The 288,358-nt window shown below is 41.3% G+C and overlaps 1 protein-coding gene across 1 annotated transcript; it reads right to left on the bottom strand.

The window, feature by feature from the left end:
- Positions 1 to 78,056: 78,056 nt before the first annotated feature.
- Positions 78,057 to 284,790, bottom strand: GLI3 (GLI family zinc finger 3). Its single transcript, XM_058032310.1, has 15 exons — positions 284,722 to 284,790; positions 269,902 to 270,064; positions 217,389 to 217,631; positions 172,367 to 172,472; positions 149,584 to 149,789; positions 144,565 to 144,711; positions 136,430 to 136,631; positions 121,191 to 121,407; positions 119,632 to 119,748; positions 118,212 to 118,352; positions 93,503 to 93,652; positions 92,749 to 92,913; positions 89,701 to 89,991; positions 86,153 to 86,480; positions 78,057 to 84,966 (listed from the first exon to the last, which is right to left on the bottom strand). The coding sequence occupies exons 2-15, from the start codon at positions 270,023 to 270,025 to the stop codon at positions 82,676 to 82,678; spliced, it is 4,728 nt and encodes a 1,575-aa protein (XP_057888293.1). The 5' UTR covers positions 270,026 to 270,064; positions 284,722 to 284,790; the 3' UTR covers positions 78,057 to 82,675.
- Between the last annotated feature and the right edge of the window lie 3,568 nt (positions 284,791 to 288,358).

Below are 288,358 nucleotides of genomic sequence, written 5' to 3'. Positions count from 1 at the left end.
GGTTGAGGCACCACAGCTGATCCTAAAAGAACCAAGTCAACAGCAGGAAAGATTTTGCATGCCCAGCGTGGATTTGGGCAATTGCTGTACCAGCAATGTATATGGAGTACCTCATAGTTGAAATATTTTGCTCTAACAGTATTTTTTTTCTCCTTGCCTCAATAACAATTTTTTTCCTGCAGCTGTTTGCACTGCAGAATGCAGTGTTAATGCAACTTATTCTGAAACAATCAGTAAAAAATCTGAATAATGGAAATTATTGGGCTTCTGGAGGGAAAAATAGTTTTAAGCTAATTTCACATGTTTAATGCATTTGCTTTTTTACGTTTTATTTCCATATCAAACGTCCCATTTTTCCATTTTACTCTGCAACAGAATATGGGGCAAATTTGTTCTGTGATCTGAATACTCTCAGTTCATGAGTTCCTGAACTTTAGTTGCTAGGAGTATCAAAGTCTAAGCCAAGCTGAAAGGCAGCCTGTTTCTGCAGTGGTCAGAGAAAAACCCTTGATCTCAAACTGAAAATGTTTGAAATCCAAGAACCAAACCCTGGCCCAAGCTTCACAGCTTTAGTCCATCTCTCATAGTGACACTAACATTCTGCTTTTACCCAGAGGGCGATACCAAGAAACCGCTTGTAATGTCATTAATCCCAAGATATGTTTGTAATTGTAAAAAAAGCTCAGTGTTGCTGGAGGTAAATAGAAGATATCCCAAGGAATATTCTGGGAGACTTTGTGTTTTTGCTAGACTGGTCTCTAAGGCTCAGCTTCTCACCTCAGCTCCAGACAGATGCTGCACATCTGGTTCCTAGCAGAGAAGGGACACGCTGCTGAGTGGAGAAAGTGGTTAACTTGGACTGAGTCTGCACTGCCATGTCTGTTCTGTGTGCTTGCTGTTGAACTCGACAGCTATCATGGAAAGACCACTGATTTTCTTCCCATGTTCTTTGACTGTAGTCACATGTGGCCAAGCTAAACCCCTGCAGTGCAACTGTTTTTTCCTATTTACACATGTTACTAAGAAACATCAGCTAAGGATATGTTATTACAAGTTTGTGAATGACCCCATTCTTGGCACAGGGCCAAGGCAAACATTTTAGTTCATTTAAAAAAGCAGAATGTGATAGAGTCAGTAGTTATGATTGACAAGCAGAGGTGGAGTACTACTATGAAACAGAGAAACGGGAAATTCCAATAATCCAAATTAATAAGCACAGTCATTAATTCCATCAGTGGGATTGTAAAACAGAAATTTGTTCATTCTTTGTTAAGAGAAGTTTGGCCAGGAAAGGACACAGGAGACAAACTGTAAGAAAATGACTGATTCATTGATCAAGGCACCTTGACATGATAAAGATGTTAACGTTGAGATTTTTTTATTTGTTAGATTCATTAAGCTTCAAGTCTATAATTAAAAAAAAATTTAAAAAGTAAAACTAAAACCCAGAAATATAATTTACATAAAAATGAAACAAACAAAGAGGGGTCAAAAATGATGGGATGGTCTTATGAAATAGACAAAGAAGAATCTAAAAGCCAATTGTCTCTAAGCGCAACACAGAATGCTTTCTCTTTGTCACAGCAGTACTGTTGTAACCAATTTCATACTCCTCTTCTCCTGTTTACATACACCAGAAGGAGCATGTTGCTTTGACAGTCTTCTTAGAACATATGAACTGCTAGTAACATTCTAGCGACAAAATTACCCTGTTTCTGTGGTTATTTTGTGAAGACAATCAGTAATTCAGAAAATACTGTTTTCTCTCTTTGTACTGTTATTTATTGTGGACTCTAAATGCTGGCATGGGACACACTGACTGCACTGGAGTAGAACTTGGAGGGGATGTTACTGGTGCACCCGCTTGCACTATTCTGCTTGAGTTTGTCAGTGTTTCAATTGCAAACTGCTCCTTGCACAGATTTATAACTGGGTCATAAAAGTTCCCTCCCAGCTAAAATTTGCACTTCTTTTAAGTTTTATGACACAAGCACAAAATAGAAGTTGGATTTTTTTAATGGGGCCTATTTCATCTTAAGACATAAACACTTACACAGTTAAATGCCATTCTTGTTTGGGAGAGTTACACATCCGACTCCATTTGCAGGCATCAGCACTGGGTTCTAGAGGCAAATCATCACCTGGTTGTCCCTAACCTCAGTGAATCCCACAGAAAAAAAAGCTAATTAACACCAGCCAATCTGGCTCGTAGTCAGTGTTCTTCACTTGTTGGCTGTGACCAGATTGTTTTTGTCAGCCCTTTAATCAGTATAATTTTAGTATGCTTTCTGAACTATTGGTGGAGGAGAAGGAGACTCCACTTCAAATAAATGTACCTTATGAAGTTGTAGTCAGAACAAAACAGATATCAGAACAGATATTAGAGAATAAAATGCACCTTTTCCCTTCTATCAGAATTAATACCCTGAATCCAAGCTAATTGAAGCTAATGATGTCCATTGGGCTTATTGTCTCTTGTCAAAAACTATAGAAAGCAGCAGCTGGACAAGTGTCCACTATACCCACAGCCCCCTTTCACAGGAGGATCTCCACTGTTGTGCCAGGTACCAGCTTTATTACAAACTCTGAAAAAATGACCAATTATTTGTTTAGGAGTTCTATTTCATGTCAGATATAAAAATTGAGGAACTGTTTTCCTGTCTGTTACTATTTGTGCACAAGAACTGTATTTCAGTTTCTGAGCAGTATTCACCAACTTTGCATGGAGCTGGCTGCAAGAGAAGCATAAGGGCTGTTGTACCAAAGGCTCACTTCCTTCCTGAAGCTTTAAAAGACCTATCAGAGTTTTATGTATCTTTCTCAAGAGTATTGACTGTTCTTTCACAGTTCTTCCTGGATTCTTGGAAGATCTTCCCATTCATGCAAAAGATAGATCTTCAGGTAGTTGTGATGAAAGCTGTGGGCTAGACAAATAAAGGACAGTGCAGTTGAAATGGTGCCAAATCCTTCCTAAGTGCAGGCTTTTTGCAAAAACACCACAAAAATACTTAGACTGTCATTTCACATTAAACTTTTTCTAATACTGTTGCTATTTTACCAATGTGATTTTCAGGGATTTCGTTCTCTTTTGTAGACATAGCCATACTGTATTTCCTTGTCCAATAACTAGGACCATGTGAAATACTCTCTGTCAAATCCCAAACCACCAAGCACTGTCTTGGTTTCAGCTTTCATTATGAACTCAAAATTCAGACCAGGATGGTCTATTGAGAAAATGGTTTGCTAAGGTTCACAAACCTTGCAAACAGACTTTAGGCCTATTTTGATTAACTTCACTTCTAACAGTTGGAGGCATGTTTGAGAACCAGGCTGAAGATGGCTCCTCGTGATGCATTTCCCAGGTCTTTGGCAAAGCCAACCAGACAAACCAAGTCCCCACATAGCCACTGCTTCTGAATAAAATTTGTAGTGCAGTCTGGCACTCTTTATCTCTCAGGTGGCTAACCTGTGTTGGAACACAGCACTGAAAGGGCCATTTCACATTATTATGAAAACTGCTTCATTCTCAGGGCAGGCTTGGAACTAGCTAATCAGAGTTGCATGTATATAGTGTTCAGGATTCTTGGTCTTTGTCCAAAGGTATGCAGAACTCAAGGTTTTAAGTTACTCAGTTAGTTATACATTCAGAACAGAATTACAATTTTAACTCCTAAATAAGGTAATTAGAAAAGAAAGCCCCCCTTCACCCTCAGTTTTAACTCCCTGACAACTCCCACCACTACAACATTCAGTGTACAGGGGTGTATAATCATGACTGAGACATTTAGCTTTTGGGTTTTTGTCTTTCCTGGTGTTATATTCCTGAAAAACTGTTTTATCATCAGATGAAAGCATTGGAATTGAAATATTGCCGTGTGGCTTACATTAGTGATAGTAATAGTCTGCTCCAAAATTACCCACCCAACATGCCTTTGAATTTTTTTGATTGAATTGACTTGCCAAGGTCTCAGACATGGCTAATCTTTGATCTCTGGCAGATTGTCTTCATTAGGACATTGCAGGGCTCTGCAGAAGCAGCATTCTGCTGGAGTAGTGTCCTTTCACAGTATGCAGAGCCTACGGAGAGTGGGTTTGTTACCTCACACTTAAACCAGTATTGGTTTTTTATGGTTTGTGTTTTTTGTTTCTTCTCTATGCATGATAGCTTCAAAGCTGGGGATCGTCATACCAACTCATACTAAAAGAGATGCCAAAATAGGCAGATTGTACATAAAGGGAAACCCTGTGTCTGGGAGAGGCACTAAATCAAGTATAGGTTGTGTTGCTGTTGAAGCTAATTCTGGATAGCAGCTATGAATGAGACTGACTAATGCTGCAATCTATCACATCTCACCCTAGCTAGTGTGACAGCACTTGCTAGGCACCCCATGTAAAAATAAAACATTTCTTAAAAAGTGTTAGAAACTGGTATGAGATGACCTATTTGATTTGAAATGTGGAGTTATCAAATAAAACAGCCGTCTGTCAGGTCAGGTGTATCAGGTGTATCCCTGGAGCACCAGTCTCTTCAAAGAGTGATGTGAGTTTGTAAATTGTCCATTTAAGTATTTTTCTACCTTTCTCTTGCAATATCTTAGTTTCTCTCTATATTTAGATGTACAACTTTCCATGCTTGATGTTCTGTTTATTTCACTGTATTCACATAAGAGAAGTAAAAAAAAAAAAAAAACCCTGTGCGGCTTAGAGGCTGAGCTATTTCCATCTCAATGAACAGGGGGAAAAGAAGGGGGAGATACATTTTAAAAGGAAGTAGAGAATTTCACACACATTTATCTGACACTAAGCTTCACAACATTATCTGGAGATTGGGACATACACCAAGCATAAAAGAAAAAGGTCTAAAATTGATTAAAATTAATGTTTTGATCTTGGACATGTAAATTGATCTGTCATAATCGCTGCCACAAGGTCTTCTTGAGATTAAGAAAAAAATATCAAACTGTGTGGGGAAAGGAAAAATGCTTCAGGTGCAAGAATGATGAGGAGACTACAAGAACCAACAGGAGAAAGAACGGCAGTGATAGTGGATGAGAAAATGGATGAAACTAGTGCTGCCTGGAAAATGAAAACAGAATTAGAATATACCAGGACAGGAGAAGGAAGAGAGGGAGGGAGCAGAGTGCTAAAGAGGAGTCTAGATCGTGAAGCAGAGAAAACCAGAGCTAGCTGTCTGGCTAAAGGTTTGAGGGCAAACAGTTAATAACAAGGTAAGTACAAAGACTGTGTACATCCCATGTGCTGGAACACGGGAAAGGGAGACACGACAACAAAGAAGGGTGGGTGGTATGAGGCAGTTGCCATAGAGCAGCAAAAATGAATAGGTGAATTTGAATTGTAAACCTACAATTTAAAATGGAAGTTGAGGGTTTCTAGACAGTAAGACTAGGACTGGGAGAAGAAAAGGGACTATGCACAATCACCTAGAGAGCTCAGACTTGTTAGGCAAGGAAAGAGATGTGCTGAGAGCAGCGAGTGGAAAGGTTTCATGAGAAAGATGAAATTTGGATCCTGAGGCAGAGATTTGGATCCCTGAGGGAAGAGATTAATGAAAGCAAAGCTGTGTCAGAGAAGGTGAGACAGGAGGGGTAATGCTGACATGGCATAGACAAATAGCTGAGGAACATGGAACAGTACATGTGATATTTAGGTTCGCTCCCAGTTTCTCTGCGGTCAGCAAAAGTCTGTTTAAATGCTAGCAGAGTGTGTGTCATCCCACTTCAGTGTTGCCAATAAAGAGGTCAACAACCTATTGCTATAAACTACTCCATTAAATTAAATTGCCTAGACCTGTGTGGAAAATTCATACAGTTGACAATGCAGTGCTTACAAGTGGTTTCATGATGGAATTTCTGTTTTTTCACTTTGCTTTCAAAAAACATAAAAATAAGCAAAGAAAAATTGATAGCACTATTAAAGTTTAATTTAAGCATCTGGAATTTTTTTAATTTCCAAAGCACTCTGAACTTTGCAATCATGATTTTGTTTCCCTGCCCATTCCCATAAATTTGCTCTCTGATACCATCTTTAATTGCAGGCATGCTGGGGATGTTTTACTTGTCATGTTGGGTATTTTTCTCCACAGGCCATTTACACACTGACCAGTTTGGGTGTGAATCAGGAATGAGTACTGGGGCAAGATAATGTCTTTAGTACTCTTTCTTCATTTCTTCACAAAAACCTGTGAGATGTACAGTGATGTAAGGTGGCTGTAGGAAGGAAAAGAACAAGTCATACGGCTGCACTAATTGAATACTGGCTCACAAAGTTGGATTCTCTCCCTTTCCCGTTACCATTCAATCCCTGTGCTTTGCCAGGCATCACACTTTTCCACAGGTGGTCACTAATTGTGTTTTCCTCATTTCTGGGGTCCTGACAGGAGACTCTAGGGTCTGGTTTGCAAAAGTGCTGAGCATTCACAGCTGCAACTGAAGTTAGTGGTACTTGTATTTTTAACACATAAAGGATTATGTAACATTATATACTCGGAAATATCCATATGACAAATTTTAAGTGAACTGGATAGTGAAGTCAACTGGCATGAAAAATACAGGGATTTAAATGTGGGGGAAGTTTGGAATTTCTCAAGTCAAAAGTAAAAAACTTTCTGTAATTTGGATCCCAACAAAGTGGGTGGAAAAGTCTTACCTAGAGGGCCCCAGCTCCAACTGAATGAATAACCATTTCTAAAGGAATATTAAGACTAAGCAGGGAGCTTACAAGGGATGGAAAAAATAATCGACCAGCAAAGAAAGCCATGTTTTCGATGTCAGAAAGTATTCAGAGAAAGTGAGAACTGCCAGGAATCAGAGTGAGTTGAACCTTGAAAAGAAAATTAAAGCAAGCAGCAAGAAGTTCTTTGGCTATAGAAATAAAAAAGAACAAGAGATGAAGTTGGAATGCTCTATAAACTAAGGATATGGCAGGGATTTGATTCTCACAGTATAACAAAAAAAAAGTGACTTAATACCTCCATTTTCAAATATGAGTGATGGTGTGCAGGTTGACAGGCAGGGAGGAGGACCTGGAGAAACCAAAATGACAAGAAGCAAAATTCCAAATCCTCACTACAATCAAGTGAGGAAAGTGGATGATCTCTCTTTCTGAATGCTGGAACATGAAATTACAGGTCATATGCAAAGTAATTTAATAACCTATAAAAAGACAAGGTAACCAACAGGAGTAAATTATACACTACTATAAAAATACATTTAATATTTCTTGTAAAAAAAATTAGTGCTACTGAAAAAAGGAAATGTGATTTGGAGAATTTACATGCCTTCTTGGCTAACCTCTTCAATATGCAGCATTTTAGCCTATGTTTTAAAGACATGGATGATTAGAAATCTTGGGGGAAAGAACGAAATTGCATCCAGGGTGTATCATGCCAGGATAACTTTATATCTGTGTTTGATATTTTGTGTATTTCAGTGAAATTTTCTCTTACATTATGTATGGATTAAGAAGAAACAGACAAGGTTTAAGAAGGTGGTAAAGATGTATACAGGAATGACTCGTACTCTTAGGTGAAGGACTGCTGGCAAGAGAACACACATAAATATTTGCAAAGATGATTTTGGTCCTTAGTTATTTGAATGTTTTCATTAGTGGTGCTGGCTCAGAATTAATTGTATGCTAAGAAAATCTGCTCTTAACCTGATGGAAAGCACTGTCAAAAAAAGGAGGGATCCAAATATTTTATGGAAAGAATTGTATGACAGTCAGGACTGCACTGTTTGTGGGATCATGCCCATAAAGAGGTAAAGCCAGAAATTTCTGCTCTAGGCTGAGAACTCATCAATTTCCCTATGCACAAGGAAGAAAAAGGCTTGGGGATTTGTTTTACATGGTGACAAAAAATGTTCATGTCATTTGAAGGAGCCCAGGAGGAAGCAAATTAAACCCTTAAACTATGTCAGAGATAACTTCAGTAAAGATGGGGGAGAATTAAAGCTATTTTGCAAGTCACGGGTGAGAATCAAGAAGGGGTACACCGTGAACAGTTCTGGCCCTGCATGGTAAAGAACAATGAATTTAAACTAGAAGTTTTGTCTGTCTTATGGGAGAAAATAAAAACAGCTTTGCCTGCTTTTTCTGGTAGAAAACAAAGACTGAGTCAGGAAATTGTTAATTTCTATAAATATATGTGAAGAGGTGGAGCTGGTTTGAAGGTCTGGGGACAGTGAGAAATGAGAGCAGACAATGCTGGATTTCAAAGGCAAAAGAATTCACTGATAAAAAGTACATGTGTAGGTATTAGCCTAGGAACTGGGATGAGCTTTTTGAGCATCAGAAGGCCACTGAAAAGCTTCTGTCAGAACAGAGATGAGCATAAAGACTGTACCACAGCTGTAGCTAGCATCCCTCCAGTGCGTACTGGCTTTCCTGCTGCTTTCTCTCCCTCTGAGAATCCAGCAGCAGCCTGGATTCCTCCCTCTGAGCTCCATGCAGGTTGCTACATGTTCCCTTTTAAATACGTTTGTTGTTGCCATGTTCTTTGTGCCAGTACTTGCTGATTTTCTGAGGCCAGACATTACAAGCACTAAGTCACAGAAGAGACAAGGAATCTTGTCTTGCCAGCCCGTTACAGCATCATAAGTCTCACAGATGTTCAAATATATTGGTTTTGAAATGAAACTCCCACTATGTGGTTGAATTATTGCTTCTAGTGAACAACCTGCTTCCATCCTATCTGACCTCCCTTTATTGTTTGGTGGTGTTTTCATGGTTGTTTGCATGTACTGGCATATCTTACTTCCAGTGATGGCTAAAGCTCTGCATTTCCAAATACCGGGCTTGGTTCCATTTGTTGTAACACATGAACTTTCTGCTTTTATGCCTCAGCAATGTTCTTGTTTCTCTACCGCTTGCATTTTGCCCACAAAAAATGGGCTGGTTGAGCTTGAAGGTATCCCTAACTCAGTATTTCATTTCTGAGGATGGTCAAGGCCAGATGTCTGAAGAAGGCTGTGGGAAGAGGGGAATGTCGTGAGACTTCCTCAAAATACTCTTTAGGCTCCAGGAATTTGTGGCTTGGGTAATTCCTGAGCCAGAGATGTGGCCTTTGTTTTTAATAGCTCAGATGGATTTTTCTTCTGTGAATTTGTTCACAAATTTTTAAATGAAAGTTAACTTGTGGTATCCCCCAACATCCTGTGGCAAGGGGTTAACTGGCTTTACTGTGAGTTAAGCAAGTTAAAAGCTACCTTTTTAATTGTTTGGAAAAGGCTTCCTGCTTTTCATTTGATGCCCTCTGGCTTGTATACCAGAAGGAGTGTGTAGTTTTTTCCTGTTTACCATGCTTATGCCACTTGTGATTTTACAGACATCTGTCATAATGTCTCCTAGACTGAAGGGTCTTACTGTATATACTCATTCCTTAGATGGAAGCCAGTCCACAGCTTCTGTCAGCCTTGGTATCCTGCTCTGTATGTTTACCAGATTTACTAATTGTTTAGGCATAGTGGACAGTAGTTCCCCCTCTGGCAATTTGTACTTGGATTTCATATCCAGCTAGAAATGAAAGGTGAATTCATAGCATCCTTCAATTCCACAGAGCTCATTCAGATGGTGTTTTGGTTTTGAGCCTTTAATGTGGCTCTGTCCAGTACTCAGATCAATGCTCTTGGCTGGCAGCTTTGCAAACTTCTTCAGGGTACGTAACATTGTCCCTGTTCCTCCTATAGTAGTTTCTGCCACTCCCATTTCATTGTCAGTATGCACACACAAGAGAGACCTTCAGCCTGCCCATAACCTTTGGTCCTGTCAGTTTCTTATCCCCATGTCACCACTGAGTCAGACTGAATGCCCTAACTTCAATTGCCTGTCAGAGAAGGATAGAAGGCTTTTGGGAAGGAAGAAAAATTTCAGGAAAAACGGAGAGAAAATTTTAAATTTCCTCTTGCCGTGAAATTGTCCTGTAGCCATGCAGGTGAGATACCCTCATTTCAAAGGTGCTGCCTTTTCTGCCCTACAGCCTAAGGCACTTCAGGATATTCCTGCTCTTTTTATAGGTCCATTTGGGACCTGATATCTTTGTATAGTGATTGTCTAAGGCAGAGCTTAGAGGAAGCAAGAGCCATAAAATCAAAGGGCATGCATGCAATCAGTGGATTTCCTCTTTCATCTCCTGGTCTAGACATGGCTTTTTTCTCTCTCAGGTCTGACCAGTATCTCTCAGAGATCAGAAGGTGTCTGTCTTCCTCTTGTCTGCATTCAGGTACATTAAACTCTTGGTACTTCCTTGGGAATTTGCTGTGACTGTTATCGTGTAATTCACTGAATATCCAGTTTTTGTTACCTTTGGCTACTGCAACAAAATTGTGGTGAACAACAGGCTTGATGTTCCTCAGTCTCTCTAGTTAGAAACAGGTTTAGTTCTTGTCAGAAAACTTGGGTAGCTACATTTGTGACAATAAAATTGAGACTAAAGATAAATGTCAAATGCAATGGCAAATAGCCAAGTGACAGGGCAATATGCTCAGCAGCTCAAGCCAACACTGACAACAAGGACACTGAGCCCTTTAGCCCAAAGCAATTTTGCTAGTAACCCCCTGCCTTACTGGCATAGTGAAAATCTTCTCAGGATTAAACCGTGTAGCACCCTTACATCTCCCTTTCAAGGTTTTTTCTTGATTCTAGAGCACTGATTCATTTTGCACTGTAAATGGTTGATGTCAAATGGGTTTTGGCTGTTGAAACTGTAGAACCAACTACTGTTGGTGACTTTATCATGGTTTATCAAAATCATGCAGATTTTGAGCTGCACAGGGAAAGTAACTTCTGGCTTCAGCAGGTTTTGTGTCTTCCTGAAATGTGGCTTTCTATGCTGGAGAATATTGAACAAGGTAATTATTCTTATTCTTGTTTCAAACTGAGAAAAAATATCTGATTTAGTTGCATGATTTGTGCTGACCTGCTCTTAGTTGGCCTGTTGGTGACACCAGGCTTTGCATTCAAAAATGCTCTTGTTTATATGGCTTTCTTCTTGGTAATTTGCACTGAATAATATATGGGAACTGGTAAGTTAATTGTCTTATATTACTTACTTAACAGTGTTATATTTCCAACAAACTGGAAGTAAGCCTAATAAGTTTTGTAATCTAATACATTCATAGAAACCTTTTTTGGTGATAGGTTAAATAAATGTAAAATACACTTTAACTTATCATTTGCTTGCTACCAGTCCAAAACTTTGCTGAGACCAAAATTGGCATCTGTGCGAACCGTTTGCTACATTATTCCCATGGCCTACTCATGCCTAACTGCCCCAAACCACAAATCATTTGCTCATTCTTGTTCAAGCCATCATTCTAGCCCTCTGGGCTTTGCAGAATCCAGCAATAAATCTAGCTCTGATGACCCAGATCTTCTGAACCCTAACCTTAAAATTAGAGTTAATAGTCCAGAGACCCCTAAAAGCAAGAGAATTAATCACAAGCCATTTGTCTCTGTTAGTCTAGCTGCTAGTCCTATAGGTCATGCAGTATCCAATAATAAAACTACCTCTCTAGTCCTTGCTGCCCCAAAAGTAATCTGAACCCCAACTCTTAATGTAGCCAAAACCCCAATATCTTGTCCTGAATTAACAAGGTTTCTTTAATCTGTGGAAGAAATTACGAGATATTATTGGTTAGACTCGATGTAGATGACATCAGAAAGTAAAAAATAATGACTTACAGTTACCTGCTGTAAATTTCCCTGCTAGCCCATGGGTAGCAAGTCTGAATGAGTAAGGATAATTTCTGATCTTATTAAGGTTAGAAGTGCAACTGAAACTAGCTGGCAGGAATGCTTAGTCACAGCTTAGTGGCTGTGATAAATTGTCAGGTTGCAGTTAGTAGTAGATCTGGGTGTAGAAAATGGGGAACTTATGAATTAGCTTTACAGCCAAATAATTTCCTTTCAATGAAGTCTGGAGCAAGAATCATTCAGGACTGGAAACAGAGAAAATATTTAGAGGCAGCTGGGGCTGATGCTGCCTTATTCTTTAGATCTGCAAGTATTGGCCTGAAAATTTTAATCTGAAATGTCTAATGTTGACATTGTCCTTATTCTAGTACCCACATAGAAACAATCTTTTTCAGCCTTGCAGTGTACAGAAGAACAGTTTGTCTTCAAAACCCTAGGCCTAATCTGCACTATTTCCAAGTGATTGAGAATACTGAAATACATACGTCTCACTAAGGTTCCACCATCTTTTATCTGGAGGACTTGCAAAATAATAATAAAAATATTCTCTCATAGTGTCTTCTGCTTGGAAACTTTCCTTATTCCCAATGCTACTTTTGTCTCGATGTTAGTATAGAGGCCAAGTAAAGACTATTCTGGTACTTTCTCTGATATTTGATCTTTGAGCATGGCAAATCTTCCATCCTGCAATACGGCCTAGTAGATAATAGCAATCTAAAATACTCCATCCGTGCTGCTCTTAATACTTAATCTAACTCAGCAGTTTCCCTATGCTGGCAAGGGGAACAGACACCTCATTTGGGTTTGAATATAAGTTCTTCTGAATGCTAGAATTCAGTTTAGGTTTACAAGTAACTGCAGAAAGTGAGAAGATTTGTGGCTAGGCTTTACAGGAAAATTCTACTTGCCCAGAATTAACAGAGTGCTTTGCTACCTGTCAGGTTCAATACCAAACAAATGAAAAAAGTAAGTTCCATAATATTCATTTTTTTCCTCCTCATAAAACATGAAGATAAATACCAGTCTCCATAGAGGGGAGGTTAGACCCTCGAGTGCTGGAAGGCTTGCAGGCAGAGTTCTGGCACTGAGGAGGCAGTGAAAGCTTTTCAGCTTTGTTCCAGTTCTCGTTATCACTCTTTGTATCCCTTCCAGTTTGAAAAATAGCAACCAAGGAAGGAACTGCCATCAAAGCACACTTTGGCTTAGCTGAGACCTTGCACCTTGGAAGCTGGGAACTGAGACAATCAGGGAAAGGTACATGCAGTGTTGACTTCTTTGGAGGAAAAGCCTATGGGTTTGGGATGTTTTGAGCCTTTCTTTCCTGAGGGGGATCACAGAGCTCCAGGGAGTCCTTGCAAAAATGAATTTGTGTATCAGTGACACTCTGATCAAGATAATCAGCTGACTTCAGCTAGTAGCAGAGGAATGGGCACTTCTTGGTCTGCCACAGTGCTGGCCTTGGGTGAGCATGGACGACACTGCAGGTGCAGCCTGTTCTCAGCCACAGGAAGCCTGCTTTTAATTGAATCACACATACTATGCTGGGAACAGCTCCACAGAAAAATAGACATTTTATATATTGGGATTCCTTAAAAAATATTTTGCCATCCTCTGTATCCTCTTTGGTACTGACTCCCATTTTGTCCATTATTGTTTAACTTGTTCATCAATGAATTGGATGAGGGAGCAGATGCCTCCTCAGCAGATTCAATGGTGACCCAAAACTGGGACAAGTGGCTGATACGACAGAGAGCTGTTCTGACACTGATCAAGACCTGGACAGGCTGGAGAGATGGCAGGGAAACCTAATGAAGTTCAGCAAAGGACAGTGCAGGGTCCTGCACCTGGGGAAGAATAATCTCCTGCCCTACTACAGGAGCCAAACCACTGGAAAGCAGCTCTGTGGAGAAGGACCTGTGGGTCCTGGTGGACAACAAGCTGTCCATGAGCCTGCAGTGAGCCCCTGTGGCCAAGGCAGCCAATGCTCTCCTGGGGTGCATTAGGAAGAGCATTGCCAGCAGGTCGGTGGAGGTGATCCTGACCCTCTGCTCAGCCCAGCTGAGGCCACATCTGGAGTGCTGTGTCCAGTGCTGGGCTCCTCAGCAAAAGAATGACATGGAGTGAATGCAGCAGAGGGGTAAGAATATTAGGGACTGGAGCATCTGTCTTACAAGGAAAGGCTGAGGGAGCTGTGCCTGTTTAGTCTCAAGATGACTGAGAGGGAACCTTGTCAATGTCTATCAGTACCTGAAGTGGGGGTGTCAAGAGGATGGATTCAGGGTCCTCTTGGTAGTGCCAAGCAATAGGACAAGAGGCAATGGGTAGAAGCTTATGCCCAGGAAATTCCACCTGAACATGAGGGAGAACTTTATTTACTGTGCAGTGACCATGCATGGGAACAGATTGCCCAGAGAGGTTGTGGAGTCCTCCTCACTGGAGGTATTCAAGAACCATCTGGACACAACTCGTTGCAATGTGCTCTAGGACGATGACCCTACTTGAGCAGGAAGTTTAGACTAGATGACCCACTGTGGTTCCTTCCAACGTTACCCTGTGATTCTGTGATTCTGTGGTGAGTGTGATCCTTACCATGGCCTTCAGACCTCTCCTTTAGGGTGGGGTTTAGGCAGTGAAAACTGTGATGCTAGATTTGTTCATGAATCTTACAGCCACTAAGACAGTAAGATGTTGCATCAAGTTAGCAGGAAGAAAGAAGTTATGACAATTTTTTTATGCCTCATCAGATGGGACTAGATTAAAACAAACAATCTGCAACTCATGTGAACCATAAAATTAATCATAAACTATTTGACCTGGAGGCTGCTTACCTCATGTTGGTCCTGTTGGCTACTTGCCAGAATAAAGTCCCTGAAATTCTAGACTTCTTCCCCACCTTACTTCTGCTCCAAAAGACAGGTTCTTGAAGTGCTGGAATTACTCATTACATATTTTTTCATTACATATTTTTTTCCTTCTAGTTGTGTCCTTTAGCTTACTTGTTATGATTTTCAGGGCAGGAGCATAAAACTATTTAGATGCTTTTTTTCCTCAGCTTCAACCTTGAAAAGGTTTGCCTCCTTGCTGAAAGAAAATTTACACAATTTCTGTCAAATGAACACATGACTCTGGCAAAACTTGCAAGTTTCTAGAGTAATATTTTCCCTTCTTTTCTGAAAGAAATTCTATCAATATACCTAACCATATGTCCTGAAACAGAAATCACAAACTATATAGAGAAAAAATTAGTTCATTGTGAACTAATTCTTCCTGCTAACTACATCACTCCATCTTTATCACAGCAAGACTTGCAAAACTGAGAAATTAACGTCAATTTATATTTCTTCTTTTCTTGTCCAACAAATCCTAAGCACCTGAAAGAGATGCTTCTAACTCAAAAGAAGTTACTTGAAAATCCAAGGGTTTATATTAAGAACTAGTTCTATTGGTTTTCTTTTCTTTAAGAGTGTTCCTAACTAGACTATTCACGCTGAGCTCAGTCAGAGGCTAGGCAGAAAAAAGTCACGCATCCTTTCTCCACAGTAACAACTGCTTTCCTTATCTTTCTTTACCAGCACCTGCAAGACTGAGGCTTGTGTTTCATTCTGGTTTTCCTTGTACTAAATTGCAACCCTTGAGCTTACCCAAACCCTAGCCTGAAGGCAGTAATCCAAGACACTTTACAATGCAAGTGTATTGTATTTTACGGGGCAAACTCACATTTTACGCTGTGTCCTTCATCTGTTCTTTTGAAAATCCAAGATTCAAGAAGGAAAGCAGATCCTTGCCTCCTAATCCCAACTCTTTCCAGAAACACACTGGCTAGGCTGCTACTCTGTGTCATGTTGTCCCTAGGCATCCCCACAAGTGCTTGGGCAAAGCAGCAGGAGAGCAGCCAGGAGAAGGAAATAAAGTGTACTAAAGCAACCCATAGGCACATGTCTGGCTAAGTAGAAATTCCTGCCAGGGCTGATTTTATAGGGAGAAACATGTGAGTGGCTGCTGCAGCTGTTCCTTGAGCATACAGTAGGGAGTAAAGATATTCTTCCTTCCTAGTCCTAGTTCCATCTGTTGTCATGGGAGATCATTTTTTCAGGCAGTAACAAACTAATTCCTTGTCCAGATTACACCATTTTATTGTTGTTATGTCCTTTGCTATAAGATGCCCAAACACACCTCTATTTCCCCTGTCCCGTGGTAGCAGGAAGTGTGGCAACGCATTGGGAGCTCCCTGGAGGTCTGGCTTCGAGACTTAGGTCTGCAAAGTTCACAAGAGTAGATGTTGTCATGGCCAAGGGCTTTCTTTGTCTCTGTACCTTGGGTCTCAGGGTGGCATGAGGGGTGCCTAGAGGCTGCAACAATGACACATTATGCTCTTATTCTAAAGCAGACTCAACCTAACTCTTCCTTTCTTTTTTGAAAGCTGAAGATCTCTTACCCAATTTGATACTGAGTATTGGCTTATGAGTAAAAATGTAAAAGAACTGAGCCATACAAGGCCCAGTCATAAGTTAGGCATTTTTGTTCTGGGAAAGAGAAAGTATAGGGACGGTATGATAAGGATTTATAAAATCTTTGGCAGAATGGAAAGGGTCTATAATGATCATTTGTTCACTGTTTCATTCAACACAAACCTAGAGTAATCGAGTGAAATCAGAAAGAGGCATGTTTCAGAATGCCAAGGGAGTTGGTTCTTTTCACACTGGATAACTAAGGCACGTAATCCTTTGCTGGATGACCTGTGGATACTGTTTACATGTGCTCAAGATGAGGTGAGACCATGAAAATGAAATTAATGGCTGAATGTTATTAGACTTACTCTGTGTTATTCTGTAGGCATCTCCCTATGACCATTCACAGAGCCATGAGGAATATTGGTTTGATCTTCTAAGGACAATTCATGTTCCTAAGTCCAAGCTCTACGCATCTTTGTCAACTGTGATCACTGATCTGAAACAGCCAAAGATCCAGCCATAGTTGCAAGCTGCTTTCTTTCACTCGTCGTATCAAATCAATTTCCTTACCAAGCTGAGCTCACAGTCAAGGAACAAATCAAATTGGCCAGTCCCAGATCCTAATCCCGAGTTTAATATGTCCCTTGAACCTGGGATACTAACTAGAATTCACTTTTCAATGGAAGACATGAAATAAAGGATTGAGCACAGCTTCTCAGACACTTCCATTTTGAAGTTTAAGCTGATACTGTAGTTGTGGCCAAAACTAAAGGGCCTCAGAAATAATCTTCATCTTTCACCCTTCCTTGTTCTGTTCCTGCAAGTCTTGATGGATGTAGCAATAGTGAGAGTCTTTTGCATCTCTACTTTTCACATCTCCAACACTCTCCTGAAGCTGTACTGTAGCTTTTCAACCCATTATCTCCCAAGCTTTGCACAAGCTCTGTGAGTCTTGCAGGATCTGGCGGTGAAAATGAGCCCTCTTACAAATCCTAATGCTGTCACCAACCTTAATGCTAGTTTTCCTGATCTTTCCTTAAATCCCACCACTTCCAGTGCCCTTACACTCTCTTCATCTGCTGAAAACTGTTCTTCCTTCTCAGCTGTCTGCATGCTGGGAAAGATTTGCTACACCCTACACTTGTATTCAGTGGCTGAGAATGTTAATTTTGCCTTTCATATTCTTCCCACTGTATGTATGCTGAGCCATGATTTTCAGTCTGGCTATGTCCTGAGTCATTGGCTTCTTTATCTTGGATCTATCTGCTTGTTCTGCACACTAGTGGCTGTCACTGCTCTGATTTTTCCCTTGGACAGCTCCTGTGCTATTGACATGTGCATGCATTTCCCCAGGGTTGAAGATGATTCTCTTGATATTTTCTCCTGCAAACTGAAATCACATGTCTCACCAGTGAGGCTGTTTCTGATTAAAGAATCTTTTTTATCTCCAGAGTTACATGTGGATACCAGAACTCTCCATTGTGTAACTCACATACACTCTTCTTATTTCCAGGTAAAATACTTTCCCAGCCTTTATCCCAAACCCAACATCTATCCACAGTACCCTTCTGCTTAAATCATGACAATTATTATTCCTCTATTTCCAAGCCAAAGCATGGGATATGAGAAAGAGAAAAATCTTTGCCTTATTAATCCTTACAGTTGTTTCAGTATGCTGGATCCATTTTTCCTTTGTACTGCTTTAACGATTATGCAACTCTATTTGTCTAGAAGTCCAACTTTCCTGTGGAGTGAGTCATATTGCGTCTCTTCAGAAGTGCCGCCTTGTTCTCTTCTAAAACATGCACCTTTCTCCAGTGTGAGCATCACCCCTCCCATCACTTCTATCCTAGCTAATAAAACGGCAAGATTTCATTATTCTTGTATTAGAGAAGCTCTTTATTAGGAGAAGCATGTTCACAGATGCTGCAAGTCAACTCCAGCTATGACTACATAATACAAACAGACTGGTGCCTCCTCCAGACTTTCTTCTCTAGCTCACACTCCGTTGCTGCATCACTAAAGGAAGATTCAAGCAATTTACACAATTATTGGTATGATTTGCACCCTTTTCAGATTATGTTAAGACCTCAGATCGGAGAATTTTGCTTCCAAATTCCCTGACTGCTCTTTAGTTTCCATGGCTATTTTCCCATGGCTAATCCAGCTCAGCAGAAGCCATTTTCAGCTATTTTTTTCAGTGACAAGATAGCATTTAACTGAGTTCTCTGATTCAGCCCATGACAGTGGGGAAGTGCAAGGAGAAAAGGAAACAAAAAAGAGTGGTGGAGGGTGTACTTCTAGAATCTAGTTCTGACTAGCATTTCATTTCTGCTGACATGAGATCATTGATTCAAACACCACTACACCAAATTTGTAAAAATTCAAGTAAAATTCAAGTAAAATTCAGACTGTCAGACTCCAACTCTCTGATAAATGCCTCTTTTAGTTCCTTAGAAAGCAGCAATACTATAGAGAGGTACTTGGCCTGGTGTTTCAGGGGACTATGCTCAATTCACTGGTCTCTGAGCTGCATTTTTTTACAGAGAGAAGTTTGTTTCCTGCAGTCTGTGCAGAGTTCATGTAATGTGCCCTCCAATCACTCCTTCCTTCAATCAGCTCCAGTAATGTGGCATTACTAAGAAGAGGTGGACATATTTTGTTTCATTTCAAACCCACTCACACACTCTTGAAATGAGGAACAGAACTCCAAAAGGATTAGATTTGTTTTCCCTTTAAAGGAGGCAAAATGCCAATTTGGGCTGCTGTGAAGAGAAGGAAGTCCTGAATTAACAATGTATGAATTCCTAGCAGTGGCCAAACACTCTTCTCTCTGGCTGAGTTATGAAGAGGGATAAAATGCCATATTATCAGTGGATCCCACTTCTTACAATTGCACCCTACAACTTCTGCAAAGCTCTCCCATTCTTCTCATTCTCTCAGAACCAATTCTTCTGTGGACATAAAGCATAGTCTTCGTGTTTCTTCATTTCTGAAGGGAAGAAGTAATGGCAGCTTGTCCTCTCCATAACAAGAAAGTTGCTACATTCATCTGCTTTGAGAGGTTTGTTTTCAGGAGTCACTAACTGCTAGTAATTTCATTTTTGGGTAGTGGAGCACAGCAAGGCCAGTGAAAATATGGGAAGTGGAGTAAAAGTATTATGCCCAAGTCCTGGCTGCTGTGCTGCTGCCACTGTGGCCAGTGCTGCCCAGGAATATAAACTGCATGCAGTGTAAGGGAGGATGTTTACAGCTGAAAGAAGTACAGATGCCAAAATACTCAGCTGCAGCTCTGAGCAAATGCCATGCCAATAGTATGAGACGTTCTTGTTAGGCTCTTTGAGAAAGCAGTCTCCTTCAAAAATAGGGACTTGGTTGCTTCAGAGCAAAGCCAATCTGCATTTGTTTATGGTGATACATATACCTTGAGTTTTGCTGTTTTCTAACACCTTGCCTTTGTGCCTTTGCTGTGGCTGAATTTAAGACTAGGTGGCAAAGTCACCCATGTAGCGCAGCCAGCCTGGGTTTCTTTCATTTGTTTCTCTCTGAGCAGACAAATAAAAAGGCATCCACTTGCAGAACTAGGCTGCTTTTTTTTCCACAGCAAATGAAGACAAGAGATTTTGGAAGGATAAAGGCCTGTGTATCTCCCCATGTGACGATTTACATGACTTATTTTTTGCAGCTGTCCAAATTACCTCTTAAAAATGTGCATTTTTGTAATAGCTCTACTGACCATTTCCCCCCTCAGTTAAGGTCTTGCCACTGTGCAATGAAGCTGCAGTAAGAGCAGTGAGGTTTGCAGTGTGGCCTCAAAGGAGGAGAGGTGAAGCTGGGTAACAGTGGATGAGGGCAAAGCAGCTGGCATGGTGGAGCTGTCTGCTCAGACAGCTGGATATCTCCATACAGCAGCAACTCCTGCTCCCAGCTGCTGCTGCTGCTGCCAGCACAACTTCTGCACTTCTGCTCTTGTTTTTTCCTTTTTCTGTGCGGGGCTCAGAAAGCCAAGCAAGGGCTCAGAGATTGTTTTTCTGATGTGCTTATAGGTGGCATCATAATTTTATGCAGGTTTGTGGTACATCATTGCAAACCTCTTGAGTGGCGAAGACATGATTCAGGACAGATCCTTTCAGAAGACATGACATACAGATTTTTGTTTCATTTCCTTGTCATTTCTTTTTTTTTTTCTAGAAGAATAAAAAGACTCCTAGGTAATAAGCCACTTGCAGAAGGTGAGAGAGACCTTGAGAAAGAATCACCAGCTATCATAATGGATGCAAAAAAACTGAGAGGCTTGGGATTTTCTGGTTATTCTCCACTTTCAGTTGAGGGAAGAGCTCTTCTACCAATCTGCTCGGGTGTTCAAGATGCAGTGTACCAGCCTCAGTGTCCTGCAAGGTGCCCAGGATTTCGAGGCTGGGGGTGAACACCAGTATTTTACTCTCCTTGTTGGACCTACGTGACCATTACTGTTATTCCAACAGAAGCAGTGGAGTAGGAACATTAAAAGGAAAGTTATGAGTTTTCCAACCCTCTCCACATTTTTTTCCCTAAGCCTAGGATTTTATAAAACTCTAACTCCAAAACACATTAAAAGCCTGAGCTGCTTACAAAACCTCTGGCTCCACAGGGTTTGCTTATCCTTAGTAATTATCACTTAATATTTGGCCCAGCACAGCTATCTTTCAGTCTTACAAGGATAAATGTATTTGTTTCACTGCTATCTGAGCTCTTTTTCACCATCAGACTGAAACCTATAGTTTATTATTCCTGGACAGAGGCCTACACACACTATATGTTACTTCTGTAGTTCCCTCAGTCAGTGGGAAATGTTTTAGTATTATTATCATTAAATATTTTGCCAGACACTGTGGTCTTCCAGCTTTCACATAGATAGGGAGGGAGTGGATGTGTGGCTAAAGTGCAGGCTTAAGAGATGGGAGGCAGGAGTGTTTTTTCCTTATCTGTGCCAAAATGCTTAGAGAGAAAATTCCTCTGGTAACTAGAAAGGCTAAAATGCCCTTAACCAGATACTATCTCCTTGTACTTAGGCTTCTGGAACCATCAAATTAAATGAAGCATTTTGTGACCACAGGTGCATTTAGCAGTAAGGTTCAGGCTTAAATAATCTATCATATACTTCTTTGTATCATCTTTTTTGGTACATGTAGTACAGTAGAAACGTAGTTCATATTTTTAAAAGAGAAATTAAAAGATCCTCAGTGCAAAGCTGATTATTTTAGTGGGCTTATTACCTTCTCAACATCCATTTTTTGTTGTTTCTACATGTTTAATCTAAAGGTTTAAACTGGACCCGTAAATAATGGAGTTTAAATGCATAAGAGCCAATACAAATTTAATAATGCTCCAAAAATATAAAGTAATGAATAAATTTTAAGGTCACATCTTTCAATGTCCTGCGGTTCTGTATCAGACTGGAAATGATAAGTGTTAGCTGTTTTAATACCTATGAAGCCTTTAATTGATGCAACTTTCACTATTTTTATTATATTAATATTACATGGCACAGGGTGTTAATCTGAAAGGGCAGTGTCAGAGCTGGGTGAGACACAATGTCATGGAAAACTCTATTTGCAGTAGGAAATACACTGATTTCAGACTTCTGAATCCTCCTGTGCCAACTGCTCTCCTGATTTGTCATTCCTCAGCAAAGACCCAAAAGTTTGTAATTTTGTTCAGGAGACTTCCCTTAGATGCTGCCTGAAAACTGTGTGAGCCAGTCATCCCACCTGTGCTGCTGTGTCCGTAGTTTCACCAGGTATTCCCCACTGCTCAAAAGAGAGGGTTTAAAGGCAAGCACCAGTGATGTTGTATAGGAAAAAAAGCAAGAGGAAACAGCAAAGAGCTGACAGATTCCATAGAGAATCAGGGATCCCCAGTTCCCATACCAGTGGTCCTACTGCAAAAGGAGGAGGGTTGAACCCATGAATCTCTCTCAGAGATTCACATCCCAAACTTTCTGTTGGACAGACTTGCAGTCCCCTGACCTCAGCCAGAGTTGCTCAGCTTGGAAAATCTGGCCCCTTTAGGTACAACTGGAGCATATTGATTTCAGGGCTGAACTTGAGGAAATTCCAGTCTACTCTATTAGCCGTCCACCTGTGCTCTGGGAGATGTAACTGAACCAGGAGAAAAATAGGGCTCGTAGTTTGGCAGAAAGACTTGATGCAGGTGGATGTAGAAGAGCCATATTGCCAAATGCAATAGGATGCTGATCCTTTTCACCTGCCCCAGGAGCTGCCTGCTTTTCCCCCAGCAGCAGAGGCCATAAGGACCAGAAACTCCCGCGGTGGTGAGCGAGTTAATAGTTCTCGTAATGGCCTACATGCGCTACATGCATCAAATGAAACAAGTATGAAAATGGTTCATTACCTTCCTGTGCTCCAAGGTCAGGTTTTTCAAAGGAATTCACGTACAGAAAGTTGCAGGTGGACAGCTAGTAATGTTTACAAAAGCACTCATGTGCCAGATTCCCATGGATTTCGGTGTAGGTTGGACCCCTGAAGATAGAGTGTGTTTAGGTATCCGAGTCCTTTGAGAGGTGAAGCATTTTGCATTTATTGCAGTGTCCTGCAGGGTGCATAAGGATTTTTACTACAGAGCAGCTTGTGTGCTGTCAGTGCAACATACTGGCTTACTCTGCAGTGACTTGCTCATCTTCCCATACCCAGTGGTGTAAAATCTGTTGTGCACCTTCCACCTCTCTACCTTCCAGGGAACCATTCTTATTTGTGTTCGAAGCCTTCTCTTGAGTTCACTTTTCCTGTCAAGAAGTGAAAAGTACGGTGGGGGGGAAGGTGGGAGGTGGAGAGAAAGGCAGGCAACAGTGTCCAGCACACAGCACATTACCAGCTACCCTGCCAACTAATGTGCCAGGATTCCCTCGCTCACATATGTTATGTTGTTTTGATGTAACTAAACGACAGTTGCACTCAGCTGCTTCTTTCTATGGAAAAAACATCTTCAAAAGAGCAGATGAGCATGACCCCATTTCTCATTTTGTTTCCCATTACTTTAATTGTATGTATATTGAATATATCATCTATCCTGGAAAATTGCTTTTGTCTCTGTAACATCTGCAGGACACTATTATGGCAAACACTAGTGCATCTGCTGACGCAGGTTTTGCTCTCCCCGTTTTTTATTCCATTTCATATCCACAAATTTCAAAGCTGTGCTACTAGAGCTATATCATTAAACCCACAGATTTCACTGGGAAGAACAGGTGCTCAGTGACACAGCAGATCCGGCCATTTTGGTTTAGGTGTCTAAATATGCCTTCACTAGCTTAGACATTTGGACTCAATGTTTGTGCTCTGGGAGCATTAATCTTGCATCTCAAGTGTACACTAAATTGCAGTTTGCTTCCTCTGTCTCAGTCTGTTAAAAATTTGGTTCCATGTTTTTATTAATACCATTCAGCAGAGGGTTTTTTCTTTGTTTCACCACACTGTCAACCCACTGCTTGCTCATTGGTAATCCCAGAATGATCTATAAGTAATGTCCCATGTATGCATATAATTTTTATTGTTAGGAGATGAATGTAACCCTTATGCTGAGGCCAATACTTATAATTTCTTTGCATGCCAGGTTTGTGTGATTAACACTGAGGCTAATTTATGATGTGAGTGGCTCTGCTTAATCCCGTGACTGTCTGTGTGCAGTGCATGCATATCATCCCCGAATGCCTTGATACACATGTTAACAATGGGAAGAGTACTTGGTGGAAGAATGTAACTTTCAAACTCAGCTGCTGCAGTTGGCACAAGCAGTTCCTCCCTTCATCCACAATTTGTCTTACTTGATCTTGTGACTGCCTGTGGAAATGCCCCAAATTGTTTTTCTTGCATATTTCACCTGCAGGACTTTAAATTAGAGACAGGAAAAGCATTTCAACAGTATTGAAATAAATGTTTTTCTAATTGTATGCTTTACTTTTATTTTTTTTTACTGCATTTTTCAAAGCATTAGTTTAAAGACAAAAATACCCAAGTTGGGAAGAAGAAGGAAATAGGAAACTGCAAAGTTCCACATTGTGAGTTCTTTTTAACCCTTTTTTTAGGGAGTAAAGAGAATTTGCTTCCCTTCAAATGAGCTGTCAGTTTATTCTCCAAAGCAAGTGGAAGTCTTTCGGAGAGCCACAGAGACACTCGGATATCTGCCAGGGACAAGGACATTCTTGGCAAGGTTCAGCACCTGGTCTTACTTTGTGCCTTTTCCCCTTCTACTCAGTAATGTCACCACACCCTAAGGGCTGAATGCCATTTGTGAAGTCAGAGCCAAGAGGCATGTTCAGGACTGGGCCTGCAAATCATTTTGGCCCTCTCCTCACAGTACCAGCAGCTCCTTCTCAGATCCCATGTGTAAGAGACCTACCAGCCTAGCAAAAAGACCTTGCAAGACAATACTTTAGAAACATCTTAAATTTGTGGATATGGGTGTGGGGGTGGGTGGGTGTGTAGGTAACTTTTTGTGATCATTTTTTTAATACCTATCTATATATATGGATACATAAAGCACCTTATATATACTTACAAAATTAAGCATGATTTACTCTGGTTTGCTTAAATCCCAGAAAACCCTGGGCAGAACAGAACCCAGGTTAGAGACGGTGAGAACATTTCCAGAAGCACTGAGGCTGTCTTGCAGCTCCCATTCCACTGTATCCAGTTCCAAAGGCACCATCTCTAACAGAGCGTGCATAAATACAGTGTTTGGCATGACCCCTATATTTTACCTTTTATCAGATTAATTGAGAGCCTTGAAAAGAAATTAGTACTTTGTAGTAGGTTTGGTAACTGATAATAATCAGGGAATTTATTAAAGAATAAATCTGATTTTGACAAGGAATTAGCCAGAATCATAAGTAAAGTTTGTAGCTGTTTGTTTTGTTTTTTTTTAATGAATAGGTAATTTACTTCAAATGTATAAATGTTCACATTAATGTATTCAGAAGACTTTGAGTGTTTTTCCAAGAGATGTACAAGTTCCTAAATTCCTGTAACTTTCAGTGGGAATTAGGCTTGCTGGATTTTCATCACAAAAACCCCAAAGAAAACCCAACAAAGATTCATGCTTCTAAGTCACTTCTGGTGCTTTGCAAACATTACATTCCGATCGGATCTGTCCTTGTTTTAAGCCCAAAAGCTGATATTTTCACCTGAAAGCAGGTGTTGTATTCTCTTGCTGGTCTATTCCTTGCTTCCTCTTCTGTTTTTGAATCACAACAGAATAGCTTTGCTGTGGCAAATAAACTTTTAAAACAAACTAACACAAAACTCCTATAAATTCACCACAAACAATAGATAAGAAAGCAGGAATTTTCATTAGAGCAAATGTAATCATGCATTTAGTGTTTGCATGTATTTAAGCCATTTACACATTTATGCCTCATTCCTGTATGCAAACTAGGAGAATGATAAAATATGCTGAAAGCTGTGGAAATAGAATTGAAAGAATCCTTGCAGATCTTTTAGGAAAAAACCCTACCACTTTTCCTAATGTTTCCATCCCTGGATCTAGAAAGTCTGCCAGGTCAATCCTCTGTTGAAGTCAGTGGGAGTTTGCCACTAACTTCAATGGAAATAAGTTTTGGTTCTTTTACTGTAAATCCCCTTTTAAGAGAATACAACTGATCAGTAATGACTCATTCAGAAGCAGATCTGGTGAGCTGTTTGAAAAAGCCCTTGTCTGTATTTAGCACTGCCTGAAATTTATTATTTAAAAATTCATATTGTGATTACCTCAGGAAATACAATTGAAAAGTTTCCTTTTTTCCTTAAACCCAGCCTCTTCCTCTCTTTACCCAGCTCCTTCTCCTAAAAAAAAAAAAAGTGGAATATACAATATTGCCAGTAATTATGTGTTATGTGATTTTTATTGCTTTGCAATTTATTACAAATGTTTTTGTGGGTGGTACAAAGTATTTGAACAGGTTTTAAAACTAGTTAGAAATTTATTAAATATTTGTGATTGTTATTACAGGTTATGTTTCATGATCTAGAGTTGATTTATATGTACAAAAACCAAAAGGCAATGCAATGTAACTCCTTCAGCATTCTTCATCCATAATGCTGTACAATGCACAGTGAGCCTTGCCAAGCTGAAGAGGCTCTACATATGCTGAGGACCAAAAAGTGACCATTACTGAAGCAGAAACATGTTTATTCTGCATATCCTGTTGGTTCCACTAACTTAGGAAAGATTTCTCGATAGTATTTACAAGAAGATTTTTGCAAATTTTAAGAAACAAACTTTAGATGTTGGATTAAGAGCATTTTGCTAAACTAAGTGTTGAAGATCACTTGAAATGCATATGTAGAAATACTTTCCAAAGGAGGAGTAAAATAATTGCTGTTATGATGTATGTATGATTAAAAATCTGTATGATTGAATCAAGGAAAGGCACAAGGCGCATCATCCATAACAGCTGGACCATAAGGTTACCCAGATTATTTCATGATGCACACATTTTAAACTGTGCAGTAATGAGTAACAGTCCAGAAAAAGACACATGGATGTGTTTGCCCAGCAGTCGTCCTGCTATTTAGCTAACTTTCTCAAAAGTGCTGGTAGACCTTCCATATCCTATCCCATTTCAACTACAGATCATAGCATCAACCACACCATGCAAGGATTCCCCATACTTCTTCTCTCCTCATTTGTTTTATTTTCCCTGTTGGTTGCCCATCAGAAACGATTCCCATCCTGACTGGTTTGAGAACAGATAATAATGAACAGCAACTAACCACAGAAAATCTTAACTCTGAACAGGATGTTTTCTAATAAATAAGAAACATGCTTCTGCCTTGAAAAAAAAAAAGAAGAGGAAATTCAAATGCAATGGCTGTTTGTATACATAAAGGTTTTCCCATTTTCCTCCTAGTTGCTAGAAAATTATTGATTGCTGATAAATTTAAAATTGGATATTTGTTCCACCTTACTTTATGATGGAAAATCTTGAGGGAAAAGAGTATGAGTGGTGCAAGGACTGAGGTGGTTTCATCTTTTCTCCACAAGCCTGACATGTCAGAGTTTATAGACAAGTGTCTTGCTGGCCCAGAAATTGGTCAGTAATTTGTCTTCAACTGTCAGAGGTAGTTGTGGTTGGGAAATGAGTCACATCTCCCTCTGCTTCTGTTGTTGAAACAGAGAGATTGCCAAACTAATGACCTGCAAGACTGTCCAGGTTTTTCAAATTGTAAGATCACAAAGGAAAAATAAGTATGGCTTGTGCTTCGTTTGGGCCATCCCTATGTACTTGCATTGCAGCCAGCAGCAATAGGTTTCTGCTTCATTTCAGTGTTCAAAATCCATGGGATTTTTTTCCTTACATCTTTGAAGGCAATGCAATAAATTGGTATTCTTGAGTATAGAAAGAAGAGGTCCAAGTGCCCTCTGGTCTGACAGCAGTGGAGAAAATTCCTAACAAGTCATATATACAAATCCATGGTGGGCTGCTGAGGAACAGTCTATGTTTTCATCCAAGTTCATTCTGGCCTTGAAAGCAAATCAAGCAATGATCCACGTGGACGCTTTCTCTTTAGCTCTTTCCCCCACCGTCCTGTGACTGTCAGCATACTCCCAAACCTTGCCTAAATTAAAACATGACACTGCACACACAGCTCTTCCCTAAATAGCTGATGAGAGAAATGTTGTATAGCTTAAGCCACCTTTGGAAAGTGTAAAAGTGTTATGGTGATGTAAAAATAAGTGTCATGCTGAATGACAGTAGAGGCTTTTATTTATTCATTGGCTGTTGGAGATTTTGATTGAAAATTTCTGTAAGCTCTTTGGCACAAGTTTGAAGTCTCTGTTGAATCCATTAAAACACTAGGTTGTAGCAGCAAAGAGGCACATCATTCCTTCTTTAGGCACTCTACTGTCATTTACATCAATGGAAATTAGATAATTCACACATCTGGGCTTTTGTCTAACTTTTCCAACTATGTCCTTGGGGTGCTGAACTTGAGACACTGAAAAGGGCCTATTTTTAATGCTAAGAGAGTCACTTTCAGCATTCTAGGTACTGTTACAGTGAGTAAAACTTGGCATTCCAAAGTGGAAGCACCTAAAGTCCCTAATTACTTTTAATCTATTTTATACCTTTATTTGCTTTCATTAAAAGGCAGACAGAACAATATACAGCTTCTCTAGGTATATTTGTATCTTCCATCTTTAATTTCACATTAACACCAAGGTCATGGGTTCAATCCCCATACTTGGCACTCACTTTAAGAGTTGGACTCAATGAACCTTGTCAATTCCAACTCAGAATATTCTGTGAAATCTGTCAATTTAACACACATTTAAAGTAGGGGGTTTTTCTTAACTTTGAGGAAGGTTTTTTCTTGACTTTGAGGAAGGTTTTTCTCAACTATTCCTTGATCCATCTCAAATGTCCCTTTTCATATTTAGTATTCTCACTTTTCAAATCTGTTACTGAAAATACGCAGATGCATGTGTGCCAGTACACATATATGTACATCCATAATTACTGTTTATGTGATTACACATAAAGGTTGTGCATTTTTCTTGATATAGTAAATTACTGTTTATGTGATTACACATAAAGGTTGTGCATTTTTCTTGATATAGTAAAAAACTCATTAAAATATAGTTCTGCAGTATTCATAATGTCCATCATTCTCATTTATGTAATTTGTGCATTTCAGATGTGTGTTTCAATTGAGCACATCTTAAAAGGTAGGCAGTTGCTTTTCTCTAAAGAATTTATTTTTCTCTAGGTAGGTGAGACACTTGTTTTTAATTTGTCATCACAGAACATTCTTTCAAGTCTCTTGATAATTTCATTGTTTTTTGCCTACAACACTTCCAGGCAGTTAACTGGTTTCAGAAATAAATACAAAAATTCAGATGATGTCAAAATCAGCATGAAGATCCGCACACTGATCTTACAAAATAATAAGCACCCTGAGTGCAATCCAGAAAATACGTTTATCTGTAGGCACTCCCTTGTAGTATTTGTAGCCCGTGACTGAACTTTAAATATAGACAAATCAAAGTGAGACCTTCCTTTCAGTTTTGTATTGCTGGGGCTCTGCCCTGCCAATCTTTAATCCCTGGGTTAAATGTGTGTGAGCACATTGTTGTGCAGCTTGGAAGAGGGATCCTTACATTCAGTGACCCCCTACTCTATGACGCTGCTCCTCCTGGCAGTGCCTCACAGCCATCCTTCTCCTACAGCACTGTGCATTTGGGCCAGGCTGAATGACTTTGTTTTGTGTCTTGCTGGACGCACATCTAGACATCATGGTAGCAGCTTGCTGGGCTGCCTCTGCCCCAGAAGTGTACTTGGTGGCCTTTCTTGGCAGCAGCTGTAAGAAACCATCATGATGGGAAACTGGGGCTGAGTATGCTGATCATATTCTAGGCACTGGCCTTTGCAAGGGACTTTTTCTTTTTTAAAACAGAAGAGTGGAGACAAAAAGGCCAAGGGCTCCCGGTAGGGACACTGCAGCCAACAGCAGCTGAACACGGGTAAGCCTTGTGTGAGAGTGTATGGAAAACAAGGATGGCTCATCCCAGCCCTTGCGCTCACAAGAAAGGGCAGCTAAGCCAACACTTTGCCCTTTTTCAGAAGTCTATGATTTTTAAATCCTTTTGAGAGTACCATGTCTGTGGTTCAGACATTCCTGTACTTTAACTTTGATCCCTGCTTTCACATCATGTTGTCCTGGTGGGGAGGTTAAACTGGAAGTGTGGAAATGCTCCCCTGAAGCCCCAGATCAGTTTCCGAGAAGTGTGCATGAGCCTGGGGCAGCATGGGGTGGGGCTGGCTGTCCTGCAGGGTTTCACCTCCCTGGAGAGGAGTTGTACGAGCTCTGAGGCCCCAGGGAATGCAAGAGGAGGGCATTTGCCTCAGAAATGTCTGGGTTTGAAGCAGGTGGGACCCCATGGATTGAGCCCACTCACAGCAGACTGGTGACCTTACACAATGGGACTGAGCCAGGTTGTGACAGATGGTGTCCCTGGATCTGAGACTGGGTCCTGGCTCTTACTATTTAGTTAATTAATTGGGAGGAACATAAAAATTAACTTGGTAAATTGTGTATACAGTATAAACCCCCTGATTTTGTAGACAGCAAATCCTGTACTGGAGTAAAATGACAAGTATAATCAAAGTTGCTGGTACATTTTGATGTTTTCCTCTTGGCTCTTGTCAGTTGATTCCCAGAAGTAAATTTGGAAGGGCGTTACTAAAGACCTATGATTTGGTGGGGTTTATTGGATAGGCAGGACTGATGGGATAGAGCCATTCCTGGTGCTCACACATACCTCAGTAACACTTATCTTTAGCAAGTCATCAATGAAAAACCAATTTGGTGGAGTGTATTTTTCCACAGCTAACAAAATCGCCTAAGTGTTGTATCTTACAGCAGGTAAATGTTGAAGTCTGATTTCTGACACTATTGCCTGAAATGTTTTACCTGATTAAGAAGAAAATAAAAAGAAACAGAAATGTCCACCCTCTGTTGACGTTGGCTGATATCCCTGTAGAAAAAATTAGTAGAAAATAAGTAGAAAAAATTAGTAGATTTGGTACCTTGCTGTGCTTTGGCTCCCACACAGAGAAGGGTTGTGCCTATCAGAGGCAAACCATCATCTTGTGTGTCCAGAATGGCACAGGAAATCAGAGACTGCAGGGCAAGGGTGAGCATTGGCATGAAGCCTTTTTTTGCAGGCACACCCTCCATGCCAGCAGCTCGAAGGGAGTGAATTGTCCCAGTTAAACCCTCAGAGGAATATTCTTCCCTTTGGTGAGATTCCAGATAACACACACACACTTTAAAGCATTTTTCTATCGCAGCAATGTCAGTCTCAAGGCAAGAGACTCATCCTCTTTTGTCAGTTCTTTTGAGATGTGGGTGATACCTCTGTGCCAAGATAGTCATTTACTTCCACGGTGGCTTTTTCCAGCAGGTTTCCAGGAATGAGAAGACCAGCTGGAGAAACTGAGTGCTGTGCTTCATTGGTGGGGGGAAATTCTCTGTACTGCAATATTAGTACTCACTGCCTGTTGTGGTCACCAAGCACTGTCATCAAGGAGCTTTCAAGGGGCTGGTAAGGAAGTGGGACGCACTGAAGCTCTCACGCTTGAGCTACTCAAGTCCAGAAGGGTAATGCAGGGAGTATGTTTATCATGTAAACAGTGGACCGTCTGTAAAAAGGGAAGTTTTATGCAGTGATGGAGTTGTGGGAAATGAGGAACCACAAAATAATGTGGGAGAAACCCTACCAAGGTTAAAGTTATTTAGTGATTAGATTTGATTTCACTGTTTGGTCAGATTGGAAGGGGGAAAAGACATAGCATGGTGTGATAAATCTTTTACTGGCACCGATCTGAGATTATTCATAAGTGAGACTAACCAACATCAGTACCAACAGCTTATGCTGTATCATTCTGCCAGCTGGATGTGCCAGCTGAACAGCTGTTTCAGGAAAATTTGCTTAAACCTTACTAGAAATTCTCTCTTCTCTGTTTACCTGTGGAGGTCCAGTAGTGTTTTCTGGTGTTTATTCTTTAAGGGGATTTTGGAGAAATAAACAAGGCACTAAAAATACCACTGTAGTTTTATTGTGACTAGAAGCAACCCAACTTCCCAGTCTAATTTCTTGGGGCCTTCCAAGTATAGTTACAGGGTTGTGTAGAAAATTAGGAATCTCCCCTCTCTATTCAGGCCATGCCTTGCACGCAAGGTCATGTAGAAAATTACTTCTGTCCAATATCAGGATTTAATCTGGTTGTTTTTGGCTAAGGTGATATATTTTGGGAATGTATCTCCAGTTTGAGGAAAGACCGAGAATGGTGGGATGGTAGATGCTTTAATTTTTAGAAGCAGAGAAGAGACACGATGTTAAACGCTGGGTACTTTTTTGTTGATGCAATTCATGACAAAATGCCAATCTCTGGTTATACAGAAATCTGAGTAGTAACTTGTAGCCCAGGACAGTGAAATTTGAGGTGAAGCAGAGGAGTTTTTACTAAGATTGGGACAATGGTATAAACTTATTTTGCCTCAGTTTCAACTGTTTATTAAACTCTTGTCTGCCTGAATAGAAAGAAGGAAGAAAAAAGAAAATGTCTAAATTCTAAAGCTGTTTTGGCCTGAAGAATTCAGAGCATACTTAGTCACATGTAATTGCCATGTATCCATTGCTTCTAGCATGCAGCTGGCTTGCATTGGACCAGCTCAACACATGGAAAAAAGTTGTTTGTTGCATCTATCCTTTGGACTTGGCTCTGTTGCTTTTGTTTGTTGCAATGTAAGGTAATTTATGCAATATTGCTGTAAAAGTGAGCTTGAAAGAAATAAGAAATCTTGGGGTTACTTCAGGAATGTTTTTCCTGTACTGTGGTCATGTTTCACTTGTACTTCATGAGCAAATTGTTATTTCCTTGAAGTTACTATATCATTATGATCTGAATGTATGAAATTATTTATTAACGAAGTAAAAGCATGTGAGAAAGAGACAATATTCCCCTCCAGATTGCATCATCTGAGAAAAAAATAGCCATTTGGGAAATTATTGTCTCCTACACACAAGAAATAACAAAGGGGAATTTTAAAAATTGAGTGACTGCACAGATTGAAAGCAAAACTTCTGAAACTATTCAGAGCTCTAACAGATGAGACATGCCTACTATGCTGACAACTACCAAACTCTACAAGAAAATATTTTAACTTCCCAGGTGATACAGATGTGTGTCACTATTTCAGAGCATCAGAGTTCACAGTGTTCCATGGCTAGAAGTACAGCTTTGACCTTCTGTGTATAAGCCAAGAGAATAATTTCTTGATGTAAATGCAGCTTAGGAGAAGGTCAGGTCTGAGTTCAAAGAAGTCTAAGGTTTCAGTTCAGATTTGTTTACTCTGAAATCTTGCCAGACCTCTATTGTCCGTTATGTCCTCTGTGTCTTTTAACATAGCAGTTCAGTGATGGTGGTTAATACACAGGAGCCCACAAAGAGCTTCTTGGTCATGTTTTACCACCTAATTGAAAATAAAATTGAGAGTCTTCTTTTCTTTTCATGATACTGGTGGAGAAGTGGTATCCCTGGGACTCATAAAAATATTCCTATCTGTATCGCATTTTACAACAATAAAAATTCTGACGGATGAAATCCATCCCTGCGTTCCAGCTTCTCCCCACTAATGACGCCTATTGTGTAATGCTGTCATAGTTACTGGGTCTGATTAACGTAAAAGGTCTGATAATCCTTGTATCTAGACAAGAAAGAGCAAGATACTTCCTGAGATTTCTGAAAAGAAGTTCAGAAGACCTCCATAAAAAGTTTGGATTGGAAAATATACAACCATTTCTTCATAAGGCAGGTCTCCTTTAGGCCACTTGCTTAATGACTGACAAGTCAGCAATGTGGAAGCTGCAACACTAACGTCACACTTCTACTGATATTTCTACCATCAGGTATCAATATTTCACCTGATATCAAACTTGAAGCAGACTCAGTTTCCACTGAAAATTCACAGTGCCTGAATCCGGTCACCAGGCCCCAGTCACCTTTGGCATTTTTCACATGATTCCCTCATTATGGAGCACTTGTGGGTTTTGATTCAATTATCCCCCTAAGACCCCATGCACAGAAGTGCATCGTGGTGCTGTATATTTGGAGTGCTATTCTCAGCATGAGTTGTTTGTCAGTCAGGGCCTTTCACTCTAGTTCAAATGTTCCTGAAATCCAGAAGGACTCTGATTTCATAGGTCTAGTAGAGGTTTCTCACAAAAGCAGAGGTATTTTCAAGATACCCAGAACCACAAATTCAGCCTCCATTGAATTTCAGTTTCCCTTACAGGTCATTATTGTTTTCACCACTTCATAGCAATACTGGCCAAAATCAATCTTTTACAATTCCACTTCCTACTCATACTAAAAGAAAAAGGTTGGGGCTTTTAATTAGAGCTATTTATATATTCAAAATGAGGAAGACATTCTGAAAAAGGAATTGTTTCTGCAGCCAATTCGGGGACCTTCTGTCTACAAAATCTGCTCTAGACACTTTCCCACCACAACTTTCTTTCCATTATTAGGAACTTACACCACTTCGTATTTAGCTTGGTATTTTGCCAAAAAACGTTCTTTAGGTCTCTATAGTACAAAATCTGACAGAAAGCATAACACAAGAAAAAAAAAAAGGTATTTTTAAGTCCCTACTTTTTTCCATTTTCCCATCAGAAAAAAATTTTAAAAATATTAGTAATATAAATCCATCTCTGTTCCAGTTTTTGCTCAGGTTATTTATACTCTTTTAATGTGATCCATGTAGAGAAGTCAAACGTTATTAAATCCATTCAGATAGTTCTTCAATCTATTCAGGAGCTGAGTGTACCTGGCACAGGCACTGAATATTTCCTTTTGGTTTCTGAGCTAGAAATAATACTTGAAGTAAATTATTTTCTGCTGTGATAATGATGATACTACCAGACGTCCTGAGTGGAAAAGGCCAGGGAAGTTCTGATCCTGACTCTCATTCTGATATTGTGTCTTACTTTTTTTTCCCTAAGAAAACTCATCTCAGATTCTGTCTGTGGTTTTCAGTAAGAACAGTCCATTTTCCCTCTTCCTGCACAATTTTTCAGCCAGATTGACTGAACTATGAAAAGGTCAAATGACTTACTTGAAGGGTAAACCATGAGTCAGTAGCACAGCTAGAACTGAATCAAATCCTTTCCTGTCTTCCAGTCCAACCACTAGACAACACAGAATTGCTTTTATTGACCAGAGAGCTTTAATGAAGTCAACATTAGCTGTGGTATGTGCTAGCATGAGTCTCTGAACAGTTTTAGTGTACATTCATACAAGTCTGTGAAAATCAGCCACCTTCTACCAGCAATCATAGGGTATGTGGCAGGCAGCAGACCTTGGGTCCCTCTTTGTGCATGCCTGGTGTCCTGTCTGTGCACTTCTCAGCCTGCACACCCCAGCCACGCTGCTGTGCTCCTGTCTGCCCTGGGAGCTGTGTGAATGGTCCTGGCCAGCAGCTGAACCACAGCCTTCACTCCCATCCTCAGCTCAGCTGCCCTTTCTCGACAGTCAAGAGGGGAAAGGGCCTGTTATCCTGCACTGCAGTCATATGAGATCATGGTTTGGAAAATGTTCAGAAACACTGGAAAAGATAAACTCAACAATCTTTTTTGACCTTAGAGTCTACCGATGTTTGTTTTAGCTGACCTATATACATCTGCACGTATTTTGGCAGATAGATGCCTGGAAACTTTGTAGAGAGGCTGATGGAAAATACTGTAAAAAAAAAAAAAAAAAAAAGAAAGAAAATATGGCTGAAGCTTGAGCAGTCATCTAATCATCTAATCTCTCCTCATCTAAAGCAAAGATGGGTTTTGTCTACATTACTTCTAGCAACTGACTCAAACTGCTACCCTCTACCTCTCCAGGCAATCTGTGCTGTCCCTTCACAACTCAAATTATTAGCTTTAACATTCAGGGAATATTTATTGCCCTCCCTTATTGAAATGAGTGTGTCGCTTAGGTGTGACATTTACATATGATGTAAAGCGATAAAAAAAATATAGAACCCAATATAGAATGGCATGCATTGCAAAGTCAACAGTACAGAAGTGTCCTCAGTGAGGACTTCTTTTCTCTTATTCTACATTTTGCAGTACAGAGAACTTCCCCCCATCTCCTCTTTTTACTGAATAGTGCCTGGTACTGCCTTTCTCCTAGTAAGACTCCATTTGCAAAGATTTTCCAAATGTTGTTCTACACAGTTGCCTGAGCATGTGAAGAAAAGGTAATAGGAAAATAGAAATGGTTTTAAATTGATTCTGAAGATTTGACTTTTCAGTTTTTCAAAGCCAGGAAACTAATACTGAATCATCTGACTGTGCTGTGCTGCCATGTTTTAGCTCATACAGCACACAAGATAACCACTGTTCAGAGACCCTGCAGTAACTCAGCAAAATGGGATGACTGGAGGATGACGTTTCTTCTGTAAATCATCAGGTCTGTAGTGTATATGTGCAATAGACAGGACTTGGGAAGTAGGGAAAAATGGGACTGTTGTGGAATGCCAGAAGGACTTCTAGCAGTTTTTTTTTATGGATGATTGGTTGGCAGGTCAAAAAAAAGCTCTGTAGTATAAGGTCATGATATAAATTAAAATGGAAAGAGGTACTATTAGATCCTCTTTTCCATTCCCTGTCACTGTGGAATTGCTCCCTACAGTGCTCTTGAGTGTTTTGTCCAGTCTCCTCTGAAATAACTTAAGCAACAGGGTTTTCATAGCTTCTCCTTGGAATCCTACCCCACACTGTAGTAGATCTCAATAATAGGAAATGTTACTCTAAAGCATAAATCTTCCTGCTCTCCATTTCATCTCATTAATTCCACTTATACTCCCTTCTCTGGTCCTAATCAATCCCTTTGCCTCTTAAGTGTTTATATCCTCCTAAGACTTATGGGGAATTATCATAGCCCAATTAGATATCATTCAGCCAAGATATGTGCAAGGCCCATTCCGTTCATTTTCCTTCAACCCACATCTAAGCCCTGGCTCATTTTTTCCCCCGCTCTGAAGTCCCTTCAGTTTGTCATCAAGCTGCCCTCAATTTAAGTGGAAGAGAGCTCTGGTCCCTCCACTGCAGCCAGAGATGTGGCGATCAGGTTTCCAGAACACCAGCGATCCCCTGCTCACCGCAAAGTCAGATGGAGTGGCCACAGAGACCACTCAGGAAGAAGAAAATAAAGGAGACTGGCAGGGAAAGAGCAGTTTGCAGGGAAAGAGCAAAGTGAAATGGCAACCAAACAGCACAAGCGGTGGTCCTGCAGGGAAAGCGGCCTCAGGAAAGCTTTGCAGGAGTCCTGGGCGCTGCACCATTGCAGCGAGGCATGGCACCAATAGCTTGCACCCTGGCTGGCAGCCCTGAGCGGTGCTGGTGGGGTAGAAATGCCCCCACATCACTCCGTGCCCCCCCAGGCCAGCTATGACAGGCAGGGCTGGTGTCACCACTGCCAGCATCGCAGACCAGCCCGCAGCGCCCCGTGCCATGACCTCATGAGCAGCAGGACCCAGGTGAGCGCGCGTTTCACAGATGGACAAAGCCCACTCTGTGCGCAGGTTTTTTCCTTGTGACCATAAAATTAAGGGGTGGGAGGGAAACCTGGGCTGTATCATAGTCTCCTGGTGGTCCACTCCCTACACCCAGCCTGCAGACCATCCAAAACCTTGTCATTTTATCCCAGAAGGCAAGCAGGCCTGGGGTAGATCCAGAACGGATTACAACATAATCCAATTCACAGGGAGGGGTATTTTTGAAAGAGGATTATTTTTTTTTTTCCCTCTGGCTGGCTGCCAAAAATAAATAAATGTTGTAAGTATAATGTAATGTTTTTAGAGAGCACGGTGATGGAAAGAGAAAGCTCGTTTCCATATCCACATTAAAGGGAGGGAGAGGGTAATTTGATTTTTTGCACTATGCAAAGCAATCTGAGGGTATGTAAGGTATAAATGCCGGTATTTCAAAGTGGAATTTCAAACACAGTCATAGTCTGAAGAAAGCAGCGCTTCATTTCTAATCAGAACAATGTACTATGGCTGTTTGGTCTGCATTTCAGCATCAAAAAGCCTCTGCCTGAACCTTTTGTGACCTTCAGAGAGTTTTGCATAATTAGCTTGATTAAAGACACAGAACAGTTTTAGCACCAGAGACCAAAAACCACAAATTACTGAGGATCACATGCTTTGCAAAATAATACCATTCATGTGATTATTTGTTTTGCTCTCATCATTTTTGAAATATTACTCCATTGCTTTGACTTGAATTTCTAGTTGTAACAGATAGCCAGTTCCCAAATAAAATGTAAGTCTTTCCAAAATGTTTCCATTGCATGAAAAACTCTTATTGGATTTCTACAATGCCATAGAGCTGTTTGATATTTGTATTAGGGATATGACTGAAAAACACCAGCAGTACAAAGACTTTCAGCTATCTAGGGTGTCATTTCACAGGACCTTTTACCATTTCAATTTTAATGTCAAATTTTAAAGTGTGACCAAGCCAAAAAAAGATCAGATCAAGAACATATGATGGATAATATATCAATGAACTTTTTCATCCAGAGAGCATCATCTTACAGAGAGCACTTTGGGGATTGCTCTGATCAAAGAATGCAGAAGACAGCTGTGGGGCTTGCAACAGAGGGGAGCACTGCCATAGTGCTCCTCAGACCGTACGTACACAGCACATGGCCAAAGAATCGCCAGGACAGACATACCTGGCAGCAGGAGCCACCGACCCGCCCACTGAAACCGACACTGCCCAGCTCTTCTCCTCTCCACTCACACAAGAGTTAGTCATTTCCCACTGCCTGAGGGTGGTGGAAAGAAAAGTTCTCAGAATGTCCCAAGCATCCCAGATGGAGAGCTCTGTTACGGGATCCTCATCTTCTGCTAAACACCATTTTTCCTCACTGCTTTGGTGCAGAGTGGCTGTGGATCCCTGCCCCTCCGCTCACCTTTTCTAACAGGTTTCCTGACACACTCCCTGTCCCTTTAACTATGGATAAAAGGACTTGGGCATATGAAGTTGGGCTCATACCATCTGTGTTCTCGTGCCTATGCAGCTATGTAAGGCCAAGTTTAAATGTCCTGCTTTGCAGTAGCTACAAGGCTAAAGAAAATGGTCAGCTACATTGCAGGGCTTGCAAGCTATTTCGAGTAACCCTGCCCTCGTCCACACTGTACCTACAGCCTTCATGGTCTGCTGGAAAGGCTGCACAGATTTATGCAACCCTCTGCTGTTAGCACACCCTCATTGCTGCAAAAGATCTCAGCTTGAGACCTTCATGCGTTAAAAGAAATTAAGGAAGTTGCAAAATCTGTTGGTACAATAATAACAGTGGGTGTTCTTACAGAAACCAGTATAAGCTGGTTGAGTGGCACATCTGGGATGGTTTTTAGAAGAAACTTGATTAATACCACAGATGACTGCTATTTAAAGCCATTCATTTTGATGCATAGTTTGGGGGAGGTTCAGTTTACCCCTAAGGAAAAAGCAGGAGTTAATATAGACAGTGAGTGTTCGTGCTCCTCTGGATGGTATTGATCACTGGCAATTTAGATTTGATATTTTAAAAGTGGGGAACTTGATTACAATACATAGGAGGACCTTTCAGTGAGGCAAAAAGTGCAGGAAAAACAGCAGCAAATCCCTCTGCTCATTAGATCAGACATTTAAACTGAAGGTCGGGTATGACAATCTTATTGGGAAAATAAATAAATTTGCATGTTGGTCAGTAAAAAATTCCTGTTCCAAACACTCTCCTTTCAGGGATGTAAGCTTATGATCAGGGTTGAAGACTTTCAGATTGGAGGACTTGGAAGAAACTTGTGTTCTGTAAAGGAATGGGACAACAGAGTACTTATCCAAAGGAAGTGAAGTATGAAAAAATAGGTTGGATTCTGGCACAGGTAAAATTCCAAGTAATTAGATATAGCTGTTGTTTTCCAGGGTTAAATGTCCCCACACTGACTCTTTGTAATAGATGAGAGGAAGAAGCTGGAAACCTTTTACTTCAAAGGGTTAAGCTTCACATGCATCCTTGAGAAAGTGAGAAGTGAGTTAGCCAAAGTGAAGGACCATATTTGCAGTGCACAGCTTGTAAAGGACCAAGGCCACATAACTCTACTGAGGAAACTCAGCTCTAGTCTTTTCCAGTGAGTCTGGTCTGTGCGTCAGAAGTAGATGGAGATGGGTGGTGAATCCTCTGTTATCACACTGTAACTCTTCAGAAGCCTTATGACAGTATCCATGTCTTTGTGGGATGCAGAGAAATGCTTCTCTTGTAAGACAGCCTAAGATGGATGCAGCTTTTGGGATGAACAGATTTTAGGCAGCATTCAGTTCAGCATACGGAGTAGTTGCAGCTCCATATGGAAGGTGACGATATTATAGCAATAGATGCGACGGATCGGATTGTCATCTGGCTTGCACCAGTTCTAGGCAGATGCAACTCCTTCAGCTTTAATGGACTTACTACAGCTTCACACCAAATGAAGTGAAATGAGTTTTGGGTACAATACATCTACATTAAGCAATGAAAGACTGGTGATTTGTGTGATATCTTTTTTAATTTCTTTCTTTTTTTTTTAACTAAAGTGCTAGCATGTTGTGTGGGGAGGCATTTTTTATTCTTATTAACAGTTGGCATTCTGTTTGTTGTAAGCTGTGTGTGGGTTTCTGTGCAAGACAAAGGCATGGCACTGCTCTGGCTGGGAAGCTTTGTGCCAGCTCTTCACTGAGCAACTTCACAGCAGTTTTGGACATATTTTTCTACATTGGGAGTGGAGGGAAGAAAACAGAGCATGTGTGCACAGCAAAGGCGAACTTTCCAAACCTGGTTAATCTCACCGTACCCATGCTGCGCAAGCCTCGGCTGCTCTAAATTAAATGGGGCTGGAGGAAGCAAAAGCACAAGGACTGAAAGAGAGAAAACAAAGGAGAGAAGCAGTGAAGAACATGAGGAGGTAACAAGATAGGGAGAGAGCATTGAGCAGAAGGCAGGCTGTGATAGTAGTGCTGTTCTTGGAAAAGAAGCACACAGAGGGAAATATTTTTTGGAGATAAAAAAGAACTAGAGATTTGGAGCTATGCTGCCCTTTCTCTCTGCCAGAACTTACTTCCTGACAATTCATTTTGCATCACTACTCATCAGCCTTTCCTGAAAATAGGTGGCTGGAGACAAGGGTCAAATGGTCTTCTAAAAGAAGAGCTTCCAGCTTGGTTTAGCATGTATATGCAAATAGCTGCATTAATTGCAATCCTGCATTTGGAAGGACAGGAGGAAAATGAGGGAAGGTTAACAGGGTAGGGAAGATGGGAAGCAACAGAGGTCAGGGCTGAAGAAAACAGCAAGAAATTAATTCCACGGCCCTCTTCCTCCTCTTCTAGCCTCCTGCTTGGCTGTGGCTGGAGAACATCTGATGTGTCGGCAGCACTCAGGGCCCAGGAATTTGTATGGCCTTGACATTCACAGGAATAGGCTTATAGGCTTCTACAGTTGTTAGAGATGCTTTTGTCTTGTCAACATGGAAAACAGCCTGGTTAAGACCAGGCCAGGCCTGGGAGGCAGTTGCAGATTAGGGAAATTGTCTTTGGAGTTGTTTGTATGGGCCAATGTAAATTTGAACGGGACAGTATGCTATTGCTTTACTTTTTTTGGCCACAGCTAAATAAAGAAAATATGTTGTAAATATAAGAGGTATCTACTTTCCACTTTGCAGGCTTAAAAAGACTGATGATCTGGATTATAATCAAAGTTTGGGATTTCATTTTCCTATAGGCTGCTTTGATGAAACATGAAGAAAAATTGGCTTTTAAAATGTTCTCTGTGCAGGAAGACATTGCCGATTGTTCCAGCTGATCTGTTGCCTTTGCAATTGCTATCTGGCTGTCAAGTAGAAGTCAACAGAAAAATGTGCTGCAGCAGCATGGTGGAGGGCCTGGAAAGGGATCCCACAGGCTGACAGCATGGGATACCCACCAACCTCCTCTACAACTGTCCGTGCCACGATACCGAACAAGGATAACCCCACTGAGCTACGCTTGTGTAAGACCAGGGCTTCAGCTGCACACACGGGGAGTTAGAGGAGAGTCATGATGTAAGCACAGACAGCTGAGCAAGATGCACCATGAAAGCAGCTCCTTTATCACTCTGTCTCTTCTTTTCACACACAGTTATTTTGTGCAAGCTCGCTGAGTGAGAATCGGGCCAGCCAGCAGAAATGGCCCTGCATCGTTTCTGTCATATTTATCTGTTGGACCACATAACCTGTTAGGAAAAGCAGACAAAGAGAAACTCATTTGCAGTGCTTGAAAAGGGGAAAATAACTGTTGATGTTCCCATGAATCTTGGGGAAGTGATGAGGTGGAACTGCAGCACAAGACACACCACGTGTGTGCATTAGCCATCCTTGCACTCATTTGAGTTGCCACAACTGCTGTGCAATGCCAAGGGCCAGGGTATGCACTTCTGCAAAGTTGCAGAAGGGAAAATAGAGCATTTGTTCTGCTTTTAACTCAGCTGATGTCATAATCAACTCATGTGAAAAGAAAAGCTTTTCTCTTTTGGTGTTTGAATGTTTTAATCTGTTCCATATTTCTGTCACCGATAACCTGCCTTTGAATGTTGGCACAATCTGCATTATTCTTAATCCAGAGCTATCTTTATTAATGTAATTTTTTCTAATATGTCAAATGCTGCTAGGAAGCTACTCCTCAGTAAGGACTAGTTGTGTGGAGGATTTCAGCTCTTGGAGCTCAGCTGGTTTTAATTACCCACACAGATAAGTGCAGCCATTTATTTTCTTTGAACTGGAAAAGGTTGCTTTTCTATTTTTAACCCCTGAAGACAGCTGAGTAATTCAACTGAAAGTCCTCAGTCCAGAAATAACCTTTTTTTTCTTTTTGCCCTATGAGGATCAAATTGTTTCTCATGAGCCAAGGTTTAACCCGTAGCTGTTCAGTTCAGTTTGATTATATTCAGGCCAAGTTTTCATAGATTGATAATAACCACAGTCTCTGATACTCATCCAGCGTGGCATTGAGCAACATGTCTTGCAATTTCCTTTTGAGAGAGAGTCCCTTTGCAGCACTACTCACACAGAGAGGTACTGCTTAGTAGGGTTCCTCACTGAGTAAGATTCTACTTGACATATACAAGGGGGGCAAGGTCTGATCCAAAACAAACATGTATGATCAATTTTCCAAAAGTGCTCTGCATGTTGCCCTTAGTGCCACAATGGGGAGAAACTGTGTGCTAAGCACTTACAAAAATCTGGCCCTTGTTTGAATGTGAATGGGGGCTTGAGCTCTTTAGAAAATCTGGCAGCAATTGTGGGTGCTGAGTACTTAGGAAGCAGTGGTGGTCCTGAACCAGGGCTGCCATTACTGATTTACACCCTTGTCAGCCATTGATTTTCAACAGAGTTACACCCTTCTGGAATTGGAGCAACACAGTTAGACTGCCATAATTTATAAATTAGTGCACATATCAATATTTATTTTATTTTATTTTATTTTATTTTATTTTATTTTATTTTATTTTATTTTATTTTATTTTATTTCATTTCATTTTATTTTACTTTACTTTACTTTAATTTACTTTTTGTTTTTTTAGGAAAATTCTTTTGAAATATTACCCTGTTGCCTGAATCCATACTGCTCCTGACTGTCTGCCAGCTCCCAGATTAAATGTAAGTCATTACGGAATGTTTTCCTCACATGGGAAAGACTAGAGTGACCCAGTGTTAGTTTTGCCCTCCGACATTAATTCTAATTACCTCAAAATGCAAACATGTTTGAATTTCCAGCAGATGACATTATTTTTTCTTTGACATCAGACATCAAAGAAAGAAAAATAAACATGGGACAGTGACAGCATTAGGCCTCTAGTCATTTTTCAGAAGGTTTTTCATGTCCTGTTCCAGACTGGTTCTTCTTTAAGTCTTGTCTCGGATATTAGGGAGGGGAAAGGTTTACAGACTCCAAGACTGATGGAGCCTTTTCCCTTCCAGTTCTCTGAGGCAGATGGGGGGAAGGAAAGAAACAGTCTGGTTTACATCAGGGTTGGAGCCTTAGGTTTCAGAGGCACATACACACCCCCAATAGTTTGGTTATTTCTTAAATTTGTTAGCTTTTCTTCTGAATATTCATAGATGATACTGCTGCATTTAGAAATTGCAATAATTCAAAGAGAAATTTGTAAATGTGTATGAGAACCTCAGAATTTTGCAGTTGTTTAGTACTTTTGGGAGATCGTTATTCACACAGGTGTCATGGCAGCTGAAAGCTGAAGTTGCCAGATATTCCCTCTACAGAGCACTGACCTTTCAGACCTTTCAAGTCCACAGTGTTTATAAATGGACCAATCAAGGGAGCTGCCTGTACATGTCAGGGTTTGGGACGTGCTAGCTTGCACGTGGCTTTTACGAAGTTGTGGCAATGGCAGCTCCCAGTCAACTTTCCTGGACTTGGACACAGGGCTGTGGTCCTCTCCCCTGCACCCCTGCCTTCACCCAGAGCCCACCTCTCCCCAGTTTTTCCCAGGCTCCTGGGCTGGCCCTGGGGCAGAGCATCTCTGCATCTGAAAAACAGAAATAAATGGAATAATACCACTGCTCAATCTGGCAGACACCACGGAGAGATGTAAAGGCTGCTCCATTATTAGAGACCCTGACTGTGGTTTGGTGAGGCAGGCTATAGAAAAATCTGTGCAAGAAATCAAATTATGAGAAAATTAAAGAAGTCTCCTTCCAGGGCCTGGCAGAACAAGGTTATTGCAGGTCATGGTGTAGATGTGCAGGCAGACGTGTGCAGGGAAGCTTGAACAACATATCTGTGCTACTTGCTCCTCGCTTTTTGAGTACTAAACCTGGCTCCTGATTTTTAAAAAGGGTCAGCTTGTGATGGACCCAGCCTGCAGGAGCTGCTGCTGTGGCTTTGCAGTGCAACAGTTCAGGATGTTTCTTTCTTTCCCTGATGGAAAAATAGCTCCTTCCACTGCATGGGGCAAGTAATAGTTTTTTACACTACACACTCTCCCCACTCCATGCTTCCAGCCCCAGGTCCATTTAAAACATGTAGAAACAAATTCATTTTCAGTCAATAAATAACAATAAATAAATAAATAAGCCATGTGTTCTGCAGTTGTTGCCTGCAGTGTGAGCTTTAGTGTTTTGAAGTGTTTCTCATTGGGGCCCACAAATGTTTGTAATAAAACTGACTGGCAAAATCTTGGGCCGGAGCCTCTGGGCTGCTCAGCCGGCTTCACACCCATCCTCCTGATCCATTTTCCCTTGATGCAAGCCCAGGGCAGGCAGTAGCTCCCCAGGGGCCTTGCAAGAGCTGTGGGCTGGAGTGACTGGGCTGAAAGGCATCAGCCAGCTCACCTCAGGCTCCCTAGAGAATGCTAATGCTCATGCTGAGGCACCTGAAGATGGTGGCAAGATACACTAAAGTTAATAATTTTTGCTTTTCTCGCTTCCTATTGAAGTTTAACAGCATAGCTTAGAGTCTGATGTTGTCAAACTGTTTTTTTCCCATTCTCTGCAACACCTGGAAACTACACCATGACACTACTCCTCCCAGGAAGCATTGTAAAACGGAACATGCTAAAGTATTTGGTTGAGCTTACCTTTCTAAAATTGCCAACTGACTCTGAGAGGTCGAGCAGGAGACATCCTGCAGGGCTCATTTGAAAACAAGAGTACTGAAAATCTGCCCTCCGAAAGTCAGTGTTTCCATTTGAGTGCTCAAGAATGAATGTACTTAGAATCAAGCTTTGTACGGAAATTTGAACCAGCCCGAATACTAATATTGGCAACAGCTCTGCATGTTGGTAGAGCATACCACTTCTCATCAGGCAGAGTGTATCGTTTAGGGGTATGTTTTCAAAATTAGATAACCCAAATGTTCTTACAAATGGCTTTGATTATTTTCTGTCTGTACAAGGCCGAGTTTTTGTAAGGGAATGGACAACAGCCTGAGGAGAAATGGTGGTGGGGTATGTGAGTATCCTTTTTCGCACACATCAGTGCATATTTGGTATATGAGGTGGTGCTTACACAGTTTTCCTTTCACTGTTCAGGCAGCCAGTTTTTAAAAATGTGGCCTGTGGTGTTTCTGTTTCTTTGATGTTTTTAAATGGGATCTAGTTATTTTAATATGTCTATTACATCTAATTCTCTGCTAAGGCCACCTCAAGGCTCTAGAGGAAATCAAACTTTATGTTGTCCTAGCTGTGTCACCCATTTCTAAGTTAAAATAAAAGGGAACTTTATCCTCTGCTAAAATGACATTCATTCTTCTTGTTTATGATGTGAGAAATCCTCTTGGTTCAGAAATGTGCAGTCCTTCCTTTCCACTTAACAGAGAGTCCATTAGCTGCTAGAAAAATTGGGCCAATGAAGAGTGGGTGACTTGTTCTCGTCTCTTCTGGATGCTGTGTGATGGAGGACAGTCATAGTTACGTGCACACATTCATAATCAGCCGGATGCAGCCTGCCAAGATCATAAAATGAGACCAATTATACTGGAGCAGGTTTACATCTTCAGCAAAATCTGAACAAGATAGGCACTTCTAGGACTCCATCAAGAGAACAAGCCTTACCCAAATCAGTTTGTGCTCAAGCTGTTGCTATAAACCAGCTAAATGTTTAACAGGGTGTAGGACACCTGGTACAACACAGGCTTTTTAATGAGTGATTCTGGATACTGGATACCCCCAGCCCTTTGCTGGGATCATTGCATGTGGAGAGGCTGCTCAACCATTCCTCTGGTCAAGTACTAACTAAATTGTATCACTAGCAACAATGCAAGTGTACAAAGCTGTGAAAAATTATGTACATGTGTGATAAGTAGCAATGTGTCCATTAATATTGTGTGACTTGTTGGGAGAGAGATTTTTCTAGTGCAACTTCAGAAGTGCTTAGGACAACAAGATATTCTCTGTGGGAGCCGTCTACTTTCCACGTGGAAAATGCATGATGGGGTTTTGGGTAGGATTGGATATATTTTGCTGCTTTGAATTACTGTCTGGATGAGTCAAGCTATTTTTTGTCCTGTTGGATCTCTGTGGTGTTGGTGAATAGTTATTTCTGCATGGACGGTGCATTAAAGCTGCTGTTAGCAGTCAGGTTCTCTTCGGTGGCAGATGTTAATATTTTATATAAAAATAAGCATTTAAAAATAATTCCTCTGTTATCGATACCTGCTTGGCAGTTTCACCCTTTGGGAAGCATATGTCTGGACAGGAGTCAGGGCTTGTTTTGGAAGAGATGGCCTGTTGCCATACCCCCTTGCTGTTTCTTTTAAATCTGGCTGTAGTGCATCTTTAAGCTTTGTGGAGGGTTTTTTTTTCCTCTCTGTTTCGTGCCTAGCAGTGGTGCCTTATACATTCACAAAGAATGAGTCCAGAGATAAAGATAAGAAATTTAGGAAACTGTAAACATCCTTATCTCTACTGCTGGTGCGGGTAGAATGAGTACCTCTGAGAAAAATATGGTTTTGTATGAGGTAACAGCTGCTGTTGCTGTAGGTATTGAGTGAGGCTGTGCTGCAGTCATTAATCTTGTGTTGCTCATTTCACAAATGAGAAATAAGAGCAAGACCATCACTGTGTGGGGGTTAGAATAGAGACTGCACTGTTCAGGAGGGAAGACTCAAACCCACTAATGATAGTAGCTGGGCATTTTTGCAGAGGCAGCTTGGACTTCTGAGTTAACACTGCTTACCTAGGAGTGTTTCTTGAAGTGAGACTACTGTCTGGGTGCTTTCAGTAGTTGCTGTGTGGGCAGGAGGCAACCTTTACATGCAGGTTCACAATAACTGGAGGCAGGTTGTACTAAAAGTGCACCAGTCCTTGCTGAGCCTACCAACAGCCAGAACCTCTTCACAACTGTGTGAGTGCCAGTAGGGACCTCCCATCACAAACTGCTTCATTATGCATTATCACCATGCAGCTAGTGCACTAAGGAATGATTGCAATGCAAAAACCATATGGATTTAGATATTTAAAACCGGCATGTTTTATTCTTGCTTGAAATTTTAAGAATTACTTTAAAGGAAAACATATCTTCGAAACCCAAAAATATAGGAGAAACATGAACAATATACTGTGCTGTCCTGAACTACCGACATTTGGATAGTAGTTCTCTAAAGATTAAGCTGGCAATATGTCTGCAGGGACATCTACTGAAGTTCTTCATAGCATGTTCAAGATTAACTCTTCTAGAAATGTCACAAAAATATTTTTTTTTAAAAGGCACAAAAAGCAGTCAGGATATTCTAGTGATTTACCATGTGCTTTCTGGGAGGAAAGTGAGTGCCTTGGAGGGCACTCTGGGATGTGCGGTGGTGATGTACCATGAAGACTGGGCAGCTTTTTCACTCTGAAGTCCTCAGGGGAGACTAGTTAAGGAACGTTCTAGATCCTGGACTGTGTCACGTGCTATGTGACATTCATAGGGCTCCAGCTGTCCTATGTGACCTCTTGACAGTCCCACTTCAGAAGGAGCCTTTTGCACATGCCTTTCTCAGCACACCTGTGAACTCCTCAGAGTGCTGTGGGAAACACAGACCAGCCCCTCTGTGGTGGTGTGAACGCACCAGTGGAACAAGAGAAGAGCTGTAGATGTCATTTATCTGGACTTCTGTAATGCCTTTGACATTGTCCCCCGGAGCATCCTTCTCTCCAAACTGGAGAGAAACACATTTGATGGATGGATGATATGGTGCATAAGGAAGATGGTTGGACAGTCACATCCACAGAGCAGTAGAATCTTCTGGATGGAGATCAGTGACAAGCAGTGTCCCTCAGGGGAATACTGGGAGCCAGTGGTGTTTATTAACTTCATCAATTGCAAAGGGATGGACTGCACCCTTAGCAAGTTTGCAGATGACACCAAGCTGAGTTGTACCATTGCTTGAGAGATAGGATGCAATGCAGGGGAACCTGGATAGGCTTGGGAAGTGAGTCAAAAATGGGAGCTTATCCTCCAACTTCCTACTTCATGACTAAGGAAAAAAGCAGTGTGGCTAGCAGTTATGGCAGTTGCTTAACTTATTTTACACCTTTAAATTGGTATAGGAGTGTAAATACCATTACCTTTAAATTACCTGAGTTACCTTTAAATTGGTAATTTGGAGTGTAGGGAAGGTGAGGCAAAAGTTTATGAAGTTGGATAAAATAAGTCTTCTACAGCTAATGCTGTTAGTGTTGTGTAATTCCTTTCGATTTCTTATGCCTCTGAAAGTCGGAGTCTACTTCCATATTGTGGCACCAAAACAGCCTAGTTTTCAAGTGTGATGAGGACTAAATAGCCCAGCTGACACTGGAAACTGAGGCCTCTCCATCAGACTGTTTGTGCAAGATATCAAAAAGCTTCCCTCAGTACCTGTGAAGTTCTTGTTTGTCATCCCAGAGCTTCCCACAGCCTTTCCACACCACACATTTACTGCATGTAAACCTCAATATGGAGTGTGTGTGAGGACTAATGCTTCTAGTACAGTCCAACTCTCACAGTTTGAACCAGTGCTCATTTTTCAGCATATCTGTTAGTAAAAGACCAAAAGAGAGACATATTGTTCTCTCAATATTACTGGGTTCAGTCTTGAACCATGGAAAGAAACCTTTCTGTATATAAGCATAGGGACTGGGGCTGAGCCTGAGGAGATTGGATGGAAGAAAAAGAAGTATTTTTGAGATAATAAAATGGTACCAGTTGGAAGCAGGATGCACCAACTACCTGGTTGTTGGGGATGGGGTAGCATTTTACAGAGGAGGTATGTCACAGTAAGAAGTTCAAGGAATCCACTCTGATTCAACAGCTGGTTCAATCAAACCAGATTAAACTGCCTTCAATACCATCCTGGACCAGATTTTTCAGAAGAATTCAGCAGCTTGGTAGCTAAGCCCTTTTGCAAAACATCTTTCACTTACTGTCACAATAGAAGCTGCTGGATGCTGACCACTTCAGAGAATCGGGACCAAATGTGAGATGCCAAGCACTTGAAACTCTGGCACTGGACTCTGCAGAGAATTCGATCCATTATGTGCTGCTCCACTTCAAAGTGCTCAGCAGCTTGTGACAACCGTACAGCATCACAGCAAATGTCACTTTTTGTGCAAACATTTAACCAACATAAAGCGGCTTTTTAGCATGGTAGTAAATTTCACCCGAATCTCTATTTGCTTTGATTTTTTTTTTTATTTTCACTGAATGGAAAAGAATCACTGAGCTTGGGCCTTTCTGATGGAAATATTTACAAAATTTTTAGGGTAGCTTGGGGTGCAAGAATGACATAGGAGTGTTTCCTCACCAATCTTGTTTATCATTTTCTGATACAACAAAAAAACATCATTAGCACAAGTTTTAAAATTCTTCTGAGATTTTCTGTTGTTTTCTGCATAGTTCCATTTTTTAATTTTGAAAGAACAAAACGGACACACACCTTCTTGCAGGAAAAGAGGAAGACAGTTTAGCACAGACTAAGAGCTGAGGCTCAACCCTGCAATCTGGGTTCATACCCATCTCCAGCTTTCAGCATAATCTTTCTTTGCATATTCTTTTTTTTTTTAATCAAACCCAGGAATTATACAGCTGTTGAGATAAGAATAATTAAGAACAATGCATTTCCTTTTAAAGCTTTTCAAAGGATAACCTCTAATAAGATGAATTGGGCGTCTCATGCAGGCCACACACAAATGATTGCTCATATTTAGTAAAACATTTTTTGGGGTAAAGATAAGCTAATTTTGCTCAAGAGCAGAGGGTGGTCTTTAAGCCTTGCATTTGTCAAAGAAACAAGCAGTTTTTTATCTATTTCCTATAATCTTCTACAGCTCAAGAGGAGTAATGTAGGGGGAGGGAAACTCAGGCAATGTATTTATGTTGGAGCACAAGCCTGAGCATTTGAACAGACCATAAAGTTAAAGAGACAATGGGTTATATAGTGGAAACCTTACTTGCAATCCAAATTTCTATGTGCTGATGCTGTTGCTCCTGTAGGTACTCAGCCTTGCAAATAAGTGCTGGGTGAGCTCTGATGTGCCACAAAGCTCATTTGGAAGTGTAAGGCAACTGGAAATCAGTTTCTCATAGCTTTCACATCTGTTGGTTTTTTAAATGCCCTTTTTCTTTCCATGGAAAAGTTTCACTACTTATCTACATGGAAGGTCAGCAACATCATCACAGTAGAAACGAGCTTTCAGGATGCAGGGGGCCCCTGTGGTCCTCTGTTCCCTCCAAAAATCTGCCACGATCTATGCCTTCTGCATGCTTAGCATTGGATAAATGGTTCTGCTCTGGCAGTATCCAGAAAGACACAATCAGGTCAGGCCTGAGGACCCACGCCTTGTGCGTGGCCTCTAGAGCTCACAGAGAGACTTACTTGCAGTTTGTTCTCACAGGCACACTAGTGTGAATCCAGAAAAACACAATGAGAGTGATCCTTGGAAGCCTTTGTTCGGGGTGTTGGAGAGCAGACCAAGCTAGTGCTGGTCTGTGCACTCATGACACTGGCCTCATTTGAATAGTTCATTGGGGAAAACCTAGCTGTGTAGAAAAGGCAAGACATAGTGCAAAACATGCCATTGACAGGTTCTCCTCCTCCCCTTAAGACATTTCACCTGAAAAAAGAGAAATACCAGCTGGAGTTATAAATTATTCCAGCTCCTAGTTGCCAAATGTTTCCACTCTCCCCTTTGTATCTGTTACAGATGCATCATCCACATATGAATGTTTCCTGGAATTTGGTTCCAGAGATTTGAGCCTCTGAAGTTTTGGGGCCAGACTCACTCAGATGGAACTCCCAGGGAGCAGAAATTGCCTGTTTAAATCAAGAGGCTTATCAGAGAATGTTAAATGATTTTTTACAGCTGAAAGTCAAAAGATCTTACCAGTCTTCTCCTTGCTATTTGCTGCATAGCTTTCAAATAAAAAAAATTTAAAAAACAAACAAACAAAAAACATAAAAAACCCCAAAACAAATCCCACAAACAAAACAAACAAACAAAAAACCCAACCAAACCCAAGTAAACAAAAACTACAACAAAAAACCCCAAACTCTTTCCAGTCCCCCTTGTCCTCCAGACAGCCAAGTCTATTCCTGTCACCACCCTTCTAATTACTAGAAAGACCCCTCCTGGCTGGAGAGATCAATGCAGGATTGTTTTACACCAACACTGATGTTTTGCCTGCTTAAGCAGAATCTAAGAGTAACAGAGTGATCCATCAGCCAGTGAAAGAGCGTTCAATCAAGCAGTGCTCTGCATTTCTCCAGCATTTTTCACCCGAAGCAATTAAGCATTCATTGATTACAAGCATTAATTAGGTCTAATCACATGCCTGCAAATGAGGCATTATGAAAACATGAAAATGAGTGCTGTTTTAAAATGGATTTTGGTGGTGAAGAAGGGCATAGCCATCTTATGGGATTCCCAGAAGCCCTTCATATCTGTAAAGATCATCTGATACTGATACTGGTACTGATCATCTCCCAAAACTCAGGCCCTGCTGGTCCCTGCCAGGCAGGGCTGTCAAATATCAACACCTCTGATTTTCCTTCTAGCTGAACTTCACCCACTACTCCATTGCTCCATAATGAAACAGAGCACAACAGGGGAGAACAGGCAAGTGAGGCCTGGCAGCACTGAGATCAGTGGCACACCACCCCAGCCAAGGACAACACACTGAATGGAGAACTGAATGGGGGACAAGAGTAACTCAAAGCACTTGCATGCTTGCCAGACTCCCTAGGACTACTTGGTGTGATTATGCTGTCATTTTTAATCCAACGGTTGTTTTCCTCTTTTTTTTTTTTTTTATTTTGGGCAATTCAATTTACACATATGCTCACATGTATCTAGTGCTTTTAGCTAAAGGTGAAGTTACCCAGTTTGTGCCTGAGGCTGCACAGCAACTTACAGAAGCCGTGTTGGCAGCTCTATACCTGTCCGCTCTTTCTCTATCTACTCAGTCAATACTTGGTGCATTCATAGCACAGCTATAAGATCATATCTAAACACTTATAAGTGCCTTTCTCTCCCAAGCCTGGTCCTGCTTTTCATAAACTCAACCTCCTTGTTTTACACACGCCTCCATTCCACTCTAATTTCCATTGTTTAATCTCACCCAGCTCTTTCCATCCCTCCCCTCAGCAGGACACAAAAAAAAAAATCGGCAATGCCTTCATTTTGCAATGTTGCAAAGTTGGGTGGGTTCATAGGAAAATATCAAAACAACAAAGAGGAAACCCAATCTTTTCTCCCAGCTCCCACAGCTTGATTCCAAGCCCAAGAAAAGAAAAGACTTGCAAGGCTGCATTCACAAGGGCTAGCATCAGCACCAGGCTGCATGGCTGCAAGGCTGACAAATTGCTCCTTGGGAACAGCATAAATCGTGGGTGAAGCCTGGATCCTCCTCACAGTGTGCACACACTCAGCTTTCCATGCATCCCTACACCTACTCTTTTTCTAGAAGTTGATCAAATGCAAGGACATAGGGAGACCTAATGCAGTTACCTAAGTAAAAGCAGTCAGCAAGTAAACCCCACAGCATCACACACAACACAGACCCCTTTCCCATCTCCCTGTAGCCTGCTCCACCCTTCCTCTATGCATGGGGCACAGAGTAGATGCTCTGACTTCCATTTGCTCATAGGCTGCTCTTGGCATTGAACGTGGTTTGCCCCCAGCAAAATGCCTGACTTCATGGTGCAGCAGCAATCCTTGCACACACACAGCAGGGATGCTCCCAGCCCTCATCTCCTGTCCCTGCACATTCAGAAGGGCCTATGTAAAGAACATTGCTTTGGCTTTGACTTTTCTCCTGACAGCAAGAATGGAGGAAGGTCAGGGGTTTAGCATCACTGTAAACCAGAACATATGGCCCACTACTGGTGGAAAGGCAATCGCTCATTGGGGGTGATAATGATTACGATGGGATAAATTGCAATTAGAATACCGGAAACAGAGTCTTTCAGCAGAGAGTCTTTCAGCTGCATTAGCTCCAGCATTAAAGTGGTTGCAGTATATGACAGTAATTTAAGAGGGAAGAGAAATCTGGGCACCAAATGGTACAGCAAAGGACCCTCACAAAGCCTGCGAGCTGGGATGATGTGCAAATGGCGGAAGGCAGATGTTGATCTCCTTGTGTTACTGCAAGGAGGTCCAAACCAGAACAGGTCTAGATAAACTCCTGACCTCTTACTTGTGGAGGTGGTCCCCATGGACTCAAGGGTAAGGCAAAGGACAAAGCCAATCACAGAAGTCTTTGCTAGTGCTGTTGTTATTGCACAATGGATGAAGTGTTTGGGAAATGCCTGCTGTTTCTTGGCATGGCAAGTAGGGTGGCAGCATCTGAGTCTCAGCTTTCTTCTGTCTTCTGTCTGTTTAATGACTCCACAGGTCTCAGTGGAGTTGCCTCCATGTAAAACTGGCACATCAACAAGCAAAGTCAGGCCTCAACATCTGTAAAACTCGATAGGTTCACAAGGATTTAATTCCCACTTAAGTATGTACAAATCACATGAGATGACACTGCCTAATTCCCTGCATTTCTGCATAGCACGGTACTGTCACTATTCACTGGGAAAGAATTTCATATTTGCATTTTTTCAAGTGCGGTAATACTGACATTGCTCATCTTCTCCTAACACTCATTAGCAATAATTTTTGTCTCTGTCTCTGGAGAAAAAGGCACTGATTTTCCATATTGCATCATACTGCCTATGAGGGTCCTTCTCCTGACTGGATCACCTCTGCAGTGGAGTGGAATGTTCGCACATCTAAGCATGCATGCTTAATATCAGAAACAGAAGCCAGCACAGGTTTTTATCTATGCCACTTTTAAAACTGCAGAGCAGGCTGAAGTTCTGTCTGCAGATATCTGGTAAGTGCCAACAACTAATACAGGCACTGGAGAGCAGATCAACATCATGCATTGCTTGTGTCAGTTGCTGATTCCAACACCAGCTCCAAATCTGGGAGTACTACAGAGCCATTGGGGACCAGTTCTTCTTATCTCAGGTGCAGTGCTAATACCCTGACTCTTCTTTCAAGAGTCACATCCATCTTTTCCCTCATTTGTCTGCAACATGCACCACTAAGGGTGGTAGGTCTTGCTCTGATGGTGCAAGTAGGGCTTTCTCCTTGAAGGGACATAATAAGCTTTTTGTGTTTCATTTAGAGTATTGTACGTCCAGGCAGCCTCAGGAAAGGAGGTTATGTCCAGGAGAAGTCAGACTTTGCTCAGTTCTTAGAGGAGAGTCTAGTTCAAATGCAAGAATACAGACCCAGTTTGAAAGCCCCAGTCACCTAAATGCCCTTCTGAGTGCCAGCAGAGGGCATGTCCCAGTCCCTGAAGCCTGAGGTCCTGCCAGATGCCCCAGAAGTGCTTCATGCCTGTGCTTGATCTGTGCATGTGGTACCATCAGGTCATTTCAGAGCGGGTACAGCTGTGATTTAAGGACCTGACCCTGCTCTATTGGTTTCTGTCAGTGCCTAAGAAAGAGTCTTAAAGGCCACCATGTGAGAGTTATGAGTGAAGGGGTGACATTCCTACCTCTTCTGAAAGGGCTGCCTCACTAGACATGAAGCTGCTCAGGTGTTACCCATCCTCCTACGTTCCAGCTTGCCCCATCCTCTAACCAGGCTTCTCACACCCAGGACAGGCAGTGTTAGGATTTGACCTGAAGGAGAATTTTCTTCTCAGCACAGAGACCCTGCACAGTGACCTGTCACAGCAGGCAGTGGCAGGCTTCGGAGCCCTGGTGAGGGGACACAGTGCCACGTGGAGGTGCATCATCAGCAGGTCTGCTGTGTGGTGCTGTCAGCCCAGCTGTGTGAAGGCTACATTGCAGCTAATGTGCCACATTCTGTCCAAACATATTTTGTGGAAGAAATCACACCTCCAGGCCTGTGTTCACCACAGCATGCTGGGGCCGTGTTTCATTTCACCCGGGAGTAAAGGGCTGTGCTGATGTGGAGCAGGGTCATTCCCAACTGTCAGGAGCAATAGAGGAGGGAAAGTTGGCTGTGGTTTTTGCTCTGGGTCCAGCTCCCAGAGGCTGTGCAGATCCTGTACCATTAAACAAAGCTAAGCTCATGAGCTATACTTGTGTAGCTATTGTCTTTGCTGCTGTTTTTGTTGTTAATACCTTGGCTGCTGTAGTATGTCTGGTGTTTTTAGCATTGGAGCCAAGAAAACAGCATTAACTGAACAACCTCAACACAGCAGAAGTTGCCAGGTTGAGAAACCCTCTGATGCTGGGAAACAAAGCGAGTGTCTCTCCCCACTTCAAATCTGTTACCTGTGTTCGCTTAAGGCCATGGGAACCCACACAGCCCCGTGGCTGGGTGGGGAGAGTGGTAAGAACAAAAGTTAAGGGTGGGTACTTGGGCCTAATTATATTGTTTTGTAAACTACACCTGTCAAAGGTGAGAGTGAAAGCACTGGACAAACAGGATACTTGAAAACATAGCAGCTACAATGGGAGAAAACCAGTTGGTTATGTTGGGAATTTTTTTTAATGGCTCTGAATTATTCACAATATCAGTGGTTTCCTGTGACATCAAGCTTCTGAACGTTGCTTGATTGCCATAAACTGTGGTGTATCCAATTTTCCATTCCTGACTACACCCAAGCCACAGTTTGTCTGAGAAGCTGCGTCTGCAGAAGGCATGTGCTGGCTGGCAGCTGAATAACTGATAGATGGGGGTAACACAGAGGAACCTGGTGCTCAGCACTGGCATAGATGAATCCATGTGATTATTTTTCATTGTATTTCCAGAGAAATCATGGTAAAACAACTAATGAGTCAAAGGGAGGAAATGAGAGCAGAGGCTAACTAAGTGTGTGAAAGACAGAGCTCTGTGGACTGCTCTGCCTGTGCCAAGAACTGGGGAGTTTCTGTCAGCTTGGTTGGGAAAGTCGAGCAGCCAGTGTAAACTGCTGCCTGGCCTGTGTGTCTGTAAGCACCACTGCCCTCTTTTGGGTGGAGTTAGATCTGTGCGGCTGTTTCATCCGCCAGCACACGCTGCTGCATCGCCCGGGTGCAAGGAAGAGGGGCCACTCCTGCGGCAGCGCTGCCAGCGATGCTCCCGTGAGGAGAGCTGAGCAGCGAGATGCTGATGCACAAAGGCTCTGCCCGGCAAGGATGCTGTCCGAGAGCAGCGTGGCCATGGCATTGCAGGTGTAGCCCATCAGCCCGTAGCCATGCTCTGTTCCAGCTCCTCTGACAGGCTCCTGTTCCTTGGGTGAATCGTGACATCCAAGCTGCAGTTCCTTCAGGCGCTTTTTCCCACCTCTGGCACTGTTCTGCTCCATCATCTGCTGTGCAACAGGAACAGAACAGTGGCTGAGCAGATTTGTCTCCAGCCTTGCTGCAGGCAGGTAATTATGTCAGGTGTTGCATGCCAGTGCCAAGTTCTGCTGAAAACACTGTGTCTGACACCTTCACTGTGGAGGCATCAAAACCTGCTCTGTCGGGGCAAGGTGCACCTTGAACAGAGCTCCCCACTCCTCTGTCCGAGTGTTTTCCTGGAGAATCTCTCTATGAGCTGAGGCACAGATACAGGATATGGGTCAACCTAATGGTTCATTTTTGATGACCCATGTCCAGCAATGGTCAGCTCTTATGGCAATGCTGCTTGTCTCAAACAAGAGAACACATCCCTCTCAGAGCCCACTCATGCCCCCAGCCATATCTGATTGCACTTAATTCAGCTTCCTCAGCTAGGACCATGCTCAGTCACAATCTGACAAAGTCCTTACAGTGACCTAGACATAAAATTTGAGTTGATGAGTGACACTTTTTTATAAGACCAACTGTTTCATTATGAAACTTTTGAGGTTGGAAAAAAAAATCCCAAACAAATAAGAACATGTCCCTGTTAAAAGACTGTCGGGGCATTTTTATGTATCCTCCTTGTAGCAATTGTGGCTGCGTGTAAAAGGCAAGCATGCCTTCTGATCGTGAGAGAGTGGCTAAAAAATATGAGTCACACAGTCGAACCTTGTGACTTGGTAGAAATAAGGAGGTCTCCTTAAAGGCAATTTGTGGAAGAATTGGAGAGAAACGCAATTTTTCAAGGTCAGCCAAAGGCTAATGAGCACTCTTTCACAGTGCGATTGTATTGCCTGAATTTCTGTATTTCAAAGCCAGTCTAACTACTTTATTGCTGAAGCACTGTAACTGAAGAGGCTGTAATAATATTGACAACTAATCCTGCCAGAATCTGAGATGGTATTCAGCATAATATGAAACATTTTCTCTTCGCCTGGACAAGTACAGAACAAAGAGTTAAACAAATATGTAGTTCCCCAGAGTACCACTTATCTTTCTTCCCGAAGGGCATGTGTACAGATGCTTTGTAAGTTGGGTTGTCAACAGTTGGGGCTTGTGGCCAGATTCACATGTTCTCCACCTTTTGCTTGTGAGCTGCAGGAGAGTCATCTCCAGAGGGACAGTTTTTCATAACATAATTAGATTGGCGCCATTCGTGCAGCTACAGTTTCAGGTTGGCTCAGCTTTACTTCTGCTCCAGCTCTCCAGTTCAGGGGATTACAGTAGCACTGAAATTGGTTCTGAACTGAACATTTGGCAACTACCTCGGGTCAAGGAGGCAATTTGTGCTACTGCTGTTGCTAAATTAGAAATAAATAAATAATCAATGTGCGGCCCTTAATGAGAAACTAAGAAGGAGAGACAGAATATTTTTGCAGCTCTCCACTGTGAATGTACTTAGGAATATGTAGCATTTTTTTCCCATGAATGAGCAACTCTCGTCTAGAGTTAGTTCGCTTCACTTTAGTTGAAGAAGAGCAAGTGCATTCTCTTAGCACAGTTTTGCACGATGCTTAATGTAGTGTTGCTTTAATCGGCTGAGGATCTGGATGGACTAACCCAACATCAGCCAAAGTGTTCCCACTGGAGTTTCAGTGGTTTAATTGCATCGGTTTAGAAATGGATAGAAGTGAAATCACTGAGACTTTTAGCGTGGAGACAAAGCCCTTAGCCCTGACTAGCCTCATACTACTAAACTGCACCTCAAGAAGAAGAGATTTGCAAGCAGTGAGTGTAGACTGGAGGAAAAGTAAGAGCGCAGGCCACCCTTCCAAGCATCACACGTAAAATGGGCACATCATGCCTGTCATGTGCAGTGTTCATTAGGGACCATCTCCGAGTGTGTCTGGGCTCACTTCCATGCACTGTGAGCCACAGTGCACTCCCACACTGCCCCCACAAGCTCCTCAGTGTGGCTCATGCTGCATGTGGCTCCACTGAGGTGTTAAGGTTTTAATTGGGCAGCCAGTAGCTGGGAAGCTGCGCAGTTGTGACTTCTTTGCCAGATTCAGTGATGGATGACAGCCCATCCCCTCCCATGAGGTTTTGAAGATGTCAGCTGATAAATGGCACTTTAGCAGGTGACAGAGGTAATAAATCAAAAGGCATCTGGCAAACCTGCTGTAAAGGAAGAAATAGATGTTTGCAGGGATGAAGAAAAATGACCACTGCTCATAGAGAGCAAATAAGAGAGGAAAACAAAGTGTCTTCATGTCCCTCCGAAAAGCAAAGCAAAACACAGACAAATCGACGGTCCAGATTTTTCTCACTGAATCAGAGAAGTTTTGGAGTTGGAAGGGACTTCTGGAGATCATCTAGTCCAACCTCCCTGCCAAGTGGGGTTATATCAGTTGGATATAAAAAAACGCAATTAAGACCTGGTTCTGTCTAACTCAAGATTTTTGTTGCTAAAGTTCTTCCTGCCTCAGTGCTTGCAGAGTGAGTTTTCCTGTTTACTGAAGGTACTGATTATTTTATAACTTTTCACTTTCTCTGTGATATGAGGCATTTGTGAACTGGAAGTAACCTGTGAAAGCCAGTTAGTTGCTATTCTGCAATCCTGAACAAATACTTTATAGAGTCAGGTGTTGGGGGGGCGGGAAGGCTGTGTCCTATGTGGGTCAAGTGTTTTACTCAGGGTCTAAATTTAATAGGCAATTTGCTGGATCTTCAGAAACAGCCACATGCATCATTAGTGCCAGTGCCTGAATTCTGATCTTTAAGAAGAGCCTGTTGCACTGATTTTTCTATAGAGGACTTTCCTCAAAAGTAGAAAGAAGTTTGGTGCTACCCAATTGCTTACCTGGTATACACCTGGTCTCCCTAAGACCCTTTGATAATCAGGGGGTAGGAAGCAGGGCAGGGGGGAGGTGTTTTCCTCCAGAATGCATTTCAAAGCAGATGCTGAATTTAGGCACACTGAATTATCCTCTGAAGAAGTTTTTCTCCATTGGCAGGGGAGAGGCTAGAGAGACCGGCTGGCTGACTTGGCTGACTGCAGCTGGTGGTGTGAAATCTCTCCTTGCTGAAGCCAATGAAAACATCAAGAAACAGAGCCTTCCACAACCTCTTTAAGTAATTCATTCGCCCTTATTCTTAACAATTGGTGCCAGCTCTCTCATTTGATCAGGTTTGAGTTCTCCTGCTTGAACTGTTGTGACGGCTTTCTCTGCTTGATGGAGAAAGATTTAGCAGGACTGTTTCTGTCCTTCATGCAGAAATTGAGCTGCCTCTGAATCTTCTTTGTGATTACATAAATAAACCCCCTCCCAAAGAGTCTCACTTAGATGCAGTTTTGCCATTTATTGTGTGGCTCTTGGCAGGTTTCTAACGCTCCTTTGGCAGTTGTGACTTGCAGCCCCAGCCAGCACTCCAGAGCCAGAGAGCAAGCCTGCAGTGCCCTGCTTGTCCCCTGCCCCCTCCTTCTGCTCCATTCCACCTCCCACTCCAAGCCCAGGGGAGAGGCATATTGACCTTTCCACTTACCTACAGCCCAAGCAGGTATTAGATGATGTTTCTGAAGCAGAGCATTCTGCAGGATGCCTCTTGAGACCCCTGTGGCACAGCTCTCAGGAAGAAGATGCTGCTGAATTTTAATAGTTGTTTATTTCTTTTTGGACTGGTAGATAATTTGCCTTTGCATATAAATTAATTTCCTTGCCACTCATTTCCAGTACTGAAGTAATAGCTAAATATTTCAAGGTTTTTTTGCATCATCTTTACCAGTTTTGCTAGGATTATTTTTGTTCTTAACATATTTTTAAACTTTTTGTTCTACCGAAATATAGAAAGTCCGAATATTGAAGCACCATTTCCATCAAGGCCTACAGCTTCCCTTAGAGTATTTCTGCATTTCACAATGTCATCAATATTCTTTACTTTCTCCCCCTTTTTTGTTATCAGTATAGTTAGTAGTTTCCAGTTGCTGATGAATTTGAATGAGTTTTTAGCTTAAGCTTGACTGCGGAGGGAGGCAGATTAATTATTTCTCTTTCAGTTTTATTATGCCTGAACAATTTTCATTCATATTTTTTTCTATTTAGATTTTTCATCCTAACTATTTTTGAATGCAGTTTACAGGAGCTTTGGGAAATCTTTTTGATACAACAGTTGGGTATATTAATCACTACTGGGAAATTTCTCTTTGCCCACAGAGGCTGTAATCACATCACAGTAAATGGTCCTGACACAACCAGAGGCTTCCATCCTAAATGAGGTCCATAGCAAAGTCATCTTCTGTGGGTAATTGCTGTGAAAGTATTATCTGCTAGTTTTAGAAACTCTAGACTCTTTCTCAGTGGTATCGATGTAACCTCAAAAAATATTTCAAACTCAAATCACCTGTAACAACCAATTTTTTTTTTCTTTCCTGCATAAAAAACCCCAACTGCTGAAGGAGTAAATAAACTTTTCATTTTCCTTGGCCAAGTGATCCTGAGAGCATCCATTATTTCTTCTTGGGTTTTCTCAATGTGGTCATCCAAGTTCAAGATTTTTTGGTCTGAATCCCTCGAGGGTGGTGGCACCCAGAACATCTTTGTCTTATTGCTTCTTCCATTCCTGATGAGATTACAACATCCTAGTGTTGGAGGTTTTTCAGACAACCTAATGACATTTTTTATCTCATTTCCCCTGACCAGCTGTACCAACTTTCAGAATTTATATGTAGGCATTTGAAAGATATTGTTCATTCTTTGAGTTAATTATCAGATCAGCTTGGTTCATTTTTGTTATGCCCAATTTGAGATTTATACAACTAAATTATTACAGCCGAGAATAAGAGTTTGTCTTGCATTTATCTTTTAACAAATATTTTTAGTCAAATACAACTGTTACTTAATTGCATAAGCTTTTAAGTGAAAAAAACCAAGTACATGCTTTGTTTAAGAAAAGCATAATCAAGTATTTTACTGATTTTTAGACCTACATGGCCATTTCTCTCATTATTCGTACTGTAAAGTCACAACAGAAATTACTGTTGTTCTTTTCTTTTACAAGCAAGCAGTTTCCTGCAGTTGTTTCCATGTGCTTGATGTGAATAGGAAAACCCAACCTAAAAACTGTCTAGAAATGGGAACAAGTAATTGTATGTTTCTTGTGGAGGCTGTGTCTGTGAAAGTTTCACCAGCCATCTCTCCAAATTGTATGTTTCCAGTCAGGGATTGAATTTTTTTGTAAGTAATGTGTTTTGTTTCCATTGTTGTTGTTGTTTTTAATCAGGCTCCCATTAGAAGCATGAGAATGTTTTTGTTTTCCGTTCTTTTTTAAAATCAAACCAGATATCAAAATTTGGAAGTCCTTTGCCAAGATAGGGCTTCCCCTTTCATGCAATTCTCTGGTTACTTCATCACGAGTGCCCAAGATGGAACCATGGGAAGAAGACAGAAGTACAAAGGCTACAAAATTAACGGTGCTTCTCATTGTTCTTGTGGTGCTTTAACCACTGGAAAGTAAAGCCTATGGGTAGTGGGTTTATAGTGATTTCCCTTAAACCTGGCTTTGGCTGCCTTTAGCACAGTACCTGGCGAGGGCTGGAGCACCTGGGCTCTTGGATGAATCATCCGCCCTGGCTTCGGAAGCGAAGCAAAGCTTCCCAGTGAAACAGCAGCAATATCCGGGCTGGCCATCGCTTCCCATTCTGCTCAGCCTCAGCTGATATATTTCATATGTTTTTGTAGCTGAAGCTGGGCCAGGACTTCTCTAGCTTTGACAGGAGGGCTAAATGAGAGCAGGGAATTTTATGTGCCTCTTCCCACCGCATTCCAGTGACCGTGCAGGAAGTCATTGATCAGTGGGATTTAGGCAAGGCGCACACCAAAGGTGTGTGTGTGTGTGGCCCGGTGGCCTCTGCAGCGTGCTCTGTGACGACACCAGCCTCTGATTCAGTGAATGGAGGGATGAGAGCCTAGCTGGTGAGCCACACACACCACGGCTGCACTGCATCTCCGTGGCTGAGCGAATGCAGTGTGGGCTGTCTGAAGGCTGCTCTGTAAGGCTGCACCCTTCCTACTAACACTGTGCTAATAGGAGAGTGAATTTCCTGGGAAATTGCTTAACATTCTTTCACAAACAGAGGGCAAGTTCCCTGACCTGGTGGCTCACCCTACAGGAACAGAGTCTGACCTCTCGTAGATCGCTTAGTATTGTTCAATTGTCCTGATCTGTGTGGCTCCTCTGTGCCACAGCCCAGGAGAAGAGCTGAAAGGCCATGTCATCCCTTCAGGTGTCTGATGTTCAGGCTACACAGCACTGGGATGGTGAAGGAGCTGGTGTGCCTGCACACTGACCCAGAGCTGTTAGCAGCAATGGTTTTGCAGAAATGCAGATGGTATTTCTGACCCAAATTAAGTCATTAAACTCATTCCTAGGGTAAGTTTACTGACCTTACTGGAGTTGCATGGAAAGAATACTTATCCTGTTGTCAGATATGCTGCGGACATAGAGAGCGCTAAAAAAACCCCAAAAATCCAATAAATGTATGTAATTTCTCTGTAATTTCTTAGAGCATTAGAATTGCTATGGAGAGGTCTTCCATATTAGGAACTGTTCTGCTGTAAGGGAAACCTCATTGCAGCAGTTTGTGTGCATCAGCATGGAGGGTGACAATTTGATTTTTCATCTTTCCTGTGCCTCAGTGTCTTTATTTGGCCACATTACGTGGCTTGGGGTAGGATTCAGCTGTGGTGGGGTGAACAGGAAAGTGGTTGATGTCAGTTCAGTGGCTCTGTCATTGCATGACTCAGAGCATAAATTATTGAAGTAAATCTACTTTCCTTCTCTCTCTCTTTCTTATCTGTGATTTTCCATATACAAAGGAAATGAAGAGGGGAGTCAGTGAGAGGTTATCATTCAATGATGAGACAGGCTGTGGAGAAAAAGATGCTACTCCTTCAGCAATCCCAAATGTGCTCCCAAATCTCAGAAGAGCTGGATATTTCAGCTGAAGGAGTCAGTCATGAAATAATCTTCTCCCTGGACACCAAAATAGTTGTCACTATTGCACAGCATCAACAGCCAGCTGAGCCGAATGGGGGCAGCCTGTGCAGAGCTAGTGTTTCAGTCTGTCCACCTGCAGCCCAGTAAATAATGGCAAGGATAGTTTACAGTTACAGAGGGATCAGAATTGCTGGCTGAATGGTCACAATCCAAGAAAATGTGTTTTAATTTAGCTAAATGAAAAGTAATACATCTGGGAAAAAAAGAGTTCAAGCTGTACCTACAGGACAGGAGACTCTGCCTTGGAAAACAGGATTATGGGGTCATTGTGGTAACTGCCTCCACAATAGCTGCTGGTTCCATGGGGCTAAGAGAGCTCAGCTGACTCTGGGAACCTAAAAGCAAATAACAGGACTTGGGGATGGCGGAAGCATCGTCAGGAGCATCCCTGGGCTGCAGCACCAGGTGGTGGTCTCACCGTGTCCACACCTCAGTGAGAAAGAGGAAACACTGTGGAGGACCACTGATATGGTGGAGGGAATTCCTGCATGGTCACTGGAATGCTGTGGGGAGAGGCTGGGAGTATAAAAGCCTTTACAAGGCTTAAAATGTGTCATCCAGTCAACTTTTCTATGTCGAGGTTTGTTATGTCTTTGTAATGCTGGATCACAGCAGTGCAGTGAGAGGCCCCCAAAGGGACTCTAACTCAGTTTTGTCATGAAACCCTCCTGCCTGATGGTGGGTACTTCTGGACAAGCAGGAGATGGTAAAATCACCTCAGGGGGTTGCCTTTATAGATGGTAAAATCACCTGAAAAGGAGGTTGTCTTTGCAGACATGTCTGAGTCCACCACAGGACAGAAACTCAGAAACTCTCCAGCATGACTGTGTAAAATTTGACTGGAATTACCATCTATCAGTTTTTATTCCAATTCCTTTCTCTCAGGGTGGTGAAAAAAAAATCTACATTTCCCTCAATTAGGTAATTGATGCAGCTCTGCACTGAGACAGTGATGGTGCCCAACCTTCAGGTTTAAGGGTTTGGACCACAGGCAGTGGATTGCTGGGTATCTCTGAAAGCAGTGGACATAGATGGGGCAAATGCTTTGGAGCTGTGAGAGGATGCTGTACATCTCTGTCCCCTTGGCACCTGCCTATGGCCCTGCCTGTGGCTGCCACTTCTGTGAGGATTTCCTGAGACTCAGAATAACCTTCTGAAATCACTTGGTAACATTGCATGAACCAGTTCCCCCTGTGGTCTTTTCTAGTCTTCATATGTGGCTCCAAGCAGCTTTGCTTTCAGAGAACTGTGGTGGTGTCTTGGTGTGTCTGAAGCCTTCAGGCTGAGTGCTGGTGCTGCTGAGTGCCCTGAGCAGCGCAGGAACTCTCGCCAGTTGCTCATCAGAGGCTCAATTTGAACTGTGAGAGCTGGGAGTCAAAACATGATTTTGTAGAAAGCATCAGGTCATATCAAACAACAGGTCCAAGGACACAGTTTCCTCTGCAAATAAAGGTTGTGAGATCTTAAAATACATGGAGAGAGATCAAGGCCACCTAGGGACAGGAGTCCTATATTTTTATCATAATCTTCATTATCATCATCACCATTATTATTATTATTATTATTATTATTATTATTATTGACATTATCTTTGATCTACCTGTTCTCTTATTTGCTGCTTCTGGAAGGCGAGGCAGCAGTTGGCTTTCCCAGCCTTCCTTAATAACTTTCTTTCCATCAAGGAGTGCAGAAAGCACATGCTAAGGCAGAATTTAAGTCTTTGCACGTGGCTTCATCCCACCACAGCCACAGACTGGCCTCACCTACAGTTTGCACTGCAACTTGTATTTTAACTTCTCCAGCTTGACCTGGGGTTTTGGATCTGCACTTCAGTAAGAGGACGAGCAGCTGAAATGAAGGGATCTGACTCTTGCTCCAGATCTTCCCAAACCATGGGAGTGTGCCTCTTGCACAGCTCCAATCTGAGCCCATCTCTAAATATAACCATAATGCAATAAAATGCACAAAAAAACACCCCCCAAAACCCCAAGAAATATGTCCAACAGTGGTTATTACCACAGTTACATCACAGCAGAAACAGGTGCAAGGAAATAAGCCTCCCAAAAGTTTCTGTTCAGGAGGGAGATGACTGAAGAAAGCAGAAGGAAAAGAGGAAGGCAGAGGTAGGGGTAGGAGCCAGGGGACAAAGCAGAAGTTGTTTCTCTTGGGATGTGGCCAACTTAGTAGCTGTCCAAGCCCAAGAGATGTCCTGGATGCTCCTCCTTTAACTGTCTTTGCTGTTTCCATTTTAAGGCTGCCTGCCAGCAGAGTGCATGCCCAGTGCTGCATTGCCCTCTGAATGCCCTGTTGCCTGGAACCTCCACAGAACTGTGCTCAGCCCTGATCCGAGAAGACACGCTTTCTTCTGAGCAGATTTTGCATGAATTTCAAGGAATCCTTCAAGGACTCATCAGCTCAAATAATTCTCTCTGCCCCAAAACTATGGGGAAGGAAGGGAAGCGATTATGGGAAAGCTCACATTCCTGCAGCAGCTGCAGTCACTTTGGGTGGGATTCATCTGACTAAACACAGAGGCCTCCATCTGAGCTAGTCACATTAGGCTCCCTTTATGGAGGAGAATATGGGGAAGCATAGGCACAGCTATGAGTCACCCCTCCTTGTTTCAATGCCTAGAACAGGTCAGGCAAATCATGCCCACTTCTCTTCTTTGTTTTAAAAGGAGCTGCAATGAAGGGGCCAAGTGTAGGTCTGTAAAGTTAGACAAAACTCATCCTTTATCTGGTGTCCAAACCAAATTATGTGATCTGGGACCAAAGGACCAAGCTGTGATGAGGGCATTGCCAGCAAATGCTGAGTAACCACAGCAGAGTGGGGTAAATTGTCTCACCCGCAGCTTATTTCACTGCGGGAGAGGATGCAAGGAGTGCAGTGCTGGAGAGGAAATGGACTAAGAAAAATGCCTATAAAAGTCACCGTGGGATGTCACCCTAGTGCCAAGACTATGTTTATTTTGAACCAGATCAGGTACCTCTGCTTTTCTGTTTGCAGGCAAAAGTTACTGCACTCCTGACACCACTGCAACTTGGTGTGTGACCAGTTACTTCCCCCCTCCAAGCCCCTCTTTCCATCCCACTTCTCCTTTCCAGACATCAGTACAGCAGGCCCACCTTCAGATCCTGTGGAGCATCACGGGGTGCTGGCTCAGCTCTGCTGTGTCCCTTTCCCAGATGCCTGGTTTCGTGCTGAGCTGTGTGTCAAAACAGAGGAGCATTTCCTATGCAATGTGGGCTTCAGGGACACGTAGGGAAAGGAAGTGCAGAGGTTGCCAGAAGCAGCAGTGAAGTTGTGGTACTATCTGATGAGAAAAGTGATGAAACAATAATGCTTTTGAGCATGTCATGAACCAGCTCCTCTCTTGAGGGTCTTGTGCTGAGGACCCTCAAGACCTTATGAGCATCCATGGCTGTAACCTACAAATAAGAGTGTGAGGCACACACAGAAGGTAAAGAAATAGTTAGAGCTGCTTCAAGTCCATTTCCCCTCCCACTCTTTTCTTTTCTTTTATTTTCTCACCATTGAAAGACAAACAAAAGCTTAAGTGATGTCATGGGGTAAAGCATTTGTGAAGTTCCTTGCTGCTGCATCCCAATATGCAGCAAGCCTCTTTACTAACACTATTTTTTTCATTCACCAGAGGTGACATGCAAGAATTATGGCAGTGCCTGGCAAAACAAAGCAGAGTGCTGAGGAGACGTGAGGCTTTTCAGCTCTTCTATGACTGGTTCTGCTCAGCCCTAACCTGCAGCTCGTGCATGGGCCAAATGCCAAGGTTCCAACTCCCTGCTGTAGGTTGTCGGCTGACAGAGAGGGGCTGGTGCTCTAGAGGATTTTAGTTTCCCTCCCAGAAAAAAAATCAGAAAAGTGAGTTAAATTGCTTAAAAATAGACAAACAAATGACATGTGTGTATGTGTATATATTTGCACCTGCACGTGATGTACTTTGGCAAGACCTAGAGAGAGGGAGTCTCCAGAAGCTGATATTAGAGAATTTAGTACCTCTCCTGAACTCAGGACTTAGGCTCCTCAGTCTCAGCAAGATACTCAAGGACAATTTGTGCTGGGACTTTTCAGAGATTGCCTTTCTTTAGCTGACAGGCAGAACTGTGAATCTGGTGCCTTTAAACCTGCCAAAGGATTTAGTATCAAGGCAGCTCCTTGCTCCGTGCTCTGATATTTCTGGGAAAGCTGGCTGGTAAGTAAGGAGAGAAATGTTCATTAAGTGCCCTCACTTGGAGTTAAAGGGCCAAGCACACTTCTGCTCCTCCTCCTTCACCCCTCTACAAGAAGCTCACTGGGGATAAATAAAATGGTTAAAGATGCATGATGAGAAAATATCCTGGTAATTGCATTGCTCCCATGGTGGAGTGGCTGCCTGGGTGAATGCTGGTTCCTGTTCCCTCCCACCGACCACAATCCCTCTCTGGGACAAAGAGCCATCTTTGCTTCTCCTTCATTAACACACTGCCTGGGTGATTGTGTGTTTGAGCCAAGAGGCCTGACCTGCTCTGTAGGATTGAAACAACCTGTCCCAGATCACCTTCCTCACCAGAGATGCTAATGCATGGGATGGGTTTCCCAGGGATCCTGTGTGCCTGCACCCCATGGTTGCATTGCCTATTAATAGAAGTAGAGGAAGAGATCGGAAGAGGAGAAGATCCCAGAGGAGAAGATTCTTTCCTGGCAGTGCCTAGCTCTGCTTGTGTGGAAACCTTTCCTCAGCGCAGTGCATCACCGCAATCCTTGTGCACCACATTTTCTATCTATCATCTCTACTAGCATATCTTTATTTTTTGCTTTAGAGGGCTAAGAATCCACCCCACATAGCTGAGCCCTCTGTAGCACCCATACAATCTTTTTGCCTCGCACTGAAGCTCCTACAATTTTCTCCTTCTTATATCCGTTGCTTTCAGCAGTATGGATAAGAAGGTTTAAGCTTTCCTGAAGGTGATGAGGGAGAAACAGCTGAAACCATGGATTTGCCTCCTCCACCAAGAAATAGATCCAAAAATGTTTCACTGTTTCAGTCCATGGAAAAAGAGAGCTGGACTGGACCCCGTGCAGCTCTGGGCTTGCAGTGCTCCAAGAGGCATATAGGCACTCTAGCTTTAAGAATTGATTTCTTAAGTGAACTCTCAGCTCCCGGTGGCTGGAAAAATCTGCAAACAATTTCTAGTCACTGAACAAAGCAAATCTTTGTACTGTGCTGTAATAGTTCATTATTAAATAAAAGCTCCTTTGTTAGGCTATAAGAAATGGTGTGTACTCCGCCACTCTTGACAATGTGCCTTGGTGTGACTTTGCAATGCATATGAAATTCTCTTTCACATCCTGTGAAAAGATGATATAGTGTGTAATTTTAATTTTGGTAGGAAAAGCTCAGGGTGAAGCAAATATCACAGCACAGCTCTGGTGATTGAACTTTATTGCTGATGCATTTGATTCACAACCATGCAAGAGAACACGGAGACTGGACTTTATCTCATTTGCAAAAGGGTGAATGAGGAACAACATGCAAAACTGACTAGTGACCAGACTTAAGCAAAACTTTAGCATCTGCAATTCCTACAAGTTGTTTTACTTACTGGGCTGTCTTATTGCAGTTCCAGGGTTAAATGAGTCAAAACAGGAATCAAAGGGCTTCAGTGTTTTCCCATCCAGAAAAGCAAATGTGTTTCCAGCTCCCTCTTTTCTCTCCTTCACTGTGCACCCAGTGAGTTCCCATAATCTGCCAGTTTGGGCCCCAGAGCCACAGAGCCCTGTCACCCTGCTCAGCAGCTGCTGGTGTTGCCTGCTGATGTTGCTTTGCAGCAGACCAGACCGAGGCACAGGCATGGCAGCTGTAAACCCTTCACCTGTACCTTTTGTCAGGCTGTGACCTTTCAACCAACCCCATCACATCATGGTTTAAGATTGTATCCCCCAAAGATTTTCTTCTCTTGCAGTATTTTGCATGGGGTTGGCAGTGCATTGTCAGGGATGTAGTTTTTCTGATCCTTCCTTTCCTCTGTCACATCATCAGGGCTATGGGAAATCCCCAGAGCTGGTACTTCCTTCTCAGCTGGAAGAGGCAGCAGCCAGGGCTGAAGTGGGCATTGGGCAAGCCATTTCTCAGAGCCCTGTCCACTTTTGTCTCTTGGCTGGGCTTAAATGAGGCTTTTCCAATAAGTGTCCAGCTCGGCTCAGGCTGAGGCTGCTAATTCCAGCCGTGTGGGTGATTCACATGCCATCTAATAATAGCAGCTTCTGGCCATGCCAGCACAATAGCTGACCATGGAAAACTCCACACAGCCTTGGGCTGCCAGCCCATCGGCCTTCCCAAGCCGAGCTGGCCACGGCTGGTGGTTTGTCTTTGAGGGCAGCCCTGTGCAGCCCAGCAAGAGGCTGCAGACTGGGCTGTGAGCTCAGCAAGAGGCTGCAGACTGGGCTGTGGGCAGTGCTGTGGGCAGTGCTGGTCCTCCAGCCCTGAGCCCTCTGTCCCAGTGCCAGTGCCACCACCGGGCCAGCTCAGGAGCTGTGCAAAATGGACTGCTCCTCCTGCTGCTTTATATAAAGCAGTTGCTATTAATTACCTGAACCAGAAGCCAGCTTAGGTAGTTTGCTTTCAAGGGCAAAGCTCTGTTTGTCCTTACTTGCCATCCAAATGCTGTTTAGAGCATATGCAAAAATCTGCTATGTGGCTGCCAAATTCATCTTGGCGGCAGTCACTGCTGTTCCTGCTACTGAAAGGCAGCAGGGGCTTTGATTGGGATGCCTCATTCACTTGTTTGGATGCTTCCACGAAGGAAGGGTGATGACAGGGCAAAATGACACACATGTCCCCCAGACAGACTTCTGCATCACCTTTTTCCATGCTCCAGTGGGATCTACTCTGCCTGGTGTTTGACCATTTAAAAACGAAGGCAGGAAAGTGGTGATGGAGGCTGGAGAGGTCTCAGTCCTAGGAACATGAGGCTGAAGCCTTGACAGGTGATGGCTCTCTGAATTGGCTGCAGACCAAAGGCCAGTGCAGGGTTGGGGCAAGAAGCTCCTGGCTACCCTGAATTCCAGCCCCAGTCAGTCACAGGGGACAGTGGTCCCAGCAGAGCCCATGGATGGGAGCAGCATGCCCACAGTGGGATGTCTGCAGCCAGGCTGGCACTGCAGGCTGGCCACAGAGCAGGTCAGCATCATGATTCCCACAGCATGGCAGCACTGGGCAGCCTTGGGAGCTCGGGCACAACGATGGCTCTTGCCCTGCTGCTTCCAGCCCTCTGAGCTGCGGCCAAGCTGTGGGAACAGTGCACATCCAGGGCACACAGGGTCACTGCTGAATCCTTGGAGGTGAGCTCAAATACTGGAAGGGGATTATTAGAAGCTAGAAAGCCAAAGTGTGATGGAGCCAAGGAGGTGTGTGAGACTGAGCGAGATGTGACAGCACAGTGAGCAGTACTGCAGCACAAACCAGGCACCCAGCCCCACTCCTGGGTGGAAGGACAGGGGCAAAGCAAACCCTTCCCCTCCTGCTCTCAAACCCTGTCGCTGCTTCCCACACAGGGGTCCTGCACAGGTACTCCAGAACTTCAGAACTGGCAGCTGGCTGGGCAGGCCAAGCTGTGAGGACATTGCTCCTTGGACACCATCACTGCCATGGCCCTGGCTCCCACAGCTGACCAGAAGGGCCCCAACTTCCCAGCAGTCATGGGGCTGTGCTCCCACACCACCCACACAGCAGCTGGGGGATTTTCCTGGTAAGCAGTTGGCTCATTGTTTCACTTTTGCCATTTGCTTGCCTTTCAGGAAGGTTTTGCTTTTATTCCTCCCCTGACCTAAGCTGGAGTTGGGGTTTTCCAGACCCAGGGTTAGAGGGTACAGGTCAGCTCCTTGTCCCAGCTGTGCTACCTGGGGAAGGACCTGAAAGCCAGGCACCAAGGTTCAGCTTTACTTGTACCAGGGGTGATGAAGCAGTGGTGGTGCTCAACTCCTGAGAGCTTCAGATGTGTTTTTTGGAGACCTCCTGTATTGCAAGAAACATGGTATGATCCCTGGAGCCAGCCCTGAGATGGTCATATGTGGCTGCAGCTTTCAAGGACACCCCCAGTTTTAAACTGAGCTGGCTCCATTTTTGCAGAGTGGTGTCTCTAAAATTACTAAATTCTGTCTGTTTCCTTTGTTTTTCTTCCTGTAAATCTGATGTTTTCATTGTAGTGGACCAGCACTTATCAGCTCAAAGACTGACCAAATACTTATGCTCAGCAAACACAGTGCTGATTTGCAGCAGCAAATCTAAGCAATGCCACTGTCTAGGGCACACTGGGGACAACATCTGGGGTTTTGAGGCTCTCCATTCTTAAGTTTGGCACAAGGCCAGCCAAGCATGGGATGGCTTAAATTAGGACAACGTTGTCATAAAACTCATCATTTGGTGTAGGATAGGGGAAGAGCAAGCCTGACAGTCTGCAGCCTGTTCTCTTGAAGGAAAATACTTTGTTTGAGAACATGCACAAAGAGAGGAGGATCCAGTTCACCAGGCTCATATTTAACTGGGTAGATCAAAGCCTGCACTATTTGCTTCAGGACTGTTGATTTTGGTTTTGACCAGCTCCTCCTCCACAATAAAAACTCCAAGGGGATTTTGTATTCTCCTGGGCTTTCTGCTGAATGGGGTTCTTTGCACCAGAGCTTCCGAGCAAAGCTTGGCACACAAGCCTCTGAAACTATGGGAGCTGCAAAAGGCAGAGCTGACCCTGCAGCAGGCGACCTCAGCCCCCAGCCCTGTTCCAAACAGAAAGCCAGGCCCTGGTTTTAGCATCAGCAAAGACGGGGGCAAGAGGATTCCCTATTACATTTTGCTGGCTGATGCTCCAGATTTCCTTTTCTCTGCTAATGCTCTGGCTAAACTGGAGCCCGGCACTTTCCGGCCGCCTGTGCCAAGCAGAGCTCAGGTGAAGAGCAATTGAAACCCAAGACTGAAACCTAAGATGTCTCAGGGTACCAGGGTAAGCAAGAAGTGCTACAGTGGTTCAAGACTGCACTCCACAGAGCTAAGAAAGGCATTGCTGCCTCCCTGACTGTGTGGCTAAGCCTCTACACAGCTTCAAGCATTTGCTGTAATTGGGAGAAAACAGCAGCAATCTCCAAGAGACCAGCCAAGAAGGGGAAAAAATAGCATGCAGTATTTTTGGTTTTCCCCTATGCTACAGACCAGCCTTGAGAAGAGGAGGAAAAGACAGGGGGAGGTATCCATAGCAAGGGAAGGACTGGACACAGGGCAGGTGTAAGAGCTGATGGGCAAGGTGCCACTGGGCTTGCTCACGCTGTGCCAGCCTGCAGTGAGGTCACATGCTGGGCCTGGACTGGGACTCTGCACTGCAGACTTCAAAGTGACATGAATTCCTTTAACTCCCTACAACAATAACAACAACAACAACAATAACAACATCAGCAACCACCAAAAAACCAAGCAAAAAAAAATTTAAAAAAACCCAAAATCCCAAAACACGCATGGCATGGTGTGTCCTATGGTGTCCAGAGGAGAGCTCTTGCCAGCTGGGTCAGCCTCAGGAGCTTTCCTGCTCCAAAGGTGATGTGAAGAGGAGACAGCAGCCCTGGAGCACAAACCACACTGCTCCTCCCTGGATGGCTGCAAAGGGCAGCTTGATGTGCTGCTGCTGGAAGGGAACAAAGCCCAGTGCCCACACGTGCTGCAGCAGACTTTGCCACTGATGGCAGCCCTGCAGCCCTTTGCTTCTGCTGCTCCAGCCCCGAGCCTCTGGGGCAGCCATGGGCACCGGGGCTTTACCACTGAGCTACACAGTGTGAGCAGCTTTCACACAAGGTGTCACTTGGGGATTTTTAGCACTCTTTTACATCTGCAAACTTCTGATGAGAGCTCAAGCTCAGCTTCTGAAGGATGATGCAGACCGTTTTTTCTTCTTTGAAGCTCCCTCCAAAAAGCCATATTTAAACAATGCCATGCCATGGGGTCCCACAGACAAAGTTGAAGGAGGCTGAGGTGGTCAGCAATGACAGGGGTGAGATATATCTGCCCGTTCCCAGCAAGAGCCTTCCAGATAAATAAATTTGCCAGTGAAAACATTGCCACAATTCCTTGGCACTGTGGCATGTGCTGTAGGACTTCAAAACAAAACTTCCTCAAGGCAAAATAGGAAAAGTGAACTTTTCCTATGTCTTGGAAGGGCTGGCTGTTCATATAATGGAAACAGGAAGTCTTCAAGCAGCAAAGGTGCAGCAGGATCCATGCTCAGGATGGGGAAGCACATATTTCTCATGGCTCTCCCTCAGAGAATGCTGCCTGGAGCCACAACCCTTTTTCTACCCAGCTCTATAGGTGCCTCTGCTTTGGGATTTTTCACTAAGCGTTGCTATAGGAACTTAATTGCTTCTGTTCATCCAGGTCTGAGCAGCTCCCTGCTCCCACTCCTCCTCTCCCAGGGCTGGCAGCGCCGGGGCTCTGAGGACAGCGGAGGATGCTCAGGTACAGCAGGACTGGGGTCGTTCAGCTCAGCTAATTAGCGCTACTATTTCTGTCTCTGGCCTTTTCTTGGTTTGCATCCATCTGGGGCTCTTTCAGTCATTATAGAGCTTTCCACCCTCTTGTTTTTTTCCTCTCTCCTCCTCTGTCTTCCAGATTTTTGCCACTGTTTCATGTTGCCGTCCAAGTTATTTGTCTCTTCTCTCTTGCTCTGGTCGTGGGAACATTAGTAATGTTTTTCTGCAGAGCAGGGTGGCTCAGAGACCGCCTTGCAGGCCTGACAGCCATCCTAGTGCTGCGGGCAAAGGCTGGAGCAGCTCAGCCAGCCGATGGGAAACCATCCTGTTTATGGTTCCTCACCCTCTGATCTCCGCACCGCCTCTCGCTCCCACCTGGGCCCAACCCTGCGCGGCCGTGTGTCCGCAGCAGTCCCTCCGTCTGCTCCCCGCCCTCCTGCCGCAGCCACCCCGCGTGTGGGGCGAGGGGAAGCGTGACTCACCCGGGCCTCCCACCCATGAGTAACTGTGTTGTTGGTCTATCACGTCTCAGCCAGCTGGGGCAGCTCGGAGGGAGGGCGGCTGCTTCCTTGGCAAGGCATGAAATAGGTCAGTCCGTCCCCAGAACACGGGGAAAGCAGGGGACAGATTGGGAGGCATGGAAGCAATGAGCAGCCTCGCATCAGAGGCAGGAGCAGCAGCCCATGGTGGGGAGGGCAGGCAAGGAGGTACACAGACATGGGTTGTGGGGATTCCTGTTAAACACTGTCAGTTCTTCCTTCTTCCTTGCCCAAACCTGCTCCTTTTTTTCCTGGGAGAGTCCAAAGCCAGTGAAGGAAGACAGGCAGAGATGGTGGGAACACAAAGCAGTTATGTGCTTCTCGGGGTGGAAAGAGGCCCAGGTTATTAAATAGCAGGCAATTTTAACATGAGTTATTAATACTAGTTGTTTGTACTGGGAAGTGGTGCCTAGGGGCTCCCATTGCACTAATCATGTAACAAAGCCGTGTTCCTAACAAAATAGCTTGTATTTCAGCCTGAAGAGAACAAGTCGTCTCTTTCCCATTACCCTCTCTTTGAAAAAGCAGCTTGAAGATTACACAGTCAAGCCCACAAAAGCTGGGAAAGGAAAAATATTACACTGGGCTGCCCTACAGTGCCATCGCTTACACCCAGCCAGCCCAGTAACTCCATCAGCACCGTGGGCCCCGGTACACTGTCTGCCTTGCCCTGCTTCATCCCCGAGCAAGGCAGGCCACCTCTTAACATGACTGGTCATTTTTGGGTTGCCCATCTTTGGGTTTCAGTGTCGTAATGTCATGCCACCTGTTTAGGGTACTGGGGGGCTGTAGGGAGTTTTCTACTCCCTTGTTGATTAATGCTGTGTATCTCTTATGTTTTTTTCAGGCTTTGCAAACTGCAGTTCTCTCTTGGGTACATGCCCTTCTGAAGTAAGAAACTAATTTAATGAATTAAATTTATTAATTTACAGCCTTGGCACTAAAGCAGAGACTAAAGGTCAACAGCATCTGCTGATTTTGGATGGTACAAGCCATGACTGCCCTGCTATTTTTTGTTTTCCTGAGAACTTGGCATTACATTGAGCTTTACCACATGGCAACACAGGTCCTCCTGTGCTGCAGCTTTGAACACGCAGCTTTCCATCAGCCCAGTCCCAGGTCAGGCTGGAGGACAGGAATGTGACCTGGAGCCCCAGCCTTTCACTGCCCAGCTCTGGACATGCTATAACCTTGATGCCTGACCTTGCACTGCGTGACACCACACAGCAAATAACCAACGTGCTGAACAGGGCAGGGGGCCCATTGGCATCTCCTGCCCTCTTGACATTCATCCTGAAGTCGATCCAGCTGGAGGAGATCCAGCTGGAAGATGGGCATGGAGGAGTTGGTTAAAGGTGAAGGTAGGGGTGCAAGTTTCATGAGAGGGAGGGGCTGTCAGTCCAGCTGTGTGGGTTCCCTTATGGCAGCAGGCGTGCAATGCTGACCGCATTGTTTGGCACAATGCTCTTGCACGCGTGCGTGTGTGCAGGACTTCACTGCGTTGGCGTGTAAGAAGTGGGAGTTCCTCACCTCCCACTACCTGCAGGCAGCTGGTAAGGCTCAGAAATGCCTCTGTCGGTTCTGAGCCCCTGACAGCCATCATCTGTTGTCAGCATGGATCCTGCTGCTGACTCCCCAGTGCCCACAGGCCTGCTCCTTTCTCTGCTGGCCCATCGTGTCTTTGTCTGAGGCTTGTTCCATCCCTGCTGCTGACCTTCCATTGGTCCAAGTTGTGGGGAAGCCATGTCACACACACCCCTCCCCCAAAGTGAGCTGATGCTGAAGCACTGCCAGTCTCTGGGAGGATTTTGGATTGCAGCACATAAGCTAAGGCACCATGGCCACCATCAACCTCCCTTTCAAACTGCAGGGTCTGCCTCACCCCTACCACACCACTCCCAGGGCTCTCCTGCCTCACTGGCTTCTCAGCTGGGCATCATGTTTTAGGCTTTAGCTCTCCATTCTACCCTTTGTCCCTCCTAAACCTTAAGTCCTGTGCCAAATGACAAAAACTTAATAACGGTGAACAACAAACCGCAACAAAACAGGACACACACACACACAAAACAAAACCAAACCAAAAAAACTTTAAATGAGCAAATAACAATGCAAATTTATCTCCCACCACCTGGGAAATGGCTCACTTATTTTGGCTGAGGAAGGACTAAGGCAGAAGCTGAGCACTGACAGCTAACAGAGTGCTCTGGGTCTTGCCAAGGTGACAGCAATGGAAACAAAAGGCTTTGAAATTAGAACAGATCAGACACCTTAAGACCAAGCAGTGATGCAACATTTTCTATACTGTTTGCCACCCTAACTTGACATCAGCCATAGGAACTGTACGCAACAGGAGCATTCATTGAACATGTCCAGCTTTGAAGACAACTGTCTTTGCAGATCACACTGTAACCCACCTGAGTGGACATCTACAGATTAACCCAGCCAGGGGAACTTTCCTTCCTCCCTCCCTCTCTCCCTCCCATGCTTCTTCATGGGTGGGCAAGGCATTGTGAGACACCCTTGGCAAGCAAGGGATGGAAACACAGCCCCCAAAGGACAGCCCAGAGTTCAGCACAGCTTGGCTTTGGCCTCTGAACTGCTGACTGCTCCAGCAGCAGAGTTAACCAGGTCAGTCTCTCTCCTCTCTTCAAACACTTCATCGGTGTGACACTGCATTTTCATTTGTTTTTCCACCCAACACTCGTCAGCCATCTTTCTTTAGCAAGGAGGTAAACACCCTGTTTTGTTTTCCCATCTGTATTTAAACTGTGAATGGAGTGAAGCAACAGGCTGGGAAGCAGAAAGAGGCTGGTAAGCAGCTCTGAGTGGAAGCGATACAAGCACTGATTGCAACCAGGCTTTTCAGATGTATGAAAAAATAACTCCCTCCCCCAAGGAGATATTTCAGAAGCTGAAAGCTAAGAACTTAAGTACAAAGGCTTTTGTTTTTATTGACATTGTAAGAAACATTTTTTTCTTTGTTACAAAAAAGCTAAGTGGTTCTGAAAGCAGAAGTACAGTTCATATGTACACAGTGCTACAGACCCTTCAGATCAACCTAAGGCTTGAGAAACATCAGATCATAACTGCAGGTTTATCAAATGAAGACCACTAAGGTCTGTTACAATTGAACACTATTCCTACCGTACATAAATGTATTTACACATTCTCTTTTTTTTTTTTTTTTTAAGGATTACAAGCTTTATAAAAAAAAATTAAAAAAATTTTTAAAAAAGCAACACTTTTTTTATCTTACACATCTGCAGGACTGACAACAGTAACTGTTCCATAGGAGACATTCCACCAATCCAAGGACAATAACACATGAATACCAGAGGTTTACAAGATGTTCTGGACACTATTAACAGTGGTATGTGCTATTAGCTCAATGGCAAGTACAGCCTCATCAGGAAAATTTGGCAACACATCCTGGTCCCTCTCTTTCACAGGGTCAACGCAAAATAAGGCACATACATTGTGGGAATATAAACACTGCTGTCCAGGAGGACAAGCCATGGAGGGACAGGCCTGGGTGCGCTTACCAGCCGTCCCACTGAGAAGGGGGGAATCAGTGATGGGAAGTCAGCAGCCAGCCAGCACCTTAATGCACGTACCATGTGGGGCCATTCCCCAAGGAGAGAATAACATCACCTGCCACGTGTGGATGTGTGGGACCATTGCCCTCCCACGTGGAAGCCCACTGACTTTGCCGCAAACACACCTTTCCGTCACCTGAACGTGGCTGACAGATAAACTCTTCACTGGCAACTTCCACTTTGTGGAAAGCGAAACTGTCTGGAGAAACACACACACTTCAGGCAGGCTGAGTGTTACTGGTGTGCCCAAGGCCGACAGTGACGCATATGGAAGACCCTCACAGAGCCATTACAAGAAATGGTGATTTAGACCTATGCTGCAATGCTCTAACAATAGAACATTAGTGATATTTTGTGCATTTTCCTGTACTCTTGGGTGAGCAGTGGGTTTCCAACAGCTATGCAAAAATCAACTGATGTGCCACATACACAAAACCAACTCTGTAACTGGAAGAGTAGAGGGGTGCTAGTAACTCATCCCACCAGTGTTGATGGAACTTTCCCCAGACTGCCACATGTTGAGAAGGAGGCTGACAAGGGAAAGCTGGTGTCCAGTGTAACAGTGCCATGCTCAGGGAGACCAGTCTACCTTATCAAAACAGAACCAAGACCCAAGATAGCTGGGCTGTGATGTATTGCTACCCTCACAGGTACCAAAACCAGGCTCTTTAGTATAAAACAGAAAAGTGTGAGAAAACACTAAAAACTGAAAAGTGATACATGAGCAGAAGTGGCACATACACTTAATGGTGAAAATGATAAATCCTGTGCACAAACTCCCCAAGGACACAGTGGAGTCTCTGATTCTTCAGCTTTGCCAAATCAAATGGGATGCCTTTCTTGAGAATGTGGTTTCTGCCAAGACACACTGTTGGCCCAAGACAAGGCTAAGTGAGTGACAAAGGTTTGTCAAATCCAGGAAGGCAAACTGGCTACTCAAACAGTGCCTTTTAGCCTGGAGCAATATGAATGGCTCCTTCTAAGCTCTGATGGATCACATCTGTTAATAGCTTCCCAGCATCAATTGCACCAGCAGATACAATTATGAACTGGAAAATTGAGTTTAAAAAATAGTTGGGGATGTTTGGGTTTTTTTTTAATGTATTGGTTCCATTACAATAAAAGACTTCTCTCCCAAGCCACCTACTCCCAGGCTGGTCATAAGTCTCCCTGTTGAAATTGTTTATAAACATGTAATTGATAGCTCTAATAAACAGCCAGGATTGGTTACTGAGAGCTATCTGAAACACGTCCAGCACAGCCTTTCCTCATGCCTATAGTGCTGCTTCTCTGCAGGGCTGTGGGCTGTATCCCAGCACTGCAATGCACAGCACGGCCCCTGGAACATCCCTTCCCCTGGGGACCTGCCCAGAGGGATGCATCCCTTCTTGTGCCAGCAGCAGAGCAGGGACAATGGCTGTGTACAGGCAGCAGGTCTCTGCAGGCCCTTTGGGCAACAGGGAGCAGCTTCCTCCACTGGCACAGCAATGCAGTCACTGGCCATGGTGAGCTGTGCCCAGCTGCCGGGCAGCCCAAGCACCACGACAGGCAGGCTGTGATAGCTGGTCAGAGCCAGGGAAGCTGGGGAGGGCAAGTGCCAAAGGGAAGAGTACAGGATGAGTGAATATGTGTGCAAGGGACAGGGTAAGAAAGAAATGCTGGCTAAACATAACAAGAAAGGCAGGAACAAATGATAAAAGGTGTAGGACATTTACATTTGTCTTGATTTCTGACATTCCAGCTCACAGTGCAAATCTCGGTGCGTGCTGTGATAAACACAAATATGGCCCTTGCACCAAATTCCTATGATGTTTTCCTACTGATTTATACATTCATGCTCTGATTCTAACAGCTGTTAACAGATAAATGTTATCTGACAGCTTCACTGAGATTCAATTCCTCCACATTTTCTCAAATGCCATGTCCTGAATCAGCTGGTATCTCACCTTTTCTTTTACAGTTGGTTTTCTAGCCTATAGAAGTCACCTTCTGATTTTGACTGGGCTAAAGTTTGTCTGTATTTCAAAACTGACTATGCTCCCTCATCTTGCTGTGTGTCTACTATAACATCAGCTCCTCACAGACATCAAATCCATGACTGTAGGTGCCTGCACAATCTACATCCCATAGTAGGACTTCACTATTGGGATTTAACTGAGAAGTCTTTGAGGGTTGGAACTCCATACAGCGTCTAGGAGTGGGTGAATTTAAACCATGATTGTTCCCCACAGCAGCCTGTTCACTCAGAAGCACTGTGTACTCATGGCTGCAGACATGGAGCCCAGCAGAGCCAAAACCAAGCCAGTGCTCACAGAGAAAATGCCATTCACCTCTACCAGTGAGCGGCTTAATGATCACAGTGCATTGCTTTCAGTTTTTTGCCAGTATGACTGACCCTAGGCATTGACCCACTGGTTTGCTTGGAAATTAAATGCACATGGTGTCACCAAGAGAGAGAGAAAGAAGCTGGGTTGGTCTTTCAGAGCTTTGATTAGTTGCCAGACAACTCAGTTGGTAAGAGCATGGTGCTAATAGCATCAAAGCTGTGGGTTTGATCCTCATACAGGCCATTCACTGAAGAGTTGGACCTGATAATAATTCCAGATCAGAATAGTCTGTGATCTGTGAATACTTGCTGTTCCCCTTGTTTCTCTGCTATTTTTAATGGCAGTTTTAATTTAATTTTGTAAAGCCTGGACACAGTGGAAAAACATTTAAGATTATCAGATTGCTTGCAACTGCTTTGATTTATTTGGCTAGTCTGAGAACTGGGCCAGCCATTCATTTTCTACTTCTTTTACATGACTTGCTCATGATGCTTTTGAAGCTCTATGTATCCATGGAGCTGTCTGGGCTAAAGGGGATATACACACAGTTCTTCCAGCAAATAAGAACCAGTGGCTCAGCAAGTTACACCTCAACAATTTGCATTAAAAAAAAAAAAAAAGGAATTCCCCAGTGTGAAATACTGCAATTTTGTTATTTCATTGTATGAAATACTACATAAGACCCTGACTGTTCCTCCACAAATGTGGTATGCAATGAGAAGACTCTAGACTATCCAAGTCACTATACACACCCATAATTTTGCTATTCAGTCATTTAAAAAAGAAAGCTGAAAACCAGAATACCAAATTCTGTAAAAGATGAGAGCTGGACTACGAACACATTTCTGGTCCTCTCCTTCCTCTGAAATAGGTTGAACATGACACAATCTCAGTATTGTTATTCAAGGCAGTGACAGCTATCTCTGTGTGGGTTTACAAAAACCGTAAGCTTTTGCTAGACATCAAAGGGCTGATGATTTTTACATTTCTTATTTGCTTGAACCTCCCAACTTTTTGTGCTCTGTGTCTCTGAAACTGCAGCCCAGGGGTAGCATGGCAGTGCATTTCTAAGCTGGTTTTCCACCTCAGTGTGATGTGTCCAGTGCATCCAGAGAGGGTTTCATCACTGTATGCTCACTTCACATTGTGCCTGGTTAAAGGTTCAAGAGGAAAAGTTGCAACAGTTTTACAAGGTCTGGATTCACTTGAGTAACAGAAAATTGTCATTTCATCAGGCCTTTCTTTACAAAAAAACCCCAAAACAAAACAAAACAAAACAAAAACCCCACAACATGCACTTCACACGTTTACATTGGTTTACAGGTAAAAAACAAAAGAAAAATAAAAGAAGCATACAGACATTTGAAAAGGGCGTGAGAGAGAGAGAAAAGAGAGAAAGGGAGGGAATGGGCGTAGCAATACTGATTCAAAACTGAAATGGAAGACAGTTTCTCCCTAGAACACTTTAGGGTTTTCAGAGTCCTTATTCCATAAAAGGAATATACTTGAAACACATCCCATTTAGGTGAGATGAGATTGCTAAAATACATACACAACTAAAAAATATGAGTCTTTTTTTTTTTTCCATCTGTTATCTCCTAAGTGTTTTTTATTTTTTATGTCTATTGCATAACAGCAAGAAACTTGCTTTCTTCTGCAAGTGAGGTCAACAAAGAGCTCATGTCCCCAATAGCCATGTTGGTTGTGCTTACAGGCATAGCTGGGAATGTAAGAGATGTTTGGGGAGTGGTGAGGCGTGAGGAATTGCGGGAGACATTTTGAATGATACTTGGGCTCAGGGCTCCTGAAATTAAGCTGACATGGTCCCCATCATCTATGATAGCATCAAAATCTATCTGCACACCCTCTAGACTGTTGTTGTCAATGCTGTCAACTGTGCTTGACACTTGGTTAGCCCCTGGGGAAAGAAGCTCAGATGAGTTTTCAGTTGCAGTCCCCTGCAGCAGGCAGCTGGCTTCTGAACCAAAGAAAGAACCTGTTTTCATAGCTTGGTGGCTAAAGCCCATGGTTTGGTCATACAACTGACCAGAGTAATTCTGCATGTTGGAGCAGAACTGCTGTGATTGACCTTGCATTTCCATCTTGATGGTGTTTACCCTGTATGTCTGGTTGCCATCCCCTACGTGTCTTTGCTGTTGGGACAGGTTGTTTCTCAACATGTTTTGCCGTCTGTTGCTGCTGTAATTAGAGCATGACTGGTAACTTTTGGCCACTGACAAACCTGAAGGCTGGCTACCAATGGTGTGAGACACCAGTGGACAGCTCTGTGGCCCCTGATACAGGCTGCCTTGTGAGGTAGGACTAACCTGCCCTAGCATCATTTGACCAGATTGACTGACTCCCTGGTAACGAACGCCATCTCCGACTGGCTGGCTTTGCAAATATTCCTGTTCCATCATGTTCCTGTCCTGCATCCCGTTTGCCATACTGGTGGTTTGATCGCTGGATGCCAGGGGATGGCTGAAATTTTGCTGGTTCCCATTCACTGGCATGTTGCTGATTCTCAGCTTCTGCCCTTGCACTGCCATGCCACAGGAATTGTCTGTCACCCCAGATATCACTGCTTGCCTGCCCATGCTTTCGCTGTAAGGCTTGTTGGACAGCATGCTGAAAGAATTCCCGGCTCCATTGCCAAGAGTCATATTTTGCTGTAAACTGTAGGAAGTGTTGTTCTCCATCAGGTTCCCATAGCCATTCTGCTGGGCCATGTTGCTCCTCTCCAGGTTCTGCTGCTGAACCATCATGTTGTTATGCAGTCTGAAGGCCCGAGCCTGCTGCACTGCTGACCGCTGACCACATTTCAGCTTCGAAGGAGACAAGTCAGAACTTCCTGAGCTTACTTCATTCCACTGGATGGGCAAGTCGCTCTTATTTGCCTCAGGACCCGCCTGCTGACTGCTCGGTGGAGGGGCTTGGTCAAAGTTGCTGGAATTGTTGTTTCCTGAAACTGAGCTGTGATGCATTTTGTTGCTATCTAGGACATTGTTCAACAAATGGTCGTACATGCCCTGGTTCTGGGAGTTCAGATACTGGACCACGTCATCTGGCAGGAGATCCTCATCGTTCAGACCGCTACCTGCTTCCATTGTAGCAGCCTCCAGGGCGACGTTCTCGCTGATGCTCGGAGGACAGGGGGAGCTGAAGCCGCGGAAGACGCCACCCTCAGAACGGGTGTAGTTCTGAAGAACAAGGTTGCGCTTTTCCATGGATGGAGGCAAAGCAGGAGTGTTAAAGCTGTTAAGACTGTTGAAACGCTGGACTCTCGGGACAGAGAGGTTGTCAGAGGCCATTCTGACTGGATCACTGGCTCTCCTTGTCCCATTTCCTAAAGCTTCATGAGACAGAAAATGCCTCCTGCTGTAACCATTTGCCCCACCATCACTACATCTTCGAGGGACGTTCACTGGAGGCAGTGGAGATACTCCAGACTCCCTGCAGTCACCCAAGAGTGCCATCCTTGTCTTGAGGCTCATCCTCTCCATGTTAGGCAGTGGAGTCGGTGGGGGTCCACCAGTAGCTGCTGCATATTTAGCTTTCAGCCTGTATTGCTGGGCTGGGGTGAGGCTGAGAAGACTTGGCAGGTCGTCACACTGGCTCGCTTCACTGGAGCGCCGGGAGGCATCCGTTGAGATGGGGTCGTAGGAGTCTGCAACGCTCACGTTCTGCGGTCTTCCCTCCGCCTGGGAGGCATCGCTGGACCTCCGGCTGGAGAAGCAAGGCGAGATTCCAGAGGACCTGCGGCTGCTCAGGTAGGCTGAACTGATTGTGCTAGTATTGCTGTCCCTCCTGTTCAGCATGTTCAACACAGTGATGTCCGTACTTGAGAGTTCATTCCTGTTTGGCAGAATAGTCATGGATCCTCCGACACTGCAGCTGCTGTTCGACTGGGTACCTGCAGGTAAAATTCACAGTTAAACAAAGGGGTACTATCCAGAAACTGGTGAGAAAACACACAGTAAAGACGTAAGTGGAGTATAGAGGAAGAACATCATCACAGCCAATTACAGCAGGGCTCTTTCTTGCAAGAAGTAGGGATAAAAACTGTGTCCTTAGGTTAAAAGCTAATTCAGAGACTCAAGGGTAACATTTCAGTGTGAATCCCAGCAGCAAATTTATAGCCCATAGCCACAAACTGTCATCAGCTGGTGCAGTACTCCAGCCTGCAGTGCAGCTATGCTGGCTGATGTGCCAGGAGGACACATTCGTAAGGGAGCTTTTTATAGGCAAAATATAATTGAACAGGCATTTGCATGGAATGGCAAAATATACAAATTGGAGGCTATTCAAGGTCATTTCTAATACTTCTTAAAATATTCTTGAAATAACTCCTAACAACTGCAAAACATCTTTGCTGGTTTCCTTGTTTTGTTTTGGTTTGGTTTTAAGTAAACAGGATACATTTCTTAATTTCACATAGTTTCTTTTGATTGAATGGGTCTCAGAAAACCTGGGCTGTCACTGCTGGGTGGAGCCCAGAAACCTACAGGCATGCTGTAGGCAAAGTAGGGGCAGCAGCAACATCTATTTTGGTGATGAGCAGCTCTTTGGAGGAAAACAACCGGGGATCTTCAGAGTTCAACCTCGCCTTGCTCCCATTCATGGATATCTGCCCTCTGCAGCAGTAGCATCTGTACATGTGATTTCTTCTATGTGTAGGAACAAGTTATTTAAAGGGAAGTCCACCACATCTCTGCAAAGGCTGCCTTGCAAAGGCTCAACAGAAAGACTTCCATACAGTAAACTCACAGGTATTTATTTCTTCTACCTTGTCTCAAAACAGGACAGAATTATGGTGATCTTGGGTCAAAACCTCTACCTGTAGGGAATATTTAAAATGTGATTCATGGCTCCCTCAGGGACTCCTGTTCTTATATGACACAGGACTATCAGACATCTCAGAGGGTGTGGGTAGAAGAACTTGCAATGAGGGAATAAACAGAAAGTGATCAATTTACAAACCATTTCACAGCTGCTGAGTTTCCTGAGCTGTGCAACTCCTGCAAGAGTTGCAAGATTGAGCTAGCAAGCAACAAGATTACGGACAAAAAGCGTTATCACTCCTCTTATGTGTATCTCACCATTTCCTATGAGAGGCGGCAAGGTTGGGGCTTTGGAAGGTGGAACGGGGTTCACTCTTGGAAGCATTCCATTAACTTGTTTCAACCTTTCTAATTTCACTTGCTCCATCCATTTGGTCCCTGTCATGTTCCTCCTGGCCTGTAAGCCAAGTGCTGTGGTGGCTGTGGAAATGGTAGAGTCCATGATTGGGGTTTCATCGATGACACTGAGGTCTCCTACACTACCACCACCGGTCAGAGAAAGCTCGATCCCATTGTTGGAATAGTTGCTGATGGGGGACTGTTCGCTGCTGCATGTAGACTGACCACCAGGGCTTGGCTGAGATGTCTGTTGGAGGGAAGTCAGAGACAAAAGAGTGTGAGAATTAAGCAAACAATGTTAAACAGAGCGTCTGTGCTAAGTGGAGCCAAAGATACAGGTATAGAGAAGTTCAGCCTTAAATGGTAAGAGTGATTGTTCTTAAGGAGGCTTTCTAGATATTGGCTTCAACTGCAGTGAAGGGCATTGTAAAACACAAGACTAAAACTGCCTTTCACATGTTGCTGATGGTATACAATGTATCTCCATAAGACTTTTATCTGAGTTATTCCCAGAGTTACTTCTATCACTTCAAGCCATTTGTGAGCACATATATCGGATGGATACCCTACATTGCTTATGTGCTGTTCCCAACTGAAGCTGCAGCTCAAAAAAACCAAACCAGAATTCAGCCATGTTACAAAGTATTAGTTTACACTGCTAGGCTTGCAAACAAACAAACAAACAAACAAACAAGACTCCAACAACATTGGAATTTGGGTTTTTTTAATTAGACTTGTGGCTAAAGAATGTAAGCATTTTCCAGGCTTAAGGCTCATTGTTACAAGCAGTGGTTGGCCTGAAATGTTGGCATGTAATAAAACAAGGACAAAGCATCAGTGCAAAAAATACTGCATCATATTATCAGCATCCTATGACCCTGGGAGCACTCAGGTCTAACTTATACCGCCCCTTATACCTAACTTATACCACCTCTGCCCTGAATCAAGAAGGTGATGATCTAGTAAATCAAATCCTTTGTTTCATCAGAATTTAAGATTTTAAGTGCAAGAATTTAAGTAGACAATACAGACTGCTAATCTGCAGGGATATAAACATGCCACAATAACATCTTCTTTCTTAACAGGGAGTGTTCCCTGCTGCTCTAGCAGAACTCTTGCTGTGTGGAAACACAGGCTTGATTTACTTTTCAGACTTTTTATAAAGTTCTTTAAAAGAATGGGAAAATGAACAAACTGACAGACAAAACAGAGGACGACAGACAGAAGTCTCTGGACTTAATATCTCACTGTAAGGTTCTATCAGTGTGATCACAAATCAGTGGGGCATGCAGTATCACTTTGCACACAAGAACAGTTTCATGTAAGTGTTTAACTTTAAGGGTTTCTGATGTGGTTTTATTTTTGGTTGTTTTTTTTTTTTTTTCTGCCATTCTGTGATCTTTATGTACATTTTACTGAAAAATGCTGTCTAGAATTTCTGAAGTGCCAGAGACGACTCTCGCTTTAAACATCAATGAATGAAGACACAGATTCATGGCACTACTGTAGTTTCCTATGCCCCTAAGGAGTCAATTCGAGATTCAATAACTATTTTATTATTTCTAACTTGAATGATGATACTTAGAATTTATGAGGCCACACTGAGCAAGCTCATTTCCAAATCCTGGCCATGGCAGATTTGGTGACAAGAATAGAAATAACAGTTATTATACAGAAGAAAGTTTGTACTTCTGGACAATAGCTCTATGCCATATGGAAGAAGAGATCAGAAGCCTGTTCTTGTAGCACATGTCAAGATCATAGTGAGGTAGGGTACAGAAATAAGAACTGTATTATGCAGGACATATATTTCTAGATGTGGAATACAGAAAAAAAATGGATGTCTCATCTAGAGGGGAAAGTACAAAGACATTTCTGAAGATATTTCACCAATATAAGCCAGATTTTTCACATGTCAACTGTTGCAAAATGTTCACAACACATAACAACTGGGAATGTGCTTGATGGATTGCACATTACTAAATAAAGGAATGACTGAACAACAGGCAGAAGACCAAAATAAAAACATATATAATGTTGTAATAAGAAAAATAGCAGAAAAGTTAAAATGCCCTCACCTTATTACCCACTGTCCTTAGGAAGTTAGAATAAGACATTTAAGAGCATTAGACAGAAAAGACATTGGATTAGTTGAAAACCAGAAAATATACCTTAATTCATACATGCAATGAAAAGCAAGAAACACAGAATTATTTTTAAAATATAATTTTCAGTGAGAAATATTTAATACTATGTAATTCATAGGCATTAGTACCCCTCTTCCACAAATTTTTCTGTTAAAACTGTGTTAAACCTGCCTCAATAACACTACATGTTTACCTAGCAAAGCAAAAGAGATTTTGCTCCTTTGTAAATAAGGTAGTTATCATCAAAGATTGCAGAGGACCTTCTTTTAGACTCCAGTAAGAGTTTACTCTGAGCCCTTAAAAGGTTTTGAATTGAGTATTAATACTGAACAGTTTGAGCATAAGCCTTAGGCACAACATAGCAGTAACTCATACTTCAGTGAGTAATCACTTTGAATTGCAGCATGATTAACAGTATGAGCAGAATTTGGAGGGCTCATATTTGTAATCCCCAAGGGCTGAATACAAATGAATCATAGACCCAGATGGGGAAGAGGATGGAGTGGCTGCCTTTGAATTAACCCTTGTGAAGAGGGCAGATGGCATATGAAATTCAGGCAAATAAAAGAATTTGTGTATTTAAGACAGCATCTCAAAAAATAGAATACAATCCTTTTAACAGTTTAACGCAATACATTAAGGTAAACCACAGAAAAGACCTGCAGACTGTCAATTCAACTTGATTTAGTTAAACTTGGACTAAGTTAACTTGAGTAAGTATCAGATAAACATAAGAGGTCACATCACAACAGAGATGTTATTAAGAGATGCATATCTGCTGTTTAAGAAAGTGAATTCATCCTGCTTCAGTTTGATCCATGACCCAAAAGCCTCAAGACCCTAAAATTTGATTGCTTTCCCAGGTTCTCCAAAAATTATCATCATTAATATCATCATTTTAGTCATTTGGACTTGTTGTTTGGTTCGGTTTTTTTCTTATTTTGGCTTTCAGTCTGAGAGATTCAGATCCATCTTTCTTCTGGAAACAGAAGAGTGGAAAGAACTCTTCTTTTTTATTTTTTAAATGAAAACTCTGATTTTCTCATACTACGCTTATTCCAGAAGACGGAGCTTTTTAAGAGAAACAATTATTGTGGCAGTTGCCAGCACTGCACTTATCCTATATTGCATAGACTATTTGTAATCTTTTTATTTGCTACTTCTCAGGCTTTAAAAACATTTTACAAAGTAAACACAGAAGACCTCAAAAAAAAACAAACCTTGCGAGCTAGAGTTTACAGACCTGAGCATTTCATAAAGGGGTTATGAACTGGTTGCAGGAAGAAGAGGACAAAGGGAGTGGCACGGTGTATTGCATACCATTGGTTTTTCTGACTTGACGGCTTTCACTTGGAGGCATTCTTCCCGCTTTGAGGTAGTGTTGCTGAGGTCCTTCTGCTCACCAACTGCACCCTGAGTCTGATGGCCTGGTGACCGGGTCTGAGAGTGGCTGCCCGGGTCCCTGGGTGGCGGAGGCCTCGGGTGGATGTCTCCCCGCTGCTTCTTGGTGACGTGTGCCTCTGGGCCGTGCACAGTCTTCACGTGCTTCCGCAGGGAGCTGGGGTCTGTGTAGCGCTTCGTGCAGCCCGGGATCTTGCACACATATGGTTTCTGACAAGACACAAAACCCACCCATATCAGGTTTCATTCCATGTGGGACTCCTGAAGAACCTCTTGGAGCACAGCTGGTACCACAGTTATATGCTTTCACAGTGAATTTGTTACCTAATTTATGGTTTCTACAAATGAATCATAGAATAGTTTGGGTTGGAAGGGACCTGAAAGATTATCCCAATATGGGCAGGGAACCCTTGGTCAAAGCCACATTCAAACCTGGCCTTGAACATTTCCAGGGATGGGGCATCCACAGCTTCTCTGGGAAACCTCTACCAGTGCATCATTACCCTCACACTAACCAGTTTCTTCCTTATAACTAATCTAAATTGACCCTCTTCCAGCTTAAAGCCATCACCCCATGTCCTATCAAATTGTGACTGCCCCTAGTTAAAACCATTAGCACCCCTAGGCTCAGAAGGTAGCACTTAGTGCGGCACACTTGATTGAGGGCAGAGTCCCTCATGGGTACCAACTGGCACAGCTTTCAATTACCTTAGCAGAAGGTAACTCAGCTATGCCAATTTATGAAGACTGCTTTGATTTTCAGCCCTGTCCCTTGCCCTCAGCAGTTTGACAGCATTCCCAGTACGCCTAGTACCTACTACTAGACACTGAGAGAAACACCCCCCTTCAAAAGATGCTGGGCCATTTGTTCAGGCAGAATAAAGTGAGGAAGCATTTTTTTTCTGGCTCCTTCAGATCACCAGTACGATGTCAAAGCACAAAATACAGTGCCATGAACATTTTCACGTTGCAGCAATATATGCACTAGTACTATAATTACTGCTACTAGCATAACTCATCACTCATTTTTTACAAACCACTTTCTTTATCTGTGGATTTCTATAGTTCACTAAGCAATGTAGAATAAAGTAAATTTACTGTCTTATAAATTAACAAAGCCTTTTTTCTTGTATTATGAGGAGATTAGAAAGAAGAGCTGAGCACTTCCTAAATCCTTTAATTGCCTTGGGAAGCAAAGTATTGTTCACTCACTTTCATTACTGAATTGCTTCCAAGAAACTACTGTTTTAAAGGGTTTTCTTATACTAACCTTCAAAAAATAGAAAGAGACCCTGATGCAGACTTTCTCAGAGGGATTCTCACTCTGCTTACACACACTGTGGAGCCTTTGACAAATATAGCTTCGTCATAGCTGTCTAAGGCCTGAGACTGCTTCCACTGACATCAGTGGAAAAATCCCTCCCAGTTACTTGAATAGGAGCAAAAATGAGCAATTTAGAGATGATGCTGAGCTACTAAGGCAGGTTTTCTCAGGTTGCTATAGAAGTACAAGTCATTTAGCCCTCCTCTGCATGAGTAAGGCACATCATTATCAAGATATGTCAGCTGCTTTTAAAGCTCTGTGTAGGTTACCTACTTAAAGCTAAAATGGCACGACAAGCAAATGCTGAATTTGGTCTGTGCTTTTCACTGTGTTCATATCATTCCATCAGTATATGTTGCCTTAAAAGATTAGACTGTTTTAGTGTGAAGTAATGATGAAGGAAATGTTCAATTTGCCCCTGTGGCTGCACCTATGAGAAATCATGTGCAGCATAAAATTTGGCTGGCTTACTGTTAGACACAAAATTAACACAAGGACAGGTCACACCACTAAGTGTGAGAAGGTCTAACTCATCAAGGCAGCCCACGCGTTGGTTCAGACAGTGAATGAAAAAAGAAAACTCAGGCAGCTATTGGCAAGACTTGGTGAACTTCCTTCTACCTTGACCATTCACGAAATCACTGCAGGGCTTCAGTGCCATTATTAGTTGGGCTGCTGAAAACACACACGGCAGGGATGAGGAAACTCAGAGATGTGCAATGCCCTCTGCTTCCTTTGTGACTGAAGAGATGCTGCAGGGCAGGCACTGGAAGAGGATGAAGGCTCCCTGGAGATCTGCCTGTGTGCAGACCTGACAGCCAGCTAGAGAAAGATACAAGCTGTGTGGAAATAGATATAGCTGCTATGGTATGTCCTGCCCTTCCAGTACTCCCAGGTTTAGGCTAGAGGTGAAGGAGTATAGGGACATGTCAAGGAGGAGAGTGGACTCTGATGTGAGATTGAGATGATGCGACTCTCTGTGCAACTTGAAATGGGGCAATAAAACATGGACAATGCAAGAAGATGGTGTGATTCCTGAAAAAGGAGGCAGCAGTAACAGTAAACAGTAATAATGAGATGTTACACTGAGAGTTTGGAAACAGCTGTGACTGCCACAGCTGGTTTCCTTGAGAAAGGTTGCATTTCCTCTGCAGTCCATGAGGTCTGTTCAGGAGGAAAAGAAAGAGTGAAAGAGGCCAGAGAAGAAGGAAAAGGCATAACTCAGAACTTAAATGGCAACCCATGATTTCAAATGTGGACACTGTGGCTGTCTGCAGCACCCCAAAGTATGCTGGGGAAGCTGCATCCCAGCAGATGCCCAGTGCCAACACAGACATGCGGATGGGTCCAGGCACCCAATGAGCCCTTACAGCTCCAGAGGGAAAAATGATCCCAGCTTTACAAGGAAAACAGGATCTGTCCCTGGTTAATGCATGTGTTTTCATTAAACTCCCTCATTCAAAACTCTCCTACATGTAAAAAAATACCAGGTCTGTATGACATACTGTGCTGCTAAGAGGCATTACATTCCTTTCAGGTTGCTGAGGGTTGCTGTACCTGTCCTCTGTAATGGGGATTGCTATGACCACACTGTCTGTTCAACAATGAATTGTAATTAATCTTTTGAAGCTGTGCTTACTTACCTCATTGGAATGAGTCCTGTTTTGGTGCTTGGCCCTGTCAGATGCATTGGAGAAAGCTTTGTTGCAGCCTTCATGTTCGCACACATATGGTTTCTCTCCAGTGTGAGATCTCAAGTGCGTTTTCAAGTTTTCTAGTCTGGAGTAGGCCTTTGTACAACCTTCAAACTGCAGACAAGACATAAATCTGGTTTAGCTTGAATCTTTGGACTTGCAGGAAACAGCAAAAGTGGACTTGTAAAAGTTTAGAAATTTTCCAGGCCTTCATAACTTTGTCCCATGTAGTTTTGATTTGGAGAGTTTTAATTTTATCCAAGCAAACTCTGCCACAGCTCAAGTAAAAATGCTTTCAGCATTATGTAAATCTTCTCTTACAGGAGAGCACAGTATTTGTGTACTTTGACTAAGGCTGAAATCCATTGCAAAGCCATCAGGAGCTGGTGGCCAGCAGTAATACCAAGCTCTGTAAGAGAAAGTGCCTTTAAATAATTAAGCAAACTGAGCCATGTTTAATAATGCCTTTTGGGGCTTCTTTGCACTTTACACTTGAGGAAGTGGGCCAAATCATCCAGGGAATCCCCTCTCCTAAAGCTTTTGTCATCTGGTTGTGCTGGATAACAAAGTAGACATGGCAGTCTCTTCTCCACAAGAGTCTGACAGATGAGCTCAGGGAATGCAGCACTTGTCCTGCTCTGTTTGTTCTCTGCACAGCCCCAGTTTCCCAGTACAAACGTGGAGCTCAGGCTCCTTTACTTACAGTGCATTTGTGTGGCTTTTCCCCTGTATGTCTCCTCATGTGGACCACCAGCATATATTGGGCTTTGAAAGGTTTCTGCTCCCGGGAACAGTCCAGCCATCGGCACACAAACTCTTTCTTCTCACCATGTATGTGGTCATTGTTGATGTGCTGTTCAGGCAGAAAAGAGGTCACAGCTTAACAGAAATACAACATCAGCTGCAGCCTTACTGTAATTTTGCATTGGAAGAGCACCAGAGATTCAGGTGTGAACCAGGTCCTTGCAGTACCAAAAGAATAAGATCATCTGCACTTCCAAGTGACCACAGGGTTCAGGTTATAGATCCTACTGGAAGTCCACTAAGGCAAATGATTTTTTTTTTCTACTGAGATCAAAGGGCTTTGGATCATGCCTAAGGGATACAAGCTGATAAATGGATCCTGGATAATGTCATGCACAGCTCCACTTGTGTGATTCACATTGGGTACTGCTTTTAAAGAGCAGGGAAACATTACTTAAGTGCTGCTCAACACAAACAAGGTTTACAAAATCAGGCCTTTAGAAACATATCCTCCAACTTGAAAAATCAACAGAACTGCTAAACCAAGTTTCCACCCCAAATTTTAACTCACTCCCTGTTACCCATATTTTCCTCAGTAAATGTATTTGGTTCAGTAAATGCAGAGGTCATGGTGAAGAAATAAACCCCTATACACTGTGAATATGAACTCTGAGTACAGCAGCATACATCAAGCCAGTTTTTGCCATTGCTTAGTCTGGCTCTGTCTGAATGTGTGTGGGAGTGACAGCTGCCCCAGCCCTGCTGACTCACAGGCATGCCCTTCTGTGGTCAGTGTCATCCACATGAGTGCACCCACAAGCAGGACAGAGCTGTGTACCTTGTACTCTTCCACAAAATTAGCTTCCTCTGTTTCTTTCACTAAGATCTAGTCCAGAAAAGCATTTAAAAATTGATTTAATTCTCTCTGTGTTTGAGTGGAGACAGGCAAGTGAAACAGGGACAACCTCAAAACCGGTTTGATTTTTAAAAAAATTTTAACTGTTTGAATTTTTTTGCAAAGCTTTAGAAAACAAAAGAAAAAAAAAAAAAAAAAAAACTACACCTGGACTTTCAGAGTCTTTTTCCACTAGGAGCCACCCGACTCATCCTCCCAGACTCTCTTGGAGAAATCATCCCACACTGCCGAACTTCTGTCATTGTGCCACTAGATGGCTGCATTATGCAGCGAATGACATTATTCCCACTAAGGTACCACCAAAAACTCTTTCCAGTTTTTATTTGATCACAGCACAGGGATGAAATTTGTATCTGTTCCATAATGGGCATAAATTAAATGCCAGCCATATAGAAACTCAGGAGCTCATACTGAAACACAAAGAAGATAATCCCAATCTTTTCTAAAGTCTTGGAATCAGTCAGAAAAAAAAAATCACGTTATGTTCAAAATTATGCACTATTGCTATAGGCAACAGACATCCATTGCCTATAAAAGATGACAGCTTTTTTTCTGAAACTTTATTGCCATTTCTTAAAAGTTGTTATGGGGCTCAGCATGCATGAACAGAGCAGAGGTGCTGGGCAACATACAACTTGTAATCTGCAAGAGTGAATGTTCCTAGTGCAGATCTGTGTTCACAGTGCACACACCTGTGCCAGAAGCATACACATGCCCTGAGCTGTGAAATGGCATCAAAAGAATTCAGTGAGGGCAATGTGTGCTATTTCTTGAAAGAGAAAGAAGTAAAGGGACAAAATTAAATGCGTTCAAATAATTCATGGCCAAATCTCTCTGTAAACATTACAGACTGGTGTGTTATGTGGTTAAACCTACACAGCCACGAGGGGAATGAGACTTGAGTGTGTGACACAGGCTTTCCATTTGATACAAAAACCTCAAGGCTGGATCAATCACATCACCACAGCACCTCCTTTTACCTCCTGCTGTGTGGACACTCACGCACCATGGAGGCTCTTTCAGAGAATGTCTCCATAGGACAGTTTTTTCTCTTTGTCCCTGAAAACCAGCTTGCTCCCTGTGCTCTAGACCTCTAACCTTTAGCAGCATGAGAATCCTCTAAAACTGACCTTTCTCATGGGCCTAAAAGTCGTTTCCTCATCCCCTCCCCAGCCCAGGCTCGCTGCAGCAGCTGACAAAGCTTGCCCAGAGTGGTGATGATCATTTGCCTCTCTCCATCGCTGGCTTACCTGTCAAATGTCTTGTGATCATCCTCTGGTCTCTCACAACTGTGGCCCTCCATACACATTTGCCCTGCTCTCCTATCAATCCTTTCCCAGACTCTCTGATCTTCCTACAATCAAACCCCTCTTGGTGCTGTTTTCCCTCATTGCCCTGATGCTGCAAGTGGCCCCTGAGAGCTCACCTGCAAATCCAGCTCATTCTCATTCAATACCTCTGAGGATCCTCACCTTTAGGGAAAGCCTGCAATAAATGAGCCTGTGATCTGCTAATCTGAGTAATTTATTTGGTTCACAGGTGAGCTGCTTAATTGCTTATTGCACAGGGATCATATTTTAGCAGACCTACAAATATGTTCAAATACTCAAAAGGCTGGTCTGGAGGAAGACACTTGCTAGCAAATCAGCACCAGCAGTGCTCTCAGGTAAGGAGATTCAGAGTGTTTGTCATCCTGAGATTCAAACACCCTCACTTGCTCAAGTTATGATGGGAAAACTCATCAGTCGTCTGCTATGGACATACCAAGTAGAATTACACAAATGCAAACCATGAACTAAATCTACACTGGGATTTTTTTACCATTATCATTTGGCAGAAAGAATGTGTAATTTTTGTGACATGTTTAAAGAGGAGGGAGGTCTCACTATGCAAACAACATCATTTAGAAAAGTTCAGAAGTTTGTGAACTCTGGCATTCAGTTTCTTTGACTCAGATAATTACCTTTGGATTTTACACGGTGTTTTTGGCTCCCTGGTCTCTATTATGAGAGGAAATGAGCAGTTTTGAGCTTGTAAAACAAAGAACAGTCAGGAATAAGAGTATTATGCAAAGCAGAAGCTTTGGTACAGTACAATAAGGAATTATAGGGTTTCAATTTATAATCTGTTTGTAACCTTATTACACCCATGAAATGTCACATTCCAGGGAATAGATCAGAAGGAATTTTTTTTCCTGGTGAAATTGAATTTTGATGCAGTTTCAGGGTGTGAAAAGGCTTTTCTTTTAATTTTGTGGGCCCAAACCTGCAAGTTTTACTTATGTCCGTAATCCTTATTACAGTAAATAGGCGCATGAAAGCCAATGATATTACTCCCTAGTGTCAGGTTTGCTAGCATAAGGCTCTGAAGCATCAGCTCTGTATTATTAAGAATTTCTGACCTGAAAAAAAAAGCCCCCATTAAAAGCTGGAATTCTACAAGCTATCTCCCGTTGCACACAGCTCCAAAAAGCTGCTGAACAGGGGTCATTTGCAGAATACCAGTCACTTTCATGCTACTTCAATGCTTATTACCAAACCTCTGTTTGTCCTGGCTCATTTTCTATTCTTTCAAAAATGTTGTTATTATCATCCAGTTCCAAAATACCCTAAAATGAACAGAGGGAGCTGACCTAAATAGTGATTTTGGTCTCAGAATGACCTGCCTTTGAAGGAGGAAGCTCTGAGATGGATTTCAATTCCAGAGCATAAACCCCCACCAGATTAACTAAAATCAAGGCTGAAGTTTGCCTGTCACCTCTACTGGCCAATCTCAAAAACCAGAGGTAATGGGAAATTCAATCCACAGTATCCTGGAAGCATAAATGCTTGCATGGTAAGAAATACTACTGAAAAGGGAACGCCTTAATTCATGCATGTTCTCATATAATCCACACCAACTTGTATCTGTTACTCAATATTGTAGCAGATGAGGTGACACTGGAGGTAGGATCTGCAATAACCTTGGTGTTCCATTTCCCTCCTCCAAGAGGGTTTTTAGAAGAAAGGAGAATCTGCACACGTCCTAGCTGCCTGCATGGTACCCCAAGCTATTCAATACATAAACAAAGGCCAAATGTGCTCTCACAGCAGTCAAACAGCAGGAGGAAAAGCTTCTCCATACCAGTGGAAAAACTTAGGAACATCAGAAAAAGAATGCCACTGCAACTGAGATTGCATCTGAAAGCAAAGTTCTATTTGGTGGCAAGAGCGAATATTCTGGGAGAATCTCACATTTCTGTTTTCTAACCTAGACTTGCTACTCTAGAGTGTAGGAGGAAACTGGGAAGAGACCATGCTGTATTGGTATAATGTGGTAAGTTAGTGGCCGAGTGAAAGGCATAACCCCATTGCCAAAATTAGGTTTAATTTCAGTTATACAAAGACAATTTCAGACTTTTCTCGCAGTTCTTTCCCTGTATTTTAAAAAACTAAAAAGGAGGTGCTAAGTAACTTCTCACTAGATCTCACCACTGACATTAAGCAGAGGCAGCATTTAACCCATCTTCTAGCACAAATCTCCCCCTGTACTGTACTGCCACAACAAGTCCCTCAAACCAGCAGAGCTGCTGCATTTGATGCATAGGGGACAAAGAGTGAAAGGTGAAGAGGCATCGCAGTACTAAACACAGCTTGTCCTGCAGCTGCACAAGAGGGCTGTGGAGCCCACAGAGGACATGGGGCAGAGGCTGTGTCTGGCAGTACCAGTCTGGAAAGCTCTGAAGCTGGTTTGGAAGGGGATTAGCTGTCCCTGACCTGCAAGGCCTGCAGGGAACACTTTTATTTCTGTGTTTTGCATATGGAATGTAGATTTATCCTTAAGCCCACATACAGTTCGAAACAGGTTCCTGGTCATCAGGCCCACCCCTTCGCTATGGCAAGTCCCACTGCACATAATCCTGGTCACAAACAGAGCTTCAGCTTCTAAGTACCTTGGTGATCAGCTCCCTCTGGTCCCAGTGGAAGGCGCTTCTAGGAAGTCACTCTTCTGCTGGTTAGCAACTAATTTCTAGCTTCGATTTATTCACAGCCAATTTATATTCATTTGTTCTCGTGCCAACACTATTCTTTAGCTTAAACAGCTCTGCTTCCCTGCAGTGTTTAGTTCATTCCCTTCCCCACCCTAACTAACTGGCAGACAGCACTCCCCTCTCTGTCTTCATTTGCTGGATTAAATAAACTAGTTCCTTCTGGTCTTCTCTTCAATGACCAAGCCCTCATTCCCCCCTTAACCTGCTTTGGCTTGAGGCGGGGAATTCTGAGTCCCATTTGTCATTTTGTTCCCAGATTCCCCATTGCCACTTTGAGGACTGTATTAGTCCATCAGTTGCTCCCTCAGCCTCTTCACCTGGCTCTAGTACAACTTCCACCTTCTTGACCAGAATCATGTAAAGTACACCAGGGCTCACCAAAGGCGGTGCAACAGAATTCAAACTTCCCTGTCACCACTTAGGTGCAAGTACAGACCTCACATTCACTTTAGACTGGAGACTATTACCAAAACCTCTGAGTACCTCACAGCTTGTGAATGTACCTCTCCTAACAACAAACCTCAGCAAAAATATCTTCTACTATGGCCACAGATGAGGCAGAGACTTAAGGCCCAGGAAAGCTAAAGGCCACATTCATAGAAGTTTTTAGGTCTCTGATTCCCACTGAAAGTAGTCACTTGTTCATGAGTGGTGTGCATACTTCTGAGGTTCTTGACCTACACAGCTTCCTGAGATAGCTGAGTGACTGCAAAAAAGAATGTCAGTGTTCAGAACAGTGACAGGGCACCACTTCAGCAAGTCCCCAGTCTTGCCTGCTCCCCAGGGATGCAATATGCGACTCATCGCTGCTCCTGGTTACCATTTTAGGTAGTCAGGCAACTTAGAGATGACATCAGACTGGCCTCCCTACCATCTCATTAACATCTTGATAAAGGTTGCCTCCATGATCCACAGCAAGATGAACAGACAAAGGCATTGTAAAAAAGTCAGGATAGAAAGGAGGTCCTGGTGAGCCAGGAAATCTCCTGTGACAATAGAAATCTCCTTGTGAGGAGGAAAAAAATGCATTTCCATGGAGTGAAATCCTCAGCAGACTTCTCGGACACATTCCAATCACTGCAATTGAGTTTCTCTTTAACCTCTGTGATTCTCTGTTAAAACAATGCATGCATTTTAATTTCCTCTTATCTGATGGAAAATAGGTATAGATCCTGTCTGTCCTTTTCCTACTAAAGATTTTGCAGGCACAACCAGGCCAAACAGCTTCAAGAGACCAATGTCTGCTTCTTGCTGCTCAAGCTGAGAATATACTTTTGACCCCGTGTCCTTAGGGTGGCATAAGTACTTAAGCCATTTTTAGTTCCAGAGATGGAGGAAGCACTTAAGCTGCTTTAAGTCCTTATGGTGGCATAAACACTTAAGCTGGTTGCAGTTCCTAAAGCCAAGTGGAAGCTATGGCTATAGATGAAGAATTCTGCACTTCCAAATAGGCACATGCCTGTGGAGAAGCTCAGTCAGCTATCTCCAATCCTGCTTCCTTTCCTTTGGATGCACTTATTGTTATTCTATTACAGTTCCTGATGCTGTCTTTCATACTTTATGGAAGATTTAAGAAATGCTGTTGTGACAGATCTCTGCTAATGCTGATTAGCAACATGACAATTTATACAATTTGCTGATCTGGCCCAAACAGTTCAGTGCCTCCACAGTCTTGACACCTTTACTAAAATGGAATACACACAGTTAAGATCATCTGGATCTTAAAAGCACTGCACAGCAATTTCCTCAGTGTATAATGAACACACTTAATAGCCTGTGCACTGCACTCCTCACCTCAGTATTTGATCTTGTCACTCAATCTCTATACTTAATTTTCAACATTTTCCACTATTAACAAATGAAGCTCCTTGCTTCCCATAGATATGATCATGATTGCAAACTTAAATGAAGAGTAGTGGTATGCCACATTTCATAATCAGATATTTTTGGGTTACATGTGAGAGGACTGTGGCTTTTTTTAATGGTTGTAGGGGTTTAACACTAGCCAACAACTACCTTCCAGGTTCACTCCCACCAGCCCCTGCCAGCAAGGATGGGGTGAATTGGAAAATGGTAAAATGCATGGGATGAGAGAAGAATGGCTTAAAATCCAAAATAAAACTATAATAGCACTAATAATGACAATGATATAAAGGGAGATAAGAACAGGGACATGAATAACAGCCAATAGAAAAAAGCAATGCACAATACCCTGGGTCACCACCTGCTCACTGATGCCCAGCACACCCTGAGCAGCAATTGGTTATCCCAGCCAACTTCCCCTGGTTTATATCCTATCCTATAATGTTCTGTGTTATGGAATATCCCTTTGGTCAGTCTGGGTCAGCTGTTCCCAGCTGTATATGCTCTCAGCTTCTTGTGCACCTGTTCCCTGGCAGAGCATGGGAAACTGAAAAGTCCTTGGTTTATAGAAGCACTGCTCAGCAACAACTAAAACATCTGTATGTTATCAATCTTACTCTCATACTGAATCCAAAATATGGAATGTACTAGCTATTAGGGAGAAAATTAACTCTATCCCAGCCAAGACCAAGATAAAAGCATTGCAAAATTAAATATATATACTGCAAATATTTGTAACTCCAGTGTGACTAAAAATGTTCTACTCATTAAGAAAAAAATATTTACTACATAAAGTTAGTTTCAGTCAAAAAACTGGCTAGTTCAAAAAGGAGTGAAGCATGTGGAAAATGTAACTTACCTATTTTACAAACAACATTTGAACTCTGTGTCCATGATTGTTAATACTTAATTATAAGAACAAAAAAAGGGACTCCAGTCAGCACTCCAGCTGAATTCATGCTTGAAGCTCATTTATTACTGTGCGGTTCTGGATACCCATTTCTGTCCCTTGAGAACTGACAGCATTCAATGAAGAAAGGGAGGAATCAAAATTAGAAGTCCTAAGTCAACTGAAAAATTATGATGATTTATAAATTGAGATAACCTGTGTATGTAGAAGGACAGGGATGACAGGCACAGGAGAAGGGCAGCATGGAAACCAATGGCTGGAAGAGAGGATGGAAACAGTAAGAAAGGAGAGCTCCAGTGTCTGAGGGAGTATTCCCAAATAAATGGTGAAAAGACTGAAGGGAAGCTCAGAGATGTTGCAACAAACAACTGGGGTCAACAGCTTTCTTGGACCAGCACAGCTGCCACTGGGAGAAGACTGGGTTTACAGTCATATGTAAAAATTCAGTAAAGATCTGGGATTCAGTGTAACACATGGGCAGAGACTGTCGCTGTTTCATGGGGCATACAAGTTCAGAAGCAAGGAGTGCGCAAAGGCCAAGAGCAATCAAACTAATAATGAACTTTTGCATTTTGTGGAGTTCACTGTACTCCTGAGCAGGAATCATCCTTTTGCCTCAAACGATGTCTAAGCAAGCCATGGTGAATCAAATTACTTTTTACATATGGGACTGGGTAAGTCTTGTTCTCTAAATGTGAAATTGTATTACTAATAAACAGGAATATGCTAATTCAAAGGACACAGCTCACCAGGACTGTTTGCTTTTCACCTCCCTCCTTCAGCTGAAAATATAGGTCTGATTATTTTTTTTTATCTCTCTGTCCTAACAACAGCAATAAAATTTCTAAACCCCCCAGTTAAAGAAAAAAAAAGGTATTTTCTTTCTGCTTCTCCTTTTGTTCTCTTGCAGTAAATCCTGTAGTTGTCTTCGTTGCCTATCAATAGGTTAAACATATCCAACTTGTATGTTTAAATGCTAAAGACAGAGAAGTCCCCATGGATACGTCAATCATTGGCTCTTGTACAAAGAAAATACTGTATTTTGCTCAGAAGAGCTTTCTGTGGCAATTTAAACACAGTGAGACAGACACAATATCCTGGAGAGAGGAAAACCTGCCTTATTACATTCCTGACCCAAGAGAAAGGATCTGCCCTTAGGATATAAAGGGAATCAGTGGGGGGAAAAAAAGAGAAAAGTTATCTAATCCTAAAAATAAAGACAGTGGTTCATAATACAGCATGACCTTCTTTTAATCTCTGATATAGCAGTTATCCAGTATGGATGTGACAGAATACCAACAGGGCAAACACAGCTTTCTTGTCAGGCTGGGAACCAACCCCCTCAGCCTGTATCTGTTTCCAGGTTTTGGACAGCTTTTTGGTAGACTCTGGTATATTCTATGGAGTGAATGGAACTTCTGGGATATTGCAGGGATTCTTTCCCAATAAGATCACATCTTGTTCTTGTTTCATTTAATAAACATATATTCACATATGCAGCACAGTTAAGTCTGTTAGCAGCAAAATGCACTCCTATCAAGGGCAATGTTTTACAGCTCTCCCTTGATTTCCTGTGTCAGAGCATGCAGCTGTAAAGCAATGGGCAGAAATCACATCTTTATTTGCTAAACCTGAACATCTAAGAAATGAGATTCTGCCAGGACATCAGCATAGCTGTTGTGGACATTAATCATTCCAGTTTTACAGTGGTAGGAAAGGTGTTTCAATGACTCAGGTGTGTTTCTTCTCTGATGTTCTCTTCCATAACTCAGTCAAAAATCAAGTGCCTTGTTTTCCTTGGAACCTGCATTCCTGTATTTCTAGCTGGGGCACTAATAGGTGAAGCTGGTATGCTACAGGAATTCCAGCTTTCTTTACTCCTTTTTTTTTTCCAGCTGTAGAGAAGTAATTTTTCAATGCATGCTGTCATGACAACTGGGTTTTACCATCTCCTCCAGCACTGATGCTTTGTATCACATTTGCCTTAGTTCAAGCAAGGTATCACAGCTTCCCTATTTAATTCTTTTTTTCTTCAACAAAAAGGCTCCACTTCTCTCTTTAACCACTTGCCCCAGGACAGGCTAATTGCATTTCCATGAGGAGGCTGCAGAAGGAACTGATAGTGGAAACCACAAGCCAAATGCTCAAGTCAATTGTTCTCAAACAGGGGTGTTTTGGTTAAATCTCTGCTCTCCAAGGAGGAGCCCTGCTCTCCTGAGAACTGCTGAAGCAGGGAAAGATGCAAAAGGGTTACACGAAGATGACAAATTCTTGGAGCACTGAGATGAAGGAGTCTGAAGGGCAGAAGTGCCCCTGCAGTGCTCCTGGAAGAGTAAAAGGGGCCAACTTCAAGCTCAGCACTCCTGGTGTTTCTCCCAGCACTTTCTCCTACCTGCCCTGCTGTCTGCAGTGCCTCCCAGCTCTCCTGGCTGCCCTGCCTGCACAGCTTCTGCAGGTGGTGGTACATGCTCCACACCACTGCAAGGGTGCTGGCAAACTCCCCTCCAACTTCCACCTGCTTCAGAATCTTTCCTGGTGTAGATTGTGTGTGTTGGAACACACAGGCTGAGAGCTGCTCTGAGCATCTGAACTGCTGTGCTAACTGCACAAAAGCCTTTTGCTGTACAGTTTTTCCTTTTTAAAAGGCAACATCACAGGAAGAACTCCATTATAACTTTGAGTTTCACCAAGACTTCAGCAATGCACAGAATTCACTTTTACAAAAATTATCTTATATGTGTATATATATATATATGGTTTTTTTAATGCTCGTCACGTTTAGGTCTCCCAATTACACCTATATATTACACCTTCTATGTAAAGGTCATATGATAAAATATAGGGTAATTTGGCAGTGTAACAAGAGCCCCAAAACACACTACCAAGGAGAAAAGCACAGGGATAAAAAAGACAGGTAAAGTGTGTACCAGTGATAGAGAATTCAAGCTTGGTTTGAAAGACCAGGATGGAAGAAGAAATTTGACAAAGGCCATGTGCTGAAAGGTTTAAGACCCACTGCTGACTATATAATGAAACTGTGATGTTGATGTTAACGGTGTAAGAGCAAATGAAGGTGGTCTTCTCCCAAATCTTATACCCTAGCCCTGCACTGATGATCTTCAGCCTGCTCTGCCTGCTTTCCTCTCATTCTTCTCCATCACACATGCATCCAAGCTCTCTCCAAAGGCTTTCTGAGAGGTGGCTACAGGCAGGAATTCTACAGCTTGAGCTGCAGGAAGGGCCTTCAGGAAGCAGCTCTACAGCATGATTTAAGGAGGTGCAATGTCTGTTCAAGTCATAAGCTCACAGGAGAGGAAATTCACATTGCAAGACTCCATATTCCCCTCAGATCCATCAGACATTCCTCTCTCAATTAGCCAAAGCAGTAGTGCACAAACAAGGGAGAAGTTTTCCTACAATTGGAGAGGGAAGAATGACTGCCCAAACATCTGCTTCACTGGTTCTAAGACTGCCAGTGAATGCTGCCTAGAAAATGATACCTTCTAGGAGTGGCTGAATATGGAAGAAGAGAAAACCACCTGAGGCTCAACTTCAAAATTTTCTGCTTCATGATCTTTGCATTTGAGGATAAAAATTGATTTGACATGCAACTGCTGGAGAATTTCAGGAAAACCATGTTAAAAATCTCCCTCACAGGCAGTACCCAAGGTGAGCAATAGCTTACTCTTCTCTACAAATCTGAACTCACGTACAGCTGTGTACAATCTTTAACAAAAACATACAGGACTTGCCTTAAAAAAAAATTGAAAAACTTGAACAGCTCAACACTTAGCACTGCTACAGATGTTAGTATCACACACTTAAAAGCATATATTCTATTTCTGGATTTTTCTCTCTGACAAAGACAGACCACAGAGGACTCCTGCCAGCACACATGAGAAGGAAGTAATCATAAAGATGCATTACAATAAGGTATTTCATCTTATTTGCAAATAGTATGAAGAATGAAAATACCGTTCCTGCTTTTGACAGAAGCACACCAGCACACACGAAGCAGAACTAAATACTTTGGATGTTTTCCCACATTTCTGCAGACGACAAAAAACTATAGGCCTCCTTCCTGCCACCATAACTCATCTGACTTCAATGGAAATCAGACCTGCTGTATATATTAAACCTGAAATTAACTATTCTCCCCCCATATTGTTTGGCTTTGATAAATTCCAGCCACTGCTCCTGGCCAAGCTGCACAGATCCTGGTTCAGTGAGCTGCTCTGCTGACATGAGCTCTTATGGCAGCCTGGAGCCCATTAAATTCAACTGGGTCCAACACACTGAGCTCTCTGCAGGAGTGGGGCTTTAGCAACTCCTATAGTTAGTTATTGAGCTGTGGGTTCAAACCATGCTAAAAGTAATAATATTCTCCTTTAACACAGGCCATGTTCACAAGAAAATAAAATTGGAAGAGGTTCCTAATCTTTACATTCCACAGCACAGATCAGAGTAGTGGAGCCAAGAAATAAAAGCTTAAGAGTAAAGATGCCCAGAGAAGAAAAAAAAATGGAAGAAAGAAAGTACCCAGCAAAATATCCCAACAACTGGTGCACCAAATGAACGTATAAAGACAGAGCTGTTTTATAAAGATTGTAAAGCTTTAATGACAAAAATCTGTTAAAATTTACACTGCCTTTCAGTGCATGTGTTTGGAAATATACTGGAGCTAGTTTAGAATAAACAGGCTCTTTGAATTAAAATGTAACCATATATTACAGCAGCTTTATACAATTTTATATTAGCAGAGACAAACTGCTTAATCCCACGAACCAACTTAGAAACCTATGAAAGGCTATAGCAAGAGGAAAATAAGGAAAAGCTAAAAAGTACCATTTTTACAAGATTTTCAATTCTTCCAAGCTCCAGTAGTGGTACAATGGGTCATCTATCTATGCAGAAAGACTAATAAAATATTTGATACTTTATGAAAAAGTTAAATCACTGCCTCTTCTACTGAAAATCCTTTCTTCCTAAGGGGAATAAATAGCAAGGTAAATGCCAGATATTTAAATGCATCTGCTTTTCAAGGTCCATTAAGTATACGGGCACTAGCACTAAGCATATATATAGGACTTGCTGAGAAACATGCATCTCCTTTGGTTTAACCCTGGACCAGATTTTATAAAATCATGCACTTTCTTCTACTTTCAGAACTTTATTAGTAATTACAGCACAGCTAATAGTGACCCACTTAAAATGAAAGAAAATATATTCCTCATCAGGATCTTCCTGTGTAAATCAATCAGTAATTCTTTCTAATTTTTTGTAAAGAGAGCCCTTGTGCTTACCACATGGACACATACAAATTGTTCATATGATTAAAATACCAATGCTTTGTCTGCAGAAAGACACTATTGAATAACAGCATTTTTTTTCAATACATGCACTTAGTGTCTCCTTTTACATAAACTATGAAAGCTGCAGTTCAGATTAGAGATAATGCCTGATCCATGTTTAGCAATGAATGGCACTAAAAACCTCTACAAAACCTGAAAATATAGTGACTTAAAAACACTTTTCACAGAAACTAAAATAAAAAATGCTGGCAGTGATAAGCAATGCCAAAATCTTTACAGGAAAAATATGCTTTAAGATATATTTAATCACGGAGGAGATCCTGGTAGAATTAATCCAGCTGCAGTAGCTGACAACAGCAGCAGCGTCTTAAAGCCAGAACATCACAACTGGACTGGAGGAAGTAACTGGGGCTCTTCCTCCTAACACCTCCAAGAAACATGTCTAACAAGGTTCAGCACATGCAGCAGTTTATTGCTGCTCCAAGACCTCCCTTGGGTTTTTTCAGTGGACGTCCACTTAGAATTTCCCTTTTGCATCCATGCTAGGCTTAATCATCCCTGTCGCATCCTAGCAAATTCAGGGCTAGCAAAGGTCTTTGTCCCATTTTAAAAGTTAGTCACACCTAATGCTTCAGGCAGCAGCAGCAGAGGTACCTTCTTTTATCTCTTTTTGCCATGGGATAACATCCTCTCATATGTGCCATAACCAGTGCTGCATCTGAAGATGCATGTTTGAGCTGTTGCAATGAAAACTGTGCAGGATTTCTTAGCAGAACATGGAGTATCACCTAAAACACTTAAAAAAGAGACAAGGCCAATTTTTTTCTGCCCCTGCATTCCACACATTAACTTTAATTGACTTCCAGTGAACTTACAAGGGCCTTTGGTAACTAAAAAACAATCCTAAATAGTCTGGTTTATCTCAAAGATTTCTATCTTCTCCTATACACCACTGTGGCACCATCTGAATGGGACAGACTTGTACTGGCAGTCAACCACAGGAATCTGCAGCAGCAACCAAAGAACAGTCCTGTATACAGTCCTCTTCCTCACCCAAAAACTATTCAGAACTGGAGCCTGGCACTTTCAGAATGTCATATAAAACACACTTCTTTGTTCAGGCTTTTATTGCTAACCATAAGTGTTGGAATCCCCTTGGCAATTAATTTCCTGGCTGGTAATCCCTTGGCTCTGATCCATGCAGAGAGAGTGGCTGCACTGGAGGGACGCGTGCAAGGCACATGCTCTGACTCTGCAAAATGAAGTGGTCCCTTGATTTAAATGACAGTGGCCAAGCCTGAAAATGTTGTACTTGCCCTGCATAATGGAGTAAGCTAAGCTCACTGTTAAACACTCTTTAAAGCTGAGCGTTAAAGCCATAATATGGTAAATGGTCAAATACTGCAGGCAGGGTTCTCTTGGTTATCTGAGGCAGTATTACACAAAATTCAGGCACAATAAAGAAAAGTAAATACTACCCCAATGGTAGTGAGAGAGAGGAATTGTGCAATATATTGTTCGATAATTAGCACTGATAATGGTTTAAAGGATATGGCCTTCACTTCACTTTAAGAAAACTTACACCAAAAGAACAACAACTACAAAATCATAACATATCCTCAGTGTATTAAGATTCTCTACTCTCAGCTCCTGTACAGAGGTACAGAACTCTTGTGGCAATCCTGCCTGGGCTGGTAACTGGCGAAACAGTGTACAATAGAGGAATGCTTCTGCCTAACAGCCATACCAGGTGGGCTTGATCAGTTCTGACATACATATATTGTTTAAGGTATACAGAAACAAAGGGGCAGAAGCTCCTATAAATAGCTAAACTCTCAAAAAAAATTTCACTAAGTTTCCTTTAGTTTTAGACAAAGGCTTTCACAGGAGAAAGTTGGTACCATGCTCACATGTGCTGTGAAGAGTGAGATATTATCTTTTTAATTAACTCACCCTAAAGTAATGCAGTTTTAAGTAATCTGTTCCAATCCTGAATTCCTCAAATTAGGAAGCATCAGAGCTAAATAAATATGGGAAAGAGACTTGTCCTTCATGCTACAGAATCCTAAAATAATACACCACTACAGTTCCCTCCCGCAAACCATACTGGACCTCCCTGGATGCATACAAGGTGTGTTGCCCTTATCTGGCAGGAATCACTTCTGAGGTAAGGTGCTAACCAGAAGCAAAGGACAGACTTATCTGTACTGTGCTTCTCCCTGAAAATTTAGTGAGTGCCTACCCAGTGCTGTGCTGCTGCTGTTCTTTTTTTTCGTGCTTTCCTGGCACATGTAGGAGAGGATAAAAGCCTAATGGGTGCGAGTGTCAGCACAATATAAATTGCTGCAAGGAAAAACTTGATGCATGGCTTTGGATCTGAAAGAAGAATGTCCACCATTGTTTGTGATTATGGATCACATCACAATCTAATAGCAATTTTTATTTAATCAATAATTTCCATGCTGAACAGACAGCCCTGTTACAGAGAATCGACAAGCAAGTACTGATAGCGACAAGGCTTGTTATTAATCTTTACCCTGCCAACATTTCAACCAAACTACTGTAAAAAAGCACCACCAAGATGGATTTAGAAGTAGGTCTTTCTTTTTTTTTTCTGTCTCTTTTCTTTCTCTTTTTCTCTTTCTCTCTCTCTCTCTATCCCTCTCTTCCTTTTGCTTTTCTTTTCTTTTTACCTACACAGTCCCATTACCCTTCTCCCTTTTCAGGTATGCAATGTTTCATACACTTTATATTCTAAATTTATTTGAAAAAGCTGGGGCTTGAATTGCACAAAAAGGCAATTCATATTAAGCAATTTCACAAATCAGTGGGACCTAGCCCAGTGCTGAGTGTTAGCCATTATAGGCTAATAAATCATACTTTCTCTTTGAGATGTCAATCGCCAAAGTGCTTTGTAAAAATGTTGGCATCTGTAATTCAGCGAAGCCTTTTCATCTTGAAATAAGATGCTCCAGACTGATAACAAGAATAATCCTCTCTTGATCAAAAAAAAAAATCTGCATTTTACCAATTAAAGCTGCTGCCAGAAGCCAAACGGAGCAGCACTGAGACTCCACTGTAGTTTATCTCTGCTAAACACAAGGAGGGATACAGTTGGAGCTTTGTTTCATTTTCAGCTTGACTACTTTATCTCACAGAGAACTGCAGCATCTCAGCCCTGTGATACACATAAGAATGGGATATGCAGACCTCATACCTACAGTGCAAGCCACCAGAGGACCCACTCCTGACAAAACCACCACCCATTCATTTTACAGATTAGGTACTCAACATCTTGAAGAAAAGTCATGCTTACACTAAAGTTTAAGCACAGGATAACACTGGATTTGTTTTACCACGATAAAAGGCTCATCTGCTTTTCATTTTTCTTTTATTTTTCTTTCTATTAAGAGGTTACACAAACAATAGAGACTGCAAAAATGAATCCATACAGCCCAGCCCTTTCAAAACCAAATGCAGAAACTTCATTCATGTCTGTGCTTCAGTTGCCTGTCCCTGCCTCCTTTTGTACACACTGATCTGCCACTTGTGTCTCAGAAAAAGCACTTCCACCTGCAGATGAGCTAGCACTCACAGATTTCTATTCTTCCCAGGATTGGTTTACTATAGGTAGATTTTTTGGTAGAATATGGGTGAGAAAAGCAGTGCAGAGACATGAAACACCAAGCACATCAAGGTAGATCTCCCACTGGTTCATCCTAGTAACACAGGCTATGTAGCATCAAATCACTTAACAGAAGCAAGGCATGAAAAAGCTGAATAGAAAGAACAGCTCTGTCCAGGTGAATCTGCTTTGTCCTGGCTGTTTTTTCAGGACTAAAAGGTACCTGAGGTCCATGTAAGCCCAGCCCTCCCTGCAGCTCTGAGGCAGCAAAATTAAGGCAGGGAGGGACTTTCCTTTTCTCTCTTCTCCACGATATGCCAACAAGAGTCAGGAGGTGAAGAGTCAATTCAGTTTGCTGCTTTACTCTTGCCTATGAGTTTGTCACTCAGTTAGCATGGGCTCCCCTGGGACTTGGCTGGCAGCTTCTTATCCTACATTTCTCCCCAAAAGTGGAAGTCACCTGTAAAATATCAGTAACTCGGAAGTGCTCACCAGCTGAGCTCTCAGGCAAACACTTCAAGGAAGTATGTATATCCACAAAACACCTAAGTAATGCTGTGTGATTAAAAGCATGGACCAAAGTCAAGCCCTGCACAGCCCTTTCCAAGTGCCCACTTACTATGGGTAGAGTGGGTAGAGTAACTCCCCAGGGCACAGGGGGAGCACTGTTTGTCCCTACCTACAACAGGGAAAAAGAAATGTTATTTAAAGGACATATCATAGTTTAGCAACCTCTTTCAGGGATACCAATTCAAAGACAATGACTTTGGCAACTCATAAAGCCATACCAGCAGCAGACTAACAACAAGTTTTCTTAATGCTGTGAAAGAAATGCTAATTACAGAGGAATTAAAATTAAAAAATGATTACATTTCTCTCTTTAAATCCCCTCTTAATACTTCACAGATTAGGGTGGATTTATTTTGTTGTAAACCTTTCTCTATCAAAAAAGAAATCCCCATGTTATTTTTTCCCCTTCTTCTCTGTGATTCATCAAAAGCCAGACTCCAGGCAGGGAGACTGCTGATGCCCTTGTGTAGTGGAGTGCTTAAGAGGACCTGAGCCAAGGCACAGCTGGCCTTTGGGTCAAGCCCACAGTAAGATCTCTTCACAAGGCAGCACGGATGACTTTTAACACTGCTGGGAGGCAAAGGGCAGGGTGGTGACTAACGCAGAACAAGGATGTGCTGAGAAGCACAAGCAGGGGCTGTGCCAGAGCCTGGGGGCTACTGAGGCTCCAGAACAGCAGTGAGGTCTGTCTATGGTTACTTAACCTTAAAACCCAATTGCACTTACATGCACACCTCTGATGGGGGGTTAAAGACTTGCTTAATTTAAACAAGACTGTGTTAGATACCCAGACAGAAACCAAGAGAGAATGAACATGCTCTCAAAGGCACAGAGCTGCTTACCAGCTTTGCTATGCCATCTAATAAATTGCTGGCCTATAAACAATTCAACAATTCTGGCACAGTTCAAAAGAATGGGCTCAGCAGCTTATAATCCAACACAGTAAGGTGGTGTCCTAATTAGAAATCAGCCTTTAAACAGGTAATGAGGAAGAGATTTCAAAATCTAAAAACTTCTGTACAGATGTCTCTTATGATTATTCGCTATAATCTCTTCTTCTATTCCTTTGTACCCTCACAGCTACAAAGATCAAATATATTTAGGGGGTGGACAAACTGAAAAAAGCCTTCCTATGGCACTTGCTTGCCACTGAAATAACTCCCTTCCTTCTTCAAGCTGTTCCAACTTTCAGCCCAAGCTTTGGGCTTGCCTCACTTGAAGAGCGGATTTCTTTTGTCCACAGCACTCCTTCTCCAAGTATGAGTTAGGGTCCAGACCCCAGTGAGTAAAAAATAAAACAAGATGAAATAGAATAAAACCACCAACAGAACCCCCTTTGCCGTTGTACGTAAAACATTCTCCTTTTGTCAGGAAAAAATGATTACTATAATGGATTTCATGTTCTTATCTAGTCTTTACTCTTTTCAATTTAAAGGAAACATTCCTGATCCTGTCAGGGCAGTAGCTGTCACTGCCACGCACAATGAGCCTGTGAATGGGCTGAGGCTTCTCTGTGTTACTGTGCTAGAGCCAAACAAAACTGCAATGAAAAAGCACCAAAAAACTGCCTCTGCAAAGAAGAATTAAATATTACATAAATCCCTGAATGTATTTTGAGAAGTATGCAAACTGGGATGTGTAATTACACCCATTTGGGATTGTAAGGGACTTGCTTTGCAAAGCTGGGACTTCACCTGCCCCACAACCAGTTTGCAAGCCAGGACCCAGAGAAAAGAGACCACTAATTCATGAAGGATAATCTGTTTGTTGGGCCAGATGTGTGCAATTGCCTCCCTTTAGGTGCAGATGCCTACTCAGACAGCTGCATCCAACGTCTGCTTGGCTTTGGCAGCTTTGGGGTTCTTTGCTTACAGGGAAGTTTCTCCCCCTTCAATGGTAGGCAATGTGCAACTCTCAGGGTCACTTATAGGTCTGGTGCACTGTAGCTGATACTCAGGGAAACTGCTTTAATCTGGTTTACCCTCCTATTGCAGCTGGATCTTCGCTTAGAGAAGAATGGTGAAGCTCTCTCCAGTCTTTACCTACAGCTCTTCTACAGGAGAGAAGCTGAGGAAGAAGCCACAGGCCAAAGGCAGCACAGCAACAGAGAAAATGTGACTTTCAAATCTATTGACTTTGAAAGTCCTTATTTCTGGACATCCAAAATCACCCACTGTGAAGGGGGCTAGTCCTTCAGAGTGGTGTGTTCCCTACCTCCTGATGTTCTTAAGTGTTTTGAGGTGCACAGGATTGATTAAGGCACCTCACAGTTGCTGTAAAACCTAAGTAGAGATTGGATGTGGGCACAGTTTGGGTTTGTGTAGATTGCCACAGATTGCTGGCCAAATTCTGTTGGTTAGGGTTGAACCCACTGTTTTCTGTAGGAACAGAGAGCAAGAACATGAAGAAACTCCAGTCTCAGAATTGCATGTAATGGCTCTTTTGGGTGCCCTCAGTGCACTGTGATGCCTTGGGAACATGTAGGGTACCTGAAAAACACAAGAAGCTGCCCTCTGATGCAACAAAGGAACCATATGGAGAAGTACAATCCCAGGGGATTGCCAGGGGAGTGTTCCAGTCAAGTAGGCTTTGCAAACAGGCAGGAAGACCTCAGCAAATGGAATCCTGAATATAAGCCACTGCTGATAGTTTAGGGCTTTTTGATCTCATCTAATCAAATGTAGCAACAATGAAAGAATTTTATTGCTGTAAAATTCAGGAGAAAACACTAACAAAAAAATAGCTCTACAGTTCTTCAAGCATGTTTTTGAATAAAAAATAATTATCATCAAGGCTACGCAGCAAGGGGGATGAGAAATAGGCAGCACTGCGTTTTTCTGATTGCCATTGTATTAATATTTAACAATAAATTCAGTCATTTCCTTGAAGGATAATTTTCTTAAGTAAACTTTTATCTTTAGCATCTAAAGCTTTTGCAATATTTTATTCTTAACTGATTTCTAGGGGAAAAAAAGGGACAAACTGCAACAAAAAGCAGATTTATAAATATATACAATATCTTATTAGCTTCTAGGCGCTCACATATTTAAAACAAACTTGAGCTCAGCTAAGCCCAATTATAATATCTCGCTGGGCAGAGAAATTAATTAAACAGCTGAATGATAAAGACCCCAGCAGCAAACTGAGGCTTTAAAATAAATAAGATCGTTCTTTTAATTTTTTGCGGAAAATCAAAAAGGGATAGAAAGGAACCTCTAACAGACATTTCAAACATCAATGCAAGCAGCCTTTCCAGGAGAGCAGTGCACTGTAAATAAGACTACCTGGCGGGAGAATGCAGTGGCAGCTCCAACGTGGCTCGCCAACTTTGTGCCTTGCTAATGTGCAACACACGCGCCCCTTTGCATCAACTTCAAATAACCCTGGGATCTCAGCAGTGCAGCTCAGCAACAACCAGAACAAGGGCACAACTTGTCAGGATTTAAAAGCTTTCAGCAAAACCCTTCAATTGCAGCCGGTACCCTATTCCATAGAAGGATATCAATTATAGATAGTGACTTGCTTTAGCAGTGCAGTCGGTACTGTCAGACGCTAGATAGACAACCATGAAGAATCATGAATCTTTCTATTAACTGTAAGAGACGGAGGGGGGAGAGGAAGGATGGATAGGTGTTATAAATAAGGCAGAGCGTCTGATGGTTTAACACCTTGCCTTTTGGTGCATGCATCATGAAAATTTAAGCATGCTGAATTCTAAGTGGCTCATATCACTTGAAAATAAGAGCACCTGTGCCAAAATGTCACTGTCAGACCCTTCGGGGTGGGTCAATAACGATTCTTTTAGGTATTAGCTTTTCAGTTATTTATTCATAGCAGCTCAGGTTCTGTTTATAAATTCGGTCAGAAAACATTGGGACCGAAGAACACTTTCAGTGGCACCTACATTTTACACTAATAACTGCAGGACTTTGCTACAGAAATGCAGAAAATTATATCAAATGCTGACTACTGAAATTGCACAACATTGCAGCTTCTGCTCTAAAGCTATACCACTTATTTAGACACAGATTTTGTTTGCCTTTACCATTTCATACATGCTAAGTCACACATCACTTTGTAATGCTGATTCAACCAGAGTTGATTGCAAAGTAAATTGTCTCAAAGTTCCCCAAGAAATAACAAAGCTATCCACATACGACAGAAAGACCAGAATATACACAAACTCTTATTTACCTTTTTCAAAACAAATGCATATGTGCTTGTGTATACATCCTATACATAGTCGGAGTAATGCCATCTATACCATGAACTGTGTGCAGCATCTCTTCCCTTAACACCACAGTTCCTCCAAAATTTCAGTGCATTGGGAAGCAAGGCTTGGATAACACTGTCCTGTGCCATTGGACATCCTGGGTCTGATCTCTTTGCTATTATGCATGGTTACAACTGTACAGAAAGATGGCAGATGTTATCTGGATGAGTCTTGCTAGGGCAATTTAAGCCTTTATTACTTTTATCTATGCCAGTTGCCCCTGCCTTGGTGATTACTACCCCACAGCAGAATCAACAAACCTGGATGGTTATCTACACTTTTGGCATCCTGTCCAGCATCTTACTTCCAAACCTTCAAGCTTGTCAAGCTCAGCTGGAGCAGCTCAGGCCCTGCTGAGCCTGCCAGTGGGCTGGGGATCACCAGGAGAGCAGCAGCACGTGCAGCCAGGAGAGGCATGGTGGCAGAACTCTGCTGCCAGATCAGGTAGCCTGTGACAGCACAAACAGCCTGATGGATGTGGCCCCAGAGCCGCAGGGTGAAAGATCTCAGGCCGTGTCAAGGGCACTCCTCCCGCCAAGCTTGAGCAGTGCCTGACACTGAGAGGCTTCTGGCTTGGTGAGACCACCAGGTGCTACCAGAGTGTCAGGGCTGTGGAGCCAAGTGTGTGCATGGGCCCTGAGACACACACCGTGACAGCGCCTGTGCCTGGCTCATGGCACACACACAGCACTCAGAACTGTGCTGACACTGATTTAAACGCAGCCACAGCAATTTACATCTACTTGGATTTACCTACAGTATTTGGATAGGAGGCATCCATGAGCCACACCACTTTTTCAACTCAGATTTTCAAGGACCTAATGCTCAGGAACAGAACACTTTCTGCCAGAGTGACACACCTAGGCAAAACCAGGACTGCCCTTCTGTGAAGCCCTGCTGAGACCAGACTTCACATCCCTAGCTGCTGCAGATGTACATCAGAGGGCTGTGGCAATCAAGGGCAGACAAAATGTGCAAAAGGCAGACTGGGGTGAGAGGCCAGGCTTTCAAACAGAGTGAGATGTCTAAAGCCCTTTGCAATTCTGGGCAGAAATAACTCGCTCAAGTCCCCCCAGCGGGGCTCTGCCAGAGCAGCAAAGGAAATCACAAACCGTGGCCCCATCACTGAATCCCGCTGACTCCTACAGCATGATTTGTGCTACTTAAATGTGATGGCTGCCATGATGAATTTATTGTCTTCAGGGTATAGAGTCAAGTCCTGCACCTTGTAATCTAAACACCATCATAACACACCTGAATCCTGAGCCCTGCCAAAAAGAGTTCCGTGTCATAGAAAAACTTTTTTATATTCCTTTTCTATGTCTAGAGAAATTTGTTTCAGATGTTGCCATTTGTCAGAAGCATAAGAAATATACTTTTTTCAGTCTTTCTGTTGACCATTACAATGCAGGCAGATTTGCTATTAAAATCCCACCAAAACCAACAAATTTACTTTAAAATTACACCCCAGAAGAACTAAACTACCACCCTGTCAATTTAATTCACTTTAAAATACAAAACACAAGCTGTTAGCTAACATGCTCAGTGGACTTCCATTAAATTTTACACCTGGAACATCAAAAATCCTTTTCTTTTTTTATTGCCAAGCGTATCCTTATTCTGGACTTCTCATTTATTTCATATATTTCTGTATATATTATTTATCATCATCACTGGGATAATTTCTGAATACTGAAAGGTTTCCCAGGTTTCATAAAGCTTCAGCCTTACAACTGCTAGCAGATATAAACACTGTGCCTATGCAGAGCCCCATATGATGTCATTTGGTCTGTTTGCACAGATTCAATTCAAAGAGCAGCATTTGATCTTTTAATTTAAATGTGTCAAATCACCTGCAGAAGCCATTTGTATGGCATTTCTTCCCCAAAAGGTACTGTGACACCAAAACAGTTTCTCCTCACATTTCAATTTGGCCAATTCAAATGCTAGGGCATTATATGTGCAAAATGTCTCAAAGAATTCTTGGAAAAATGTTACTTTTTTCATATTATTTTAGTTGTTGATAGTCTTTCATTTATCATTATTGCTGTTACTGCTGCTGCTACTACTTAATAATAACAAGAACCTGAAAATACATCTTGATGAGTAACGGCAACACCAAGAGGTTCTCACAGTACAGAAAGTGAAAGCTGACATTGCTTTACTAAAGTCAGCTTTGCAGGATAAGCTTACCATTTGGCATAGTGCTTGGAAATATATGGTGGGTTTGTTTTTATTTATTTTGGGTGAAAAAGTGGATATTTCAACTAGTTATTTCAGAAGTACTAGCCACATTCTCTAATAGATTTTGTATGATCTCCAGTAAAGTATTAAACAGTTTTCTAAATTGAATACAATTCTGTCACACTGCTCATTTGCTCAGAATGTTCCTCTCTATTCTGTACTAGGAATTCAATTTTTTTTTCAGAGTATTCAATATGTTCTATGATGCCAGTAAACAGGAGAGGTGCTGCTAGTTAAGGAGGTTAGAACTGCAAGGGATTGTACTTGTCAGGTTGTCGTCTGAATTTTGATTGCTCACTTTCTATCTTACAATACTACCAAACAGTACAAATTGTTTATTTGGGAGAGGTGGCAGAGAGGAATAAAAAACAAGGGAGATAGAATTAATATTTGGTGTAGTACAGAAAAGATTCCACAGTTTGCTTTTGCTAAAATGACTGAAGTAATTCAGTCCTCATGTATTTAGCCAAATAATCCCTTTTGGTTTACACACAACAGTAAATTGATAGCAAAACCTCTCTTAGGGAAGGGAAAAAATTCCCCTCACCCATTTCTACTGTTACAGCCCCTGTGGGGAGAAAAAAATCAAACTTGGCTAAAGGTTAATAATCATTCATGTCCAGCTTACTATTACTCAATAACTATCAAAGTCTCTAACTCAAAATAGCGTTTGCTGGCTTACAGGATCAGAGCCATTACAATCTCTGTGGAAGACTTTATTGAATTTTACACTAAGCTTTAGCTGACTGAACAGGTCAAGCACTGTGGCTTCGAGTTTTCTTTATTCTCAGAAACTCATAAACCCCTCTCCAGTTTGCAGCTCTGTTAGCTAAGAAACTTGACTCAGCATAGGGTCAGAGAAGCTGACCCCCATGAAAAAGGTCAGGTAGGTTTAAAACCCAGTTCCTGAATACCATTAACTTACATGCACTAGCTGTTCCTGCGTGTCAAACTCCCGGGAACAGCCTTCCCAGTGGCAGTTTGTCTCATAGACCACTTCAGGCTCCTGTTTGCTTTCATCTTTGTCCCCTTCCTCTTTTACCAAGGTCATTCCTTCTGGCTGTTCCTGGAGAGAGGAAAAAAACAGGGGTGAGAAGAAGAGAGAGGAAATTCTGAAACTGAGGAGGAAGAAAAGGGAATTACTTCATTAAAAGAAAGATGATGGGGGTGTGTGTGTGTGTGTGGAGGAGGCAGGGGAGGGAGGATTATTTTACTCTCACTCCACTATGCTACTCCATTCTACAAAATACAGAAGCCCAAAACAGGCCTGATAAGCCAGAAGCCATTTGCAAACTATACATGTTAAATAAATTCTTCGTACCCTTTACATTTCAATTAAAAATAAATCATAATGGCCTGGCTTTATTTAAGCAGCTTGTTATTTGTGCACTTGGCTTTCATGACTCAGTGGCACCACTAATGTGAAAGGCACTATTCAATATAGTTGAATTAATTGGAATTTGATTTTAGTACTAGGGTTGGACAGAAACTGGATCACCAGTAATCCAGTGTGTTTCCATTGTTAGAACAGTAACAGGTTTGCATGTGAAAGCCTTTTCAAGAGCAGACTGGTGATTTCTGAGTTACCTGTTAGTCTGTTCTTGCCCTTAACATGTGCATAAAAGGGGTGAGCAGGGGGCAAAAGTATCTAATTTTGGGGTTAGATTTCCCACCTCCAGTTCATCAGGGTGTCTCATTCTTGCCAGCTTGTTATTTGCTGAGGGTTAGAGTCAGATGTTAGCGTAAACATTTGGTTCAGATTATGCACTCCTGCTATTTTTCCATTTCAAACCTGCTGAAGGATTTAGGCAGACCTCTGCTTTGTTTTCATGGATTCACTCACAAGACTGAGGCTCTGATTCTCATCTCCCCTGAGTCACTGTAAATCAAGAGTCACTCTACTAAAACCAGAGGCATTAACTGGTATAGAAAGTACTGCAAACGAGACTGGAGCCTGACACAGGGGCCTCAGTGTAGAACAGCACTAAGACCCAGGAAAAGTCAAGGTGGCCTTAAGTATTTTTGCTGAACAGAAAACATGTCCTTAATAAAGACCTGAATGTCTCTTGTTCACTTTTCCATGGCAAACAGAGCGTTGAGCATCCTCTGACTGCTCAGAGGTGCCTCTCCATCCTCTCCTTCCTCTCTGCCCTCATCCTGCCACAGACCCTGCACCCCAGGAGCTGCTCCCATTGAACCCCAGCTACTGCGAGCCGAGGCAGCCCGTGTGTGTAGCAAACAAAGTGTGTTTTCAGGGAGCCTGAAAACCTGTGTGCCACAGGAAAGGTGCATTCTCACTCCAGCAGCAAGAGGGAAGGCTCATGCCTGGAATCTGGCTGCCATACCTGCATGCTTCCTGCTCCTGGGCTGGGGAGGTCCTCGTCAGGCTTTATCTTGGAGCGCTTGTTGTGCATGGGGTCTCCTGTGCTGCTCACTGCAGATTCACTTGTGGGTTTGTTCTGCTGCAGACAGGGGGGGATTTTTTTTTCCCCCAGAAGAAGACAAAATTAGGCTGTGATAAATATGTGGCTCCAAACAAAAATAACGTAGCATCTGCTCAGCAACTTTGTATGGAGAAGCTGCACTGTTAATTATATTGGATATGCAATAACATTGTTCTTCAGTTACATGGCATTAACTCATGGAAGAGCTGCATTGCTCATCCTGGTAGCAGAGCAGGGAGGGAGTGGGAAGGGGAGCATTTGATGTAATTCCTTGCTAGAAACCAGTGCTAGTTTTGTCAGAGCAGTGAGAGGTAGGTGATTTTCCACATAATGACAAATTTGGAAAGGCAATTTTGAAAAGGAAAATCCCTGCATGCTCCAGGAAACACAAGAGAAACATTTATTTCTTCACACTTGAAGGAAAGGTTTTGCATTTAATATCTTCACACAAGATCTCAGCTTCTTCACTATGTTTCCCATTATAATAGGTGGATAGGAAGAAGAACTGAATACTAGCAAGAGACTCAGCCAAAAAATCCTAGATGAAGTCCTGGATTCTCACAAGTTAATAGCAAAATAGTTGACATAAACAGGCCAGAATCTTGTTTTTCTCTTGTTCTGCTCGACTGAACATCATTATCTACACCTGCAAATGGATCTTGTAGGAATCCAGAGATCTTTTAGAGATATCTGAACTTGCAGGGACCCCACAAAAAAATCAATATGTTTTCTACAGCAGTATGTTCTTCCTCTATATTCGTAAAAGCTAGCCAGGAGATAAACAGCTTCCAGACTGATAAATAACCTATCCCAGGTCATCCAGAAACAAACAGCACTAGTTAATAACAGGCAAATCACAAACCGTGATAAACTCCACATTAGGGGCCTGATTCACTGCTGCTCATCCCCAGCTTTGATAATACACCTTACTGAAATGATTAATTCAAACTCAGTAAGTCCAATTTGGCACAAATCAGAGAAAAAAACTTCAATCCTCTTCTCTGTCTTTGAGTTACTTTCTTGCTCATAGAATTACTTGCTTCAGGTTACTCACAGCTGTACAAGGAGGGCAGAATATGACCCTGTATATCCCAGGGTCAGCCTGATTTGAAGGTGAAGCTGCTAACCTTTAAGACATTGCTGTTTTGATGTGTTTTGCCCCTTTTCTTACTCCCCACCTCTACTAGCTTCCTGTATAAGATCAAGGAGAGGCAGTATGGAATGAGAAACTGCTGCACTAGACTGGAATATTTATGAGGACTAAAAAGCACACTACCAATCAGAAACTGCACCAACTGCGCTCCTGTGATTCATAATAAAGTGACTGCAAACACTGGAGCTACAAGAAAGCTGTTATCAAAGGGTCTCAGTGACAGTGGTGATTAATTGCCATCAACACAATGCCATTTATTTAATTTTTAAATTAATGGGAAACAAAGGTTTCATTTGTTGTCTCTCACCTGTGTGGACTCAGAAGGTCCAGAGCTGACCTGGACAGGGTTCAGGACACTGGGGATGCCAGGGATAGGTCTCTGGGTAGGAAAAGTTGGAGCAGGATGGATGAGTGGAGGGCTGTGTCCAAAGGCTGAACCTAGGGTTTGCTGACGACTTATAATTTGCTGATGCATTTGCTGGAGGGATACTGGTGTAGGAGGGTATGTGAAACTCAGAGCAGGGCTGAATTTGGGAGAAAAAGGAGGGAAGAGGGAGGAAAAAGATGAGGATCATTACGGTAAGGAACTTTACAGATTAAAACCTTAAAATATATTTGATACCTTTAAACTACTGGAAGCCAGATTTCCCCCTCCCCCTCATATCCTTCTTCATGCCCCAAAGGATGATAAATCCTGATTTTAAATCCAGAGTTGCCCTGGATTTACTAGTGAGTACAAAAATGGTACCATAACAAAACATAACATTTTTTCATAACCTCTACCAGGAAACCACAGAAAGCGGACCGAAATAAAATTCAGAAAAACTGAAATAAAAGGCAGGTAGTTCAATAACAGCTATTTATTGCAATAACAAACTTTATATAAAGAAAAAGAATGGGTGCCTACATGCTTTATAGTACTTTTATTGATAATGCAGTTCCCCTATGTTCGTGTGTATGAAGCAGTTCCTTTAATCTTGGCTCATGCTACGCTTTTTCATATGTCTCTAGATCTTATTACACGAGGAGAGAAAATCAATTGGTTAAATGTGTTCTGAACACCATGCTTGTCATATCACTCATTTGTTTGCAAAGATGGAAAGCTCAGTTCATCCAGAATGTCACCTAAAGAATTTCCATCAGCGCCGTTTGGTTACAGAAACTGATGGATTAACCTTTCCCCTCTGAAATCGGTGATCAATGACTTCCAATGTAGAAATATTCCAATGGGAAAGCACTTCTCCTTCTTCCAGTTAAACAACATTAAATGTCTATTAAAGCCCATTATGTATGTTAATACCTGTCATCACTTCATTACTTCACCCTATTTCCCAGACCACAGTGACTTAGGGGGAAATTACACTGCCATCTAAGGACCTATTTTGTGGCTAGTGCAAAAGCATTCTTTGTGTCACACTTGAGAAACAAATGGTGTGGAGCTAAATCTTCACACGCAGGAGTAAGAGATCCTCCTGAAAATATTTGCCAATAGCTTCCAATCATAAAGGAAAAAAAGAAAAAAGAAAAAGAATATTCATTATTTAAAAAAAAATACACTGAACTACCAGAGTTCAAGTTCAAAAAAGCCACAGGAATATAAAACATTTTGTCTCAGAAGAGAGGGGTGTGGACATTATATCTTCCAAGAATCAAGGCTTTTTCCAATGTCAAATTTGTCCAAATTAACAGTCTGGAGTCTTAATTGCTGTTGCTGTTAAGTGCAACTGAAAATACTGTGATACAAAAAGCCAAAATAATTTCAACCATTTTAAGTAATAATTCTTCAGAAATTCTGTGTTCATTAATATGACTATACATTTTGTCTGTTTGACTATAATCCATAAAAAGACAGCTTCAATGTGATTACATTACTATTATTCCTGGTGAGAACTCTGCATTACAACAGTTTGCCCATTTAGGATGGAATATCATTAAGAATACCCTGGGAGAATTTTACTGGTCTTTGAGGAACTCTCTTTTCATTCTACATTGTATTCTTTCTAATAAAGGGAGGCAGAAATGTAGTGAAAACAGTAATTGTTCACAGCAAGAGTTAGGGAGAAATCAGTAATAATATTCAGTTATTGAAGCTCTATAGTCCCTGCTAGTGTTCCTGTAAGCAACCATGAATGATTACAGCACGACTTAGCTAAGGTAGCCACTATGGATGATTAATAGGACATTAATCAAAAGATGCATATCAGGCTTAGAATTTGTTCACAAGCTTTCTTCTAATAGCTGATTTCATGTTCACTGAGCTCTATGCCAGTTTGTTCAATTTATTCTTCAGTGTACAAGCCATTCATCAAAGAACATAATGATTTAACACCCCTTTTCCTTTTTAGTGAACAAACATTGCTAAGTGTAACTACTCTGGTCTGTTCATTAAAAACCACACAATTACACTGCCACAGATGAGGTGGAAAACAAAGCCTCTTTACTACACCCTGGTGTTTTTTGCTTCCACACATACCCTGTGAGTTCACCTCATACACTCAAACGCTAGACAGCACCATCCTGAAGATGCTGTCAAATTCACCAAGATCAACAAACACGACGTGCAAACCGTTTAGATGAGGTGTTTTATTTCTCTGTGAGTGGTTAAAACCTAGGACACTCTCACCCTTCAGATGAGTCAGTTTAAAAGAAAAAAATAAGTGGACTGATTTCATTGGCAGTTCCAAGCACACAGCAGCCTTTGGAAATAAAGGTTGAATTTTGGAGGGTTTTTTGACTTTTTTTTCCATTTGACCATGCACAACAACACCTATCTTTGCAAGTCCAGGTTCAAAACTTTGGTAATGTCCTTCTGAGCCTACATGGTAAAAAGACAATTGTATGACTCAAGCAGGGCAGTGCTTAAATATTAAGTACGTACACTTGCTATTCCTCTCCCCACATAAATTTAAATGGCCTCCACCAAAAGGAGAGATTTCATCTCCTAGAGATCTCCTTGTTATCTACATCTGTCTTCACACTGTACAAGCAGTATCCAGAAAGAGGATGCTAAGCCAGGCATTGACAAAATTGTGAAGTACAACAGAGGAGACGGACATCACCTTAGCAAGAGGTTCTTACTGGAAAACAGTGACAGCAGCAGCAGATGCATAAACACGCAGCTGGACAGATGTGCTAGGCGAAGGAGGAATCCTCTTTTCTTTAGTATCTTTCTTTTACCCTGTGCTCATCAGCAATGGTTGAGTCTAAGGTATTAGGATTTTCCTATGGAGCCTGAAAACCTGCACTTCATTCCCTCTACCTCCAAACTTCAAACATTTCGGAATGAAATGAAAAGGTGATTGTGAGGGAACAGAGGAATAGCCAGCACAGCCAAGGGGAGTAACTCAGAAATGGAGACAATGGTTCAGCCATCAGGGTGACTTCTTAAATAGCTCAGGTATCTGCCTTCAAATAACAATTCTCTCCAGCTGTTTCTGGAGAGCTCCTCATAAGGCAAGTTGACCTGGCTGGGTTTAATGTCACTCACATGCAAGATGTTGTCACTGGGCAGCCTGGAGGATTTTTCTGATTTGAACAGATCAGAGGGTTCTGAAGAGAACAGAAGGTGGTAGGTCTTTCTCTGCCTTTCAGAAACATACAATAAAGTTAATGCTGAGGGCCAAAAAGAAGAAAAATAAATCAAAGCCCTCAACATTGCTGGCATGGTGTGCTCTTACTGGGAAGGGAAGGCCTGGATTCCTGCCCTCCTTCCCAAAGTTTCTCACTGCAATTTCTTCAGCAACTCCTGAATACAGGATAGATGGGGAATCTCTGTAATGCAGAGCCCCATGTGATCCCCTATGTCCTCCTCCTGGCCCTACCAAGCTCACACTGCTTCCCAGCCAGGCAGCCAGCATCAGCAGGGACGGCGGACAGAGGTGCGAGGTGCCCTTGTCCAGTTATTCCAACAATGTCTGCTTGTAAATGTGCAGCAGTGTCACTCAGGAACCACCTAAAATTCATGCCCAAAAGCAGTAAACAAGACCTGAAAGTAGTAATTTTGAGACTCTGGAACTACTAAAACCAATAACCAACTTTTCAAAAGCAATGAGTAGTTCCAGGGCCCTCATTTTGAGTCATGTTTATTTTAAGACAGTTTTAGGAGGTTGAATTTCAGAAAAGGAGAGCTCAAGACTTCCAAAACCCAGATGCCAGAACACGAGACTCCTGCCCCAATTGTTCATATTTTCCAAAACACCAGCCACTTTCAAAAAATCTTGGATTCACAGAAATGTAAATGAACTATTAATCTTTTCCATCCATCTACCTATTGAGATATGAAAATTTACACCACTGGAGGGAATTTCATTTGTATTTCTCTTATAGACTTTTAAAGAAAATAGAAAAGAAGATGAAAGCATATATGGCCACTAAAAATTACATGCCAGTTATCTTTTTAGTTGCTGAGTTTAATGAGAAATAAGGGTTAGAAGAAACATGTAATATTTCTGCTTAAGCATTCAGTAACTCATATACACTGACAGAAAAGTCCATCAGTGATATCATTTATCATACTATGGGCTTCTGTGTCTCTCTGTCAGTCTGTCTGTCTGCCTCTCTTCTCCTCATCTGCAAAGTCTCAAACCCCCTTTACTGGAGGTAATGCAGGGCACTGGACTACATTGCAATTACATGAGCACATCAAATTTTAAAGAACAGACTTCAAGAAGAAAAACAGACCTTATAATCAAAACCAAACTTTGTGGCTACTTTGTGGCTGTCCTGCTAACAAGGTTGTCCAGTTTCTGGTCACAGCTGTGGAATTTACCACAAAACATCTGTGAATTAAGTCAGAAAAAAATCTTTCTTTCCTATACATTGCATAGGTGTGCCTAAGGAGGCAAAAATGCTGACGAGATTCCAATTTTGTGAATACTACAAGGATTGTCTCACTGTATCACAGTAATTTTCTTCCCAAAAACTCTGAAGGCACCCTCTTTGGATTATAAAATGCAAAGTTCTGCAAGATCTGATGCATGGAAATCTCGCACAAGTATCTGAGTGCTTTCCCCTTTCTGGTTCTGCCTTTTGCAAGGTTTTAGGATGAGAGCTTCCCAAGCATGTTAATGAGGGAGCATTTAATGAAAGACATAGGGGAACAACTTGAAAGAGAGTAAAAAAAAAAGCATTTGTGGACTTTTAGAACAGCTGCAGACATAGCCAGCAGGTTCATATGTGACTAGACAAATCCAAAGACAACAGGTCCATAAAGAAATACTGAAGGGAACAAGCAAGAGTGTATACTTTGGGGTTGCTAACCTAAAGAACATTGATGCTGGGAGAGCACAAAGACAACAAAAGAGAACAAGCAGGAAGGTTCATGTGCTTCTTAAATAGAATCCCCTGTTTGAACCAATACAGACACACTAACTAGAGTAACACCTCTAGTTTGACCCAATGGGATATTTCTGATGTTTTTAAATTCTTTTTCTTCATTTTTAAACTTCAGAAAGATAAATTTGTTTCTTTGGGGTATCTTTATTTCTTCATATAGAATCACATTATGTTTACCATATTAAAAGTTTGTTTCCTATCCTCTATCTTAAGTATTTCCTGTGTCAACTGAAGATCCAAAACTTTGTTATTCTATGCAGTCCTCATTATCTGCCTTCCCCTTCCTCTCTTTTCCTTTTTAAATAGTTGAAATTATTTCTGTACCTTCTTCCTGTCCAGTCTGGAAAAACAGATATACTCTATTTCAACTCATCCATATAATTTTTCAGGCCTCTAATATTTTTCTTTGCTTGTCCTTGTCATACCCCAACTGCCCAACAGCTTTTGAAATAAAACAATGCAGAACAGGTCACTGGACAGGAACGTGGGGCATAGTGAGACACACTGTGCCCCCTGAATCATGGGGCAGGAGAGGGCTTCAGGCCTTTTGGCCTTTGAAGGGTCTTTGACGTCTGGGTGGTGCATTCACAATCCTAACATTGCTTCATGAGGGAAGGTGTAACCAGCACTGCAAGGGGACATGCAGGCCCCCCCTGACTTGTGCAAAAGCCTTGGCACTCCCTGTTTCCCCTACAGCCTCCATCACTCGTTCTTGCCATCAGGGACCTACACTAAAAAGACCAAATAATACAAATCCCCAGTTCAAGAAAGAGCTAAGTAATTTGTAGGTAGACTGCCTACATGTTCAATAAAGTTGATCATCATGAACTATGATAACACCTAATTAACTTTAAAATGCACTTCTGATTGCAGCAATTGACCTACAATATATGTAATAGTCATGCTCAAGCAGGTACAGATCTCATCACTTTGTCTCATTATCCCTTAAGAGTTGCATGAAGCCTGTGGACAGGGGAAACCAAGAAATCAGGGTTAGTAGGAAGCTACTAATATTGGAAGAATAACCGGACTCACTGAATTCAATGATGCTTTTATCCTTTGCTTAGACCAGGCCAGTATTTCACCTTTAGTTTTTAATTTTTATTTTTGAAGTCCTTATAAATTGCTTAAGAAAGTTGTTAAGAGTCAAACAAGATCTTTACTGTTTTACAAATGGACCCAACTACTGTTCAGGAAAACACCCTAATAACTCTTAAATACTTCTGAAGAGGGACTGACTTTGGCAAGTCCTTAAGTGCTGTCCTAAAGCCTGGGTCTTACAGACACAGTAATCTCAACTGAGGTAGGTCATAATACAAGTTATACAACACAATAAGTTAACAGTGATCAAATACTGGTTTTCGCATGATTAGATGCTTTTTTAAAAAATAAAATCTAATATAAGAAACAGCTTCATTCATCCCATGATAAACTGCCATGTAGGAGCCTCTGTTCAAAACACAAGACATCTTTTAAGCATGGCTGGGAGCTGAGCCATGGGTGCTGAGAGGATCTGCATAAGCTGACTTCATGCATAGAAGTTGATCTAGATCTTTTGATGGAACAATGTGTATGTATGTATAAGATGCAGCCAGGAACACTGCATACTCAGATGTGAAAAGCTGTGGACAGTCAGCATAGTTAGACCAGAGAGTTCTCCTTAGACAAGGATGCAGAAGATAAGAAGCAACCAGTAACAACATGTAAGAAAACCATCTCCTGTTGTCTGAGTTGGCAGAAACAGGAATTATGTATGTTCCTTGTAAACACACAGGAGGGAGTGAAAAGAAGTTTCCAGCTCTGACCTCCACTTGTCCTCAAGGCAGCAGCCAGCAAGAGTGAATGTTGACAATTGCTCAGGACACACGACTGACAAATCTCTCGGCAACCTTGCAGCCCTGAAGAGATTTGTGAAACTCTTACTGTTTCAAGCATCTTAGACACAAACCAAAAAACAAACAGCATTACAGGAAGAGAGACTTTAAAATGCACTTCTGTTTGGAGCAATTTACCCATAATATATCTAATACTTTTTCTAAGAAAAAATTGTGCTTTAAATTCAGTTCCTCTCCCTGGTTTTTTAAACTGACAACACTGCACTTTGAGTAGGCAAAGTGCAGGAAAGTCTTCATTAGTTTTTACGGCTTGCTATTTAAGTACGGGGAAAACAATACCAAACTTTGACTATGAAACCAGACATAGTGTGATCTTGAATGCACGTATGAGACTTGAAATCCTTTGAAAAAATATTTCAAAAATAACTAGTTTTCAAACATCCCTCAGCATTTGTAATATTGACACATAACTTAGAGAAAAGGCATCTAAATGAATTGGTAAAAAGACATATCCTGCATCTAATAAAGTAGAGCATGTATTTTACTAGGTGTTCCAGTTTTCATCAAATAATAACCATCATTGTACAATTGTATTTAATTCACATACATCAGTGCCCCCTTTTTTTCTTTTACTTTTCTATTACCAGTTTAAAATTAACAGAGTCTGTGGTTTGTACTTTCTCTTCAGCTTGCCTTATTATCTATTCTGTTTTATCTGCTAGGCTAGGTGAAATTTTTCTTCATGAATACATTGCCATATCCAGAGTAAAATGGCATAGTTTCACTGAGAGCAACGGGGCCACACTGATTAACCTTATGTGCTCAGACAGCACTGTCAGCTTTGTCCTTCTCACTGGATTATTCCTGTGAAGGAATCCTTAGGATCCTAACTGGACTTTGTATTAATGGTACCTTGCATAATTTATCTGTGCTCCCTCCATGGAAGTTCATGCCACTTCTAGCAAACATAATTTTGAATTAAATTCATGGCTAAGCACTTTCAGTCTTCTAAAACTGGTATAATTTATTACATTCAAAGTGCTAATTAGTACTTGCTTTTAGGGTCTGAAAATGAAGTGCTAAACTCCAGCACACTTGTATTGGCTTGAGAACTTTCCTGGAACTAATATTGCTCTGGGTTCATTGAGTGAGTTTAAACTCTTTGAGTAACACTGAACCTGCTTCAAATGGAATTTTAATGAAAAGATCTGTGACACACAGATTTCCAGGCATGTAGACATAATCTCACTGGTATATAGGAGCACCTGTACCTGTAAATGTGCATGCAATACGTGCCTGTGTAGTGTGCATTCTTTATGTTGCTCAGCTCCTTAGATTTTACACTTTCCAAAGGCAGAATTCTTGCCATTCATGTTTCTGGTGAGAAACATCCACCACTTTCTAATGCAAGATGTAAGTGACCTCTGAAACAATCTCCCTGAATGTCACCCTCCCATAGTCTACATGAGCTTTGCACAGGAGGCCAGGTGCATGGTTATACTTTCACAGAGCCTGATAAAGATGCAACTTTGTAGTAATAGTGGTGAATTTCACTTTTATTCACTTTGTGCCACTTCTCTGCCATTCACACTTCTTGAAAGAAGGTATGAAATGAAGCTATTATTGCAGGATAGAGCATTATATTCCCTTCTCTAGATTACCCACAGTACCTGACCACGGAGAATAAAGCCCTGTGTTGCACATGTGTGAAGGTCTAGTTATAGTAGGAACTGTTTCAGTGGGGTTACACTTGGACTGAATTTGACTCAGTCTGAACTGAAACAAAGCCTTCATTTACAACATTGCAAGCAATTAATTAGAAAGCTTTTATTGTAAGAAAGGCTTTCAGTCAAAGTCAGTGCTGCATCTAACTTAGGCAGATCCCAGTGAGTGATAATAAAACAACAAAATACCTATATTGCTGACATGATAAACAAACTCTTTATCCTACACATCCTATCAAAACAAGCTTCTTTCAAAACATTACTTTTAAGGTATTTTGTTCTACCTGAGCAATGCTAAACATGTCCTTTTAAATTTCACTAACCAGCATTTGAGCATGTCCTTTTTACACAGATATAATTACAGAAATATACAAACTTACAATTTACAGTCTAAAACACAAATCAAAAGTAAGAATTAAGTAGTTGGATTTAAGTAAAGGTTAGATTCAAATTCTCAGATGGGGTCTTCTGTTTCATTGTGCAATTGTCAGCAATCTGGGCATGGAGTTGAGAAATGAAAAAAAATTATATCTGCATATATGACAAAATTATTTTGAGCAGCATGGTGAAAGCTAAGTGGTTATCTTTAGAGCCCAGTGTGCTAGATGAATGAGCAATACTGATAGCAAGATGCATATCGATACTGAAATGGAGTCAGAGCTACTCATACACTGGTTCTAAATTAACTGAGACAAATGACAAGAAGCACTTGCTTGTCTCAATGCAGAATTCAATGAAGGAATGAAAATTTGATCAACATGAAGCTATGGCAAAAATATGTTAAAAATTTGGCTGGAGAAAAAACCTGAAATAATCGTGGTGCATTTAAATTGCTGCTCCTTCCCTGGAATATTATTGCATGTAGTAGAAGGAGATTTTCAGACAGTATCAGCAGAAAAAACAATGCAAGAACTCTAAGGAGCAGACTGAAAACAACATCAGAAAGGAGATGAATAAGAGGAGACATAATAAGAATATATAAAATATTGAATAAAGAAGGAAGATTGAGAACATGAGGGCTTCCTGTCTTATAACTGAGACATTCTGTTCAATTCAAAAACTGGATAATTTAAACCTGACACTCTTTCCTCTTTTTTTTAATAGAGTGTATAATTATACTGTTGGGCTCTCTGCTAAAGATACTTTCACTTTTCTCTGTTGATAACTTTATACTTCATTTGGATATCTTAACTCTATTTTTATTTTTCTCTTTATTTTCTCTTTGTGTTTGCAAAGGAAAACTGGAAAAATTATTACTTAGTCACTCATCTCTAGCTACAACACACTGACTCATTATACAACAATCATTCTATACAAGGAGCTTATATGAGATGAGGAAATAATTGAGAATCCAATACCTGCTTGCAGAAACACAACTCTTGTCTTCCTCACTGATGTTAATCCATTGCTGTCTAAGCTCACTCTACAAACCTGGCTATCCCTTTCTAGTGCTCTTTGTGAAAGCATCCTTGCCACCATTCCCTGACTCTTCAGATCAACCCCGAGCAAAGGAGCCAGAGCAGCCAGGGCCTGGCTGTAATTAACCACATTGTGTTAATTGTTCTGATGCTATCAGGGAAGCAGGGCAGCACATGGGGGGAAACAGGAAAGTGCTACTCTGTTTTCGTAGTTTCTTTCAAGGAGATCCCAAAGGGCTCTTGCGCTCACATGAAACTGAATTTTCGCAGCTTATGAATTGATAGCTAAGTTATATTCACAGTTATATCTGCCTAGACCCAAAGAAAGTCTCTTGTAGTAGGTAGAATTACTGACTTAAACACCTTGAATCTGACAGGGAATTCAGATCACTTTCTGAAAACTGACTTTGTAATTTTGGTATCACAGCATTGCCGAGGGACTAAAGGTTCTAAATTTCAAATCTTATAGAACATGAAGTCCCAGCCTCCTGTGTTTATTAAAGACCAGTTAATCTTTTGTAAAGGTTTTGAATCAGTACTCTTAATATCATGGGAAGTGATTACCCCCTCTATACTCACTCTAAACCATGCTGTCTCTCAAAAAGAAGTGCTACTGAAGTGCAAAGTCTAATAATTGTCACAGGTAGCAGACATAATATTAAGTACGTCTTGACAAAGGATTAATAGCAGGGGTGCTGCACTGCAGGACTGAGGCAGGTAACCAAATGAGTAAATGTCAAATGAAGGATTATCCTCATTTGATGCTACTTCACACATCTCCTTTCTGCATAATCTCTCCCAGCTGAGACCTAAACCAGGTGTTTTCAAATGCACAAAGCAGAAGCTCTACCTGGTGTGCCAAAGGAGATCCACTATTAGCTGTCAGCAGGAGTGTCATCTCCTTTTCAAGTACTCAGCCAGCAGTCAGGGCACAGCACTGCACTGCCAGTGACAATGGCAAAGCACCCGCCAGGCCCAGCTCTCTCTGGATTGTGCTGAACTACTACTAGTATTTATTATTCAATCTACCCATGTCAAAGACCAGAGCCCTCCTGTGCTTGGCTTTGTACAAACAGAGACCAAAATGTGGCTCTTTTCACCTGATTTCATCCTCAGCATCCCACAGTGCTCACATAGAGGATCCAATGCTGAAAAGCTGTGTGAAGCACAGGATGTAATCTTTCAGCCTCTTTTTTTAGCCAATGCAAAGACCAGTGAGGTCCTGGAGACACTTTCTAAACACAAGTAGTACCTTTACAAAAATGGGTGTGAAAGGGCATTGAGCCCACAAAATTAAACCTGCCCAAATCTTTATGTGCTGACTAGTCAGCTTTTAGTTATGTGACAGCACACCCCTTTTCCCCTCTGCATGATTCTTAACTCATTCAGTCCACAAGATACACAGTAGCCTTCAGCAAGAGGCCCTCTGGTACTTTTCTTCTCTGGGCCCAGAGTAATGCCCACAGGCCTTCCTTCCCTTGTATTTAAACCATCAGTGAATAAATAATTACTGACACCCTCCTGAGCTTCTCCACTGTGCTCATCACTGTATAATCTAATTGCTTCACAAAACATTAATGCTTTCAACCTCCCTCTGAGGTGAAGGGGAAGGATTCATTTTGAACAGGAACATGAATCAAAGAAAGATGGAAGCAGAAAGTGTCACTCATTGGGGTTGCCCAATTTCAGTCAAGAAGATCTGGGCTAGTTAACATGACACAGTATACAAAATGTTCAAAACAGCTGTCAGCATCTTCAAATCATGGCTGTGAGCAATTTGACTCCTCTGCAAAATTAAGAGTGGTAGGCTGGGACTCCAGAAGACAAACTGAGCGTGGTGGTCACTCCTGACTAGTTTAGTTTGCCCAGCATCAGTCAGGAATTGTGCTGCAAGAGCACAGTCTGCCCTCCAGGCAGCAACCAACCAGGTACGAGGCTCCCTCCTCTTTCAGGCTGTCTGGGACAGTGAGGCAATGTCCTGTGGCTCTCACTGATCCACAGAGGATGCTCAGCTGTTCAGGCTGTGCACTGAAGAAGACAGGGGTCATACAAACACTGTGCAACCCTGAAGTTAAAGATGGTATCAGAGCACAATCACAAGGGGGCAGTACCTTCATTCTCTGAATGAGTGGCTTCTGCCTGCTTTATTTTCAGCCTTTCCTCTCTCCTGCTGCAAGCCTATGCTGTGTTATAGAAAGGCATTTTGTGCCAACTTGCTTAGCCTGTACAGTTTCTGGGCTGACTCCTGTCTCCTCTAAAGACTGCTTTCTGTTTCACAAAACTGTTATGGCTGGACAGACAGCTGAGCCTCCACAGGCTTCCCAAGGAAGTACCAGAGCTGCAGCCGCAGGGAAAGGTTCTCCTTCCTATCTGTGGGCCCTGGGCTGGAACACTGCTGAGTGCTTAGTTTATTTAACACATGCTAATAGAAACCTCTTAAGGGCTTATCACTTGGCTAAATGGGACAATTTCTCAAAAACAGCAGAGATCACATCTGTATCATCCGGGCAATATTCCTGGCAAAGTTCAGCCTCCCAGTAAAAAGGCAATAGTCTTCCAGTTGAACAGAAAAATCTCTTCTCCCCTAACTTCATTTGGATAAATTAATTACCTTGCTGATGTTTTTTGGAAATGTTCAGCATTAGACAGGTATTTACCATGAAAAATGATGCCAAGTATAAACTATTTGGACTAAGTTAAAAAAGGTAGGAAACAACATCAAGAAGTAGAAGGACTATGTAATGTTAAGTATAGTTAATGCTACTGATACTATTGAAAACAGAAATCCTTCCTGTCTTGCAATTCCATCTACTGCCTTGATGAATTGTACCATTTTCTTGCAGCAACTCTGATGACATTAACCTGTAAGTTTCCAGAAGCTGGCATTTTAACCAGGAAATGTTTTTTTTTTTTTTCCTAGACTTTGGTCACGGTTGCTGACAGGATTTTAAATGGGATGAACCTATGGTTTTATTCAATACAACAGTTCTTGTGTTGAATGCATTATTTGCAAGACAGTGAATATTAAATTAGGTTTTGCTGACAGTCCTGTTGGCATTTAGTCTTGGAATTCATTAAGGCAATGAAATGTGGTTTGGGTTTAATACCTTACATCACTGTTTATTTTGGTTTATATAGACAGGTTCACACAGGAGAAGTTAAAGGGCACCAACAGAGGTGAGTTGCAAAGCAGGAAGAAGATGTCTCCTTTTCCTTCCTTTCAACTGAGAAGAATGGAAGTGTACATTTCCAACTTTGCATGCTGAATGGACATACTCTTATCAAAATGAAAAAAAAAAATCTTAATTCAAAATCATGTGAAATTTTGTATTATGCATTCCTGGGAAGTATGACCAGGAAGGGCTGAAAGCTTTGCTCAACCACAGGTTGAGTCACACAAGCATTGCTGTCTTCAGTGACACCAGCTCACAAGACTCACTTTGAACACTCCCTAGCATCCTTACTCAGTTTTTGCTCACAACTCCCTCCAGTTCCACAACTGGTTTCAACAAAACTGTTCATCTGATTCCAGCCTTGCTTTGGAAGAGTAAAAGGAGAGAAGACTCACTCCACTGCAGACACTATGCCAACTTTCATGCACTATTTGCTTTACCAAAGCTACAAGCTATGGGAAAGGAGTTTAGTTATTAAGTTCCATCCCATCCCAATGACAGCGCAGATGGCACAGCTCCACAGTTCCATGTATCTGACATATGTGGTCCAACTGCTGCCAGCATTGACATAAACATTCCTCACTAAGGAGCTTCATAGCTGGGACCATGGCTCCACTGACTGGCAAGCTGCACTGAGAGCAACACCTGTACCTGTGAGACACCACACAGCTACTCAAGGACATCAGAGCTATGAAGCACGACTATTTAAAAGTGCTTAAAAAGGAAAACACAGCACTTACACTAATGCCAATATTTGCAGTGCTGTCACTCTCAGAGTTTGTCAGGCTCATGGTTTCTAACACACCACTTGTGTGCCCCATCTTCTACAGGAGTGAAAACCCCCATAGCCCATTTTCGAAGCTGTAAATGTGTCATTTTTGCCACAGAGGCGTTTCACGGATTTCACAGAATATTCTGAGTTGGATGGGACCCACAAGGCTCGTCAAATCTGACTTTTTAAGTGAGTGGCCCATACAGGGGGTCAAACCATGACCTTGGTAATGTTTTGAACCTCGCCTAAAATGGGTGCCCCATCTCAAGAAACTGCTGTAGGGACTTGCTCCTTTGCTTCATTGAAAATTGAAGGTGGAAGCTGCTGCTAAGCCAGGGCCCAAAAGCACTCTTTGAGGGTTATAAACACAAGCCCAACATTTTCTGACACTTTGGAGAGGTGGGGGATATTTTCTTAGAATACCAAAGGAGCTTTTTTCAGTTAACATATAGCCATATCACAATTACAAAAATGTTCTGCAGTTGCATCTCCATTTTTCCTTGCGCAGTTCTTAATTTTCTTCCACTCCCTTTTTTCTTTTTACATTATTCCTTTAGTTTCCTCTCCTTTGTGCCCTATTTGCTTCTCTTCTCTGCACAACCTCTGTCCACCTCTTCATTTGCTACTCTGCTATTCTGCATCCAGAACACCCATTCCTGACTGTTTTCTTGCACACACAAGTGAAGCAGCCAAGTGAAATTCACAGCATTTCTGATGACAGTATTTGCTTGGTACCAAAAAAAAAAAAAAAATAGCCAGAGAATGTCAAATCTTTCAAGACACGAAAACATGAAAAAAAAAAAATTGAACACCCGAAAGTTACAGCCAAACATTTGTATTGAACAGTACCACATTTCTCTTTCTTACTTTCTGATGATTGTAATGTAGGAACATTTCACTGTCCATCATACCTATGGGCAGAAGAACCCAAGCGACTTAAGTCACAAACCTGTCCTAGAGTTTCTTCTCTGAAAACAGATTACTGGACACAAAAACACACACTGTTCCTGCTGGTCAGACAAAATATTACCTGCACTGGAAAACAAGAGGCCAAAAAGTTCCTTGTGGTTACCTTTCTGAGTAAGAAAAAATATTTTATACTTTAAATTAAGCTCTGATTAACATACATTATAGAAACTGCAAAATGCACATATTCACAAAAAAAACCAAACAAACAAAAAAAAAAAAAAAAAACACAAGTAAATTAAAGATGTGAGTATATGTTCACGTTTGTATGTGTGTGACACATAAATGAGAATATACAATTCAGGTAGCAAATGCAATTCTTACCTTATTGCACTTGCAGACAAGTGGCCATAAGAACCACTGGCTGATGAACTGCTACGAGAATTATTGAGAATGGTGACCAAGGAATTTGGAGAGGTCCGAATCATGGTCTGAAGGTCAAAGCTGTGGTCAGACAGGGGGGATATGGACAACGTGCGCTTCCGGCTCGGTCTGGCTGACAGCCTCGGGCTGGGGAACCTGGCACCTGGTATGGAAACACAAATAATTATCCACAAGGACTTCACTGGATTTATTTGTTATCAGTGATGGGTAGAGGGAGACACCAGCACACTGTGACAAGCCCGCTCTCTTCATTTGTGATCTACTGGCCACAATTGAGGAAAATTAGGAAGAAAAATCTTTCTTCCTATGGCTTACCTCAGGGGAGCTCTGTTTATTAATGTGCAAGCAAAATGATAAATGGCTAAACAAAAGGAAAAGACTTTTATGAGTTATCCCTCTCATTTCTGGTGATTTATGAATCTGATGGCTTCTTAGACATTCACATCATTAATTCAACTATGAGCAATGAGACAGTGGTTCAGATCTGGGATACCAGCAAGCCCAAACGCACAACACTTTAATACATACAGCCAAACCTACACATGTCAAATAGAATACAGAAATGAAGAGGCAGTTTTCCCTTTGTTGACTGTAATTCTGCCAGGTGGATATTGGATGCAAAAGTAAAAATCAGGACTAAAACAAACACTAAAAGGGCCAGCTCTATCAGCAGAATTCAGATTGACATTCAGAGCATTAAAATGAGAAATAGTAGGCTTTATTTGAATTTGTCCAAAATCCCATGATATTCTTTTGTTGGGGTATATAGGGGCCTACAACTGCTAAATTTCTTTAAAACTGGAGACTAGACTTTTCAAAGCAGCAAAGTGAAGACAAACATACAGATACCACTTAAATAAATACACATTACATGTCTAAATTTTATGTCCTGTTCTGAAAATCTCTGCCTCTTCTGATCTATTTTACCATATCATCCCAACTCTCTGCAGTCTTGACAGAAGATATAACACCTTAAATTTATTCTCTTTATTTAATTATTTTCTATCTTGTTTGAAAGTAAGGAGAGAATTAGCTTCCCCACTGCACACTGAACAATTTCCTTTAACAGTACTGCTGCTTCTAGCTTTTTAATCCCTTTAACCTGTAGTAAAGGACTGAATCCTAATGATCATGACAGCCCGGGTCATGCAGGTCTTGGGTTTGATGCCTACTTTACAGCTACTTCTCCTGGAGTCCCTGACATTCTCTGTAACTTGCTAATAATTCACAGTTGGCCACAAGGATCCTGTATAGGTCTGACATTCTTAACATCTTTGTGTCCAGGATCTTTTTTTTTGCAGGGTATTTAAGCTTACATGTCTAAAAATAACCAGTAGAAGAGCCCAAATGACCTTAATCAGACTCATCTCAAGATCAGAGCTAGACAGAATCTATTAGTATGCTTTCTCACACACCTGAGTGAGTTTCCCTTTTTTTGTGCATGCTAGCCAAGATTTTAATACAGTATTGGGGCTGCCATGTTATTGCTGTTGTAGCTATGTGATCACACCTCCATTTATAATCCTTATCCTCTTTGGCATCTGGGTAGTACAGAGTTTTGTTCCTTCCTGCTCTGTCTCCAGAAAAAGCCTTAGCTCATACAGCTCCAGTCTCTCAATAAATATTCAAGCTCTTGATTCATCATTTAAAATTTAGGTATAGCCATTTATTTATTTGCAAAACCTACCACATGCTATTTTTTGAAATCTGTTTTATCTCCTTTTTAGGAGCTTGCTATTGTACTGTGTCTGATATTTTATTAGTGCTGTGCATCATGTCTTTCAAAGGCAGAAATCTTTTACTTGTGCTAAAGTAAGAAACAACAATGATCAGCATCTATAAGAAACTACAATATAGCTAACAAGGAAATACAACATACATATCATGGTAAAACAAAAATAGCAGTAATTTGCACTTGCATCTTTAATCCACAGTTTTTCTCTGCTGACTGTTCAGCTGGAATGAATTAAAACAATGCCTCTGAAGTTAGTGCTTGTAATGTGATTTACCCCAGATGAGGATACAATTCAAGTGCTTTATCATGGTTTTACAAGGGCATAGCTAAGTACAGACATTATACTCCCTGCAGTGCCCTGCACATACTCAAAAACTGCTGTGACTTCCCTCCTCCTCACCCCTTCTGGACTGAACCAGTCTCCTCTCCCCCTTGTCTGAGTAATGCTATGGCTCTTGCATGTCTGCCCACTGCTTGCTACACCCTCGCCTTGCCTGCCAGCTGCTGCCAGGGCATCCCTGTGTCCACTCTGGATGCACCAGATCTGTGCCAGGGATGGAGAAGGACACTCCTTACAGCTGCCAGGGGCAGCAGCACCAGGGCTCGAGCCACACACACAGCAGTCTCAGGCTTCCTCTGTTCCTGCAGGCTGCACCTCTTTCAGGCCCCATCTAGCTCTGGGAATTCAGCAGCCCCCTCCATCCACCTGGGACAGGAACAATCTCCTAAGGGAGATTTTGCAGGATCCTGCAGAAAGGGAACATTTCTGCTTCAGCCAGGCAAGAGTTCTACCAAGTCTGACCACAGGAGACAGGGATTCAATTCAAGGGGGGGCCACGACTTCTAAAACTGAAACTACAATTGAATGGAATTACTGGTTTGCCCTATCTTTGTGGTTTAATTAGGTCTCACACGCCTAAAAAGTCTTAAGCATGAGCTGGCCACTCATTCCAGGGCATTTGCTTAACAATTCATTTAGCATAACATGAATTTGTTAGTATGCTATATAAAAAGGAATAGGTCACAATTTGTCAGTGTTTCTGAACACTAAACCAAACTTTCCAGCCTAGCCCAGCTTCTACCTTAAAAACAAACACCTCAATATTTATTTACCAATTTGAGATGTTCATCTGCTCACAGTGCTCTCCCATCAAAGTATTACATTCCCTACGCAATAATGCTTTAAAATCAGAAAATGAAGGAGCACTGATTCACTAAAAATCCATTTACCACTGTGGAAATGCTGACAGAAAAACATCAGCTTTGGTAAAGCACGCAAATGGAAGCTGACAGTGAAGATTTGCTTAAAAATGTCACCCTTTTGGAGTAGACATTATAGAAATAAAAAATCAGTTGTAGACAGTACAGACTCGAGTGTGCCAACAAAAAATCCAGCAGGTGTCAGAAGAAAAGATCTTATTCTGAGGTGGAGATCAATTCTAAAATAACAGATATCTATCTTCATCATAAATTTCAAAAATGGAATATGCCATCCAGCAAATTTGCCCATGAATTTGATTTCTAAGTTGAAGTTTTTAGCATTGCTTAATCATTTATAAGGCAATCTTCAGACATGTATCATTTATTCCATCCCTTTAAATCAAACTTCATCAAACCCTTTTTATTCCCTTCCTTCCCTTTAAATCAAACTTCTCTGAACATGTCTCAGGCACTAGTTTTTATTGAAGGCTGTGAACATGGGACATTTAGGGGGAGTGGGTTTCAAGTCAAATCAATCTTCCTTCCTTCCTTCCTTCCTTCCTTCCTTCCTTCCTTCCTTCCTTCCTTCCTTCCTTCCTTCCTTCCTTCCTTCCTTCCTTCCTTCCTTCCTTCCTTCCTTCCTTCCTTCCTTCCTTCCTTCCTTCCTTCCTTCCTTCCTTCCTTCCTTCCTTCCTTCCTTCCTTCCTTCCTTCCTTCCTTCCTTCCTTCCTTCCTTCCTTCCTTCCTTCCTTCCTTCCTTCCTCTCTTTCTTTTCCTTCTGCCTTCTGTTTACAGACATGTAAAAACTTTGTTTACAGACATGTAAAAACTTTGTTTTCACTTTCATAAAGTTTATAATGAATTTTGTCTTAGTTTTCAAAATGATAAATCTGTCATCAGGATGAGAGAAGAAGGAATGGCTTTGATACTACACCCTCATTCTCCAACTGTGCTTTGACAAAGAGAAACCAAATCCAGTCCAAAGCTTCTCACTCTGGCTTAACTCTCCAGGCTGGTGTTTTGGTCAGGCTGAGATGATGTTCATTTTTTCCCACTGCAGCCCTCACTTTGATTTGCAGTGGTAGCTGGAAAGAAGTTTTGGCTGCTGCTGAGCAGTGCTGGCACATCACTGTCTGCCAGCACTCTCCCCATGAGCAGGCTGGAAGTGGGCAAGATCCTGGGAGGGGACACAAGCAGGCCTGCTGACCCAAACTGGCCAAAGGGATATTTCACACCATATGATGTCAGCTCAGACACAAAGGCTAAGAAAAGGAGGGGCTGAGGGAGCACTCATTAATTACAATGTTTGCCTTCCAGAGCAACCCCTCCATGTGCTGGAGCCCTGCTTCCCAGGAAGTGGATGGACATTGCTTGCTGGTGGGAAGTAGAGAATAAAAATTTTTGTTTTCTCTTTGCTTCTGTGCATGCAATCTTTCGCTTTTGCACAAGTAAACTGCCTTATCTTAACCTACATGTTGTTTCCCATCTATTTTTCTCTCCCACATCCAGCTGAGAAGAGGGACTGATAGAGCAGTTTGGGGGGCATCTGGCATCCAGCCAAGGTCAATGCACCACAGCTCTTTAGGTCAGCTCGGTCAGAGTCTCTAATGCCAAAAGGAGTAGGTCATTATCAAATACCTTTAAAAAAGAGAAACTTCCTATTCTGAGTGAGGATAGACAAAAGTAAATCTGAGTGAGGATATTATTAATTTGGAATCTCGAAACCTCAGGGAACATGCTTGTGTTCCACTGAACTTCATTTAGGAGAGTAGAACATACTCCCCAAGTGAAAAATGCACCTATCGACCCAAATTAAAGTTGTTATAGTGCTTAAAGACAGTTTTGGCATTCAACATCTTTACAGCCACAATTTCAGTTGTTGCTACTGTGGTGATGTCAGTAACTTCCACATCTACTACGCCCCTTTTTTGATGCTACAGTTAAAGGTAACAGATAAATCTGACTTTTTTAGAACAAGCAAGAAGATGGCAAGGCTTGCTCAGGGTCTCTGGCTACCAAAACTGAAGGAAAGCTTTATAGCAGCAGGAAAATTTGGTCCAGTTTTCATGCCACTCAGGACAGGAGGAAGAAGAATTACAATGAAGCAGGCATAATCTTGGTTTTATTCTTCTGCAACGTATTAGATGGTTCATGGACAGTGAAGTTCAGAGCTTCAAGAAGTCTACTGCTCCTTGGATTAACAATTCTCCCAGTGTTATAATCCCCATCTGAAATCAGTGTTCCAGCACCACAGAGCAAAATAGAAGACCCCAAACTGCACATACTGTATGTAACACACTTTGGAATTCGGCATGTGCTGGTGTTGGAATTGTTATTTGCACTACAGGAGAGGGTAGAGATTCCAAATTTCTGTGCTAGATGCTGTATAAGCCCACAATTAGGAGATAGACTTGCTTCACAAAAGAAGAACAATGTCTTGCTTGTATCTATTTGGATGCTGTGTGGGATAAATGAGCAGCAGCCTTTCAGTCAGTTGAGTCAACTTGCTCAGAATTTCATAGCAGATAATGAGGGAAACTACTCATGTGTCTTCTGCTCCCTTTGACAAGACTGGGCAAACACAAAAGACTACTTTTAAGATCACCACACAAATCTTTAAGAAGAAAGATCCAAACAAATGGCACTGCTTCCCATTGATCGCTGTACTTTGTTATTAAATGCATACACGGGCATTCTTATTGGGGATTTTTATGAAGTCTTAATATCAGCTTCCTGCTAATTGTTTTGTTCTTGTTTCTAATCTAAAAATCTGACAAAGAAAAAAGGGGTTTTCTTTAGCATGATGAATGATAGGACATTCAGATTCCTACTTAATGACAATTAATTTACTGTATACCCATGCAAGTTAAGATAGTTTTAATTAGTTTTTACAAAGTAAAAGGGTAACTTCATACTCTATTTAGATAAAAGCAGCTATTGCCTGACTAAACACATTCTCAATCAAATACAGAAGGTGAGCTGAGTGACCTTACTAGGATTCACTCTTATTTTAATTCTCTATTTACTGTTTAAAAATAACCCATTTGCATAATAGTGCAGTTTTTGTCTCTAACTCTGAAAAAATGCCTAATTGAAAAGTTGCTGGTATAATTAATCTCAAATGTGTGATCTTAATTTTTAAAAACAAACACAAAACAAATTAAAGTGTGCATTTCAAATCTATCTTAGTCAGAGTTGGTGAACACAAATATCCTTATTAAAGATGGTGTTTAGGCACCTTTTATGAATGGGATGAAATTATGGGCAAAGGTCAAAACATTTCCTGTTAAGTAAGAAGTGGAAACATTCTTGGGATGCAAAATATGGAATTCTATGTAGATCACAACATATACAATCTCTACTAACACATGAAGATCCTTCTGCAAATGCCATTATTTGTATGAGTACTGCAAAGTCTTCTGGTTTTCTCAAGTCTTCTGGTGTATATATGGGTATCTACCTTTCTAAAGGCTGAATAAACCCATTAGATCAAATCTGCATCCAAGAATGTGGTTTGGTACTGCTACTTATGTGCATTCAGACACATTCTCTCACAGTAGGAAGCAAACCCCTTGAAAATTTGAAATATCCTTGCTCATTGCAAGTGAAGTTTGAGTAGATTACCTTTAAAGTTCCCTTGCAACCCAAACTATTCTAGGATTCTATGATCCTTTTCAAGGAAGATGTGTCCATTCATGCAAGCTGGGGATTTGTCCTTGCAGCTGGCATGCAGCAGCAAATTTACATCACCTGAACCATGTGTAACAGCATTTCCATTCTGCAAGCTATTATCAATAGGCATTCAGTGCTTTAGCAGTGTGCCTCATCTTTCCTTATCTCTCTCAGAACCCAAATCAGAAAGTATTGTATTCTTAAGCTTTCAAGTAACCAAGTCTGCACGTTAATTTCTGGTTTAAGTCCAGACTACTTTTGTGAGTTTATTGTGTTTCTGCAGCATGCTCAAGGTATGTTACTGTGAATTCTTTATGCATGTTACTGGTGCAGTGAGACTGATAATAGAAAATTAATGTTAAGAATCCTTCATTAGCAAGGAAACAGAATGAAAAAAATCTTTCCTGCATAGTTTCACAACTATCTGTCTTGCCTAACTCTTATAAAAATTATTGGTCAGTCAAGTGCTTCACACTCCAAAGCATGTGTTCTGCAGGGCTAGCTATATGTATTCCTATATTCCTGTGCCTTCCAGAGGGAAACCTGCCAACACCCACGCTCCTTGAGATCACCAACCATGGTGTGCAGCCAACAGCAGGAAGAAGAAATCACATGTAAACAAAAAGTTTAAAATTCTACAGGAAAATAAGGTTGCCTAACATTATTGTATTGGTCTGTACTACCAAGCAAATGCCAACACCACCACCTTTTCTTGCCACCATTTTTTATTGCCCTCATCAGAAGGAACAGAGTACATCCTGAAAAGCATGTACGTATCTATGACTTGAGGGGAATGCTCTGCATAATCCCTTTTGGTTGATCAAAAGAAGCAGTAGCAAGCAGTTTGCAATGGGGTCCTCTCTTTTCCTCCTTCAACAGAGAAACAGAGACAGATTAGAGGACTGAAAGATACCGAGTGGATAAAGAAGGCTCTTAATATTGTGGAAATGTTATGGAAAACTAAGTTGGGATCCTTAAGAATTCAGCAAACTGCTTCACTTTACAAGTGGTCACTGGTCTATTGGTCCGTGATACACAACTTTTAAGTGCAGCTAGCACTCTCTGAAAGGTGCAGGGCATGCTCTCCTAACAGAAAAACAGATGTAAACCTTCTGTTAACAGAGAGCTCATCAGGGAAATACTCAGCCCAACTATGAAAGTGACTTACTGATTGCAAATAGAAAAGGACATTTTCAAAAGCACTCAAGCCCTGCTAGAAATAAAATTTATAACCTGTTTTCAGGAGCAGTCCTGCTCCTCTCCCTACTTTCTTTCAAAGTTTACTTTTAGGCTTGACATAACCCTTGTGCCTTTGGCAATCAATTCTCTGGCCCTCCAGCCTCATGAGGAGGCTTGTGTCGACTCCCACTTCTCTATCAGCACGGAGGCCTTTTGGGTCAGGCTACGAAGAGCCCACGTGGCTCCCTTTGCAGGACCATTGTCTGTATGTCTAGAAAACACCACTCACTGTCCATGGCATGCAGATACTCCATATGCAGAGCCCCGGCTCCCGCAGTGGCAGCTGAAGGAATGATGTCTGCGTACGGGCTGCGCTGGCCCGCCAACAGAGCCATCTGATGATAATATTCAGCTGGGCTGACGCCAGCGTGCGGAGCTAAAAAAAACCAACATAAAAGTACCGTTAATGACGTAAGATAAACAAGAAGGAAAGTTTTATCACATTGCTGGTTTCTCTGGCCATTAAAACAGCTTGTTTATTTTTTAATGCAATGCAATGTCTGCACTATGACACCACTGGTCAATATATTTCAAGCAATGGTACTGTAAAGACGCCATTCAAAAAAAACAGCACGGACTAAAATATTAATGAGCTTGGTGATCTCATATTTTTGTATTTATTATTAAGTGACTCAAAAAGTGACAGGCTGACAGCAATGGAAACCAATAGGATTTATTTAGTGACATAAAAAAGCAGGAAAACCTTCCTAGCATTTTATTCACATTTACCTCATCCCTGGCTCAAAGGAATCTGTCTCTAAGGTAACAGGGCAGCTGAACTTCCATAAGCATTCGGGTATCTGGAGTCTCTACTGAGGGGACTAGAAGATTCTCCCTACCATGTCCCTCTGTGTCTATGCTTAGGGGCAAACAGGGAGAAAGCATGATTCCAGGACAAATAATAGCTGTCCATGAACAACACAGGGTCAGTTTTTTAGGAGGACAGACTGAAGTCAATAAATGTGACCATCCCATCCTTCAAAGTTCATGTATAAATATACTTGACACACAAGCCTGTTTGCAGGGTCAAAACCACAGACTGATTAGACTCTACATCCCATCAGTGAGGTTATTGTGATGCAGTCCTCTGATAATGACTTGTATTAGCTGGTCTCTCATTTAAAAATAACATGAAAGTTTCCTGTTCCCCTCCAATTTTCAAGCAGGTTGTCAACTAATGGGAAACCCTGGACAAATACAAAAAATTGACATCACTAAGATCATCTCCTCTCAGCAGGCTTCAGGTGCTACTGAAGGTAAAGGGTCATTTCATGAGCTTGTGTAAGATGTACCCATAAAATAAGCTGGACTACCTCTCCTTGACCCTGACCCTGACCTGCCATGAAACTTGAGGTTAACCAGAGCCCTTCTCTCTGGTCTCTCCCTGTCCCACTTGCAAAACAGTTTACACTCTGGTCACCACAAGATGGTATGCAAGCTGGCCTAAAACATTTAGGGTTCCTTAGGTTAATGGGCTGCACCCCAAGCTGGTACACCAGATTATTTTTATACTCTTTCATATCATTCAATGGGATTTTTCTTTCATCTCAGCAGCTGAATCTTGAATGAAAACAAAATGTTGGGTGAAATTCTCTGAATATTGTTACCTACACAAAGCTAAAGATAATTTATATTTTCATTAGAAAAATCAGATCCTAAATGCAAACCTTATAAACAAAGAATCAAGATTTACACTTTTAATGTTCTTTTGAACATAAACAAGGCATTGGAATTTGGAGAAAAGTTAATTCAGCAACAGATTGCTGAAGTGTATAGTCTGCCTTTATTAATAACAAATAAAATGAAAAAATGCGCTTTTGATGTTAAAATGTTAAATACAACATATAAGAAAGGGTGATGAAAAATAGATGTATGTCAAACATACATCTAGGCATGGCATAAAAATGAGCTGAAATAGAATAAAAGTTGTTGTTTTTTTTTCCAAATTACAAAAGTTGTTGGTATTTTTTCCAAATTACGAATCGATTTCACAATTAATTACAATCTTTCCACTTTCTGTGAAAAGGTAAAGAAATTATTCAGACCAAATTTTAAGAGATGTGTAACTCACACTGAATCACTGATTTTAAAGTTTTACAGTAGTAGGCAACCATGGTATATTTCCAGACAGACTGAAAGTACTTCCTGAGCTTTCTGACATAAGTGTCTGGGTTAACTAACAGTAACATTGGCTGCAAACTTTAAAATTAACTGCTGCAAAAAACATAGTGAACACATAATTACTAAATGTTCCATATGCCAAGAAATGTTCTGGTGCTCTTAAAAGATTATTCTTTACTATTTCCCTCAAACATAAAAAATTAGCCTAGTGAATGATGTATTGCATCAAGGGCAAATGAAGGGTAAATGGGAAGACCCGCAGCCCTGAACTTTTTCCTGTTTATTCCCGGGTAGCTTCAGCTTTGTTCCCGTTTTTCTATAAGCGGAGGCATTTGCTCCCGCACAGTAGGCACAGCTGAGCTCCATTTGAGCACTTTCCTCTACACAGACCAACTCCATCCTTACCCCTGCTCCAAATCCTCTGAGAAGTCCTCAGCTACCCCTGACCCACCAAATCTGGTGGCTAAGGACAAGTGACAAGAGGTACGTTCCAGATTGTTCTGGCTCCTGACCATCCTCAGATCTGTGAGCTGACAGACTGAGCCCAATAGGACATTGATCTCATTATCTAACAGTCCTAAAGCAATTAGGCAGCAACAGAAATCTCACTATGGCTTTCAGAAGAGCAATAACAACTTCCAAGGTTTCACAGTTCAAATGCTCTATCTCTTAAGCCTTGGTGTCCTTTATGTTATCACCACATTATGTGCATGTACCCCTTTAAACCACAGGAGTGTTTCATTTGCAATCTAGAAGTGCTCAAGCCATGATTTAGATTCTCTGATCCCAGGAACTCACATCCGAAAAAAGGCATTTTATTGTATACCTGATTGATCATACAACAGACTGTGGATTCCAGGGAACAAACCTGCAGCTTTACAACAGGATGCTGTTTGATTGAGATATCTTCAATGCCTCAATCAAGTTACTGTATTTTCATTGGATGCTGCCAACACCAGGGCTGTGGCAACTGATCAAAGATGAGCTGTGAGCCTCCAGGAAGTTTAGTAACATGTATTTGTTTAAAACCTGAAGAGAGATGCTTAAGCTAGTCAATTTAGCATGTACTTATGACAGATTAAGGCTGTGTATACAGTCAGCAATCAAAACTCAGGGGATGAGCATTAAGAGAGAGTGTACTCAGCTGTACTGTCCACACCTGAGTGTCTCTGAAAGGCTGGGAATCCAAGCTACATAGGCTGGTGGGAGAAATCTGTCTTTCTGAGGTGGAGTTGAGGCAGGGTATTTCACAGACCTGAACTGACACCAAACACCTGCACTGCAGACAGACGAACCCTAGCACCATCATAATTATGACAGAGCTCCAGACTCAGCTGCTAACATGCCAAGTGTCCATTTGCTGGGGAACTGAATAGTTCCTTGGGGCTTCACTGCCTACAACTCACTGGACTACAATGGCAGAACAACCAGAAAGATCACACATTTCTATACTGTACACATCTACATTTAGGTGCCAGAATCTGAAACCAAATTCTACCCTGTGACATCTCTGGGTGTTTCTGGAGCATCAGTTGGGTGCTGGCTGACAGAACACCATGTGCCTTCATTTTTGCAAGTGAATCCAGTGTGATACACCTGAGACCAAGACTGTATACAGCTTAATGTCATAGGTGGTGATAGGTCATTCACACCTTCCTTTATGTGCCACTAGAACATAGCTTAAGCATAAATGAAATGCTGCAGGAATGGGACCTGAAGAGTATTGAAGATAGCATGGTATTCTGCACATTAGCTCCTGTGAAAAAGCCCAGATGTACACTACACGAGTTTTCCCAATATATGTCATTACTTGATAGTTCTGTCATTGTTGTCCTGTATCTAAAGCTCCAAAGCTCCTGAAGTTAAAACTTGCCTTTCTGACAATTCAATTTTTTTCCTTAAAACTGTTTGTTTTTTTTTTTTTTTTTTTTAATCCTTCTGCTAAAACAAAAAGGGTAGAATCAGGAAGAATTCATGTAACATCCAAAGTGCTGCTAAGAAAGCCCTATGTGCACGCCATATACCTTGATTGACAATGGGTCATTAAAATTTATTCTCATAAGAATATGTGCCCATAACTAATGGATTAAGGTATATATTCTTATAAACGAGGATTAATTAGTTATCCGTTTGGATAGGGTGCACTGCTCATTTTTCAAATTCAGCTAAAGGCAGTTTAACTCTGGTAAGTTTCTGAATTCACTGGGAAGATCTTTTCCATAGTTAAAGTACCAGTTTAATTACCCTTCTCTACATTGTTGATTCTGAGCATGTTATATTTTAGTGCTCTTCAGTAAATGCTACAATTTTGAAATGTCAAACTGCTTATGCTTACCCACTATTGAAAAACCTACTATAACAAGACAGCTTTTTTTTGCAACTCTGTTGATGGCTCACTTTGGCAAAATTCCCACTCAAATGAATAGGACATGTGCTAGAATAATCACAAGAGTGATCAGAGGAGTTCACTTCAGCCCAAGTAGCCTGAAAAGTAAAAGCCATGGTTATACCAAGATCTAAAGCACTGAATTTCAAGAATACTGTCCACCATTTAGATTAAAAGGGACAATCTTGATCATCAGCCACTTCTACATAAGCATCATTTCATTTATCCATATCGTTGGCTAGGATAAACTGAAGTAATTCTACAAAACTTTAACAGAACTATTGACTAAATGTAACTAGTCAGTGCATGCTTTTATATGATCGAAAAATGCTATTTTAATTAACAAGTCTTTTGTGCCTGAAGAACTCCATGGTTATATGCTGACACACAATCATAAAGAATCTGACTCAATTCAGTGCAGGTACAATGGATTTTTTGGAGACCAGAATTACACCCCATGTCAGCTCCACAAACAAAAGATATCACAAGACATACACCACCCTTCCAGCATAAATTTTGAATGAGGCAGCTTTTTTTTTTTTCTTCTCCCTGAAGTTTCAACATTTGTGAGATGTACAAATGAGCCATCATCGGCTGATGAAGTATTGAAACATTTATGACATAATGAATATGTCTGACAAACCTGGTGAAGCTGCTTTGAACAAGGGGGAAAATGTTGACAAGATTAATATAACTTAAGTTGCTACAATGACAGAAAACAGGAAGCCTGTCTGAACCCACCGTCTGTTGGGCTGAGTCCGCGGGCTGCCGAGATCATGGAGAGGGATGGGCTGCTGTGCAGGGACCTGATGTAGTCCATGTAGGGGTTAATGTATGGGTGAGGGGTGCTGAAGGGAGACTCTGATGTTGCAGCAGGATTTCGGTGCGGGGAAATTCTAAGGAATGGAAGCTCTGAGTATGTTGGGCTACTAGATAAGGCAGAAGGCCTGGAAGAAACAAAAGGAAGAAAAACAAAACCAGCCAGGTTATCTATACAATAAAGAAAAATACTATAAAGGTAAAACACTTGTTTCTTGAAGAATAACAACTGGGTTGCACATGTACTGAAGTCAACTGCCTGGAAAGAAAAAGGTTGGGAAATTAATTCTTCTCTGTCCCCATTATTAGCAACATTTTTCTGACCAATTTTACCATGACTTTATATTTGGTTTAATCTTTACACACCTCAATACCTTTCCCCAAGGAGTTAAGGAGAAAATAATTTCAATTAGTGCAAAATATGCACACTGTATTACACAGTAATTCTTACTGCAATATGAAATACATACTGAGATTCAGAATCATTTACATCTTCAAAACCATGTGCCTATTGAAAAAGGAGCTTTGAGAGCCACACCTGCAACCATGCCCTTCATTTGACAGTTTACTCTTTCTTAAAGTGCAAGATGGCATGTTTATACAGAAATCACTTCAGGAGTCCCAAACTTTGCAAGCCATTAAAACAGATGGGTTCTTTGGAGCATTTTTTTCTTGCTGTTGCTGCCCCTTCCCATGAAAAATGCACAGAACATGGTGGCAGAGTAAGAAAAAATGCTGCATATGTGTGTTTTTAGTATGGCCCCAGTGACCAATGTTTTTTATCAAGACCCCATTAATTAACTGCATCATTTTTGTGAAGGGAAAGCTTGGTGCCCTCTCATGCTATGTGCGATGAACCAAGGCTTAAAGCTGACAGAAGACAAATAACCCGCCATAACCTCCCCATCATCCCACCCTGTCGATAGGACAGTGTCTGGGCTCTGCTTGGAGACTTTTCTCTCACAGCATCCCATCTCCAAAGGCACTGGAAAAAGTTCAAATTTCATCACAAGGGGCTGGAGTGCCTGCCCTTGCCAACCTGCTCTTTGGCAAAAGACAATGATTAAGCCTGTCATGCATTTGCTGTAGTCCAACTGGCTGACCCGAACTAAATGCCTTTTTGTCCCTGTTTTTCCAATTAATTTAGCATATATACAGCACAGATACAGGCAGCAGCTGTGAGAGCAGTGAGGGCAGCCTGTTCCTTTGATGCTGTTGGCTTACAAAGAGTAATCAAACAAGAAATGTATTTTTTTGCCTTTAACATACACATATCATGATCAATGGAGGTAGTTGTCATCACCTAAAAGGCCAACAGAACATAATCTTACATAGGAGCCAATTCTGCCCTGCCATCAGCTTGGAAATGCAAGCATGTGAGTGGGACAGTGATCAAAGTCATGAATTCCTAACATGACGCCAGCTTCCCTGCCACTAAATCCATAAGGGCTTGTAAAATCTGAGGAATGAAGATTTCTCCTGATGTGTTTTTCTCCCTCTTTTCCCTTTCCCATCTGACCTTTTTTGTGTTTCTTGCCCTCCAACAGCTTTCTGCAAGGTAAGCCTGTTTAGCCTTCCTGTATGAAAATACCTCCTAGCTCCAAAGTTTGTTAGGGAGCTGCATTTTGTGCTAGCAGCAGGTACCAACAGTGCAGTCTGGCACCTGAGCAAAAGACCCACATAAAGCCAAACCACTCGCTAATCATGCTTTCAACATATTTGAAATGCACTGAGAACCTGAAACCAGAAGCTACTTTCCACCACTGTGCAAACCAGACATCTCCTTTCCTCAGAGAACTTTTTGTTTTACAGTGGAAGTGCATCTTTTACCTTGGTACTATGAAACCACACCAGATGTAAAATATTCGTTGTCTCCTGATTCCCTATGAGGCCAAGATTGGTTGGCAAGAGCTTCAAAAATCGTGGTGATGTAGGAAGGAAAAGTACTACAGCTGGGTATCACATTACAGAGTGAATTTCCTATCCTGGCAGTGAGGAAAATATAGAAGTACAGCAAATTTAACACAAGAGTAACAAAGAAACTAAGTCTGGATGTCATTTTACGAGAAATTCTTTCTAAATGTGATCCCAACTCATATTTAGAAACACGAAGAGCATGCAGACAGGCTGGGACCCTGGCCTTATCTGGTGCATATTGAACTTTTCTGTTTAAATGCTTATGCATTTATGTTTAAATGAACTTTTCTCTTTAAATGTTTATGCAAGAAGGCTGAAAGTCTGTATCGGCCTCAGTGATTCACTCTCCAGCTGGCCAACAGCCAGATGCTGCCGCAGGAGCAAGATTAAGAGCCAGGCTGTCAGCTTCTGCCTCCAGATCCTGCAAGAGCCATTCAAGGACACCAGGACTCAGCTGCTCTTCTCCTCCTCAGCCCTGCCTCTTTCTCTCTCTCCTCTTCTAAGCTCCTCAGTTTTCCTAGGATGCTAGGGAAAGGACACTAACCTGGGTAACATCAATCAACAGCAGGCATATAAACAGTATTATCTCAGGCAGAAATAAGGAGTCATCAGATTCCACAAAGAATTCCCAGCTCTGGACTCTGATGTTACCTAATTTCTCTCAAGCATCTGATTTTAACATGTTGCTAACTTCTGTGCTCACTTTCAGTCTGGACTTCTCTACCTCCTCTGTGCTCCCAGACTCCCCTTTCCCTACAGACCCATTTTCCCTCACGCCTTCTTCATCTGCTCTCAGGCCTACAATTTGAGTCATCCTGATTTATTCTAATAAACACCACATATCCTTCCTTTCCCTCTGTAATTAAATTTCACTGTGAACATCTTCCACAAGTATTAACTCCATCCTTCAAACTAAAATGCAGCTTTTAGTAAGGGTGATGCCAAACACCCTTACTGCTGCTTTGCAACCTCATTGTTGGAATAACCTCTGTCCTGTAAGCAGCAAAAAGTACAGCCCATACAGCCCAGGAGTGGCTCTGCACATTCTCATTCAGTGACAAACAAATCAAATCTCCAGATGTGGGTGGCAGTCCATCCCCATGATTTTTATTTCACATGTAGAGAATAATAGAATGGTTTGGATTGGAAGGTACCTTTACAGGTCATCTAGTCCACACTGTCATGAGCAGGGAAAGAAGCTGGGACTCTCCTTCAAACTCAGGACCCTTCAGCACAGCATCCTGCAACCTAGCCATGCATCCTGTTGAATGGAGTTCTGTCTTGGGTCTGAGGCTACTTCATGGGATGCAATGAGGCTTCACCATGAGAAGAGGCAAGGAGATTTTCAGTGATACTGCTTGACAATTTATGCCTTGCCTGTAAACCATGGGAAAGCAGAACTTGCCCTCCATTTTCTCCAGTGCAGGGGTTCTTCTGCTATACAACATAGTCCAACCACTTAAGGGAGGGAGCAAAGCAGATGTATGATATTTTCTGAATCAGGATCTATGTGTCTACTTCTAGAGACCCTGCAAACGCAATTCAAATTTCATACAAAGCTGATCACACTTTCAAGACCTAGTTGAAGGTCCCCAGGTGTGCAGGTAAAAAAGATCCTGTGTCTGTGTTTCACCACTAATTTTTATCCTGGCACATTAGGATGATTTTATTATTTTCTCGGTAACCTTGATTATATCTACAACCCTGAGGTAAATGAGAAGGAACAGAGAACAGGGCTAGCTGTGAAGGCATCTCCCCCTTCCTGTCTAGAAGGCCTTCCTGTTCACTGCAAAGGTGCTGAAATATCATGAGTGCCACGCAGCTTCCATATGTAACACAGGACTTCCCACTCCCCACCCACACCCAGTTTCTTCGTGTCCCAGGTCCGATGCTCTGGGGAATCTCAACTGCTCAGCTCGTGAATGGCACACACATGCCGAGGCAGGGAGATCACTGTAAGGACAAACAGGTGTATTTTTGCCTATTAGTCATGACACTTCCTTGATGAATTGTTGCAGAGGTGTCTGCACACTCTTAAAAACTTACATAGTTACACCAGCTCAGCAGCTGTGAACTGCATCGGCTGTAGGGCAAATCGCAGTGTGTGTGAAGCTGCTTTTTATAAAAAATTGGGTTTTTTTCTGACCACTGCTGAACCACAGGTGAGCTATCCGTAGGATTTCGGTTATTACTCATGAAAACAGTGTCATTTTGTTTTGTTGCTTACAGCTTCAATAGATGAACTCTGTACAAGAAGACTGGCTAGCAGTAGGTTTAGATTTTAACCACCACAAAAACTGAATCAAATGCAATTCCTTTTTCAGCCCATACAGCCCTTTTTTAACAGGTGAAGGAAGATCATGGGAATCTGAGAGCTGATGAGGCAAGCATGAGCAAGTTATACATATTTCAAAATTATCTGCATGCACAGATCATTACCTAGTATTATCTTGAAAAGATCACACATTCCTTCCACCAGCAGAAAAATCTGAGATACAGAGACTCCTATTACATACTTCAGTCTGTTTTCTGTACTTAAGCATTTGTCAGTTTTACAAAGAGGAAGACTGGATTGCCCAAACTCAAATCCCATCCCTTTCGTTGGTACTCATGTAACAGCTAACTCGAGGTGAAATGTTGCTGTGTGGCTATGACTAGAGGTGAAAGTCCCTGGGAAGTAAGCCAGCACAGAGCTTGCTGACTGTTGGGTCCTTTCAACCACCCTCTCAACGCTCAACTAATGGGATTAGAGGATGATCCCAAAGTCCATGAAACTATCTTATGTGGATTCGTGCATGTAACTGAGTTAGGAATTGAGGAGGGGGGATGGAAAGAAAAGAGACCCAGTTCAGGGTGCTGGGGGGCAGCAAAGTCCAGCTGCTCCCTAAGAAAAGGCAAGCCAGGAGCCACCCATGGGCAACGCACTCCATGCCACCAGAGCTGAGTGACCAGAGTCAATCACGAGCCTGAGACAAGGCAAAGTGACAAACCAGGTCTGGGTTGGGCCAGTCAGGAGCAGGAGACAGGGACAAAGACAGGTCAGGAGACAAGTTACACCATGGTTCTGAGGGCTCTATCCAGAACAGCTCCCTGCAGTGCAGACCCTGAGCTCAGCCAGGAGCAGGACCACAAACTGGCACTACTCTCAACACAGGTCAGGCAGCTCAGCTAAGAAGGAATTCCTGAATGCATGAGGTGCTGGAAGAGGTCTCCAGTGAGGCCACTCAAGACAATTACTGCCAATTAGTGGCCTCAGGGTACTTACTTGCTTTGCAGTGCTTGAACTGCTTTAATACATGCCAAAATATCTATACAGTGAAAATTGTCCCTGTTCTTCTATCTCTTGCAAGTGTGAAAATTTCAGTGCATAGTACAACCCCCCACTTATCACAGGCATTCTTCAATAGCAATGTTTTCTGGAAGCACATGTAAAGACACTCAGAACAGCCACAAAGGTCTGTGCCACAGGAAAAGCTGGACTACTATTTTTGAGGTTGGTTTGGTGTTAGAGATCTGCCATAAATGGTTTCCAAACAACTTTAAGCTGTGCTTGGACATAAACCTCTTCTAAGCACAACCTATCTGAAAAAAAAAAAAAAAGAAGGTGATTTAAGCTCTTTCGCATTTTAAAGGAAACTATAACTCCAGGACTGGAAATCTTAATGCCAAGTTTTGTCCTGATAAAATTTTAAATGGCTCTTTTATGAATCTGTTGAAAAATACATTTATATTGAAAACAGCAAGTGATCCTTAACTATAACATTGTAAATATGACACTGAGCTGAGGTTACAGATGGAACAATAATCTATCTCACAGAACAAAGCTTGTCAACGAAGTGGGATGAAATATTGTAACATAACCTAATTTATTATTGCCTTTTCATCCATCTTGTTATATTATGAACGTGTCAAAGTTCAAACCTCGATATTTAATCATTTAACAGTACGTTATTCAATGCTGGAGCAAGCATTGATGGCATAACTCTCATACCAATGATATCCACACTGTTTCTCTGATACCTGTTCAATTCAGTCCTGCCTGGAGAATTGAAAAATATTAAACTCATTAAACTGCCTATGATACTTTTCTTTTATCTTTTCCTTTTCTTTTTTTTTTTTCCTGCAATAATCATCTGATGTCTGCCCACAAAACATTAACACTTATTTCTAGCAGAACCTGGGAGATGAACAAACAAGGACTTTCTTGGTATGTGGTGACTCCTATTCTAAAGCATGTGGCTCAATTCCTTAGGTAATATCTCCCATGTTAAATTTCTATTGTTTATTTAATACCATAGTTGCTTGTACAGACTGACCCTTCAGCACCAGCAGCCAACAACTGGCTAATAAAAGGTTTTTGTGTTAATAAAAGAGATTTCAATGTAAGGAGATTGAGGCCAGCACTGAGCATTTTTCAAATGCAAGTCACAGTTCTTTTTTCACTTCTCATTGAATTGGTAAACAATCAAACCTACAGACACATACTATGGGAAATCAATAATATAATTTTTAATACTTAATTATTTTTAAGAAATTCCAGCTTCAAACAGGCACTCTATTCTCCTAGAATCACTCACTGCCTCAAAGCTGCTATTATCACATTCTTGGACTTAGGAAAACTAAGCAAGTAATTATGAACATTTTAAGAATTATTTGAATATATGGAAATGTCAGAGCACATTTCATATAAAACAGCTCAAGTGCTGCAAAAGACTAAGCACTGTTAGCTATATTTTTTGAATGGTGGAAATGAACAAAAAGGAGAACATGAGCATGTTTTTTAAGTCCTAAAACAAAGAACACTCTTGATTTCCTGTATAATTTTCCATGTTTCAACACCTAGTGAATATTTACTCACTTTTCCTCCAAAATTCACAGTGGAACTGTAGTCAGTATAGGGAAGTAGGTAACAGAATCTGATTTGGTAGCAAACTTTCATTCAGTAGATACATGTACAAATAAATCATGAGTGGGTTCATGCCTACATAGTCCACATAGAAGGTAGATCAGGTTTAAGGTAGACAGGCTCTGGTTTGGTTTCCATTATTTATCTGTTGTCCACCTTGTACAAGTTTGTTGTCTTCCTGATCCACTCTTTCCCCACCTTTAAAACTGTAGTAAAGCACTTCAAAAATGTTCAGTATCAGTTCAGTGGGAAGATCACATCAAGAGATCCCATGTTACAAATATTTCCTCACTGAGGCAAGGACAATGCCTTACAAAATGTGTGCAGTTCTGGTATGTAAATTCCTAAAATATACAAATAACCTCACATGGGGTTAGAATAAAAAGTTTCTCCCACAAAAAGTTAAAAGGCATCATTGCAGAAAAAAAAAAATGACTGCACAAGAGAGGTTCATGGTTGAGGAAATCTGCACGACAATTAGGCATTGACCGACAGCAAAAGAATATTACTCTGGTTCCCCTTTCCTTCTTTGGGAAGTGTTAACATTATGTAGTTACAGTTAAAAATTGACTACATTAATCAAGCACTAAATCCTTAGTCAGTGACTGTATTCCTATTTTTCAACTGATGGACTGCCTGAACATAGATTCAGGTTTTTTATATATACTGCTACTTACAAGACTTCATAAATAACCCAACTATCAGCTTGTGGATTTCCTCAAGAATAGTTTATGTCATGAAAAGCAATGAATATTCATTCTGTTATTTAACACAAAGCTGTTTACATAAGGTCAGCTGTAACACTGGTGACCTTCACTCCACAGTAACACCTGCAGTGACTACAGCAAGCAACTGCTGCTTCAGATGATACAGTCTTGACTTGGGAGTCTTGACATGCATTACTTAAATGTGTATGCTGACACAGTTTTGACTGTTTAATTTCCTTCATCATGAAAAATGAAAATAAAACTATCTACTGGGCTCCCAGTACTTCTCAAGTCCAGTCTTCTTGCTCTCTTCCTCACACGCACCTGCCTCTCCTTTTCTTCTTCCATCCACCCACCACTGTTGCTGCCTCCTGTTGTCACTGCTCTGGGAACTGTCTGCTGCACTGCTCTGAAACACTGTCCACTTGGCCTCTGCAGTACAGAGCATCCCAGCTTTCCTCTCCTTTCTCCAAGTCCTTCTCAGGATGCTGCAAGAAATCAGTGACTGGGAGACGACTTTATGCATTTACCTGGCAATTCTTTGCTTGTACAAAGAAGGCAAACATAGAGAAAAGTAACCAGCAATAACTACTCCCTGCAAATGCCACTTGCCCATTCTAGGCTTCTACCAGAGGTTTTCTGGCAAATTTTGTGGCAGCTGTGTAAGCCTCCGAGTACCCAGCTTGGTGCCCCTCCCAGGCAGAACATTTCTGCCTCTGGCCACTTCATTGCCCAGTTTCAGGAGGCCAGAGCAAAGCTGTGAGACTGTAAATGGAGCAAAGGCACACCACCCTGCTGAGGGAGAAGGGATAATCCCCAGGGTGAAGAAACAGCTGGGGCTGGTAAACCCTGAGGCCATCAGAGCTGACTCACCAGAGTTCCTTTGCCAAAGACTGCTAGCTCTTCCTGGCAGAGCTCCTTCTATTTGCACAACACTCAGCAGAGCTCCCATCCTGCACAGAGCTGTTGGACACTGCAGTAATGTAAACAGTAAATAAAAGTAATGCTAACATGTGATTTCCATCTCTTGCTTCTGCTAGAACCTTATCCAGGCACTGCCTTCCTTTGCTGAGTTTGCACTGAACCATAAATAAACTAAGACTTTATACTTTCACAGGACAGCCCAACCCCAGTGCTGGTAAATTTTTCCTCTCCTGTCTTCAGCTGGTTTCAAGTTCATAGATGTAAATGTAAATGTAATGTATTGTGTAAATGTAATGTATTGACTTGTACATTAAAAGATGGAGGATAACGAAGCAATGTTGCATTTGATGTAGAAATCATCATCATGCACATAAAATAGATGCACAGGACAAGAAAGTGTTATTTGAATAAGATTGCCATGGACCTCCACACACTATTTCTCTTTCAAACTATGCTGTACTACAAAGTACAGCAGGAAAATCTAAAAGCTCTACAGCCAACTCATTATCTGTTGTTAGTAATAACAGAGTGGGCAGTGAAATTACCAACTGCATTCCTATAGCAAACTTCTCTGCTCTGCAATTCTCCTCTGATGCTCTAGAGGTGGTCCCATTTGCTATTCAAATTTTAGCTTCCTCTAGGCTACAGGCAGAGCCTGACATCCCTTCCAGTCTTTAACCAGAGACACCACCATATCAGTATGTAGACATATATAAATCTGGGCTGCATTAATGTACCCCTTTCTTGCCTCCCTTGCCGCTCCTCTCCTCTCTCAGAAAAAGTGGGTCAAAGGAGTGTCAGAAGCTTTCTCACACTTAATGCTGTTAAGCCAGCTAATTGAATAAACATTTGTTTAACATTTGCTCCTATTTCACTAATGCACTGTGAGAATGAGAAGAATTTTATTCCCCTTCTTCCCCATCCTCCCCCTTCGTCAGGAGTGCCACTAGCTGTTATCGCAGTGACTAATGTGCTGTATGTGGCCATTATAGTCCTCAACTCTGAAATTACAGCCAGGATGAACGATAGGCTCTGCCTGTATGCTGATTGGAGTTGGATGATGATTGATTAGAAGAAAGTCAGACTACGTAGCCATGCAAAAAGAACTGCACTAAGCCACAAGCTTAAACACTAAAGAGCATTTCACCACTGCCTTCAGAGCTATTAGATGTTTTCATATGAACAACATTTCTTACATCCAGGTTTGCGCATTTTATCTTTATTCTTTCGAATACTGAAATTGCTTGGATAAGAGAGTTATATATTTTTTAATATATATTTATATATATATATATATATATATATATATACACATTTCTAAGAGTAGCCTGAACTTTTAGAGGAAATTGAAGAGGCTTTGTGTCAAGTACAGCTAAATCCAGCCATTCTATATCAAACCCCTGCTAGAAAATTACTGTGCAGATGATAAGGCTGAAAGATATAATAAAAAGTGACTCTACTCAATTTACACTGCAATATTGGTATGACTGAATATTTTTCATTCAGGTGACTGATAAAATCACTAAACTGTATTGCAGATAAATAAAGGAGGCTTCTGTCAAGAATAAACACCATTAATCATGAAGTCTCACCCTCTGAGTGGCTGTGCTATGCAACTGCACAAATGCACCATCACAAGTGGCATGTGACCCACTGCCTCCTTTCTTCCCCCAGCTCCCCGGTGAAACCATCTTCTTAGGAAACTTTTCTACTGCCTTTACAACATTTGGAAGCCCAGGAATGTCTTTTCCTTTCAAGTTTATACACAACTGCAACTGAAATAAATTTTAGTGGCAATACATTCAGCTAAAAATTGAACCCACAAGACAAAGTGAAGCCATGCAGACTGTGGCTGCATTGCTGTAAATCCAGCATTATAGTAAAAAGCCTGTGTTTAAACTGGTGAGGATGAAGTCTTTATAATTCTAAAGCTGAAACAAGTAGGAAATTTTTCCCCCAAGCCTTCTTCCCATTTTCTTCCAAACCCACATTTTTTTACTGGTTTTACAATTTAGTTTTGCTATTTCCAAATAGGTGCTGAGTTTCTTTTTGAACATACAAACATAAAATTTCTTAACATCATAAATCTACCTCAGTAGAATCTCCTTCCTAAAAAGCAACTTATATGCTAAATAATGGACATGAGCTGAAAGAAACTTACCCACCAAAAGCACAGTCATACAAAAAGAAAAACAGACAACTTAGGTAACCTTTTTGTAACCCGTTTTAGAGCAAGTGATGATTCAATAGTGGCCATGTTATTAAGCCAGAATGAAGCAGTGCCCTACACACTAATGAGGTTAAAAAATGTAGTTAGGTCTTCATGTTAAAGGCACTTAGCAAGCAGCCTGCTTGGCAAAGACCAACTGTGTTGGAGCAGAGGACTAATCACACAGGCAGGAATCAAATCGACTGGAAGAATTAGGAGACTTGCGGCCCCGAGGAATGTAATTCATGCAGAAAAGCAGTTGTCAGAGCGAGGCCAGGGAACTGTGTGGGAAGAAAGCAAAATAAACAGCTCAACAAAGAAAACAAAGACACTCAAATAGTGGCTTTTCTAATGCTTGAGTACACTGAAACTTCAGTGGGTGCGTATGACAAAAAAGTCATCAAAGATGACCTCTATAAAAGCAATATACCGGTAAATAGTGAACTGGTTCAAAAACACTCAGAAAATGCCTGTAGATCTTTAAAGATAACCTTGGCAGGACAGAGAAAGTACATACATACATGCATGCATGACTGGGAGAAGAAGAAAAATAGCAAAATGGTACCAAGCTAAGAGAGTTAAAATGATTTCTACAATTACTCCTCATTTCTCTCTCTACCATTCACAGATGAGAAGAGGATGCACTCTGCATGCAGAGGGTGCTTCTGCCTGTGTGCAGCAATACTCTCTGTGAAAAAATAGCATTGCTAATTAGGATCCACTCCCACAGCATGAGGACTAGATTACTGCATCCACCAGGGGGATTATCTGACCAGAAGGAAGAGCTTGAGGCTTGTCCTAAATCTCAAAAAAAACTCAAGCGCGATTCATGGGAAGTTTTTCTCATTATGAGTATGACCCATGACAGTAAAATTAAATTTTGAAATTAACTGATATATGAATCTCACAAACACTTTGTTCTCTTGAAAAACAGTATTTTTAATTAATGTGTTATTGCGCTCATAATTTAGTGGGTTTTTGTTTTTAGAGAATGAAGCTTTTATCACTTTCAGTACTTTGGAGCCTTTCTCCTCATCTCATTCATTCACTTATGATTTGTCTAAACCCTCCATACCTCAAACTCAAGAACACTATGCTCACTACCGTTACAGGCAATTTTAGCTTCTCTTCTTCCCTTGACTCCTTCCTCTCATTAAGGCAGGTGTTCCTTCTTTTGATAAAGCACCTGAAAGTTTCTCACATTACCTCAAGCGAACGCTGTCCTCAACATTGGTTCTGTGATGCTAAGAAACACTCTTTCCCCAAATTCAAAACCAAACCAAAACAAATCCTTTCATTTCCAATGCCTACTGTAAGATATGTTCACAATATTACAAAACTGCAATTTGGGGAAGAAAAAAATATTTTCTTAATTTTTTTAATATAATAAAATAATAACTTCACTGTTTAAAACAAAACCAAGTCAGCAATAACAAAAAAGAAATTCAGGAACTGAATATTTTTCCTATTGCACTTGCTATGCATATTTGGTTGTGAAGGGAACATTTGACTAAAATTCTAACTTTACAGAACTACAGTCCTGACAAAACAGTGATATGAAGGTTCAGCATTAATCATTTCTGTTGAGGTACGGTTGGATTTGCTTGAAACCTCTGTACTATCATCAACAGACAGCCCAAAATTGATATTCACAGGGATTAGTGACTGTTACTGAATAGAGTATCAGCTAGAATTTCTCATCTAAAACTACATGCAGCAGGAAAAAAAAAAAAGATTATACAAATCTACAGAAACTCCTGAATAAAATTCTACATATATACATTTCTATATAAAATGCACAGATTATTTTCTGATACGCATCTTCCCCCCCTTTCCCCTAGACAAATACATGATGTGGGAAAGAAAAGCCATTTTGAGAGTGCACCTGAGTGACAATATCAGCTGTACAGTACATATTTATGCTGCACCCAGGGCTGGAGTCAAGGGGTGACCTTATGAAAGCACAACTTCAAGCTTCTCCCATCCTCCAAACACCACCTCCAACAGCAGGTGTGCAAGTCACACATCAGCACCAACAATCAGGAGAGCAGTAGGATTCACAGGTATATGAAGCACCACTTATATCAAAGGTGAATTCTGCTAAGGTAAAAGAGGGAAAGAAAGATATTCTGCTAACAGCCCCCTTCTTGTATTTCCCTGCCAGTAACAAAGGTCCAGGTATGGGAGCTGGCTGAAGTGCAACCAGAGGAGATCAGTAAAACATTCAATTCTTATGCCAGGCTGAGAAGTCTTGTCTCTGTCAGGCCACCTTTTTGATCTTGCAAGCACCAAAAGACATTTTGCTGCTACACAGTCCACAGTACAAGTTAGTCCTAACAAATGGTAAATATATAATGGCTGGAAAACTACAGCCATCAAAAGAATCAAGAGAGAAATTCCTCACACTGCTATTCTTGTTCTATTTGTGTGAAAACCTGGAGTTAAAAGCATTTCCCAGGCAATGCTGTAACTTTGAACAACAAGCATAAAAGAAATTAATATTCTGGCTGCATAATTTTTTTTTAAAGTAGTAAATTCAGTTTTGAAATTTTCAAGGTAAATGCATTTTATGCTGGAATCATTTTTAGTTCTCTAAACAGAGTAGGTAGCTGGGTGTGTAAATGAAAACCCTAAGGGGAACAACCTGGCCAGCTTGGAACACACCTGCACAAGCTACACATTTGCTCCCTCAGCATCTCTGCAATTCAGTCTCATCACAGGGGTAGAAACACAGCTCCCAGAAAAGGAGTCAGGATGGAAGCCTGATGTCCAAGGAACAAGCGAGGCAAAGGAAGACAGAGGCAGGCTACACAAGCTTTCTTGGTACTGTCTTGATGATATACACTGATAGTGATCTTCCAGGGTAAAGCAGAGAACACCTGATTGCCCCTGGTCATTCAGCTACTGATCTCTCTGCCAAATCTGTCTACAGTGTTGTTAAATGGGGCTATTTGCGTTGGTGGCCTCTATAAACTGGACTAGACTATCAATCTTTTCTTCCACGGGCCAGTGGAAAAGGCATGATAAATCTAGGCTGAATTTCAACAGGAGATACAGGACTGAAAGATGTGTATCTTTAAAGAGATAGCCACTTAAATCTGATATGTTTAGAAATTCTCCCTTATGTGAAATACTCCCTAATTTTCTGTTGATCCTTAACATCAATGGTCACAACACCTCATAAATAATGCTTTCAAGAAGATGATAGGTTAGTTAATTCCTTCAGGAACTTTGTACTCCTGACTCATGGGCTGTAGGATGTTTGCCTCTGTGTCTAACCTCTGCAGAGCCTCCAGAAAATTGCCAATGCACCCATAAAGCTGATCGTAAATGCATAATCTACTGTAAATTCAGACCTACACATTTGGTGCTGGAAGGGATAAACCACCTGCTTTTCAGGGGCAACTTCATGGGGCCCAGCTTCAATATAAACATTGCTCTGAAATAAAGTCCCAAGCCATTTCTTGGTCATGCATCCTAAAAGTAACAATCAAACAAAATAACATTTTTCTTTAGATTGTTTCCTCTATCAATCAATAACATCAGTCATCAATGATAGCTCAGCCTGGCCTGAGGCACAGTGATGAAAATCCCATTGAACACAAAACACAACACTTTTAGCGAAATTTAGGCATCATGGGGGGTTTTATCTAGCATCACACAACACAGAATATGCAAGGAACAGCTAGTTAGTCTCCTACACCTCAGATGCACAGCTACGACAGCCTATGTTTTGTTACAGATATGTAAAAAAATATAGACTTATACACACACACATACATATATCTATAAGAAATACAGTAGGATGAGTAGGTGGTGCCAAAAACAAGGTGTTCATTTAACTTCTGTTTTTTTATCCTTTGGGGAAGAAAAAGTGCCAACTACATTCAATCCATACTCCAAAGATTCTAGGACTTGATGTCTTTGTTGGGGGAGGATGGAGTCTAAGTCAGGGAAAGACAGTGAGAGAGTGTGATGAAGATGCTCTGTGTTTCTAACACATGCTACTCATCACTCACATTTCTTGGAGTTTATACCTACTCTAACTTTAGGGAACTTCCAATTCACAACACAGGAATCTCACAGGTACACTTTAAAAAAAGAATAAAAAAAAAAAAGAATAAAGAAAAATCCCCACTAAGACTGTAACATTTCAGCTCTCTTTGAAGCAAGATTTAACATGAGTGGAAGAATTGTGCTGAAAAAAAAGGAGTCTGTCACAGTCCAGTACCTCACAGGCTACTGCAACAAGTTTGACAGCAGCCTCTATAGAGTTGGCTTGCTTCTGGTTCACTGCACGTGAATACCACAGTCAATATCTGCTCACTCAACTAATACTGCTGACTACAGCACAAAGAACACAGGAATTTTGTCCGAGAAACCACAGGCTCAGAGCCTTTGAATGTGCACTATATTTAGAGCTTGCATTCTTTGCAGCTGATAACAGAATGAGATAATTGAAATTTCAAGCAGCAGAACTCAAGCATTGCAGCTATTCTATATATTTTTGTTTAAATGTTAAATTAAGGTTATGATCTACATGTTCTCAAAGGTTTTGCCATTGAACATTTTTTTTCTAAGCATTTTGTTAACATTTTACCTTTAATCTTCCATCTTTCTCAGCCTCTGAGTAGTTCCTTGCATTAGTTTTAAGTGCAGAGATTTAAAATTACTCAGTCTATGACAAATGTAAGCAAAGACATTCCACCCTATTATGTAAAGAGGATGCATGCACACACACACAAATTTCCCCACTTGTATACACATCTGCTCACAGCAAGCACCCAAACAACTTGTAATCATGTCTAGTTATTCCTCAGTTTACAGAAAAATGTTACATAGAACAGTGACCTGAGGCATAGCTTTGCTGGCCATTCTTTTTGCTTCCATCATCCCTTAATTCACACTGGTTTGAAAGCCTGCCTTAGGGAACCACTTCTCACTGGCAGCCAAGAATTCATCTCAGGACTGTTAACTGCCCAGACGGGGTAAATCAGCTTAGGGCCAGTGCTGATAGACTCCTCACTGCCCATAAACCTTGGAACTGCTCCTCTGCAACAGCCTCATTCATAAAAACCTCCTAAAGAATCCCATCTGCTGCACTGGGCTCCACCAGACAAACCTGTATCTCTCTGTGTATCAGGTGGGGAGGAGGCAACCGATCCTCTTTATACCATTGGGGAAGTGCTCCCAAGGGCTTTTCCCAATTTTTCCTTCCCCTGCATCACAAGGCATTGTTCCTACTGCAGAGAGCTGAAGAGAGGTGGTCAGCCAGCTGCCAGCCACTGGTGGCACATCTTGTTCATTAGGGCTGGGGGCTCCTGCCACTCGAGTGCTTTTCTCAACATTAAAAAAAAAAAATCATGAACCAAAGATTTGGGGGAACTTTCTACCAAGAATTTTCAACAAAACAAACTATTACATTTTAAAAGCTCTTCTTTCTACATTAAAAATTTCACCATAATTTTCCCCTAATTTCAAGTGCTGCAACTTCCCCAGACAGCCCGAAATCAAGTTGGCTGCATAAAAAGAACAAAGAGCCTCTGTTAACGCAATATTTATCTGCTGCTATTGTTTCTCCTTTATAAATCTGTAGTTCCTTGGCATTACAATTAGCTACTCCAGAGAAAATGATTATGTCACAAAGTATTATCCACCACAGAAACAGATGAATGATGTGAACCAAATGTAATCTGGTGTGCTTAGAGGCAATTCTGTTGACTTTCATGTAAATGTGCTGGCTTAAAACAGGGATGGATTTTAGCAGTGAATCCTTATTTGATCTAAAATTTATTTTTCAGCAGAAATTAAATAAGATCGTTTTTCCTAAATACTGCTTTTTCCTAGAAGAGAGAGAGCAAATCAGTGAGAAATACAGAAGAGTTGAAATGACTGTGCAGTAACTTCAGACTGCAGTTTACCTAAACAAATGAATGTAACAACTTTCATAAAACAGCTACATCAAAACTATTTAACTATTTTATCCACATCTTAACCTACTTTCTTTTATTTTAAAAGGTAGCTCAGAATCAAAAATTTAAGAGAAACACTTAACCTTTTTTTCTGCAATTCAATATATGACACTACTAATTTGCTTTCCAAACTTTTTGCACTTTGAGATATCTGAAGCCACTCTGCAAGCATTACAAAGCTAACGAAGGAGAATTTACGTTCTGCAAATCTTAAGGTAAATACCACTACATAAGAATGAACAAAACACTGATTCACTATTTTAAATGATGCAGAACTATACACTGAGTGAGATACCACAGTTTTAGCCTAGACAGAAGCTTCCTATTCCCAAGCTTTGTAAAAGGTCTGGTGCTGAAAGAAAACTATCTGCTGAAGTTTATATGTGGGCATCTGGCCCTGGTATTTTACTTCCCTGAATAATCACTAAGGAAAGAGGGATACATGCTGCTTGCAGAGCCTACAACATGCATATCTGTGGCACGTAACAAATTCTGTATAACCTTAACGAGTCACCAGACCATGCTGATTCCTTCTCAGAGACTTGCTATAAAAATCCTCCAGGCTATGAGCAGCTGCTTATTCTGCATGCTGCACTTCACTTCCAGAGTCAGGTTTCTTGGGGTGTTTCACATTTAATACAAGATTTCTTCCTGTTTAAAGAAAATACTTTCACGGATAATTTTGGGAAGCTGTAACTACAGTCATCTTTTCATGTCCCAAGAGCTTCCCAGCCTTTCTTCTTTGATGGCTCCTGGCTAAACCATAAAACCCATTCCAAGTCTTAAAGTAATTAAAGCCAATTCAATGAGTGATGTTTTTCATGCTGGGTGGGGCTCTCCTTCCCACTGTGAAAGGATCAATGAATGCTCTGACAAGCTGACAAACTCCTTGCCAAGTCTACAGCTTAGAGGTACACTGAGGTAAAGCAGCAGGTAAAAGATTTAAGAGGTTTAAACACTCAGATTTTAAAAAATAAATTAGAGCTTAGAAATGAAAATGGAAAGAAAACTCATAATGTCAGGGACAAGGCTGGGAAAACATAAACATCCTATCAAATGTGCGACTAGCAGTTTCTCCCATAATCAAGGATATGCTTTAATCTCCTCACATTTGGATATCCCCTATTTTGCTGCATGGTCCAAAATCAGACGATGATGAAAGCTGTGTGTCTGGGCCTGACTTTGCTTTTCCTTCCACCCTTGTGTAATTGATGTGTGTATAAACTACATATGAAATAACATACCTAAGAATCAGACTCCCTTTTTATCAACTTGGAGCTGACTGAAAGCAAAACACATGCTTTGGTTTAGTACCAGAGCATTGAGAAAGTTCAAAGTGTCTGTTCAAGACACTCGTGTTAGGCCCATGCACAGTTATCCACACGTGCATCATTTCAGGGCATTAGAGTGCCAAACTTGCCAGTCTCAATCAGCTGTTAGGAAAAAAAAAAAAAAGGAGCTCGGAATATTGTTGATCCTAGGGAGCTAAAATATACCAGCTGTACCATGCAACTTCCTCCTGGCAAAGGCATTCTCCCTTGACTGTAAGCATATGGAGAGCACCTTCCCTTAGATTTACCTGCTCACTCTTCCTCATGTGTAGTCCAGAGCTAAGGCAAAAAGGGATGGCAGAAAGAGATGGAGACTAAAGGGATGAGTATTTTCAAACATGCATGATGCATCTTGTAATGCATTCAGCCCTGAAACTTTAGCTTTCCCCTAGCCTCCTGTAACACATGCATCTACCACTCCAGGATTTACACAAGCCACTGCCCCAGAGCAGTGGCTGATTTTACCACCTGACTGTTGTCTCCTGCCTCATCTCTGCAGGAATGTGCTCCCTCCACAGCCACAGTAACAGTGCCTGAAGTCATCAGAATAGGTCACCTTTAAAGGCCGTCCAATTCAACCTTGAAATGAAGCATACTGGGAAAAACCTACTGATGCAACTTGGTTGAAGCATGGGAATGAATGCATGGCCAACAATAGCTTCCTAAATTGCTGAATTTCAATCCATCAGGAGAATTTTGCCTCTGCCTTAGGAGCTGTTCTTTTAAATTAACTAATAAAAACTCTTGTCCTAGCTAAGACAGATTTTAAAACTTGTGGGACGGTGAAGTTATTTACACTTGCACTGTCATAAAAATAGACATCCTGCTTCTTCTTCTGTTCACTGCTAATAACTCTCATTCCAAACAAAGACATCAAGCAACTGGAAGAGTTAGCCAATAACAAATCTGTGATTTGGATCTTGAAGAAAAATAGCGTGCTCATGGTATTAATTTCAAATAATCACCCTCATCTGCAGCATGACTTTGAATCACTGCACACCAACCAGCAAAGCCACTACACTCTAATTGATGACCTAGATGTCAATGACCAAAACAGAGATAAGCTTCAGCTCCTTCTTTAATACCATACTTTAGAAATCAGTTTTGGAAATAAGTAAAATTAGGAAAAAGCTGGACAAAGACAACAAAGAAAAACAAAACAAGGAATGCGATTGCTAAAGCCATGTTTCTTTTGGTTTGTTTTTATCATATGGTGTTAATCACACAATTTAACCTCCTTGTTCAATGTAAAGCAGCAAAACTGAATTACAGTGTACTGGATTTTTTTAAACTGAATTTGAGAAAACACAATCATAAAAGGAAAACAGAAGCCCCAGCCTCAATTCTGCCATTCATCCATTGCTGCTGAAGAACAACTCAAGCTGCATACATCTTCCTGAAGTACAAACCAGAGATGTACTGCAGAAATTCCAAGATAACTACACAGTCCTAACAGGTTTTGGTAACACAAAGTGACACATTTCAGTACATATTCATAAGGGTTGGGGGTTATTATTGGGCTGTAATTGCAGTTGTTCTAACACGTAATAAGCCATGGCTGGAAAAACAAAGGCAGGTTAATTTGTGATTTCCTCTACTCATTCAGAGGCAAATTAAGTGTCAAACAGCTAATACAGAACATATTTCATTTTATGAGATTTTAATTTAATTCTGCACCATATCGTTGATGCCTTAATGTAGGGTGGTTTATCTAAGAGGAAGAGCAATTTATAAACCTCTTTCAATTGAAATCTTTAATGATAGGATACGATAGCATAATTACAGCAATGCCTGCTAGTCCCACTATACATAAGCATCTGTCACCAATTCCATCATAAACATAAACCCTTATTTTAAGGGTTTATAACTCAAATTATAAAATTCAGCTCCAGGCTGAAATTTGAGATGCAACAGTTCTGACCATCAGCAATTAAACGATAAGAATCATATATATATATATATATATATATATATATACACACACACACCTTTTTAGAGCTGCAAGTACGTAAGAGCCCTGTAAACATCTTTAAAATTCCTGCTTTCTTTTTTCTTTTTCACTTGGCCAGTGTTCAAAATTATGTGCAGACACTGTAGGTACCATGCAGACAAGGCCCTCCTCACATTTTTTCTGTACTTGTATTATACCTAAACTAATTCCACTAAGGCTTGACAGGTTCTGGAACATATTTCAAGGAGTTTGGATAACTAAAATTATGCCTTTTTTTAAATTTTATTTTTAATTTATATTACATACACAGACTTGAGAGTACTACAAAGCTGAGGAGAAAACCACTCATACAATGAAGTCATTGTTGAAGCTGTAAGTAAACATTTGCTTCCTGACTGGTTTCTTGCCATTTTCTCTCAGAATTCTCAAATATCTTCTCAACTCAGTTCTTTCTTCTTTATTTTTTTTTTAATGGGTACTAGGACAGCAGTTCAAGTAATGCCTCCAAATGATCCCAGGTAATCCTAAGTGCTTCTAACACCTGGCTCTGTAAAACTTGCAAGAAAACCACTGGGTGCCTACCTCACATGTACATACATTAATATATTTTCCTGAAAACTGCAAAATCATGACAAACCGTAACATCTCAAAAATGTTGAAGTCTAAATGACTTTTTTTGAAGTTGCTTTATTACCTTTTTATATTTAATTACTTTTTTATGTTTAATTACATCAACCACAACAGCCCCAAGTGTCCACTACAGCTCATCATTCCAATGGTGACATAAACCAAATGAGCAAAAGGATCAACAGAAGTTAATGGGGGAAAATGGCCAATATAAAGGCAATTTTGAGCTTAAATCTTGGGCTGATATCAGAGTATATTTCAAAAGCAGCTGCCTGCAGTCATGATATCTGGCTAAGACCTCCTTGCCTCTGCAGGGCCCAGCTGAATCACCACCTAATCAGGGAGCAGGGGTGCACAGCACACAGCAGGGCACCTTTCCATAGAAGGAGCATGATTTTGGGGTCTACAAACAAAGTATGAAAGAGGCATTTTCAACATCTTTTGGGCTCTTACAGAAGTCTTGGCACTGAGAGCAGTGTAGACTGCTCCTGATTTCCCACAGTCACCCAAAGCAGGTAACACTGGTCTACCCAGCCGAAAGCCCTGCTGTGGGTTGGGCTGCTGGGGACTGGGTTCATGGGACTGAGGCCCCAGGGAGGGCTCAGCTCAGCAAATGCAGGAAGGGTCCCACAAGGCACAGACTTCCAGAAGCCTCTTCCAAGCTGGCGGGCAGTACTTGGGTCTAGGATGATGGTCCTCTGCTGATGCAGGTTAAAACTCCCTATCCCACCTGCCCAATTCAGAGAGAAAGGTAAATTCCCCACTAGCTTCAGAACGAGCAGGATCGTCTCCCCCAGCTGACCCCAAAAGCGTCCATCCATGCAGAATATTGACTGCAATGCAAAATCTAGGATTACCCTGTAATGACTATCTGAGCCTGCCACCTTCAGCTTACAACAGTATTTAGCAGAAAATTTAAGCGTGAATTTGAGTGTACTTTATTATGTGGTAGATTGTGGTGTAAATGGTGATGCATCTGAGGAACCCCGAGGAATAAATCACAAATTTCTGTGCTCTCTTATTCTATAAATACCCACTTTTCCTCTAATGCCCAAGAAGACTGCAACACAGATTTATTACTTACCTCCAGGCAAATTTGCTCTGAAATTACAATTCAGTAATAGAAGACTGACCCAAAAAAAACCTGTTAGTAAAATATTGTGTGTGTACTTGGGCATGTAGTTAGGATTGTTAATATCAATTAATTCTGCTCACAGAGGAGGACTTGTTTTAAAACAACTTCATTTTTCTTCTGCATATATGTAATTACACAGCTGTAACTAATAGCCATAGAAAAGCAATCTGCCATCTAAACAACTAGCATTATTCTTCAAAGTATTACTTGTGCTTTTCTTCTTGTATTTCCTCAGTGTGAGAGGTGATTAGTAGATATGATTAAATGTATACATCAAGCCTTTTAGTGAAGCACCAAGCCCTGCTTTTCGGCTCCATTTTTAATGGTATTTAGCAGTTTTCTGGACACATTCACCGGTTTATTCTGCAGTGCTGATACCTGTCTCCCCATATGGAATAAGATAAATTTTATTTCTACAGGATTTCACCACTACCACCCTTTTCTATGCATGTTATCACTGGTATTCATTTCTTTTATCTTTGTGTAAACCATGTGCTCTATCACATTTGCCATTTTGTTTGGGTGACATTCCCATCAATCAACCGACTGCCTATATGTGCACACAACAGGGACTAAGAAAATTTACCAAAAATTTCATTATGCTTCATAGCAGTCACTAGGGAAGAAAACCAACCTAATGGTTGTTTTGTAAACAAACCTTTGGCATGGAAGGAAATTTTAGCCAAGAAGAAAACCAAGCTTAATACAGATTAGATACATGTTTATCTGGCTGTATTCACAGGGCTCAGCACTTTTTAATTTAGCCTTTATAGAATGACACAATAAAGAATAAATGTCAGCAAAAGACACAGGTAACCTCTGCCAGTTACCTATTATAATAGGAATTCCTCAAGTACCAGCATGGGTTTTTTGCTTTATGAACAGATAACCTCAATGCTTTCCAAAAGTAAATCTCACACTTTGGAAAGACTGGAAAAGTGCTTCAGGTACATGGTTTCAAGCATTGCAAAGGTTCATGTATTTGTCCATTCTTTGAGGAAGCAAGGGGGAACACTGAATACTCACACATGCAGAGGAGGAATGGGAGATGGTTCGTAATGGTAGCGCCCCTCATGATGTCTTGCATCAATTGGTACAGGAGGGTGGAATGCTGGAAAAAGGTGAGGAGGATCTGAAAAAACAAGCGAGGTTCCCAGATCTGAGTATCTCCAATGATTCTTTAAAAACAACATTCATAAAGACAGAACAGATACTGAAAAGCATGTGTAAAGAGTGCTATGACTTAGGGGTCACAATCTCCTTTCGTGCTGCTATCAATCAGGTCTGTCTGAGAGGAGAATTTGGCCCACAGTTTGCATGAATATGTATTTACTAATTTTAATATTCTCTTTTTATAGCTTAAATGGAAAAGGGCATTAAAAAAGTCTTTAATAAATAATTATGTGCCCATATGTGAAGCACCAGATCAAAAGGACCATCACAGCTTTCATAAGCATTCCTGATTTATTTATTTTGTATTAAAACAAGAAAAAAATCATCCCAGGAAAAAAAGCCTAAGCAGACAATACAATGCAATAAAAACATATACCCTCAAGAGATGTACACACAGTCCTACAACAGAAAGCCAAACTGAAGTGATATGCTGAGAAATATAAGCAAAACTGGAGTGAATCAGACAATGATGTTCAAAGGCAAATGTGACTGGCATAGGCCATGTTGGAGATGTTTAACTGCACCACACCAATGGCTCAACCTGGAGGAATGTGTGTGAGGACAGAGGGACTCATTTCATACCCAGCTCCTAAAAAGGAAGAGTACTTTCTTTGTCCCCATGACTGGAGACCCAGGCATTCATGGCTGCAGTAAGCTCCCCTGCTCTATGTCCTCCATGGCTTTCACAGGATGGGGGATTTTGCAGCTGTCAGAACTCCTGGTTCTCGCTGCTTCTGGAGAGCCTGGGAGATAGGCTGACAAAAGGGGGAATGCACCCCTGACACCCCATGGGCACTCGTCACCCTCCCCACGGCTGCTGCAGCCAGATTGTCCCCCAGCTTCGAGGGGCACAGCTCACACAGACCACAGCTCTCCTCACCGCACACCGCTGCGATCTGTGCCCCTCAAAATGTCACACGCTGCTCACCACTGCCCCCCAAACACTCACCATTCCAACAAAATGCTAAACACCTCCAGCGGCATGAAACAAACTTATCCTGCACAACCATTACCCAGTTGCCACTTTGGGTGATGTCATGTGTTTATCTGACACCAAAGGCTGAGAAGTGCAGACATTAGGTAATGTCATGGATTTACTAAAATGCTTCTAGAAAAAAAGAAAACTTCAATCATGTACTGGCAGTAAAATTAGTTCTACTCCAATTTTGCCCACCAGCTCTTGAAAGTGTCTTTTCTCTATATTTCCTACCTTTCCTATTCATCAAAATTTAAATCTCCTCTTAGATTATATTATTTGTGAAAGCCGTTCCCTGGTCTCAACTAGAGATGTTTAAAAACAAAAAAAAGGATTTTTCCTCATCATGATTAAAAAAGTTGGGTTGCTTTATTATTGCTTTTTGAAGTGCGGGAAGAATGAGAGGAACAAACCTCATTGCCCTGAGGGAATTCACACAGGGGATGAAGGGGAAATAATTTCTGAGGAACTATTCCCAGTATTTCAAGAAAGCCTGGAAACATCTGACACAGACTGTCCAGTTACACAGCTTGATTTTGTGAAAGGACACCAGCATGTGACTAGCCACAGTACATTTCAGCCATTTACTGACTTAGGAACCATAAATGAAAAATAATTGTGGTTTATGATGTAAGCTGGGAGCTCAAACTCACAAAATTCTTAATTCTGACTTTGTTGCACCAACTGGACCTTGGCATGCCATCTGTTATGAGCTTCACTGCCCATGCCAATCACTCATGGTCGCCAATGGAGGTAAAAAAATGGGTCACAGATGATCGGGAACACACTGTCATTGAGTGTCATTGATGCTTGCTGCCACCTCCTGAACACATTCCCCAGCAGACACCCAGGCGAAGGGGAAAAGGGACATGGGAAGTGAGTTTTAGCACACCTCCCTGCCTACCCTCTCCCATGCTAAACTAGCATTTGACTACAGCAGCAGAAGCCAAAGGGAGTAGGTTTGAAAGAAGATGTCTTAGTATTTTACAGTATAAAGTCTGCCACCATTTTTTCAGCAAAAAGGAAGTCACTTATACTTGTCATAAATGCACAGGCAAATCCTTCTCTGCCCTATGTGTCTCCTTCAAAGACTGAGTCTGGAGAGCACAGGTAAGACCACAGAGATTTTGCTACTCATATTCATGTCAGACAGGATGTGATTCACCTGGCCAAAACATGAAATCCCACTCAGGATGCCAAGCCTCTTCACTGTCCCACCATGTCCAGCCTGAGCACCTACCCATTAAAAGCAGTCCTAGTAATTGTGCAGTGAAACACCATTTGACCCTTCTAAATGTCTAATTTACTTTCCACTGAGAAATGGAAACTTAGTATTAAACAACCCAAAAAAAAAGGTATTTTTATCTGTGGGGCTTATGCAGCGCAGATCATCAACAAGTTTTATTTATGCATGGGCTATAAATCTCCAAGAACATCTTTTTGAGTCCTCTCACATTAAGCGCCTTTGTATATCTTGGTTGCATCTTGTTTGTAGTTTCCATCTGGGAAACAGCCGTACTCCATCATGGCACAGGGAGCTGTCTCTGTCAGCCCTGAGCCGTCCGGAGCAGAGCTGCATATCAAACCCCAACATAATTACCCATCTCACAGTTTATTATTTACACATGAGCAATACAGCTGGTGAACATCGTAACTCAAGTGTATGTGTAATAAGTTACTACACTGTAGGCATCTCCTGTTGCAACCCTTAAGAAAAACCACATGATGACTTTTCCAAAGTCAGGCTAAAACTGCTGAAGCAGAATAAAGTGCCACTAAACCTGGCTACCTCCTATTTATCATACAATTTCCTGACTGATGGTTCCACAAACCAGCTGCTAAGTGCTGTGTACTCTACTGTCAGCAGACTAACATGCTAAATGGGAGACAGGGAGAATAATGTACAGAACTACAGAACTGGTGGAGTCAATTTTACAGATGGAAATCAAATCCTGCCATGTTGGGTCAGCCCTCAGCACAAAAGTAGCTGGCAAATTCTACGTGCTTGGGGGCCCACGACCACTCCACTTTGAAAAGCACTGAATATTTATATGGAAAGACTCTGAGATCAGAGAGCTGCCAAAGCACCCATCATCCATTCACTTGGAATTCACTTGAAACGGCATAAAATGTAATTGGTTGACGTGTATTTATATGGAAATAGATAATAAGTTTACAAAGCAGTAACTGAGGCTGTAGCCAGTTTCACATTGACTTTTCATATCCCACTCAGTAACTATTTCATTAAAGGCACCATCAGAATATTAATGGCACGTTCTGTCACAATTATTGATACTGTAGGTAAATAAAAAATTGAGTGAGACTAGTCAGGCTAGAATTGAATCTGAACCTATCTGACTCACAGTTGTTTGTGCAAGATGCTTTACTTATCTAGAAAACGAGGGGGAAAACTCAGTGTCAAAGACAGGACAGCTGCTCTGACTATATTTTCATTAATTCATTTAAACTCCGAGGAAAAAACTCTTACCCTCAGCAAGGACAATAAATTCCACTGTTTTCAAGAACTTGTAAGGACATGCCAAAGCACTGGCAATATATTTGAAGACATTGCTCACACATTGCCGAGTTTGGTAGCTATTGCTGCCTTTGGAATTTTCTGCTGCCTACTGCTGAAAGCTTCCTTCAGATGTTCTCCTGTGTCCTGCACCACTAGCGGGGTCTTCTTAAAACAAAGTGTGAGACACAACTGCCTGCAATGCTACAAACTCATCAATTTTATAATTGTGAGATCTTTCTGGAAAAATATGTCAATTTATGCTGACTTTCTGTTGTGTAAAACCTGCCTTCTTATTTCCCCTTCAAGAATCATTCTTATCTTCTAAAAGAAGTGAATAGGATCATCTCTCTCCAATTACAATCATTCCCATACAGGAAAAAAGAAGAGACCTACTTTTGTTCTCTGAAAGTCGACAACCAAAGTCTCTGCTGCAGCATCAAGAGAAAGAAACTGGGAGAAAGGACAGGTATGTATGATCCTTGATGCTGAACAGCAAACCTGAATTGAATCTGATGAGATGCAATTCACAGCAAGACTTGTTGGAAAGGGGGATGATGCCAGCTGGCTCAAAGGTGCTCTGCAACACCCTGAGAGGACGGCAGAAGGATTAAGCTGCTGCAAAACTCGCTCAAGTTTGTGATAACTTCTGTACACTTTAGTCTCTCAAATATGCCTTGCTTAGGTGATCACTACATTTGCAAAGGTCGGCTGTGATGGTGATATGAGTAAAACACTCTGCCCTCAGCTAGCTGATTTGCTGAAGCACCTTGTGATTCCTGCCAAATGCCTGAGGGAGATGGCTGCTGAAATGACAGGCTGCCTTTTTCAGCACATCAAGAAAACTTTTGCTACCATCTGTGGTGAACCCTAATGTGATAACCATAGAAGATGCCTGCACTGGCTTGAACTCACCCAGCGTGGCCCCAATGTCTGCACCTGTGTCACAAGGTCAGGGCCAAGAAAACAGAGGTCCCAAGCCCAACACAGGAAGCCCTCATTATGCTTCAGCACATTTGTCCTTAGGACAATCAGCTCACCAAAATACATGTCAGAGCTGAGCCAGGTGCAAACTTCTATCTCAGATATAACCTCACTTGAGGTGAAATCTCCTTCCTGTTGAAATCCATTACAGGCTTGATGCCGAACGACAGTGTCCAGCTTTCACACCAGATGTAACAGATACAGTAGGATGCAAAACATAGCCTCTCTGTTAATGTCTTTTCAATATGCAGAACAGTTCTGAAGAGTTTGCCAGCAAATTTCTACACTTCCTTTGGTTCACAAGCTGATCACCAGATGAGAATTTTCTAATATTCAGCTTTGCAGAGTCCCTAAGGGCACCACTGTTTCTTCACGTACATTTCCTTCAACTGATCTGAACTTAATGGTATTGCCAGGTTTTATGGCAAGAATTAGGTTCTTAGTTGCCAAGCAAAGATCTTATTTTGGATTTCTGTTTAATTACATCTTGCATTAGGGCTCAATAAGAGCACATGTTGTCTCTGAGGGTTTTTTTAGTTCTCTCTCAATAAGGGGTGATTTATGTTTTCTATGTCTGCTTATACTGAGGCTTTAATCAGGAGGAAGAAATGACTGAGGCACAGCTACACGTTAATGCATGCACTTAACTCTGTGCACTTTGAAGAGTTTCCCTATGGTGATGGGGCTGCTGCTTCAGGCCTGGCAGGCTGCCATGTGAAGCACTGCTGGTTTGCAGGCTGATCCACTGCCGTGCTGCAGCCAGTTATCTCAGGATGCCTTCCCGTGGCTCTGTGTGTGCTTGCACGCACACGCTGCCAAGGTGGCAACAGCCACACTGACATGGATGCACCTAACTCACCATCTGACTTCACAGAGAAGGGGATTCTAAATAGGGAAAAGGAAAAGCCATGGAAAAGCTGGGAAAAAAGTCAAGTAAGTGTATAAAGCCAAGAAACAGAAACCGAGGAAAATAATTTTAAGGGGCAAGTCCTCTCTATTCCAGTAGCACTAAATGTTAATTGTGATTACATATAGTAGATGTAACACATTCAGAGAATAGACAATTTTCCATTGGCTCACTTCCCTTCCTTGTGTCTGTGTGTATTAATGATGATCAAACTTCCCCTTTCTACCCTCCGCTGGTGCTCACAGAGCCTATGTACTAATCTTAAAACTCAACCACAGGAGCTCCAGGCCAAGCCTCACAAACCAGAGCAGAGCTCCAGCTCTTGTTATGGCTGAAAAACAATTTCTATCTTTGCAAAAACAAAAATTAAGACCTTGGCCCATCTTAGGTTCCTGTCATACATTTTAATACTTACAGTTTGTAAATCTAAACACCTTGTGGGAACATGTTTTATTGTTAGCAGTTCCACAACAACCACTATGCCAAACACTTGAGGGAGAAGCAGTTCTTGTGCTGGAATAAAAGTTGCTGGAACTGGTTTCATCAGCTGGCACTGTGAGGTGTTTTAATATGCCAGATTTGCTGCAGGTATTGGCTAAATAACTGCTGGATTGATTTCAGTTTGAACACTTTATTATTCTTTCCAGTCAATGCAACCCTGCTGTCTAAGGAGCAGGACTGCCTTCTGGAATACTAACTAAACTTTCTCAAGTCCATTCAGCAGACTCCAGTGCTTACTGCCATTTGCCTATCTGGAAAAAAAAAAGAAGAAGAAAAAGGAAAAAAAAAATGTAGTAAGACAGACTCTATTGCATGTACAAAACACCTTCACCAGAAAAGCCTCCAATTCTTTCAGAACACAATCTATGATTCATCACAGCCCAGTGATTTGCAAATGACTGTTTCCACTGGGATGGATGCACAGGTAAGTGAAGAAATAACTCCTGATCAAAAAGCCATGAACTTGCCTGATGAGTGGGATGGGAAAAGCACTGCTGTCCCACAACCCTCTTGGGACGTACTTTTTAGAGGAGGAAAGCTAAGTCGCTCCATCGGCCCAGTCTGCCCAAGAACAAACAGCAGATTGGTGGAAAAGCATCAGGAATATCCTGCCTTCCACCCATGAAACACTGGCTGCTTCATCCTATAAGCACCCTTAAAAAACTTCCATGAAGAGGAGCACAACTGCATACACCCAGCACCTGTACATTGGCCCATGGTCTCAGGAGAAGAGGATGACAAAGCTCACCATCCCATTACTTAGAGGTATAATTGCTTCATCTAACACAGCTGGTTCTTGGTACAGCACAGCTCATGTTTTTCATAACCTCTGGATCACATGCAGCATTTCTTAAAAACCTAATAATGTGGTTTCTGCAGGAAAATGACAAATTGCCCGCTGCCAGGAAGCTGACAAAAGAGATCCCTCCCTCTTCTACCTCCAAAGCACATGCAGTAATAAAATAATTCAGCTTCTGCTTTGCAACAGTTGCTGCCTTGCTGTTCCTGCTCCTAACTTCTCGTGCCACCATGTGTCAGTGCAGCCTTCACCACTTCAAAATGCATCCCTAAAAATTATGAAAACCAAAATGAGCAACCATGTTTAACTCTCAAGAATCACAAAGTGGTTTTACCCAGCTGCTCTGGAATGCTTCCCACCTTTTATTACACATGTGTATGAAGGATCACATCCTCAGCATTTCCTCCTCTGCAAGCAGTGAGTAATTAGATCCATAACCATAATATATACAAAAACCATTTGCACCTATCTATTTCTTCATATCCTTGTCTGTAGCACACTACGAATTCCAGTGGTTGAAGGTGAGCTACAAAATGGAAACTGAGGAAATTAAAAGATTACAAACAAAATAAATCCTGATCCACACTGGTGAGAACTAAAGAAGAAATCTCACAGCAAGGCTTTCAGCTCCAAAGAACTCCTAAGCAGAAGTTTAATATGGATTTCCTGAACAGTAGGAAGGAGGTGCTGCCACAGATCAGCTTGGCTATTCCCTAAGGCTCAACACAGCTCAAAGAATGCATCTGAATGTCCTCATATCAGCCAGACACATTACCTCAGCAATTACAAATATCTGTAATATGCAAAGGTAAATGTGGCTAAGGAAAGGCAACAGAAATCTAGAACCTGGCAGAGGCGGGGGGACTAGAAATACCCACGTATTGCTGATTTGATGTGGGAACAAATGAAGACAATTTAGGTAATTCAACAAGCTTTGGTGACATTCTTAGAAGCTTGTAAGCAGCAATGAGTCAGTCTGCAAACATTATTTGTTTAAACAATGGTTTGGAGATATGCATGCTTTTCTGTGTAGCAGAATCAAGTTTAAAACCTATTTGAAAGACCAAACCTCAAACAGTTGGGTATCAGTATAGCACAGGGAAAATCAATGTAGCTAAACAGATTTTCAACAGCTGAAGGTCTGGACCACAGTGTGAAAGACTTGGAAACAGGTTATACTTAGAAGCTTTGATGAGTATTTTATGGCTTGATAGGAATTAGAGGGGAAAATGTATAATTACATCAATTATGTCTATTTTTAGATATTAAAACTCCTCAGATTCTATGGGATGAACTATTAGATGAACACTCTGAGAGATTTCTTTTCCCTGTTTTTCAACCTGATTTTTAAAAATTTTATCCAAATATTCATAACTATTTAGCTTCTCTCTGTATCACCCTTAGCAATTACTCTCCTTCTGAGGTGTTTACATTCTTCAAGCTCTTGCAGATGAGCAGATAGTTATTACATGTGCTGTCAGGCTACTTGATAATACACATTTATTGCAACCTTTAAGCTCTCTGTCCATATTCTAAATTAATCACAGTGGTATGTTTCTTCTTTCTGTGTTTTTTCCAGGGTTGTCCCTGCACTCTTGGGCATCAGATTTTCATGTTTCATGTTTCATGACACTGTTTAGGAACAGGCAGTCTTAGAAATTTATAATAGAAATAACCTGTTTCTGAAAATTTCCCTTTTTAGCAGGGATATGTATTTCTTACACACAGTCTCAAAAACTATTATCTTTCATTTTTCCACATTGAGACAGTGTATTCATTATGTGGCCTCACCTCCCATTTCTAGGGGACTGCTGGTGAAACAGGCACTGCTCAAGTCAAATAAAGTCAACACAAATCAATTCTTAGTTACTACTTCTTGACATTTCCAAATACTTGACATTAAGCTATTTTCTTCCTCCATGTTCTCTCACCTTCCCTCAGCTTCTTAGAGACTTCTTCCTCTGTATTTCATTTTTATGCTGGCTACTTTTTGTTTCAGATCATTACTGAAGATGGAAAGCACAGTGAGTTCCCTTTATTTGCCCTATTGACATTTATTCTAAGTGCTCACTCAGCCTGTTTTTGAGATGTCATATGGTCAATATTCCAATCAATCTCAGTTATTTTTACAAGCCAAAATTTGAGGAAAATATTTTTTAACAAAAAGGGCCATAGTTAAATTATGTCACTTCCCTGGGCCTCAGCCTGGTTGCTGTTAACAGAGAGAGAAACCCTTTCTGAGACACTCTAAACCTCTTCAGTGAAAAGTCCCAATAAAGAGCTAAAATGACAGTATTTAATAACTCCCAGTGGTAATCACATATCCTCTGAACAGAGAGAGACACAGATCTCCCAGGATTTTCCTGGGGAAGGCTGTGAGAAGCTGTGAGAAAGTTCAGAGAAAGAATTAAAACAATTATTATCTCTATCTCTACACCTGGCAGGCAATCTCTGTTTGTCAAAGACGTTTACAAGAAGGTGTCCCTTCTTGACCAATGAGAGAAGGTGAATGATCAAGGTGAGAGAAGATTCCAAAAGGAATTTTAGGTCCACCGTTGTTTCTGTAAGAACTGTGTATTTCTAATAAAAAAGTGTCTTTTCATGCCTACTGATGATGGAGTCTCTGTATCACCTTTGGCTGTCCCCAATACCCATTTGGTGATAACTCCTCATTATTTCTTCTAAAAATAGTACCTCAATTGCCTGAAACTGCTTGTTCTTTAACTAAGCTCTCTTGGTTTTTGTTCTTTCATTCAGTTCATTTTTCTTTACAGACAACTTCTCTGTTTCCCACTACCCAAAGACAGGATGACAGTACCAGCTTTAGATATAAGTACACTTTTTTTATTTTTAGGACTTTTGTTAGGATTTAGGATTCCCTGATTCCTCACGAAAGGGCATTCTCTTTATGGGAAAGTATGGAAGTTCCTCCTAAAGCCTTATCAACACTTGCATCCTCTCTCTTTTCTCTGCAAATGTAGTGGCAGGATCCGATGTACACTTCTCTTGCTTTGGAAACGAAGTGCTGCCTACCCAACATGACCAACCCTTTACATCAACCACTTAAAGCTGGCACTGCTGCTGAAAGACAGGAAGAAGGGCATATGTGTCTGAGCACACTTATTTAAAAGCACAAATCAAAACTGAACAGCCTCAGCCTAACTAATACTTCAGGTCCTGACGCCCTGTGAGGACAGCCGTGAGTCAGTGGAGTCCACATCAGAGGTGCAGAGCAGGGCACACAGCTGCAGAGGGCACCTGGCTGCAGAACCAGCTGCACCATCTCCTGAGGTCTTCTGCCTGCACTGTGTCCTACTGACACCAGCATCATTGCCAGGACTCCTGGGTACATCCAGCTTCACCAGTGAGGAAAACCACTCCTCCCACTAATGAGAAAAACAGAAAAATGGAACAACAGAGACCCAAACAAGCAGAAGCATAAAAATGAAGTAGTGGGCAAAGCAGCCCATGGCACTAGCAAAGATTTTTCTGCATAGCAATAAAATCAAAGTCTTCAGGGGGCTTCTCTCTTTACATGACCTGTACATCAACTGTAGACACAGTGCCTACCACAATGGGCCCCGGTCTGTCTAAGCTTTCTGGCACCACCATGGATGAGTATAACAGTACAGCCTTCTCCAGCCTCCAGTCCAGGCAGACCAGGAAGGAAAGTTACACAATCTGCCTGTGCACAGCCATGTTCTTCAGCTTGGTGACTGAGGGACAAGACAGGAGAAAATATAGAATTAGGTGGAACACAAGTCCACAAGAAGAGAGAAGAGGGAAAGAACTGTTCTTCTGCCCACCCAAACCAGTAAGGGAACACTAAAGGGGAGGCTGCTTTTCATTCCTCTCTACATCCTAGAGGAGAAGCCAGGGATGCTACAAGGAGACAAAAGGAGCCAGAAGAGAGGAAAGATGGCCAAATGATGATGAGACACATCATTCCCTGCCACACAGCCAAGTGACACAGGAGGATATGGACACAGGAGGTTTGAATGGCCTCAAGGGGAAAGTCACAGAAACAAAGTGAGTAAAGATCTGAAAGTGTTGAAACCATAGGAGCAAGGAATTCCTCAACTGAAAATTCTGTGAAACTGACAGAGGAGTAAAAGCAGAGGAGAGTCATCTGTGAAGTTCTTACATTAACCCCATGGCATGTGCTTTTGGTCATTGTTTGGAAAGGACACCAGGCATGCCAATGTAGTCCCTCGTGCTCTGTGCACTCCTGGCATGTTCCCCAAGGCAAACGCCTTTCTCTGACACTCAGCCAGCACATCACCAAGGGCAGTGCCAGCCAGCACTGCAGGATTTCACCTCTGTGGCATAATCATGAAGACATCCCCAGCCTGTGAACGCCCATCTTTCAGCTGTATGTTTGCATGTTACACTGCATAAAAGAGGTGGTGGTAAAAGTAACTTAGGATGTCTGTCTCCTGTCCACCGAGACACAATTCTCTCTTCCACATTTGTACGGACTTGAGATCGAGCTATAAGAAAATAGGGGACTTCATTTACACTTCAGCAGAAGAAGGGAAGACAAGCTTTCTTCAGTCCCACCTTCTGGCAGTCTTGGACCTTTTCCAACGCATTAAGCATCAGTTTCCCGCCAGTGAAGTGTTTGATGCTCTACTAAATGCAGTGGCAGTGAGAGAGGTATAGTAACCCTCCATATGGAAAAGCCATTTGACACAAAGGTTGGAGGTCAAAAGTTTAAATGTTCATGACAGAGACCACAACAGTCCTTTTCTGGTCAATAACATCAAAGGATTTGCCAGCTCTTAATGCTACTATTGTTGCTTGTTTGGATCCTATTGAAATTCTAGCATATTTATTGCACTCCGGGAGCATAAGGACTTTTTGTTTGTTTTAATCTCTATGCCGAACCCAAGGAGTCTGAAGTGTTGTGACTCCCCTTTCTCCCAAGGAGAATGAGCAGAGAAACAATGCCGAGGATGTGGCATTGTAGTCCCAACCAACTTGGTGCTTTCTTCCCCGCCAAAAAATATAAATGATGGATGGAAACATATGGTCTCTATTGGACAGGGCTGGAAATCTCTGCTCCTGAAGTCCCTGCATGCCCGGTTTTAATTGTTCTGTGCTATGACAGGGGGTGAAAAGCACTCCCCAGCATCAAGGTCTGTTTTGCCAGTCATTGTTGAGAAACGCTGTGCTGCAGCCGACCAACCCTCCCACTAGGCACAACTGTGGCAGAGCCAGGAGCAGCAGTGAGGTTCTCTGAGAGGAACTGAAATGCCTTCACCACAGAGAGTTTCACTTCACCCAGCCCTCCTCCTCTGCTCTCTGAACTTCTGCTTGTGGTTAGGCAGAAACTTACTACCAGGGCTCTGCAGAGCATGTTCCAGGCATTGTATTGCCATCAATACCTCATGCCTTGCCAGGAGCGGGATCCGAGTTCATTTGTTCCTACCTTCCTCAGATTCCTGTTCCCCTCTCCACAATAAGGATTAGCAGTTTAAGTTATGTTGCTGACCTCCATCTGGCTAGGCAGAAACAGATGTCTGCGCACTCGGGCACGATCTTATTTCAAAGTGGGGACTCTGGGTTACTAATGACGTTATAAAGGCAATAGCATATGTTGGCTCTCAACAGTCCATTGTCTAATTGGGATGGTTTTAATCAAATATGAATGTACCCAAGTTTTCTCAGCTAATGAATAAATCCCCCTTTTAAATAACGACAGCAATTTTGAAATCTCCATCGAGGCAGCATCCTGAGGAATGCCTACATGAGCAGCAGTCATCACTGAAGGGCTGTAAGAGGCTGCAGCAACATCCGCTGCAGCCCAGCTCATTGTTTAAACAGTTCCTAACTGCCCTTCCCAGAGGTAAGCTGCAGCCAAATTGTTTTCCTTCATTTCACAAACCAGATATGCACGGCTTATGTGAACAGCCCTGAAGTTTACTTTAGTCTCTGTGTAAACACCTTCTACCACATATTTCAAACAAACAGTTCACTTCATTAGAAAGGCAAACAACGCAGCCACAGAATACGAGCACTTGAGGAGAACCGCACCGGGCAGAGAAATCCTCTGCCCCTGTGTAAACACCCGCTCTGCAGCTCCGGGCAGCATCCGCCCGCAATGCCACTTCAAAAGCCTTTTCACAAATACTTCACACGACTGTTTGCAAGTAAATGATAACCCGAAGAGATTATCTGCAGGTCTGAGAGCCCTGATGACTATCACTACCACTGCACAGGCAGAGAAAGAAAAGCCAAACACGTGCTGCCAGCCCGGGGTGAGATAGGAAACTATAATAAACTCGGTGGCAAACCAGTAACATCAGCTAAACCTGTTAAACTGGAAAAGTAGTGCTGCTTTGGTAGCCTGCTTTGGTGGATTTGGCTCCACAAAGGGCTCTAAGTTTTACCCTTAGCAAGGAAAACATTATTGCACCTCCATCGTTTTTTAACTGAGTTATTAAACTGGCAAACATCAGAGAGCTGTACAAAAGAGTGAGAAAGCTGCATGGCCAACAAATCACCAGATAAAGCACTAAGCTCATTCCTTCTGGACGAAACACACACGGCAATTCAAAAGCCTCAGGAGCACACAAAGTACTCTTATATCCCAGAAACAAGTACAGAAGGTGAAGGGAGAAAAAAGACAACTGGACACAGACAGGAGAGGCAGTGGAAGGCAGCCAGTGCTAGGAGGCTCCTCTCCCCTTCTCACACCCCTGCGATTCCTGGGAGCGCTCATTGCTCAGCTGGGAATGCACCTTCAAGAGAGATACGCAGCTTAGAACTGCTTTATGCCAGCTCAAGAATTTTAATCAAAATACTGTCATTCGCACATTTGAGGGGAAGGACACGGGGCAGCTCGTTGCAAGTTAAGGGCGCTTTCACTGTGTTCATCACGACTGTCATCACCAGAGGGATCACAGCAAGCTACAGGGATGGCATCTCTGCATCAGTCATAAAGCACAGACCCCCAAGAAGCCCAGAGCATTCACATAACCTTCAAAAATAAATTATCAGCTATCCATATGCTCTTAAAACAATTTCAGGCAAAAAAAGAAACAACCAAAAATCTAAATATCCTTCAGAAAGTTTGTAAACAGGGACACACCCCACCTGTACAGTGAGGGCTCACAGGCTGTGAAAGTACTGAAGCTATTCCAACTACCATATAAAGAGGAGAGGAACTGAAAACATTTTTATTAGAGGAAATCAAGTGTAAACAAATATGGACATGAAGGTTAGGACACCCCAGCAACTGTAACTTCAACCCTGCAGTGATGCAAAACATACTTCTCCGTTATTTCCATTCTCAGGATAAAATTAGGTCCCACTAGGTCAGAACTGTTTTATCATTCATTTCAGCAGAGTCAGCATAGCCAGCTCTTGTGATTTTATCGTAAGTCCTATTTTTCTTTCCAATGTTTTGGTTTTTTTAAAGCTCCAGTATTTCAGTCATGTCAGTAAGCAAGAATTTCATCTTTCATTTAAAGGGAAAAAAACCCCAAAAAGTAACCAAAAATCACACATATGTTTCCAGCTGTTATGGTCACAGAGAAAAGCTGGAAAATGAGAAATCCCCAGGTTTCATAACAGATAAGGAAATAAAAAGCTCCAAAAAAGCCATACATGAGCAGGTATGTAGGAACAGACAGGATCTTGTTGTTGGTATCTGTGTGCTTTGCATGATCACATACACAAACTTATTATTTTGAACACCTAGGTACTAGATGATGGCAGGACAGAACATCTGTGTTACAAATGGTATCTGTTGGCATTAAAATCTGTGCATTTTTACAGTGATTATCTTTAAAGTTGTTTGCAGAGATTTTGGTCCATGCCATGATTGTTCTTCATATTTCAATGATCTTTTTATTTGACTAAATAGATTATTCCTGTACACAGAGTAATTTTTGTCCTACCTGGAGTTGAGAATTCTTCTAAATTCTCCTTATATACCCAGATTAGTCTTAAAATACTGCTTGCTAAAAGACATGAGGTCGAAAGAGCATTTCTGAGAATTTTAGTGGAAAGGCTGAATCTAGGTTTAAAGTGGAAATAAAAAGACTAAGTTTCAGCATGAACTAGAGAAAATTAAAATCATAGCCAGCTCTTTTAGGGGCTACAATAATACAAGTAATACATTTAGTATTATTATTAGCACAAGCTGACCTAATGCAACTAACACACGTTTTAAACCAGTTCTTGGAGAGCTGATAATACCCACCTTTAGTTGCCAGGAGTTGGGAATTTCCCAGCGTACCAAGCTGGTTGAATTACTGGCACTAAAAATAGGACTCCAAACCCTGCTGCTCTTGTGGTTTATGTACAGTAAGATTTTCTTCAAGTAACTCTGATCCATTCAGAAGGGTGAACGAAAAATAAAAATCCATTTCTTTCAAGATGTTTATGGCCTGAGGCTCTTCTAATACAAAAAAGGGAGAAACAATTTATTTTTATTATGCCATTCCCCAATCTTCAAGTTAAACCAGACCACTTCTGCAGTTTTTTACAACATTCCAGTGAGTCCTCTGTTGCAGTTTTTTATTCCCTAGCATGTTCAGCTAGTAGCTGAAAAAGTTATGCCTACCCAAACAACACATGGTTTTGTGGGGCTGCTGGTTCAAGGCGCCAGGGTTTATCTAAGCTCTATCTCACGCACCAGCCAACAGACCACAGCTTTCCTTCCAAATCCATTAAACCCTCTTGCCACAAATGTCCAGCCTGCATGGAAGAGTCAGCTCGGAAAAAAGGAAATCACACATCCTCTGACATGCAAACACAAAGAAGAATCCTAGAAACACAGGAAAAGCATTATCCCGTCTTTCTCAAGAAGTGTCATTTCTGCTCCTCTGTTTACTTGAGCACTCTGCAATTAGTTCCATTTCTTCTACTCGTACTGCAGCAATAAAAACCTCAAATGAGCTAAAGAGAACAACTCGTGTAGGCATCTTACGAGTGCACTTTTAGGAGTGAAATACATAACAAGCATTCAATGAGGAAATCCAGATCTTCATTTTAGCTCCATGAGATATCATCATAGCTTGTCTTTCCCAAGTGTTTAACTTGGGGTGACATTTCTTTGCAAAAAATGACCTCTCACTTGATGCCCAAGCCCAGGGTCATCCTTGAGAGGCTCTCAATCACGCTTGAGTTCAGCAGCCTTCTTGATAGAGGAATGTGAATAAGAATAGCCTGTGCTCCTAGATTCCTCTTGATGACATACTCTCATTAGTCAAAATGAGATGGCAGCCCTTCACTGATGTTTACAATAATGGTGGCACAAGCTGCCTTTCAGTGCAGATGAAGAGCATGTAAGAGGGGCTTGTCCCTTTCTCATACACAAACACCATCAGGGCTATAAAGCAGCAACGAGTACACTTGGCATTTTCTTCAGTTCACCAAAATGGGTCTCCAGAACTTGCTGAACATTTCCAAATGGTTAAAGCAGGCAGCAGGTTAGTAGGTGGAAAGCTATTTTTCATACGACTCATTAGTATATCCTGGGTAGAACCCAGGGAAAACCAACAACAAGGTAATCACCACCACCAGTTTTTTACTGGGATGTAGTGAATGACCCTACGATTAGACATGGCAGAAGCTGAAACTAACAGAAGCTGTTTCAAAAGGACCAGCATCTACCACCTTCTATTTCACACAAAAGGCTGGTCTCTGGCCTGTTCTGGCAGAAATCTAAGGAGCTACTTCCTAAAGCACCCAGGCTGTAAATCCCATTTCAGGCAGCATGTAAATCCTCAGGACAAGAGATGCATACCTTTCCTCCCCTCTCACCTGAAAGATTTTGGGACAGTCAAAGTGAGGCAGCAACAGCCAGGATTAAATGGAGAAGACAATAAGCATCTGAGCACCAGGCAGGTCCTCAGCAAGGGCTGCCCCATCGTGCCAGGCACATGCAGGGAGTTCTTGGCCAGGTGGGAAAGCTGTTTTCAAGATGAAAAGCTGCCTTTGGCTGCTTTTGCTTCTGGCATTCATTCCTATTTGTATCTGATTGTGGGTTTGGCATAGAATTGGCCTTTTGAAAAAAAAAATCAGGGGAGTTTCCTTTTCAGACACAGGCTTAGAGAGAAAACAAGAGACTCACATTCCCTCCTCTCCCAAGCTGCACATAACGGGGTAGAGGTCAGGGGGTGCAGCAAGCCCTCTGTAAGTAATCCCCAATTAAGTTCATTCTTAGCTGAAGCACTTGGCTCACGGGCAGATGGCGTTTCTCCTGTGCACGTGAGCTCAGCACACAGAAATCCCCAGCTCGAAACTGAATGCCTTGAACAGAGGGAAACTCCTTCTTCTCTGGCACTGAGCTGGTGCTCACAAAGGACTGTGAAAACCCAGCTGAAACCAGAGTCAAATTAAGGGGACTAGCATAGCACCAGATCTGCATCAATATGCTGCTCAATAAGACTGAAAACCCAGTTTACTCACCTCAGTTACACAAACCCAAACTACACAGCAGACCTGGATTGTAATGACTTTTTGGGAGCCAGAAAGAGGCTTGGCAGAAGAAGAAATTTAACCAACCTAAGCAGTGTTGTTAAGTGCTGCAATGTATATTCCGTTCGTTACGGAAAGCACAAGTCTACCAGGAATGGGGACATTTGGTACATGCATAGAGCAGCCCACTGAGGCTTTGCCTGCATGCAGGAGATCTGACCAGCATGTGCAGACATCAGACAATAGCAAAGCTGTACTGAGGACTGGGAGCACGAGCCACACAATATCTGGTGTGCTCCTTCAGCCCCAAAAAGCCACATACAGCTAGGCTATCACAGGGACTCCCTCCTGCAGCCACAGAAAGAGGCCACAATCTCCCTCCTTTGCTTTGGCAACACTCTTCTCCTCATCCCTCATCACAGCCCCCTGCCATTGCTCATACAGCAGGGACAGTGGAGAGGGATGAAAATCCTGGAGCTGCTGCCCCACATGTGCAAAGCCACGCCTGCTCTGCATTTGTGCAGTCTGGTTCACAAGATCCCCACAGGAGCAGAGCTGTGGTAACATAAACCATGATAGTAAAAACCCTGGCACTGCAGCTACCATCCTGGCCTGTTTGTGAGCCCAGAGCTGGGGTAGCCTGCATGGTGCCCACCACACTGGGCATCAGCACTGAGCTGATGGGAGGCCCCTGGGCACAAGCACCAGCAGCAGACACACCTCTGACTGCAACAGACTTGCAGGCTCCGTGCTAACCCCCCAGCCCAAGGAATGTGGGCACAAGCCCAGCTGTGGCCAGCAGGATGTAAAGCAACGCTCCAGTTCTGCTCCCAAGGCAGCAGTGATCAGAGCCAGCAGCTCGAGTGGGGCTCAGCTGTGCTAGGCACTCTTTGACATATACGGACACGTTCTCTCTCCTGTAGACCATCATACCTTACCAGCTCTTCAGCAGACTAAGGGCTAAAGCAGGCCAGGGAGTTTCCAGCCTGTCAAATAAAAGAGGCGTCTGCTGGGAAGAGTTTTACAAGCCAAAGTTCTCTATTTAATATCCTAGTGCCTCTTCATATGGTGTTAACCCCATCATGGAAACAAGAAAAAAAAAAAAAAAAAGAGGGGTTGTGGGGTGGATAAAAATCAGACTTTGGACACAATCCAAAACCCACATTCCCAAAGCGGCTGAGAATCACCATGGGGACAATTCAGTACACACTGTTTTTCATTTGACAGCCTCAGACTCAAACCCCCAGGCACTGGCAGGGGGACTGTGCATTTAAATCCTGCCACACTGCTCCAGCCACAGCATCTGGAGTGGTTGCAGCAGCCGCTGCTGCTGTAACAGGTATTACTTTTGCTGCCAAACCAGCTGGGGAAGAGGTATTGGCAAAGATCTGGCATACGGATGTGTGTAAGGGCTTCTAAACTCCTTTCCCCCCACCACTTGCTGGCAGAAGCCTGTGCCAATACAGACACTTTGAAACAACAGAAAAGAACAGAGAGAAAGTTGAAGGACAATCAGGAAATATAGTAAAAACTAAAGTAAAAAATCCCCTACAAGCCCGGCTCCAGCATAAACGCATGTTTTAGGATCTGTGTGGATAATGAGCAATACTAGCAAACCTCTGTGAAAAGGCCTCATGCAGCTCATTTGTTTCTGAAATAGGTACAAATCTGGCAGGCAGCGACTGCAAAGAGGAGTAAGAAAGGAGAAGGGAAAAAGAGACCGGAGCTTGGCTCATGGATGAAGAGAGAGGGAAACTGGCCTCCTGCCAGGATTTTTGTGAATGGGTGGGTGTGTAGTATCCATTTCCTCCCAGTTCCAGGGGGGAAAAAACAACAAGGATGTAGGGAAATGCCTCGAATTATACGTTATTTGGTCATGCTTCAAAAATGCGCAACTACTGTCACAAAATTTGATATTTTCCTAGTATTATGGCTATTTTCTTGCAGCACAACTTCTTTCTTAACAAAGATATTTTTCATTGTGCGCTGAATGTACTCGACTTTTACACACTAAATGTCTATTCATAAAAAATGCAAGCCCTTTAAGTGAAAAATTCTGAATTTATGAGTATAAAGACTTTAATGTACCTTAACTGTCTTACATTCTCATTCTGATTTCTGCTGAGCTAACATTTGCTCCCAACATAAAGGGGCAGCAGCAGTGTTGCGAGAGGTCTAAGAGACAATTTCACAGTTGTTGCAAAAATTACAATTTCTCTTAAGTATATTCAAAGCGTAACTATTGTACTGCAATACTGGCAAGACAAAAAAAGGAAAGACCATCTGAAACTCACAAATTGAATTAGAGGTCTAACGTGGTGAGGTTTGAAGTGTTGCTGCTTTTTCCATAGCTGTATGATCAAATCTTTTATTGTTTGGATTTAGTTTTTAAGTACAAATGTACAGTAATTAAAAGCATGTCAATTGTGCACTAGAGACATTCTAAGCTGAAATAATCAGGTAGCATTGACAAGATTACAGGGATTTAAAAGTCAGATGCAAAACAAAGCAAGCAAAACTGTCCAAAATATGTCACAAAATTCACAGGAGAGACCAGACCTAAGAGGAAGGCGTATACAATAATTAAAGCCCAGACTAAAAGAGTAGGGCTCCCCAGAAGCCCTACTGGCTTTTGTAATGAAATACAAAACTTGAAATATAAAACTTGTAGATTCCCTATAGTTATAGTTCCCTAAAGTCAAATCAAACCCAAACTTCAGCATTATTGACAGTTAGTTTTTTTGAACATTCTAATTCAGGTTTTCAGCAAGCTAGTTAGTGTTTTCAGTGCTTGGTGAGAACTGTAAAGCTTGCAGTAAGATACTGGAATTAGAGAATGGTATTTAATTCGGGAGGGATACCAAAAATGAAATGTAACTTAGCCCTGCCACCCCAAAAATGAAGGCAGTTTAGGTTTCTCCTAACCAGCAGAAAAGTTGCAGGACTGCCCCATGAGAAGTTCAGCAGCCATTAGTATAGTTTGCATACCAACAGGTTCATCAAAGAGCTTCTAAGTGAACAGCTTTAGCAATCACAGGTAAAAGGGGGAGTTCAGCCCACCAGCCACAAGCCCCAGAGTGAGCCGACCTATCTGAGTCTGCCTCTGTACCACAAAGAGCAGTCAGGGACCAGCAAAAGCAGAAACTCCGTTTTTTAACTCCTCCCCAGCTCAGCTTCACTGCAGGATTAAAGTAAGACCTCAGGGCCCACCTGTAAAAAAGCACAGCCTCCAGCCCTGAGAACTAGTGCATGCCTGAAAAGCATTTTGAAGATGCAAAGTAGGGGCTGTCACTTAATAGAGCACAAGTATTAAATAACGATAACCATTTAGCATTCCTGCAGAGCCTTCTGAGTCAACAACTTGTCACCTTGGGCTCAGCTGACAGAGGAGCAGAACAGCCATGCAAAGCAAACAAAGTTCTCCTTGAATCTCTTCAATCTCTCTCTCTCAGGGTTAGAATTTCTTACAAACTTTTTATTTTTTTTTTCCAATTTCTTACCTTCAGAAAGGTTATGTATTTTGTTACTGTCCAGCCACATTGCATGAATACAAATTTTATTCAAATACAGACATAAAAAGGAAAAGAGAAGAAACTCCTTCTGGCAAGATTTATTAAAAAAGAAAAAAGATTATTTAAAAAGAAATATCTATTCAGCCCCTGAAGGCTACATGGTTCCTGGAACAGCATATATTTTGTTTTGGTTTTTTGTTTGTGTGTGTTTGTGGTTTTGCTATATATTCAGCACCATGATTTTACATAGATCTGGTAAGTTGTGTACACTTAATTATAGTATACCATATATGTTGTACATACATCATATTTGATCGATACTGTGTTTTTCAGTCCAGCACAAGTTCACTCAAACACCAGGATGTGAGCTTTCATGCTGAACATGTGTCAAATATATTCTTTCACCTATTAGGTAACATCAGATAGTCTGAGAAGAATCCATATTTCTAAAGTTAAGTGGAAGTTAAGATGTTAAAGAAGTTAAAGTTAAGACGTTTTTATTACAAAAAACATCTATGAGGTAGCTGAGACTACAGAAAAACCTGTTACTTCAGGCATGTTCCAGAGACTAGCAAACACAGACACAGGAAGTGCACAGAAACAATGAGGTTCTTCTAAAAAGCCCTGAACACAGATCCCTTTTTAATAGCAGGTAAACTGGAAACGAAAATCTCCTCAAGACAATTTGGTCACGTAAGATGTGAACCACAAAGTGGAAGAATCATTTATATATTCCGTGAACACCTGAGAGTCTGGTGAGAAGACTGACATCTGCACACCTTTTTCATCCCTAGGATGGTTATCTGGTTTCTGGAATGCTCTTTGCACCCACTTTTACATGTGTCTTACACCAGGCATCTCAGTGAATGAGAAAACTGGCCCATCATAAAGTTTAGTGCTCAGTCCAAGGGTTTTTTCCTACACTTCCAGAAAAATCAAGGACCCAAATACCTGCAGGGCCAATTTACTCCACCTTAATGAAGGCTGCCCTGCATGCTTGCAGCTCTCACCACTGACTACACAAGCTTTACACCAGTCACCAACATAATCTCCCCTTATTTATGTTCACCTTAATTCTTAGCCTTCATCTTTCAACCAGTAATTTCTTAATAAATATCAACCAAAGGAACAAGGGAACAACCAGAACATAGGCTATGAATAAATGCTCTGCAATACAAGACACATACATACATCTACAGAGCAAGAGAAATAGAGAGCAAAACTATTCTCGCACCAGAAAGTTGGTTATGACTTCCATGTGAAAATAATTAACCACAGGGAGATACCTATGGATTCTGGAGCATGGAGAGTAAAGACAAAGACAACTGAAATCTAGTGAGGTACTAGAGAGACCCAAGGGAAAACAACTAACAGCAACTGCACATATATACTATCAGATGCATATGCAGTTTTCCCCTACACCGTGGAGTGTGAATGTATGAGATTGCTGTTTAAATGTGATCACCAGAATAAAGTATGAGAGAGCTCTATGCCCTAAATTTTGCTGCCTTATCCTCTGTTAAATGAAAAACTCACAGTGGCCAGGTGTTCTGAGTCAGGGTACCCATAAATCAGTATCTAAACATGCTGGAGACACACTGTATGAAAAGAGAAGGAAAAATATCCTTCTGAAATAAAATACAAGGTGAGCAGAATCCAGGAAAAAACAAATGGGAATGGAAGTAATACATATTTACAATTGAAGCAAAACACCTCTAAGACGAATTCCTCTAACTTCTTGGGCACCTCATCCTGCTTCCAAAATTATGTATGTAGAGAGCTCATCAGAATAGCCCCAAAGACACAGTGAGAAGGTTAAATCCATACAGATAAGCTGAAAGCCACTAACTGACCTATTACCAATAGCTTGGTTTGTAGACCAACACTGACATGAGTAGTCTTCTACTTTCAGTGGGCCATCAGCCCATATGTTGAATCAGGCATATTTTTTAAGGGGGAGCTATTTATTTTAGAACTGATTTTCCTTTCCTTGCAACTAGAATTCTATTTCAGTTTACTAACACTTAATGCTAATTTCAACATTAAAATAACCAACAGAACTCATGAAGAAGCTACGTTTACATATATTAACAGTTAAAATTAAATTTATACATGTTAACCTAGAAAAAAAATATGGGTAAGATCTCAAAAAGACTTTGTGGTTATTTGTAGCTGCCATAATAGGTTGTTAATTCAGTGCAATAAAACCAAATATTAACTACTGAATGGCTACAAAACCACTTGCTGAGTGAAAATGAAAAATCTGTACTGACTGCATTCCATTAATTGTTTTCTATGCAGAAGTGACTGCTTCCATCATTTTTTATCTTGAATATGAATGTCATTAGATTTATTAGATTTACCTATGAGAGCATAAGAAAAAGAAATTTGAAAACATGCAAGCCCACAGCTTTTTTATGTCTTTTACATATTAGTGGCGCCTACACAATCAGGCAGAGCAGTTAGACACAGGATAAACTCAAAGTTTATCCGCCCTCTTTAGCAGAAACCCTAAGCCTGCATAAATCAATCCAAGGTGCAGGCCCATTCTCTCTCCAACTCACCTGTCGTGAGCTCAAGTCAGGGCTCAGAGCAGAGACAGGTCAGACATCACAGCTCTCACAAGGCACCAACCACATGAAGGTGCTCCTTTACTTTCTCCCTGATACAAAGTGTTTTCAAGATAAAAGGTTCTTCCTACAGCTTTTTTTCCCCTCTCACTGCTATAGGTTAAGATGGCCAAAACTGAGCTACACTGGTTTCCCCTCATGGAGGAGCAATACAGCATGTCAAGTCAAATTCTCAATTTCTCAAATTCAAATTCTCAAATTCAACATTTCAAGTCAAAACTGAGCAACTCACCTAATTTCCTACTGACAATGTCTGATTCTCACCAAGTCACACCTCAGCCCAGCACCAGTAGTGCATCTGCGATAAACAGCATGCACTTATCCACAAGGTCAGAAGAAATAGTTAATTCAAATAAAACTTTTATATTTATGAGCTTGCTTTGGCACCCGGTTTTCACATCAGCATTGTATGAGTATTAATAGGGATGCAAGAGTATGACAGAATCATCCAGGCAACTGTATGTGTAACAGCATCCATGTACATCAAGCTGCTCATGTACCAGTTTTGAGAAGAAAGCTTCCTTACTGACAACAAGTCACTCATGCTAATTGAAGTCCCACGCTAGGGTAGAGTAAATGACAAATATCTCGGGATCTTACATGGGAAAGCTTTCCTTTGATACATCTGCAGGCTTGTCATGCTTTTTTGACTTCGTGTAAAATAAAAGACATGGGACAGGAGGCTTTTGAGACACCAAAAACATGAAGAAAAATAATGGAACTCATTACTGAGCACAGTTTTGACTTGTTTAAGGTCTGCGTTTGCTAGTGAATGGAACAAATGATGTTACAGGGTGAAAGCTGCCAAGTTTCATTAGAGTACTTCTGTGAAAGTGTATGATCTCAGAGGCTATATATGTTAATTTACAGTAGAGTTTAGATTAAAGTGATGAATGTGTATCCAGTATACATTTAAGCACAATTTTAAAAGAAAACCAAGCTGGGGCCTTCCTGTTCAACATGCCACTGCAGATTCTCCAGCCTAAAAGCAGAGCACCTCAAGCAATTGTTAGTCTCTATTGGCAGAACAACAGTGTATTTAATTAAATGTCCACTAGAACTGTAAAGTTCATTTCCTAACCCTGAGTTCAGCTATCAGAATACATGTAGTTTGAACAGTGTTTCATATCTGCTTGATGGGTAAAAGCTGTCAGAAGGTCCTGTCAAACATGAAACAGAGTAAAAGATTAATTTCCTGGTAAATTTAGTTATGTCTTATTTCTCTTTAGCTCAAGATGCTGGTTAGCATTTAGCTGTTTTGTTTCACAGTGAGCAGACTGAACAGAGAGCAGCTTCTATTCCTATGCATTTTTTCTCACTTTCTCTCCTAAAACCATTTTAGCTTTGTTTTTTTTTCTGTTTTTACACATAAAGAAGACAAACATGGGTGCTATGTATTTAGGTAGAAATGTGGCAAGTCTGTTCTTCAGTGAGCATGCATTTAGATGTTTTTGTTTGCCTCCCCATAAACACGTGCCCAAACCACACCTAAACTTAACTCTAGAACTCCAATTCTGTCATTGATGCAATAAAGCACACAAGCAGGCTTCCTGCTTATGTCTTACACACTTTTTTTGAAAGCACTAGGTGATGTCGGGCCAGCTGGACCCGCATGAGAATTACACATTAGCTGCAAAGAGTAAAACATTGCAGAGAACCTCCAAGTCAAAACCTCCCCAGCTGGTAACTTACCGTCAGAGCAGAGCAATGGACAGATGGTGTTCTGGGGCAGGACACTCAGCTCACCCCCAGACTGCAGGAGCAGCTCCCCAGGCTGCACTGGCACCTTTGGTGTCCCAGGACTGCTACAGGCAGCAGCTGGACGTGCTCTCCTGCAGCTGAGCGGCACAACTTCATGCCAGGGAGCTGCATGCGTTTTGATCAAAGTTCACTTTTTTTTTCTTTTTTTTTCTTTTTTTCTAATCAGGTCTGTTTAAACTGAAATTGAACATTGTGCTTGTAGAAGCAGGACCTAACAGCATCTGCTGACAGCTGTGCTGATACAAGCACAGCTCCTCTTCAGCGTGACATAGGAAACTGGGGAATGGATTCTGCTCTCTGTTCTGTGACTGCAGGACTATCGACTTCAGCCAGAGATGCAGACAGACACCAGCATAAGGATCAGGAACACTGCTTCACAGAAGAGACTGCCTAAAAATCTCTACCATTCTCCAAGAACTGTAGTAATATCCTTGCACATTTGGGTGAGAGCAAGACTTCGAACCATCTAACAAGCTGAAGAATGAGCTAATCAGAGGCAAGCTAATGTACAGAAAATAAGTACGTACTTTTAAATGTATGGGGATGTTTCAGATGATAAGAGGGTGGGTTGTGCATAAACAGTAAGGAATCAGAATGATACTCAAGTGGCATTTTCTTTTACACTGAAGCCTTCAAGCTAAAAACAAAGGCTAGTAAAATAAGAAGTTGTGTTTACTGGGTCCCTAGACTTGCCATCTAATACAGCTATTCATCAAAATACTGCATGCTTTTTGCATGACACATGAGTCTTGTTCAATCAATGAAAAGCTGCAAAAAATTTCCTAAATATTCTATTCTAAACAACACTTTGCAGCTACAACCACAGCCTGATTTTGATTTATTGAATAATTTGACTGGAGAACACCTTAAGTCACAACAACATTAAATGCAATAACTTTTCATTCCTTTGCTGAACACCATATGAAATTAAACAAAATAAAAATTGACAGCACCAAGTTATCCTGAATCTATTCCAGATGGATTAAGTTCACTGTATGTATTAAGTGGAGGTTTTAGCTTAGGTTTGACATTGCATTTCACTGACTCCCCAAAACAAATCAAAAATAACCTAGGATGTGTTACCAATTCCATTTTAAATCTAAATATTTCTGATACTAATTATAGAGCAAAAGGAGAACGTTGAAGACATTTCAACTTTAATAGCCCTGCCATTCTGATTAAAAATATCAGCTTTACATCTGCAAGAAATTTATAAAGTGGACTCTTTACAAATTGTTAGGGAGCAATTTGTGCACAGTTAGTTCTTTGTTTAATCGAGAAATCTGCCCAAACCCTGATTGTGTGCTTATTTCCCTAAGGCTGGGAGTGAAGGTTATTTCATTATGCCTTTTGGGAGCAGCAATCTATCTAATACGTTTCTGAATTATTCCAGACTGAGCCGAAGCTGAACATGAGAACAAAGCCTTGCTTCCACAGCCGAAAGACCAGACTAACTCCCAGCTGGGAAGATTTAGGCAGAGATTTATAAGTACAAACACTGAAGAAATTTGCAAGTAATTGCATGTATTTACTCTCTGTTGTGGTATGCAGTAAACTAATATTTATTAGTATATATCAGCATAGTACTGCTCACGGCACTCTTCCTAGTCTCTTATTGCAAGGTTGTAATGAAGGGTTGTTTTGCTTCTTTTCCTTTATTCTTTCAGGGCAAGAGGACTAGGGAAAGAGAGCAAGAAAATCAGGATTACTGAATGATGCCTGCTATTTATGTATGTTATAATGCGCACAAATCCTATCTCTGTAATTAAATAATATTGTAATTTCTGCCAATGAACAGTACTCCCATCTATTCTATTATAAAAAACAAAAAATCTGGATACTCAACCTTACTATCAGCTATCTTTGGTGGTTTTTGCTACATACAGAAAATACCCATTTATTTTATTAGCACCTATACACTCTGCAGGTTCATGCTTTGAAACAATGGAAACTTTGAAACAATGGAAACTTTAATTTTTGCTGAGGTATTGGTTCAGTAAGCAATAGGTTAAGTCTTACTGGGCTGGAGCACCAGTTGCTTTGGAGATATTTTTGGATTTTGGAGATATATGGAGATATAAACACACACTCAGTGTGCAGGAATATGAAGATCAGGAAGATCAGGATCTTACTTCGTGGTGTCGTCTTAGCTAAAAATCTTGTTAAAGTTCAGGGCAGTTCGAAAGCCGCTTGCTTTCCACAGGTTTCCCAACAAAAGGAACATCTGGAGAAGTTGTAGCAATATCTGCTTTTGGAGAGTGCCAGGGATACCCAGCTTTGTTCCATTCAATGACAGTTCAAAAGTGCCTATTCCAAATACAGCATTTCACAAGTCTGTTTGGCATTGCTGGGTGACAGGAGCCCACCTGGCCCACACATCACTTTCAAACCCTACCAATTTAAAAGTCAAGAAAGAAGTAGCTGGAGACAAAATTTTGACTCTGTCACTGTATCCTCATCACATCAGGGGCCCTGGGATTAGCTCAGCTGGCTGGAGTGGTGCTAGAATACCAAGGCTGTAGGCTCAATCCCTGTCTGAGCCATTCACGTAAGGGCTGAAGATCCTTGTGAGTAACTCATCCACCTACCTGAACTTACAATGTCATGGCCTAAACTGATGAGATATTACAATTGTATTGTATCACCTTATCAAACTGTTTTGTTTTAAGAGAGCAAATTCTGTTTTGTTAAGTTTAATTTGAAAGCAAACATTTCTGTTTAGCACTTCAAAATGACCAAAAAAAAATTTCCTGTACAGTTCTGTGCAAAGTTCTAAAGGATATTTTTATAACATAGACTTTGGTAAAAATTTAACAGCTAGTGACTAGTATTTGGGGTCTTAAATAACTGATCATTAATAAGTGCTTAGCAAAATAGATCAGTTTTAGTAATCTTTCATACAAGATTTCTGTGTAGTTCTTAGTATTGGACACTACAGTTACAAGAGCAGCACTTCGGGTTTTCCAATCAAGAGTCCAAATTTAGTCTGTCTCCTTCTACTATGAAATGAAAATTTCAACTAGTAATTACTTGAGGTTGAGTTAATGTAGTTTAAAGTTGATAAGAATACTGTGTTGATTTACTATGAGGGTAGTATAATATTTATGACAGCCTTAACTATTAATTTTCACATTTATAAGTGCATGGAGTGTATAAACTATGAGACAGGTTAATTCCACTGTTGTCATTTAGTAACTGTAACTGGCTATTAGAATGAGTGTTTTCTTTAGGGAGTTTCCCCATGAGGTCCCTACACTACCTTTTGTGTTCATATTCCTTTGGTTTTTTTTTCTTCGGTCGAGATATGCAGAGTTTCAGCCTTACTGCATGAAAATCCTATCTCAGGGACAATTAGGCCAATTCTCAGCTATAAGAGACTTTTTGAAACAATCTGCAGTTTGTAGGTTACAAGGACAAGAGTACACTGCAATATGACAATAAGCTTAAGAGTACCTCATTTTTTTAAATTAAAAAAAATGAAGAAACAAAAAATACCCAACAACTCCCCCCCACAGAAACTTATTTCACTAAGTGGGGAAAAAAAGGAGCCCATCATGTAAAAATCTAGGTGTGAGGAGAGCTGGCCAGGCTGATAATTGCTCCTCTGAGACCTGACACACTCACTGCACACTTGACATCATCTGCACTTTCACTGTGAAGCAAAATTAACCACAGCACAGTCCATATTCACCTTGGTTACTGGCAAAATACACACAAAGATATCCAACTTCAAGACTAGAAACTAGGACCAAGATTTTCAGAAATCAGAACTTTTAAGACTTTAGGAATGAATTAGAGAAAACACTCTTCATTTTCAAATTACCAAGCCCTAAAGAGCTTCCAGAAAAACTTCTCAATACTCAGCACTTCTGAAGATTCAGCCATTTACATACATTGCTGCATCACACTGTAGCTTGACTCTAGTTCTTGAAGAAATGTTTACAGCCTAAACAATAATCAGCCCTCAAATTACTGTCCCAATCTCAGTTTTTAAGCTTCAGGTGAAAAAAATTGTGACAAACAACACTTTGAAAGGGCATCTCAAAAAAAAAAAAGGGCTAAAAAAAGTTCCCAACTTGAAACCCAGCCTAGGAAGAGAGATTTGAATCCACTTTGAAAGTTTTTCTAGTTAATTAGGAAGGCATGATCACAGCACATTAGACGAAGATTTTTATTTGTGTCTTCGCCACAAACTTACTTGGAAATCTCCAACAAATCTCAAACTGTCTACCTGCCAGCTGCTACAAACAGAAAATGGATCTGTGCATGCCTGCTTTAAGAGAAAAATAGCACTTCATACAGAATACGACATGGGGCCTTTGTTAATCAATCCTTGAGTTTTGTTCATTTTTTTGGAAAAAGAAATGTGGGTTAGTGATGAAAAAACACTCTCAATTAATCACTGTGCTATATTGACTTTATGAAAAATCAGGTTCTACAATTCCTTTACTGTCTTAGAAAACTGCTTGCATGAGCAGATGGAAAAAATTACTTTCTTCTTCCCTCACCAATGTTGCACCTTAAAAATATATGCAGCACAAACCAGCAAAATAGACAGTAGATCAAAATTCCAAAAAGGAATAACTTCTAATCACACTGTTTTTAGAAGTACTTCATCTGTATTCTAGTTTTAAGATTATAACACCTAATGCTGAACATAGAGAAAGCCTTCAGCTGTTTTGGGTGTGGTGGGATTTCATCCCTCATGAGTCCAAAATCAATTTGTTTGCTCTACAGAATGACCACAGCTTTACTGAATGAGCTTTGCCTACCTGCAGAGCCAAGGCCAGTGTTTCACACTGCAGCACCCACCACAGAAAATCCCTGCTGGCTGCCTGACATCCAAGACTTGTATGTTCCTCTAAAGCTGATGGGTGTTTAGAAGAGGGAAATGACCTACTGAATGCCAAAACCCTGTCAGAGCTGCTTGAGTACCATTTTGATTCTGACCTGACACCCAGTATTCAGGTCCTTGCTAGACCTTGTAGGCCACAGTTATGCTGCCTTTTCCAAGATGAAAAGCTCTGCAGCACATGCAAGCTCAGCACAGGATCTAACAGAGCAGAGTCCACAGAAATAACCTACGTTTTGAGGATTTGTCTCTTAGCATGAATGGAAGACAGATCAATAAATCCAAAGCAGCTCTAGCTCTGGGAAATGGGCCAGGAAAAAGTATACAGAACAGTTAGGAAAATTAATGATCCTGTACATATTTAAGCATGATGAGGAGACTTCTATCGGAAGATAAGGGAGAGTGCATAAGACTTCACAGAAAATAAGGAGAGAACTTTTTATTACCTTGACAGAAAAACCAAAGAAAGAATAATGCACAAGGAGACTCTAAAAGGCTCTGAAAGAAGACAATTTGAAAATGCATCCAGTTTTTTGTTCCTAATCAAACTCTCCATTAATATGATTTGAATCTTTACTTAGTGTTTAACACAACATTTAGCAGCTACAATTCACTGAAGCAACTTAACTGGGGTGAATTCCTCCAGTTCCCAGATCACATTGTTTACAACAGATTTTTTGAGTTAATGTTTCTTCTTAGAGGGCTAGCAACTACAATTGCTACAGCCACTTCTGAAAGTACTTTGTATGTGCTAACAGCAGCATTCAGCAGCTTATGGCATTTGTGTATGTAAATAAATAAATAAATATAATACTTGATACACACACGTCTGCTGCATTGCTTTTTGAATTTTCAGGTTGTTAAGTATTTTTTAAATACAAATAAAGACACTGTGGTATAACCATTGGACTTTGAACAACTCCAAGTCCACTTTACATTTGTTAGCATGAGATCAGTTTTGATTACAATTTTGTTCTTTTGTAAGAAAAAAAAAAATAAGATTCTACTGCTAATAATATAGAATACCAAACTTACTAATATTGAAAAATTTTGGACTCATGAGATGCATAAAGCCCCAAAGCTGCAAAGGAATTTTTAACATATGTAATACAAATACATATTCACATGCATATATGTATTTTTACACATATATAGGGAGAGATTTGGGTAGCACCTGCTGCAGTGGATTTATATAATGTCTTCCAAAACCCTATTTTTAGCCCATTATAACTTTCTGAAAACTTATTTTTCAAGAATTTTCCATGATTTTTTGAATGAGCAGAATCAAATATTATATTTTTGCTTTACGTCACAACAGGAAAAAAACCTGAAAACAAACATCCAGGTTTTCATTTCATAGATGGATTTATTCCCACAATGAAAAAATGTCTGAACCTTACACTTTCAACTCCCAGAATGGCTAATTCCCACTGATTTCTAGTTATATTTGTTATTTAGAAAACACTAATACTGCAATTAGTAAATGTTCCCATGGTGTATGTACTAACAGTGCAACAGCCAGCAATTTCATTTCCTTGTCTCCAAGAAACATTATTTCTTACAACCTGGATAAAGACAAGCCCAGGAGTCAGCCCAGGGCCCAGAAGGAAGCTCTATCCATTTCTTGCCTCGCTGTGGGACTGTGCAATTGACCACAGCATCACATTCCTGACAAGCAGTCTGAAATCAATCCTCCCTTTTTCCTGTCCAGCCCACTTGTGTTTGGGTGAAAAAGGAGCCAGGGCTCTTTGGAGAAGAGGTCACAACTTGGGTTGGTGCTGTCAAGCAAATTTTTTTACCTGGAAAACACTTAACTGTGTGATGAAATGTTGTTAAACTGCACTGCAGTTGACATTCAGTTTGAAAAGATGCTTCATATTGACACCTTTACACTGAAATTACATAAATAGCCAATTAAATTCAGTTAAACCTAGCACTGACAATTTTCATGCATTTATCATCAGGTGGAATAAAAAAACCCTTCACGTTAGCTATGTTTCAATAATTCAAAAATGAAACAGCAACCTCCAGTTTAGTTCCATAGAAGTCCGAACTGTTGACAACTAGCTCTAACATGAAACTGAAGGAGGTGAATAGAAATTTAACATAATGCCATTCAAAGTATTTGGAGCTTAGAGACAGTAAGTATGGAATATTTTATTTATAAACATATTCAATATGTTCATCAAGACTACAGCTACAGCACTTGATTGGATGTGCATAAAATGGCACACCTTTTTAATTTATATAAAGTTAGGCTGCCAAGAATATGTCTGTACTTCTTCAGACAACAGGTCTTCTTGAAGGGATCCACAGCACCTCACATCATGACTTTTCATTACCTTTATTTGAGCTAGTATTTTTTTCCTTAGTTTCTGCTTCTTTCATTCTTCCACCCTCTCAGAATTAGGTAATAGGAGAAAAAATTGTATGGGCAAAATTTAACAACCTTCACAAACACAGTAAAAATTAAACACGTTCACTAATTTTAAATAATGTGCAGTGTATGAAGGTAACAGGCATATTTATGGTTATAATGTCACCATACAGTTTTGTGTAGCAAAAATTAGCTATAGAGTTTCCTATAATATTTTTATATATAAAGAAAACTGATCTGCTATACATGCATTACAAGCACTCTTTAAGATACCAGATAACTTCCAAACAAAATGCTCAAAACAAAACCCAGAAGATGCTGTTTCCCTTGCCTTTTATTCATAAAGATGAACCACTATGTAAATCATGACAGGTTATTCTGTAGGCAACAATGCACAACTCATTATGTTAAACCTAAAGGATTCAACTTTTAGGCATTGCTGAGTTTTCTAGGTAGAAATTGTTTGTTGCCTATTTTTTTAAACTAAAATACACTATCACTTGTCATAAAAAATTGAATTAGAACCATAAAGATGTTCGATATGCGTTCCGAAGGCCTAAACTTAAGGACTTTCAGTGCAACATGGACAAGAGTCCCATAAACTGTTTATTACCCTCAGAACAGTAACTTTACTTTCACTGGCCAGGATCATGAATACTGTTTTCAGCAGAAACTTTGTCAGTCTTTTACTTCAGCCATACTATAACTTGAAGTTATAGTATCAGAATTACTTTGTAGCACTTAGTTCAATTAGGGAAATAACGAATGCCACTAGTAAAAGAGACTCCAAGTAACATTCCTTTCTTTGGCATCAAGGATGCAGGCCTTTTTTCCATCTTCAAGAGGCAGATCTGTAACAGAGTCACACAGAAACAATACCAAGAACAGAATGTACTGGGGAGATGGAAGGCACGTGCCTGCTATTGCATCTCCAAAACCAGGTGTCATTCCCACATGAGTGGAAATATCAGCAAAAGCAAGCTTTGCATTTCTAAGTGGCAAATGTATTCTCATAAAAAAAACCTTTATAAAGTGCCAGTGTCTCCTCTGAATAAATTAATGCTGGTAATTGACAACATTCCCATACCTTGAACACTAAGCAGAGTAGCATGAATGCAACATCCACCAGTGCAGGCATGGGAATAAACCAGCAAAAGGGTGATTTGTGATTCTGAAGCCAAATATCATCACTGTCCTCCTTTTTAGAAGCAGAAAGGGGGGCGAGGACAAGAAAAGAAAAGAAAAGAAAAGAAAAGAAAAGAAAAGAAAAGAAAAGAAAAGAAAAGAAAAGAAAAGAAAAAGAAGGACAGCCAAAACCAGCAGGCTAAGTAGAGTAACCGGAAGCGTACAATTTACTGCTAATGGTTCAGTGTCTGCAAAGGACTGCTCAAGCTGTGCTCAACAAAAACTCAGTAATAGCCAAAGAGGGAAGTAAAAAAAGGCAAGATGTTTGGCTTTACTTTCTGTCAAATACTGTTAAATATGAGCCACTTAAAAAAAACAGAATGAAAGAATCCAATAATGCTTTGTACAGGTGGTAGTGAGGTCCCTGGCTGGGCCTCCAGACAAAACCATTCCCATGTAAACCTTAAAGAGGATTAATCCTCAAGGACCACTGTAATGAGACCTTAAAAGGCTGAACACCAGCAGCCTATCACGGAGGGAAGCAGTAGCCTGCTCCCAGAAGTCTTCTCTAGCAGAGTTACATCAAAGCAAACTGGGACCAGATAGCAGGATTCTGCAAGAATCCCTTATCTCAGCGCTAGCGGATGCTTCTCCTCTGATTGTCTTGAACTGCCACCTGTCCCAGACATCTTTGAAGGCAATGCTAAGCCTGTGATGGATCTGACCTCCTTGAGCTGAGATTCTTTTATGTCTTTCTTCATTTTCTGCTCTGTTACATTCTTTCCCTGTAACACACACTACATGAAACAAAGGGAGTTCTCACTCCTTGACTTACTCTCCCCAGCCATTTGAAAGCAAAAAAACAATGTTAAGGATTATACTTCACCAGCAATATGGAGCTGTCCTCAGGAGACAAGCCTCTTATTTTTGAGAGTTATAACTAGATGGCTTTTACACGAAGGGACTTTAAAATGAGGTTCAACATTGCTGGGAGCCAAGATATGAAAGCTGCATATCAGAGATAGCTTAAAAAAACAAAAAGGTTCATAATACAGAAGTATACAAAAAATCACATTACAAAAATTAGCAGGAAAATAACCAGGAAGCACCAAGCCTCAGAGAAAATTATTGTAGTATATATATGCATCCCATGTTGTGCACCAATAGCCTTTAATACCAGTGGCCACCATACAGTGCCAAAATCAGCCTAGATTAAAATAAAAATAACTGGTCACTACAAATAAAACAGCAGGTCCTCCACTTGAGACACATGCCTACACTGACATAAACAATTGCACCCAGTCCCCACGAAGGGATGTGGCTGCACCACGAATGCTGCACATCAGGGCTGGTTTGTAACCAGGGATGTGCTGGCAGCCACACTCACGCTGATTTGGTGACATGTACTTGCAGTAGGATCAGCCAGAGTTACAGAGCTCAAGATAAATTCAGGGGAATAGCATCAGATTTTTATCTCATGGCTACAAGTCATAATATACAAGTCACCATGGTTCTAAAAAGGCTGGGCTGGAGGAATACTACTACAACTCCTACCTCTGGTTTCCCACTTCTGCACTCAATTAATTCTGAACTATTTTATAAGTCCTTTTCTTCTAAGTACATGGCACTGTCAGAAGAACAAGAAGCAAAATATAGCTAGGCTGAAGAGGACTGCTGCCTGCCAGCAGCATCTCTCAGTTCCCCAAGCTGATAAAATAAAATGGTGTCATTAGTTGCAATTAGGTGGGACTCATGGAAGCTCTACGCGCAGGAAGAGAAAGCACCCTTCTTGAGTCCTTTTGAAGTTTCCTAGGAAATCACAGCTGGAAGAATAAAATCTGAATCAACCAGCTGAGCTAGACTCTGCAAAAGACTGCAGCAAACAATGAGCAGATATAGAGTATGAATAATGAGAATAAAAAAAAGGCATCACATGGAAAACACCCAGCAGACCCTGGCATTTTCTGGAGCCAAGACCTACTGGCACGTGTTGCCACATAAATGTAGCCTAGAGGCAACCTCAGAAGGAATTTGAAGATGGCTTCTTCCCATCTATGAAGCAATTCCCACAACAGGGTATTGTGCTTCAAGACCACAGAGCAAAGCCAGTCTAAGCACCAGGCTCCCATAGGGAAAATACAAAAATCATTTCTCAACCGACAGAAGAACACAGCATTTCAGATGAGTGTCTCCCCAGAGAGCTGTGCCAATACCTTGTGTAACCTCAACAAACAGTATCCATGCCTACATCACTTCTTAAAGGCAGCTTAGAGGCCCCCCCCTCATGGGAAGGCAGGACAGCCTTGTGTTTTGCCAGCCTCCAGGCACAGCCCCAGCAGCACCAGGCCCAACACACCTCTGGTCCAGCAGGACCTGCATGCCCAGGCAACCCCCACGTGTAAATGCAGCACAGGCAACACTCCCACAGGCTATTTACCAAAAACTTCCACACAGGGAGGCTGGTCACAACACAGACACACAGCATGCTTCAACCCATCAGTACAGACCACCTTTTCAGAGCAGAATACACAAGAAACTCACATCTATGGGAAGAAACACTACAGCAGGCCTTGTCCTCCCTGATCCTGGTTTTCAATGCACAAAGGATGAATGGCACCACTAAATGTCGGATGTGTGTTAATCTGATAAGTAACTACTGGCTTTGAAGAAATGTGCTGTTTCCCCAAAAGAAGCGGAAACATTTTCACAGGCCAGAACCCAGGTTTTTAATTTGTTCTGTGGGATCAGATGAAACCAAATCAGGCCTTTAGCCTTTATTTAAATGGGTTTCTTCTAGTTTGCTTTATGTATTAAAATTAAAAACAACAAAAAAAATTAACCAAAAACTTGTAAGAGTGAAAAAAAGCACAGACCATAGCCATTGCCAGTCTCATGCAATGTAAGGACTTAGATGAGCAGGACATAGATCAGGCTTTCCAAATCACACATCCCAAATACTGGACAACTCAATAATTAGTTAGTAATGCATGATTAGTGCTCCTCTTTTCCCTCCTAGTTAAAAGCAAAAAAAAAAAAAATTCGCTCCTATCACAGCAGTAATTAATGTTTTTGATGTCTGGCACCAATTTTATTGTTAACAGCACTGTTAGATCAGTGGTGTTAATGCCAACTCAAATATTGTCCAGCATGAAGAACAGCTTTGGTGCCAACAGTTTCCTATCACTGTACCATGCTGGTCCATCCCGGTAAAGTAAGCAACCAATGTTTATACATAATATAGGCCTTGATCCAAATTTCATTCATGCAAGTAACCCAATTCCATTTCAACAACAATGTCTAACAGAACTCAAGGCCAAAGCTTGAAGCTGTCTTAAGTTGTATCTGTATATAGGCTGGTGAAAAAAAAAAACCATACAAATCAAATTCAGTACCTTTTCACAGTAGGGAGTCTGACATGCTGGAATGAAATTCAGTTCAACACATTTTAACTCATTAGTTATTTCGTTCAGCACTTGGTATGGTGTTACACTCAGCCATTACCATAATCAGCCATTTATTTTGAAGTACTTCATGTGCCAGAACTTTTGGCTTGTTACCACTGGCTATTTTAGTGGGGACTGTAAATGGAGGAATAAAAATGTTCAGCTCTTCATCTGAAAAATGGTAACATGGATTCTTGGGAATTAGGATTTTAAATTGCAACTAGCATGAAGAACAGGTAAGATAAAAGGGTAGAATCTAAGGTAACTGGGGATTATTTTAAAGTTTATTGAAGCCAGCAGCTGTTGATTCATTGAATTCACTGGGTTCTGGATCAGCATCATTCAACTGTTTCAGAAAAATGATGGCTCGGGGCAGCACTGAAATGTGAAAGAGAAGCTAGAATAAACAATGGGGGCCCCTCTATACTACCTTATTCAGAGTGAAACATGAAAGAAGCATAATTGAGATTAGAAAGCAATTCTGTTATCTGGTGAGCTATCTGTTTTGAACTCCAAAAAACTGCAAGACAATAAAAAAAAAAAACATTAAAGAAAGCAATATTGAAAGACTGTTTTGTAAGTGGTAACTCTTACTTTTAAAAGGAAGTATGAAGATGTACAAACTTGCACATACGTACATTCCCAAGCACATACTGCCTTTCCTGCTGCCGTGTACCCAGCACCACACATGCCAATGACCACATGGCAACACAGCAGCTGTCCTCTTTAAAACACAGCTATGAATACTCAAAATATTGAGGATAATACTGCTTCTCTGCACTGGTGCTTTCTGCCTTGGCTGCAAGCTATATTATCAGAAATCAATAAAGGTAGTCAGTATAAGTCTGACTGAAGGGGTAAGCATTCCTAACATGATCTCCAGACTCAGATGTGATCCACTCAGCAAGCTCAAGAGCCCCAGTTGAGCAGTGTTTTAATAAAGAGTTTATAGAGTGCTGTGTAAACTACCAAGACTAAGAGGTAAAGAGCCAGGCTAAGAGGAAGCCAATTGTGCTGGTAGGTGTGAATAAAAGGAAGTAGAGGCTATGGATAAGTGGCTCTCCTCCTAAGTACTGAGCTCAATCAATAGGAATAAAGCTGTATCTGCCAGCAATCCTGAAAATGGTTCAGCAACCAAAGCGCTGAAACCGCCATAAAAGTAAAGGCCTGTTCAACCCTGGGTTCCAACAGGAGGCCAGTACTGAGAGATTTCCATGGGACAAGCCTGAAGCTGCACTTTCACAACAGGGACCATGTTGCCTTTCAAATCCCCCCTTGACAAGTCCACGGTCAATGCCATGCAGAGGGCAGGTCCATGGTGTCCACACGCTCCCATTACTCCACTGCCCACCTGAGGCATCCTCTGTGACACAATGCCCTCCTTCTGTGCCCACACAAGGGCCAGGGGACAAGAGCAATGACAAACAGGGCACACCCAGATCTCAAGCGCCCAGAATGAAAGAGAATTAACACAAGAGAATCACGACAGAGGAGCATCCTGTACACATTAGCTACTCTGCAACTGATTTATTGCTACAGTTTTCTTAACAAAAGCTGGACAATGACAGCAGAGATGGAGCAAAAAAATCTCAATTTAAATGTTTGTTTTCTACATTTAGACACAACAGTTGAGAATTCTGGGCTAAATACAGACAAACAGGGCCATCTTAAGTCCCTGATATATCAGGTCATTCATACAGAGTATGAATGAGATCTGTTAACAGATATGACTCACAATATAGGGGCCAACCAGGCTGGCAGTCACACACTTAGGATCCTCACAGGCATGAAAATGGCACTCAATGCCAATCTCAACTTAGGCAATTAAATTCACTCTAGTAACATTGCCCAGAGAGAACCCCAATGCAAGAGAACCATCTCACTTTCCTCCCAACCTTCCAGCTACTGATGCCAGTTACATTGTAGGCACACAAGATCAGCTCAAACCCACTACAGACCTTCTGTTTTAAAAGCATTGTGACAAATGTCCGTGTATCAAGGGATACAACAACTTTGAAGAAGCTTTTTACTCTCTCCTGATTTAGGGACAGTGGATCTGCCTCGATGATGCTCAAGAGATGGATTACATTATTTCTTGGCTTTTTCTTTACAGTTCTTAACCATGATTCTGTGGCTCTGAGCAATGAATTCTGTCTCTTTCTATGAAGGCAGTATACAACAAATGCATACTGTAAAGCAGATAAAAAAGCTTTAGCTGGAAAAAAATAAATCAAATCCATTAGTTTTTTTGTATTTGCCCTGTCTTCATCTTCCCCGTTCTTTAAAAAAACAAACAACAACAAAAAAACCACCACATATAAAAACCTCATCCCACAGCTTTCTTAGATGCACTTGAACACCAAAACAAGAAACAAGGAGACATTAAAATAACATTTTTAATGTGCTTCTCAAAACATTTTTAGAATTTTGAAGTCCAACAGAATTACAGAGCTACAAATAATTTCTATAATTTCTTATTTCTTATTTAGAAATAAGAAATCTCCAACATTCTATTCTACCAAATCAAGCCAAGCCAAAAAAAAAAAAAATTCAAACCAAACAAAAAAGAAAAGAAAACAAAACAAAAAAATAAAACCCAAAACAAATAGCAAAACCAAAACCAAACTAACAAAAAAAATCACCCAAACCTACAAGTTCACCTTTCAATTGCTCAATCACATTACACTTCAAAGCTTTCCAGATACTGGCAGTTCTGGAGTCTGTCTCGTGCTGAGGAGAGAAAAAAATGCATAAGAAGGAAGAACATATCTACATACTGCAAACCTATAGGTGCAGTTGTTACTTCCATATGAGACCATCGCACAGGAGACACTGCTGATTTCACAGGCCTCAGGAGAAATGGGCAGGAGTACTTGTAATGAGCAGTTTCAAAAAAAATATGGGAGGGTTGGAAGGCATCTTGGAGAAGCTGTTTCAACTTAGAAGCTGCTAAGCTTACAAGGTCTGCAGCACCTTCCTAAATTTCACACTGAAGCTGCCTCTGACCATAAGTTTGTATTTGAGAACAGTAATGTTTTTTGTTGGAAGCTATTGAAAGATACTATTATATTTTAGACTTTTAATCCGGAAAATGTTTTCGCAAACACTAATTTTTTTTAAGACCCACACTTCAGCTGCTCAGCTGACATGAGCAGTCTGACATTCACTTTTATAACTGAGGCTTTTTTCCTTGTGAGTTCTATTAAAAGCTTTAGATTCTACTTTTTTCAACTACTCCTACTTGACAACATTTGGAAACCACCCCATAAATCACTGTCAGTAGAGAGTTTTGTCACTAGAGTGCTCAAGCCTCTCCCCTGCAAAATGCTGCAGAGTTGAAGTAGGACCCAGATTCTCAGAGGCTAAACTCAGTTTGAAACTGAAGAGCAACGAAATGTATTTAAAGACTCTGGCCCTAAATCTCTAGAAGGATTCTCCAGCAACATTTTCCTACCACTGTTCAACCAGGCCAGGTAGAAACTCTACAAAAAGCTGTCCTTGTCTCCTGTCACCAAAAGACACTGGGAAACTAGAGGGGAAATAAGAAAAGGGCCTGCTTTGGGGCTATCCAGAAGTGCCTCAGTTGTCTCTCTTGAGTCCCAAATTATGCCAGGTAGATGACAAAGGAGGCCACCACCTACCCCTCTACAGGCCCTTTCCATGAGTCCATCTCCTGGTGATGACCTGGACTGCTCTCAGTGTCAAATGTGCCACACATAGCTGGCCACTGTGGTTCAAGAGTCACTGCCATGAAAAGTCATTGCTTTCCAGTTACTGCAGTTTAAAACTGTTTCCAGTTTCCAGTTTGCATTTTAGAAACAGAATTCCCCTTTTTTTCCGCACGCCCTTTTCCTTTCCAATGGGGATATGAAGGAAGGGGAATTCTTGTCAACAGAAATTAAAGCTAGTAAAGGAACAAGTGCACCTAGTGAACCAGCATTGTATTTTCCTTGCTGGGGTCTTTCGTTCATGTTGCAAATTGATTTTGAGGTGACACTAACACTGGGTAATCTAACTCGGGCAGTTATGCAAGGCCCAGGCCTTACAAAGCTAAGCCCAAGAACAGTCAGTGGGAACTGAGGGCAATCAATACCTTTGGAGGGCTAATCCTGTGAAATGTGCAATAAGCAGTTCCCACTTCCCCAGACAGATACAGAAGCTTCAACACCAGCAAAATAAATCCTTGGTAAGAAGAGGTGAAAAAAAGGAAAGGAAAAGGAAAAAAAAAAAGAAAAAAAAGTAAGTTCCTGCTTTCAGCTAGTGTAACCTCACTGAGATGAAGTGATTTACCACAAAGAGAATCCTGCAAGGGCCGTACATTCCGGTACATATAAATATTTGGATCAGAGCCAAATGATCTGTCACTGCTTTTTGCCTAAGATAATTCTTCAGGTTTGGCTAATTAGGTACTAACAATTCTTTCAGATGAACTGTGTAACCCAGGGAAGAATATCAGCAGTATGTTTTAAATCAAAGTGTTTACATCAGGAATGATTCATTTTTTCCATGAGGAATGACTTCTGTGACAGGCAGTCTTAGCACTGCCATAAATCTACATGAAAATTAAAATTGTGGAAGAAAATAACAAAGGCAAGTTGCTATCCCCATCTTCCCTGACTCAGCCCCAACTCTAGAGATGGAATTTACATTAACAAGGGGCTCCAACTACCACTGGAATTAGTGTTTGAGAAACTCAGGGTTTTAAATCCTTTTAAGAAACACTGCGATTAAGGTCAGTAACTCTGCTCTCCTCAACAAAGGAGCTAACTCCAGCTCTTCTGTCATCTGTCCTGAAGCCTTTTTAAAGGAAAAAAAAAAGTTTTTAGAAGTTAAACAAACAAAAACAGCATCTCCCTCTTCCTTTGTGAGCTGTGTTTAAATAGTGGTTAAGAAATCCATAACAAAAAAGACAGAAAAGAAAAATTTCTGGGTTAGGCCTGTGTTTTCCCTTTTATCTGTTGGAGAATAGAAGGCTGTGAGCTGAGCATGGGACTACATTCACAGTCTCAGTTGCTAAATGGTTGAGGGGCTCTTTGGCGGTGCAGAAGGGCTGCCAGCTCCATAGCATGTTTCATCCCAGCTGTTTGAAAAGCTGGTTCACTTGAAACACAACCATTATCCCCACCCACACTCTGCAGGAGAGCAAACTCCCCCTCAATGAGGGATTTCTTCCACATTTATGGGAACTATTACTACCAACATTTACAACATCAGTCATTTTAATTAGAAAAAAATTAAAACAAAAAATCCTGCAATGCACAAACAGACACACACGTGTTTACATGTAAAAATGTAAAGCACTCAAGTTGTTTCTAATAACTGCAGCTCATGAAGGAACATGCATTCTACACACAACTGACTTAAACACCCTTTTCTTTTTTTGTCATAAAAACATACAGATGTCTTTCTTCAAAAAATTATTTTCCCTTTTCCTGTGTTACAGGAAGCCTGCCCACACTTTTAAATACAAAGTGGGTATAAATAGAAGCACGAATTAGGCATCTTGAGAGGTCTATATTTTCCAACCACAGGGAAACTAAGAAATTGCTGTAAGTGTTTACACATCTAACTATGTTGAATTAAAACATTTTCTATACACATGCCCAGCAAAACTAGCAAGAAATTAAGAGAGGAAAACAATAGCCTCTCTGGTTCTTTACCTGTTGCTACAGTGTACATTATTCAGCCTTCTTCATATGGACCACTAAAAGTGTCAGTCTTGATGCAGTCACCACTCTGATGAAAGCATATCTTACATATATAAATGATACAGCCACTATGAAAATTTCAGTAAGATTGTCTGCTTTCCTATAAATCTAACTAGACATTTGTCTTTTTAGTTGTCTCTCTGTATCATAGCTATTAAAGGTAAATAAAAGCATGATGGCTCTTTTTATGACATTAATAGCTTGAGGGACCTTATAAATCAATGAATACAAATGTACTACTCATTACAGGAGGGGGAAGCAGGTCTGTCCATCTGATGCTTTCTGACTTAGATTTCTGTTTTAAGATCTTGTTGCTCATTTAAAATTAACTCATCTCCTGTTTCTCTGCTGTTGTATGGTGGGGAACTTCTGGTGCTCTCCCAACTTCTGACATCAATGTTTTGCTAGCAGCCCACACAGCCTAACTAGCTAGCATTAATGGTCACAATACAGACACAGTAGCTTCATTAAATCTTGACAAACCTTGTCAAAAGGTGAATTTGGGAAAATAAACCAAAATAAACTCATTGCAGACCATTCAGACACATCCTGACTGACCAGTTCTTTTTCTTCTGTTGGAACCTTCAGTAATTTCAGTAACACTTTGAACAAGATTTAATGGCTGAGCTGGCAGCTGGTCAGATGCTCAAAATGGCGATCTTCCCCACTAAATGCAGCATAAGGTTTGTTGTTTTTGAGGGTTGTTTTTGTCACACATTTCATTTTTCCCCAGCTGTACTGCCTACAAAGAGAAGCTATTTTGCTTCCCCAATAATACTTGCTTGTTTTGTTGGGTTTCTTTTAAGCCAGATTTGGGCATTTGCTAACCAGAAGCTAGGAATGGTGCCTCCAACCCTCAGGGTAATACTTGTATGCCCTGCTGCTCACGAGTTGGCCGCTTGCACTGCACATTCATGCCTCTCTGGCAGGAGTCTGCCACTGGTGTGCTGCAGCAACTGTGTGCTCCTCAACAGAGAGATGAGTAACTCCCCCAGAGGGTTTGAGCAGGTCTGTACGAGAGCAGGAGAGGAAGGTGTACAAAACCCAACTGACTAGACTGAAAAAGAGCTCGAAAGCTTAACTGCAAACTTTTTTCCTAAATACTGATCTAAACTATACAGACAACAAGTGTTCGTTTTCTCATAATACCTCCATCCTTATTAACAATCAGGCTCTTTTTTTTTTTTTTTAAAGGAGGTTGGTGAGACTTAAGGTTGTGCAAGACATACTTTGATCTGCACCCTGATGAGTGAACATTCCCCTTTGCTGCTAGCCCAACTAATGAAGGGATAAAATTAGCTTTTATCCCTGGCACTTTCTTTAGCAAAAAAACATGCACTAATCAGCTGTCCTCACTAATCAGTCGTCTGGCTAATGACCTTTTGCCTTAAAACACTAAAATTTCTGAATGATGTTAAAAAAAAAGGAAAACCAATGCAGACTGCTCTCTCTTTGTGGGTCTTAAGCCTATCATCTGGAATTGGAGACTGAAAGGTTAAATGGCAAATCTGTATCCTGACTGGGTGATAAATCTATAATCAAAAGGCACAAGCCTTGACACCTCAAGATGTACTTCATTACGACACAACTAAATGATCTTTTTTCTCTTTTTTTGGTAAACTAGAAACAGATGAAAAAAAAAATTGCTTAACTCCTTCATACTTTGCACCTGTGGAGAAATCCACTTCACATCTGTGTTCAAGTGTCAGTTAATTTCTTACTTTTTTATTAATGCCTGAGTGAGAATTCAGAAGTTGAAACCATTTGCCTTTTTTCCTCCCCCTTACAACTTCAGGGAACTATAGTTGGGAAAGAAAATTGCAAAAACACTCCATCAAGCCTGCATTCTCAAACACACTTGTGAATGTCTAAAAAAACCCTCCAAAACAGAACAAAGAGTCCCAAAGCACAAAACTAAGCCTTCCAATTCCCCAAATTCTCAGTGTACAGGACACAGTCCTTCTTCCTCTCAATAACATACTTTAACATTGTTTTAAAAGAGGGATTTTTAAGGCCTGTTTCATTTTCCTTCTCTGCTAGCTATAATGAGGCCCGTTTTTCTTCATGTTTTAAGGAGGTGGAGCAGAACACAACCCCAGATGGCTGAGGAGGATTAGCAACAGATGAGATGTCCTGTGGAAGTCACTTTGCAGAGGCCTGCGGTAATTTCTACCTGCAGTGCAACTGCACCCTGGTTTTTAACTTCAGGAAAAAAAAGAGATTGCATTTACCACAAACACCACTCCCTCCAGATAAAGCAGTTCTCCCCATGGACAAGTAAAGTGACAAAATCACATTAAATCTGACAGCCTTCCAACTTTGCATCCGCAAACAAGGCAGCGATCAATACTCACGGTAATGAGGGTCCATGTAGCCGTTTCGGGGGTCCATGGTAAAGAGCGTCCCGCGGTACGGTACTGAAGGTTCGGGAAGGTGCGATATAGATCCATGGATCTCCTTCTTGATTAATGAGGCCCTTTCCTCACTCGACGTGGAAGGCTCTTCACTGATCTTGCCGAGGCCTTGCCCACCCTGCGGCTGCATTGTGATCGCGTTCCTTCTCTCTCTGTGATAGGTCTGCCCAGGACTTTCATCCTCTGCAAAAAAACGAGGGAGAAGAAAGAGAGAAGGGAAGAAAAAAGAGAGACACACACTTTTAGCCCATTTATAGCAAATACAATAAAGAAAAGTTCTCCCCCCGCTGCCCTCCTCCTCCTCCCGGTGTAAGATGGTGACAGGAGGTGCCTGTGTGGCTGTGAGGGATGGCCTGGGGACGCTTGCCCGTTCAGAGCCGGCAGCAGCCGAGCAGTAGATCACCGTCACCCATGCACTGATGCTCCTCCAGCGCGGCTATCAATTGTGCAGGAACAGACAGAGGCTTGCTGTTTCCCTGCCTCTGGGACAAGGAGACTGGGAGCTCCCTGATGGGGAATCAAGAAATGATTTGTCACACAGAGGAGAAGATGAACCCCATCAGCCAGGCCTAAATCACGCCCAGCCACCCACCACAGCTCTGCAGCCCAGCTCCAGGTCCCTGGGGTTTGCTTGTGTGAGGGGCTGAAACCTTGCAGGGAGGTTGGCAGTGATCAGAACCAAGGTGGGCAGCAATAAATGGATACAACTGCTCAAGATACAGGACCAGCAGCATCAGGCAGGCACAAGCAAGGCCACCTGCTCTGACAGTGTCACCACGTGCAGGATGGCTGCATATACTCCCCCTACCTCTTTTTCCCATATCCACACAATCAAAGCCACAAACCCTTAATGAACAAGGGGGAAGAAAAAGCTGGAGGTAAAATAATCATAACTAAGAGCATCAAACCCAAGCCCTAGTTTGGAGAAAGCCTCTAGGCCTTGTAAGGGGAGAAGATCCTCCTGACCATGGCTCTACCAGTCTTCCTTGCAGACAGCTCCAGGACTAGGTGCTAAAACAACCCACTGCTCCCACAAGAATTTTAACCCCTAGGGACTACATACACCCTTCAAAAAGCAGACAAAATGGTTCTGTTCCTCAAAATCAATAGCTCCTAGCTACATTTCACACATGCCATGTGGCAGATGGGCTCTGCTAGGTACATAAGTCCCTAATGTAAATGCTCTCCTTGAGCTGCATTATTGGTTTAAAATACAGATGTTTCTCTAAACAAGCATGACTGCTTGCTGCCTGTAATCTTTGGCCAATACCAATGCTCCAGGTATAGCCTTATTCCATCTACCACACTGCACGTGCAAGCGTACACCAATACATCCTGAAGGAATACTGATAAAGATTCTTCATTTCAAAGTTGCTCTGCAGTTCTAGAAGTCCACAAGGAATCTCAAATTATTAAATGCTGGGCACAAAACAGGTAACTAGAAAAGGAAATGAAAACACCCTTAGGAAATAAAACTCAAGTGCTCTTACTCTACAATCCACATGCAAGGAAGAATGATTGACACCAGCGCCAAGACTGCACTTCTGTTGTTAGAGATTTGAGGTCAGGGCTAAGTTTTCACTTGTACCTTTCCCTGGTGTACTTGTTCACAGAGCAAAAGCAGCAGCCAGCAACTCACTGGGTGACTACACTCAGCAAGGCTGACCAGCGTGACTCAACCTATGTGCCTTTATACGAATTAGATTAGAAACAAGCTCTGGACATACAGATACCTGGCCATTATATGTGTTAATTAGCCACACCATTGCTTTGAATGAAATGCTAACCAATTTTTTCTCTGCCTCCTCTCCCCCCAAGTAGCAACAACACAAAAACTCAGCAGCATAGCCTATTGAGCACTTAATTATTTTTCTATCTCCAAGTATTACAGCAACCAGGGTTGCTGACTTATCAGCATCTTCCAGGGACAGAATTCTTTTTGCAGCCAGTAATTCTACATATAGAGCTTTTCCAGGGTTGGGTCTGAGAAGAAAGAGTTAATGGAAATAGACAACAACATTACAGAGTTTAAACCCTTTGCCCTTCCCTACTTTTTATTAATATGCACAGGCATTGGTCCCTGCTCTGGATTAGCAGGGTTTAAGGTTTCAACTTTTTACACTGAAGCTGGTTTTCGTTAGAGAACTGCAAATCAGGGACTAAAACTTTAAAACTTATATGAGGTTTTTAGAAACCCGTTGTATAACAAAACAAAAAAAAAAAAAAATCAGCCCAAAGATATATTTTCCATCAGGTTTCTCTTTAGCCAGAGTCTTTTATGTTAAATTTCAACCTAGAGTGAACTTTCACTGATGAGACGTAAACTCCTATAAAAACAGGGTATTACACTTCATTTGAAATTGTGACAGACTCTTAAGTACAGCAAGCTAACCAGTGCTACAACAGTTCAGAAAGAAAGCTAGAGTGATTTGTGGGGCTGTATAATCATTCAGATGATCAGATAGGATTTCAGTTCTTTTACTCTTCCATATAAAGATAATGTTTGTTAAAACTGCCATCCTGGGATACAACAAGAAGCTGACATTTATGTGAGGGCTCCACTTTTATACTTTTCTTCTCAAAACATGCACACGTCATGAATCAAGGTACTAGTGACTGTTATGGAAAAGGCTGATTTTTCTAATTGCTGAATTAAATTCAAAACCTACTTTCAGTAATTTAGAAACAAAAGAGAAAACATGGCTTGTTTAAATAAGGTTTTCTCTTTTTTAGTTACTTGAAAAAAAAAGAAAACAAAACTATTTTTCCTTCTGTATCAACAATCTCTCTCCCATTATAAAGTTATTGCCATGTGCCATTATAAGTCAAAAGTTTCTGGATGTTTTCTGCCACACAAAAATTGCCCCAGAAGTATTTAACTAAACACGACGGCATTTTTGCCATAATAATAAGGTTTATTCATCAGCCAAGCAGCTCGCTAAGCATTGACTCCACACCACTGGGATGCTGGTGATGGGGGCAGATGAGAAATTTGACAGCACCCACGCTCCAGGACGCTACGAGCCCTAAGAGCCGAGCAGTTTGCAGGAGCTCCCCAGCGCCGAGCGGGAAACTCCTCTTGCAGTGAAGCTGCCGGCTCTCACGGCAGGCGAGCCACTCCAGCGTGCCAAAAGGGGAAAGCTGTCTAATCTTGTTCTGGTTCAACTGAAGCGTTCAATAAAGTTTCAAGAGTAAGTGCGGGCAAGGCGCGCCAGGCCAAATTACTGACAGAAACACACTGTCCACCATGGCAACAAGTGGGATTCTAAAGCAAAAAAGTAAGCAAACAGCCCACTTCTCCAGCAGCATCTGCCAAAGGGGTTTTACAGCCAAATAAGTGAGAACTGTTCTGTTACTGCTCTGCTCACGTTTTAGAAGTGACCAGCTTTAGGGTCAAAAGATGCATCTGGATTTATTAAAATGCTGCAGAGAGACAAATGCCAAAGTAAACAATGAAGCTGGTGGCAGCCCACCAACTCCAGTACAATTCCTCCCACCTTTTGCCAGTGTAAGAGTGAAGGGTTAAATAAGAAAAGAAAAAAGCGATCATGCCCAAGAGCAATCTGCATAAGCTTCTCTTTCTTCACATACACCCTTTCTCTGACTTAACAAGCCAATAGCCAGAGACACATGTTAGAAGTGCCCAGTCTTGAATGATCACTTTAATCCAGGATTCTCACATCCACTGAGAAATGCCTGATTTAGTCCTGCCATTTTGATCAGAAGCCAATTTTATTAGAAGTGCTGAGCACCTCACTTAATGGAGCACCTCTCACTCAGTCAAAAAGCTTTCTCAAAAAACTCACACTGGACAGCATGCCTGAGTAAACACACTTTTAATAGCACAGCTAATTTACTCAGAAAGTTTAAAAAAAATCAGCACAAGCTAAAACCTAAGGCAAAAATTCTTTAAACTTTCTTTACCTGTTGAACTTTTTTGCCTTTTTTTACCATAGACCAAGACAAAGTAGAAGCTATTTTACTTTAAAGCACCTAAAGTCAGCAACTGAAAAAAAAGTTGAAATCTATTGATAGAGCGCACTAAAAGTCAATCCCAACACACTTCAGAAACACCCCTGATTAAACAAGACAACACCAGCCCAGTTAAATCTCTTAATATATTGTTTCATCACCATATTTCTGCTTGCAACTTCCTGACAGCACTTCAGCAGAGTAAGAGAAAAAAAAACAAGGTACTTACAACTCAGTCCAAGAGACCCTGCCTGATGTTCCCTCTAAGCTCTTCTCTTCTCTTGACCAAAATTCTCTGGCTACCAGGACATGGGCATTCCTCCCTCTTTTTCTCCCTCTCCCTTCTCCCCCCCACCACCCCCCCGCCCCCATCTCCCTCCCTCTCTCTCAAAGGCAGTGCTTCTCCCATTAGAGGAATTAAAAGTGGTTGGTGCCATGCTAAATTTAACAAGCTCATTAGTATTCTTCCTGTGTGCTTCCTAGTGAACTCTCCCTATTCAAGCAGCTCTCTCTAGCTGAGGGGTCAGGCGGCTAATCATTAAATCAAACTAATGTCACCCTATCACAATCAGCCTAAGAGAAGGACGGTTTATTATTTCAGTTTATGCTAAATAAACGGTTTTACAAATGGTCTCCAAGCAAGGTCAACAGCAGCTTCAATTACAAGACAAACTTAACAAGAGTCGCTATAAACCAAGTGCTCCATATTGACCTAAGCACAAGCTCGGCTCTGCATATTGCCACTAGCAGGATTGTACAGGAATGCATATTGTAAAATAAAGGAAAGGGTAATCTTTTCTTTGCCAGAATTTGTGACTGCACAGAGACTGCTCATTCACCTCTCCCCAACCAGATTGCTGCTCAGCTCAATTCACCCCACACAAAGGCTGAAGACCAGACCTCAATGGACCGAGTGAAACATGTTCAAAACTAGGCTCTCTATTGTGACTGAATTTCTTAACATCTTTTCAAAAAGCGGAGAATGCCTTGAGGCTAAAGGAAGAAACAGGCTAATGGTGAATTGGGAATACTGAGCAAATTTCAGAGCCCTTTCCTCCTAGCTTTTGAGGTTGAAAGCAAGCTCTTTCCTTTCAAGTTTCAAAGTCCTTTTTCCTCCCGCAGTGTCACAGAAGGATTTGAAAAGAAGGTAATTGTGCTCACAGTCCCCCTGATCAGAGCTTACGTCCTATTTCTGGTATTTCAGAATACTTCTTGCAATAATGGTGCATATAGCTCAATCCCTTAACCGTCCTGCACTCTGCAATTGCTCATTAAATGAACAATTGCTGGTATAAAATGCCTTTTATGTTCAAGGTCTGGATATAAGATAAGCATTCTAGTACTCTAAATTTGGTTTACTAAGGAAACTCTCCATCATTAAATTACAAAACTGAAATCAGAATATCAGTCTTTCCCAGAAAAGCAGCATTTTAGATGCTGTGAGCCAGAAGGAAGGGGGAAGGTGGAATGCAAAAAAGATTGACTACTTAGATTCTTAACAGAACAGATACCTAAGTAAGAAAGCCATTTCCTTCTCATTTAAGAAAGGCTAAGTTTTTGACACCTGATGTTTTCTTCCTTGAAATGTCACAATAGAGCAATTGCCAGGCTCATTAGGACACCTGTACCTGCACCTTCTTGCATACACACACTTTTCACTTCTCTCTGACCACCTTAAGACCAACATCGGAGGAAACAGATCTGTAGGATTGTGCCTGCCTTTAAAAACAGCATGTGTTGTAAGCAAAATTTTGTTTTGGGTGAGTACAGTAGCTTAAATTGGACACCCCTGGTCCCAAGTTTGTTATTGTCCTACATGTGGAGCAACTGCACAAGAAGCACTCTGGAAACACTAACACAGATAGGAAGGATGATGCTCATAATTGGTTTTAAAAATAGACTCCACTTACACAAGAGGCTACAAAATTTGCTAGATAATACTGTACTCACTTTATTTGCAATGCTTAAGACTATCTTATACAAACCTTTTGTGCTTATAAATAACATACATTTTCTGAGCTTACCACTGAAAATTTATAGTTTTCTATTCGTACTTGAAATGTAGGAAATCTCCTTTTAGCTTAGTTATTTTTTCTTTTTCCTGTGTATAGTAATTTCCAAGAACTTATTTGTGATCTGTGGAATATGAATACACACCTCTTTTGTAATTTTGTTTGTTTTGAAAAACGTTATATTCTTTTGTTGTCAACTTTAGCTTTCACTGGAAGAAAAAGGATTTATCAATGAAGGAGAGAGAGGACCCAGTCCCTACAATACTTACCTAATACTCCACTCACACTCCCTTGTTTTCCTCAAATGACACATACATTCATTTTTGCTGCATCTGCTGCACAGCTTGGTTCAGTTCCTTTTTTGACAGTACAGAGGACAGAACACAGTGCATCAATACAGCGCCTATGACTTTAGAAACAGAGCCTGATCATGCATTCCTGTGTCAATGGCAGAGCTCCCACTGACCTGGGCGAGACAAAACTGGGCCTGTATGGAGTTCACACCACTCCAACACGAAACCAGCAATGCACTGTTATCAGGAGAGCATCACTCACAGCCTTTCCCAAATGTGTGAGTAACTCTTCCCCATGGGGAACCTGAGAATGGCACGAAGTAGCTTAAAAAACTCAGGTAAACTTTTCTAAACCCCTAAATCAGAGAGAGCCTTCTAAGCAGCAATGTATTTATCTCAATTTATCTCAATTCAGATGAATTTACAGTGCTCGTTACCTCCCCAGCCACTCCCAACTAAAAACAACCAGCTGAAGCTAAACAAACATATAGGAAATTATGTAAAATAAAGCCACCTTTAAAATTTCATACAAGCAAAGACCTACTGTATTTATTTTACTGAGAGTCTGCAGCTACAAATCCCTCCATGAGATCGATAGGGAAATGCTAAAAATCTCATTTAAGCTGAAAAAATCCTACTGAGGAAACACAAGAGGCAGATGTAGACACAGATACCTACACACAAAGGCAGAGTGCTGTGGAAACTTCCTTGTCAGTCCCAGGACTCAGCCTCAGAGGACGGACAAAGAGGGCAGGAGGCACAGCTGGGCTGCCTTACACATCATCCACATGATCTTGCTGATCATGCAGGACATGTGGAAAAAAAAAAGGAGTAATATTTGGGCATGTGCCTGAAGTTACTGACCTGACACTTGAGCCATCCCAGTCTCTTCTTCGGAACAAGCTACTGAAGTTGCTTGCTGGGAGCCAGATTCCAGCCAGATTCCTGCAGTATCCTGTTGGCCAAGTTCCCCTCCAGCTGCCCAGCTGAACCACCAATTAGCCCAGACGTGGAGCTTGAACCCTGCTGCCCAGCCACAGCCCAGACCTGCAGGGCTCAGAGTCTCTGGGAAGCTAATGGAGGGACTAATTCTCAGCAACTTGCAAGGTCAGCCTCTGAAGAAGTGAGAGCCTCACTTCTGAACAAGCCCTCTCCCAGCCCGTTTCCACACGGGCTTTAAAATAACAAAAACAAACAATTTAAATCAAAACAGCTGAAAAAACCATCTTCTCCCTTCCCAAGTTCAGGGCTACATGTTTCTCCCATGGCAGACAGTGGATTACTGTGGTGATACTTAACACCGCTGGCGAGTGCAGCCCCCAGCACTCTGGTTTAGGTGCGAGTGACGACATTGACTGCGGCAGGAGAAACACTAAACCCTACACCTAGGTACCAAGCAGGTGGCAAGATTTTAAATTTACCTTCATGGGGCCTGCAAGGCCCAAATTTTGCTTGCTTTACTTACACTGAAATTCTGGGGATTCAGAGAAACTACTTGTGCAAGTAGAGCAAGAGGGATTCAAGTCCAGCATCAGAAATGCTCCAAGCACTGGGCAAGAATAGTCTGTCTGGAAAATGCACTGAAGATGTTGGTTGGCATGTGGAAATGCTGTATCATTATCTTGATGAGAAAGGAGCTCTTAGTCGTACCAGGGCTTTGTAGCTCCAGTGAACAAGGAAAAACAGAAAGGCGTAATGCAGAAGTAGAAGACATTTGGAGGTAGAATTAATTGGTAAAATTAACATGTAGCCTGTAATTTCTCCTTTTAAATTTGCAGAACTAGAAGGCAGTCAAAAGCACTTTCCTTTCTTGGTATAATAAATTTTATGTTTTGATTTTGCTACTTGAGGACTAGGAAACTCAAATGAGAAAAAAATATTTCGTTGAAGAACAAACTTACTTTTTCATTTCCCCTTCCAAAAAACTGTTCTACCTTACAAAATTTTGCAAAGATTGAAAATTATCGTGCGACAACCTCAGCAAACTAGAACATTTGCTCAAGGTCTGCTGATCAGGGCTAAAACTCAAGCTTTGCACTTTCAGAATATCTCCAGGATCGTTGCCCTTCTCCAACATCTGGACTGTTCAAAGAGCCAAGAGAGTCAAACATAACTAAAAGACAACAACAGTCATCAGGATCTGACCTTTGGCAACTATTTCTCAGAAAGAAAAAGCTCCTCAGCCTATTGTAAAACTCTCAAAAGGATCCTGATTTAAAAACATTATGAAGTTCCTTCCATTAGCCAGTTATTAGACTGTTAGTCATTGCTTACTTTGAGCAGGCTAATTAGTTACATCAAAGGCACTACAATAAATTCCCAGGAGGGTTTTGGTGGGGGGATATATTTCTCAACCATCTAATAGCACATTTATGCCTATCTGTGGGTAACTGCCTCATTTCACTCAGACACTGGGGGACATATTCTGTGCTGTCACTTTCTAGCAAGCCAGCAGCTAGAAAGTGCTGTCACTTTCTAGCAGCCAGGCCTTAAAGCTGTTTGAAGCCTGATATAAATGTGATTAGCCATGCTTAAAAGCCACAAAAGAGTGAAAGAGGAGTTATAAACCCTTTGGTGCACCATCCTTTTGCACCGTCTACAGCACAGACACCTTAGCCTTGAGAGAATAAAAAAAATACAATTACTCATAGTGTTGCACACAAACAATTTTATTTCTTCCCTTTTTCCTTGGATGGGTTCAAACTCCTAAATGGAATTATTAGCAAATCACCAAGTGGTTTGCAACAATCCAGGCAGCCCTTCAGTTTAGATGGCAGATATCACCTATTTAGTTGCGAAACTTACTTATTGCTGCATCTTTTTGCACAGTTGCAGTAAGACTTTTGTTTCCATTATATCCCTTTACTTCTGGTCTCTGAAAAATACCCGTTGTTTAAAAATGTGTTATGAGTTACTCTGCCCTGATTCACAGTGGCTGCGATCTCTGGACAATGATTTCAACAAAGTTTTCTAAGGGTAAAATTTTAATGCCATATACATTTCTTGGTGCAGATGTGTATGTACTTCTACATAAAAAAGTGTAGTCACAGGATACACAAATCACACCCACAAATTCAGCTCCATCTTACATTCCATAAAATCCAACCAATTGCAGATGATACATGATTGCAAAAAAGTGTCCACACAGGCAGTCTGGACACCTAAATGTAGAAATGAGACTTTTCACAGTCCTCATCAGCAGTCTGAATAATTCAGAAGAATACTGCAAAGCATCATAAGATTTGCAGCAAAGGATGTTTTCAAACAAAGAAAAACTCTCGAACTCTCGAGCCCTGTACCCCAAGCAATCTGATGCTTTGACATTAGTGCACCAGTTTAGAACAGCAGAGCTACTAATCCACAGATATTGCAAAATATTCCTTTTATCAACGCTGCTTCTCTACCAGGAATATATTCTGAATGGCCCAAACCTGGCTTGTTTACCTCTAAAGCTAAAGCTCAGGAGCTTTCTTCTCTGCCTGGAGACACTGTTTACAAAAGAAAACAACTCTCCTTAAGCCTTAAGAAGATAATCATCCCAAAGACCAATCTGTTTTTTCTCCCCTCTGCTCATTTTCTGCTCAGTTTTCTCCACTAAAGAGGATGTACAAGCTCTGGCAGTGGTGCATGCTGCCATACTTTCATCACTGCTGCTTTCACATTCCAGTCATCAAAAATACTGCTAACAGCCACAGCAAGGAGCCTGGGTCCCAGAATGGGTGCATGCCAGTAGGCAAGGAGGGATGGAAACTGGAGAGCCTGGAAGGAAAGGACAGAGCAAGTTCTTCATACCATGATTTCCCTCACCTAGGGGATCTTCTCAAAAGCTTTGGATCTTTGGATGCATGGAGTTGGAGAATTAAGACAACTTTAGAATTAAGCCAACCAGTCGCTGGCTTACTTATCAGTGCCTCTCTCCTGCCTTCGTCACTTCCACTGCACACTTCTGGCCAGGCTTTCCACCCTCTGGCAGGGTCTGCCAGCCTTGTCTCTACATTTGAGAAAAGAGAAGAAAGCTGAGACACACCAGCCTTTTCCAGCTTCTCAACACAACCCCACAGGGGAAGGAAGTGAATGCCAACCAGATCACTATATGGATGAAAACAAGTTGATGATTAATGTTTTCTGTTGAGTTTCAGGGATGAGCAAAACTGGTTTTGAGACTTTGCTTTTTTATTACTTATGCATTTGTCTTTTTAACCTTAATGCTGGATAACAGATTTTAAAAGACAGTGGAATATTGGCCTCAAGCTTTTACTGATTAACTGCATATATGTACTTAGGTGCTTATAACTGCCTTAAGCAATATTGTATATTTCCATTTATCAAAATGCAAATGGGCACCTGAGATCGTAACAACAGCCAACTTAGAAAAACAATCCTATGTTCACGAAAAAAATGGCAGAACAATTTAAAACAGCACTCTCCTCCTACTACAGTAGCCACACGAGCTCAAAAAGGGCATTCTTAAATTGTTATACAGGTTTTGCTGGCTTCATCTATCCACAATCTGGTAGAAGGAGATTTCAATGTTTCCTTATTATTTTTTTCATTTGTATTCTTGGCTACCTACATTCTCAGGCATCATCCATTTCAAAGAAAAATAAACTAAGTTTCATCTCCCAAAAACATAAAATAAGCATGATTTCTATGGAAGGAAGGCTGGGGAAGGGAAAGGGAATCACCTGCAAAGTTCATTTGGCTATATACAAAGCAAAAGAAAAAAAAAAAATCCCGGTGCAATACCCAGCAGTATAATCAATTCTGTAACTTCTGTGTGCTGCAGAGGAATGCAAAACTGTAGCCAGCACAACTTGGTCTTCTTCACTCACCAAATGCATAAAATACTGATAACTGATTTCATAAGAGAAAAAATATTTTTATACAGCAAGTAAGCACAGTGTGATTGAAGGATTCAAGGTCCATTTGATTTATATACAGAAACATCTACTTAGATTTGAAGGCAAAATGTGTTGAAGAGTCAGCCCAAAGCTGCCCTACAAATCACCCTGCATATTAAATGTTCCAATTCTGAAAAGACAGAGAGTGCCTCCCATTTCTATTACGTCAAATGCTCATCCACAACTTGCACAACTTGTCCACAAATATGTAACTGTTGACTAATAACTATTTATCGTGTCCCTCTGAAGGCAAATGGAAAAAAAACCAAAACATAAAACCAGAAGAAAACTAATAAATCAACCTTTAAGGTGCTATTGCCCTGAATTCAGGCAGCCCACCCCATCCAGACCCCTGCTATTCTTCAGCAGCAGAGAGATCTCATCCAAAACACTCTGCTTCACCCTCTTCATAACAACTACCTTAAGTGCTGAGTCATGGCTTTTAATAAACATCCTGAATTACTGAACAAGTGGACCTGATTTACCAGCATAAAATAGTCACCTAAATAGTCAAAGAAAGATTTTTCTCCAAGTAGTAGCCATGTTCTTTCTTCCCCAGTGCAGGACAGAAGTTCCATCTCGCTGGCACCAATAAGAATTCATTTTTTTCCTCTATAAATCATAGCCTTTTGGAACCACAATACGGATACCTCCCACATCATACTGTCAAATTCATCAAATTAAGAATAATACTTTTATGCTAATCTCATAATTCATACCAGTTTTACCATAAGACTTGTAAGCATGAAAACCTGAGGACAACTTGTAGTCTAGATACCTCCAGGTACTTCTACAGTTATTCATGACTATGTTGTCAACTGTGCCACAACCATTTGTTGTATTAACACATCCTCCTTGCAGAGGATATGAGATTTAACACATTTATCCTATAAAATTCAATTAGCCATTTCAGATGCACCAGAGTTGTAACATCAAAACCAACTAGCTTTAAAGAAGAAATTCCCATTAGAAATCACAGTATTTTCATGGCAAAAAGACTGACAGTCCACAGCCTTCTCACAGCAGAATACATATTGGGCTTGCTTGTTGCAACTCCTTTCTAAAGACTAGAAAAAAATCTTTTCCAGAGCAGTAAGGTTACCACTGTCAGCTGCACTGAACTACATACTTCCCTCTCTTTCGGGTCTTATCTTCAAAAATCACGGAAACAAAGATGTAAACTTGGACATTAAAGAGTGTTAACATCAAAGTATATGCACTACTTTTGATATTAACCAAAGCCTTGAACCAGCAATCTAACTGGCACAAATCAGGGGTGTCTGTAATTTCAGAAACAGCTGAACTGAGCTCTGTGCCGTGGCCTGCATTTGCTCACTGACTTTTCAAAGCACACTATCCCTGTATGTTTTTACAACTACCTGCCAATCAAGAAAGCAGCAGGAATCCAAATTCACTTCTTGGCATTTTCACCATTTATCTGTCCACATTTCTTAACATGTGAAGTCTTCTATTTCTTTCTTCTCCTTTAAAACATTTTAAACCTTTAAAAACTTTCAACATCTCCATCCAGAGCAATTTCTGTGCATTGGATCAAATTATGGCCTGTATAAGATCCCTGCCCTTTGTTTTACATAAAAATTACTGTATATAACAATTCAGCTGATAAAAAAAGAATATACAAGCGCATAAAGGAATTACATAAAAAAATATCAATAATAGATTAATATCTGTGTATTATTTCACTTGTATTCCCTCATCTTTCCCTCACATTCCATCTATCACTCTTATGGTCTGCATATCCCAACAGAGCTTCAAATTCTCTCATCAAAGAAGTTAAGTAAAAAGAAGATGTTTATGATCTCCTAACCTTTGCTATTTCCCACAAAAATCTGGGTTTTCATCAGCAGTCACACACACTCCCCCTTGTTGAAGACATTCCAATGCCATCTTCATCACTTGCATTCAAATAAGTCTGCACCAGAACTTACAGGCAGGACCTTACAAAAGGCCAGTGAAGATACTCAGCTAAGCAGGTGTCCTACAGAAAAGGCAGTGCAAAAAAAATGCAGGTACAAAGCTGGACAACACTTTGAATTTTAACTTTCCCTTGAGCTTTAACTCACCAATTTAGTCCATACTTAAGTCTACACAAGACTCAGAACTTGTTAACTCATAATACGTCATAAAACTTTAGCCAGGGCAACACATCATGGCTTAAGCAATAGCATACACATCTCTGGTTACAAGTATAAACTTCAGGATGAATGGAAAGAAGACAGGAAAGAAAAAGCTCAAGTTTAGATTCCTAGCATTTTTTGGTACCCTATTGATGTTTTATGTTAACAGGACAAAGCCCAGGATACCAGGATGCATGCTGTGATGCCACAAAATGTAGTACATAACTGTACTCAGAGGGATGGCTCTCCTCCCATAATACAACACTATTTTGCCTCATTCCTGAAGGAAACAAGACTGAATAATATCAAGTGAAGGCAGAAAGCAGTTTACTATCTTTTCGACATATCTTTGAAACTCATTGATTGGATTAAGCCATTTTTTCCCATATTCTATACCATATTTCTACCAAGAAAAAGGCAGCAGCTAGGCGGAAGAGATGCTGTATTACCAACCCTCTCACATCAAGGTTGCAGAGTAATTTCTCTACAGCATACAGAAAGTATTAAGGAACAAGGTGTAATAAGCATCCCACCAGAAAAAAAAAAACTCTGATCAGAGCCAGCATCCTAACTGGACACTAGAGAATCAAGACAGAAAGCCATGCCCTGGAGGCAATTCCCAGGAAGGTCCATTACTACTGCAAGCAGCTTTGCATTTTGAGCAGAGCTGCTGATTAGGGATGTGATCTGGAGCAAGTTTCCAGGACAAATCTTACAAAAAATCAGCACCAGGGTGCAACAGAATCACATGGGGGTCTGTCGGCTTCAGCAGCACAGGATGATTCAAACATCCACAGTGCTTGCAAGTTACTAAGTATTCTCTTGAGGACTAAGCATTTGTCTTCCACAATCCCTCTCAACCACTGAGGAACAGAATGCACAGGAATACTTTCATTTACCCAGAAGCTTTATCAACCACTCATGAAATTATATGCAGGCATGAAGATGGAGACCGAGAGTCTGTTTTGCCAGACTGACCATAAATTTCATCACAAACTTGGAAACTATGCATGAACACCCTTGATGAAGAACAGCAAATAAAAGTGTGGCCCAAGAGTGATCATTGACATCTTCATAGACCAGGAGCATGGCTGAAGAAATGCCAGACTTGTATATCAGAAGCTAGGTTCACTGACAAAAGGGCTTTCTTCTCAACTTCTCAACAAGACCTCGCTTCACTTCAGTGGAAGCAGGAAAAAAGGGTGGAGTGGGCCCAAAGGAAGCTGGGAACAAATTGCACCTTAAACCAATAAAATACCCACGGTCCATCAAGTTGTCTCATTACTGAGAAGTCAGTAATTAAAATTTTAATGGCATGCAAGCAGGCTTCTAAATCATTAGGCAACAGAACACAGTGTCAACAATATCACTGAACAGAGGGATAGAGAAAAATCAACCACCACTGCTTAATCACTTAGGACTCTGTCCTGCAGCTATTCAGCTGAGGAGCACAGAAGTCCCTTATACCACTGCAATTACCTGCTCTGTAGCAGTAGGTCATTAATTTATCCTCCATCATATCAAATGGTAATGTTTTACCTGCAAGGACTTGAGAGTGGGTATGCATTTTTGTCACAAGTATAAAACAAAATTATCATGCACTGTTTATGAAGCATTACACATCTATGCACACACAGAACTGTTGGAACATGAATAAGACAATAAGAAAAAGGATAGTTTGAAAGTAACAGGAAGCCCACAAGAGAAAGGCATGACAAAGTAATGGTTGCCTGTGCAGCATCACATGTGTAACTACTGCTTCAAGACACCGAAGTAACACAGCATTCTTCTCTGCAAGACCCCAGCTTCATCCAGCACCACCCACGGGGTGGACAGTGTGTGTTTCATAAACAGTCTGTCACTGCCTGGTTCTCATCTTTGAGTTCAACATATGGCCCCTCTGCTCCATGTACTGGCTTCACTGAAGCCCAGCTCTGCAGAGAGATTATTACTTCACTCCTGGACTTTCTCTGGCACTCATTACAGTATCCAAGTGCTTCATTAGCAGTATGAAAATGGTTTTTACAGTTCTCACAACATGAAGAGATGATCTTGTCCACTAGCAACAGAGACTACCTACTTAAGTGTCCCTGGCTGTACATGCATAGTCTAGAGAGCCTGAGAACCCATTTTCAGAGAACCCTTTTTCAGAGTATTTAGCATCAAATCTACTTTACACAGTTTGTATTTTCAAGCAATATCTATAACTGTAATTGTTAGCATGCCCACACGCTCGCCTTTCTGAAAACCAGATGCGAGTAACATACCAACAAACAAAAAGAAAAACCTTCTATATTGGTGATGTTGACTTGCTCCAAGTAGTAAGAGCACATTAGAGGTCAGTAAATCATTACTGCAATGGCTTAGTGATGATAAAGTCCATAAACTGAAAATTTCCAAATGATTCACTGATGTGAATGGTCTTACCAACATTCAGTACCTTTGTAGCTCAGGCAGTCAGATGTCTGTAGCTTCAGAGGTGTCTCTGAAGTGTGACATCTGACCTGGGGAACTGAGTTTGGAATGGGTCCATCTACCTATCTCATAAAACACCTATTGTAGTCTTACAGATTATAAAGCTGCAAATGCTTGGTGTTCTCCTCTAGGCTTTGGTAGAACATGGCTGTATTGATCTGGCTGTGTTATCTTACCTTCACTACAAAATGGTAGACTGTATATTTGATTAAAACAACCAATCTAGATGAGTCATATTGTTTGGTTGCTGTTTCAGTGCTGATGTTCAGTTTTGGCGCTTTTTGGCCTGGCTTCCTTATCCAAGCAATGAGAGAAGGTGATCAGGTTTATCCTAAGATGCATATATCACTGGGACTTAAATTTCTGCAGTAAAGATTAGATGAATCACCTGAAAGTGAGAATTAATTCATGTAATTAATGGCACTGCAAAAATTCCTAAATTTTTGCATGTTTGTGGTTAAAGTGTATAAAAAGGTGGGAGTTATGACTGAAGAATTCCTCATTTCTGGAGCCATTTATAAAAAGCTCCTCTCCTAGCAGGTATTTTATTATCTAAATACAAGTTCATTCTGTAAATCTCCTTCTATGGTAGCAGAGAGATATTCTATCTTCTTCATTATGTATTTTAATGAAATACAGAAATTTTTATCACCAAGACCTCCACCTCACTGTCAATGAAGCAAAAGTTGACCAAGGGGGTGGCAGACTAATATAAAAGAAGAAAGTGGTGGAGAGAGAGAAAAGTATTACAGCTGCATATCAGTTTCTTCAGGTCACCACACCAGGAAGAGATGAATGCATGAGATCATTTCATTAAAGACTGCACTATAATGGACAGGCACAGAGAATTCTATGTTGACATTCCTGATTTTGTGATATAAATAATATTTCTTTATTAAATGATTCACATATACCTTCATAGTATTAAAAAAGCAACAAAGGAAAAAGCAAAATTGGAAGACAAATATGGCAGGCATAAGAAATAGACGATTTAATTCAACCCACTGACCCTTAGAAAGCCAACAAAACACCTTGTAACCTCAGTAAATTATCATTTCCCAAGACATTCAGAGCAGAAGATGACAGCATATCAAGGGTTTACAGACAGTTACTGGTAAGAGGAAATTCTGCATGTTGAACCCCACCCTAGGCTTCAAAGAGGAAATTTTTTTAGTGAGAACAAACTTGCTGCTTTTTCCACTAATATGTGTATTTTCTGTTCCATCTTTCCCCTTGTAACTTTGAAAATGCTTCATCATCCCAACCTATCTCCTCCTCCCAGACCTATTTGCTATTCTAACACTCACTCCACAATCCATCATTTCAGACCCATCTTCTTTAACCAGTATCTGTTAGCCATGAAATCTAAGCTCTTTGTCCTATTCCTTGTGGGAAGAATCTCTTTGCTCAGTTGTTCCCATCTTCTCTCTCAATATGTCTTTTTCTTAATCTTCAGTCATGCATGCCAGTCATTGTGCTCCATTTCTGATGATTCCTTCTCTCTCTCTCTAGGTTCTCAGTCCAATCTCAGCACACTGAGCTTGGGCTCCTTTCTTCACCTTCTTTTTATGAGATCTTTTCTCTCTTACCCCTTTTCTCCCTTCTGACAGGGTTCCCACTCTCCAACCCACACTCAGCTAAGCAGAAATCTTCCCCAGTCATTGTCAGCATCAAACCCTGGACTAGCTAAGGAAAACTGGTGGAGGCATCCTTCATATGGCATTCAGAACAGTGAACCCTGTAAGATCTTCAGTTTCCTCTCAGTATTCCCTTTACATTGTTATCACTGCCTTTTCTTTGATGCAGCTGGCTCACAATAGTGATAGACCAGAAGCACTAAGGTCCACTTGCATGCTTTGCAGGAAAAAGAAAGATAATACCTGAGGAAAAACTATCTCTGCAACTCTCACAACTGCAGTCAAATGTGTGGAAGATGAGAAATGACATTTCATACAATGAGATTCATAAAGTAGGAACTATCTTTCCTAACTCTAATGTACTCTTGTTGTCCAGGCTCCTTCTATTGTTGGCCGAGAAATGATGCCTCCAGACTGGGACTCAGCCTATCTCAAAATGGAAGGACTCATCCTTTGAAGGTACATCAATGACTACAGATTACCCAGACATTTACCTTTCAGAAAGATTAGGTAGATAAAAGATTTACTGTCCAGCTTTTAGAATATGGGAAATGCAAACTGTTTTTTCACAGTTTTATATAGAAGGTACTATTTTGCCATTCACTAGTAATAATATCTGCCTTCAATCTTCAATTTACTTCTGCAACTGTTTGATCTGATTTTATCTTTAAGTAACGTAAGTAGCCAAACTGAAGCTAATAAACGTCATTCTCTATTTCATTACAACAACCAAATACTGCAGAGGAACTTGAAGAGCAGTGAATTATTCTCACTTTCAGGTGATTCATCTAATCTTTACTGGAGAAATTTAAGTCCCAGCGATACATGCATCTTAGGATAGACCTGATCACCTTCTCTCATTGCTTGGATAAGGAAGCCAGGCCAAAAAGTGCCAAAACTGAACATCAGCATGAAACAGCAACCAAACAATATGACTCATCTTGATTGGTTGTTTTAATCAAATACACAGTCTACAATTTTGTAGTGAAGGTAAGATAACACAGCCAGATCAATACAGCCATGTTCTACCAAAGCCTAGAGGAGAACACCAAGCATTTGCAGCTTTATAATCTGTAAGACTACAATAGGTGTTTTATGAGATAGGTAGATGGACCCATTCCAAACTCAGTTCCCCGGGTCAGATGTCACACTTCAGAGACACCTCTGAAGCTACAGACATCTGACTGCCTGAGCTACAAAGGTACTGAATGTTGGTAAGACCATTCACATCAGTGAATCATTTGGAAATTTTCAGTTTATGGACTTTATCATCACTATGCCATTGCAGTAATGATTTACTGACCTCTAATGTGTTTAACAACTGAATTTCTGAAACATATCTGTCCTAGTGAACAACTGGTATTAGTCTGTGCCTACACAGAAGTCTGGAGATGCAAGGGACCAGGATCTCCACAAATGCTGTGCAGCTGGTATTTCTGTGACTTTTGTCTCTCTGTCTGTATCTGTTTTGGCTCTTTAGACTATAAACTCTCCACAGCAGGAACTGTCTGTTACCAGACATATATCCACAAATGAGCAAAGTGAGGCCTCTCAGAATGGTGCTTCAAAAGTACCACAAAAATGTTTTGTGTTTTTTCAGGCTACACAATTTGAGTTTCTCAGAAAACTACCAGAGACCCTGTATTTAAGAATCAGTTACCCAAATAATTTAGGGTTTTTTACCATTGCAAAAAAAGTATCCTGGTCATTTAGTGTAAAATAGGGTGAGGTCTCAGTCATGTTGGAAGTACAAAGGAAGTACAAGACATTTTGCCATGTCTAAATGGCATCACTAACATTTTATGAAGTAATCTCTTGAGTGCAACACTCACTCCTCCTTTCCAATTTTCATTTGAATGTGTCTTTCTTACCACTGCAGGAGTAGTTTGCCTGGACAAAAAAAAATTGGGAACTTTCAAGTATTTCCCTCTACCTCTGTCACTGTTACTTCCAGTAACCATTTGGAAATATCACTTGAGTCAGGGGGAGCTGTCTGACATCACTGGTCTGATCAAATGAAAAAGAAAAAGCATATGTACCCTATCTTGCTGAGAAGACCTGTTAAAAAAAAAAAAAAACAAAAAAAAACAACCCAGGATCCAGTGAAGATTGATGAAGTGTACAGGACAGCTAATTGTCACTGTTCCCAGATGAGCTATTAATGCTGTGGAGTAATTAAATCACATTGCGTCTTTCTTCTTTACACAGCCTGGACAATCTCCATGTTGGAGAAACGAGGGTAGGAATAAGAGGGGAAAGCTACAGATTGCTTTACTTGCAGAGCCTAAGACAACTTTGACGCAGCCCTTGCTGGGATGACAAAATAATGCAAGAATTGTTGTAAGTCTGGGTGTTTGTAAATAAGGCTAAAGGTAGCCTTAAAAGTTCAAGAAAAATTCTCAACTATTTGTGCTTAGCTGGTATACATTTATATTTTATCTTTTGAATTTTAACTTGCTTTGTCAAAATGTTTGATTTCCAATTTGGGAGAGGCCATATTTACCACTGAGGCATAATGAGCTTTAAAACACTGTTACCATTGCTTTACAGCTAACCAAACTGGAGAGAAAATCAACCACAGAACAAAACTGGAGCAAGGGAATTGCTAACAAAAAAATACTTCTCCCTTCAGCTCTACAAAGAGATCAGAGAACAGTTCTTTACTCAAACCAGATTTTAGATGCTTCCTTCCGTGCACAGTACATATGGCTTGCATCTATTTTTTCTTTAAAACAGAGCTACATTTCTTCCTGTTAGTAAACATATCAAGGCTTTTAGGAGAACTAACAACAGCAAAACTTTTCTGGCTTTTAATGTAGATTGAATATGGGTATTCTAAAGAGGAAATAATTTCTCTGACCATATGCATAAACTGAATGGCTTTGTAAGAGTTAACAGGTAAAAATACTGCCTTACATAAAAATTCATTCATTTTTATACAACTTATATTTGAGGAGCTGTGTGTCTAGCACAAAAGTACTTAAACAAAACTGAATTTAACTTGACAAGAATACCTGCATTACCTCTTCCCCTCCAAGCTTACTTTCCCACCTTTCTCCTTATTCCACTTTTTTCTTTTATACGCCACCCCTTTCATACTTTCCTTTTTTCTTTAACAAAAGTCACTGCTGAGTAAAATATGAAACGCTAGCACAGGAACAGATAATTCCTTCCCACTGCCCTATCACCCCTTCCTCTGCCATCCTGAAGGCAATATAGTTACTCAGAAAGAAAAGTTGATAGCCATTTTAAGCAAAGCCAACAACTGAAATACTGCGGGTTTTCATGCTTCACGCTTCCAACATAACACATCATTGTCCACCCACTCCAGCAACTGGCTCCAATGTATTTAATTTCCCTCCCAACTTTCTCAGTTTGGTATCAAACACAAGAGAGAATTTGACCATACATGTAAGTGGATTGCTAGTCTAGATTGCTAGTAATGCTATTTGACCATTTTGCACTCAGAGGGTGGTGAAGAAAAGCAAGGAATCTGCATAGAAAAACATGTGAAAACTGATTCAGCAGCTACATCTTGCTAATATTAATCATAAACCCAGCTGGCAGAAACCCAATAGCAAATGAGAGCATAACTGAGATGTAGAGAGATAACAGGATCTGGGGGCAGCTTATGCAAATATAGCCAAAAAAAAAAGCTCTCTGCTATGAAAACAGAGCACTGGGGGTGGGGTGGTGCACAGCAAAGAGGAATCCTTGCTTAATCCCAGGGGCTACTCAGCTCTGGATGTGGCACTGACTTCCAGCAGCAGTACAAGTCTGCAGGGGAGGACAAGAAGGATACTGGGGAAGACAAGTCTATAAAAGAGATGTTTAAATGCTCTATAAATGAACTTCAAAATCTATCAACACAACAGAAAAATATGCCACTGTGATGGCAACCAGCATTATCTTGGTAACCACTGTACAGTGCAACGAGCTTGAAAATGGCCAAAACAACTACAAGCCAGTAATTTTGAACAAAAAGATCTGATGTATCCACCCAACTCTGACAGACTAGTTATTTGATACTAATTGGGCTCTGCTAACAGCATGGCAAGAAGAGGCTGTACTGTGGGGCTACAGACAGCAGTCATTTATCTAATCTTAACATTTTAACAGATCTTCGTTATCACAGCTTGGCATCAATACTGCACTCTGGAAAGTACCGTTCCCTGAAAGCCTCTCAGTCTGGTATTTCCACAGTTGCTACCATGCCAATCTCAATGACTTTCTCTGAAGCATCCAACTTTCCTAGCAAAAGGCACATACTAAATAATGACAAGCCAGAAGCTCTCTCATTAACAGCCTTTTTCATCCGTCCATCCATCTATCCCACCAAATTAAGAGCATGAAGTGCATTGTTCCAACCTTTGTCCATATCTTTTCTTCCCATGGTCAAACTGCTCAGACATCACTGCACACAAAAGCATCACAATAGTATCCTTTTTGTTCATGGGTACCATGCATCTCTTGACAGAAATATGAAAAAAAACAACGTTTCTTCCCTCTCAGAATTCATAACATAAACACAGCTACTGTCTAAGCAGGTTTGATTGCAACTGTATATCATAGATGTTGACATTCTAAGTCAGGTGTCCTGTCCATCTAATAAGCATTTCTTTTAATCTAGATGACCACTCACAAGTATGTAGCATCAAGAAGAGCAGCTGAGCTGTGTCTGCACACCATTTGCAAGGGCCCTGGCTAAACTGCTTGTGCTTTTCTTAGACTTCATTTCTAGAAGTATCTGGCCACCTACCCCCAAGGTCTCTAGCAGGAGGCAGAGTGCAAGCAGACCAGTGACAACATGCACTGGAATGTCTCACTGCAAGAAATAGCCCAAATCAGACATAGAAGGATGGTTACAGCAGCCCACTGAAATAAAGGCATGACTGGCCAGTAACAGAAAACAGCAGGTCTTATGCTGCTGGCCTTCATTAGCTCTCAGGATCCAATCACATAATTGCTTATAAACTCTCCCCAGTAAGAAGCTGTAACTTAGACAGCAAGAGAGGGGGTAGGTAGGGTTCAAGACAGGATTTCTTTAAAGCCCCTGACAGTTATCCCTCATTAGTAAAGACAAACATTTCTTGGAATCAAAAAGACAAAATCTGAGGCTAAAGGAATAGCAAGTTTGGTGTCACGGCATCCAGAAGGACATGACTTTGAAGTGTTTCTTCTTTGAAGTATGAGGAGTAATGTCAGAAATATAAGATTCTTGTGAATGAAGTTAAGCAACAAGGAAAAATGTCAAAATACTGCTAGCATTCCTGAAGCATGCCAATAAGCAAGAAACCGCAGCTAGGCTAGGCTACATATACTCCCACTCATGATGCTGCAATACCTCAACCAACACAAGACATACTGAGGAAGAGTTTTAACTGATACTATGCCATAAACTCCCCCTTCCTTCTCCTCTGTGTCCTTTCAATTCCCAGCATGAATAGAAAAACAAAACAGCAAACTAGAGAGTATGATTTCAGTCCATCATATCACCTGCCAGGGTCAGCTTTCCAGGATAATAAATCACCTGGCTATGGATACAGGAAGATCACATATTATTAAAGTTCACTTTAATGTTGAGAGATAAAAGATCCATCCTTTCTACAGCAAAATCTGAGGATCTGTCAGTACTGAGGATCTATCAAACAACAGCACCTCATTCTGCAAGGCCTCCAGAATTTCCCAGTAAGACAGTGACACCCAGCTCCAGTGACACCCTTGAAGGACATTAGCAACACCAACCAGTCCCCAGAGCTCATGGTTCCAGGATTTGGAACAGTGCACATCATGGCAGAGAGATTATGTTATCAGTGACAGAGCTGGAAGTACACTGCAGCAGCTGCAGTTTGTCACAACCACACCCAAAACATTCACAGTCTTCAAATTGCAAGAGTCCATGTGGTCAAAAATTCTTCCTCTCAGTCATGGCAACCAAAACTGCTGTTGAATTAAGTCCCATACCTTTTAGCAAGCTAGTAACCAAAAAAAAAAAAAACAAACCCCAGTCCAAATGATCAGTGTTTACTCAGTGTGATGCTGTTTACTCGGTGTTTACTCCATCTAAGATCAGTGTTTACTCTGTGTGACCCCATGTGTTTCTCTGACACATACTGGCCTGATATACCGGGTCAATATTAGCTCAGAGCAGCCTACATTAAGTGCCAACCACTCTTGCATCAATTTTTATCAAGTCAGATGGAGTTGTTGTATCAAAATCAAAATGCTTTGTTTTATACCTTTCTTGTACAAATTGTTAAAGGCTTTGCACTGTTAAGCATCTGGCAAAAGTTGATTATGCACCATTAAACCTCTTCTTGCAGAGGAGCATAAGTGGGTTCAGGGCAGCTATTAACATATGCCAAGATAAAACAGCATCATCCAGTAATACCTCCATTTGAAAAAACATCTTAAACATTGAAAAACACAAAGAAAAGACATATCTTTCTGTTCAATATTATACCTCTTCATTTAACATCTGTGCTGTTATTCTTCCACTAACAGAACTTTCCCACCTTCTTGGGTGAAGATAAAATGTGCAGCCTGCTCCTTTAGAAGAGAAAGTTTTCAGCAAATCTTGTGTTTAACACAGTAAGCACTATCTAGGCGACAGTCAAAGAATGTACACTTGATTTATCCAGGCCAGAGAGTTGCCTCAGAGTATTAAAAAATCCCCAAAGTACTCACATCCCCAGAAATCATTCAAGTAAAAAGAAAGTACAGCAGGCTGCCCCAAACTTCTTAGGAGGTTGCTCAGAACTTAGTCATTAGATTGGCTTAGAATCTAACATTTTTAATATTTAGATCACATATACTGACAGCAACTACAGAAATTACCTGTCCACAAAGAGCAACTACATGCACCTCTGAGCTGTGCCTAATGGATTTCAGCAGCTTCAAGCAAGCAAGGAGCCACTGTTATATGACCAGTCAGCAGAGCAGCAGCACAGACAGAGCTAGAGCTGCTCAGCAGGTCAGCAGTGGTGCATCAGAATTTCCTGGAAATAATCCAGTATGGACTAACAAAATACTTATGGACTCGTGAACTTAAACACAGACAACAAGTCACACTCAAGTTGCCACATACACACAGGTATAACTTTCTCCAGACCATTAGAGGTTCACAGGGGAGAGTGAATATCCCAAATCTTTTACAGACTTCAGCATGGAGAAACCATTAGAATCTGTATTACAGTGTTTTGAGTACAGACATGCAGCACGCACAATGCAAACGATAAATGTGATTCTGTGTAACTGCAGGTTAGTGAAATATGATTAAATATGTTAAAGGATTCCAATGGATTCCACAGAAGTCTTCACCTTACTGGCCTCCCAAAGGTATGCTAACAAGCACAAGCAGACAAGTATCAAATCCTTGCTAGTAACTCATAGTGTTCCACACATGTCATTATTCCCCTTTCTGCAACAAAAACCAAAGATTCTTCTTCCCCACTCGCATATCATCCAGGCTGCAGATGGTAGCTGTGGGAAAAACTTAAAACGTAAAAATAAAGTGAATGGGATTTTGATCACTGTCAGCAAGCTGAAAGAGGAAGCACTGTCCTGTCTCTGAAACTATCCCAAACACTACAACATAACTTCTCCAAAAATACTCAAATTTCAGTCTGAAGAAACTGTTTTCATGTTTTGTTCTGAGTATCAGATTAAGTACTGACCTTTTACTGGGAGGTTGTATCATTCCTAGAAATGTGGCAACACAGAAATCACACAGGATATTCTTTTGCAGCTTTATACCACAGAATACAACACATTTAGAGAGATGCACATTTTAGTTAATTATATTGTGCACATCATCCCATTCAAGGAGTCTAGTGGCAACAGCTGATGAAGTGCAACGCATTTGTTCTACATCATTTCTGTTTATAAACCACACAGAACACATCCCAGCTTCCAGGTCTACAGAAGACACTCAGCAGCACCAGCCCTGCTCAGGAGTGTTCAGTTCAGTGTCACTTCAGCTTTCACAGAGCTCTTGGTAGTGCTGCCTGCCATCACTGCAACTGCAGACAACACCTGCCATACTGATGCATCAATAAGATGACCTGTTCAATAGGTCACATTCCTACCTGAGATTCTCAGAACTAACAACTTTTCTGCTGATTCAACCTCCAGGATGGCTGCAGAATGAAAGAGAAAAGCTGCTCAACACCTGGACTTGGGCTTCAAGGAAACACTTACTCTATGTGGGGCTTTTCCCAGTTCTCACAAGCAAGACGCTTTTGGGACAGGAATTAACAACTTCCCTCTCTCAGTTTTATCTGGAAAATAGCAACCAATTAGGACATAAAAATAAATGACAATGAAAATCATGGCAGCAGGCAGAGTATAGTTGAGGGAAACGACAATTATGAAAAAATTTCTCTTTGCACTTTCAAACACATTCTGTCAAACTTTGTGCTGAGCTTTGTGGCATCCATATCACCTGTCAGACCATAGCCCCTTTACAGTCATGAGAGCAATACTTCACCATTGCTGACCAGTATATACAAGACTAATCAAAGACTAACAAACCTTGGCAGAACTTTATTTAAGAAATTCACTTTTCTTTAGATCAACATTTGGCATTGACGCAAACACTTGTGAGAAGAGAAACAGTTTTCTTTGGGCACACACACTGTCAATAAGCGAACACAAAACACCAACAGATACTGTTTGCTTACTGCAAACTTTGCAATAGTAAAATCCGTCTCGCACTCTTTTCTAAACCAAGTTTAAATGCCTACAGCTTGCAAACATCACCATCATGTGTCTGTGGAGAACTGCAGTGCCAGTATGCTCAACCACTTACGCGATGTGATTCACAGATTTTTCTGGTTTTTGTGTATGTTGGCATATCTTGAGGGCATGCTCAGTCTAGTGTGTTGCCTGTTTTCCATTAAATGGGAAGACCTTTTGAGACAATAAATATAGGTTTTCATCAGAGCCCTGAGGCATCCATTCATCGCCTTACCTTGTCCCAAAGAGTTTTTGAAGAGACACGTAATAAAAACATTCTCATTTTGCCAACTGCATAAAGGATTTAGGGATGGTGAATGAATACAAATTAAATCTAGTTACATACTTCCTACTTTTTATTTAAATGTACTAGCAATGCTGTCTCATTCCATCCTGCAGCATCCAGAGTCACTTCACTAATTCAGTGCTTGAGATTCTCACTAAAACTAAAATATACACCTAGCAGAAAAAGGGAAACTTTGACAGATCTCCATCCCACCTGAAGAAAATTAGTATTGCTATTTCCATAAATAAGCACAGCTGAAGAGCAGCTCTAGAAAGCTATAGGAATATAGAAGGTAGTAAATTCCACTCCAATTGCATCAAGCAGCAAGTAAAGCATCAGAGACAGGTAGTGCTGAAATCAAGTAAGGTTATGCTGCCAAAGCAGCAACCCAAGATAGGCAACCAGGCTGGAAGATGTAAGGAACATCATGCACGACAACCTCCCAACAAAGGGAACTGAGGGCAGGATTGCAGTGAAGATGGAGCCTGACAAAGCAGATGCTGGCCTCAGAAGTGCAGGGCAGTTTTAAATGAGGTCAGTTTAAGAAATGGGCAGAAAAAAGAGAGAGAATGGGAAAAAAACTGAAATGAGCATATGATAACGCACAGCTAACGCGAAGTGTAAACAACAGGAACCTGGCAAAGAGAAATACTTAGCAAGGAGATCAGAAGATCAGGACAACAGGGTAACTTGAGAAAACTAAGTGAGGAAGGGAAGAAAACTGAAAAGGGGGTAAAGGCAGAAAAAGAAATGGAAATGGCCACTCTCGCCACAGCGTACACAAACAGAATTCCAGTTCCAAATTTTGGCAAATTCAGCAACTTCTTGTGCTGTTTTTCCTTCTCTCCCACTTGTGCAGCCTTATTGCCTTTTCCTGAAGCAGGGCATGCTGCACCAGTAACAATTCCTGTTATCCTCCCCTGGGCAACTCTGCCCGGAACTCTGCCACCAAGAAGCCAATGCCAGTTGATTTATGCTGGTTTTGTAAATACCACTCTGCTTCCATGTTTACCACTACATACTACACCACTCATCACTTGTAGACTTAAAATAATGAGAACTCTGGTGGCTCTCAAAATACTTGCAAACTGAGGTTTCCTGTTGTGAGAGTCATCAGCTGGGGCCTGACTGAAGATTGCCACCAAACTGTGGGAGAAGTTATTTTTGTTTCAGGTTTGTTTGGCTTTCTTAAGGAAAAAAATTCTACAGGCCACTTCTTATGCATGAGGTTGTTTCAGCAGAATGTCTGGATTTCAGCTCAAGCTGTGATCTCACCATCTCCTCCAACTTAAAAACACTCATACAGACTGTTTTTCTAACTCTCACCATCCTAACCAAAACATGTGACATCACTCTTTCTATAGGTGTAAAAATGCCATCTCTCTTTTCCACACACAGTATTGAATTACTTAATTAATCAGAAGGAAACTCTGAGTTTGAGAAGCAGAGCTAGAAACTGGGGTTCAGTTTGTTAAAATAACAGAATGTTGGTTTGTCATTAGGATGTCCTTTCTTTTCAGATGGATCTCTGTTGTATGTTTTTCTCTATTTGGTGGCTTTCTGTTTGTTTCTCTCTATCCTAGTTCTGCTACCCTATTGTGTTTTCCATCTAGCTTTTCATTTACCATATATGTCCTTTCCCAAAAAAAAATGCTCACATGTTCATTTTTCTTTCTTTTCATTTTAAGCTTATGTCTGTCTTCCTCCACCCACTGGATTTCTTTTTCCAAGTTATTTAATACTTATTTTAGCTTTGTTTTGGCCATCTTCTATCTATCACATACATTCTATCTATCACAATTTTTTTTAAGTGTATTTCTCTTTTTCCTTTTTTTTTTTTTTAATCCAGATGTCATTTCCCTTACCCTGTTGGGAAAGTTTCCTTGATCTATCATCTTTCACCACTCACATTTTATTTTCCAGCACCCCATAGCCCAGTCTTCCCAGCCCAGGACTGAACCATGCCTCCAGCACAGTGCAAAGCACAGGCAAGGAAAGATGAACCAAAGCAGGAGACAAACAAATACAGCCTTGACTTGATTTCCCATGGTCAAACCTGGACCGATGCCCCCAGCAGCTGGTGGGAGTCCCCTCCCTTTTCTGGAAACGAGGAGCAGCTGCCTGACTGCAGTGGCAGCCAAGCTTGTGAGCCCTTGCTCCTGTTGCTGTCTTAGGAGAGCACAGGACCTGCCTCCCACACCACTCCTGTGGCACCATAAGTGCCTCCCCATTTCTCCTCCACAGCCCTGGCACAAGGAGCATCTACAGCATTACCCTGCTCTGAGCAGGACCAGTTTGATCTAGGCTGCTGCCTCTGGCAACACCTCCAGCTGTAATATCTGCGGCCTGTTACCACAGAGACAACACACCATGGAGGCAAAAGGCCTGGGAGGAGAGAGCAGCAGGAGCTCAGAGCCGTCTTTCATGGGGATGCAGTCAGCACACCACCCTCTGCTTCCCACTCCTCCACTCCCAGGCAGCAGGGAGTGAGAGCCTGAAGAGATCCTCCCTCCTGTAGGCAGCTAGTGGAAACCACTGCAAACTGTTCTATTGTCCCGACTCCTCTCCTCCTCCTCCTCTCGCAAGGGTGGGTGAGGAAAGGAAAAAGATTTCATTTTTCTGGTGAACTGAAGCTGCATGATACATGGCTTCAGATTAACAGCGAAGTCCTCCAGGAAGCAGGACAACAGGCCTCAAGCTCATCAAGGTACCAGCTTAAACATCTGCATCCAACAGCCCTCTGTACACAGAATTCTTCCTAAATAATAGACAATTAAGTGTAAGATATATAATCCTCCCTTTAACATGCTCTGAAAGAATAAAGACCTAAGCCACACAGCAAGTTGATCAGACTCAGATTGCAACTGGTTTCATCCCCAGCTCTCACTACAAGCCTGCCTCATTTTAACCATGAGACAGCTTAGTATTTAACACTCATTTTTTTAAAAAAATCTGGAGAGTGTAAGAGTTCCTTTTATTGCTCATAAGCAATTAAGGAACGCCATTTACAGGATCTGTAAAGTTGTCCTCAGTAAATAAAAGGCAGGGTGGGGGTGATTCAGCCAAGGCAAATCACAATTGCTATCAAAAAATTTAAGGATCGTACCTCACACTCAAATAGTCCTGGGGAAGACCTCAGAAAGCATTTCCAAAGGGTACATGACACAAAGTGCTATGAACTAAACACTGCAAACTTGTTTACATTCTCACTTAAATCCAATGTAAACCAAGAGGAGCCATTCAGAGAGGCAACACCAAGATAAAACTGATCCAAGCCTCTGAAGGAGCACTGCACTGGGGAGATGAGTTTCCCTCTTGCCTTGGCTGGCCTATAATCAATGAGTGTCATTGATCTCACTGCTGGCTTGTGACTTCAGTGACTCTTATCTCATTAAGTTTCATGAGCAGAAATTACCTGCTGTATAATAAAGCCTTCCTAGGGCACACTATCACTGATTTAGTTGCTAAGCCCATCTTAGCTAGTCTGCAAACACCAGTAGCTCCCTATTAGCACCCAAGCTGACTTTTCCTGTGTTACAGCACAATGGCTCTTACCATACCTTGATATAATAGCATTGCCTGCTTGATTTCAGCTCCCACAGGTTTCGGCTTACTGGTTTGTTTTCATGTCTGGAGACCAAGATTCCTTATTATAAAACTAAGAAAATATAATTAAAAATGCTTTGTCATTGACAAATGGAGCTGTAGCTGTGCTGTAAGAAACAAGATGGAAATTTAGTTCATGATTCCAGTAAAAATGTCAGTGAAATGGAACAAGGAACTCCTCAAAGACCAGTGGAGCATATATTGTTCCTAAATTTCAGACCTTATCAGGACCAAATAAAATCTAGAACCTACACAGCAATGAGCTGTTAGCCTCTTCATTCCATGCCAAAATGGTTCTTTCAGAGACATAGAGTCCACATATACAATAGTCAAAGAATTCTTTTTCCTGGTGCTCTGGTGACTCCTGCAGAACTGGAAGAGACTGGTGAAAAAAAAAATCAGAAAATGTTTATAATATTTTCTTGATAAATACAAAACTGAAACATCTGGCATTATTTTGGTATTAACTTTGCCAGTATAACTATAGTGATACCATGAGCTCAAGTGAACATGGCTGGCAAGGTTTTCCCAAATTGAGTACTTTCAAACCACCATCACCACTGGAGGTACCATTGAGAGTTTTGGGGTGTTGCACACCGAGTGAATCATGCAATGATTCTGAGTTCAAACGTTAAGCTTGGTTTGCATTTGTCTGCACAGTACCATCCACCTGCAGCAAACAGGTTGGTGCAGGTGAGAAGACATTATTTTGTTCAGAAGAAGAGCCGAAAAGAGTCTGAGAAGGTGTCAAAAGTGTTCATCACCAAGTCCTCTTCAGTTTTGGTAAGGTTTTTCCCCCTGTGTTAAACAGGAGACAAAAAAACTGCATGCTGAGTATTTTCAGCGCAGTGACCATTATGAAGTTTGAAGAGAAGGATCAACAGGCTGGCTGCACTGACACTGCTGCAGAAAACTCACCAATTTCTCTGAAAGCAGAGTTTATATAAGACAAACTATAATCCCACACTAAATTCCTGCCAATGCATAAATACTTGACAATCTTCCTTACTCCTCTCATCCTCACAGTCCAAATGCATGCTCCACACTTCACTGAAAGCAAAACCTATGCTCTTAATACCACATTTCCATTCTGTGACAGACTTACTCCTGACTTATTTTACAACCATGTTCTTTAAAAAATGAAATTGATGCAAAAGAGACACGACTGAAGTAAATCCTTACATCAAGGAAGAACATTCCAGTATTGTGAAGTCTAAGGTTTTGTGGAACTCCATTTAAATCAGCCAAATGTTACAATATCCCTATCTTTTTGGCTTATATCAAAATGCACATGGTCAAATTAGTCAAAAAGATAATCTAGAAAGATCAAGATATCAATTAAAAAAAAAGACAAAAAAAAATAGCAATCAAACTTTAAATGAAATATTACTTCTGTGAAACAAGTATTTTTCTTGGAACAAACTCTCACCCATCACACCAGAGGAAATCAGCCTAGGCTCATTATGATGGAACGTTAGTAAGAACAAAATTTACTTTCCATGCCTCTTTATTCAGAAGTAACAAACTTTGAAACAGAGGTTTAACAACTAAATAAACTGATTATGTAAGCCCTCAACCTGTGAGCAGTTTATGCATATACTTAGATTTACAGACTTAAGTAACCCAATTCCTAGTAGTGTGTGTTTTTTTCAGGACACACACATTACCTTGAATGTTAGAGTATTTTGCTTATAGCAGTACAAACCAAACCCAAGGGAGCCACATGACTGTACAATGCAGCTGTATCTACAAGTTGAGAATTACTGTAATCAGTGGAAATAGAAACCCAGATTTCCTTTAATATCACAAATTTGCTCAGCAAAGTTGACTAGAGACAGCTAAAATTGTTTTCTACTCAGTAACACAGGATAAATGGGAAAGAGACTGATTCTGGACATCCTATATTCAGTCCTCCAAGTATTACAGTTCCTTGCTAGCAGTCTGCTAGAACCATAACCATGTCAGGTTTTATCAGTATGGAATGCACAGACCAGGCCTTCAAATATTAAATAAAATATTTCCTTACAACTCAGATGGTGTGAAGAATAAAAAAAATATTAAAAGGAAAGAGGAGAGGGAAAGGGGGAGGAGGAGAAGGCCTGTGTGTGTATAGAAGGAATGTGGGCTCAATATACAACAGCACTAAATATTTTATCTTCGAACCAAATTGCTACAAAAGAGTCCTGATTAACATTTCATTGTAAAAGATGCACCACTATACTAACAGCCTTAAAAATCTACATTTAAATGAAACACAAAAAAACATGTTATTCAAAAGCATTCTCTAGACATTCCCTTTTAAAAGCAGTAGGTTAAAGGTTTGATTTATATAGACTTTAAAGAGGTTATACGCTGTCTTTGTCACATCACAGTTTAACTGTGTAGTTTCACCTCAGCTTTACATTTATGAACTGGATGAAGACAATACCATTTCTGATGTGCAACTTCAGACATTTTTATTTTTTATTATTTGTCTCTTAAAAATTCCTTTTGGTACATATAAATGCTAACATCTAGCCTTTGAGGTGTTACTCTTTTACTCTTTATTTTCACTTATTTCCACAAAAAACTAACATATGCTACAGGTTTTTATTTTATTTTACAGAAAACAGCACATGAAAGCATTGCTGGAATATTTATTAGATTCATCTGTTATCGTTTTGCTACATGATCTGCAATGAAGAAAAAACATACTTATGGTTATACCAAACCAGCAGGATTGGTGCACCATGACTGGTACAATATGGACTGGTAGTTCTGTACTGGACCCTACACCACAAATGTGGCTTTACCATATTTCAGTGTGTTAAGTGCTTGCACAAGCAATGCTGTTTGAATTATGTAAGGACTCTATTGTGCATCACCTATAGATTAATAATTCTCACTCCATGCAAAATCCAACTAAGCTAAGGACAAGCACTAAAGATAAAACTCAACACTTGCTAATCAGTTGTTCAATAGTGAATCACAGCACAGAAGGGACTTGCATGGCAGCCAGCCTCCGTGGGATGCCAAACTGGGGGCCCATCTTCCCATCTTCCCCCAGTGTTTACACAGGGAACTGGTGAGAGATACTAAGCAAAGGCACCGAGCCACAGGAGAGAAGCCAATACTCTAATAAATGCAGAACACATCACAACCTAAATATGTTAGTGTAAATGTTGAATGACTCCTAATTATTTATAATCAGCAGTCATTAAGAGTCATGCTTTTCCCCCTTGATTCCTTCAGCAGAGAGGAGGCAAGCATGAAAAATGGGTTAGCAGCCTTTCTGTGGGCCAATTGCTCCTGTTCTCAGAGGGACTCAGCCAAAGCCCATTAGGAGGGTACTGACCTCAATCTGCTGTGGATCAGTCCCTGAACGCCACAAAAGTCTCTAGATTCCAAAAAGGTTATGCTCCCCCTGGCTTTAAAGGCAGAGGGAGAAGACTTGAGAAGCTTTATGCTACAGTCTCTTTCCCAGAAGATTTTCAAGCATCCCATAAGATGCAGTCAGAGGTCAAATAGTGCATAACACCCCCACACAACCCGCTTCCCTCCAGAGCCTTGCAAAGAGGCAGGCACCTTCTGCAGAAATTACAGGAGGCAGCAGTAATGCAATTGTGCAGAACCTCAAAGGAATGCCAGGTGTGCCCAGCATCGATGCAGCACTGCAGTACACATTTGCACCTGCAGATTGTCTGCTCCCACCCTTTACAGAGAACCTGGCTGCATAGATGTGCACAGGTGGGTCCTCCAAAGGAAATGGTGATCTAACACCAAAAAAGCATTTTTAAAGCGTTCTTCAGCATTCAGACAAAAGAATCATTTTACATATCCTGCCTCCTATCAGACCTTTGTTATCCTCAGTGAAGCCCACTGCTTTTCTGCTGGGAGGGTCTCTCATGCAGAACAAATGCAGTCCCTTTATAAAGCCTACTAATTAAAAGAGCTCCTGCAGTCCTTAGCCAAACTCTCTCCCATCATCCTCACCCAACAAAATAAAACTTCTGACCAAAAGTGCAGTAATGCCAAGTGGAAGACACATTCCTTATGAGGTTGAAGATCCTAAAGGAGAAACACTTGACAACCTGTTTGTAATGCTTGTGAAACATTAGAGAGTTACATTTTCTAAAAAGTTGATCTGGTTGTACAGAGCTGCTGAAAAACACGGTTTGTGTTTCCAGCTACTGTCCACAAGCTCATAATCACAGTGCTTCTAAAACTCCAGGAATCTGCACCATAGGATACTTGATGACATAGCAAATAACTCTTCCATTGATGCAGCAGTAGCAGCTCTCAGAAACAACTCTGGCATTTACTCCCTGAGAAGTAAATATTGACTTAACAGCATCTACCAGAGCATATGCAAAAGGCATATGAATGATTGCTTCTGCCAGTGCAGACTCACATGTTCAGAATCACACCTGCCACTTTATTCTGAATCACTGAAGCATGTAAATCATGAGAGAGAAACCTCTGCTTACAACTGCAATGAAAAGAAGCCAAGAGACTTTCTTCCAATTTCATCCAGCCCATAACTCTATTCTGAGATGGGCATTTTACATGCAACATCCCAGTCCTGCCAACAGACATAAATATAAATGACTCCACCAAGGGAGCAGCCTGTGTAACACCCATGGGCATCCTGAGACCATCTGCCACTATGTGGTTCTGGGCTTTTTCGGTGAGGTTCTTATCTTTAAGCAATCACTGTTTCAAAATAATTTTACAATAAGGACAGTTTGGAAAGCCCTACACAATGGAGTTTCTGCCACTCAGCTTAATGGACTTCAGGCAAGGAACAAAAGGGACTTCTTCTATAGGAATAGATCCTACCAGTTAGGCAGACAGAAGGAACTAAGGTAACATAAATGGTTGCTATAAAACCCCATGAGGTGTATCACCTCAGCTCAGCGACCACTGTCATTATGCAATCCACTTCCCAGCCTCACATTGCCCTCAACAGATCTGCTCCACTGCAGGTCTTGCTAGTAGGTTTCTTTTTATTCTGAAATAGGTCTTAGGATGTATTGTCCTCGTCACCTAAAGTTTCTCAAGAGTCCTCAGGGCATTCCAACCCTCAACAAGCACCGTAAAATGGCAACAACTAGCATCATCAGACTTAGTACCCAACAGCAAAGGTTTATTGCCAAGCTGAGGGCAGATCTTGGTATAAAATTAGGCCAGTAGATAATGAAGCTAGATTGCTCCCTACTGGCACAGAATTTTGAGATTTCATACTTCTGCATTAAATAACCCAAACAAAAGAATGAATTGGTGAATTGGAACATGTATAGCTGCACCCAACATGTGCTCATTTACACGTTCCAGTAAGAAATGTGCATTCATAAAAGAAAGGGTCTGCCTTCACAAACAGATACTTGCCAGTGCTACCAGCATGGCAAAGACAAGAAGATGCAGTCTTCAGTGATTAAAGATTCCAACTGTCTCATCTGTCCTAATGGTGACTTAACAATACTGATCCCAAATGCAAAACTCACTAATTTCTGTTTGAGGTCAACAGCTATCCAATGGAGTAAGGACAAGGCTTCAAATCCCATCTGAGCTGCTGCAGAGCCAAGAGCTGAACATACATCTACAGAGATAAAATACCAGCATATAAACAAGCTGTGATGGCTTGTTTCTTGAAATCCAACAAGACAGTCTAATAAGGCAGTCACACATCCTTAATTATGCTGGCTCCAAAACAAGTTTAGCTATCGTTTAGGCAATTCCAAAAACATGGCAATTGCAACATAAAGCATAACTCAACCATAACTGCTTATCGTGAGTAATGTACATTGCATGCTATTTTCAGATGATAGCAAATTAGAGAGGGGTGGCACGCTGATTTGGCAAAGGTTTCTAGTGACTGTCTTTCACTAACCCCAGAAAGGAGAGAGAGAAACAGCCATCATCATCACCACCACCACTACCACTCATCTACTTCTGTCATCCTAGAGCCAAAGGGAACATAGGGATACTTATCCTGACATAATGAGTTACAAAATAGTCTTCCCCAGAGGATACAGGCAAGCTTATATAACCAGCAGTGAAACTGGGCAACTTTCCAGAAAATTTATCCAACTGCCTGCAGTCTCCCATTTAAAGGTAGCTGGAAAAGCTAACTGCTGAATAGTTATTTGATCCACATCCCATGCATTTTAATAAAGAATATAAAAGAACAGGCACCTATTTATGTTTGCTAATTTCTATTTCCTAAAACACTGAAAGGTAAAACATCTTCCTCCCTTCACCTGCCTTCATGGTCTCTTTTAAGTTAAGACACTCAAAAGCATTTCCAGCACTGAACAAGAAGAAATACATGTTTATGAATAGAAGCTAAGTGTTTTTTAAAAACACAGAAATATTGTACCACATTCCAAATTCAAAAAAAGAAAAGGTAAAAAATTTTTTTATGAAAGCACTGTAAATTTTTAAGTGGAATATTCCTGCCCCTTTCTATTACCCTCTACCTCTCCCTTTCTATTCCATTTCTTGAAGTCAACTGGGATCACATGATGGGAGTCACATGAGCCAACTTCAGAGTCTTTGCTGATCTCTTAGGAGAAAATTTAGATTAGACAGACCTATCGAGAAGAGAACAGTTGAAGGAGACAGGTCACAGTTTGCAACATACTTATTTTTCTTACATATTTTTATTCTTATGTCTCATTTTTCAGGTTGGAGACTGATTCTGTCTGAACTCCAAAAGAAGGAAAATTTTATAACCTGAAGGGACACAAAGTGGGGTAACAGATTTTCAGTGAGATCATTCCATACCTTTTCATAGCTTATGTTTACTCTAGTTAACATCCACCTAACTTCAAGGACGCTCTACATTTTGAAGAATTGACAGTTGCTAAATTCTGAATGCTTTCCCTTTCAACTACACCTTGATAGCCTGCAACGTGCACACACTGCCCTCTGCAACTCCTCCAGCAGAACCTAGGAAAAGCAATTTTACTGCTCTCTTTATTGCTAAACAAAATGTAAGCCCAACATAATAAAGGGTTTTACTTAGACTCCTCTAATTTTCTCATTGTTTAGGTATGTTCCACATTAAAATAAGTTCAACCCTGCAACACAGGGGACTTCCACTACCAGACTGCCAAGGATTGTGTTTCCACAGCAGCCAAGACTCCTGAAGTCCAGAAGCATCTGTACAAAGCAATACTGTGTGCAGTCAGACCATGCCTGAGACTTTGCAGATACAAGGGATGCCCATGGCATCCCCACGGAGCACATGCTCAGGGCAGCTCCACTCGCACAGAGCCCTGGACAGTAAGTCTGACTTCCCTGGGATTTCAAAAAGCCAGTAGAAAATGCTGTGCCCACCTGAACTGTTCTTTTTTTGGGCAGAGGTTGTCTTCACCTCCCAGGCTACACTTCTCAGAGAGCAAGAGAAATCTAGCACAGTATGTCTGTGCAAATGCAAGCACAAAAACAGCAGCCTGAATTGAGTTCACCCACGCAAACAAAAAAACTCTATTGCTCTTTCTTCGTGTCTAAGATTTGTGTTTAAAGGTAACATTTTGCCCCATAATTAAGAAGCCTGAAATACAATATTTTTTTCAGATTCACCCATTAGTAAAATGAAGTTTTCTATATCAATTATTCTGTTACCAACCTGTAAGATCTTACATTCCTGCAGTTAAAGTACTGGTCCTATGAACAACTATGACTTCTGCCTAACACTGCTCGAAAACTGATTTTTGACAGGTCCTAAGTCCAACATGACAACCAAAAAATTAACCTGAAATCTGCTTAAATGAGAACACCACAAAAGCTCCCTCCCTCCCTCCCTCCCTCCCTCCCTCCCTCCCTTCCTTCCTTCCTTCCTTCCTTCCTTCCTTCCTTCCTTCCTTCCTTCCTTCCTTCCTTCCTTCCTTCCTTCCTTCCTTCCTTCCTTCCTTCCTTCCTTCCTTCCTTCCTTCCTTCCTTCCTTCCTTCCTTCCTTCCTTCCTTCCTTCCTTCCTTCCTTCCTTCCTTCCTCCCTCCCTCCCTCCCTCCCTCCCTCCCTCCCTCCCTCCCTCCCTCCCTCCCTTTTTCTTTTATTCCCCCCCTCTTCTTTCTTTCTTTTACTCTTTAAATACCTGATGAAACTTTTGATATCTTTGCTCAAGGTTCTTATTCACTTATAGACATTTTTTTTTTTAGGAGTAGGTTTATATTTAGCATCTCCTTGAGCCTTGAAGATAGATGTAGCAATAATTACTGTCCCCTGAAATATTTTATTACTTGAGATATTTTGGTATCATTCATAAAAAGTTATTTCTCAGAGGAAAAAAATAATTTCTTGGTGCCAAAGAAAATGTATGCAAGCCTTAAATTCTCATTCAAGTTTGATGGCTGAAGAAAAAGGTCTTTGGGAATTTAAACAGCAAAACAAATCTACATCCCCCTGTTCTCTGAACAATCAAAAGAAAGTGTTCAAAGCTGAGAACAGGACTTTTAAAATTATTTCCACTCTTTCATATGCAACATTATTCTCTCCCAAAACAGCAAACAAAATGGTGTCTTGGAACAGATACTGTAAGCTCAAGGTGGCTGTCAGAAGATGCCAATGCACCTTGAATTGAAAATACAAAATAGAACCTACTATTTCTATTTTTCCTTGACCAGTACTTTAGAAAACTTGGCACAGAGTTAGACTGAAATGAATGTTGGAAATGAAATTGGTAGAAATACCCTGAGTGATTCCAGATCCATGCTTTTTTGGCAAGGATACTGTGATGCTGTGCCCATCCCAGTGTTTGAAAAGTACTAATGTCCATTCACTCAAACTCTTCAGCCAAATGTCTCTGAAGAATAATTCATCATATACACCTTCAGAAAAGAGGTTTACAATAATGTTCAGAAAGCAGCTTCCAAGTCTGGCATTTCTCTAAACAAAATTGTGCTGTTTTCAATTTTGCTGAAAAAAATGTGAGAGGTGTGGTTCTTTATGAAGGCCCTGAAAATGCCTGTAAAAACCAGCAGGTTTTATGGCGCTTTGTGACTGAATATTTAAATATAGATTCAAATAAAGGATTCCTATGCTGTTCCCATGGAAGTCAATGGCAGTTGACTTCATGACAGAGGTCAAGTCCTGATCTTATCAAATCTCTGAAACCTGGAGTAGCTCAAACTACAAGGATTGATTCTATTACAACTGCATGGGAACTAAGATATCATTATTCTTTCCCTTCTTTCTGATCATACAGAAGAGCCTTCAAATAGAAAGTTTGTAAAACAAAACATATTTCCAGGATGAGGTCCTGAGATGGCTTCATGAGAAGTTTTCTCAAGTTTCAGAGATGCGATAATTCAGTGATCAAGGGTGCTGGGAGCCCAGACATCTTACTGAAGAGAACCAACTAAAAGATTATGGCTTGAGTAAGGACTGGAAAGAAATACCTAAGACTGAATATTTAAAGCCTGGACTAGTTAAAGTTGCTAAAAATCTTTTCAGTATTTCAGTGAGTTGTGAACTTCAGCCTAAAATTAACTAAAACTCCATCTTACCACTACAGAACAATATGAAATAACAACTACTAGCACACCTTACAGATAACCTTTTATGGGGTTAATTTTGTCTCATATCCCTGTCTCACTGTGAATCCTGCAAGTCATACTCCCTGTTTTGAGCCCTGACCCAAGAAAGGGACGGATTTCCCTGACCTTCATGGTGCAGGCAGCTTGGAACAGCCCAAGAACTCCAAGAAGGGCTAAGGAAACCTGTAACTCCCAGAAACTTGAACTACCATCAAGTTAAGCAAAAAACCTGAGGTGGGGAGAGAAAATCCCAAACCTCCCTCTGACCTCCGGCAGATGCAATCCCCAGGCACAGAGAGATCCTGGCTGTGAGAAGCTGAGGATTCCCAGACACTTGCAAAGGGAAAATCCATGGAGTTGAGAGAGAAACCCAACACGCAGTGCAGCCATCTGCTGAGTGAGCGCGCTCTGCATCACTATGCCGTGCATCAGCACTGAAACCAGCCCAGGCTTAAGGGCTCATCACAGATGCTGGGCACCCCAGGGAGCCAGCCTCCAGCAATTGGCAGGGTCTGGCCTCCACCCTCCTCCTCTCCAGCAGAAATACAAACCCAAAAATAAAAGCAGGAAGGCAGTTTATGAGGAGCATTTTATCTGAGTTGAAGTTGGAACGGGCTGTAAACTCCCATGGGACATCTAGGTTTACACACTTCAGATGAAACCGTAAATTGAATATTAAACACACATTTTTATCAAATCATATTTCTCCCAGAGAAGGCTGAGGACTGCCTGCTTATTTTTTTAATCTGATTCACTATGTTTACAAGTGGTAGGAAAGCTGGTTATATCAGCCACTCCATCTTTTTAACTCTATTCGAATGGCTTTGATTTTGTTTTTCTAACACTGCTAAGAAAACCATAATGCAAAAAAAGAAAAAAAATCTGTAATCTGTGAAAAAGCACTCTGAAATCCATCAACCAAGTTGTATCCATAATTGCTTCCCTGGCTTATCAAAAAAAGGCTCATTTGCATTATCTGTTATCTTTAGATACCCATCCTGGTCTATAAACAGAGTTATCAATCCCGTTCAGAGGCCAGTCCACAAATTGAAGTTTTCTGTAGAGGGAATTAGCTATAAACAAGCCTGAGGCAATTTTCTTTGACAGCCAATGGTAAACCATAGGAAGTAACTTCAATAGTGATTTACAGTTCTTCTCTGGTTTCCATCCAACTTTTCCTTCTTGTGCTTCTGTTCCATCCAAAAAGGAATTTTTCAGATGTTCTAATTTCCCATTCAAGATGCAATCAATCCCAAGTCTAGGTGTGTCTAATCCAATTTTTACGGTATGTTCATGGGCCAGCACCAGAGAAAAAGAACTCTCTTTTTATTTTCTTTCAATTGCCTCTGCTGCAATCACAAGACTTGTCATCTCCTGGTGTGAAATGCACAACAGCAAAAGAGAGAGCGAAGGAGATTTGAGAGAGGGAGGGAGGGAGAGGGAGAGAGAGAGAGAGAGAGAGAGAGAGAGAGAGAGAGAGAGAGACGGAATGCCAACCTACTAAAAAAAGGGGGAAAGAGATACACAAAAATAACACTGACCTTTTTTAATAACTCTGTGTACTGAAAACTTGCATTTAACAGAATAATTAATTAACTCCAACTTCTTAAAGTCCGTGTGGAGTTTTTAAGTCCTCATTCAAATCACAATACACTGTTAGAAGCAGGATATTTAGGAAAGGACTCCAGCTTCACACCACCCATCCTCCTCATGTATACCACAGTGAAGTCAGATTCAAGTCCTGTACTGCTTGCTCATGCACACCACTCTTCTGTAGACAAGTAAACCCCATTGTCCAGCCTCCCACACCACTGAGAGTCAGAGGATTGCTACTCTTTTACAAATGAAAGATCTTTTCTCTCAGCAGCTTAACATACATTTCAGCTAGCTGTGACCTTCTGGAAAAAAAAAAAAAAAAAAAAACAGAAACTGAGGACTTAAAATATTTATTTTTCAATCTCTAATTAAAAAAACATCTCTAAGGCACCGACATGCACAGTGGATCTTAACGTGCACCCCAGGCACAGAAAAGAAGTAACAAGCAGGGTCATGATTCCTCTCTGGGTAAACTACAGCAAATGAAAGTAAAGCAGCCAAAAACCCAATGTGAGAGAGACCTATATGGATTTAAATCTGTGAGAGAAGCAGCAGAAGAACAGACAAGAATTACACCCAGGAGTTTAGCAATTAATAAATAGTCCCTGTGTCAATGCAGACCAATAAAAACTTTTTCCTTTCATATTAGAAGAAAATATATCTCCGACTACAGAGCTTGTACATTTTCCTTTTGTCTATCTATGCATTTACTGGGACATATATATGTGTGTATATACATACATGCACAGGTTCTTTTTCTTCTGACTGAAAACTACCCTAATGGGTAGGCACTAATGGATTTGAAGCGATAAGGTAAAGGCAGACATGCAAAATGCTCCAGAACTTCTGTTCCTAATCAATCACCAGAGATCAGTGACATCATTCAAGCCTTTGATCAGAGCTCCCCTTTCAAGCTTAAAAAGGGGTATAGGTTGACCCACACCAGTGGAGGGACTGAAGAAACACCTAGGATACAATTCACAGTGAAATATGAGAAGTCACTGGCATCCCTCTTCAGAAAAACTATCCCTTCCCACCTTCCTCAAGGAATACAGCGTACATTCCAGAGCAACCAAGCACAAACAACAGATTTATCTCTTTCCCCAATAATTAGAAAACAGCCAGAGAAACAACACATCACAAAATCCTTTCAGATTTTATTTTTGAAGCCTGCACATACATTTTATCCTGAGCAGGCAGTTTATTACATTTGCTTGCATTTTAAAATCTCCTGAAGTCCATTGATTAAAAAAAAAAAAAAAAAAAAAAAAAAAAAGAAAAAAGAAAAAAGGAAAGGGGAAAAAAATAATAATAAAAAAACCTTATTTTCCCAGAATATCTGAGCAAGTATTAAGAAATAAAGGCTGACATCCATTTTTAAAGAAGAAATAACTTTCAGGAGAATCAGCATAACCGCAAGCATTCAATAAATTCAGCACCAGCCTTTGTCCACATCAGGGCATTCAGAGAGTTTGTATCACTAATCCCACTTCAGCTAAAATTGAGCTCCATTGTTTCTCCTTTCATCTGAGTTTCCATGGCACTTACCAGGACTTAAGTGTTATTTACTTAGTGCAGTTTGTTAAAAACAACAACAACAAAAAAAGTACATCTTAACATGAGCATCAGATTTGTTTTACTTTCAATAACCTCAAGGTGCAGTCAACATTTTACAGTCTCAGAGATTTCTTCCATGTAAAAAATCTTCAAGAAAAGCAAAGTTGAAAATAGACCTGAAAACAGTCACTTCATTGTCTTGGTTTGGTTTTTTCCCCATCTGTATTTTTAAAAATCTAATTGAGCTTCCTGAACTGCAGCAAAAATGTAGTTTATTATCTCCCTCATCAGGTGATCAATGATTTCATTAATAAGACAGATAACAAAACTGTCATATCATCGACACAGTTATGAAAGATGATCCTGGCTTCTTGCTCCATTTTCCAAGGTCTGGGATACTCTGTGGCAGCTCTGAGTCCATTCAATATTTTCCACAGACAGAGAAAAGTGAAAATCCATTTTGAAACCAATTTCAATTAGGATCCAGAAGCTGTTATCACAGGTGTCGCAGAATGGGCCCGTAAGTGGAAATGTCGCCTATCCATTCTGAAATGAAACCTTATCAGGGCCTACGAAGATGGCTGAGGACAGCCTATCTGTAAATTACTTTTCGTCCTGTGTTAACTCAACCCTAGTTCTGTCATATGGAATTCTTTCCAGCCCCTCGTAATAATCTAATGACTAACCAGGCGCTGTACCAAAACGGCTTTTATTCTGCTCGGGCTTCTCCCGCCAAATGGGGGGGGGAATGCAAATAACCGGAGGCAGCCAGGCGAGCCGGCGTATTTAGTAATATCATTTAAAGCTCTCATAGTTTATTACAGGGAAGTAACGGGCTTGCATTCTGAAGCCTGTCTCCACCCATTGCATTCCTGGTGATTTTTCAATTGCAAACTCCAAGGCCCAGTTATTTCATTAATTCAGCACCCAAGTAGTGAGGCTTTTCTCTCACATCTTTCAGTCTCCTTTTAGCAAATTATCCCATGACGGAGGATTTATTCAGTCAAAGACCTCGGACTTTGAGAGGCAACAAAAGAATCAAGAGACTTTCTGGTCCACCTGCCTGGCGAATGATGAGGCAGGGTAAAGCCTCCCCTAGAGAAACCAATCAAACCATTGTGTGGCACAGTCAGACCTTTTCAACTGTCAAGCCAGGAGAGCAGGAAAAGAGATGAAAGAACTCAGGATGAAGCTACCATTTACAGAACCATGTGGGAATGGTCTCCGAAGATTTAATAATTGGGATGGAACTGAACTTTCTGAAAACTAAAAGAAAGGGGGGGGAAAAAGGAAAGGAAAGAAAAGAAAAGAGAGAGAAGAGAAAGGAGAGAGAGAAGAAAAAGGAGAGAAAGAAGGACAGAAAAGTGGGAGACCAGGAGGAGAGGAAAACACTGCTGGTCAGGCCCAGAAGGAACTTTTCCACACATAAAATCCTTTGTTGTTATGTATGAACCGCTACACTGGAAAAGATGAGAAAAGCAAGCACAGGACAGGAGCACAGAGAAAACGCATGGTCTACAATACTAACTTCAGTTTCAGCAATTTATCATCCCGTCTTAGGAAAAACTGCATCCGTATAAACCTGTTCTATTTAACAGAACAAAAAAATCCCCTTAGTTTGGGACATCTGTGTGCATTTTCAAGCTATTGCATTTGTGGGACTTAAGTTTCCACTTGGCTGCATGTGGAACATGCATGAGAAGTCGTACTAAATGAATGGAAACCAGCATATTTTAAGTGGCTGGCATGTGCAAAGAATGTGCTCCCGTACAGCAAGACTCCAGTTGACTGAAGGCACAAGATGAGGACTTGCTTCTTGATAATCTGACACTTAACGTCTTAGAAGCCAAATTTTCAAATGATCTGCAGAAAACCCAGTATTTCCTGTATGCTTCTCTTTTTCAAAGTGCCTCTGCAAACTTGAAGTATGCATTCATCAGTAAGTCCAGATCACATTTACAAGCAAATCTTTTTTCTGACTTGCCAGCCTTATGAGCAAAAATAGAATCTGCAAATTAAATTGTGACCATTTGCAGTATACATCAAAGGCAAACACTTTTAATGGGAAATAAGATAATAACACAGCACTAAAAATCCATCTCATTCCCTTTTAGTTGGGATGTCAAAAGAATGCATCTCCCTCCCTTTCCACTCTCACCCCAAAATAATGAGATATGGCTTGGAAAGAATACAGAAAATGTAGTTTTAATATGGCACCTTCTTTACATAATCACAGACTGTACCCTTAGCTCATTTCTCCTACTTATTGACACATGTATTCAGTAATAATTTCTATGTAAGCAGAAGCCGAAGTTTTGATTCTTCTACAAAAGAAAAAAAAAAGAAAGGGTGGGAAGTAAATAGAAACATACAGAGTAGGGATATAATCAAATGCAACACTGATTCCTGATTATTTCCTTTTAACTGAAGACAGATATGAAATAGAAAACAACTAGAAAAGATGAATGCCATTTGAAAACCTGTTAAGTAATTTAATCACTTCAACTGCCTTAATTTACACAGTTCAGATCATAAAGCCAAATACAGCGCCTGCCAGAAGGGCTGCCTAGCTTTAAGTCAATTAGAAGGATTTTTAAAAATTCTTTTTTATTTAGTTTAAGAAGATCATCTGCTCTGCATAGCTCCTTCACTTCTCTTTTTTGGGACCCAGGATCCAGCAGTTTTTTGCCTTAAAGTGCCCTTTTCAATCCTTCCAAGCAGCCTGGCACCCATTTGTTTGTTGACACCCATTTCCAGCAGCTGGGAGGAAGATGCCATCACTTGGAGCAGCAGTGCTGTTGCCACACAGCCTCCCCACTTTGGTGACACAGGCTGGCACAGTAGTGCAAGGTCTTTACTTTCAGGCTGTCTTCCCCTGAGACCAGCACTTGATGGCAATGAGTTAGCCTTTTTTGGAAGGCTAACAATATCACTGAAGTTTCAGCTGCCAGCAGCCTTTTTGTCAAAAAAATCAAACCTTTTGGTTGCTTTCTCCACATCAGTACTGTGGGCTGTAATGGCTGAATTTTTTGAATTCTGACTGACACTAGACTCCTGCAAAGCACAAGATACAGAGCATGGTACCACCACCATACTGCAGAGACACAGTTTAAACCCTTTTTATTATTATTACTTCTGTGTCAAAAATCAGGTACAATTTTAATATGGCTGCTTGGGTGGTTTAGGGTTAAGTCTTTTTTTGTTGTTGTTTTTCAGGAAAAAAAATTCCCAGTGTAAAATTTCCTAAATTTAACCTCCACCTTGAACAGGTGGCAAGCTTCTGCTGCTAACTAATGTTTTCTCCTGATTCCACCTCATGTTATCCAGCAGGATGTTAAGTCATTACTTACTGATTACAGTGATTGCAGGGATAAGCCACTCAATCATCTCTTTCTGGAACTTGCAAAGGGATACAGGAGGATTGACATTTAATATCCCTTATGCTATTAACCACTGCAGGGAGGGGAGAGAAGGAGGGAAAAAATGAGGGAAATCTCAGCAGAATTAATGAAGCAATACTGTATTGCACTTGCAGATCACTGGGTTTAGAGTGGAGTACGTGTACAGCTGGCTCACTGAAGAACAACACTAGAAAATAGTATCAGGCAGAATGAGTTATTACAGTCTACAATAAGCCATAACTTGATGACTGAAATTTTATTAGTAAGCATAAAGGACCATGGGTACATTACTCCAAAAGAACATGTATTTAATCAGCTACTCATACCAGATTACAATACACCAAGACATGCAGTCCCCATTTAATTACAACCTCCAATACTTTAATTTCCAATACTTCCAAGCATCAGGGTAGCCTATTCTGCCCTAGGAAAAGTACCTTCTTTTAAAGTTTATCCTCTTACAGCCTGGCCACAAATATTAGAACAGAAGAGTACAAAAAAATCTTACAAGTTCAGGTCTTTGCCCCTATTTTTCTGGGCTACCACATGTGGCCAGTCTACCCTTAACTTTCATGCTGCTCTACACCACTTGTAGATAGGGATTACATGCAGTATTTGTCTTGCTGAAAAAGAAATTTGTCAGAAAAATATGTACACAGATGTTATCATTTCCAGCATCTAAAACTACAGGATGTTGCATTCTCCTTGACCTGAAAATGAAAGTGAAGAGGGCCCCTACATACTCTTTGATTTCAGGGGAAGAGGATGGCATCTCCTGATGACTTTGTAGAATCAGGTCTCATATAATCAATTCAGGGCTCAATTTACAAGTCACTAAAATAGTACAGGCAACGTTTCTTGATACCTAACAACCTCTTTTGAACCCTGACCTCTCAACAGGACCCTGAGCACATGAGTCCAACAAGGGGGCCAAGAATGGGTATTATGATTAACACCTATTTTATGGTTAGGCTTGAAAGCAAGCAGCAGGACAAGCAACCAACTGAAGTTTAAACAGGAAATGTGATTCTTATGGGGTTGCAGACTGCTGAATACTTCCTTCAATCAACCCTGAAAGTACTAGGAAGAAGGAAAAAAAAAAGAGACCTAGATGAAGCTGGCTCTTCTTCTGAAAGAATCAAAGTGGACACATGAACTTCCTCTCATTTATTCATCTATCAAGCTTGGTTTTAAGTTACATCATCATTAAGATAATAATTTCTGCTTTCTATCACTTTAAAGTATGTTCTCAATAGCTATCTGATTCTGATAAAGGTAGTCAAGTCCACAACCTACATATGTTTATAATTAGCTTTTTTTTAAGGCAGAGTAATAGGTTAATAAGAAATATCAGATTACACTGGAACAAGCTCATGGGTCAAAAACTAGACAAAACATATCAAACTGAAAATAAGTGCTTGGTTGTCAGACATTGAAAGAGCTCCTATACAATAACTGCATTGTTTTAATAAAACATTAAAAACATCAGTTTTGAGCCAAAATGTCCAAAAGAGGAAAGCATTCAAGTCACCAACAAAATTCACAAGCCAAACAGTAAATAAATCAGGTTTGAATACAGCATCACAATTTCCTAATGTTCTCCAAGCAATGCTGTGAAGTGCAGTCTTGCCTTTTACAAGTTCAGTCCTTACAGAAATTCCCTCTACCTTTCTGAAATTAAGACAAAAAAGTTAATTATATCTATGGTACAGATTAAGTGAAAGAAACAAGTGGCATTGAGCTGAGGGCTATGTGAAGTTAGTAAGGGCTTTTTTAAACAATGCCTTTAAGGAAGCACCCTAAGAATAAATCCAATTCACAAATTGTCCTGTTGGGCAAAACAGGACGCAGAGTCAAAGTAGCCTGCCTGCACTAAAGCCACTGCCTAATTGTAAGCATGCAAATACCCACATTCTTAGGGCAAACAGAACTAGTCCCATGGCTAAAGCAAGTCATTTGCTTAAGTTCACCAGACTGGAGTTCATGACTTTACTGCAATGCTCAGGAAGGCTGGCCACTCCCGGCGCTGGGGCAGCAGGAGGGCACTGCACCAGTGCAAGCAGCACAGCTGCACAGGCAGGGCATGGCAGCAGGCAGCTTTCTGCTCCAGCACTGCAGCACTCAGCCTGACATATGGACTTGGCACGCCGTGGTCTCAGACAGCTCCTCTGTCAGCTGAGGAGCAGCACGAGCCTTCACACAGGCATTCATCACAAGGCAGCAAGACAAGGCACTGGGCAGACTCCTGCAACATTTCCAGCATGCACCTGATGATTTCTTTCTAACCCTGGAATTACTTGAAATTACAGGAGGTACTGTATGATCCACCAGGGTCTAGCAAGGCAGGTTTTGTGAACTGCAGCACCAGACAAAGGCTCTCCGATGGGAGCACAGAACTAATGGCAGTGAGTTTATCAATGGATACCACCCTTAAGAAAGCCGTTCTTTGCATAACTTGATAGAAACCTGAGTGGGCATGCAGCAACCTTCAGAACAACCTAAATCCATGCTCTGACATGGTAAGGAGCAGAGTGCTTTGTTCCCAGAGAAGTGGCACAAATGTGCATATAAGACAAGACCCGACAACACAGCCCTGCTAGCCAGGTGGTCCAGGGCACTGGCCTCTACTCCAGTGTAATATGAGTGGCACAGCCACGACATAAACATGATTTATTTGTTGTTGTTATTACCTTGCCAAAGCAGATGAGCCTGAGGTTATCAAATCCCATCAAACACAAAACTAAGCTTACTTTATGCGCTAGCACAAACTTTTTTACTCATACAGCTTTTTGTGAATTAAGTTTTCTTAAGCAGTTTTTGTCCCCATGGATATTAGTCTAGCTGTAAATATAGCAGTCAAACAAAGGATGAAAAGGAACAATCCTAGTAAACTGCACGCAGTTTGTTTGAGACACACAAAATGAAACACAAAGAAGAAAAAAACCAAAAGCTTGCAAAAATGAATTTAAAACAAAGTAAGAGTGGTTCCACTGGGAATTAATGTGCACCAAAGATTTTTCTTATTACATTTCCTTTTACATTGTGGTCATTACAAATTATGATTTTTTTGTTTTTAATTTTTGATCACATGTATTTTAAAAGAAGTTTTAATTTGCTCCAGTACATGTATTGTCCGGGAGCAAACTTTAATGGCTTAGTTATAAATCCTGAAATTTAGGGGTTTATAATGGAAATGCTGGCAGGTCCATATCTAACACATTGCAAGCATCTTGGCAATACAGAGCTTGTAGTCAGGTGAATGCAGCAGAAATCTTTAGGGCATTAAGTATTGACAGGAACTCAGCAGAAGGGGCAAACTTGTAAACTGTGGTCCATGCCTGCTCTGTGCTTGAGACTTCAAAGCAGCTGGTACCTTCCAAAGGACACCCTTAGTCTGAGCCTCAGAACTTCTACTGCATTGTTCAGGTTAACACTGAACAATGAGCTCCCCTTCCAGCTCACCTTTCCCACTTTCTTTCCCTTGTATCTAGGTTTACACCAGACTCTTCAACACAGAGTCTGCACAACATATCATTTAAAAGTTTTCCACACTCACTCGCCATATTAACATAGATCCTGCTCCTGGGAGTGTCACTTATTTATGGGAGCTGCTGAAATAATGGCATTTTCTTTGTTTCTTCACGACTGTATACTCTGCATAAAAGCTACAACTAGCAGCTTTCCATCTGTTTAGGATCCAAGTTCTGCGACCTTCAGAAGACAGGAGAGATACTGAGAAAATACTTGTCTGTACATCACTCCTCAGACAGGTATCAATAAAACTTTACCGTGCAAACTTTGTTAATTCATGAGTGGTCCAGAAGTACAGAAGCACTGAGATTAGACATGATAATGAGGTGACATTGGTATGATAGGCAGATGTTGCTCTGCAATGACATCAGTCTTCTGAGAAGAATAGCAGGGATCATTCTGTCCTTTTGTTATTTTTAAGGGTACCTTACCTTGTTTAACAGAGCATTCAAATGCAAATCACAACATTTAACATTACCACAGCCCTTTGCAAAAAAACAGAGGCACTGAATCGATAAAAGCTGCATGTTTTGTAGGAGTCTTATAGCAACTGATGATGTTCCTGTAGTAATACTCATTCCAATATTAAAGAACAAAAGATGCAAATGCAATGCAAGCTCCAGCTTTCATGCAAATTGTCCCTGTAACCAAAATTCATTATCATGACAATCACATCTGCAAGAAGCAAAACTTTTAAAACACTTCAAGAGTAAAACTTACATTTAAGTTCCTAAAGTTTTAGTACTAGTGTTTGTTTTGGTACATGCTCCACGAAGTCCCTAGACTAAGAGGAAATTTTTCATATCAAAGAAGGAATCGAATATTTTATCCCTTTGAAGGCCAGCTCTGCATCTCTGGAAAGCCGTTGTGTCTCTGTTATGCATGAAGGTAGATTAGAAACCCAAACCTTGGAGATCCTGATGACTTCCTTAAATACAAAGACTAACAATGCCAACACTCACCCACTGAAAACAAAGTTAACTGTCATTGACTTAAGAAAAGCAAGCCTTGCCCCCCATGTGTACTACATTAGCATCTCCTTTCATTAGTAGGAGATAATTCAGTGACACAGTCATTCATTAGACTTGAAGTCTTTCCAGCTCTTAGGAGTTTGATGACCCTGCTATGCAGTAACACTCCCCACAGGTGAAACATGTAGTTAAGAACTAAAACTACCATTAAAGAAAGAAAATTACTTGACAACACGGTATATCAGTGTCAGAATAAGGCAAAAACATCTTGAAAGCTTTCATTTTAGCCCTCTAAATCTAAATGTTTACCAATAGCATTCAAGCTAGCCCAAAGAGTCAGAGATGAATGTTTGAGTACAAACCCCTGACACATCAAAGAATATGCATATGTGTTTAACTGTGCATCTGTTTGAAAAGTTGGGCAAATGTGGAAAATCCTATTATCAATTTAAAAAAAATACAATGGGGGCCTCTTCAGCTAATGTGAACCACTGTAATTCTATTGACAGCAACGGATCTGTGCTGACTTACACCAGCTGAGGATCTAATTTCATATGCCTTAGAAAACTGATGCAACCTTTCCCATTGCGACTCAAGGGTTTTTATACTCTCATGGGGATCAACTCCATCTAGTAGGTCAGCAGGTGTTGAGTCCGCTTTGAATCTGAAGTCCAGCCACACAGGAGGATACTGGGAACATGTGCCATCTATTTTTTAATGACCCATGGACATTCCCCTCTAGTATGGCTGTAGGATTCATGTATTTTCTCCTGTAGTCTAGTGGGACATAGCCTGTTTCTTTGAGAAAGCAGAAACCCTCTATTCAAGATATCAAAGTGAGAACCTGACCTGGAGGACCACAAGCCCAGATAAGTGAGCATGATGAAAACAGAAAGTGTGAACTGAAAATGTTTTGCCAGAAATACACCAGGACCACAAAATATACAGAAAGGCAATTTCTACTTCTCACCATAACTAGACCGTTTTTTAAAAAAATAGCAGTTTTAGCAGTTACTCCACAACTATCCAAAATCCATAGGTCTGCCCACACGATTTCAAGCAATTTTCTTTTCTAATGCAACAGGAGCTTTGCATTAGTAGGAACCAATATGCTCAGCCCTCTTACACCAAACAATGAAAAGGACTAGGGCCGGGTTAGCTTACACTCTTCTGAGAGGCAGGGAATATGTAAAATTGTCAACTGAGATATATTCTCTGGGGAGAATTAAGCAAACTACTCCAGTTTTGCAAATCTACAAGCTGTACATTCACAACTTTGAAATTAATCCACCAGAGAATACACACTTAGCTTAATGTTTTGTTCTGGGCATTAAAGGACTTTGGTTGGGTGGGACAGGGTGGGACAGCGCTTTCTGAGAAGGAAGTTTATTTGTAAAAGAAAAGAAAAACAAAAAACCCTTTGCCATTAATTTTGACAGACCTACTTCTGTCTCTATAGTAATAACTAATTACCTAACTAGTGTAAGAGATGTCAATGGCCAAATGCAAAGCACTTGCAGGCCTTGCCAGGCTAATCAAGACAATTTCCAAAACGCCAAAACCAGGAAGTTCCTATAATAAATAACTTAGCACATTTACATCTCAAATTAGAACATCTGGAAGAAAGAGACTACGCCTGACGCCAAAACAGGCCTTATTGTATCCTACCACTTTCCACACCACCACCCCTCCTCTGTTCATTTTCTTTAGCCTTTCTGTAGAACAAACACTGATCCAGGTGCAAATGCTCAATTCACAAGGAATGCAGAGAACATAAAATTACTGTAGGTTTGGCTGCTAGTAAATCCCTGCTGTTACTCACCATTGGAAGTTGTGCTGGAGGCAACAGCTTTCTCACTGACATCTGTTCGACTGGAGCATTTCACGATGGAATTCTCCACTTTTTTCTTCTCAGTTGTGGCAGAGCTATGGGACTGCGCCTCCATGATGACTTCTCATTACTTCAGCTCTCCTTGCACTAATACCTGAATGAAACAAGAGTCATAAACTCTAAAGACTGTTTGAAAGCTTAGCCCAAGTCTTCTCACCCCTCTCACCTGAAGAAGAGCCTGGAGCACAACTGAATTAGCAGTTCACAGTTCTGTAAGCTCATCAAATCACGTTTGCATGCATGAATTCCTAAGGAATTTAAAGAAATACTAGCACTAAAACTTAGGCATGTTTGCCTTTAAAGAGAATCAGCATCAGAAACCACTATGCTGTTCAAACAGCATAGGTAGGTCCATTTTTTTTTCAATTTTGTGGGGTTTTAATGGATCCAAAAGGAAAAAAGGACAGTATTTTTCTCTTCTGCCCAGAGCATTTTGGAAGAAGGCAAAAAAGGAAAAAAAAAATCAAGAAAATCAAGACAGACCTTCATGTTGACTCTAGAAGCCAAATATTTAAATTTCAACATTCAGGGTGTTGGAACACACTGCCTCAGGAATTATCCTGTCTATCTCTACACCTTGTTACTCATGTAAACATCTCTCCCTTTGTTTGTTCAGAAATCTAACTCAAACAAAATTGTATTGGCAAAACACCCCGAAAACCACAGGGAAAGACAAACACTATTGCTGGTGGCAGATAATGAGATCACTTTCTTTTGCCTGAAAACGCTGGAAACAGAAAGCTCTGTAGAGGTGTGTATCTGGTTATTTTGACTTTCCTGGATGTTCTCAGTGTCATCTCCAGTGATATACTCATTTAATCCCCGCAAATAATTTCTGCCTCTTCTCAGATATTTTACATTCCTGATGGAAATACGAGAAGCCCAAAAACTTGCAAAAGGGTATCACTGCTTGTACAGCAGTGCAGGCACACCAGGCCCCAAGACTGCAGGGATCTTAGGCTGTGAAGGATGCAAACATTAAGAGCCAGTCTGCAGCTTAACTTGATGCACACCTGTCTGTCCAAGTTAGCTTTATGCAAATCATCAATATTCAGCACACACCATACTTAGAACCAAATAGCTTGGTACTTTTGTAGTTTGAATATGAATCTATGCAACAACAAAAATAATAATTAGTTTTCTGCTCTGGGCAACGCTGCTTGGCAGTCAAATGGGTCTAAAATGGAACGAAGTCACACTCTTCTAGAACACCATTTAAATAAAATTTTAAAAGGGCTTCAAAAAGCCACAAAGTATAATGAAGTATAATTATATTAGCAACCTATTTCCCAAATTCTGACAGTCAAAAAACCAAAAAAGAAACAACACCAAACCAAAAAAAAAAAAAAAAAAAAAAAGGCTACAAAGCCAATTCATCACAAACACAGCTGTCTAATAAACCTTCCCCTTCCCACCTTCCTAGTAGGAGTTCTTTTTAATAGTACAATAAAACACTCCAAAGCCTCATTGTTATACAGTGGGGATCAAAGTAGAGCCCAATCACTAAATGAATCATTATTTAGCCAGGCAACACAGCCAAGGAACTGTGCTAGATACCAGAGACTCTCTGCCACTGACCTACTGTCTAAGCTTTCACAAGGTATTTTTCTTCCCTTCAGTTTCTTGATTGCTAAAAACAGGACTAACAAAGCTCTGCCTGCCACAGAAGAGGACTTGTAAGACTACTCTCAAGATCTATCTGTGAAAGTGCTATAAATAATATTGTGATCTGTGAAACAACTTCCTACCAAAACACTAAGGGGAATGTCAGGTGTCTCCAAGCAGAGTAGGAGAGATCTAACAATACTCAACTTGCAACAGCCCTGACTTCTACCCAGCCATGGACAAGGCTCCTGAAGAGAGATCTCAAGTGAACTTTGTAAACAGCACCTTTCCAAATTTTTCATATAACTTCTTCCTCTTCCCCTTTGCACACCTCATGCGAGGGCATCCCCAGTTTAGTCATTTAGCTTGAATATCTAGCTTTTCAGTCTCTTGCAGTAGTAGAGAGGGGGAAGGCTGACACTGCTGCCAAGTTGCTCACCCCACACTGAGAGAAAGATGTTTATTTTCTCTAAAACATAAACACCAAAACCTGCCTCTACTCAGCTTCCAACTACTGCATGAGTCAGTCCCTCAATGTACCCTCCTATCTCCTGACTAACAACCATTCTCTCAAATTAATTATTTTCTATGCATCTCTGAAGGAACTAAAATGCTATACGTCTTCAGTTTTGTTTATTTTTCTTCCATTGCCATCTAAGGGCCAGGACTGCTATTGAGGTGGCATCTTCATTTACACCGAAGAGTATGACTTTGAAAACTTGCAAGATAAAGCTGCAGAACTCATCCCCCTTTTTGTTTGGTCCTTGGTTCACAAGCATGTTGATTTTGACTTAAAATCATGAAAGGAAGCAATTAAACTCCCTATTCAACTAGAAAGGAAGAAGCCACATACTCTGCCTCCACAAGGCCAGCAGAGTGGCATGAAACATTTGGGAAGAGATCACAAAAATGATGACAGGTATCTGAAGTGGTTCCACTGCTTCCTGCCATACAGATGTCTATGCAGGTATGTGCAAGGAGCCTTCACTTATCCCCACCTCCTCACTTATCTCCATCTCCTTCCCCTCTCCATCATGGCAGTACCTCCATTACAAACTGATCCTACCACTTCTCAGAAAAGGAAGGTAATGCAGGTACTTTAAGGAGTTACCATGTCCTTAATCTCATAAAAAGCATCTTTGGGTCATCGGCAATTCAAGAGCAACGTGTGGCTGGTCAGACTGACATCATCCATTCTCTTGACTATTTTATTTCTTTCCCCAATACCCTGCCAATGAGATTTTTCTGGTGCTTTGGGGTGATCTTCTTTACTGGAAGAAAGAATAGCAGACAGAATTCCACATTCTTCATCAGTTTCTATCACTTCTCTGTTTTATGCTACCTGGTGTGGACCGCAGTACAGAACAGAGGCCTAAAGCAGCACTTAAATTTTTGGACAGAAAACTGCAGAACTGGCCAAGACGTAATATAAACATCTGCTCTTGGTTCATCTGTTCTGGTTCATGTCTACTCAGTTTACATTAGAAGGCTGCTTTTATTCATGTCAGAATGAAAGAGGGAACACCACAAGACTAAACTTTCTTACTCAGCTCTGCACCCTGCACCACGAGCCAACGGCCCTGGGGCTGCAGGCCTTTCCTCCTGTGCCTTCCTTCCTCTGTTCCCAACCTGCGCGCACACACACACACACACACACACCACACAAACATGTGGCACAGACACCTGCAAGAATTCCTGCAGATCCAGCAAACCCCAGTGGTGCACCAGCAGTGGTGTGCATGGCTGGGAGGCATGGAAGGCCAGAAGAGATGGCAGGACTAATAATTAGAGGGATGTGGCTTGTTATGTTTTGTCAAGCATACCCCTCAGGGAAGCAGACATCACATCTCCATCAATGTGGTGCCCCAAAAATCTTTTTTTTTGTCCTGAAGACTATCTTAAGACTAAGTTGAAAACACAAGCCAGACACACATCTTCTAGAATCATTCTCCTTAAATTTGGTTGATTTTTATTTTCTCTGAGAAACGGTACCAAAATATGGGAGCTGCAGTTCACCAAAAAAAAAAAAGTCCAGGGTTATGTAAAGATTTTTTTCTACTGGTTGTTAACCCCTTTCAAAAAGCATTCTAAAAATCAGACAGCCTGGCATCATCTCCACACTAAAACACAAAGTGGTTTATATTAGGGTGTATGTGTCTCTCTCTCTCCAGTGTGTGGGTCAGTGACTTTCCTGTTCCAGCCTCCAGGCCAGAGACAATCTGTATCTATTCCCAGCAAGGAGTCCCACTTTCAAAAAACCTGAAAACGAGTTTCATTGGTTATCCAGCATTTCCATGTGCATATGAAAGGCAAGAAAATGCTATAACAGTATATGGGCAAAAGCCTGAACTTCCATAGGTAAATAGAGGGATAAACATTCCTTCCCCAAAGCAAACATTTGTGGCTTTTTCCCATTCAACCATGCTTGAACCTTTTGTAATTTCCCTAAAGCCTGAACCCACTCCACAATTAATTCCAGATCCCCATTTTAAATCTAATCCTTCTCAAAACAGTAACCTGCCTGCAGGTGTGTCTCCTCTTTTTAAAATATAAATGCAAACCTTCCCCAGTTGCATATTATATTGGAAGTATTTTAGGAACATGCTACTGGAATGAACTAATTAAATGAGGAAAATTGTCTCTTTTAAAAGGAGTGTCAATAAATCACAATACTTATTTAGAACAAAAAAACTTATTTAGAACAAAAAAAATCTTTCAAGTAAGTTAATATTATGTAATTTCTGGTCCTTATGTATGTTGGTTATAAAACTGTGCCTTATAGTAGTAAAAATGATTATATTAATATGCTGGGGAAGAAAAAACTCACCACATCTCTTTGTTCATTCACTTACAGTATAAACCAACCAAAACCAGTGGAGCAGCCCTGTGCTTGGAAGAACGAGAAACTTGATCCTTTCTGAACACACATTTCAATTCTCCTAGAAATCTTCACTCTGTATCACTTCTCTTCTCTGAACTACTTTTCAAGTAATTTTATTTATACTGCATACATTAATTTTAAAGACCAGATATTTATTGCTAGGAATAGGCTCACTGACTTCAACAAGACTGCTTGCTTTGGTCAAAGTGCTGAAGTGTAAGCATTTAAAATTCTCAATTTGCATGCTAAGACTGGTTTATGGTTCTTGCGAACTTAAACCTTCTGCCTTTCTTTGCTTTATTTTAATTTTTGAGGAGTATCTTTTAACATATTGAATTAAAAAAATAAAAAAGAAACAAGTAAAACCTTTCCCTGTTTTACTTGATGCTGCTATAGTTGTATTCAATTCATTAACAAGTGGTTTGCATCCGCTGAGAAGAGCTGTCTGAAATAGCAGTGTCACAGCATTCATCATCATTACATCAGCAGTAGGGAAGTTCATACTGATTGCTATCAGCAACCAGAGTGCCCCAATCAGCGTGCAAGCAAACATAGCATGTTTAATTTTTCAGAAATGACTCTGGGTAGTTAGGGTGTTCATAGGTACTACTTTGATCCACACTACTGGAAGCAGTCTTTGGGGATACAATACATCTTGAACAGCACAACTGTAAGAAAGTGAAAAACACAAGGGGAGGCATGAAGAACAATCAGGAAATTACAGTCTCTCTCAACCATAAAGGACCCTTTATCAATTTTATCAACAAGGGTTGCACCGTTCCTTGGGATTATTTAAGGATAAAAAATGCATCTTGTTCAGCTACATTCAAATGCAAAATTTATATGAGACAATCTTAAGCTGTTATATGGGAGCTATTTCATACTGACTTATACAGGCTTGATTCAGGTACATTTAACTTCCAAAACCCACCTAGATTTCAGTATTGCTTTCTATCAAACCTGCTGGCAAAGCTGCACTGACAAAGTTACCACTGACAGAACCTGATGAAAAATGTTCAAGCGCTCAGACATTTTAAGAAATATCTCCCAAATGTAACATTAACCTCTTGCTATATCTCACCACTTTTGTAATAGCTATAGAAACTAACCTGTATATTTTTAGAATAGTTTTATTCTCTCCTAATTCCTTGTAAGCTAAACCAGAATTCTGCAACCTTCATTAACTACTCCAGGGTAAACTTTATTTAGGTTCCTCCCTGTTGAGACAACTACTCACAGTAAGACTAATATAAACAGCACAAAGAGTCTTATATCCACATCATAAAACCACAAGAAACAATCAGTTGCGGGGGGAGAGGTATGTTCCATTTCACAATACCTATCTCCATTTCAGTTACATGCATGATCTATAAACACACTAGTGAAAAGAAAGAAAGAAAGAAAGAAAGAAAGAAAGAAAGAAAGAAAGAAAGAAAGAAAGAAAGAAAGAAAGAAAGAAAGAAAGAAAGAAAGAAAGAAAGAAAGAAAGAAAGAAAGAAAGAAAGAAAGAAAGAAAGAAAGAAAGAGAGAAAGAGAGAAAGAGAGAAAGAGAGAAAGAGAGAAAGAGAGAAAGAAAGAAAGAAAGAAAGAAAGAAAGAAAGAAAGAAAGAAAGAAAGAAAGAAAGAAAGAAAGAAAGAAAGAAAGAAAGAAAGAAAGAAAGAAAGAAAGAAAGAAAGAAAGAAAGAAAGAAAGAAAGAAAGAAAATTGCTTGACAGAATGAAAAATACCCTAAGTTAAGAGATACAACATTTATTAATACAATCTTTCCAAATTCATTACTCTGCTGTCTTTTCCTTGTTCCTTTCCTTTGATTTCTTTCACCCATAAAGAATGAAAAACAACTAGACCTAAAGCCTGGTTAACGACGATCTGATCTGCCCTGATCTGCTCCTGATAGGTTAAATAGCTTGTGGCAACAATAACGGAGGATCACAAACACAAAGGCAATCAGCTAGGCAAACCAGTGCTATTAGCATCCTTGTGATTAAGATCCTAAGTGAGAAAATACTCTACAGTGTACACTGAACTACTGCTTGATTGTAAGAGTCTCTCGACTCCAGGGGTATTAAATATTTGCTTACGTATTTCAGCTACAGATAAACTCAGCTACCTAAAAGTTCTGAAATTATTTTAACATACACATACAATAGTATCAATAAGTGGCACTTTCTACTGAGGCACCAGCTCAGTTGCTTTAAATACACATCAACCACACAGCCTTACAAGTAGATTACATCTACTTTTGTTTCTTGGATTTAAAAAGCTGATGTATAACCCCAATTAAAACTATTACTTTAACAGATTAAACCCTGTATCTAAAGAAAACAGATTTTTGCCAGGAAAGAGATGATTCATTTTCACACTCAACAAACAGAACTGAACCTGGTTAACAACTGAAGAATTCAGGTCGAACTGTCCATCTCCAACTAGTCTATCTCTCACAGAAGCTGCTGTTCGGGAACATGCAACATAAAGCTGAGGGAGACAGAGCCCAGATTTAGTGGTTTTACAATTCAGATATGATATATCCTCTGAGGTAAAATTTTATCATGAATTCACTGTCTGAGAGTCTTTACAATAAGGAACTAAACCTTAAGAAAAATAAACGAACAAAACCCCACAATAAAAACAAAACAAATCAGGTCATTAACTCTGCATTTAAGCATTTGTTATTTTAATCACATGGTCTCGGGTTTTCTTTATTCCTTTTTTGACTTTCTTACAAACTGTCTAAATACAATGGAAAGAATAAAGTTTATTTCTTACAAAATAGAAAGTGCTACATACCTTTCAAATCTGCAAATATTTCAATATATTTGGGGAGGGGGGCATGTCTAAAACTAGTAATGCACTTACCATGGAGGATCAGAACTCCTTCCAATTAAACTACCTAATATTCCTCAGAAATTCAGAATAAGCTGTGGTACTGCTTGTTTTGCAATCCTACTTGTTCTTGTGCTTCAAATTCTGCAGCAGGAAAAACTCTAATAATTATGTCAAAGTAAGATTAGCTGTAAAAGAATTAGCACAGGGAGAAGGAAAAAAAATCTCCTGTGGACTGCACTGTTTGTAGCAATAGGTTACAATGAGGGGCGACACTTCAAACTTCCCTACCAAGCCCACACTGTTTTTGCCCGTCTTTCTTCAGGAATTCAGCAGCACTAAATCCAAAACAAACTTAAGTAACAGTGCAGTGACTTCCTTTGGAAATACATTTGTTTTATGCAACCTGGATTTTGGTTCATTCATATGCTCAAGATCTGAAAGGCCAGGAATATTCTTAGAGAACAGGGAGGGAGACAACAGCAAGAGTTGCTGTGTGGATAACATAACTCTATGACTTTCTCTGCTGATACTGTTCCTAGGATTCTTATGGTGACAACACTGTCAGGCTGTTTTTTTCTTTGTCTTCTTGCCTTTGCCTTCTTAGTTTGGTAAAGTAAATTACAAACATCTGCAATGGATGTGCTTTGCACCACAGTCAACTAAGTAGTCACTACAACTTTGACAGAAAAATGCAGAAATACTCTAATTTCAAGTACTGGAACTCAACATTCCAGTGAAATGACCACTTTCTTCACACTTTTTGTTTTATCTCATCAATTCCAACAGATGAAAGATTCCTTAGAAACAAAACTAGATCTATATATCAATGTCAATCTTTACAGGAACTGAGCTCAAGGAAGAATGTATTTAATGTACATCTATTGCAAAGATGTGCCTTCTGTTCCCAACTTATGATATGCAAATGAAAGAAGAAAAGACTGTATTCCATATTTTACAATTAGCATTTTAAAACAAGATCAAAGGAATCAAGTAGAATGTTTTTTGAAAGTGCCATGTTTTGATCACAGTCCCATTCCTGGAATCCTGTTTATGTCCTCAGCACATTCTCAGGTTAAGGGATGCCTTCATCCAGAATTTCATGTTCTAACCCAACACAGATGTTTTAACATGTAAAAGAGCGAAGAAATCTCCATATATCCAGGAAGAACTTCAAGTGTGAAAGGTACTTTATAAAACTTTATCTTCAGCTTTTAAAGTTTACTTTAGGTTTTACACCTGTCTCATAACAGCAGGAAAATTTCATCATGATTCCTTCGTGTTATTGTAACTTGACAAAACACAACGGCACCACTCTGAATTGCTGCATTACAAATGCACAATCCACTTCACAATCCATTGTCCTTGTTAAAACAGTGTAATCACAGAATTATATAGATGTACTATTTTCCTAGAAATAGTAAATTGAAGAGTCAAGCAAAACGCCACCAAACTACATCCTGACAGTAAAGAATCGGTAGTGCTTGGATTTCATTTTAATATCCACGGCTCAGAACAGCGTACTGAACTGACACTAACTTGATCTGTGTTTCTGACTCTTCAGTTTCAGGTATTCATACATCTTATCTAATGAAGGCTTCATTCTCTGGGCAGCTGGATGATGTATTCTTTACATGCAGTTGATTTTCTTGACACTAACAGATTTGTATGCAAAGAAAACAGAGTCTCATACAAAGCAGCAAACACTACTGGGGAAAGTTCAGCTCTAAACCACCAAAAGGTCTGTTGGGTACTTTACCCTGAACTAAATATCAGATGCCAAAAAAATACAGCAACGTTCTGAGCATCAATAAAAATTTTAAAAAAATTTTAAAGGCCTAATCATCTTGATGATCAGTGTAAAAAAATAACTTGACATTTGAGTGGCAACTTCAGCTAAGAAAATTATTCAATCAGATCTCCTTGTAGTGGATTCTGATATTATCAGTTCTGACATCCAGCAACTATTTAGAGACAAACACATTCTATCCCAATTTCTTTGTCCCTTGTTGTAATCTAAATAACCTTGCAGGGGTTTTTAACATCAGTGTGTTGTCTCATTTCTTATTTTGTTCCTAAAGAGAGAGAAACCAACTCTTCAGATAAGCAGCCAATTTAATACACTTTCAAGGTAAGGCAGGTACAATTTACATGTTCAGAGTATACCACAACAAAACCACAGTATGATGCCAGCACAATCTTTAAGAAAGTTTTCCCCTAAATCTCTGAAGAAAGCAGCCTTAAAAGAAAGCAGGGATTAGAGTGAGCTGGAAGGTAGGGAGGGGACTTACCTCGAAGCCAGCCAAGCGGAAATCAGAGCAGTAATTCTAGCAGTCGGCAGAGTACACTTTTAGAGCTACAATGGTGCGAAGAAGTGCCGGGCAGCATTGCCTGAAGGCAGCACTAATACACTGCTGACTAATGACTGGGCCATGCGGACAATGAATTTGGGGCTTGAAAACGAACAGAAACCGTGCCATACCTTGACAAATGGGCTTTCAAAATTTCATTCACTGAATAACCTTTAAGCACAAAATTGGCTCAAGTTCTCTCGGGAATAATATGACACATGATGTTGGACAATAAGTATTTTCCTTTTTAATTAAAACTATTACACCGAATACATAAACATGATTACAGTGAATAAAATATAAGAGTTAACTATTTGGCACCTAGAAAAGACCAGACTCTAAATGTGAGGGGGAGGCCATACATTCAGAAGGGTCAACAAATCCCAGGGTTAACCACCTGATTCACTGAAATTCATTCTTGGCAGAATATATTTTCCCTTCTTTGAGACGTAAAGGAGAACAAGAACTTCAAAGGTATGTTTAATGAGCTGCTACAAGCACAATTGGTTAAAAGAGGCTCAGAAATTATGTACTAAAATCTGCATTGTGCTTAGAATTACAACTGAAAAAGTCTCATTTTAAAGAGCCCCATAAACCAAATCAAGCCTCTTATAAACTTTGTCACCTTGTGTACTGACAAACACATTAAAACAACAGAATCCCTCTTTAAAGGAGTTCCTTTTTTTCGGTGCAACTCGACTTCTAATTTGAAAATAGCAATTTTGGCTCTTTTTACAGACAGAATGAAATACCTAAAGTGTCCCTAAATTAACAAGTACCACTTGCCATAGACAGCATCGCCCTTAGCAGCTCCTAAAAACTTCTGAAAAGGATCTTAAAACAGGAAGCTTAGTGAGCTCATAAAACTGTTGTTGGAGCCAGGAACACATAGCATATTTAATCTGCAAACTGTGAGAGTCTACAATGATTTCAGCAAGATCTGAGGCATGCCCTCAAGGTTTGCTGGGATCTGGGATTAGGGAGTTGATAAGAACCCTCTACTGCCCATGGACATGTTTTTCTTCTGCAGTTAAACACAAATGCATAGAGACGTTTGACTGCTGCTTGGCGTTACTGCTCAAGTTATATAAAAGCTTTGCAGCTCCTTTTGCTGTCAATATATCAAAGTTTAAAAAAAATCATCAAAGTGTGAAATTTCATTTAAAGTCTGCCAGTCTACAGCTCTATTTCACAGACCTATCAAATAAAAGTAAAGATGAAAAATGCACTGAAAGAACTTGCAAAGTTTGCAGCAGCACCCATGGCCTATTTTTGTTTATTCTGTCTCATTTTATTTGATTTTAAAGTATAACAAATCAATTCCCTTATAAAAATGACAGAGTCTAAAGGGAGGATGTCTATAAAACCTGTGGTTAAAAGACAACTTGAAATCATTATTACAGCTGAACCTTTTGTTGAATAAAAAGCTTCCTCTGTAGCCATTTTAGCATTTTAATTGCCTAACTGCAAGTTGGCAGAAAATACCTTGAATATTCCAAAACAACCAGAATTACTACAGAATATGAGTGCCAGAAAAACTAAAGCTTTCTTCAAAGTATTCTTTAGCTAGGGATTTACAACAACTGCATAAAGAAGAAAAGCCTGACTTTTAAGGTAATCTACTATAGTCTAAAAGCATTAACATTCCATTACTAAGGTTTTCCTGAGGATTTCATGACTCGTTGATTCACTTTTCCTTCAAGTTTGCTTTTTCTTTGTACATTTCTGTCCCCATACAGTGGAACACATGCAACGCTGATCATTTAAATGCCTCCTTCCATAACCTGAAATAAACCCTGCTTTAATAGCCCTCAAATTCCTTATTTATCAGGCAAAAGATGACTAACTTTTCACTAAGACTGCAACACAAAAATATGCCATTCCTTCCTCTAATGTGCAGACTAGAATTCAAAGACACTACAGGAGTGCAGGTAATTGAATAGCATTCCCCACAACGAGGCAGGAAGTGTAACTGAAACTTTCATGGGTCAATATCAGTGCATACATTAATCTTGTTAAAAATTCGAGTAATCTGCAAGATGAACAAATTATAATGACGTCTCCAAACTTGAGTATTTTGGTTTTTCCAACACTATTCAGAAAAAAAAAAAGAATAATTTAGAGCCATTGATACTTTAATTTCTTAGCTACAAACTGGTTTTGTGTTTGAAAACTGTTGAAAACAACTGATGATTAGGTATAGCAGTAATAACTCTTTCTTGGCCACTGCACACCTTCTCAAGCCAAAAAATGTTGCTCCACTTACGCAGGAAAATGCAGGTGATATCTTTGTTTTGCAGTACTTCTACAGAAAAGCTTTGGAAAACATCATGTCCTGCTGAAAACCATATGCTGTTACCAGAATGCAAGAGTGCATTCATTTTGGCACCTCAAGCCACAGTTTTGCTTCCACTGCTGCTTAAAAGAATACACATACACCGAGAGAGTCCTTTTCTTACTCATTCTTCCTACTCATTCAGAATCAAATAATCCTGCTTTTAAAGAAATAATTCCCTCTTCTTAAAATAGTCTTCTCTCATAGTTACTATTATTTATGCTTTTAGAATTGGGCTATACACAAAACTGAAAGTATTTACATACTAGCTAGTTATACCCAAACCTTCCTTATATAAACAAACTCTCAAGAGGCTGCCTACAGTTTACACTGCTAAACTCATTCACCATTACTTTTAATATATATTTCCACGACTGAAATACAGTGCTGTGAAGATGGCAATTTTTACATTTTAAGGTTACAATACTTTTAAAACACTGCATTTGTCTTCCTTCAAAATAATCATGACATATATAATTAAGAAACTGTCAGATCATTATCAATTTTTAATAAAGGACCCAAATGAAATAATTATAGGAATCAATCAGTGAGGCACCTTCCCAAATTACAATGCAACTGCACAAATATTCAAACTACTTAAGACCAGTTCTGGCACATTTCAATCCATAATCTCGTAGAACACCACACCAAAAACAATTTTGGAAAACAGAGAAACACTGTGAAATGAATAGTGAGAAATAGTTATTTCTCACTATTCCAGTGACTTAAATGATTTCAAAACAGATACCTATAGCACAGAGAGACAGAGAGGCAACCGTGCCCTCCTAAAAATGTTTGTTGGTTTAATCAGCCACATGTCTCGAGGCCTCTGGAAAATTTAGCTTCCAAGTTTTTCTGTAGCACGCACACAAAAGAAACGAAGTCTGCACGCTGAAGCTTAAAAAATCATGTTTATTGAGGCTTGGAAATGAAGCGGGAAGTAGCAGGGGCGCGAGGAAGAGGAGCATTTTGCCGTGGGTCGCTACTTAATGCTCCTTTAGTGAAGTAGCCTCTAAAACGTGACACCGTGTATCAAACAGACAGCTATCCGTACCTCTGACTAAAAGGCTCTTTGAGATCCGTACAGTCCATCATTTCAAACTGAAGTGGCAGCTGGAAAATGTGGAACAGCTGGCAAGGAGCTGGGAGAAAATGTTTTACATAAATATATCTACATACAAACTGGCAGAAGGCCACGGACACCGCACCCGCAGGACCGGATAAAAACTACGCACCAGAGGGTTAAAAACAAAACTGGGGAGTGAGATGGGGAGCGAGGGGCGTGTGTTTCCTTTTACCTTTTCTCTTCACGTGGTGCGCGGGCTGGGGAGCGGGCGCTAGCAGCTGCGAGCCGGCGGGCCCGTCCGAAGGCGCGGGAATTGCGCCAACACCCCACCGGCTCCACGGGACAATCGGAACCGCGGAGGGCACGCTCTGCTCCCAACCCTCCAAAGTTGGGCGGCGCACGGCCGGGCCACGGTGCCGGCCCGGGGCGGCTCCGAGCAGCTCCCGTGGGGCAGCCGCCCCGCTCTTCCCGCCCGGGCCCGTCCCGCCGCCCCGCTCCCCCGCCTGACGCCGTGCCAGCGGCGGCGCGGAGCGGGCCCAGCGCCGCTCTGCTCGGAGCAGACACGGCCGGCACCCCCGCGGCCCCCGACCGGCACCCGACCGGCCCCTTCCTCGCCGGGAGCAGCCGGCAGCGAACGACGACCCCCGGGCGCCCCTCCGCCCCGCCAGATGTCACAGCGGATTCTCCCCCGCTCCTCTCGCCTTCCCCCTGCGAAGTTTGTGCCGGCCTCCCGCCGCACGGGCGTGAAAACCCCCAGGAGTCGCTCGGGGAGCAGGGGCGAGGAGAAAGAAGGGGGTGGAAATAAAGCAGCAGCTGTCGCCCGCACATCGGCAGCTCTGCCGCGGGACGTGCCCGGCCGAGCCCGGCCCGGAGCGGGGACTGCCCCCGCCTCGCCCCGCGCCCTCGGCTCCCGCGCTCCGTGACAGCCATTTTGGGGGTTAGACACCTCGGTCCCCCTTGACCCCCGCCTCCAACTTAGGGAAGCGGGAAGGGGGCCGGGAGCGGGGCCGGAGCGCTGGCAGACGCCAAGAAAGTGGCCCGGAGTAGAGCCGGGGAACAAAGAACTTCTCGCCCAAGTGGGTACGTACCTGCCGCCGCTGCCGCCGAGCCCCCGCGCTGCCCATGGGCGAGGGCCGGGGCCGCCGGCTCGTCCCCGCGCCGCTCCCCCGCCGCCGCGGCTAGCGGGGCCGGCCCCCGCCGCGGCCGGCGGGCATCCCGCGGGGCAGGGGGACGGGACGGGACACAGACGGGACGGGGGCGGCAGAGGAGGGCCGGCGGGTGTTGGTGGTGGTTGTTTTATCCCTGCCCGCCTCCCGCGGGGAGCAGCCCGCGCCTCTGCCTCCGTGTGGGGGTGTGTGTGCGCGGGTCCGACATCAGTTTCAGTGATCTTGTAATCTGATCCCTTCTGACTCACTCGCACTGACTGACATTTCTGATTTGGTTCAACAAAAAGAACGGGGGGGAGGAGAAAAAGAAGCAAAAGAAGAGAGGGAGCAAAAGAAAAAAAAAAAAACAAGAAGTATCCCCAAATCCACCGCCTGGTACCAAACAGTTTTTGTAGAGAAGGGGGAACCCCTCCGTCCCGTCCCGTGCCGCCCGTCCCCTCCAGCCCCGCCACCGCCCCGCATTGTTTTGGCTCGGCGTAGCCACCGAAGGAGGGGAACAAACACATCGCGCCGAGGTACTCACGTGTCGGAAAAGTTGTCCCTCTCGCTTTTCTCCGGCTCGCGCGCTCCTCTCCGCCGCCTCCTTCAAGTTTTACAGATGTTGCAGGGCTGCTCGTCGTCGCCGCCCCCTCCTCCCAGCGCTGCCCTCTGGATCAGATCAGGGGAAAGGCTCTTTAGGGATAACTCCCGATTCAAACACCCTCCACTAAACTTTCCCCATTCCCTCCCCTTCCTCTGAGCGGCGGAGAGGGCTCCGCTCTCCTTCCCCCCTTCCCTCCGCCCGTTCGGGACGCGGCTGGCTGCTGCCGGGGCGCGGGTGCCCCGGGCCCGGCGGGGAGCGGGGCCGCTTGCCTGAGGGAGCGGCGGAGGGCTGCGCCCCGGGGTGCGGGTCGGGCCGCGGCCTGCCGGGCTGCGACGCGAGCTCTCGGCATGACACCCCCGCTCCCCCCTTCCTCCTCCTCCTCCTCCTCCCCCGCCATCCCCCCGGCCCGGCCCGGCCCGCCCCGGCGGCGGCCCAAGGGCGGCGACACCCCGCCCACAGGCAGGAGGCAGCGCGGGGCGACGCAGCCCCCCCGGAGCGGCCCCTCCGCCTCGGGTCGCGCTTCCTCCCTCTCCCTCTTCTCCCACTCCATCCTTCAGCTCAGCCTGCATCTGCAGCCCCGTTTCCCGCGCACCGATGCCTCGGACACCCCGTTCTCCCGCCCGCCAAAAATTCAGGGCTTTTGCGGGGGGAAATGTGCCCTTCGCCTGGGTTTTCTCCCAGTGCTGCGGCTCTGGGCTCGCGTTTGCTCTGGCGCCGCAGGCTGACTTGACTGAAAGACTTCAAGGAAAGTTTCACCTAAGCCATGTGACGCCGGAAAATAGCTCTTTTGGGGGAAAAATACTAGTGCTTGGGCGAGGGAACGAGTGGCGGTGATGCCTGCGCCGGCTCCTCCTTTCCCAGCCCACCTGCCAGCCTCCCCAGCACCCTGCCGGGCTCCTCCGGCCTTCACCCTACCAAACAGGGCTCTCCGCTGCCTCCCGCCTTGGCCCTCATCTCCCTTCTTCCCCCGGGCTCCTTGCGAGCAGGTTTCTCACAGCAGCATGCTGCGGTTCAGAAATGGCAGGAACTAGGGTGCCCTTGGTTCCTGTATCTCCATCCTTCAGGAAATGATGTGTCCTGACAAGACACCTTGCCTTTTTAAAGTTCCGCAGATTGCTTTCCTGATATTAATAAAGTCTGAGAAACTGTAAATGAACATTACCACAACCATTTTCCTTCAAGTCACAAGGTGGGACTGGCTCTCAGGAAAAGTATGTGTGTTTGTGTGTATATATATATATATATAAGTTGTTGCCCTCACAATGTCAGATGCTTCATATGCACTTTTGTTCATAACCTGGCTCACAACACACAGCCAAGTAAAAGTTTGTTACTGATACATGCTATTTAGCAAGGTACCCGAGCTCCAGCTGCATTTGGAAATTCCCAAAAAAATTAGTGGTTCTTGACAAAAAGGTATGTTGTCAAGGTTGATAACTTCTATGTTACTGATAGAAGTGAAAGACTGGCTTTTGATGCTGTGCATTTCATAAAGCTTCTCTTAGTCTCACTATTGAAAATGTTGATTTTATTACAAAACAAAGCTGCGGGTACTTGTGGTTTGAGGTGACTTGGTCCACGAGTTTTTTAGAAACAAAGAGAAAGCAATCTTACCTGACTCAAAGGGCCACTTCAACCCTAATTTCCTCAGTCTAATTGGCTTGGAGTTGTTTTTCACCTGGAAATCTTTTCTGGGTGCAAGAAGCAGCTTTAGCGCGATGCCTATAATGCATGAGTGTCCCTGCTACAGTCAGACTAATTGCTCTGGCAGTCCCAGGGATGCCTTTTTTGTGCAGGTTTTGCAGCACCAGGTCAGCACACCCTGACTTTCAGCATAGACACGGTAGGCTGATGCTTTCACACTGGGCGAGAGGTGCGCACCCTTCAAGCTGGCACGCACACACGTGCACTGTTGGAGGTGGGCAGCGGGGACTGGATGAGAGCTTGTGCTCTGTGCCTCCGTCGGCAGCGATTTCACAGTGCCCCAAGAGACAGATCTGCCCCTGCTCAGAAGGAGCAGCCCAAGCAATACTGCTGACATGCATCGTGCTGCACAGGGAAGAGGCATGTGCAACACCAGGATCTGAATACCAATATGAAGAGCTGATATTCTTCCAACTTTTTTATCTTATATGACTTCCTTTTCCAGTCTCATGTTCGCAGGAAAATGTTAGCTGTTTCATGATCTATGATAATAGTGGTGTAGTACCACGGATGTTTTGTTTCAGCTACATGTACTATATACACCTCCATATGTATGTACTTTGTGTAACATGCATACCACCCCCTGATACATATATATGTGCTGGGGGAGTGCTGGTGCACAGAATGATTAGGCAAACCTCAGGTCCCTTTACAGATCTGTTTAAGAGCAATATGATTCCTTCAGCCCGTTGTACCCTTCTCTCATTTTCTGCCTATTGCATATTCCTTTCTATTTTATGCAATCAATTTTCTTAAACTCTTTTTTTTTCTCTTTGTATAATGGAAACACTTAAAAGTAACAGGGGAAATTAACCAACATCCAAAATGATAGTTTGTAAAAGGAACAAATTAATGTGGAAAATCCTGTTTGACTAACCATTTATAATTCAGTGTTGCTGATGTTAAGATACTGCTTTTAATAATAGCTTAAAAGACATTCAAACTGGGGCATGATTTTAAGCTGAGACCGAGCCTTCAAATCAGCATTCATCTCAGTCTTTTTAATAAAGAAGTTATTTCCTCAGAGTTTGGACATCTTGTTACATCGTAAAACTACTCCTTTTTTGAGTTTTGGGGGTTTTTTGTTTGTTTTTAATATTATTCACATCAACTCTGCTCAAGACACATATTTCTAATTTGAGATAAATAACCCAAAACATTTCTCTACACTCAACTCACATTATGACACAAAAAATTATAAAGAGGTGATAGAATGCTTTAAGATTTGCTTATGAAAAATGGCTTTCTGATGCATTTCTGAGCAGTGAAAGTCTTGAGAGAAGGGAAACTCAGAAACAATAACTGAAGTTTCTGCCTGTGCCTCTGTCTGCTCAGGCCAAGCAGAAAATTAAAACTGATGGTGAGTGGGTGACATTTGCCATTTGAAATGTATTGTAAATGTTGCAACACCTTGACAATGAAGAGTGCAAAAGAAGCTTAGAACATCCAAGACCCTTCAGCTTAACAAAATGAAAATGGGCAGCTCTGTTCAGGGAGGTGCCTTTCTAATAATCTTTCATGTATGATTCAGAGGAATCATACTTGAAAGATGCAATGGGAAGACAAAAACTACACATTAATAAAACATAATGATTTTTCCAGGTGTCTGGATTGCCCCTCCAAGAGAAACTGACCTCTGAGTTTTGTCTCTGATGTTTTCCTGCAAGTAGGAATTGGCTCCTGCAGAAGACCAATTGACCAGTGCCAAAACTCTTTTCTCTGACTGCATATGCCACAACCACAGGGCACTTCTGCTGTGAGTTATATCATTCATTATATGTTTGCATTTCTTCAGCCTACCTTGTCTCCCCACTTCTTCTCAGCCTCTGGCTTGAAAATTTCAGGCCTCCAGGATGTGTGCTTGTCTTCCCTT

This window comes from Melospiza georgiana, chromosome 1 (genome assembly GCF_028018845.1).
Source record: "Melospiza georgiana isolate bMelGeo1 chromosome 1, bMelGeo1.pri, whole genome shotgun sequence".
Lineage (NCBI taxonomy): Eukaryota > Metazoa > Chordata > Aves > Passeriformes > Passerellidae > Melospiza > Melospiza georgiana.
The sequence above is the reverse complement of the archived record's forward strand: the minus strand, read 5'-3'. Positions and strand labels throughout refer to the sequence as shown.

Bases quoted from the DNA above. Each gene is read 5' to 3' on its own strand.
- GLI3 (XM_058032310.1), bottom strand. From the start codon at position 270,025: ATGGAGGCGCAGTCCCATAGCTCTGCCACAACTGAGAAGAAAAAAGTG. The intron at 172,473-217,388 runs GTGAGTATTGAT...TTGTTTTTTCAG, and splicing joins CTACATGGACCCTCATTACC to ATCCTCCTCACCTTTTTCCA. The intron at 93,653-118,211 runs GTAAGTTAATGG...CTGCCTGAACAG, and splicing joins CGCAGGAACAGCTAGTGCAT to CACATCAACAATGACCACAT.